This window comes from Hemitrygon akajei, chromosome 4 (assembly GCF_048418815.1).
Source record: "Hemitrygon akajei chromosome 4, sHemAka1.3, whole genome shotgun sequence".
In the NCBI taxonomy this organism is placed as follows: domain Eukaryota; kingdom Metazoa; phylum Chordata; class Chondrichthyes; order Myliobatiformes; family Dasyatidae; genus Hemitrygon; species Hemitrygon akajei.
In genome coordinates, this window is record NC_133127.1 from 30,906,622 (window position 1) to 31,194,979 (window position 288,358).

At 40.2% G+C, this 288,358-nt stretch overlaps 1 protein-coding gene across 8 annotated transcripts; it reads right to left on the bottom strand.

Moving 5' to 3' along the window:
- Positions 1-27,650: 27,650 nt before the first annotated feature.
- On the bottom strand, positions 27,651-240,059 carry ctbp1 (C-terminal binding protein 1). Of its 8 annotated transcripts, none has more exons than XM_073042237.1 (10): positions 240,039-240,059; positions 154,252-154,310; positions 59,836-59,990; positions 44,774-44,918; positions 43,908-44,114; positions 43,378-43,592; positions 42,159-42,289; positions 33,651-33,778; positions 30,601-30,718; positions 27,651-28,675 (listed from the first exon to the last, which is right to left on the bottom strand). In XM_073042237.1, exons 2-10 carry the CDS (start codon positions 154,301-154,303, stop codon positions 28,492-28,494), a joined length of 1,335 nt encoding a protein of 444 aa, XP_072898338.1. In that variant the 5' UTR covers positions 154,304-154,310; positions 240,039-240,059; the 3' UTR covers positions 27,651-28,491. The 8 variants fall into 8 exon arrangements, with proteins under 8 accessions (XP_072898338.1, XP_072898337.1, XP_072898342.1 ...); XM_073042236.1 differs by lacking the exon at positions 240,039-240,059 and adding an exon at positions 239,800-239,925; XM_073042241.1 differs by lacking the exon at positions 240,039-240,059 and adding an exon at positions 82,029-82,110 and having other exon boundaries at positions 154,252-154,267.
- Between the last annotated feature and the right edge of the window lie 48,299 nt (positions 240,060-288,358).

Genomic DNA, 288,358 nt, shown 5'->3' on the forward strand with positions numbered 1-288,358 from the left:
ACCCAAACTGACCGGTGGCTACAAGCGAAAAATAAAGGATCTACTTGCACAAGGAGGTATTGAAGCCAAGGTCTTGAAGATTATTGTTTGTTTTGAAGGGATGACAGTATTGAATGCTGAACCTTAGTCAATGAAGAATAGCTGATGTATATATCTTCACAATCCAAATGTTCCAGAGCTGAGTGAAGTGCCAATGAAATGACATTTGCTGTTGACATGATCCAAATCACTTCTAATACAGGAGTTGATATGTTTCATCACCAGCCTCTCAAAACACCTCATCAGAGTGGATGTAAATGAAACTCAATGATAGTCATTGAGGCAGGTTACCACGTTCTTCTTGGTCACTGGTATAACTGAAGCCCGCTTGAAGCAAGTGGGCACCTCCGTCTGCTGAAGCGAGCGGCTAAAGAGATTGGTGAATCCTCTAGCTAGTTGATCAGCACAGGTCTTTAGTACTTGGCGAGGTACCCCGTCTGGGCCAGGTGCTTTCCATGGATTCACCCTCCTGAATGATGTTTTCACGTTGGTTTCAAAGACTGAAATTACAAGGTCATTGAGACTATGGGAATTTGTGAAGTTTCCTTCATGTTTTGACAAAACGAGCATAAAAAGCATTGAGCTCATCTGGAAGCAAAACCCTGTTGTCACCTATGCCACTTGGTTTCACTTTGTAGGAGGTGATAGCATTCAATCCCTGCCACAATGGTTGGACATCCTTCAGTGATTCAAGTTTGGTCCAAAATTGCCACTTTGCACGTGAAATGGCTTTCTGGATATAGGGACCTGTACCTCTTGTATTTTATTTGATCACCATAGCAAGTTGAGGAAGACATTAATGAACATCTATGACTGCTTTTATGAAGCAGGATCATAGAGGAGAACTCTCTTAGTAAGTAGCACAGTCGGCACTTCATCATTAGATGGTCCAGGTCGGAAGAACAGGAGAGTGACAAGACCACTGTGTATGAACACAACTAAAAGTTTATCATGAAACGTAGCCCCCCCCATCTTCTGCTTTCTCCAAATCAGCAGTCTGGTCCATCCTGTATATCAAGTAGCCTTCGGGTCTTACTAATGTATCCAGCATATCCAGACTGAGCCATGTCTCCGTGAAACACAGAACACAGCAGGAAATGATCATGATATGAGAGAATTCACCCTGCAGCTTGAGAGGGTAAATATAAAGTCAGATGTATCAGCATTACATTGGAGTAAAGGGAATGACAGAGGCATGAGAGAGGAGCTGACTAATGTTTGTTGGAAGGGGAGACTGTTAGGGATGATAGCAGAACAGTAATGACTGAGGCTTTGCAAGGCATTGGTCAGACTGCACTTGGAGTATTGTGAGCAGTTTTGGACCCCTTATCTAAGAATGGATGTGCTGGCATTGGAGAAGTCCAGAGAGGGTTCATAATAATGATTCCAGGAATGACAGGGTTAACATATGAGGATCTTTTGATTGATCTGGAACTGTACTTAGAAAACCTACAGCACAATACAGGCTCTTTGGCCCATGATAATGTGCCAAACATGTACTTACTTTAAAAATTACCAAGGGTTACACATAGCCCTCTATTTTTCTAAGCTTCAAGTACCTATCCAGGAGTCTCTTAAAAGACCCTATTGTATCCGCCTCTACCACCATCACCAGCAGCCCATTCCACGCACTCCTGACACCTCCTGACATTACCCCTGACACCTCCTCTGTACCTACTTCTGAGCACACTTAAAACTCTCGTGTTAACCATTTCAGCCTTGGAAAAGAGCCTCTGACTATCTACACAATCAATGCCTCTCATCATCTTATACACATGTCACCTCTCATCCTCTGTCACTCCAAGGAGAAAAGGCCAAGTTCACTCAACCTATTCTCATAAGGCATGCTCCCCAATCTAGGCAACATTTTTGTAAATCTCCTCTACACCCTTTCTATAGTTTCCACATCCTTCTTGTAGTGAGGTGACCAGAACTGAGCACAGTACTCCAAGTGGAGTCTGACCAGGGTCCTATATAGCTGCAACATTACCTCTCAGCTCTTAAACTCAATCCCACAATTGATGAAGGCCAATGTACCATATGCCTTCTGAATCATAGAGTCAACTTACACAGCAGCTTTTAGTGTCCTATGGACTCAGACCCCAAGATCCCTCTGATCCTTCACTCTGCCAAGAGTCTTACCATTAATACTATAATCTGCCATCATATTTGGCCTACCAAAATGAACCACTTCACACTTACACAAAATGCTGGTGGAACACAGCACGCCAGGCAGCATCTATAGGAAGAAGCACAGTCAACGTTTCGGGCCGAGACTCTTCATCAGGACTAACTGAAAGGGGAGATAGTAAGAAATTTGAAAGTGGGGGGGGGGGGGGGGGAGGGAAAAATGCGAAATGATAGGAGAAGACCGGAGGGGGTGGGGTGAAGCTGAGAGCCAGAAAGGTGATTGGCAAAAGGGATACAGAGCTAGAGAAGGGAAAGGATCATGGGACGGGAGGGGAGCATGGGCAGAGACTTATCAACCACTGAAGTAAGACTCACTGGTCTACAATTTCCTAGGCTATCTGTACTCCATTTCTCAAATAAGGGAACATCTGCAACCCTCCAATCCTCTGAAACCTCCGCTGTCCCCACTGATGATGCAAAGAACATTGCCAGAGGCTCAGTAATCTTCTTCCTCACCTCCCACAGTAGCCTGTGGTACATCTCATCCGGTCCCGGAGACTTATCCAACTTGATGCTTTCCAAAAGCTCCAGCACATCCTCTTTCTTAATGTCTATATGCTCAAGCTTTTCAATCCACTGTAAGTCATCCCTACAATCGCCAAGATCCTTTTCCATAGTGAATACTGAAATGAAGTACCTCAGCTATCTCCTCCGGTTCCACACACACTTTTCCACTGTCACACTTGATTGGTCCTATTCTCTTACGTACTGTATTTGTATTGTCCTCTTGCTCTTCACATTCTCATAGAATGCCTTAGGGTTTTCTTTAATCGTGCTCTCCAAAGCCTTCTCATGGCCCCTTCTGGCTCTCCTAATTTCATTCTTAAACTCCTTCCTGCTAGCCTTATAATCTTCTAGATCTCTATCATTACCTAGTTCTTTGAACTTTTTGTAAGCTTTTATTTTCTTCTTGACTAGATTTTCAACAGCCTTTGTACACCATGGTTCCTGTACCCTACTATTCTTTCCCTGTCTCATTGGAGTGTACCTATGCAGAACACCACACAAACATCCCCTGAACATTTGCCACATCTCTGCCATACATTCCCCTGAGAGCATCTATTCCCAATTTATGCTTTCAAGTCCCTGCCTGATAGCTTCATATTTCCCCTTACTCCAATTAAACGTTTTCCTGACTTATCTGTTCCTATTCCTCTCAATGCTATGGTAAAGGATCTCCAAAATGCTCTCCCACTGAGAGACTTGACACCTGACCAGGTTTATTTCCAAATACCAGATCAAGTATAGCCTCTTCTCTTGTAGGCTTATCTACATATTGTGTCAGGAAACCGTTCTAAACACACCTAACAAACCCACCCCATCTAAACCCCTTGCTCTAGGGAGATGTCAATCAATATTTGGGAAATCAAAATTTCCCACCACAACAACCTTGTTATTATTACACTTTTCCAGAATCTGTCTCCCTATCTGTTCCTCGATGTTCCTGTTTCTATTGAGTGGTCTATAAAAAACACCCAGTAGAGTTATTGACCCCTTCCTGTTTCTAACATTCACCCACTGAGACACAGTAGACAATCCCTCCATAACTTCCTCCTTTTCTACAGCCGTGACACTATCTCTGATCAGCAGTGCCATTCCCCCACCTCTTTTACCTCCCTCCCTGTCCTTTCTGAAACATCTAAAGCCTGGCACTCTAAGTAACCATTCCTGACCCTGAGCCATCCAAGTCTCTGTAATGGCCACAACATCACAGCTCCAAGTACTGATCCACTCTCTAAGCTCATCCGCTTTGTTCATGATGCTTCTTGCATTAAAGTAGACACATCTCAAACCATCAGTCTGAATGTATCCCTTCTCTATCACCTGCCTATCCTCCCTCCTGCACTGTCTCCAAGCTTTCTGTATTTGTGAGCAAACCGCCTCTTCTTCTGTCCCTTCAGTTTGGTTCCCACCCCCCAGAAATTCTAGTTTAAACTCTCCCCAATAGCCTTAGCAAACCTCCCTGCCAGGATATTGGTCCCCCTCAGATTCAAGAGCAACCTGTCCTTTTTGTACAGGCCACGCCTGCCCCAAAAGAGGTCACAATGATCCAGAAATCTGAATCCCTGCCCCCTGCTCCAATTCCTCAGCCACGCATTTATCCTCCACCTCATTCTATTCCTATACTCACTGTCGCGTGGCACAGGCAGTAATCCCGAGATTACTACCTTTGCGGTCCTGCTTCTCAGCTTCCTTCCTAACTCCTTATAGTCTGTTTACAGGACCTCCTCCCTTTTCCTACCTATGTCATTGGTGTCAGTATGTACCACGACCTCTGGCTGTTCACCTTCCCACTTCAGGATATCGTGGACACGATCAGAAACATCCCAGACCCTGGCACCAGGGAGGCAAACTACCATCTGTGTTTCTTTCCTGTGTCCACAGAATCGCTTATCTGACCCCCTGACTATAGAATTCCCTATCACTGCTGCTGTCCTCTTCCTTTCCCTGCCCTTCTGAACCACAGGGCCAGACTCTGTGCCAGAGGCATGGCCACTGTTGCTTCCCCCAGGTAGGCCGTCCCCTGAACAGTACTCAAACAGGAGTACTTATTGTTAAGGGGGCAGCCACAGGGGTACTCACTAGTATCTGACTCTTCCCCTTCCCTCTCCTGACTGTTGCCCACTTGTCTGTCTCCCGAGACCCGGTGTGACTACTTGCCTATAGCTCCTCTCTATCACCTCCTCACTTTCCCTGACCAGACGAAGGTCATCGAGCTGCATCTCCAGTTCCCTATCCCAGTCCCTAAGGAGCTGCAGGTCGACGCACCTGGTGCAGATCTGGCTGTCCGGGAGGCTGGGAGTTTCCCAGACTTCGCACATTCTGACACCCAGTACAGAACACCAGCCTCACAGACATACTTCCTCTTTCTATTCCTCACAGGTAACTTACCTCGCCTCAGGTCGTTATCGCCAAAGCCTGAATGAGCCAAAGCCCTACCACTCTGCCTCAGATCACTACGTCGATGACCGCTCCGCTAGGCAGTGTCTCCCTTTTATGCCTGAACCTTCCCTGCTGACTAACTCATGATCGGTGCTCCGGTCATAGCTGCTGATAGGCCACGTACAATGGACTAACGCTCTCGAGGCTCCCTTTTTAAATAACTGCCACTGATCTGCTCTACTCACTTTACGTTTACGACTGTGAGGCGAAGCACAGCTCCAATGCTATAATTGTTTGCTGATGACACCGCTGTAGTTGGCTGAATCAAGGGTGGTGATGAATCAGCACATTGGCAGGACATTGCAAATCTGGCTGAGTGGTGCCACAGCATCATCCTCTCACTGAATGTCAGCAAGACCAAGGAAATGATTGTTGACTTCAGGAAGAGGAAACTGGAGGTCCATAAGCCAGTCCTCATTGGGGATCAGAGGTGGAGAGGGTCAGCAACTTTTAAATTCCTCGGTTTTATCATTTCAGGGGATCTGTCCTAAATCCAGCACGTACGGTAAGTGTCGTTATGAAGAAAGAAGGGCGGCAGAGTTAGTGCAGAGCACCCCTGTGGCCATTCCCATCAATAATGAGCATACTGTTGTGGGGGATGTCCTCCCAAGGGAATGCCATGGAGACCAGCTTACTGGCACTACTGGGTCGGTGGTGCAGAAGGGAAAGAGGGAGAAGAGCGGAGCAGTAGTGATAGGGGACTCAATTGTCAGGGGAAAAGACAGGAGTTTCTGAGAATGTGAATGGGATACCTGGATGGTATGTTTTCTCTCAGGTGCCAGGGTCAGGGACGTATCGCCGTATCGCAGGGTCAGGGATGTCTCGGATCGCATCAGTAGCATTTTGGAGAGGGTGGGAGAGCAGCCAGATGTCTTGGTACATATTGGTTCCAATGACATAGGAAGGGAAAGCAATGAGGTCCTGAAGAGAAAATTTAGAGAGCTAGGTAGAAAACTGAGAAGCAGGACGACCAGCGTAGTCATTTCTGGATTGCTGCCTGTGCCACGCACCAGTGAGAGTAGAAACAGGATGATTTAGCAGATTAATGCTGGGGAGGAACAGGGCTTCAGGTTCTTGGGTCATTACGATCTCTTTTGGGGAAGGTATGACCTGTACAAAAGGGACCAATATTCTCGTGGGCAGGCTTGTTAGAGCGGTTGAGGAGAGTTTAAACTAATTTGACAGGAGGATGGGACACGGAGTGAAGGAATTCAGGATAGGACGGATGGTAAAGAAAGCAAAAATAGCGTGCAGTCAGACTGTCAGGAAGGGCAAGCAGATGACAGAATAAAAACTGCAGCCAGCAGGGTGAGTATCAGTGGATTAGGGAGGCAGAATCGAAAAGACAGCAAATACAGTATTCAAACTGTTATATCTCAATGCACGGAGTATCGGATTGTCAGGTATGATGCTGTGGCCATGACGTAATTGTGACTGAAGGATGGCTGTAGTTGGGAGCTAAATGTCCAAGGTTACACATTGTAGTGGAAGGATAGGAAGGTAGGCAGATGGGGTGGCATGGCTCTATTGGTAAAAAAATGGAATCAAATCATTAGAAAGATGTGACACAGGAGCGGAAGATGTTGAATCCTTGTGGGTTGAGTTAAGACACTTCAAGGGTAAAAAGACCCTGATGGCAGTTATATATAAGCTTCCAAACAGTAGCTAGGATGTGGACTACAGACTACAGTTGGAAATAGAAAAGATGTGTCAAAAGGCCAATGTTATGTTAATCGTAAGAGGTTTTATTATGCAGGTAGATTGGGAAAATCAGGTTGGAAATTATCTCAGGAGAGTGAATTTGTTGAATGCCAATGAGCTGGCTTTTTAGAGCAGTTTGTCATTGAGCCTACTAGGGGATCCGCTGTACTGGATTGGGTGTTATGTAATGAACTGGAGACGATTAGGGAGCTTAAGGTAAACGAACCCTTAGGAACCAGTGATCACAGCATGATGGAGTTCAACTTGAAATTTGATGGGGAGAAAGTAAAGTCTGATATAGCAGTATTCCAGTGGAGTAAAGGTAATTGCAGTGGTACGAGAGAGGAGTTGGCCAAAGTAAACTGGAAGGAGATGCTGGCAGGGATGACAGCAGAGCAGCAGCAGCATGAGTTTCTCAGAAAAATGAGGAAGGTGCAGGAGAGATAAAACAAAACAAATACACAAATGGAAAAATGTACTACCGTGGCTGACAAGGGAAATCAAAGCTAATGTAAAAGCAAAAGAGAGGGCATACAACAAAGCTAGACTTAACAGGAAGACAGAAGATCGGGAATCTTTTAAAAACCTACAGAAAGCAACTAAAATAAACATTGGGAGGGAAAAGATGAAATGTGAAAGCAAGCCAGCAAACAATATCAAGGTGGGTAGAAAAAGTTTTATCAAGTATATAAAAAAATGAAAGAGAAATGAGAGTGGAGATAGGACTGCTAGAAAATGAGGCAGGAGAAATAATAATGGGGGACAAGGAGGTGGTATGTGAACTAAATGAGTATTTTGCATCATTCTTCACTGTGGAAGACACTAGCAGTGTGCCAGATGTTGTAGTGTGTGAAGGAAGAAGAGGGTGCGGTTACTATTACAAGGGAGAAGGTACTTAAAAAGCTGAAAGACCTAAAGGTACATAAGTCACCTGGACCAGATGAACTGCACCCTAGGGTTCTGAAAGAGGTAACGGTAGAAATTATGGAGGCATTAGTGATGATCTTTCAAAAATCATTGGACTTTGGCATGGTTCCAGAGGACTTGAGAATTGGAAATGTCACTCCACTCTTTAAGAAAGGAAGGAGGCAGCAGAAAGGAAATTATAGACCAGTTACCCTGACCTCAGTGGTGTGTAAAATGTTGGAGTCAATAGTTAAGGATGAGGTGATGGAGTACTTGGTGACCCAGGACAAGATAGGACAAAGTCAGCATGGTTTCCTTAAGGGAAAATCTTGCCTGATGAACCTATTGGAATTCTTTGAGGAGATTACAAGTAGGATAGATAAAGGGGATTTAGTGGATGTCATATATTTGGATTTTCAGAAGGCCTTTGACAAGGTGCCACACATGAAGCTGCTTACCAAGTTAAGAGCTCATGGTATTACAGGAAAGTTACTAACATGGTTAGAGCATTGGCTGATGGGTGGGAGGCAGCGAGCCGGAATAAAAGGATCCATTTCTGGTTGGTTGCCAGTGACTACTGGTCTTCTGCTTTGGTCTGTGTAGGAACCACTTTTTTTTTAATGCTATATATCAATGTTTTAGATGATGGAATAGATGGCTTTGTTGCCAAGTTTGAGGATGACACGAAGATTGGTGAGGGGCAGGTAGTGTTGAAAAAACAAATAGACTGCAGAAGGACTTAGACAGATTGGCAGAATGGGCAAGAGAGTGGCAAATGAAATACAATGTTGTAAAATGCACGGCCATGCACTTTGGTGGAAGAAATAAATGTGTAGATTATTTTCTAAACAGGGAGAAAATCCTAAAGTCTGAGATGCAAAGTGAGTCCTCGTGCAGAACACCTTAAAGGTTAACTTGCAGGTAGAGTCGGTGGCAAGGAAGGCAAATACAATATTAGCATTCATTTCAAGAGGTCATTTCAAGATGCTGAGGACTTATAAGGCACTGGTGAGGCCTCACCTTGAGTATTGTGAACAGTTTTGGGCTCCTCAACTAAGAAAAGATGTGCTGGCATTGGAGAGGGTTCAGAAGAGGTTTACAAAGATGATTCCCGGAATGAAAGGGTTATTATATGAGGAACATTGATGGCTCTAGGCCTGTACTTGTCTTCATTGGGAGACGTGTTCAGTATAAGTGTCAAGAGGTCACCATAGGACCTGTAAGACATCGGAGCAGAATTAGGCTACTCAGCCGTTGTGTATACTCCACCGTTCCATCATGGCTGATTTATTATCCCTCTCAACACCACTCTCCTGCCTTCTCCCCGTCCTTTTCACATTCTAACTAATCAAGAACCTATCAACCTCTGTTTTGAATATATGCAATGATTTGGCTTTCACAGCTGTCCATGGCAATTCATTCCACAGATTCACCACCCACTGGCTAAAGAAATTCCTGCTCATCACTGTTCTTAAATGGATGTCTCTCTCTATTCTGATGCTGTACTCTCTGATTCTAGACTCACCCACTATAGGAAGCATCCTCTCTCCTTCTACTGTATCTAGGCCTTTCAATATTTTGTTGGTTTCAATGTGATCCCCCTCATTCTTCTAAATCCCAACAAGTAAGTATGTTGAAGCAATCACAGACAGAAGCAGTCAGTGAAGGAATTACATTTCTCATTGTTTTTAACCTGGCTGTTCTATGTTACTGTTTTATTTGAAACTCACCTTCAAGGCATTTGATAAGGTACCCCATGCAAGGCTTATTGAGAAAGTAAGGAGGCATGGGATCCAAGGGGACCTTGCTTTGTGGATCCAGAACTGGCTTGCCCACAGAAGGCAAAGAGTGGTTGTAGACAGGTCATATTCTGCAGGGAGGTTGGTGACCAGTGGTGTGTCCCAGGGAGCTCTTCTGGGACCCCTTTTCTTCGTGATTTTTATAAATGATCTGAATGAGGCAGTGGAGGGATGGGTTAGTAAATTTGTTGATGACACTAACTACGGTACATATTCACCTTCCCATTTCTTCTCCTGACAGTCACCCAGCTAACTGCCTCCTACAACTTAGGGGTGACTACTTCCCTGTAACTCTGTTCAATGATCTCCTCACTCTCCTGTACAAGCCGAAGGTCATCCAGCTGTTACTCCAGATCCCTAACACGGTCTTCAGGGAGCTGCAGCTGGATGCAGTTCACACAGATATAGTTCCCTGGGAGACTCTGGGTCTCCCAAGACTGCAACATTCGGCATAAAGAACACACAATAACCATTTTATGTACATTAAGTACCCCTGACACAGTAAAAAGAAAGGATTTATAGATTTGTAAACACAAGGGACTCTCAGATGCTGGAAATCTTGAGCAACACACACAAAATGCCAGGGAAACTCAACAAGTTAGGCCACATTTATGAAGGAGAATGAATAGTTACCATTTCCAGCCAAGTCCCATCAACAGGACTTGTGCCTTCCACACCACCCTGTCTACTCCTGCTGCCACTTTGAAGAAGCTACGGACTTGCAGCCCAAGATCCCGCATACTTCAAAGCTCCTAAGAATCCTGCTATGTACAGTATGCTTTCTCCTTACAGTTGACATCCCCAATGCAACTCCTCGCACTTGCCGGGATTAAGCTCCATCTGCTTTTACTCAGTCCTCATTTCCAGTTGGTCTATATTTTACTGAATCCTATCCAGAACAGGACTAATTTTTGTATCACTTGCAGACCTGCTGAAAAACCCATTGATTTGCTTTCACCCAAATCAATATTACATTTGAAACAACAGCCATCCCAGCACTGATCCTTAGAAAACACAACTGGTGCAGGCCTCCAGACAGAGTAACACCTCTGTGTCTTTTATGGCCAAGCAGATTTTCGATTCACTCTACCACAGAATTGAACCACACAACACAGAAATGTGCCCTTTCCACTTATCTTGTTTGTGCTGACCATGATGCTTACAGTCACTACACTAATCCTATTTGGACCTGAATTATATAACCATTTAACAATTACAGCACGGAAACAGGCCATCTAGGCCCTTCTAGTCCATGCCAAACGCTTACTCTCAACTAGTCCCACCTACCTGCACTCAGCCCATAACCCTCCATTCCTTTCTTGTCCATATACCTATCCAATTTTTTTAAAAAAAATCTTAACATCTTTCCTATCAAAGAACCTGTCCTTCCAAATGTTGTAATAATATCCAGCACAACCACCTCCTCTGTCAGGTTCTTCCAGACCACCATGGATTTCTGTGTGGTAAACCTACCCCCCGATCACCCTCAGAGCTTTTCCAGCTGATGAAGTGTATTAAATGAACATTGATAGATCAGAAATAAAATTAGAAATTAAGAGAGCTACAAGTCCACTCTGAAAACCTTTTTGCTGAACTCCATGGATTAGATTAACAAATTGTAATCTGGTCTCATCTGTACACTGTCTTCCTTTAGGTAAATAATGACAAGACATTTATGCTTCAAAGCACATTCAAAATAACCAAATAGTCTTGATACCATGCAGTAACCCTCTTTCTATCTGGCTAATGAATTCTATGCAATTAATTGTTTCAACATTCATTAATCAAAGGTGTGAAAGAAATTCCCTTTAGAAAATTAGATTTCTTTTATCTTTGTGCTGTTTAACATAAACAGATTTTCCTTTGGATGCTACCATTACTATTGCTTAATTAATAACAAAATCTGCCGGAGGTAACTGTGACAATTTAATTCAGGTTTTTTTGGCGCAAAAACGTGATATGACACATGACATTACATGACATTAAATCATAAATTATATTTATTCATTACACTATTTTGGTTTTGCATTCACACACACATACACACAGAGCTGAGGGTACGGTGAAATGTTAACACTGTAACCAGCACTCGTACGCTATACATACGAGTGTCAAGATGTGACAGTTCTGCCACCTAGAGGTGTATCATTAGAACAGTTCAAGTCAATTGATTCCTGAGACATTTATTATACAGGTACAAGAAGACAAAAAAAAACAGTGAACGAAACAAAAAAAATAGCAACTTACATTTGCATAAAACTTCTAATAAAGAGGAAGAGTTCCATGGTATCTTAAGGACAAGAAGAAAATTAGATTCTTCCATCTTGGTGCTGTTTAAAATAAACAGCTTTTCCACTGGATATTGTGGTAGTTTAGCATTTAGCGCGATGCTATTACAGCTCAGTGTGTTGGAGTTTGGAGTTTAATCCCAGCAAGGAGTCTCAGGTCGCTCCCCCTGTGGAATGCATGGATTTCTCCAGGTGCTCCTGTTTACTCCCACAGCCCAAAGACGTACCGGTCAGTAGGTTAATTGGTCATTGTAAATTGTTCCCGTGATTATGTTAGGGTTAAATTGGGGTCGTCGGGGATTGCTGGGGGGGTGGGGTGGCTCAACTCGATGGGCTGGAAGGACCTATTCCTGTATCGCTAAATAAAAAAATGTTGCTTAAAGAAGATAGTATTTGGAAAATGTGCTAAGTATGGTGGAAGACATATTGCTGTTAACCAAATATAGTTTAAATCTAAGAAATCAAAGAAAGTAGTCCAGATAAAAACAAACTTATGTCAAATTTATAGCTCAGACTGTGAAGAGAGAAACAGATTTAATATTTCAGACCAAAGACATTTCAATGTAGAAAAGATATTGCTATTATGAATGATAGCTTAATAATAAAGGCAGGTGTAAAGGTGCTTGGGAATGTGTCCACGATGGTGACATTTCATCTGATAAAGGCCATTGACTGAAAGCATTAACTCTGACTCTCTTTCTACAGATGCTGTCTGAAACGCTGAGTAAGTGCAGAGCAAGTGGTGGGGGAAGGGAGCAAAGGTAACAAAAAGAACTGGACTCTCTGACAGTGGTGTCTGAAAAGAGGATGCTGTCCAAGTTGCATGCCATCTTGGACAATGTCTCCCATCCACTCCATAACGTACTGGTTAGGCACAGGAGTACATTCACCCAGAGACTCATTCCACCGAGATGTAACACTGAGCGTCATAGGAAGTCATTCCTGCCTGTGGCCATCAAACTTTACAACTCATCCCTCGGAGTGTCAGACACCCTGAGCCAATAGGCTGCTCTGGGACTTATTTCCACTTGGCATGATTAACTTAATATTATTTAATTATTTATGGTTTTATATTGCTATATTTCTTCACTATTCTTGCTTGGTGTGGCTGTAACGAAACCCAATTTCCCTCGGGATCAATAAAGTATGTCTGTCTGTCTGTCTGTCTGTCTGTCTGTCTGGGTGAGAGATTGAATCGATGCCCTGGTCTGACCAGCAAGCAAAAAGACAGAATACTAGTATCCAAAACTACAAAAACATTGAGAAAAAGAGCATACTCTTGCTGATTAGGGCTGGCACCTCAGAGATCTATTCATGGGAAATTTCCAGTTTGTGAGCACCAAAGACCATAAATAAATTTGTATTTCTTTATGGGGTCTATGCAGTATATTGATGAATTGAATAAACAAGCTTGTGAGGCATAAAGGAGTTTGAAGACAGCTGAACTGAACACAGATGGAATGCTCTCTCCTTCCAAACTTAAAGCTCGTTGCAATGTCAGGACATAATATTCCAAAGGAAGAGTCTTAAGGCTTTGAAATACAGAGGGGCAAACAGGTTGCATTAGTTGTTTGTCTTTTAAATGAATAAAGACAAACCATTTTTAGAAAATATATTTGAACTTGTTTTAAATCAATGGGATAGGGTCATGTGGAGGTTACTGCTGCAGGAGTAAGTCCTATTTAGTGACTGTGATTTACGGTGTGTACACTATACACAATGTACTGCAATTATTTGCTTAAGCTCTGTTGACTATATCTCCCAAACCCATGGCTTAGGCCAGCAAATAGGGCAAGGACGTCCCCTCAAACCATCTTTGAAGGTTATCCTCCAAGTCACACACTCTTGATTTGGAAATATATAACTGCTCACTGCTGGGACAACACCCAGTGGCCACTTTATTAGGTACACCTGTACACCTGCTCGTTAATGCAAATATCTAATCAGCCAATCATGCAGCAGCAACCCAATGCATGAAATCATGTAGGTGTTATCAAGAGCTTCAATTGTTGTTCAGAGCAAACATCAGAATGGGGAAGAAATGTGATGTAGATTGTGGAATGTATTTTGGTGCTGAATGAGGTGGTTTGAGTATCACAGAAACTGCTGATCTGCTGGGATCTTTGTATACAACAAATCGCTTGAGTTCACAGAGAACGGTTTGAGAAACAAAAAAGAGCATCAATTGAGCGGCAGTTCTGGGGTGAAAATGCCTTGTTAATGAGAGAGGTCAGAGGGGAATGGGGAGCTGACAGGAAGGCGATAATAACTCAAATAACCAGACGTTACAACAGTGGTGTGCAAAGAGCGTTTCTGAATGTGCAACACGTCAAACCTAGAAGTGGATGGGTTACAGCAGCAGTAGACCACAAACATAAACTCAGTGGCCACTTTACTAGGTACACGATAAAGTGGCCATTGAGTGTAAATGCAGGACTTTGAAGGGTATTATAAAAGAGGGAGTAGACTCCAGACCCTGTGGCCAAGGCAGCTGAAGACAGGGCCAACACCGCTGAGAGGATGGTGAGGGAGTTGGACAGTCAGGCAGCACCAGATGATCCAAAAGCCATGCAGTGGAGAGATTGCTAAAAGTGGTTGCAGAAACAGGCAGGGAGGAGAGTTAAGCACAAGATTAAGAATTTTTAATCTGAGGCAACTGAAGGAGAGGGAACTAATTAGATCAGAGGCGGCCGAATGGACAGACAGCAAAGTTTTGGATGGTTGAAATTCATGAACAAGCAAGGTGGAGCGAATGCTCAAGGGGCATTTGGAATGGTTCTGTCAGACTGGGAATCTCGGCAGTAGCAGAACAAGGGTGATCCAAAGGGAGGCTGTATGGTTACAGCAGGCACACAGTCCTCTTCAGCTTGAGGCATTGGTTGGGGAATGGATGGAGCCAAAGCAAATGTCATGGAGTCACTGGATGGTGAAAATCGGGCCACCTTTGGATATCAGGCAAGCAGTCTGTTGGGTGAAGGGGGACAGGTGAGAGAATGTAACAGCACACAGAGAAGCTGACCCTTCAGCCTCCCGTGACTGTTCTGACTTTGATACCAGTCTAACTAATGCCACATACAAGAGTTTGTTCGTTATGTGCTGTGTTCGGAGGACAAGTCGGGCAGCATTAATGGAGGGGAATAAACAGTCAATGTTTTGGACCAAGACCCTTCATCAGGACAGTTGCCTGCACAATGTGTATATTTTTCTATTTTCCGCCTGTTCATGTGCTTGTGTAAATGTCCCTTGTGTGTTGCTGCCATATCTGCTTCCAGCAGCTCCCATGGCAGTGCATTCCAGGCACCTATCACTCTCTGTGCAAACAACTTGCCTCGCAAAACTCTTTTAAACTTTTCCCCTCTCACCTTAGACCTATGCCCTATAGTACTAGATGTTTCCACCCTGGGGATGTTATATGTAACCCACCCTGGATGTCTATAATTAACATTGGCAAGAGGCAGGAATTGAATGAGTAAGAGTTCAGGGCAAGGGTAGATCCTTAGGGAAGCTCAAAAGTTAATAGCGAGGGGGCAGGAAAAGAAATTATTGCCAGAGGTAAACTGGTTGTGGTCAGGAAAGGAAGAATGGAAGCAGCTATTAGAGTCTGAGCTCTGTCTGTTCGTTGTGGTTCGAGAATTTTTTAAACTTTTTGTCAAACCTTCCTAAAAATACTCCCACTCAAAATGTATAATTTAACTTGTACGATTTCTCTTCATTCCTCCTACCAAAATACATCAGCTCCTCCTATACTGCAATGAACTTCACCTGCAGTGTGTCTGCACATTCTGTTTGTCTGTGTCCTTTTGAAATCTATTATTAGCTCCTTTCCTGTTTACTGCACTGACAAGTACTGTATAATCTACAATTTCTGAAATTCTGCCCTGCGTTCATTGTTAACCAAAAACAGCAGGATGCTGGATTGATTGCAGGCGAAGGTTGGAGTGTACCTCACTGCTGTCAGGACAGCTACTTGCCACATTTTCTATCCCTAAGCTAACCCTGTATCCTTGCTGTGCCTTTGTCCCTTAAGCTTCAAAACAAAAGGCCTAGACAGCAAGTGTGTGTGTTTAATCAGTAGACCACATTGATGTTAAATTTCTTCAGCCAGGGTAGTAGTTGATTATAAAACTTTCCAAAGCCATCATTCGGATCCCTGGATGTTTCACCTGACGTTATGTTCTCTATTTTTAACAGCTCCCTGGGGTCTGGAGTTATTCCTGTGGGCTGGAGAGAGGCTCAGATGGTGTCAATATATCAAAAGGCAATAAATCAAAACTGGGAATATATAACTTCTATTTTTAAACACATCAAGGACCCACTATTTTACCCACACATTCACGCATCCTCTTTGTACTCATTCTCTATTCAGTCTACTCTTTCGCAGTTTTGCTTTGCATTATTTGAACTCAACATCACCTAACTTTTATTTTCAATATTTTTATTTCCTTCCATGCCCATTGTGCCACATTCCAATCCTGAGGTAAGAGAGTATTTTAGAGGCAGTCTCACCTCCAGCTACAGTCAAGGGGAATTCATTGGGAGTTCTTAAAATGATGGCTTAAACTCCTTGGTAGAGAATTTATTTTTATTTTAAGATACAGCGCAGTATCAGCCTTTGAGCCATGCCACCAGCAACCCCCAATTTAACCCTGGCCTAATCTTAGGACAATTTACAATGGCTTTATTAGTCATACTATTTGACAGATAACTATTGAGTCTAGCACCTGGGCATGTCCCCTGACAGGGTATCTTTTGCATTCAGCTTGGAGAGCCCACAGAGCCGTATTATAATGCTTGAACCAAACACAACTTCTTGGATAGTGCTGCCCCAAGCTATCAGTTTTATGTGCAAGTTTTTCGAGTGAAATCTGAACCGACCATCCTCTATGGCGAGTGTATCGCTCGGATTTGAGTCTGAACACGTGAACACTAAGCACTTCAAGTCGTAACAATGTGAAAACTGTTCCTGCTGTGTCCACAATTGAGCAACATATTAATGTGTAAAGTGAAAAATAAATCTGCTGCAGTCAGACATAATCAATCTTAAGGTTAAACACGAAAAAAGCATCAGGCAAGACTATGAACTTCTGAAGAATGATTGGGTGATGAGAGGTTGTAAGTGAAACTGCTGATTGATTGATTATGCTGGGATACAGGTCCACATTTGTGTCTGAATCACAATAGTGAGTTATTAAGGGCCATAGCTTGAAGTGTTCTGTGCTAGTTTGGCTGTAGGTACTGCCCATGTCTGTGGCAGCCCACACTTCTTTGACTGTAAATGCTTTGAGACATCTTGAAGTGGTAAAAGGCATAACACAACTTATCATACCGCAGAATCCCTCTGTAACTAAAGAAAAAAGCTTTGCTTCTTCCTTGATGGTTTAAACTTGCATTGACAATACCCTTGAAGCTGCCTTGACACAAAGTTTTATGTGTGAGAATGACCCTGTTTGGTTGGACTCCCGTAAATCACTAACAAGGCCAAGGTAGTGTTCAGCTGAAGGCCAGAGCGCTATAAGCACCATGTGATTACCTGAGAGGCACCACAGTGAATGATCCAATCTGATAAAGGATCTTAAATCTGCCACTTCTCTGCACCAGAATCTACACATTCAAAATAGTAAAAATAATCTAACTAAATACACAGGCGTTGTTTCCAGCTCCCTGCACCCGGTGCTGCAAATCATTGCATAGTTCCAGCGTGGAAGCTGATCACTTGGCCCATCCACTCCTCCTCCACAGTCCTGTTGTGCTTTTTCCCTTTCAATTATTTACCCAGTTCACTTAGGATTAATCATCAGTTCAGCAAGAGTTTTCCAGACTCTGTGAAATTTTATTTCCGGTGCAAGCCTTTTCTGGCATTATGTCTGTCTCATGCTCTCCTTTCTTGCTTCTTCAACCTCCCAGAAGGGGAGGTGACTACAAACTTATTGACCTCTGTCAGATTTCCTCTCAATCACTTATTTATAAGGAGAACAATTCTTATACCTGGAATAACTCCAGTAAATACCTCTGCATTCTCTTTAAAGCCACATGCATCCTTAAGCGTGCTGCCTGCAACAAAACGCAAAACATTCAGCCATGAGCATACCAGTGGTTTTGTAAAGGAGTCAACACAACCCGTTTAGTCTTATCATCTCTGCCTAATTTTTTAGTCCTAACCAATTTATCAATCTCTCACCAAATCAATGGGTAGAGGGGTGAGGATAAGTCTCTACCAAAAGAGGCTTCTACCCTCAGCTAGGCTGCAGGTTACCTTTAGCCAAGGTGTAGCACCTCCTTAGCCCCCCCAGTCGGGGTCACGTGAAGGCATGGGAGCAGGTGGATGGTCATAGCAGCATATCACAAATCCTGGTTATGCGACCTCTGGCGCCCAGCAGGCAATCTCTGAAGAGTATTGACAATGGCTAGGGTCACCTGTCTTGTAAAGATACTGCCCAGAAGTTGGCAATGGCAAACCACTTCTGTAGAAAAATTCGCCAGGAACAATCATGGACATTGACCACGATCGTCCACATCATACGACACAGCACGTAATGATGATGTTGACTAGAGTCAAAATCAAGTTAAGTTTATTATCAAAGAGCATACATGTTACCATGTATAGCTTGAGATTCGTGTTCTTGCAGACATTGCAGGAAAATAAATACAAGTGAATTTAGAAAAAAAACTATTGATTGATAAAACAAAGACTGATAAATAACTGATGTGCAAATCAATAACTTGTGCACATTGATCGTGGATATCTTTGTTCCTTTTCAAGTAGCTTAGCATTTACATGCTCTGCTTTATACCACCTCTCCTTGCACTTCCATTTCTCTGCATTAAATTGCATCTGCTACAAGTCCACCCATGCCACTAAAAGATCAATATCATCTTGAAATTTATTTCCGTTCTACTTGCAACTCAGTAACTTTCCAAAATCTGTGTCATCTACATATTTGGATATTGTGCTCAGTGCATCAGAGTCCAGGGCATGCAGGACATGCACTCTTCTCATTACTGCCCTCAGGGAGGAGGTACAGGACCCTGAAGACCTACATGCAATGTTCTTAAAAAAGCTTCTTCCCCTCCACCACCAGTTTTCTGGACGGTCCATGAATCCATGAACACTACTTCACTATTTTTCCACAACTTAATTATTTTTAAGCAACACACACACAAAATGCTGGTGGAACGCAGCACCTATAGGAAGAAGCACTGTCAACGTTTCGGGCCGAGACCCTTCGTCAGGACTGGGTCAGTCAGTGCTTCTTCCTATAGATGCTGCCTGGCCTGCTGCGTTCCACCAGCATTTTGTGTGTGTTGCTTGAATTTCCAGCATCTGCAGATTTCTTCATGTTTGCGGTTAATTATTTTTATATGTCTTTACTGTAATTATATGTATCTTTTTGTATATAAGAAGGTAAGACAAAAGGTTAATGGCATGGAGAGTGATTAGGCACATTTAACTGCCCGACTCCTGAGACTCAGCTGGGATTGTGTGAGAAGAGGGAAATAGGGTGTGAGGAGAAGGATGGATTCCAGATCAATATATACATTTATATTTATACATAAATATGTATCATATATAATACAATTTAAATATATAGTTAGATTATATTTAATTTATAAATATATATTTCTTATTGTATATATTATGCATTTCACTGTACTGCTGCTGCATTTATCGGTGATAATAAACCTCATTCTGCTTCTCATTCAAGTCATTGATATATATTAAGAAAAGCAGTAGTTGAGTGTTGTCTTTAGTAATTATTTCTGAATAACCAGTTTAATTTAATACAGGGAAAGCAAGGACAGATAAGACTTTAGGAACCACAAATAAAATCAGAATCAGTATCAGGTTTATCATCACTGGCATGTATCGTGAAATTTGTTAACTTAGCAGCAGCAGTTTAATGCAATACATAGCATAAAAGGGAAAAAAAACAATAAATAAATGAATCAATCGATTACAGTATATGTATACTGAATAATTAAAAATTGTGCAAAAAAAGAAATATGTTAAAAAAAGTGAGGTAGTGTTCACGGGTTCAGTGTCCATTTAGGAATCGGATGGCAGAAGGGAAGAAGTTGTTCCTGAATCACTGAGTGTGTGCCTTGAGGCTTCTGTACCTCCTACCTGATGGTAACAGTGAGAAAAGGGCATGCCCTAGGGGCTGGGGGTCCTTAATAATGGACGCTTCCTTTCTGAGACACCACTCCTTGAAGACTTCCCGGGTACTTTGTAGGTTAGTACCCCTGACAGAGCCAACTAAATTTACGACCCTCTGCAGATTCTTTCGGTCCTGTGCAGTAGCCCTCTGCCCCCACCCCTATACCAGACAGTGATGCAGCCTGTCAGAATGCTCTCCACGGTACAATGAGAAACAGCATATGCAATTGATAGGAAAGGTTTAAAGGGGTATAAGCTGAATGCAGGCCAATGGGGCTAATTAAGATGGGAATCATGGCTGGTACAGACATAATACACTGAAGGATCTGCTTCAATGCTATATAACTCATTGCTGTTTCTGTTGTTAATCAGCCTATTTTCATTTTGTTCCTCAATCCTTTCTGTTTGTAGGTGCAGAAATAGGTAGGTGCTTCTTCAACCTACTGTACTCTACTTCATTGAAATTTCTATCGATGCTCTAGCTATTCAACAGGTTTTGCTGTCAATTAAAGTTCCACCACCATCAAAACTTGACAGTTTCCCCAAAAGTTGGAAAATCAATGGAGATTGTTTTATAACCAATCAAAACCAGAACTACAATTTATTAGAAATTTAGTTGAGCTGAGTCCTAGGACATGACTCTCATAATAAAACTTGTATCTTTTAAACACAAGAGATTCTGCAAATACTGGAAATCCAGGGCAAAACAAATAAGATGCTGGAGGAACTCAACAGGTCGGCCAGATCTATAGAGGGGAATAAACATCAACATTTATTCCCTCCATAGATGCTGCCTGACCTGTAAATCAGAATAAGATTCAGGTCAGGTTTAATATCACTGCCATACGTTGTGATATACAGTGTAATACATAAAAATAACTATAAACTGCAAAAATATTGCATTATATATATCAATATATTATATATAAGTAGTGCAGATAGAGAGCAAAAATAGTGAGGTAATGTTCATGGGTTGGCTCATTGTCTATTCGCAAGATAGATAGATAGATAGATAGATAGATAGATAGATAGATAGATAGATAGATAGATAGATAGATAGATAGATAGATAGATAGATAGATAGATAGATAGATAGATAGATAGATAGATAGATAGATAGATAGATAGATAGATAGATAGATAGATAGATAGATAGATAGATAGATACTTTATTCATCCCCATGGGGAAATTCAACTTTTTTCCAATGTCCCATACACTTGTTGTAGCAAAACTAATTACATACAATACTTAACTCAGTAAAAAATATGATATGCATCTAAATCACTATCTCAAAAAGCATTAATAATAGCTTTTAAAAAGTTCTTAAGTCCTGGCGGTAGAATTGTAAAGCCTAATGGCATTGGGGAGTATTGGCCTCTTCATCCTGTCTGAGGAGCATTGCATCGATAGTAACCTGTCGCTGAAACTGCTTCTCTGTCTCATGATGGAGGGGAAGAAACTATTCCTCCAGTATTTTGCATGTCGTAATTAAACTTGTAATAGTCCTACAGCCAGGCTCACGTGCAAGGGTGGGGGGGGGGGGGGGGGAGGGAAGGTGGGGCTTGGCAAGGCGAGGCACTCCAGAAAAAGGATCAATAAGTTCAATTTAATGGATCCATGCACGTGTGTGCTCAGTAAGTAGGATCACCGACATACAGACCCAGTAGGTTGAGTTTGTGTTTACACTGATAGCTACAACAATGTTTCAATTATAGTAAGTTTTAGAATGATTGGGGAATGCATCAAAGTTGATGCTAGCTGCTGTAGGAATCTCATGCAAGGATTGTGTGTCATCCTGCCATCAGCTTCTGGAACCAATTTGGAAAAACTTAACACCGCCTTGGACTCTTGTTTTCTTCGTTTTCAATCTTGCATTAATCTTGCTGATTCTTTTGCACTCTTGTAAGTCGTACAAATTATGTTATTGTGTTAGTTCTTGTACTGTACTGAGCTGCTGTTCCAAAAAGCTCATTTTCATGCCATTTACACCCTGTGTATGCCTACCACAATAAACTTGAACTCATCCGTCTTCTCACATCCCATGATCCCTGAAGAGTATAAGGACTCAGGCAGTTAAACCATGCCTCATCCCTCTCTATGCACCTGCGCTTCACTACGTTTCTGCCTGACTGGTTGCACAGTAAACAAACTTGATCCAAATCCTTGCTGCCACCAGTCTGAGCACAGGGAATGGTTTAAATGGGGCAGGTCAGTGAACATTAGTCGTCTGCAGACAAGCAAGAGTGTAAGAGGAAAGATTCACATCCAAGCTCCCCAGAGAGAGAATGGAGTATACTGCAGAGGAATGGGCGAGGTTTTGGAGTAGCAGTCAAGAAGTGCAGGTTGGTGGACATGCACTCAAGGTAGCAGCATTGATTATGAATGGCCCTCACCATCCAGGACATGTCCCCTTCTCATTACTAGCATCAGGGAGAATCTGAGGATGCACACTCAACATTTTAGAAACAGTTTCTTCTCCACTGCCATCAGATTTCTGAATGGTCCTTGAACCCATAGATACTACCTCAATATTTTGCACTGTTTATTTTTGTACATTTTTATAGTAATTTTATGTATTGCATTGCACTGCTCCCACTAAAACAACCAATTTCATAACTGATTTTTTAGTGATAATAAACTTGATTCTGCTACTCTGTGATAACTGGGGCAGTGACAGGTCTGTCTAGAAGCCTCAAGGAGATGAATGATGCTATTTGTGCATGGACTTGTGCAGAGCTTGGAAAGAGCAGTCAGCTCTATTTAACTCTGCTGGACCTTAGCACTGCACAGCATCCATTTGCCAAGTCTAGCTCCACCACAGCACAGGAAGAGCTTTGTGGATGCTCGGGCATCTGTAATCCTGCTCCTCAGGACACTCAAGGATACAACAATATCTCCTCCAGCAGGTCTGCTGATATTCCGCCCCACCTGAATGCTGAAGTGCACTGGAGCACACATCAAGCTGTTCTTGCACAGTTGCAGTGTTTGTGATCCTCTTACCACCACTTCAAACTTGCCTGATGCTTTGGGTGCTAAAACTGAAAACTGAACAAGAACCATCTTTTGGAAGGGGCAAGATAAACTGTAATTACTGATTACAGTTGCCTGATTGAGAATATTGAGTACAGCAAAGACCAGTGAATGACAAGCATTCAGTGTTGAAACTCTTATTCCAGTCCACTGCAACATGGCATCTAACCAACAATTTGACAAATTACCCAGGCATGTACTGATCACAAATCCAATCTGGTTAACACCTTCAACAGAAATCACAATGTGAATACTTACCAATTATTTGAAATTCCTGATACTTGCTGGAGTTAGGAACACAAATATATACAGTATATCACCTTAGATAGTTGTGGATGAATAAAACCCTTCAGCAAAGTCTATTTCATGTTTTCAGAACATCACATGCAAGGAGCTTCTCAAATTGTTTACAACCAGCTGAATACTCTCATTTTAAAGCCTTGTTGAAAAGACAGTGCTTCAAGGCTACACTAGAATTAGTATTGCCAACTTGAGTTTGTTCAGCACTGGGGGATTTAATCTTTTTTTTGATTGAGTTTTGCTTCCAATGTGATAATCAAGTGACATACACTGTATTTACCTCAGCTGAGTGCTTCGAGTCCTGAATACTTTTCAACAGCAAAATGAAGACAATTTTATATCACTGGGAGCACTCTTCTGGCTAATCCCAAATACTCACTTTCTAAAATGTGTTGTAATCTCCCCACTTCACCCTAGGGCAGTCTTACAAAACTTGCAGCAGCATTGATCTCATCTTTTTAGCAGCAATGAGGTACCAATGAAGCCCTCCATTGGTCGGGGTTGACCATGGATATTATGTCCTAGCTATTTATGTGAGACACAAGCCAGGGCAGTACAACATGGAGAGCAAGCTGTTGTGAAGCATCAAACAACAGGAATAATAATTGGCTTTAGAATATGCATCTGGATAGGAGAGATTTAGTTCCAAAACAATCTCTCCAGAATCTCATCACCCTCCCTCGCTTGTCTGAAGCTGAACTAGAAAGTTCAGTATTTATTCTATTTTTTTTTTTAAAAACAGCTTATTACAGGCTCTTCGACCCCAATGTTGTGCTGACCATATAACCTACTCTAGAAACTGCCTAGAATTTCCCTACCACATAGCCCTCTATTTTTCTAAGCTCCATGTACATATCCCAGAGTCTCCTAAAAGACCCTATTGTATCTGCCTCTACCACCTTTGCTGGCAGTGCAATCCATGCACCCACCACCATGAAAAATCTTACCTCGGACATCCCCCTTGTACCTACTTCCAAGCAACTTAAAACTATTCTTCCTCATGTTAGCCATTTCAGCCCTGGGAAAAAGCCTCTGGCTATCCACACGATCAATGCTTCTCATCATCTTACACAGCTCTATCAGGTCACATCAAAATATCCCAACACTGGATAAACAGGGGGCTCTAGGGGCAGAGAAGCTAACTATGGTTCAAATCACCAAGGAAATGGTACTTGATAAATTAATGGGACTGAAGTTGGATAAATCCCCTGGACCGGATGGCTTGCATCCTAGGGTCTTAAGGGAAGTGGCGGTCGGGATTGTGGATGCATTAGTGATAATTTTTCAAAACTCGCTGGACTCGGCAATGGTCCCGGCAGATTGGAAAAATGCTAATGTAACTCCTTTATTTAAAAAGGGCAATAGACAGAAGGCTGGGAATTATAAGCCAGTTAGCCTAACATCTGTGGTTGGCAAAATGTTGGAATCGATAATTAAGGAAACAGTAACAGGGCATTTGGATAAACATAGCTTAATAGGACAAAGTCAGCATGGCTTTACAAAAGGGAAGTCATGTTTGACAAATTTGTTGGAGTTCTTTGAGGACATAACATATAGGGTAGATAAAGGGGAACCAGTGGATGTGGTGTATTTGGACTTCCAAAAGGCATTTGACAAGGTGCCACACCAAAGATTATTACTTAAAAGTAAAAAATCATGGGATTGGGTATAATATTCTGGCATGGGTGGAGGATTGGCTTTCTAACAGAAAACAGAGAGTTGGGATAAATGGTTTATTCTCAGACTGGCAGTTGGTGACTAGTGGTGTTCCGCAGGGGTCGGTGTTGGGACCCCAACTCTTTACAATCTATATTAATGATTTGGAGAAAGGGACTAAGTGCAACGTATCGAAGTTTGCTGATGACACAAAGATGGGAGGGAGTGTAATGAGTGCGGAGGACATTGAAACCCTGCAGGGGGACATAGATAGGCTGAGTGATTGGGCAGACATTTGGCAGATGAAATATAATACTGACAAGTGTGAGGTCTTGCACTTTGGCAGGAAAAATAATAGAGCAAGTTATTATCTAAATGGAGATAAACTGGAAAGTGCTTCTGTGCAAAGGGATCTGGGGGTCCTGGTGCAGGAAACACAAAAAGTTAGTATGCAAGTGCAGCAGGTGGTCAAGGCGGCCAATGGAATGCTGGCTTTTATTGCTAGGGGGATGGAGTATAAGAACAGGGAGGTCTTACTGCAGTTGTACCGGGTATTGGTGAGACCACACCTGGAGTACTGCGTGCAGTTCTGGTGTCCATATTTAAGAAAGGACATACTGGCTCTCGAGGCAGTGCAGAGAAGGTTCACTAGGTTAATTCTGGGGATGGGTGGGTTGATGTATGATGAGAGGTTGAGTAGATTGGGACTCTACTCATTGGAGTTCCGAAGAATGAGAGGTGATCTTATTGAAACATATAAGATTGTGAAGGGCTTGATCGGGTGGATGCGGGGAGAATGTTCCCAATGATGGGTGAAACTAGGACTAGGGGGCATAATCTTAAAATAAGGGGATGTCGTTCCAGGACTGAGATGCGGAGAAATTTCTTCACTCAGAAGGTAGTGGGGCTGTGGAATTTACTGCCCCAGAGAGCTGTGGAAGCTACTACACTCAATAAGTTCAAAACGGAGATAGACATTTTCCTGGATAAAAATGGCATTAGGGGATACGGTGAGCGAGCAGGTAAGTGGACATGAGGCTAGGTTTAGATCAGCCATGTGATCTCCTGGACCAGTTTTCGATAGCCTGGATGGGTCGGAGAGGAATTTTCCCAGATTTTTTCTCCTCAATTGGCAACTCGGTTTTTTTTCCCCTGGGTGATCACATGGGTTTGGGCGGGATGAATAATAAAATAAAATGGGCTGCATGGTGCCCTGTTGGTTGGCACTGTTGCCTTGTGGGATTCAGTGAAAACTAGAGTTAAGATTGGATCAGCCATGATCTTGTCGAATGGCGGAGCAGGCTTGAGGGGCCGATTGGCCTACTCCTGCTCCTATCTCTTATGTTCTTATGTTATGTTATCTCATCCTCTGTTGTTGCCAGGAGAAAAAGCTAAGTTCACTCAACCTATTCTCATAAGGCACTCTCTCCAATCCAGGCAACAGCCTTGTAAATCTCCTCTGCACTTTCTCTATAGTATCCACATCCTTCCTATAATGAGGTGACCAAAGCTGAACACAGTACTCCAAGATTGGGTCTAACTAAGGACCTATATAGCTGTAACATCACCTCATGGCTCTTGAACTCAATCCAAGATGAAGGCCAACACACCATACACATTCTTACCAAGTGTCAATCTGCGTGGCAGCTTTGAGTGTCCTATGGACATGGACCACAAGAGCCTGTTGATCCTCCACACTTCAGTTTCCCTCTATAGATCCTTATTTAGCATTTTCCCCAGCTCTGTCACTTTTACTTAAGCCTACATTCAGTCCTTTTTGTAATTTCGTATTCATCTGTTCTGAGTATCAAATTATTATTTTATTATTCCTTTCTGCTAACACTTGACCACCACCTCAGAATTTCACTTTTGTTCTCATCTCTCCTCTCCCAATATCCTCAATGAAAACTTGTTCTTCTAAGTTTCGTTCAGTTACTCACCAATTTGACACATTGTTTCAAGAGATGCCACCCCACCCACTGAGCTATTTTCCAGTTTGATTGTAATTGTTTTCCCAAAGGAGTCCCATTCTCCACCCACTAAACATACAGCTGCCTGGTATCATCCCTCACACCCATTTAATTATAATCCTGTTCCTACCTTGAATTTCTTTGGTTCATGGAGTCAGTCATATGACACTAAAATAGTCCATTCAGCCCATCATCAAGTGCCTGTCTTTACTAATCGCCAGTCCCATTTCTGAAACATCTCAGATTTACATCTGCCCTTTGCCTTTCCATCCTCCAACCCTCCAGTATTATTAAAACAGCAACAAATATTCTGCTCCTTTTTCTCTGGCAATCTGCTTACCCTCAACTTTAGTGGGTGTGCCTTTGATACCTTTCAACATTCCATACAAATTGGTCCCCAAATCTCACCAACCCTTTTTCCTCCTTCAGACCCAACTTAAAAACATTTTAATGAAAGCTTTTAAAATCAGCCTTTTTTGTTTGTCAGCCATTTTCTCCTTCCCCTTCCTTCAATCACAATGTGAAATTGTTCAGTCTAAAAGCACTATACAATTTCAAGTTATTATTTATATGCCATAATTATTCAGACAAAATTCTACCTTAATGTAAACCAAGACACAAAACTCATTCTAGATATTAAAATTGGAGAAGTCAAATGATAAGTAACAGACGTTTTGTCTTTTTGCTTTATTTCTTTAAAATAATTCATACAAATGGTTACAGTCACAAAACATGATTATTTCAACCAAAATATTGCTAGCCTACCACATTAACAAGAATCGATGTAGGCAAAGAAATGCTGCTACTTTCCAGTAGTCTAGTGCCTGTACGCATACCACCAATGATATACATTTAAACTGGTGACAGTAAGCATGGTGCTGCTTTGTATGAAATTTCTTTAAAAAAATCTCTTTGCAACATTTTCCTCAGCCCCCAGGAAAGTGATGGGAATTCATGCCAAAAAGAAAATGAATTTAAGAGTGTCGATTTTATTAGTTGATACTAAAAAAAGATAAGCAGTTACAAAACAATGCACTGCATGGCGTATAACACAAAATAAGTGGGAATTTACCTTAATTTCCTGAGACGTCTGAAAACTGCCTCTTTTTGGGCGTGAATTTAATGTATAAAAGAAAGATTGTTTTTTTTCAAAAAATCAGTTTTACTGAATATCTCTCTTGGTTTCTGTTTCACAGCTAAGCGAACAAACCCTTAAGTTCTAAAACTGTACACAGACATAGTACATTCATGATAGAATTAACTACTAGAACTTTTCTTGCTCACAGGGAATCCATATGACATAGAAACAGTTAATCAGTCCAATGGACAGGGACAAGCTACAATTTAACGGAGGAACAAATTAACCAAATTTCTTCTTCTCTCCCACATCTTTATTTGAAGTTGGACCAGTTTTTAAGCTTGGTTATTTCCATAGTCCATTGTTCACCATAGCAGGTATTTTATGAACTTCTCTTATGGTGAAGATCTTGGGTCAGGAATGCGGTCCACCTGGCTACAATTGGTCACCCGTGTGATCTCTGTCAGCCTCTGGTTTGACTGTTTGCCCTGGGGAAGGGGCATGTGGTGGGTGGGTGACTGTGGAGAGGCTGTGCGATAATTGCACAGCACTGGGTGCTATTCCTTCTACCGGTGGTGGCAGTCCAGTGGGAGCCACTCCGACAACTCCCGGTGGATACCTGATGGGAAAAGATACAAAAAGCATGTCTAATGTGTGATAGTTAACGCCCCTTGTAATTACACTCCGAAATGCACCCTTTTCTAATTTTTGGTTAAAGATGGAGATGAACTTTATAGCAGTACACAGATCAAACACTTTCCGATAATCAGGTTCTGGCAAACTGATGTGTAGGAAAAGCAAAAACTAGCAAGCCTTCCTCATTTGTCTCCAACATTGCAATCTTTACAGTATTCCCTCAACACACACAAAATGCTGGTGGAATATAGCAGGCCAGGCAGCATCTATAGGAAGAAGCACTATCGACGTTTCGGGCCGAGACCATTTGTCAGGACTGCTGCCTGGTCTGCTGCGTTCCACCAGCATTTTGTGTGTGCTGCTTGAATTTCCAGCATCTGCAGACTTCCTAGTATTCCCTCAGTTATTTTACCAGTAACACCAAACGTTCTGTATCCCTTATTTCCACATATCCTGCTGGCCATACTTATCCTCTTGCCTTGCATTTTCACTGTTGATGGTTTAGCTCTACCATTTCCTCCACTGTGCAATCATTTCCAAACTGCCAATGGTACACCTTTCCTAATATCCTTTGCCTCCACAGTTCAATGCATTCTCTGTCCTAAACTGCATCAGTGGGTACATGTCCAAAGTATTATTTTGGTTGAGAAACAGTATAGGATGACTGAGCCATGAAAAGGGCAAACTTCTTCTTCACTTCCTTCTCACCTACTCACTTCGCAAACAATTTCCCTAGATTATAAAGTTAAATTTACGCTCATACCAGCATTAGGACTTACTTTGACATTGACATACAGAACCAACACAAGCTGTACTGTTAAAGATTTTCAGGATTAAACCTTACAAAGTTCCTTTCGTCTACTTATTCCAGCCAGACCTTAAAAATTTACTTGAATCATTATTCGAAACACAAGAGATTCTTCAGATGCTGGGAACCCAGAGTAACACACACAAAATGCTGGAGGCAGTCCTGAAGTTTTGACTGTTTACTCATTTCCATTGATGGTTTCTGACCCGCTGAGTTCTTCCAGCATTCTGAGTGTATTTGAAACAAGGAGGCAGTTTTATTCCCATAATTTCTTGTTACATTCTCAGAGTCTAAACAAATTTGTCAACCATGATATATATTTCATAGATCCATGCTGACCATCTTTGACATACATTCCGCTTTTTGTAATGACTAGTTATTTCCTCTTTGATTATTGACTCTCACAACTTGCTAACAATAGATGTTAAACTAATTGGTCGTGGCCATCTGGCTGCCTCCCTTTTGATCAAGTTTAACCAATGGGTGCACCGATATCTGTAACACCTCCCTTAAAACTATTGGGTGTGGACTATCAGGCGCTAATGATTTGACTAATCTTCACTAATATCAATCCTTTGTGGCTAAGATTTTTATAAATTCCTTCCAATTATTTGAAACTAACCTCTGTTATCTTATAGATATTTAGTATTCTCCACAGTGAAGACAGAAGGAGAATATTTTTCATATCTAACATTTCTTTCATTCCTGTTATTAACTCGCTTGTAATTTCTCTGCAAATTACGAGGGGTGATTGATAAGTTTGTGGCCTAAGGTAGAAGCATGTACGAGAGCTGTATAACTCATCTCCTTCTACCTTAGGCCACAAACCTATCAATCACCCCTCGAACTTTTGCTGATTCTAAAACTTTGCAGTGTTCTGGTCTACCACCAATCCTCACACCGACTTCCCCTCACTTATTTGAGGTTTTATGAACCTCTTGTTACTTTTTCTCATACCCAGCAAGCAGACTAAGAATTTTATTGATTTCATATTTCAAACTGTGGCATGAGGGGAAGTGAACCAAGTACCAAGGCCCCTGCACCAATTTTTGAAGGTAAATATCATCTTTTAAATAATCTACTCTCTACATAATCTTTACCTGTAAGCAGCACCATTTAGTTCTGGGTGAACGACTGCAGGGTCCATTCCAGCCCAGTGAGTAGCTGCAGTTAAGTAATCCTTATTAATACAATTTTTCAGGCTGTCTGGTATGCGTCCTAAAGGAAATACAGAAGATCTCTTTCATTAATCAGCTCATCCAACAAGTATCAGCATGTGGTGAATTTTACCTCAGACATAAGAATACACAGGAAGGAGCAAGGTTTTCAAATTTGGCATCATATGTTCTAACTAATTACCATGCAAGCTTTTGCCCACTCTTTCACTGTAATACTTCTTTACTGCTTCACTTTATTCTCACCACTCTTACGTAGACTCAAGAGTGACAAACTAGGATTATTACCAGTGCTGTATATTGAGTAGTGCGGAAGGACATACGAAAAAGTGTAAAGAGAGTGTGCTGAAAATCTCAGACATTGAGTGGTATAGCTGTGGCTTTGCTGAAAGCACTCTCATAGCAGAGTTAGAGTGGAAATCTGGCTGACACTGGGGTGTACAGCATCACCAGCGTGACTGTAGGGTGTTCTTAGCGGGATTTAACTAGTGGGAGACTTATGAGGAAGGTGACAACTATGGAATGATCAGTACAGGCATACGTCGTGAAAAAATAGAAATAATAAAAGTGAGATAGTGTTCATGGGTTCAATGTCCAGTTAGGCATCAAATGGCAGAGGGGAAGAAGCACTTCTTGAAGTATTGAATGTGTGCCTACAGGCTCCTGTACCTCCTTCCTGATGGTAACGATGAGAAGAGGGCATGTCCTGGGTGATGAGGGGCCTGTCATTTGAAATTGAGGTGCATCAAAATCTCTTCTCAGGAGGTAGTAAATCTCTGGGAAGTCTCTGCCCTCAAGGCTGGTGCAGGCCAGATTAGTAGATATTACCCTTTGTACCCTAGATGATATTTATTTGGCTGTAAGGGCTCTGGAAATAAAACGGAAGCAATATTATAAAACCACATTTTCTTTTCTTCTAGATTAGCCTCTTCAGAACTGTTAAATTCTGTTTGAACAGTACTGGGATTTTAAAAAGGAACAAAGGCGTCATTAATAAAAATGGCAAGTTATCAGAAGGCAGCCAGGACTGCAGGCTAATGGAATAGCAGTAACCAGAAGGTACTACATTACGCAGAGTTACAACTTGGATCAGTGATCTATAATGTACAATCATATAGTTTATAAATCATAAGGTCAAAATACAAGGAAAGCAAACAGGGTCTTCAGCTGTTGCAGGGCAAGTTGTTGAACTTAATTATAATGAGGCACACAGTCATAAACCAGTTTTCTTTATAAAGTAGTGTCCTTATTTTTCTATTAGTTTATTTGATATTACTGTCGATGGTTAATCGGAACATATTGATAGCTTGCGAAGCTACTCTACAGTACATAATATAGAATTTGGCGATGCAGATTCAGACTCATCACTGACATACAAGTAGAATTTCATAGTGAAATCTTCACACACTGACATTTCCCATTATAAAAGCTGTCAAAGTTGTGAGATAAAAACCTAATAGCATAAATGCGTAAGAATGCTAACACCTGAATTTGAATATAGATCGCACAACATCAGAGTATGCAGCAAAGACACCTCAGAATCAGGTCCATAACTTAAAGGGTGGAGAGGAATAAAGGAGTCTTCAGACACTATATTCAGTTATGCTAAAGATCCTATGTTCCAGCATTTTCTGTTTTAACATTAGGAATACAGTTTGCTTAGTAGACAAGACCGGTAGAAGTGATGTGAGATTTAATGCATAGAAATATAAAGTGATGCATTTTAGAAGGAAGATAGGAAGAAAATTAAAATATTAAAGGGAATAGAATAGATTATCTACAACCACCAATTATGGAAAGTGGTGGGGAAGAAGTGCCAAAAGGTGTCTAAACAATTGAAGAATCAAGTAAAAATAAATGTTTGCTTTATTACACTGGCTATCAGTACTCTTCACAAAAGGACAGTAATGCTCTGCAAAGAACTTGAGATTAAATAACTACAGATACAGATTTATTAAATAAATACAGATTAGAGTCTCTCATTGGGAAAAGACTATCAAAAGTTGATGGCGGAATATAATATTAATGGTAAGACCCTTGGCAGTGTGGAGGATCAGAGGGATCTTGGGGTTTGAGTCCATAGGACACTCAAAGCAGCTGCGCAGGTTGACTCTGTGGTTAAGAAAGCATACGGTACATTGGCCTTCATCAATCGTGGGATTGAATTTAAGAGCCGAGAAGTAATGTTGCAGCTATATTGGACCCTGGTCAGACCCCGCTTGGGAGTACTGTGCTAAGTTCTGGCCACCTCACCACAGAAAGATTGTGGAAACCATAGAAAGGGTGCAGAGGAGATTTACAAGGATGTTGCCTGGTTTGGGGAGCTTGCCTTATGAGAATAGGTTGAGTGAACTCGACCTTTTTTCCTTGGAGTGATGGAGAATGAGAGATGACCTGACAGAGGTGTACAACATGATGAGAGGCATTGATTGTGTGAGTAGTCAGAGGCTTTTTCCCAGGGCTGAAATGGCTAGCATGAGTGGGCACAGTTGGAAGTAGGTACAGAGGAGATGTCAGGGGCAAGTTTTTTTATGCAGAGTGGTGAGAGCGTGGAATGGGCTGCTGGCGACGAGGGTGAAGGTGGAAATGATAATGATAGGGTCTTTTAAGAGACTCCTGGATAGGTACATGGAGCTTAGAAAAAGAGGGCTATGGGTAACCCCAGGTAATTTCTAAGATAAGGACATGTTCGGCACAGCTTTGTGGGCCGAAGGGCCTGTATTGTGCTGTAGGTTTTCTTTGTTTCTAAAAGTTTACCTCTTAACTATAATGAAAAGTTAAGGGATACTCAAAGTACAAGTTTTCAGAAGCTAATTAGGGAACAGCTACTATTGAAGTCAATGAAAAACAATATACGCAAAATCAGAAATATGCAAAATGAAACCTGCTGACCCGCTATCTCCCCTTTATACCATCACACAAAGTCAAGAGTTTTTGAATTAAGTCAAACTCCGATCCAGCTTGCAACAACCTACCTGTTATAGCTCGCCGGATTTCTCGGGCTGCTTCTTCTCTCATCTCAATTGAGGCCTGTTCACTGTACCAGGCAGCGTGTGGTGTGCAGATTAGATTTGGAGCATCTTTTAAAGGACCTTGGCTAAAACTGCACATAAACATACATTTTTAATCATTCTGTCCAAATATAATTACACTTACACATTTACTTTACATGTACATTACTATACGTTATTTCCTAATAACCCTTTCTTTGGGTATATAATTACCAGTTTTGGTTTAGACTACTAATAGTCTTCTAACAATACATCAAGTGTACAAGTAACAATGAATGAAGTATTACGCAATTGAAGTCGGGGGTCTTTTTTAAATAAATGGTCGATACTAGCAACGTAACACAGCAGATTCTTCCCAGCAACCAAAGCTCCCAACCCTCAACACAATGTTGACACAAAATTAACTCCTCCCCATCCCCATCCTCAATTTAATCTTCTATGGATTTAGGTTGCAAAGAGATAGAAGAATGTACAGGCAATTCAAATTTTAAAGTCTGAGGCTAGTTTGAGTCCTAGGTCTCATCAAAACCCAGTCTAATACTGATAAGGTTTGGTAACTAGAGGTCCCTGTTGTAGCTGATAGTTCCATTTTCTTGTTCTTTTTGGGTTCAAAGTGACTCATTCTTCATTCACTTTGGAGGGCAGTCTTTTTTTTAAGCAGGCTTGTAAATTATTTCTTCATGCTGCTATCCAATTCCCATTTGAAAGTACTGAGGGAATTTGTTTCCAAAAGTTTTATGAACAGTGATTCCAGATTGATATCTCTGCAAAACAAAGATTCTCCCCCTCACATTTCTCACCCTTTGCCAATCACTTTAAATTTGTGTCCAGTTGTTCTTGAACCATGGAAACACTTTTTTATTTTATGTTTCAAATCCCCTTTGACCCTTAATCAAAATTTCCTCTGAACACGTTTTACTTCCAGAACAATTTCATTTCCTTCAATTTTGTTGCTAAAAAAAAATTGTCCATTCTCCAAATAATTCAAACCATCTTTTCTGTGCCCTCTCTAGGACCTTCATATACTTTCCACAGTGCGGAGAGCATTGTGGCTTATCTAGTACTTTCTACAAGTCCAACAAAATGGCCCCATTTCAGGACTGCACTAATTTATGAAGTCCTGTAACGCATATATTTTACTAACCACCAGTTGAACATGCCTGCAATTTTGATTTTTGTGCATAAACTTCCCCTACTCCTGTGGATTTTTTTTTAGAACTGCCATTTAGACCACATTCCTACAGGCTGCATGCAATATGCATATTACGTATGGAAAACCTTTTAAATTACCTTTGCTGAAACAATATATTAACACATGATCTAATTTTAATCATTGAATCTGAATACAAAACAATTACATATTTCCATATTTAGTTAATAGATACAATTGTGGTCATTCCCATTAACCCTTTATCACTTCAAACTCTTTGCATTAGCTTTTTCACTTATCCAACCTATGAATCACATTTCCGAGATTTGTATCATCTTCACAGTTTGAAATCTTTTCGAACACACTCATTCATAAGTCATTAATATAAATAAATATTATATACAGTACTACACAAAAGTCTTAGGTATATATATATATATATATAGCTAGGGTGCCTCAAACCCTTTGTACAGTACTGTATTTGTCAACGTGGGGAGGAGAGCAAGTTTGTAGATCTGGAGGAAACAAAGGATGTTGGGAATGGTGAGGGTGGAATGCCACAGGAAGAGTGTGGAACAGGAGGTGCGGGGGGGGGGGGGGGGGCAGGGGCAGAGGATGGCATGGGTGCAGACACACCCAGTCCTGAGACAGCAGGCAAAGTAATTTAATTCGAAACAATTAGTTCATTGGTCATTATAGAATATCTTTCTGGTGCTTCCCATTTCCTCCATTCTCCCCTCCCCTCCTTCCTCAACCATGATTCCCCTCTCCTTGCCCCCTTCCCACTCAATCCACAATAAAAACCTGTATCAGTATCAGGTTTACCATATGTCATGAAATGTTTTGTTTTGCAGCAGTAAAGTGTAATACATAAAATTACTGCAGTACTGTGCAAAAGTCTTAGGCACTTGTATATAACTAGAGTGCCTAAGACTTTTGCACAGTACTGTATAATATTTAACAGTATACATAATATATTAAAAGACAAAGTGGTCATAGCACGGACTTCATGAAGGGGTTAACATCAATTAATTACCATTTGTTATATTGCATTTGTGCATTGCTTTTATCATAAAAAGTTATTAAAGGATTCTTATAAGTGTTATCAAATAAAAATCTGCTACATGGCTAAGTCTCTTCTAAACTTGATTCACATGGAACCCTATCAAGAAGAAGATGGACATTTTCATTCTAACAGACTGGATTAAATATAAACCACTACTGAAGAAGTAATCAATACATTACTGAGTTCCTCCTAAATTAAAAATGCAATAACTCACAAATTGAACTTCATAGCTTTCCACGAGAAATTACGATTTTATTTTTTCCATTCCCTAAGCAAAAGCATGTCTTTGACTCCAGTTGTTTTAACTCAAGCTTAACGTCTAAAAGGCTCAATGGGAAGCACATGTCCCCTTAAGGATGAAGACACGCATATCTTAAGGGCTCTCCTTCAAAGGCTTGCAGTGAAACTCTAACCGCAGCTCCATCTCACCACTGGTTTCTGATCAGTAGAGACTGCCATTCACTTTCTTCACATCAGCCTCTTCCTCACTGCCTTCCATGGCCGAGACTCAAGAGAGAATCACAGGAGCACATAACAGGGACAATATGAGAACTGAGTACAAGTACTTTACATGCAATGACATAGTGACAGAAATACAAAGACAGGAAGAGCGATATGAAGGAAAGCGATAAATGGTAGACAATAAAAATATGCAAAAGGTATAAACAAAGCCCACAGCATAGAAGAGAAAACCGTATTTATTTCAGAAGGCTCCTATATCTTTATATTATGTCAGACAGGAGGCCATTTTGCCCATTGATCCCATTAGTCCCAGTACCATTCCTTTTTATCCTCTGTACACCTTCAAATTCTCTCTTACACATACAGTACCTACCAATTCCCCTTTGATTCTTTTGACATTACACTGTATTAAAGGGTAACTTACAGTAGTCAATTAACCTATCAGCACAGTTTTTAGATGTGGGTAAAGCAGTCACAGGGAACCAGAGATGTTTTGTATGCAGAATGATAAGTACCTGGAATGCACTGCTAGAGAGCGTGGTAAAAGCTGGGTCACTGACTGCCTTTAATAAGTGTCGCAGTGACCATTGGAATAGCATAGATATAGAAGGTTTGGGACCAAGCACGAAAAAGTGGGATTAATACAGAAGGGTGCCCATTGGTTAGCGTGGATGAGTTGGTCCAAATGGCTTCATCCTGTGCTGAACAACTCTACAATTCTGTGACATGCAGAATTAAAGCTGGGAACCTGTGAGACAGCAGTACTGTTTACTATGCCACTATGCTGGCTTGTCATTTTGATCCAGCCTCTCAACTTGCACAGCAGCAAGGCCATTTACCCATGGCATAAATGTACAAAGCCAAAACATACATATATAGATATAGATAGATAGGGAGAGAGAGAGAGAGAGAGAGAGAGAGAGGGGGGGAGAGGGGGGGAGAGGGGGGGAGAGGGGGGGAGAGAGGGGGAGAGAGGGGGAGAGAGGGGAGAGAGGGGGAGAGAGGGGGAGAGAGGGGGAGAGAGGGGGAGAGAGGGGGAGAGAGGGGGAGAGAGGGGGAGAGAGGGGGAGAGAGGGGGAGAGAGGGGGAGAGAGGGGGAGAGAGAGGGAGAGAGAGGGAGAGAGAGGGAGAGAGAGGGAGAGAGAGGGAGAGAGAGGGAGGGAGGGAGGGAGAGAGCGAGAGAGCGAGAGAGTGTGTGTGTGTGTTTGTTTTACTCAGAATTTCTAGCATCTGCAGAATCTCTTGTGTTTACAATAAGCAAATGATTTGGCTGCATTTACCTGGACCATGCACTAAATCTGGAATGTACCTGCTTCTCAGACAGTACTGTGGGAATTTATTTTTTACATCCACCATGCCAGAGTTCAATGCTCCAAACAAAACACTGCACTGAATTGGAATAGAGTTTGTTATCACTGACATGTTGTGAAATTTGTTGTTTTGTAGCAGCAGTACAGTGCAAGACATTAAAAAAAATTACTCTAAGTTACAATTTAAGATAGACATACAGACATAAAACAGTAGTGAGTTAGTGTTCATCGACCATTCAAAAATCTGGTGACAGAAGGGAAAAATGGGTTCCTAAAATGTTGAGTGTGGGTTATTAATCTTCTGGACATCCTTGCTAATGAGAAGAAGGCACATCCCAGATGATGAGGGACATGTTCCTTAATATTGTACTGACGTCAGTCTGACCACGTTGCAATGAGGTCTGTGTACAAGGCTCTTTTTTAAAATCCTGAGGTAGTTATCCTACCATTGAGTCAAAATGGGACTATCATAGAAGAAAACATTGCTTAGGTACAAATGTCTTGAAGCTGAGGTATGACAGAATTTAAAACCAGGGGCAATTTAAAAAAAATATACATTTTATCTAGATTGTCCGAGTTTACAACTGTGAAAGGCGATCTCATTGAAACAACTGAGTTTTACAAGGCAGCGACGGAGATTTACCCTGGCCAGGTATATAAAAGCATTGGTCACTTTGTCAAAATAAGACATGACAGAGATGAAAGTATTCCATACCCATTTTTGATATCTTATGCTCTTATTGAAATAAGTGGCATCAGTCTCAATGCAGTTCTTACACAACATGAGTCCCAGAAGAAATTTAAAATTTCAGCCAGGGTTAACCGGATGGCTAGTATGAAATTTTAATATGAATGAACAGTGACTGAGAATCATTGTTGGGAAAGAAACCAATCTGGGTTCCTGGAGCTGTGAGGCAGCAACAGTATTCACTACCACACACACAAAAAGCTAGTGGAATGCAGCAGGCCAGGCAGCAACTATAGAAAGAAATACAGGCAACGTTTCGGGCCGAGACCCTTCGTCAGGACTAACTGAAAGAAGAGATAGTAAGAGATTTGAAGGGGGGGGGAATCTGAAATGAAAGGAGAAGACAGGAGGGGGAAGGGTGAAGGGGGTGAAGCGATGAAGCTAGGAGCTGGAAAGGTGGTTGGCAAAAGGGATACAGAGCTGGAGAAGGGAAAGGATCATGGGAGGCCTAGGGAGAAAGAAAGGGGAAGGGGAGCACCAGAGGGAGATGGAGAACAGGCAAAGAGTGATTGTGAGAGAGGCAGAGAGAGAAAAAAAGGGGGGAATAAATAAATAAGGGACGGGGTAAGAAGGGGATGCACTCCCTGCCTGCTCTCCATCTTCCTCTAGTGCTCCCCTCCCACTTTCTTTCTCCTTAGGTCTCCCGTCCCATGATCCTCTCCCTTCTCCAGCTCTGTATCCCTTTTGCCAATCAACTTTCCAGCTCTTAGCTTCATCCCTCCCCCTCCTGTCTTCTTCTATCATTTCAGATCTCCCCCTCCCCCTTTCAAATCTCTTACGATCTCTTCTTTCAGTTAGTCCTGACGAAGGGTCTCAGCCCAAAATGCTGACTGTATTTCTTCCTATAGATGCTGCCTGGCCTGCTGCGTTCCACCAGCATTTTGTGTGTGTTGTTTGAATTTCCAGCATCTGCAGATTTCCTTGTGTAACAGTACTCACTGTGCTATCAAGCCGCTCCTTGCCTGTTCTCCATCTCCCTCTGGTGCTGATTTTACAATTCATCCGGTTCCTACCCTTTAACTTAACTATTTTGTTACTTTTAAAGATGACCTTCACTGGTCATGTGTGCTTTTATGGGATTGCATAAAGAAAGGGTTTTATTGCTGGTAGAGGCTTAAGAAGCTCGTAAAAGTGGGAATTGCTTGCCTGCCCTGAAGCCAGGTCTAAAGTCAGGAACGAGAAGATCTTCAGCATTTGTTAGTCACCTCTTCTCGGATTGTGTGTGGGGTTGTGCAGTTACTAACTGTGCACTCCCCTTATAAGGTGAAAGGCAGAGCACAGGGCGGATTCTCTTTCTTAATACCTTACTACAGTCGACCTTCACTAATCTGACTAACTGTAATCCAGATCCTTCGATAATCCGGCAAATTTCAAATTTCCCGGGCCACCGTACCAATCTGCTGCGCATTGTTTTGGTTGTGCTAGATCTATTCACGTGTTGGTGCACTCTTGTAAGCACAGACAGGCAATTCCTGCTTGTTTTCCTGCATTTATTAATATCACTTGCGTGAGGCATGGCCACCTAGCACCTACCCGTCTCACCTGCCAGCAGCGGGGGAGCTGGCACGCGCTGGGTCGGTCCGCCCTCTTGCCCGCCTGCCGGCAGTCACGCACTGCCCTCCGGCATCACCTGGCCGGCGCTCATTTCTCTTCTGCCTACGACCTCAGATCAGATGTGGCGACCCGCTGAATTTAAGCATATTACTAAGTGGAGAAAAAGAAACTAATGAGGATTCCCTCAGTAACCGCAAGTGAAGAGGGAAAAGCCCAGCGCTGAATCGCCAGCTGCTTGGCGGTCACTGAAATGTGGCGTATAGAAGACCTCCTTTCTCCGACTTCTGCTTCTGCTCACCCAGATGTGCTGCCACCAATATCAACAGTGTTTGAAGAAACTGTTGTGCCAGTTTCAGCACCAGTTCCTGATGTTTATCTCATTTTTCAAGATGAAGATGTTGATGATCTTGACAACCCCACACTTGCAGACATGAAACTTTGCCTGAAGGTACATTAAGCGTCTCACTTTAAAAGCAGAAGTGCTCAACTGTACTGTATAAGTTAATTCCTGTACATTTACCTGTACCCTTTATTTTATCAGTGCCTGTACAGTATATTACTTTATTAAAATTTCACTTGCTACTCATTTAATATTTCTGTTTCATTATTATCTAACTTGTACTAATTTACATGATATTTTAAAGGTATGATGAGGCAGTTAGGTATTGCTTAATGTGATCCTTCTGTAATTCAGCATTTTCACTAATCCGGCACTCCTCAGGTCCCAATGGTGCCGGATTATAGAAGGTCGACCTGTACAATGATTGCACCAACCAGCTATATCTGGAGGAATATTAATTTATAAATTGTGCACATGGACTGGAAACAGTATGATTTCTGTCCTGTATAGGAGTAATTGCCTTTCCTTGCATGTGACACCAAGGAAATTCAGCTCTGTGCTTCACTGATTTTGGTCATCAACTACTTTGTGACCTGCCCATAATAACTGAATGTCATCTGTTTTAGCCTCTCCTTCAGTTGGGTCCATTCACTTAGCTAATTTTCTTATTCCACTGTGAAACATCTTCAACTCACCGAACCAGCAAAGTTCTGGCCAACTTGTGCTGCAGTTCCTTAACTGATGAAAATTCATTCCCCAGGATTATCCCAAACAAATTTGGTATTTTGTGTCAACTTCAACATTCTTGGTTTCTAATTCCAGGTGATTCAAAGCAGCAGAATAGCAAATATTACATCAATGACACAATTCCCTGAACTGCTATCACTTCTTTGCTATCTATATAGAATGTCTTTATGTTTAGGTCACAAGCTTTACACTTGTGCAACAGGCTTCCAGCTGAACTTCATGAAGCATTGCAATGCAGAATGGTAATCTGAGCCCGACTTGAGTATTTGCATCATTTTCTGATTTTAGTTAACAAAGATATCACGGAAATAGATGAATGGACTTTCTGATATAAATATAGAAGATAAAAAAGTAAAGGTAGAAATATCAAACACTAGAGGACATGCAGTTTAGGTGAGAAGGGAAAATTTTTAAAGATGTGTGGGGCAAGTTTCTTTATAAATAGACTGGGGAGTGCTTGGAACAGGCTACTGGGGTTGTGGTGGAAGCAGATACGATAGCGCCATTTAAGAGGCTGTTAGTCACATGCAGGGAACAGAGAAATATGAATAATGGACAGGCACAAGGGCTTTAATTTAATTTGGCATCGTGTTATGGGCCGAAGGTCTATTCCTATGCTGTACCATTCTGTGTTCTAGAGCAGGGCTTAGGGTCCATAGACCCCTTGCTTAATGGTATTGGTCCATGGAATAAAAAGGTTGAAATCCATTCCAGAGATTGAAGAATTATTGTAACTGTTGTCTTCGTCTTCAGTAAAGGTGACCCCCCCCACATTGCTAACATTCAGGTAATGAAAATTTGCCCTTACAGAATTTACAAATCAATATTCAAAAATTTGAGGTATGGAATAAAATTTATTCTCATGGAATTTGTGTGGGAAAAAAGTTTTCTTTCAATTTATGTTTCTTTAAAGACATGTAGATGATGCAGCTTTGAAAGCTACAAGATAGGTAGTTTCCTAGGAGCATAACCCCCTTCCCTCCCTATAACACAGGGATTGTTTGTATTAGTAATTTTTATGGCTTTCTTTACAACCTCATCCTTTACGTTCACCCAATAGAAGAGAGAAACAAAATCTTTCCTATTTGACTGTACCTAAATGGCTCTGATTCATGTACATCCAGTGCGGCTCCTCGTATTCTTCCTTCTTTTAAAGCCTGAGCCAGCGCTTTCTCATCGACAAGCCCGCCCCGGGCAGCATTCACCAGAAACGCTCCCTGCCTCATCTTCCGGGGGGAGGGTGGGGAAAAAAAGAGAAAGCCTGCATTTACAATGGATATCTTTCAAATATTACAAGTAGAAACATCTCTAAAATAAAGCTAGAATATAATGTTTCATTATCTATCATTTTAGTTAATATAATTTACACATTGACACTGAGCAAAAAGAGCCAGGATAAAAATGTCTTATTGTTCACAAATGAAGCTGTGTTCAGATCTCTTTAGTGTTACAGCAAACTGCTATTATCAAACATTGCAAAAGGAAATAACAGTTCTGTATCACTGGGGAATGTAGAAATCTAATGATATCATATCTGTTTCTCCCCTTACATTTTCTATGTTTGTTATTATTTTTAAGAGCAAAGTTCGGTCAATAATTTGCTGACATTGTGTGAATAAAAATGTGAACTATATCCTTTGAGCTAGTTATACAGTTTCCTTTATTGGAGAATGCCAATAAAACTTGTTGTTCATATTTACAAGACTGGGAAAGGAGGAACTTAGACAGCCATAAATAACAAAATAAAAATTATAAATCTTTCAGCATGATCAAAAGGGAACTCTTTCATACATTGTACAAGATGTTTATTTCATCGAAATGAAGAAAGCAGATAACAAAATCTGACAACTGACAACAGAAGCAGCTGCCATTACACAGTTAAACAGGTTAAGGGCATCTTTAAGAACCATTAAAATTTATTGCACTTAGAATTAATGAATACATGCTTGAAATTAAACAGAAAATTCCTCCTGTCAATTTTTATTCTATTATACAAGGTTTTGAAAGTATTTATTTAGTTAGATGAGATGTTGAGCATTTAGGAAACATTTAGGAACTGTGGATGGTTGTATGAATAGATATTTCACCAGTTTGACTACATGTCTGCTGGGACCATAGTAAGAAAACTGATAACATACTGTACATACATTCAATGTATATCTATATTGAACTTTCATATTATTGTTTTCTTTATTTTATTGTGTTTTTTGTGCTGCATTGTATCTGGAGTAACAATCGCTTTATTTTCCTTAATGTTTCCATGCTGGAAATGACATTAAACAATCTTGAAAATTAGTGATAAACACAAGCATACCTGTTTGATAGTGAAATCATTGATAAGATGGTGGTTGTGTTCATTCAGGCTACAATGGAGGGACACACAGTCACTGTGAAATAAGAGATCCTGTAAAGTATTTACTCGCTGGAGACCCAATGCACGTTCAATACCATCTGAGAGGTATGGGTCATAGAAAATTACGTTAAAACCAAAGGCTTTTGCTCTCAATGCTAATGCTTGACCCACACGACCTAAAGGGTGAAGAGAAAGAAGCCATTGAGTCACACGGCAGCACAGAAACAGAGGCTGCTGCCATTGAAAGAATTCTTAAGTCCCACCATCAAACAAACAGAGCCCACCAACACCACTTAACATCGAGTTTGGAAGATAAACATTTATATGGAATGACTGTACAAAATAAATTTTTCCCTGTAAAACATTTCCCACAATTATTTTTATTGTATATTTAAAGCAACACCCATTAAGTTAAAGCAAAACAAAATAATTATTAGTTTTGCTCCACCAATATGCAGTTACTTTCTGCTTCACTTTAACAGAAGCCTCACCAAGCCCAATAATTCCAAGGGTTTCTCCTCGAATCCTGGCAGCTCCTGAAGCTATGTCTCGTATTTGTTCAACACTCTGAACCCTTGTGCCTTCCCGCAGAGCTTGGTGAAGCCAGGTAGTCCGTCTGTACAGGTTCAAAATATGACACATTGTGGAGTCTGCCGTCTCCTCTACTGAGGCTGCTGGGACGTTACATACAGCTATACCTAAAATCAACACAGAATTTCACCGACAGGTCAATTGTCTTACAAACTGAATGCAGAATGAATATGCTGTGAAGAATTACTGCCATAAACACACAGAGAAAATTGTAATCTTTGCCTCCTTTAGTAAAACCGTATAATATCCCAAGTATATCACCATGAATCCTCACATAGTACATTTTACAGACAAAAAAATTACAGTCTGCAAGAGAAATGACAGAGTTGATTTCATATGAAGGAAACTAAAGCCGCTATTAGGGCTGTCAAAGAATATAGTGGATTTCTACAATAGCGACAGCAGTATTTTTTTCAACTGTATCAGGGGAGAAGGAGCACACTCATTCTGTATGGTGAATTTACCAGGCAGATTCAGGTCGACTCCCAGAATGTGGTAGGGACTTAAATTGATATTTGTCAGAAATCTTCAAAACAGAAAATGACACAGCCCTGTCAAGAATGTCACACAAACTACAATTGAATAAGTGAAACTGAATGCAAATATAATCCCAACAACTATAAAGGGTCTCAAAAAGTACTGGGCTGATGGTCCGATAGCTTTCTTGGGAGAAAATAAAATCACAGACAGAACTTAATGGTATCCATATTTACCCAAAATTATATCCATTCCAAGAACAAGGCTGATCATTACAAGTTATTCATACCTAAATCTCCAGCTGATTTTATGTCAATGTTATCAAAACCACTGCCAATTCTGACAATTATTCGAAGTGCTTTGAATTTTTCCAGATCTTCTCTCGTTAAAGTGATCGTGTGATACATCAGCGCACCCACTGCTTCATTTAGTACCTGGGGAAAAGCAGCAAATATTTCAGCAGTTTTCGCATCTGACTTAAGTCACATATACCTTATAGGCCTTTGAAATAGTTAGTGACAGTATAAACTAGACAGAATTAACTTAGTGAAATTGTTAGACATTTCAAATGTTGCACTAAAAATTTAACAACACACTTGACAATATCATCAGACTGCTATCTCACATTCATTGGTTACTTTCTTTGAGAAGAAAGAAGCTGAATAAACTTTATAAATAACATTTTCCTCCTGTAGATAGCTCTCCAGAAGAACTGTGCAACTGCAAGTCTGTGAAGTTAAGTACATGTTGGTGGCAGGATGAGCTGCAAGGGTTATCTACTAAATTCTCAGGATTGCAATTAGTTCCAGGTGATTGCACCCTGCTGTGGGGGACTTCCTTGGATTAGGAATTCCTGTTGACAACATATGAAGAGGTTCATCACTTCGAGCAGCAGCAGTACCAGGTGGGAAGCAATGACAGTGCTGTGATAGGAATTCCAGCAGAAGGTAACCGGAATGAGAAGTAGAACTGGTCAGGTAGCTCTGAAAGGGAGGAGCCTTTAGCAGCATTAAGGCAGGGAGAAGGTTGGGAATGGGGTAATCAGTAGGGCTGTAATAAGGATCAGTCAATGTGCCCATTCCATTTTTGTTTGCAGGGAGGCAGGATTTGGAGGCCGATGCTTATGCTGCCTTTCTTTTCTTTCTTGGTTTCATGACTACCAGGAGAATTGAAAAGCTTCAGAGTTGTATACTTCGATAAATGAACCTTTGAAAGTCAAACTATCAAATAAGAAAGACAGATGTGTGATTAAGCTGAAGGCAACAATTAGCTGATAGTGGTAGCAGTGATGAGGGTGGGGGGAGAGGGGCACACCAACAGCAATGGGTGTGTGGGTTGGCTTTAAAGGAAGTGCAAAACTGAAAGGAATCGGGATCAGATTTAATAACACTGACATATGTCGTGAAGTGTGTTATATGACAGCAGTAACGAAATACTAATTTATACAATCCTTTCCCAAATGAACAGTTCAGGGTCACTTTTCCCAAACTTTAAACAGATACTATTGTCTACATATTTCAAATATAGAAAGGCACTACTGTTTGCTGTACAAGCAAGTTTTATATTATGGAAATTATATGACATACCAAAAGGTGGGTCATCTATAGTACAGATGGCTGGATTACAGAAAATATTTGCGTGCAAAGATTTTTGTTGAAAGGGTCAAACATTCCTTGTAACAAACAACAGTGCAGTTCCAAAGGTAATGAAAAGAAGCACTGATCCTTGCTACATTTGGCATGTCAAAGTCAAACAATATCCTGCACATTTGCTTTGTATGAAAAGTAATATTGCATTATGATTTGTAATTATTTCTAGTGGGTCAATGGTCTTTGGCCTGATTTTGGTTTCTTAGTATTCCCTTAATCTATTTGATTTCTTTTGTTATGAGAAGCTAGAGATTAATTGCACTTGTCATGACAATCTCCTGTCTTCCCATATACAGTATCTGCTGCAGTGTTTCACTCCTTTATCTTCATCAGAAATTATTCAATAATATTAGATGGTGCATGGCATTTCAGCATTCATTAACATCAGTATCATTATATATCATATAGATGGCAAAGGTTGAAAGTTACACTATTTCATTCTTAAGGCAGTAGGAATGACTAATAAACACTGCTTTCTCATTATCATGTAGATTATGTGAGCAATTTTGTAGAATTACCCCAATTCACTAAGTGAATCCCCTTCCCTCAAAGATTCAATAGTAAAGTCTTTGTTGTACCATATGTAAAAAGATCATTGATACTACTGACAAAGAGCAAGAAGTCATACTGTGTGCATAAAGTGCAATCAAGCTTGTATTGAAAAATCAATCACCTTTAACATTAAAGATTCTGAATTCAAATTTGCACTTACATAATACTTTCAACACAGAAAAAATGTCTAAATCTATTTCAGAGAGCAATAAGACAAAAAGGACATTGAGACGGAGGTTTTTAAATTATGAAAGGTTTTGATAAAATGTTTTAAATTGCACTGAGAAATAAGTTCACCAAGAAATCAAGTAAGGAGTTCAAATTATAGACTCGTGTAACTGACTCAATTTGTCTACACTTGAGGATGAGGCAGGCTGAGTCAGCATTCAATTTTCTTGAAAAGGTGGTGTTGAGCTGCCTTCAAGAACTGCTTCAAGTGTGGGTATACCCACAATGGTATTAGGGAGAGAGTTCCAGGAATTTGACTCAGTGGCAGTGAAGGAATAGCATTTCCAAGTCAGACTGATAGGTGACTTGGAGGGCAACTTCCAGGTGATGGAGTTCCCATGTTTTTGCCATCTTTGTTCTTCTTGCTGGTAGAGGTGATGGGATTGGAATAAGCTTTCTATGGAGTCTTGGTGAGTTTCTGCTGTGCATCACACACAAGATGCTGGAAGAACTCAGCAGGCCAAGCAGCACCTATGGAAAAGAGTGAATAGTTGATGTTTAGGGCCAAGACCCTTTATCAGGACTGAGTTCTTCCAGCATCTTATGTGTGTTGCTTGGATTTCCAGCATCTGCAGATTTTCTCTTGTTTCTGTTGGTTCAAACTGCTGCTACTCAGCACATTACTGACACCAGCCTTCCATCCACGGACTCTGTCTATACTTCTTGGTGCCTCAGTAAAACAGTCAGCATAATCAAAGATCCCACCCATCCTGGACATTCTCTCTTCTTCCTCCCTCCCTTCAGGAAGATTATAGATAAGCCTGGTAGTACAGTAATAAAGAAAGTACAATGCACCTGATTCTGCAATCAGTTATTGCATTCCCTTCTACTGCCTCAATGTTGTGATGGAATGAAGTCATTTGTATGGACAGCATGCAAGACACACTTTTCACTGTACCTTGGTGCATATGAAAATAATTGAACCAATTTGGCAGTGAGCTATTTAATTGCCCACACCGTTCAAGACTGGAGTGGCAGAACTCCAGAGCTTAGATTTGCTTGGTTAGCTCTGAATACTGCATACTGTCAATGCTGATCAGCAAGCAAGCAGTCCTACCTTGTATCCTCACCAGACTGATCCCTTATTCTGAGGTGTGTCTGAGTCTGCTCCCAGTATGTCCTCCTGTACTCCTCATTGAACTAGCATTGATCCCCCAGTTTGATGCTGACTGTGGGGGGGGGGGGGGGGGGGGGGGGGGAGTACTAGGATGGGAGGCTTCAAATTGTGTTGAGTACAATTGTGCTGTGCTGATTGGCCATGGAGCCTCATGGTTAAACATGTGAAATACCAAAGAGTACGTGTTTAAGGTGAAAAGAGAAAAGTTTAAAGGAATTATGGTTTCGTTCACACCACTCTTCCCCACCCCCCCCCCCCCACCCACAGAGTACCAGGAATGGGCTGCAGTAGTAGTGGTGGGAGCACATGTTGTAGTGATGTTTAGGAAGCTTTAAGATATGGATCATGCAGAAGTGATTAGTTTAATTTGTTATAGTGTTTGACACAGACACTGTGGGCCAAATAGCCAGTTTCCATCTTGTACTTACTATTCTATGCTCTAAAATCCTACCTTCCAGCACTTGGCCTGTTGCCTTCCTTACCTATGCAATCCAAGTTCTTAGCCTAACCCTTCCTAAACACTTTTACAATTTGTTTCCACCACATTCTCTGGCAGTGTATTCCAAGAACTGACTGCTCCCTGGGTGATAAAAATCCCCCTCAGATCTCCTTCAACTCTCTTACCTTAAATCAAGATCCTCTAATTCCCTACAGCACTCATCTAAACCCCTCATGAATTTATATACCTCAATTATGTCTCATTTTAACCAATTACTCTCCATTGAAAAACCTATGAAAAAGTCAGCCTCTCAACATAACCAAAATACTCCATCTCAACCAACTTCCTCATAGCTCACCTCTGCATGCTCTCCGGTGCTATCAATCTATCCTTTTGATTGCTGCATTATTTCCCAAAAAAACCCGAATTCAAACTTATTTTCAGAGGCTTTGAAAGGACTTAAGAATGCAAAAGCATATATTCATTATTGGGGAAAAAATCCTATTAATTTTATTCAATGACAGCTCATGTAACCATCCAGGAAGAGTGGGGAAGAGTGAGGAGGTGGTACCATCCAAGAGCACTCTGAAGTCCATTGATTCAATCTTTGAAGAGTATTGAAAAGGAAAAGGGAAGTACTAATAGTTCTAAACAACTTCAAAACACTTAGGAAGTTTGCAAATATTGGGAGAATGAAGCCATCCTTTGATCATTTTTTTAAATTAACACATATTCTAGTTAATTAGGCCATCTGTTAATGGGAGAGACACTTATTTGGGACAACTCAAAGAATAAAAACTAAAATTGAGAAAATAGCTGGGATTCTTTGTTTATTTGGGATACTATGCTGTTTAATTGGGGCTGCAGACTGGTGGCAAAAAGTTTCTAACTAGAGTCAGTCACGTGCACTTGTGTGGCTTTTAGACAATACCGACAGCAATCAGATTTTAAATAGTGTCATTTGCATGTGTTTACGTTCAAAAACCAGTGATTTTTGACACTGATTGTTGGGAAGAAATAAACAGCAAGACAATTCTTAACTGGAAATTCTTCACTGTTTTTTTCACCGCAGTTCCAAGCATTCAGGCTGAAGATGCCAGAAATGGCTGGGATTAAAAATGAAATGATTTCACTAAACAAGTTAAAAATTATGAACAATTTGAAAATATCAATAACACGACAATGAAGATTGAGGAAGCAATTGTCTAAAAACATTGTATGAAGGCAGTTCATGATCTGTACATGGTGTCTGCACTGATTTTGTTTATATACAATCAAAAGGACACGACAAATGAATTCCTCCATCGATAATTATTAGGAACTAATATAGTTTTATAGTACTGTAGAGGTATTGGTAGTGTTCTAATTTGTTTTTGTATTTTGTTTAAATATAGTACATAAACTATCAAATGATAGTTGTCTTTTTCATACTGTAGCTATTTCCAGCAAACATCAGCTAACTGGGGAGGCCACTTTATTAGGTCAAAAGGTACTGGTTCCAATGCGTCCCAGTTAACTGGAATACACCATCTTTAAAACATACATTTCCATTTTGAGTCTGTTCGGCAATTCTGACATACAAGTCAAAGGTACAACAGATGTTTGATATCAGAAAAGTGTTTGAAAAGTAAAAGAATTCTGCTGTAAATACTCTGAAGGTCAGATGGAAACTGTCAACCAAGAAACAATTAACTTTAAATACTTGTCCTTAGATAGATCTGAGAAAAATTAGCAATCAGGCATGTTTTAAACTGCAGAAGAGGATGAGGTGAAGAGAAGAAGGGAATATTTTAATATTGTGGAGACCAAGAGACAGTGCTTAAGATAGATTGGTGTCTGAGAAGAGTATGAAGGTTCGTTTACAGGAGTAATCTGTCTGAGAGAGGAGTAAACAGAAGTTCAGAGGAAAGAGGAAGAAGAGAAACCACTCAAACACAGATAAACACAGCAGTTGCCAGGAATCTGAAACAAAATGGAATGAAAAAAGCATCATCTGGGGAGGCAGAAAAAAAAAACTAAGTTAAGGTTATAGGTTGACAATATTCAGGACTAGCATAAAGTGTTAAGACTGCTTATCTGGAATAGTTGGATTCAATGTTGAGTCCCATGTAAGAGAATAAGTCAGACTTTGATTGAACAATATAGAAGGTCAAAGTTAGAGATTGACAGTGGGTGGGAGATTTTAAACTTTTAAGCAAATATTCAGCTGAATATTTGCCAGCTGAACAGAAGTGCTCTGCAAAGTGATTACCCAACCTGCAATATACTAAACTACAATATACTAAACTGGAAAAACTGGAAGAGCAGCAGTCCTGATAGAGATGAACAACTTGTAAAGTTAGAAAAAGACCCTTTAGTGCAACTCATCCATGCCGACCAAGCTGGCTTTCTGAGGTATCTCAGTTACCTCCATTTTTATCTCTCCATAGAAACTGCCTGGCTTGCTGGAGTTTTCCTGTATTTCCTATTATTTCTGATTCTTAAAAACAGCAACATTTTGCACCTCAATTCTAGAAATGTCCATCACCCTCTCTTTTCTATTTGCATCTCCACTAGCAAATTAGCCGCCGTCAAGAAACCTTCATTCTCTTTTCTCAGTCTTTACCACTTGTGTCAAGCAGGCAAATGGAAGCTCATGGCCACCTTTCCTGGTTGAACAGGCAGAAGTTACCCAATCAGATTTTGATTTCTTCCACACAGAAAGAACACAAATGGAGCATCTTGTCACTTGCACAACCTTGGTCCCTACCTTACAAATATCGTTCATTCTACTCCTCCTTTGTCTCTTAAAAGTATGTTTGCTTTCTAACTTTATTCAGTTTTGATGAAAAGTCAACTATCCTATTTTCCTCCACATTGTTTTTATGAAATTAGTTTAACATTTGATCCATATCAGCCCTCATTATAGATACTACAGGAGGTTCTAAATCAACTCACTTACTGTCCAGCTAAATTACCAGTCTCACCATCAGTGTCTCCAAAACTGTCAAGTGCAGAGAATGTGTTAATTTCAGGATCCTTTAAGCACTTGCCTTTTGTTTCATGACATGAAGTCATAAATTACATTTAAATACAATAATTTAGAAACGCCATCTGATCTGAAATATTAAATTATAAAACTACTGTACGTCAGCAAGCAAGCAACTACTTAATTCAGGCACAGCTAGCAGGAAGACACGAAGTGCCAATTGAAGCTGCTTTCTCTAGAGATGATAATGAGAATGATAAGCCCCAAGAGCAACTGCAAATTATACAGGAATGAATGAATCAGATACCAATTTAATAAAGAAAAACAATTCTCAATAATCCTGTTATCCAACAAACAGACTTCCTGTTTGTTGTGTTATACAGGGTGCTCAATAATTATCAAAACATTGCCCCTCATACTTGATCCACAGGGGAGTCCAACAGAAAATTGCATTCATTCACCTTTTTAAAAATACGATTTTACGGATGTCTGTCAGGTTATTCTACTGTAATCTGGCTCCTCTGCATTGGGACCTGACAAAGACTGGGGATCATTTCATCAAGCACCTTTGCTCCATCCACCACAAAAGGCAGGTATTCCTCATGGGCACACATTTTAATTCTAGTTCCCATTCAGACATGTTGCCCCATAGCCTCCTCTACTGCCATAATGAGGCCAATCTCAGGTTGGAGGAGCAACACCTCATATGACATCTAGGTAGCCTCCAACCTGATAGAGAGAGCATTGGTTTCCTAACTTCCCATAATTTCCCCCTCTCCCAACCTCCTTCTAGCTTTTCCCATTTCCAATTCCAGCTCCCCTCTTACCCTTCCTCTTATCTTCAGCTGTCTATTACCTCTTTTTGGTGTCCCTTTCTCTCATGGTGCACCCCTCTCTCATAAGAGATTCCTTCTTCAGCTGTTTACCTCTTTCACTTATCACCTCCCAGCATTTTAGTTCACTACCCTCCCTCACCCACCCACTTTATTCCGTCACCTGGCTTCACCGATTACTTGCCAGTTTGTATTCCTTCCCCTCGCCTCACCTTCTTATGCTGGCTCCTTCCCCCCCTTCCTTTCCAATCCTGGTGAAGGGCCTCAGCCCAAACTGTTGATTGTTTATTCCCCTCCATAGATGTTGCCTGACCTTCTGAGTTCCTCTAGCATGTTGTGTGTGTGTGGCTCTGGATTTCTAGTATCTACAGAATCTCTTGTGCTTAAGACATGCAAGTTTTCTATCATGAGGCAGAGCAGAACAATTTATTAACTTATACAAAATGGGAGCACACATTGCAAATTGAAGCCTGATTTAAGTTTAATAGATGCTTTACCATGGATCAGGAAATTATACCAATAGGCAAAGCCAATTGCTCAAAGTTAATTGTCTTCTACAGAACACGTTACACCATTTTGTGATCTGAATATTAATGGAAAAAGATCTTTCACCATTAAGTGCCTTACAGCTGTAAGTGCTAGACAGATAAAATGTATAATATCTATTTCAGTTTATAAATATATTTACAATTCTTATTGATGGATTACATTTCTGCAAAGGAGATGGGTGCCCACTTAAAGTAGTCTACAGTGGTCAAATGGTGAATGCTTAACTTCAACAGATGAAGAGAGCTGCTAATGTTAAATGGAGAACAATACTGTAGGCAAGTTACACTACTGTTATAATTCGGTTCCTGACATGACAAATATCATGTCACTTGTCATTTAACTGAAGAAAACAGAAAGGTTGATCATTCTAAACTTCCTAAACACAAGAAATTCTGCAGATGCTGGAAATCTTGAGCAACAAACATAAAACGCTGGAGGAACTCAGCAGGTTAGGCAGCATCTATGGTGAGGAATAAACTGTCAGTTTCAGATTTCCCTTCCACCATCAATGCTGTCCTCACCCACATCTTCCGTTCCCACATATCTACCCTTGACCCATCCACCAGTTGCCATAAAAGGCACAGGGTCTCATAGAAACATAGAAAACCTACATCACAATACAGGCCCATTGGCACACAAAGCTGTGCTGAACATGTCCTTGCCTTAGAAATTACCTGGGGTTACCCATAGCCCTTTATTTCTTTGAGCTCCATGTACCTGTCCAGGAGTCTCTTAAAAGGTCCTATCATATCCGCCTCCACCACCATCGCCGACAGCCCATCCCATGCACTCACCACTCTCTGCATAAAAAACTTACCCCTGACACCTCTTCTGTACCTACTTCTAAGCACCTTATAAAACTGAGCCCTCTCGTGCTAGCCATTTCAGCTCTGGGAAGAACGCCTTTGACTATCCATACGATCAATGCCTCTCATCATCTTATACACCTCTATCAAGTCACCTCTCATTCTCCGTCGCTCCAAGGTAAAAAGGCCAAGTTCACACATCCTATTCTCATGGGCATGCTCCCCGATTTAGGCAACGTCCTTGTAAATCTCCTCGGCACAGTTTCTATAGTTTCCACATCCTTCCTGTAGTGAGGCGACCAGAAATGAGCACAGTACTCCAAGTGGGGTCTGACCAGGGTCCTATATAGCTGCAACATTACCTTTTGGCTTCTAAACTCAATCCCACGATTGATGAAGGCCAATGCACCATATGTGCATTAATCATAGAGTCAACCTGCACAGTAGCTTTGAGTGTCCTTGAGTTATCTACCATTCAACAAGCCTCTGTATCCAATACATAATTTTCCTGAACTTCTGTCATCTCCAATGGGATCCTACTACTAAACACATCTTTCCTTCTTCCCCCACCCTGCTTTCCATAGGGATCACTCTCTACATGACTCCCTTTGTCCACTTATCCCTTTCCACTGATCTCCCTCTGTGTACTCCAGTAAGCACTGCCATGCAGGGTCCCTAAGCAGTACTTCCAGGTGAGACAACATGTCACCTGCAAGTCTGTCTGGTTCATCTTTTGAATCTGGAACTGATGTGTGCTTCCTCTACATCTGAGTCCTGATGGAGAGTGGGGGATCACTTTATCAAACTCTTCACTCTGACCACCGCAAATGGTGTAATTCTATTCCTATACCTTATGGTCTTTGCACCAGGCTTCAGCAGTTCTCTGGAAATGAACCAGTCCACTGTACTCTAGCTCAGTTAGGCAACAGAGTCAGAATGAATGAGTTGAGTCAAATGAACTGCCTCCAAGCTATAACAGATAATGGGCCGAAAGTCCTGTTTGGGCTGCAATGCTCTATTATGACTCTATTTGATTTTAGGCAGCTCCTTCCATGGAAGTCAGGCAGACCAACTGATGACCTTCCAGCAACTGTTGATGCCTGTCTCGGGGAGTTTCTGTAAACAGTATTACATGTTACACCAATATCAACCAATCACACTGTCTCTCACCAGACTATCCTGACAAACACATTCCTGAAGGAAAAGGATAACATCCTCTCTCCAATACCACTATCGAGGACACAGCCACACACAAATATAGCCAACACAATCTGAATTAGGTTTAATATCACTGGCAAATGATGTGAATGTTGTCTTTTATATTGTTTTATAAGTAATGCAAAAATAGAAATAAAAAGGTGATGAGGCAGTTTTCATGGGTTCAATGTCCATTCAAAAATTGGATGGCAGAGGGGAAGAAGCTGTTTCCGAACTGTTGAGAGAATGTCTTCAGGTTTCTGTACTTCCTTCCTGATGGTACCAATGCGAACCTGAGTGATGGGGGGGGCGTTAATGACGGATGCCACCTTTTTGAGGCATTGCTCCTTAAACATGTCCTGGAGGCTGGTGCCCATGAGCAGTAACCCCCGTATAACAGACAGTGATGCAGCCAGTTAGAATGCTCTCCATGATACATCTGTAAAAATGTGCTAGTGTCTTTGGTGACATACCAAATCTCCTAAAACTCCTAATGGATTATAGCCACTGCCATGCCTTCTATGTAGCTGCATCGATAGATCCTCAGAGATATTGACACACAGGAACTTGAAATTGCTCACTCTTTCCACTTCTGATCCCTCTATGAGGACTGGTGTGTGTTCCCTCGTCTTATCCTTTCTGAAGTCTACCATCAATTCTTTAGTCTTACTGATGTTGAGTACAAGGTTGTTGATGTAACAACACTCAACTAGCTGATATATCTCACTGCGGTATGCCCTCTTGACACGATCTGAAATTCAGCCAACAATAGCTGTATCGTCAGCAAATTTATAGATGGCACTTTAGCTATGCCTAGCCACGCAGTCATGAGTGTAGAGAAAGTAGAGCAGTGGGCTAAGCACACTTGCTTGGAGTGTGCCAGTATTAAGTGTCAGCGAGGTGCAGATGCTATTTCCAATCCACACAGATTATGGTCTTCCACTTAGGTCGCACAATGAAAGCAACATTAGGTACATTTCCTCACTTTCTTTAGAGATTGATACATAACAAGTCTGTGGAGATCCTCTTTGGATCTCCAGATCAAGTGCAGAATGGTTTCAGTTTCTATGGCAGCATAGGAGTTGGAAATGCACCACACCTCTTCTGGCTGTAAATTGTACATCATGAGGGTAGTGATGGCCTGTACACAGTCTGTGCTAGGATATAGGTACTATTCCATTAGTCCTAATAATGAATGTCTGAAGCCGAACTCCAAGTTCAGGACACTTGATGTCAACTGCTAGCTTTGCAGAAGCCTCCACCAAAAATGTACTTTAAAATAAACTTTAAAAAAGTTGCCCTTCTCCCTCTTCCGAGGACTAAACTTACCACTGTGGGCAAACTACTTTGCAAGCAATCTGCTCAGACTTATAGATATAGCTTGGGCCCTTTTGTCAGAAATTGCTGGGACACTGTTGATGTTAATTATGATAAAAATGAACCACAATCATTCTTTGCTTTCATTCATGAGTCTGTCTGTGAGAAGAACAGAGTCTGTCTCATCCACTCATCACCACAAATACAAGGCAAAAACTTGTTTTCCTTCCAAAATATGTTTTGCATTTACATGCTTCACACAGACAGTTTGAATCTACCCCTGTTATTTGCCTCCTTGTGTTTTCTATATTTTAAATAAAGTTGGAATCAATTTTTGCTAACATGCTTTCTGTGAAATTGGCAGCGAAGTGAACAATGATTCCACCATTGTTCTATTTAGACTTCTCCAGCTGAGATGGTTCAATAAGCAATGTGGAGTCACACACAATAGAAGCCATTCATGCAATTGTTGCTTTCTTACCATCTGCACTTCAATTTGTAATATGTAACAGAGAGAACAAAACTTATGAGCCATTACTGCAGTAACAATACCGTTGCAGAGGATCACAGTATTGAATCCACATGGACTTTTAAAATACGAAGATATTACAAAGCAATTAATCATTTGTAAAAACATTTGCACTTTATAAAAAAAATGCTTTAAATATGTTGTTCCTGTCTGATATTAAAATTTGTTTAGTGAAAATCAGGGGAGGAGATTTGTTTTTGCAGATGACTACTCTCATCTAACATTCCTGACATGCATAACATTGCTATGCACAGCTTGCATTTCGCCCATAACTCGCTGACAGTCACACGTCTCTTTTCAAATCAACCAATTTTAGATTTTCTCAGTGATAAGTGCAATTGTGGATTTTCTTCACGTGAAGATTCAACACTGAAGGTTGAGCTTTGAATTATGCAGTCTTTATCCATCTTGCATTTTAATTATCAAAACATTACTGTATGAACTCAGGAGAGCTCTTAATTTTAATCTTTGTTGCATTATGTTAAAAGTCATTAATGACACAGAGAGATACAGAAAAAATAATGCTATATTTAGTTTTTTCCTGTTTGAGAAACTTTCAATTCACTGCAGAGATCCGCGTGATGTTACAAAAACAAACTACGAAATGGATTATTAATAATGAGACTCCAGTCTCATAAACAACTCTCCTACTTCATGTAATGCCCTTAAGGCATCAAAGTAGTTTACATGATCATTATTAAAGAAAGTTCTTTGTGGAAGGTGTTCTAAATATTAAGAGTCTGAGTTAGACAGCATGGAAACAGGCCTTTTGGTCCAACTTGTCCATGCCAACCAAGACTCCCATCTAAATTGGTCTCTTTTGCCCACATTTTGCTTATATTCCTCCACACATTTCCTATCCATCTACCTGTCTAGGTGTCTTTTAGAAGTTGCTAAAGTACCTGCCTCAATCACTTCCTCTAGCAGTTCATCAAGTTCATTACATATATGTACTGACCTCTGAGGGAAAAATGTCCCTCCCTTCTCACCTTAAACCTCTATCTGCTAGCTCCTGATTTCCCAAGATTGGGAAAAAGACTGCACTTTCACCTTATCTGTGCCCCTCATGATTTTACATTCTTTAATATCACCCCCTCATTAACCTGCTCGATCTCTCTTCGTAACTCAGTCCTTCAAATTCTTCTAGCAACATGTTATAAATCTCCATGCTCTATCCATCCGAACGGTGTGCATCCTACAGCAGAGTAAACAAAACTGAACACAATACTCCAAATGTGGCCTCACCAATATCTTGTACAACTGTTACCTGACCTCCCAACTGCTATATTGAATTCCCTGACTGAAGGCCAGCATGTCAAACACCTTTTTCACCAGCCTGACTACACTGGACACGATTTTCAAAGAATTATGTAATTGAAATTTTTGCCCACCATTCACTATGAATTTCCTGATCTGATTTTATCTCATCAAAATGCAACACCTCACATACATGTGTTATTGAAATGAGGTTGAAATGTGATTTTTAAGGTCTATAAAACTGAAAGGCCAGAAAAAAATACAGTCAAAATCTTAGAAATTTAAAGGAGATCTGAGGCATATCAGATGAAAATTTGGAATGAGCTGCCAGAAGAGACAGTGGAAGCAGATACAATTATAATGTTTAAAACGCGTTTGGGTACATATTTGGATAAGAAAGTAGTGGAAACATATGGACCTAATGTGAGCAGATGACATCACAATTCGCATGGGCAAAGTGAGTTGTAAGGATCCATTACATGCTGTTCATTTCTATGGTTCTATGAACTCTATGGAGACTGGAATGAGGGATGGCAGCTCAAAGTACACTGGACTATTCAGGTTTGGAAGGTAACAAAAGCCGGATAAGGCTTCAATAGTGTAAGGAAGAAAAAATGAACCACTTTTACATGTGATCCAAAGCCCGTCTTGGTTGATTACAGGGTCATAGTAGTCTGAAGGATCTATTTCTGTACTGTATTACTCTGCGTCCACACTAACGATCAGCCAGCCATTTTACATTAATCCTATATTAATTCAATTTTTAAAAAAATGTCCCATTTTCTATTCAACTAACCCAGATTCTACGATTCACCTTCGTGGTAGGGTTATCAACCCACACACCTTTGGGATGTGGATGTAATTTAACCACTATGCCACTTAATTTCTTTTCAAATTGGAGAACATGCAACTTTCCTCCTTCATGAATCTGGTTAAATACGCTATGACACCAATATTATACAGAATCTGATTGAATTTTAGGTAGATGTCAGAGAAAGGGATGGAGTCAACAGCAAGGCAATGGGAATATGACAAAGACCAATTATGACCACCTCAGTGTTCCCAATATTTATCTTTTGGAAATTTCCACACTCCTGGATGCCAGACAAGCTACTGTTGTGATGGAAAATAACTGGTTCTTTGAGTCTCAACAGTAGAGGCCTGGACACACATAGTTTTAATAATAAGGAATTTATTTACAAGGGGAAGTCGGGTCAACACAAGCAACTACAACACACAGGAAGCGGTGTGGGGACAGGGTACGGTTACACAAACAAAGAACAAGGGAAAAGCACTGCAACAGCTATCCCCCTTGACCTTGGATAGCTGCGGCTCCCTTACCAGGACGAACGATAGACCTTCCCAAACATAAATCAATGCACTTACCTTCAATGAGGTGGTCTGTAAGAGAGAGCGAGCCAGGGACAAGTCTCACCTTTTATAGCAGGGGGCTGGGCGAGATAATCCAATTAAGGAGACCAATAATTTAGGTGTGCATTGATTAGTTGGGAGGGACCAAATGTTGATTGGCATGTGGTGTGTCCTCTGACCAGCCAGGTGGCAGTGCATCTGTCACGTGGCCGGTATCTCTGGATACAGCTACCAGGGTTGAGAAAGATCAACAAAATAAAAAGCTGTAAACAGTAGGTCAGAGCACATCTGTGGGAAGAGAAACATCAACTGTTTCCCGTCCCACAGATAGTGCCTGTCTGGCTGAGTAATACAGTATTTTCCATTTTAAGGCTCTACAAACCTTTCAGGGTTATAGCAGAGTTATCAATGGTAGACAACGTGCAAACAAAATTAGAGATGGTGAAGACGAAACTGATGCTACATTTAATTTTAAAATATAATCATTTCATATTGTCACACATTCAGAGATTATTTAATCCAAATATTACTGTACTCACCTTTTCATGAATCTCCTGCGTGGACTGTGCATCACAGAAAGCCACAGTTGCTACATCTTTCAGAATAGGCATTTCTACGGTGCAATCCCGGCCGTCCAGCAGTGCCACCAGGGGGCGTGGATGCATGGGGCCATTCATAATAGGAGGACGAATGCCTAGAGTCAAAAGCAAACACAAATGTTAGTTACGCTTTACTGATGCCAGTACGCATAGTCATCCTTCGGTATCTGTGGGGGATTGGTTCCGGGACCACCCCGTGGATACCAAAATCCGCGGATGCTCAAGTCCCTTATATAAAATGACGTATAACCTACACACATCTTCCCGTATACTTTAAATCACATCTAGATTACTTATAATACTTAATGCAATGTAAATGCTATGTAAATAGTTGTTATACTGTATTGTTCGGGGAATAATGATGCTTTGGAGGAGGCTCAATAATACTAATGTCAGGATCTGTGGAGGTTAGGGCTGAGGATCTTCAAGCATTGAAGGTCGAGGCTTCAATTGCAGATGCTTTTTGTTAGAAACATTGTTATAGGAAGCTGTTTCTTCGCATCATCAAACAAATCTTGCAGTGGTTGTAGGCATGTTGTTATCCCTCGGGTGACACGGAGGCTTCATTCCATCAAAGGATCGTACTCGAGAATTATATCCTTTAACAGTTCTGCCTGTTGAAAAACTGCTGCAAATTTTTCCAAGTGTCCAAATTGATGGCTCTGCTTCCTCTAAATCCTGCTTGGCGCTCTTATGGACGTAGGTACAATTGGGCATCTTATTCCAGAACAAGCCCGTTTCATCACAATTGAAGACTTGCTCTGGAAGGTAGCCTTTCTCTTCTATGAGTTTCTTAAGCTCCTCTGAGATCGCTGATGCTGCCTCGGCATCAGCCGATGCCGATTCTCCCGTGACCTTTACGTTCTTGAGGCTGTAGCGCTTTACATAGCTAGCCAGCCATCCCTTACTAGCCTTAAACTCCTTCCTCTTGCTCTCCACAGCCCCCTCACAGTAGTGCTTATAGGGGCTAAGTGCTTTTTCACGCATAATTTTGCCATCAACAGGGATATGCTTCTGTGACATGTCCTCTAGCCACACATTTAATGCTTTCTCAGTCTTTGCAAGCACATTACCATGAACCAGAGAGACAATTTTTGCCGTTGTAGGGGTAGCACTAACACTTCCATGAATTTCAGCTTCTTTCTGCTTTATCGTGCGAATGCTCAATTCGTTCTTACCGACCTTACGGCCCACTTCGGCAAGCGACATGCCACTTTCCAAAAGATCTAAGGTTTATTTTCTCGGCAAGAGATAACACCTTAGCCTTTGAGGAATTGCTTTGACCACTTAATTGCTTTTTAGGAGCCATTTTTTCACAGAAACAAAGGGTGCACACAACACAAGTAGCTAACGAACGAGACGCAAGGTGAACAATGCTCAAACAACAAGTGCTAGAGAGAGACTGAGGATCTGTGAAATGGCGGAAGGCTACAGCAGGATATGCCTACACATCACTTCATTCACATGGATTAAGCTTAGTGCTCGGCACGCGGCAAATTCAAGTTTTGCTTTTTGGAACTTCCTGGAATTTTTTTTTTGAATATTTTCGATCCGCAGTTGGTTGAATCCGCAGATACGGAGGGCCGACTGTAATCTGTTGCCTTGGCACACTCCAAATTGACCTTTCTTGACAGAATGCTTTTTGAAATACAAGGCTTGAAACAAACGTACATTATAACAGCTCTCTCAGGAATTCAAAAACATTCATGAATGTATCTGCATTACTATAATCCAAATGACAGCACAGTATATGTATAAAGTTAACTGCCCAAACCAGACTAAGGGACACTCAGTCCATTAATGTGGTTACTAATCAATATTGAGGTGGAGTGTCAGAAAACAATGAGCTAAAGCAATTAAAATTAACAGTTGCAGTCTGAGTTATGAAATGCTAATTATTAATTGCCTCAGGTCTGTGTCAGGCAACACTGATGACACTATTTAAGAGTAAAACATTGCCACAGAATAGATGAGGGACAAACTGCATTGTGTCTACAGTAACACACACAAAACGCTGGAGGAACTCAGCAGGTCAGACAGCATCTATGGAAATGAATAAACAGTCAACATTTTGGGCTGAGACTGTGAAAGGGAGGAGGGGGAAAGAAGTCGCAGAACGAGAAGAACAAAATCATTCGCACAGAGGGAGGGAAAATCTGCAGAGCTGCTCCACCCTGTGGAGTAGGTCTACTCACTTACTGTGGTACTTTATAAAAACATTCTCAAAGCAGTCATTGTCTTTTGTTTTAAAAAAGAAACATAATAAAAGTGAATAAATTTAGTGTACTTTCATTCTGCTTCAGAATGAAAAATTCTGAACATTTTAACATATTATACACTTTTGAAACTGGATCAACGCAGTGAGTTATGGTTTGGTTATGTTGGAATTAAAAGGAGGGGGTATGGTCCTTCCATCCAATCAATCAATATAATTAATTTATGGTAAAAAAGAAACAAAGGAAAATTGCTAATATGTGAAAATACAAAGTGGAGAAAAACACAAATAAAAAGTAAGCACAAAACTGCTCAGGAACTTGTGGTTTTACATTTGTTTTTCAGAATAGGGGCATTGCTGGTAAAGCTGGCATGTGCTGCCTATCCCAACACTCCGTGGAGAGTATCCCTGAATGCCCTCAAAGTGCTCTGGAGTTTAGACTCAACAACAAAGAAATAAACTTCCAGATCAGAACAACGTGTGAAATGCAGCAAAGGATGCAATAAAATGTGTCCCCATTTGCATGCTAACTTTATCCTTCTTGGTAATTGAGGCTGTGGATATCAGAGGTGTTGTCAGAACAGCCCCTGAGTAAGTAAGTGTAGTTTTAGATGACACATACCAAAGACATGGTGAATTGTTGGTGGGGTTAATGAATATTATGGATAGATGGAGCATCAATCTCAAGTAGATTGAATTTGTCCTGAAAACAGCTTTAGATGTCTTGGAGTTACTCACCAGACAAAGACAGAACTTCCAACACACTTCAAACGTACATTATAGTGGAAAGCTTTGAGACATCAGGAAATGATTCACTACAAGATATCCAGCCACAGGCCTCAATTTATGTGGCTTATCCAAGCATTGACAACAGATAAATTCAATTGATCATGGAGGGTGGGTAGTAAAGCTCTCTCCAATTAAAGCACATCATTGCCTGATATGTACACAACAGGAAAGTGACATGTCCTTTATCAGACCATGCTCTAATGTTGTCTGGGCTTGGTGAACATAGGCAAGGGCTCTTTCAACATTGAGGAATTTCAAATGAAACTGAACACTGCACAGTGAACTTCTCTACTTCGAGCCTGATGGTTGAAGGATGTCATTGATAAAACAGCTGAAGTTGATCGGTGTTGACATTGCTCACATGAATACCTCCAGAGGTACCTTAGCGTTGGAAAACTGAAAAACAGATATTTATTCCTTCATTCAAAGAATAGTTCCAAGCTAATTTTACCAAGATTGGTTGATTCAACACCCAGTTTTAAAAAAAGCACATACATCAGGCCATGACTGGCTTTAACAGGAGAGCCTTACAACCTACCCTCCATATTTAATTGGATAATTATCTTTGTATTTCTCTATTGTCAATGTTAGGACAAGCCACATAATTTCCGAGGCCAGATGCTGGACATGCTGCAGCAAATCACCCCGATGCCCTAAAGCCTTTGCTACACTGATTCTATCGAATGTTGCTCCTCAGTACTGATTGATCATCTGAGAGAGAACAGTAAGTTGTAATCAGGTTTCCTTTTTTCTGATCTGGAGTTAATGTTGAAGACTTCCAGGAGTATTCCACCAATTTCTACAACACCCCCCACCATTCTTCTCACCAATGTCTATCCTCGGGTGTGTCTGTGTTGCAAATGGGACAGCAAACCCAGGCTGTAATGCAAAGTCAAGCATCTTGTCTGTCAGGTATGATACAGTGAGCTCAAGTACATCGGTTGCTGTGGGTCTAGAACAGCTCTCCCAATTCAGTCACCAGACCCCAGAGTTCTATGTGCAGAGATCTGCAAAGTCAACTGGGCCTGGAGCCACTTTACCACATTTGAATCAGATGCTGGATGATGAACACAAATTTATTCCAATCCGATTTAAAAACAGCAGCTTGACATTACTGAATAGTTTGTGGGCTACTTCAGAAGCCAATTAAGTGTCAATCACAGTAATGTGGAGTCATATATAGGCCAGAGCAGGTAAAGACAGCAAATTACTTAAGGCTATTAGTGAACCAGAAGAGTTTACTTCATAAGATGCATTCAAAAATTTCAGATGATTTATTCTAGATTCTACAGCTGCTGTGGAGAGATTTCACTTGCATTTCTCACTGCAGTTTAATAATCAAGTAACGTCACTGCTGCCACACCAACACACCAAAATGTAAAAAAACTTTTCCTTTCCACTCTGACATCAACAGCAGAAAGTTGGATAATGTCAGAGGGAAGAAAACTTAAGGGAAATCATTCAGCACAGGAGGGGACCAGGCACCCTATTGTGCTTGAGCAACTGATCTCACTCCATTTTTCACAATTCCCTATTTTAACACACTCTCAATGGGTCAAATGTCCCGACTCTGCTCCTGTGTCTTACTGTCATATCTATCATATAAAAGTTAAGATTGCAACAACTGCTACTATCCTTTCGGATAATGACTTGAACATTTTTCTCAAGGGCCTCTGTGGTAGCCTTTGGCTAAAGTTCCAGTTAGAGGTGTAGAGCTCTCATGGAAATCACTGGCAAGATTTGATTGCAACAAGTGCTTTGCCATCACTGAAACAGCCATTTCTCAGATAACATCCAGGAACTGAAAGAATCATACACTTTGAAAGCAGCATACAAAGTACTGCAGACTCTGCCATTTGTGAGAAAGATATTCCCAGCCATTTAATTAATAACTAATGCAATACAAATAAATTGCTTCAATGGAGAAGAGGGAGGTGTCAGCAGCAGCCCTGCAAGAGGTAGCCCATCTCTACTATTTCCTTATAGTTCAGTGCACTTCCACTTTCCAAATACAATCCCCTCTGAAAATTAGAATCAAATCAGCTTCAATCATTCTTCCCGCATCAAATCCTGTGTAAAAATAGTATCCTCATTACTCTTTTCTCCCTTTTTATAAATTAACTTGGTGATCAGACTTAACATCATTCAGGAGAAGTAGAATTTCAGAGAACTGCAGCCAAATACATCTGCCATGGAAAGGAGGTGAAATTATCAGGGAAAAGGCAATGGAGAATAACAGCATAAACATGTCTGAAATTGCAAACTGTAGCACACTTGTTAAGTGAGTAAAGCTTATGAAATGATACATTTAAAACTGTTAGCATCAGAACCATTGCTGATTTGGTAATCAGTGCAAACTTTAATCATGAAATTCTCATTCTACTACCAGCATCTGAAAACAGTCAATACATTTGTAACTATGAAAGGTCAATCTGCTTTCACTTGCAAGGACAACCTTAAAAACGAGTCTTCTCTCTCAAAGTTTTTAAATTAACAGCACATTACATAAAAGCTGCTAATTTCCTAAGTACTTAAGGGCAAAATGATGGGCATTTTTTCTTAAGTATCAGAAATCTATTATCTCCTCCTTATAACTGCTCAGCATTGAAGCTACAGCTCCTCAGGACACCAATGGCCTTCTCACAGACTCTTACCATGTATGCCCCAGATCTGGTTGCTGTGTTAATTAGTAGCTGAGACTTGGCATGTGCACTATACAAATTTGGAATCCAGAGGAAAAGTAGCACATCAGAACACCTGGTTTTTTTTTTAGTCTAAAAAATCTGTTCCCTCCACATAGCTCAGTTACACAATTAAAAACTCATGATACTTCACAGGCAAATTACCAGTCAAAACTGACTGAAAATGTTAGGGCAAATAACACAAGAAGGGGGTTTCAAGAAGTGTCTGTTAGGACAGAAATTTACAGTAGGAATTTCACATCTTTTGGCCCTAGTGGGGAATGATATAATGGAGCAATAGATGTGCAAAATGCCAAAGTTGGCAAAGTGTTGATTGCTTGAGCAATAATTGGCTACAGGGGTGTTGTATTGAGGAAGGGATATGACCCTTCAAAAATTGAAGATAACAGGAGGACAGTGATGTGAATGTTACATAACCAAGTTTTAAAGGAGCTAATATGTGGAACACAAAGGAATTAGAAATGAAAAGAGGAAAAGTATGAATGAGAAAGTAGATGAGCTTAGCCAGATTTCAAGGGACAGTCTGGATGCTTTACACAAGTTGGAAATGGACTGCTTACAGGAAAATACAAAAGCTCATCCTGGGTTCAAATAAAAGTTGGAAGCTACAAAGTAATCTAGTTGCGCTTCAGAAAAGATGGTTCAGGAGTAGGGAATGGAGATTGTGGTAGGAACAAATAATAATGGTATTTTACCCAATATTCTTTCAGAGGCATTTCATGCTCATCAGGTCTTGGACATGGAAAAGAAGTTAAATTGTCAGTTTTGAAACTCTTTAAAGATAGTTGATGCATACTAATTTTGACACTTAACTAATCATACTCAATAAAAGAAAAATTAATATTGAATATCCGGTCCACTCAAAAGTTAAATCTGAAAACTCCAAATAATTAGCATTCAACTTGTGACTGACGATGGAGAGAACATGTTGGCAATATTAAGACATGAGATTGGCAATGAGGTTGGATATGAGAAAAAAAATAATGAAGTGCATATCTTAAATAGATCGAAGTAAATTTATTATCTAAGTATATATAGTAACGTGTAAAGGTCTCAGGCACATATATATAGCAAAAGCCTAAGACTTTTGCACGTTACTGTACTTGTCAGCATGGAGTGGAGAGCGATTCTGTAAACCTGGCAGGAAGTTGGGAATAGCAAGGGAAGTGTGTGGGACAAGTGGCAGAGAAAGAATGCCAGGGATGGGTGTTGACGTGGTGTAAACACAACCAACCCTGAGACATCAGGCAAGGTCATTTCATTCCTAACAACTGATTTACTGAATACAGAATGCGTATCCGGTGCTTCCCATTCCCTCCCTCCTCCTTTTCCCAACCATGATTCCCACTCTCAATCCATAATAGATGCATATCAGAATCAGGTTTATCATCACTCACATACACCATGACATTTACATTTTTACAGCAGTAGTACAGTGCAATACATAAAATTACTACAGTACTGCACAAAAGTCTTAGGCACCCTATTTATATTTGGTACTTATACAAATAAGTATTATATCCAAATATAAATATTTATATCTATACAGTACTTTTGCACTGTACTGTATATATTACCATAAACAACCCCGAGATTCATTTTCTTGCAGGCAACCACAATAAATAAAAGAAACACAACAGAATCAATAAAAAACTGTACCCAACAGGATGGACAAACAACTAATGTGCAAGCAAATTGTGCAAATACAAAACTAAATGAAAAAAAAAGAAATAATATCTAAATAAATATCAAGAACAGGAGTCCTTGAAAGTGAGTTCATAGGTTGTGGGAACAGTTCAGTGATGGAACTAATTAAGTTAAGTGAGGTTATCCACTCTGGTTCAACAGCCCGATGGTTGGGGGATAATAACTGTTCCTGGTGGCGTTAATCCCGAGGCTCTGAGACATGTTTGAAAGGGCCTAATTTTAAATCAATGACAGAAATCACAAGTCTAAAGGGATGGAATTTAAGAGCAGGGAGGTTATGCTGCACCTGTACAGGGTACTGGTGAAGCCACATCTGGAGTACTGTGTGCAGTTCTGGTCACCTTATTTGAGGAAGGATATACTGGCTTTGGAGGCAGTACAGAGAAAGTTCACCAGGTTGATTCCAGAGATGAAGGGGGTTAGACTACAAGGAGAGATTGAGTCGCCTGGGTCTGTACTCGCTGGAATTCAGAAGAATGAGAGGAGATCTCATAGAAACATATAAAATTATGAAAGCGATAGATAAGATAGAGACAGGAAAGTTGTTTCTACTGGTAGGTGAGACTGGAACTAGGGGATAAAGCCTCAAGATTCAGGGCAGTAGATTTAAGATGGAGATGAGAAAGAACTGCTTTTCCCAGAGGGTGGTGAATCTGTGGAATTCTCTGTCCAATGAAGCAGTGGAGGCTACCTCAGTAAATGTATTTAAGACAAGGTTGGATGGATTTTTGCATAATAGGGAAATTAAGTGTTATGGGGAAAAGTCAGGTAGGTGGAGATGAGGCCATGGCCAGATCAGTCATGATCTTATTGAATGGCGGAGCAGGCTTGATGGGCCAGATGGACTATTTATTGCTGATGTTCTCATGTTAAATGGAAGCATCTACCCTATTTATCCTTGATTCCACACACAAATCCCAGTTAACATCACTGGCACAGGCCCAAGCTAGGGATAACACTTTCAGTTCTGTCCTCTGCTGACTGTGGACTGCACAAGTAAATCCAAAAGTTCCACAGATTGATGCAAATTTCAAATACTTCCCAGCTCTTAGGCTGGGAATCTAGCCACAGAGCTTGTGACCAATTAAATCTGGCATAAGCACAGGAGTTCCAGCAAAAGAATAGGAACCACTGGTTGCCAGGAGAAAAAAAATCAATAGAACTTATTTAACAGTTTGGTTCAGTGTTTTTAGTTGTTTGTATGCATGTGTTTTAAAGTTTTTAAACACTTTTTTGATAGGTCCCAAATATTGGTTGACATTTCTGAATATCAAACACTTTCTAAGTAATGAAGCCACACCTACTATCAAAACCATTCACCGAATACAGCAGTCTGTCTGTGCAGGGACAGTCCCAATGCTGCTCTCAGCCACGTTGAAGTGTTGGGAGAGAAAACCACGCCTGGGGCCATGCTGAAACAAGCAACTGGCAGATGGCCTGCAGTTTCAGGTCAACAAAGCTCTACACTGTTACTACAGAATTAATCTGCAAACTCAAATTAATGAAATTATTTGCTGCTGTTATAAGTCAAGGCTCACATCTATAAAGTTCTCCTAGGCAACAGAAGAAATTACTGTAAATAGACTTTCATCGCATGCAATGATCTTGCCACTGTTCAGATCTAAATAAGATCTTTCAGTGAAACACATGAAATTTCTTATTGAAGACAATGTCTTAACATTCAGACTTGAAACTAAAAATTCTACTCTTAAAAGTCTACATGCTTATTTTGCAATGCAAACGTCTTAAAACCAACAGCTCAAAGCTGTTTAATCTTATCTATGTACACTTAGACAATTGGCATGCTAGAAAGGCACACCCACCTAACATGCTTCTAAATAATTCAAAATTTACATACGCCTTCAAAATGTTTAACATCACTTGGTTTAAACAACGTGATCTCTGAAGCCAGTTTTTAAATACTTTGATGAAGGATGGTTCCTGGCTCCAGATAGAGAGGCATGCCCCGATTCAAGTATTATACATTAACGGAAATTAAAATTGTAATTAAAAAATCACAAAATTGGTAGAGAAACAGAAACTGTAAAGAGAAGAAAAGGCCGGAGAAAGCAGTTGAAAGGGATAATAAAATAGCCATTTTAGAATGGCCAATTCCGCTCCTATTGTCTAACGGTCTTAAAAGGTAAAGGACAAAACAAGTAAAGGTGCACACAATTTTAAGTACACATTTTTTCCTGATAAAGTCATGTTTAGTTACATTATACTTTGTTAGTCTGATGGACCTTAATATCTATCCCTACACTAAGAATTGAACTCCTTTTATTAATTTCATTTCACTTTTGCTTTTATCTGTAAATGTTGTTTTATTGGTTGAAAAGGTTCACACAAAAGTTGTTTATTTGACAGTTTGGACTGGGATCAACATTTCAAAAGGAAAGTTAATCCAGCTAGTAAGCTTTGTGAACCTGGAAAAACCTTGCTGTAATATTTACAGAGATTGGTACAGACGGTAAAAGTCAGTTCTTTTAACATACAAGCGCAAACATTCAGTAAGCTTGTAATACTACTGGGATATCATTTTATTCTTTGCAAGGAAAACACTGCAAATAAAAGGAAAATAACCATCAGATGTTTACAAAGTAAAGATAAGACTTCCATTGGAAAAATGTAAATTAAATTAAAAATATGATTGCTTTATAAAATGATTAAATATTCTAATCTGAAATTAATTTTTCATAGATTAATTATGGTTTTTAAACAAAAAGTAAAAAATAACCAAAGGCAATTGGACTGGATGCAATGATTGATTAATGCAAGTTATTTACTTTGTATGGCACAGAAGAAAGCAATTCAGTCCATACCAGCTCCCATCAGATCAATCGCATTATCTCCTTTCCCCTTCTCCTTACTTCCCTGCAACTCATTTACTCATTGTGTCCTTCAATTCCACCTCAATTCTTTTTGCTACTTAACTGTTGTAAGCCAATTAACATATCAAAACACTGATAAGATCAAATATTATTTACACTATTTTTGTGACCTATTGTAATTTATGTCTTGGATTGTACTGCTTCCACAAAAACAGCAAATTTCATGAGGTTATTACAGCTCAGCACATACTGGGTAGGTTGTAAATTGTCCTGTGAATAGGCTTGGATGAATTGGGTTTGTCGGCGGTTGCTGGGGCAGTGTGGCTTGAAGGGTCGGTCAGACCCACTCTGTGCTGCATCGCTAAGTAAATAAACAATAAACCTGCAGCACCCATGTGGAAGTTCACATGATCAGTGGGAGAACATGTAAAATGTATATATGTAGCCCTAATGGTCAGGATTGAATCCAGACCGATAACTAGGATTAATTAGGATAATTAGGAGTAGGTAATGGAGGCAGCAGTTAGGGCAGTTGAGTGCTCCGTTTGCAGTATCTGGGAAGTCAGGGCGAGCACAGGAGTACATTCAGCCAGAGATTCATTCCACGGAGATGTAACACTGAGTGGCATAGGAAGTCATTCCTGCCTGTGGCCATCAAACTTTACAACTCCTCCCTCGGAATGTCAGACACCCTGTGCCAATAGGCTGGTCCTGGACTTATTTCCACTTGGCATGATTAACTTATTATTTAATTATTTATGGTTTTAGATTGCTGTATTTCTTCACTATTCTTGGTTGGTGCGGCTGTAACAAAACCCAATTTCCCTCGGGATCAATAAAGTATGTCTGTCTGTCTGATGACTACACCTGCAAAAGGTGCATCCAGCTGCAGCTCTTAACAAACCATATTAGGGAACTGGAGCTGGATGAACTTCAGATCATACAGGAGGCAGAGGCAGAAATAGACAGGAGTTTCAGAGAGATAATCACCCCTAGGAGTCAGGAGACAGGTAGTTCAGTGACTGTCAGGAGAGGGAAGGGGAATAGACAGGAAGAGCAGAGCACCCCCATGGCTGTTCCCATCAACAATAAGTATACCGTTTTGGATATTGTTGGTGGGGATGACCTACCAGGGACAAGTTGCAGTGGTTGCGTCTCTGGCACCATGACTGGACCCTCAGCTCAGAAGGGAAGGAGGGAAAAGAGGAGAGCAGTAGTGATAGGGGATTCGATAGTTAGGGGGACTGATAGGAGGTTCTGTGGAAGAGATCGAGAATCCCGGATGGTCTGTTGCCTCCCTGGTGCCAGGGTCCGCGATATCTCGGATCGGTTCTCAGTATTCTCAAAGAGGGAGGGTGAGCAGCCGGATGTCGTGGTCCATGTAGGGACTAATGACGTGGGTAGGAAGAGTGAGGATGTCCTGAATGGTGAGTTTAGGGAGCTAGGTGCCAAGTTAAAGGACAGGACCTCCAGGATAGCAATCTCAGGATTGCTACCAGTGCCACGTGCAGGTGGGTTTAGAAATAGTAAGATAGTGCAGATCAACACGTGGCTGAAGACATGGTGCAGGAGAGAGGGCTTCAGATTTATAGATAATTGGGCAGTTTTCCAGGGAAGGTGGGACCTGTTTACATCTGAACTGGAGGGGGACAAATATTCTTGCAGGTAGGTTTGCCAGAGAACCTCCAGAGGATTTAAACTAGATATGAGGGGGGAGGAGAACCAGAGTGTAGGAACAGATGTACGGGAGAAGGAAGAAAAAGACAGTAAAGTTCTTTGTACTGTTAGAGATAAACACAGAGGAAGAGGTGGAGAATTTCTTAAAAGCATTTATTTTAATGCTAGGAGCAATGTAAGAAAGGTAGATGAGTTTAGAGCATGGATTGATACATGGAAATATGATGTAGCTATTAGTGAAACATGGTTGCAAGAGGGGTGTGATTGGCAACTATATTCCTGGATTTCTTTGCTTCAGGTGTGATAGAATCGAAGGGACAAGAGGGAGAGGTGTTGCGTTGCTCGTCAGAGAAAATATTACAGTGGTGCTCTGGCAGGATAGATTAGAGGGCTCGTCTAGGGAGGCTATTTGGATGGAATTGAGGAATGGGAAAGGTGTAGTAACACTTATAGGAGTGTATTATAGACCACCTAATGGGGAGCGAGAATTGGAGGAGCAAATTTGCAAGGAGATAGCAGATATTTGTAGTAAGCACAGGGTTGTGATTGTGGGGTATTTTAATTTTCCACACATAGACTGGGAAGCCCATACTGTAAAAGGGCTGGATGGTTTGGAGTTTGTAAAATGTGTTGCAGGGTAGTATTTTGCAACAATACACAGAGGTACCAACTAGAGAAGGGGCAGCGTTGGATCTTCTGTTAGGGAATGAAATAGGTCAGGTGACGGAGGTATGTGTTGGGGAGCACTTTGGGTCCAGTGATCACAATGCCATTAGTTTCAATATAATTGTGGAGCAGGATAGGACTGGACCTAGGGTTGAGATTTTTGATTGGAGAAAGGCTAACTTTGAGGAGATGCAAAAGGATTTAGAAGGAATGGATTGGGATAATCTGTTTTATGGGAAGGATGTAATAGAGAAATGGCGGTCACTTAAAAGTGAAATTTTGAGGGTACAGAATCTTTATGTTCCTGTTAGGTTGAAAGAAAAGGTTAAAAGTTTGAGAGAGCCATGGTTTTCAAGGAATATAGGAAACTTGGTTAGGAAAAAGAGAGATATCTACAATAAATATAGGCAGCATGGAGTAAATGAGGTGCTCGAGGAATATAAAGAATGTAAGAAGAATCTCAAGAAAGACATTAGAAAAGCTAAGATACGAGCTTGCTTTGGCAAGTAAGGTGAAAATAAATCCGAAGGGTTTCTACAGTTATATTAATAGCAAAAGGATAGTGAGGGATAAAATTGGTCCCTTAGAGAATCAGAGTGGACAGCTACGTGTGGAACCGAAAGAGTTGGAGGAGATTATGAACAATTTCTTTTCTTTGGTATTCTCTAAGGAGAAGGATATTGAATTGTGTAAGGTAAGGTAAACAAGTAGGGAAGTTATGGAATCTATGATGATTAAAGAGGAAGTACTGGCGCCTTTAAGGAATATAAAAGTGGATAAATCTCTGGATCCTGGCAGGATATTCCCTAGGACCTTGAGGGAGATAGAAACAGCAGGGGCTCTGACAGAAATATTTCAAATGTCATTAGAAACGGGGATGGTGCCGGAGGATTGGCGTATTGCTCATGTGGTTCCATTGTTTAAAAAGGGTTCTAAGAGTAAACCTAGCAATGATAGGCCTGTCAGTTTGATATCAGTGGTGGGTAAATTAATGGAAAGTATTCTTAGAGAATGGTATATATAATTATCTGGATAGACAGGGTCTGATTAGGAACAGTCAACATGGATTTGTGCGTGGAAGGTCATGTTTGACAAATGTTATTGAATTTTTTTGAAGAGGTTAAGAAGAAAGTTGATGAGGGTAAAGCAGTGGATGTTGTCTATATGGACTTCAGTAAGGCCTTTGACAAGGTTCCGCACAGAAGGTTCATTAGGAAGGTTCAATCATTAGGTATTAATATTGAAGTAGTAAAATGGATTCAACAGTGGCTGGATGGGAGATGCTAGAGAGTAGTGGTGGATAACTATTTGTCAGGTTGCAGGCTGGTGACTAGTGGTGTGCCTCAGGGATCTGTACTGGGTCCAATGTTGTTTGTCATATACATTAATGATCTGGATGATGGGGTGGTAAATTGGATTAGTAAGTATGTAGATGATACTAAGGTAGGTGGCGTTGTGGATAATGAAGCAGGTTTTCAAAGTTTGCATTGAGATTTAGGCCAGTTAGAAGAGTGGGCAGAACGATGGCAGATGAAGTTTAATGCTGATCAGTGTGACGTGCTACATTTTGGTAGGAATAATCCAAATAGGACATACATGGTAAATGGTAGGGCATTGAAGAATGCAGTAGAACAGAGTGATCTGGGAATAATGGTGCATAGTTCCCTGAAGGTGGAATCTCATGTGGATAGGGTGGTGAAGAAAGCTTTTGGTATGTTGGCCTTTATAAATCAGAGCACTGAATATAGGACAGACAGACATACTTTACTGATCCCGAGGGGAAATTGGGTTTCGTAACAGCCGCACCAACTAAGAATAGTGAAGAAATATAGCAATATAAAACCATAAATAATTAAATAATAATGTTAATCATGCCAAGTGGAAATAAGTCCAGGACCAGCCTATTGGCTCAGGGTGTCTGACACTCCGAAGGACGAGTTGTAAAGTTTGATGGCCACAGGTAGAAATGACTTCCTATGACGCTCAGTGTTACATCTCGGTGGAATGAGTCTCTGGCTGAACGTACTCCTGTGCCTAACCAGTAAATTATGGAGTGGATCTGAGTCATTGTCCAAGATGGCATGCAACTTGGACAGCATCCTCTTTTCAGACACCACCGTCAGAGAGTCCAGTTCCACCCCCACAACATCACTGGCCTTACGAATGAGTTTGTTGATTCTGTTCGTGTAAGCTACCTTCATCCTGCTGCCCCAGCACACAACAGCAAACATGATAGCACTGGCCATCACAGCTTCGTAGAACATCCTCAGCATCTTCCAGCAGATGTTAAAGGACCTCAGTCTCCTCAGGAAATAGAGATGGCTCTAACCCTTCTTGTAGACAGCCTCAGTGTTCTTTGACCAGTCCAGTTTATTGTCAATTCGTATCCCCAGGTATTTGTAATCCTCTACCATATCCACACTGACCCCTTGGATGGAAACAGCGGTCACCGGTGCCTTAGCCCTCCTCAGGTCCACCAGCAGCTCCTTAGTCTTTTTCACATTAAGCTGCAGATGATTCTGCTCGCACCATGTGACAAAGTTTCCCACCGTAGCCCTGTACTCAGCCTCATCTCCCTTGCTGATGCATCCAACTATGGCTGAGTCATCAGAAAACTTCTGAATGTAATGTTAAAATTGTACAAGGCATTGGTAAGGCCTAATTTGAAGTATTGTGTACAGTTCTGGTCAGCGAATTATAGGAAAGATGTCAACAAAATAGAGAGAGTACAGAGAAGATTTACTAGAATGTTACCTGGGTTTCAGCACCTAAGTTACAGGGAAAGATTGAACAAGTTAGGTCTTTATTCTTTGGAGCGTAGAAGGTTGAGGGGTATTTAAAATTATGAGGGGGAATAGATAGACCTGACATGGATAGGCTTTTTCCATTGAGAGTAGGGGAGATTCAAACAAGAGGACATGAGTTGAGAGTTAGGGGGCAAAAGTTTCAGGGCAACACAAGGGGGAATTTGTTTACTCAGAGAGTGGTAGCTGTGTGGAACGAGCTTCCAGTAGAAGTGGTAGAGGCAGGTTCGATATTGTCATTTTAAAAAAATTGGATAGGTATATGGGTATGAAAGGAATGGAGGGTTATGGTCTGAGTGCAGTCAGTGGGACTAGGTGAGAGTAAGTGTTCGGTACGGACTAGAAGGGCCGAGGTGGCCTGTTTCCGTGCTGTAATGGTTATATGGTTAACTGTGGTGCCATCATGTCACCCACCAATATTTCAATTAGTGTTGGCCAAAATCTATTCAAATTTAATGATATAATTTTTGTTAACATCTTTCTCCAAGTAAATTAATTGGTGACCTGAAGAGGTTGTGCAGCACTCAAAGTACTTCTGACAACACATATATTAGGATACAATTTAATTACCACATTCATCCTCTGCTTAAGGAAACAGATCCTTCCTATGGACTCAATCTTGGTCATTCATACATTTACACACAGAGCTCCCTGTTCGCCTCCTCCACTCCAAAGGAAGTAAGATCACCATTTCTAATCTTTTCACATTGTTAACATTTCTAAATTTTGGTAACATCTTTCTATACCTGTATGCATCGCAATGGAATCATGTTTCCCATAATGTCATCAGAATTGTACCCAATACACAAGCCATGGTCCAACTAGTTCTGTACACATTTCCAGTTTAAGCTTTTGCTCTTCTACTTTGTCATAACTAACAAAGCGCCCCAATTGCCTCTTCAACCATCTTACTTATTGATTGTTCTGCCTTGCTTCATGCCAATTTTGGATCCTGTTCATCATCTTAACGCAAGTTGTTATTCTTTTGATAAATGTCATGCAGAATGCTGTCAAAGGCCTCAAGTCCAAGTAGCCTATATCAAATGCATAGCTGTAACCCTCCTTAAAAACTTCAGTTATAATAGTGATGACCTTTCCTGAACCAATTCATGCTGATTGCCTTTGACTAATCTGTGCCTTTCCAAATGCAGGTTTATATTGTTCCTCAGCATTAACTGGAATAATCTGTGCCCCAGAGAATTTAAACCAGTTAGCATGTAATTATTTGCTTTGTCCTTCCTCCATTTGTAAACAAAGACACAATGTTAGCAGTCCTCTGGCATCACTCCCATAGTTAGAGGGGAATTAGAAATTGTCAAGTCTCCAAAAATCTTCCTTTTTAATAGTTTGAAATATTAAATCTGGAATTTGCTATTTAGTCATTTTCAAACATCCTTTAATTCTTCCTCTGCTCTTACAGTATGTTATATGCTCTCTCTTTTTCACAGTGAGACAGTATACTTTATCTAAAACTTCAATGATTCTTACTTATCTACCAGGTCTTTTTCACTGTGGGCCATCTTCCTCCTCTTGTTTCTTCTCTGATCTGATTAATTTATACTGGTATCTCACTCAAAAACATTTGCTTATGTGACATTTTGGGGTTTGAATCCCTTTAGGCCAATCCTTGCTCAACATTTAATTTGGCTTTTTCCCCATGTCTGGAAATTGAGATTAGCTGACTCATTACAAGTTTAAAAAGGTGTGCTAACTTGATTTGCACAAATGATGTGATATTCTTGAAATGCAAAAGGAGAATGATATCAACCCAAAGCTGCGATTCTTCATTGAAGCTATCTGACCTGCTGAGTATTTCCAGCAATTATCATATTTAGAGTCACATACACACACTAAGAAAGCACTCACGAAAGGATAAATTATGTTTTCCGTTAGTCTGTTTCTGTTCATGAAACACATTTATTCATCCACATGAGAAATTCTGCAGTCACTGGAAATCTAAAGCAACACACCAAATTCTAGAGGAACTCAGTAGACCAAGCAGTATCCATGGAAATGTTTAAACATTTGAGGTTTCAGGCCAATACCCTTCTTCAGGACTAGAAAGGAAGAGGGAAGGTGCCTGAATAAAATGGTGGGGGCAGGGGAAGGAGGATAACTATGTAATAGATGAAGCCAGGTGGGTAGGAAAGGTAAAGGGCTGGAGAAGAAATTTGATAGGGGAGGTGAAAGGGAAGGAGGAGGGAACCCAGAGGGAGCTGATAGGCAAGTGAGAAGAGGTTAAGATGCAAGAGTGGGGAATAGAAGAGGAAGAGAGGAAGAGGGAAAACATTTTTTAAAACCAGAAGGAGAAATCAATATTCACGCAGACTGCCCAGATGGAATGCAAAGTTTTGCTCCTTCACCGAGTGTGGCCTCATCTTGAAACAAAAGATGGCCACGAACCAACATGTCAGAACAGGAATTGGAATTAAAATGTTTGGCCACTGGGAAGTTCCACTTTTCATTGGTTGGAGCAGAGCTGCTCAACGAAGCAGTCCCGCAAATTACGGCAGGTCTCACCAATATCGAGGTCACTGGATTGGGAACACCAGATACTATAGACGACCCTAGCAAATTCACAGGTAAAGTATTGCCTTACCTGGAGGGACTGTTTGGGGCCCTGAAGGGAGTTCAGGGAGAAGGTGAATGGGCAGGTGTAGCCTTTGGTCACTTGCAGGGCAAGTACTGGGAGGGTGAATAGTGGGAAGGGACGAATGGACAAGGGGAATCACTGAGTGAGTGATCCCAGCACAAAGCTGGGGGGAGGTAAAGATATACTTGGTAGTAGGATCCCTTTGGAAATGGTAGAAGTTGTGGAGAATGATGTGTTGAATGCGGAGGCTCACGAGGTGGTAAGAATAAAAGGAATTATCACCATTAAGACAGCGTCAATTGTGGAGGAAGGGGCACCTTGTCTTTGAAGAAGGACATCTCTGATATCTTGGAAAGAAAAGCCTCATCCTGGGAACAGAGGCAGCAAAGACAAAGGAACTGAGAAAAGAGAATAGCATTTTTACAAGAAACAAGGTGGGAAGAGGTACAGTCAAGATAGTCATGGAAAACGGTAGGGCTATAAAAGATGCCAGTCAACAGGTTGTCCCAGAGGTGGAAACAAAGGGATCAAGAAAGGGGAGACAGGTGTCAGAAATGGACAAAGTAAATTCGAAGGCATGGAGGAAGTTAGGACACAAAATTGGTGAAACTGATGAGCTCAGCATGGGTGCATGAAGTAACACCAACGCAGTAGTCAATGTAGCAGAAGAAGAATTGGTGAACATAACCAAGGAAGGCATGGAACATGGACTGTTCTAAACAGCCAACAAAAAGGCAGGCTTAGCAGGTGCCCATGGCTAACCCTCTCGATTCTGGAGAAAGTGGGAGGAGCCAAAGGAAAAATTATTGAGCACGAGGACCCATGAGGCCAAGCGGCACGGCAGGAGCAGCCTTTCAGACCTGGTGTTACTTTAATTTTCTAATTTAAGTTTGACTTTGCTTTGACCAGTCTGTCAGATGGATGAGAGTGGTGGTGGAAGGGAACTGGTTGGTTCTTTTAATGAGAAAGAAGTGGAGAGATTTAAGGTCTTCTAGATGGGGGATAGAAGTGTATGGGACAGGATATCCATGGTGAAAATGAGGCAGTCAGGAGTCAGTGGGAAGAGACTGAACTAAATAGGATAGAATGGAGTCAGGGTATGAGGACACAAGGTCAGTGTGGAAGGAGCACAAAGAGACAATGGGCTTACCTGAACAGTCAGGTTGTGGATCTTGGGTAAGAGGTAGAAACAAGCAATATGGGGTAAGGGATCTATGAGTTTAGTTACAGTTGATGGGAGTTCGCCAGAGCTGATAAGGTCAGTCATAGAGTTGGAGAGTTTTCTGATGGTTCAGAGTATGGTCATCTTCAAGGGGTAGGTCAGAGGAGGTGTCTGAGAGTTGCCACCTTGTCTCAACAATGTAGAGGTCTCTCTGCCACACTACAACAACTACAACATCCATTCATCTGCAAATCAAAGTTCATAGGTAAAGTCATTATCAAAGTATATGTATGTCACCATATACAACCTTAAGATTCTCTTCTTTTTGCAGGTATACTCAATAAATCAAATAACCATTAACAGAATCAGTGAAAGACCACACCAACAGTGCAAACAACCGTGTGCAAATCACAACAAAATGTGTAAATACTAAGATGAGATAAAAAGAAACAATAAAAGTAATAAATAAGCAATAAATATTGAGAACTTGAGCTGAAGAGTTCTTGACATTGAACCTGTCAGTTGTGAGAACAGTTCAGTGATTGGGCAAGTGAAGTCGAGTGAAGGTATCCCCTCTATTTCACGGAGCCTGATAGCTGAGGGGTAACAACTGTTCCTGAAGCTGGTGGTGTGAGTCCTGAAGCTCCTGTACCTTCATCCTGATGGCAGCAGCAAGGACACCGCATGACCTGGGTGGTGGGGATCCCTGATAATGGATGTGGCTTTCCTGAAACAACACTCCTCAGAGACTTGCTAAATGGTGGGAGGACTTTACCAGTGTTGGACTGGGGAATATACATTACTTTTTATAAGATTTTCTGTTCAAGGGCATTGGTGTTTCCATACCAGGCTGTGATGCAACCAGTCAATATACTTTCACCACACATCTATAGAACTGTGTCAGTTTTAGGTGCCATGCCAAATCTTCACAAACTCCTCAGGAAATAGTGGTGCTAACATGCTCTCTTTATAAAGGGAATTATATATTGGGTTTAGGACAGATTCTCTGAAATGATAATACCGGGGAATTTAAAGTTGCTGACTTCTCCACCTCTGATCCCCCAATGAAGACTGGCTTGTGGACCTCTGGTTTCCTCCTGAAATCAATAATCAGCTCCTGGCCTTTCTGACATTAGAGTAAAAAGTTGTTGTTGTGGCTCCACTCAGCCAGATTTTCAATCTCCCTCCTATATTCTGATTCATCAGCATCTTCAATTTGGCCAATGACAGTAGTGTCATAAACAAATTTAAATATGGCATTGGAGCTGTGCTTAGCCACACAGTCATACGTGTAAACCAAGTACAGCAGGGGGCTAAGCACACATTCTTGTGGTGCACCTGTTCTGATGTAGATTGTGGAGGAGATGCTGCCAATCCAAACTGACTGGGGTCTGCAAGTCAGGAAACTGAGGATCCAATTGCACAAGGATGTACTGAGGCCAAAGTCTTTAAGCCTATTGATTAGTTTTGAAGGGATGATAGTATTGAACATTGTTGGAAACCACATTTTTAAAATAATACTTTTTATAAGATTTGTACTTTTCAACAAACTCATGTATTTTTCACTCACTCGTATAACAGCTAAACTAACACCTTTCTCACTGTCCAAGTATTAGCACATTAACCATGTGATGTAATTGTTTTAATTATGTAGCCTGTTAACTAACTCATTCTTATCCAAGGAATTTTCCTTAACTTATTATAAAAGTGATAGATTTTTCATTAGTGCCATTATGGCTTCTTCTTTATTCCTTTGTCTTCACAGCTATTCAACTTTTAGCATAGTTTCTCAGCTCTTTATTTAGTTTGCTTAGTATTTGTACATTTGTTTGTACTCTCAAAAAATCTTGGAATTCTGACTCCAAGAAGAATCACAAGGATTAGAAAATAGAGATCCAACAACACCGAGCTGCAGTTGACAAAGAGCATCTTGATGTATGCATCTTGGCTATCCAGATGTTCAAGCATTGCACGAAGAGCCAATGAAATGCCATCTGCTGTGAACCTGTTGTGCTGGTAGGCAAATTGGAGCGGATCCAAGTTGCTTCTCAGGCAGCAGTTGATATTTCATCACCAACCCCTCAACCCACTTAAAAGTAATTTGTTTCTTTAATTCTTTGAACACCACCATTAGTGTCCCAACACCACAAGCATCCGATGACCAATGCAACATGAAAGGACTTGCACTCAGATCCAAGGCAATGCTGCTTTCATTGTAACCCAAGAGTTACAAACATAATACTGTTTTCTACTAACTTTTGGAAAGAACTTCAGTCTCTCTCATCATGCCACGTATCAGCTACAGTACAAAATTCAGAATTCAAATGGAGTTTGTCCCAAATCTCTGATGACAGGTTTTAGGATTACAGTTTTCTGATTTATTTAATCATAAGCTCACCGTTTTACTTGGTTATTATTATTTATTGTGCTTCCATGTACATAAATATCTTTAGTAATATGCAGAAGAAACATTAATAATATGAGTGGACTTGTCCACTTACTGCTAGACTCTGGGTCACAGATTTTTCATGGAGTAGATTACAGAAACTTAAAGGCATACTTCTCTCAGAGTCTAGCAGAAGACTGTTGTCTGCAGCACCATATTAAAAAATGAAATCTCTTTCGACTGTCAACATATCATTATAATTTTTGTGCACAGGAAAAAGGTATATTCTTCCACGTAGTCATTTTACAAGTCTGATTTCTTGTCCTGACTTCAAAGGAGTTTAAGTAAAAATGCTGAGTGGTGATAGCATGAAGAGTTAGAGTGTTAGAATGAATTCTTAACCAATGTAGCTTCAGATGTGGCTTTGTACAAACTGGTCTATAAATTGATTGGACATGCTAAAATCAATATTCAGTGAGCTTTTTAAAAAAAACAAGAAAGAATTTCATTAAGAGACTATTAATATTTACAGTTTTTCTTTGCCAGTGCTGGCTTTGCACAACAGGGTAGAAAGTTCAGAAAAACAATGAAAAGGACCCACTGTGCATATTGTAGTCATTTTTGTGTTAAAACATCTTCATTGCTTCATCCGTTGGAACCCAGCGATAGCCATAATGCTTTTTCTAAACATAATTAATAGACAATGTATTATTAATAATGTTTAATACAAGTATGCACCACTAAATAGAACATAGAACAGTGCAGCACAGGAACAGATGCTTCGGCCTACAATATTCTGCTGAATCAGTTTAGTTATCAGGTGGCTAACTAAACTAATCCATTCTGCCTACACAATGTCCATATCATCCTTCATTTTCCTTCAGCTTCATGTGCCTATCTAAATGTCTCTTAAAAATCACTACATCTCTTTCTCAATATCACTAGTCATACAATAAAGAATGGCTCATCATCTTCAAATGATGCTCAAGCTGGATACTGCCCTTTTAAAGTTGTTAAAGTCAGCAGTTGTGCAAAATTAATAGGCAAGATACTACAGTTAAAATTAATTTTTAAAAAATCAAAACTCCTGACCATTTTCGTAACATTTACATTCAAAGCCCAAATGGCCAGAAGCATAAATGCATCTTAAATAATTCCTTTCTATGAAGAATTTCAGTTTGTGTAAATTGTACAGTTCTTCTAGATCAGTGACAATGCCACATATTGAACAGAGTCATTGGTTAATACAGCACAGAAACAGATCCTTAAACCCAACATGTCCATGCCAACCATCAGGTTCTTATCTGGTAATCAATTTTACCAATACTTGGTCTGTAGTTATCTATGCACTGATAATCGAAGAGCTTATCTAGAATCTTATTTTTAAATGTTGAGAAAACTGATTGGATTGTGGTTCAGAGACAAAACTGACCCATTTCTGTCTTCACCCACAAAGCCGCCTCTCATGCAAGAAAACCCTACGCCTATTTCTCATTCAATACAATACATCCATAGTATTATCCAGACACAACTGTGAGTAAGAACATTTGTGACATTCCTTAACTGTCAAAATGGAAACTTAGAAGAAAAAGGTTACTTTCTCCTTCTAAATAGATTATAGTAAAGTCAAGTGTGAAGACTTGCTATTTTCATACAATTATACCCTTCAAGTAAAAATGTCACAACAGATCACGAATATACATGTAGTCTTCAGTCACCTAAAATGCCAGTCATTTACACTAATAATTTTGCTTCTCCTGACCCTCATTCTTGCTAAGGGCATGAAAATTAGTGAAGATTCCTACATGCTGGGCCATGATATTGCAAAGACATTGTTTCAGCTGGAGGCCTCGATTCAGCATCAAAGCAAAGTATCATTTGGAACATGTTGCTTGCTACTTCAAATATAAGCTGTTGTGTACAGTTTCCCCTAAAAATTCCACAAAATAATTACCATGATTCATGTAGTCTTAAAAATTATTCCACTTAATAGTCTTTCTTACAACACAGGCCACTTGCGTTATTCCTTGCCCAGTGAAAGTTTTAAGACCATAGGACTATAAGACATGTTGTAGAAGCAGAATTAGGTCAATTGGTCCATTGACTCTGTTTATTCATTCCATAATGGCTGATATATTACCCCTCAACCCCATTCTCCTGCCTCCTCCCTGTAACCATTGACTCCCTTACTAATCATATCAACCTCCACTTTCAACATACCCGATGACTTGGCCAATACAGCCATCTATGGTAATGAATTCCATAGATTCACCATCCTCTAAAGACATTCCTCATCTCTGTTCTAAAGGGACGTCCTCTATTCTGAGGCTATATCCTCTGGTCACAGACTCCACCACTATAGGAACATCCTCTCCACATCCACTATCTAGACCTTTCAATATTTGATAGGTTAAATGAGATCTTCCCTCATTCTTCTAAGCTCCAGTGAGTACAGGCCCTAAGCCATCAAATGCACCTCATACATTAATCATTTCATTCCTGGGGCAATTCCTGTGAGACGACCAGAAAAGACTGCAGCAGATGACAAAGCTATAAATTGCCTAATTTCATTTCTTTGGAAATGCAAACAATTATTGGAGAACTTCCTGTATAGTGTTTGTTTTATCACTGTCCTGATGAATTAAAGAAACGTGCCAATATGGATGTAAACTATTTCTAGCACCATGTTTTCTCATAATCACTTAAAATTCTCGTGTTATTTTAAATTCAATTTTTAGTCTGATTAATAAGCACTTGAAAAATTGAAACCAGAGTTTCTGCAGATGCTGGAAATCTTGAGCAATGTTCACAAATGCACAGAACTGAAAATTTTGCATAAAGTTGCTTAAGCCGTGTACTACTGGTTGATGTGAAACTCCTAAGACATCAGGCTAAATTTATCTATAGTATGAAGAACAATTCAAAAATGCACAATTAGTCCATGGTAGCCCCAGCAAACTTTGCTAAAGCAAGCTATGAATGACAAATTTGCTGTGGATTTAGACATAAATTAATAAGATAGTCAATGGTATTAAGTAGAACAGATTTTCTAAAGTGTTTCAAATAATCACATAGGTAACACATTTAAAGTTTAAGACAGTAGTAAATAAACAGTGTGGATAGAATATTGGCTGACAAACAGGAAATAGAGTTAGAGTAAAGGGTGTACTAGGCCACATATTGTGTTGTTCAGGCATCAATCCGATTTTTATCTTTGTTGCCTTGAGCAGTGAGAGACTAAAAAAGTATAGAGTCAAAAAGTTATGAATCTATATGAAACACTGGCTGGAAGATTTGGTGTAGTAGATTACCAATTAGATATAGGCTAAAGTGCGTAAAAAAAATTCCACCAAGTTAACTGCCAAACTTTTATATATTGATCAAAAATTAATATATAAAAATTTTGAACAAAGAAAACAGCCACAAAAAGTCATTGCTAAAGGTTCAGGATATTTTGCTTTACCATCATCAAAAGATTCTGTAAACTTCCAAATTAGGCAAGAATTATCACCACAGAAACTGTCAAATTGGTGTCTGCATGACTATTCCCTATAGACAAAAATCATTTTTATATACTTAGATCTTCTTAAAATTTGCAGAGAAGATTTTAAATACAGCAGTTTCCATTTGGAAACCAGTCCTTTCATTTAGTTTCCACCTGCCAACAATAATAGAGACCATTGGACTGAGAATTTGCCCATCATTGACATCCTTCCTCCCCCCAACATTCTCTTTTTAAGTTGTTAAATAGTGAACCAGATTGAAGTTCTTTTTGATCCATCTATAGTGAATTATGATAATTTATAAATCATCAGTATGATCATTAGTAATTTTCAAGATAATAAATCGCTTTCGCTAACCTCTTCCCATTCCAGTATCATTATTCTAGCAATATCAATGTCTAGAAAAGACAGCTTAAAAACTGATTTGCAGCAAACATGGCTTTATCAGGAGCAGAGGGTTAAGGGACTAAACAAATCTCACTCCCACTTCACTGAATAGAATTACTCTTCTGCACAGTGGGGCAAGGTTTCAATTGCAATTGAACAAATGAGATTTCCCCAACAGAAAGTCTCTAAGTGAATCCTGCAGACAAAAAGAATTTCTTTTAAACAAAAAACTTTCAGCCTTTACAATTGCAGTTAAAACTATAAAGCCATCTCACATTAGTCAATACAATTATGCCAAAACATACAATCACATCATTACTTGACAGAATTTCCCTAATGTATGCTTCGTTAATGTTCGCAATAGCATGATCAGTCTTGGTTCATTTAAAGAATGCACATGGATCAGCATCACTCAATTGCTGCAAAGCAGTAAAGGTTTACAAAACATTCATCCATCTTAATAATGTGCTGTAATGCAGTACCAGGAGAAAGGTACCAAATCACTTCTTCCGCAATCTATCAATTTATAAATTTAGGAATTTATATTAAAAAAAACCCTTCTGATTGCAGCCCTTCCACTTGCTCTATTCAGATGCAACAAATTTTTAAGCAGGCTTCATCCTCCTGCAGGATATAAACTGTGTCATAAAGTCCACTATATGCATATATTTTACCTTGGTTCTCTGTAATCTCTCTCAGCCAGCCTACATATCTCTAAATGTGTACACTTGACTCTTTCACATTTCAAATTTTTTTTGGCAATGATGGGATTATTTTTGCAAATTGCTAACATATTCTTAAGGAGACATGAAAAAATGCAACTCCACTTACAGCAGAATTCATATCTAGAGCTGGCCTCAAATTTATTTCAAAATAATAAAAATAAGGAACGAGCTAGGTAACAAGGATATACTTTTCTCTTATATAATAATGCCTAGATGGGATGGAAATGCCAAATGTAATTAAATAATCTCTAATAATAGCAACTATTCACTTAAAAATTGTCAATAATATTCCAAGATAATCCCAAATAATCTTGTTTACAGTCCATATTTTTATTAGAAAGTAATGACTCGTGCAATATTTTCATATTCCACGATATTAATACTACGCTTTGTATTTGTCTATTTAGGTAGGGTTTATAAAAACTTTATAAAAACACTAGCTTGGCTTCCTGGTTTGTAAACACAAAAGAAGCACACCCAAACATTTTATTACTACCTTTGGTAACGCTATTTTTTTTCCCAAAGCTGCACAAAATTACTCGATAATGTTACAAACTACTCAGGCAAGATTTTTTAAAGGAAAAATTGTCCGGGTTGTCCTTGCTTTCCGAGCACAGAAGATTCATTCAACACGTCCACTGCATTGCGAGACGTGGATTTACAAAATCCCACGCACTCAATTTCAGAACTGCTGACCATAGGGAAAATATTAATACAAAAAGCTGATGTTTCTTTGTCGTAAAGACCACCCACTCCCACCAACGTGGATTTTTTTTGGGAGGGGGTAGAAAGAGTTGCAGATTTGAGAATTAAATGCAAATATTCCTGTGCAAAAAAAGGTAGCTTTGCGGCTTAATGATTTGAAATTTAGTTTCACTAATTCGACAGAGAAACAGAAAAGGTACAACTAATTCAGAACGGAACAACAAAGAACAAAGTCACAAAAATGCCAGAAGTAGCAATTACCATTTACTGCACTGCACAACGGCGAAGTGTGTAACCATGTGTTTTTGTAGCAAATAAAGTGACTGATACACTGCTGAGGACAGCGTGTGACACCATTTGTAAAAGTCCTCGGTGAGCAATCTCACTTTGAATATCAGCCTGCAAAATGTAAGCGGCGGGGGTGGGGAAATGAGTTGGAAAAGAGCGAGCTGCATGATCACACTAATAATAATTTAACTCTGCCAGCACACACCTTTATTTAAGGCACTTCCAGCGAACGAAAGCCAAGAATCATTACCTAGACGTAACCCTTTGCTTTGGAGATGAGAGCTCCCCATGTATACAGCCGTTATTTTCCCATTTTCTGAGAGCACTTCACGTGAGATATGAAAATACTGGGCATATGGCGGCCACTTCAATTTTCCCAGAAATAAAGCACAGCCAAGTCCTGCTGTCTATGAGAGTGGGAGAGGCGCCGTGCTTAAGCTTATAGGCTGCCAGGGTCACCTGACACGTTCAGAGCTGCACACTCAGCTGAGTTCCGAAGGGACATATCAACTGTGGTATATAATTTGATCACAATGCCCTGTGCATTTTGCACCTCATCATTTTGCACGAACCAGGACTTAATACTGACAAGAAAATATGCTTTCAAGGCGTTTGAATTTTGAGGAGACGAACGTAGATATTTTCAGTGCATTCCAGCAACTGGCACCGTCAGCACGAGATTTCTCTTCCTCCCTGTGGTAAAAGGCTGCTGTGTCATTAAGCAAACAGTTCAGTCTTGTATAATCAGCCCGCTTAATTTAAAAGCTGCATCGCGAAACCATGACAATTAATTCTCCGCAGTTTATCTGCAGCAGTTTCTTTAAGAAAAACTGTACACAAGAAGGTTAACAGCTCTCAGTCGATTTCAAGGAAGGCTAATAAAAAATGGACTGTCTGTAGTTCAGGAGTTCAAGACTGCAGGAATAGGGGTCAAAGCAAGGATCAACCATTCACATCAGAATGTTAAACACAAGAGATTCTGCAGATGCTGGAAATCAGGAGTAACACACACAAAATACTCCCTGATATGCAGAATTCCTCAAGCATTTTGTGTTACATCAGAATGTTGTCTGATGTCCAAAGCTAACATGCAACTGTGTACACAGGAGCTAGAAATAGTCCACATTTTAAAAAAGCGAATTAATACATTAAGCTTTATGTGCAAATCCGTGTTAGAATGAAGAAATTGAACCCAGGTCGCTAATACTGTAAAGCATTCCGCTAACCACTACGCTACCATGCTGCCACTGGCTCTAAGGAGTTTGTAGGTACCCCCTCTGACCACATGCGTTTCCTCTGGGTGCTCCAGTTTCCTCCCATAGTCCAAAGACGTACCAGTTGGTAGGTTATTTGGTCATTGTAAATTGTCCTGTGATTAGCCTGGGATTAAATCAGGGCTTGCTGGGCACTGCAGCTCGAAGGGCTGGAAGGATCTTATCCGCACCGTTTCTCAACAAATGAAGAAATTCTGAATTTTCTGACCCGGTTGCGATAAAAAAAATGCAAGTGCCATCTGAAATCCTATTGCACAGGTATGCGCAGTGAAGTGTTTAAAAAATATTGTTCAAAAACCAGAGTAACGGTAAAGAATCCTGAATAAGTCATTGTTTGCACAACCACCTAGATGTTTTTAGGTTTGCAGTGACCTGATGAAGTAGCTGAAGTAAGTGATTGGATACTTATGATCTAGTTTAATAATGAATGCTTCAGCAAATGATAAAATGATCTTACATTCAAATAGAAAAATACTGATGAGCCATTAATTTTACAAACGACCACAGATCTTTTGTTTAAAAGTACTGTACAGTATCATTAATAGAGTTGTAGTCAGATTGACTTTACTTACATTGCACTTACTCGCACTTCCTTAAAACAAAAAGCATTATTCACATCAGATAATTATTTTCATTGGTGATGGTAGATAATAGTTGGAAAACAGTATCTATGACTGATAAAGTGTCATTTCATTTTTATATGATATCTACTGCCGTCCACATCAGACAAGTTATCACATTTTTAATGTAGGACTGAAGTCCTGCACAGAAAATGCCCCCAATGTAGCACCCAGCCTAAATGAGGGGTTTATATTTTTAAAATCAAAACTTTATGCAATTACATCCCTTCTCTTCAGTCAAATCTCAGTTTACTGAATAGGCCACAATTTGGCTTACATTAAGAATAAAATTATTTATGGTGATCTTTATTTTTTTTAAATAAAAGGACACAGGAAGACCAGCGTAAATAGTAAAAAAAAAAGGATAGCTTCATCCACCCCAAGTATCAGTGCAGAATCAGAAAAATGAAAATTATCTCAAAACTACAAACTTTCCCTTTTTCCACCCAACAAAGTCACTGTTAGCAGCAAAACAGCAAAGCTTGACATTGTGGAAATCAGCAAGAAATTCAATGCCATAGCCAAGAATCCAAAATATTTCAAGCAAGAGAAAATTTACAGATGCTGGAAATCCAAGCAACACAAACAAAATGCTGGAGGAAATCAGCAGGCCAGGCAGCATCTATAGAAAAGACTAAACAGTGGATGTTTCGAGTGGAGATCATTCATTAGGATTGGAGATTTAAAAAAAGATTAGAAGTCAGAGTAAAACAGTGGGGGAAGGGGAGAAAGCAGTACCAGGTAGTAGGTGACAGGTGAAGCAGGTGTAGAGGGGGTGGGGTGAAGTTAAGGGCTGGAGAAGGGGGAAAATGATAGGAGAGGACAAAAGGCAGTGATAGAAAGGGAAGGGGAGGGGCACCGGAGGGAGGTGAAGGGGAGGTAAGAAAATAAGGGGGGAATGGGAATGGGGAGTAATGAAAGAGACCAACCTGAGCGTGGCCTCATTGTGACAGTGGAGGATGTTATGGACTGACAAATCAGAATGGAAGTGGGAAGTGGAATTAAAATTTTTTTGGCAACCAGAACGTAGGTGCTCAGTGAAGCAGTCTCCCAATTTATAATGGGGCTCGCTGATATGCAGGAGGCCACACCAGCAGCACCGGATACAGTAGATGACCCTTAACAGACTCACAGGTGAAGTGTCACCTCACCTGGAAGGACTGTCTGGGACTCTGAATGATTGTGAGGGAGGTGGTGTAGGGGCAGGTGTAGCATTTGTTCTGCATGCAAGTATAAGTGCCAAAAGGGAGATCAGTGGGGAGGGATGAATGGACAAGGGAGTCACGTAGGGGAGTGATCCCTGTGGAAAGCAGAAAGTGGGAGGGGGGAGAAGGGAAAGATGTGCTTGGTGGTGGGATCCCATTGGAGATGACAGAATTTACGGAGAATTATGTGCTGGACGCTGAGGCTGGTGGGGTGGTAAGTGAGGACAAGAGGAACCCTATCCCTGGTGATGTGGTGAGGGTAGATGTGTGCAAAATGGAAAAGATGCGGTTGAGGGCAACACTGACGGTGGTGGAAGGGAAGCCCCTTTCTTTGAAGGAGGAGGACAACTCCTTAGTTCTGGAATGAAAAGCCTCATCCTGAGAGCAGATTCAGTGGAGATGCAGGAATTGGGAGAAGAGGATGGCATTTTTACAAGTAAAAAGGTGGGAAGAGGTATAGTCCAGGTAGCTACGAGAGCCAGTGGGTTTATAAGATTCAAGATTCAAAAACTTTATTGTCATTCCAACCATACATTAGCTCTGCAGGGCAGAATGAGACAGCGTTTCCCAGGGGCAAGTGCAATCATAACATAACAAACGCAACAATAAACAGTAAACACAACAATAAATAGTAAAACACAACAGCCACATGTCGGTTAAAATCAAGTTGTAAGTGTCCAGTGCAAGCTAAAAGTGTCCAAAGCAGAGTCAGGTAGAGCAGCTATTTAGCAGTCTGACTGCCTGTAGGAGGAAGCTGTTTAGTAGCCTTGTGGTTTTTGTTTTGATGCTCCTGTAACGTTTGCCTGATGGCAGAAGAACAAACAGTTTATGGAGAGGGTGTGAGGGGTCTTTAATGATATACCGTGTCTTCTGGAGGCATCGACTCTGAAAGAGGTCTTGGACAGAAGGTAGGGAGACCCCAATAACCTTCTCTGCTCCCCTAACCACCCTCTGCAAGGCTTTTTGGTTGGCAGCACTGAAGCTGGAGTACCAGGTTGTGATGCAAAAGGTCAGCACACTCTCAACCATGCCTCTGTAGAATGTAGTTAAGATGTTAGTGGGGAGTGATGCTTGTTTAAGTTTCCTCAGAAAGTGCAATCTCTGTTGATAAGAGACATCAGTTGATAAGCTGTCCTCAGAGACAGAGATGTCGAGAAAGGGGAGGGAGGTGCTGGAAATGGACCAGGTAAATTTGAAGGAAGAGAGGGAATTGGAGGCAAATTATCCCAAGTGATATACCTTTTGTTGACAGGGATGGCAACAAGGGCACTGTGCACTGTGCATGTGCTATAAGGAGAGGTTTGACAAACTTGGGCCGTTTCCTAAGGAACGGCAGCAGCTGAGGGAAGATCTGATAGAGGTTTCTAAGTTATGAGAAGTATAGATTGAACAGACAGACAGCAACTTTTCCCCAGGTTTAAAATGTCTTATACCGCACTGCATACATTTTAGGTGAGAGGAGACAAAATTCAAATCTCTACACACACATTTGTGGGGGTAGGCCATCTATAAATCTGAATATGACACAACTATTGTTGGCAGAATTTCAGATGGTGACGTGGAGGCGTACAGGAGCAAGACAGATCAACTGGTTAAGTAGTGTCAGTATAACGACCTTGTACTCAACATCATTAGTACCAAGAAATTGATTGTAGACTTCAAGAAGTCAATGGAACACACACTGGTCAGTTATCAAATGATCAGCAGTCAAGCAGGTGAGCAGTTTCACATTCCTGGTCATCAACACCTCTGAAGAACTATCTGGGCCCAACATATTGATGCAGTTACAACCAAAAAAAAGGAACAGCAGCGGCTATATTTCATTGGAAGTTTGAGGAGACTTAGTATATCACCAAAGTCTTTTGCCAATTTCGAGCAACGCACACAAAATGCTGGAGGAACTCAGCAGGCCAGGCAGCATCCATGGAAAAAAGTACTGTTGGCATTTTGGCAAAACCCTTGGGCAGGACCATTTCGGCCTGAAACATCAACTGTACTTTTTTTCCTCATAGATGCTGCCTGGCCTGCTGATTTCCTCCAGCATTTTGAATGTGTTGCTTAGATTTCCAGCATCCAGAGTTTCTCTTGCAAATTTCTACTGATTTACTGTGGACAGCATACTAACTGGTTGCATCACCATCTGGTATTGTGGGGCCACTGCACAGGATTAGAAAAGGCTGCAAAGAGTTGCAACCAGCTTCTTCATGGGAATTAGCCTCCCCAGAATCGAGGACATCTCCAAAAGCCAATGCCTCAAAAAGGCAGCATCCATCATTAAGGACCCCATCACCCAGGACATGTCCTCTTCTCATTACTACTATCAAGGTGGTGGTACAGGAGCCTGAAGACATTCACTCAACATTTCAGGCACAGCTTCTTCCCCAATGCCATCGTATTTCTGAATGGGCAAATAACCCATGAACACAACCTCTATTTTTATTCTCTTTTTGCACTATTTATTTAATTTAATTGTTATAGACATTTCTTGTTATAATTTAGTTGTTCTTGTTATGTATTTCAATGTTCTGCTGCTACCAAACAACAAATTTCGCTACGTATGCCAGTCATATTAAACCTGATTGTGACTCTGACCTGACAGGGCCCTTCAGAAATACAAATGAAGGGGAAAAAGAACTTTACCAGTGAATAATGAAAGGCAAATGTGGTCAATGGAACATCCTTGGTGAGTAGGACGAAAGTGAATCCCAAGGCAGAGAAAGGATGGGACCACTAAATGACAGAGGGAAATTATGACACACTAAATCTTTAAAGTGGAGATTGATAGGTTCTCAGGGTGTCAGAGGTTACGGAGAGAAGGCCAGAGAATGGGTTTGAGAGGGATAATAAATCAGCCATGATGGAATGGCAGAGCAGACTTGATGGGCCAAATGGCCTAATTCTGCTCCAATGTCGTATGAGTAGTTAATTTCAGCATTCACCAGCAAAAAGGACAAAATGCAGCGAGACCAGGAAGAGGTATAACAACATTCTGGGTCAGGTTGGTATCAAAGGGGAGGTGGTGTTGTGCCTCTTGAACATTTTGGTTCTTGAAAAATATAAACACTCATCAATTTTTATAGAGAGGATTCTGTATGGATGCATCACAGTTTGTGTATGATAACTGCTCTGCCCAGACAGCATGAAATTTCACAGCCCAGTCTATCACAACAAAAACAGCCTCTCTACCATCGACTCTGCCTACTCTTCCCACTGCCTCGGGAAAGCAGCCAATATAATCAAAGCCCCTTTCCATCCCAGTCATTCTCTTTTCTCCCCTCTTCCATCAGGCAAACACACACCACTGGGCTCAAAGACAGCTTTTATTCTGCTGTTTTAAGACTCCTGACTGGATCTCTTGAACAATGAAGAATAATTTGACCATTTAATCCACCTTGCCATGGCCCTTACACCTTATTCCTTGACCTGCACAACACTTAGTCTTTAACTACCAGGTGTGCGCTGCTTAACGTCCATCCGGACAACATCCGATTGCATATACATCCATAGTCCTGATCGGAGAACGTATGTAACCAATCTCGTGTATCGTGCATCTCATGAGTGTAGTAGCATTCTCTATGTTTAATTTTCTTTCGAAAATATTACTGTAAAGTGCATCATGGCTTCCAAACGCAGCAAAACCACTCCTAGTGATAGCAGCAGCAAGAGGCAAAGTATATAATATAGTGTTCGCACATTGTCCAAATCGCATAACGTCCGATTTCACAGAACGTATCGTGGACGTTAAGCGACACATAACTGTATAACAATATATTCTGTATTCTGTTACTGCTTTGCCCTTTGTACTACAATGTAGTTACATTTGAAATGATCTGTCTGGGTGGCATACAAAGCAAATACTTCCATTAGATTTTGGTATATGTCGCAATAATAAAGCAATTACCAATTAGGTAGGCAAGTCCCCAGGGCCTGATATGATCCATCTAAAATTATTAAGAAAAGCAAGAGAGGAGATTGCTGGCACCTGACAGATCTTTGTATCCTCTTTGATCACTTATGAGGACTAGAGGACAGCCAGTATTTTAACCTGTGCTTAAGGGCAGCAAACTAGGATTATTATAGGTCAATGAGCTTTACATCACTGATAGGCAAATTACTACTGAAAAACAATCTAAGGGATAGGACTGCAAATCTGGAAAAGCAAAGCTTGACTTTGTGTTGGAGAGATCATACCCTACAAACTTGAGAATTAAGGCAACAAACAATAAGTTAGTCCTTTTGGGGAAAGCGTTTAAGAGAAAGAGCAGGTTGCTCCAATTACGCGAGACAGCTCTCTATATATAGCCCAATATACTTGTGACGGGGAAATCAATTTCTGGTTGGTTTGTCACACAAGAGATATCAAGTAGAATGGGCCATCAATCTGAATTTAAAGGAGGCAAGTTCATTGTAACGTACAAAATTCCTTTATAGGGAATGCAAGAATGATATTTTCCCTAAAGATCTGTTTTGAACAAGGGGTTCAAGTCTCAAAACAAATTTTGGAGAGGAAATTTCTTCATTACTGAGTGACTGTGAAGGCTTAGTCATTAATATATTCAGGAGAAAGCTACATAGATATTTAGACACCAAGGAAATCCAAAGAGAAGGGAGCATTGGAAGAATGTGATGATGGGAAACAAGATCAATCATATTCTTATTGAATGCTAGATTACATGTGAGGGACTAAATTGCTTATCCTGGCTTCTGTTTCTTATGTTCTAAAAGACTGAGACCAAAATAAATAACAGGGCAAAATCATTCAGAAATGAATAGATGGCAGATTAAGATAACGTGAGAGATAAAATAGAGGAATGCGGAGGACAAGAGAACATTTTAGATAAATCACAAGAAACAGACTTCTATTATTTTAAATACTGGAAAATTCCAAAAATATAAAGCATCTTTCCACAGACAATGCTTTCGATATACCAGATGCGCTTAAGAGAAAGCTAGATAAAGACATGAGGGAATATGAAGTAGTAACAGATTAGAAGGATTTTACAGAAAAACTGTTTGGTCTGCATTCCAACTATTTGGCAAAATTTCACAATTTGTGGAAACCGCTCACATAAGCACAAGAAACAAGAAAAAATTCCAGTCCAAAAGCATAAGTAATATGCAGCTCCAAGGTGGCATATAGCATCAAGAAATGCTGTTCTGGAAAAGCAACAGAAAATACAAAGTGATGATGCAAGAAATGGCAAGAGAACAAGTGAGAGAGATAGAGCTTTATGCCCAACACTTGCTCTCGTACTATAAGAATTCTAATGAATTCATTGTTTATACAGATTCACTGAAAAATAAGTCCTTAAAATTTCTCAGTAGGCAATTGTTAGATTCAAAATTAAAACTTATTGGAACCTGTGTGCACATGTGCGTGTACGAATATGACATAAGAAAATAGATGCGACTCTGTTGAATGTTTAATCCACAAGCTGTTTTTGACAAATCCGATCTCTCAGGATAGAAACAAGCATCAGTGTATCTAGCCACATTGATATAAAAGATTATAACAGACATTAGTTTCAAATGTCACTTCTGCATTGCATGTATTATCAAAAAAAATTTTTAAACCTTCTTCAAAGTTATGCAATTTGTGCCCACATCACCATCTGGTTCCATCTGAACCCTGGAGCAGCCCGGAGTAGGCTTAACTGAATTATGACTTCAGAGTTTGGCCTCTGAGCTGTGTCCTGAAGCTCAGTAATCAAGGCTGGGGAGATTAGTCCTGAGGGTCAACAATACGCTCAAAACACAGGTGAAAGATAATCAACCTTGCCTTTACAAAATCCTCCAAACCACTGGCAAGATGACCAAATCAGTGGCTTTTCACAGGTCAACATCCCAGTTTTAAGGCCCTAATTACATGCAGTTTACTCTGTGTAGTAGACCACACTATTGTTGATAAGCATAATACTAGACTTGCTCTGACAGCTTAAAATAGTATCTTTGCTGCAAGAGATCACCATATAGACAGAATATAATGGACATTCTCAAAGCATCCTTGAAACTCAAACCAACTGATATACCCCACCAACTTAAAATCGCCATCGCTTAAAATGAAGGAATTTGGTACACTCTTCCTTTGAAGGCCTCCAACATCCTCTAGTTTAAGACTCCTTAAACATACGGAAAGCATTCCTTCCACCTGCCTTATCTATCACTCTCAAAATTTCCTCACTTCCTCCTCCACTCAACAAAAACAAACACATGCCATCCAATCTCTCCTCATAACTGAAATGCTTCATCCTAAGCAACATCCTTATGAACCACCTCCACATGCTCTTTAGCACAATCATATCCTTGTATTGCATGGCAAACAGAAATGTACGAAGGACCCCAGCTGTGGCCTAACAAATATTTTATAAACTTGCACCATAATCTATCTGCTTTTATATTATAAGTGACAATGAATGAAGGCAAATATAACTACTTCACCACCTTATCTACCCGCATTGTCACCTTCTGGAATCTTCAAACGTGAAAACCAAGGTCCTCTATCCTCAATATTCCTGAAGACCCTATAATTCAGTCTGAATGTCCCAACTGCATTCATCCTCCCGAAGTAATCAAGCTCAACTTCTCAGGAATAAGTGGGATCTCCCAATGGCCACCTATTTTATTTCCACTTCTCCTTCCGATATGTCTGTCCATGGCCTCCTCCACTGTTGTGATGAGGCCACACCTCCAACCTGATGGCATTAACATTGATTTCTCGAACTTCTGGTAATACCTTCCCCACCTCCCACTCTACTTCACCATTTCCCATCCCGTTTTCCCTCTCCACCTCATCTCCTTGCCCCCCCCCCCACAAACGCCTCCTTCTGGTGCTCCTCCTTCCTTTTCTTTCTCCCATGGCCTTCTGTCCTCTTCTATCAGACTTCCCCTTCTCTAGCCCTGTATCTCTTTCACCAATCAACTTTCCAGCTCTTTACTTCATCCCTTCCCTTCCCCCTTCAGGTTCCATCTATCACCTTGTGTTTCTCTCTCACCACCCCCAGCTGTTAAATCTATTCCTCAGTGTTTTTTCTCCAGTCCTGCCAAAGGGTCTCTGTCCCAAATATCAACTATGCTTTTATCCCCCATAGATGCTGCCTAGCCCACGATGGGTACCTAGCACATTTTTCATTAATCATCTCCATTTTTTTTGTGGTCTCATGTTACACATGAACATGGAATGAATAAAGACTCTGCAGTTCACAAGGGACTTTTTGACTATGAACAAATGGAGTATTTCTGCAGTAATTGGTGATTTTGCACATCTCCCCCATGCAGACATATTCTTGGACTTCAGATTTTACTCAGGTTAATAAAAACTCAAGTGAGGCAGTTTAAATAATTCAATTTGCCAAATTGGTAAAACATGAATAATTGCTCCATATATGATTGGAGGTAATACCACATAGTGCAAAGTGAATGTACAACACATTGTGATGCATGCCGAAACACAACCTTCCTTGGACCACTGCTTTAATTTAGGCATTCATGCTAAATAAAGCCACAAATTCAATATTAAAATGTCTCAAGCTGCAAGGTGTTGCAGGAAATTTTCCACTGTACATTGAGATCAAGACAAAAAAGTGCAGCACAATTGAATAATATATAACATTGTTTATACTTTCTGCAGAGAAGCTTAATATCTTGATATTCCTAAAGATCAAATGCATATACAGTATAACCAGGGATTCATAGAGAACGAAGTGGAGAACATTTGTTGCACATAAGGAAAATATTTTGTGAACAACAGAAATATTAAAGTGAAATTATCATCCCCCAATTGTAAAAAAAATCCAGTTTCATGAGATCCTAAGAAATCAATAACAGATAACATAAAATGTTCAAATGATAGCATGATAATTCAGTCATAAGCATGCATATACTATTCTAATTCAAAATACAGAAATAATAAAATAACTGGAGAGATGAGATTAAAAAGCATTTATTGTCATGAAAATTTTAATGCTATTTACAAATATGAAACTATTCTCTGTTGTCAGTTGACAACATACTGATAGTTTTGGATTAACACCAGTGAGTTTATGATGTTAAGGTGGTGTTATGGCAGCAGTGGATTTACAATCATGAGTCATACAACACTACAACACAGAAAAAGGCCCTTTGGTCTATCTAACCCATGCTGAACCACTAATCTTCCTAATCCCATTGACCTGCACCTGGACATAGCCCTCCAGTCCTCTCCCATCCACGCATCTATCAAAATTTCTCTTAAATGTTGAAATCAAACACACTTCCACCACTTCTGCTAGCAGCTCATATAACATTCTTGCCATCCTGAGTCAAGATATCCCCCCTATTATTCTCCTTAAAATTTTCACCTTTCACCCTTAACCCATGACCTCTAATTCTAGTCTCTCTCAAACTCAGTGGAAAAAGCCTGCCTACCTTTACCCTATCTATACTCCGTCATAATGTTGTATAGCTCTATCAAAACTCTTCTCATTCTCCTATGCTCCAGCGAATAAAGTCCTAATCAATTCAACCTTTCCCTATAACTCAGGTCCTGGCAATATCCTTTAAATTTCCTCTGCTTACTTTCAATCTTAATGACATCTTTCCTGGAGGTAGTTGACCAAAACTACACACAATACTCTAAACTAGGCCTCACCAACATTTATTTATTGAGATACAGCGTGCAATATGCCCTTCCAGCTGCCGCCAGCAACCCACCAGTTTAACACTAGCCTAATCACAAGACAATTTACAAAGATCAATTAATCTACGAACTGATACATCTTTAGACCAAACAAGAACACCTGGATGAAACACATTCATTCCATGGGGAGGGACACCTTAAAGATGACACTGGGACTGAACTCTAAACTCTTGACACTCCAAGTGCCAACTACTAAGCTACTGTGGTGGAACTTGTAAAACTTCAACATAACATCCTGTATTTTGATTTATAAAGGCATTGTGGCAAAAGCCTTGTTTACAACCCGATCTACCTGAAATTCATAATTGCAAGGAATTATGGATCTGTATTCCCAGATCCATTTGTTCCACCACACTCTCAGTGCCCTACCATCCACTGTATAAGACCTACCCTGGTTGGTCTTACTGAAATGCCACACCTCGCATTTGTCTGCATTTTTCAGTCTATGTTTCCAGCTGATAACCATTCCTCTGCAGGCCATGATAGCCTTCCTCACTGTCCACTACATCCCCAATCTTGTGCAAGTTTGTTGATCCAGTTAACTACATTATCATCCAGATCATTTATATAGATGACAAAGAGCAACAGACCTAGCACCAATCCCCGCACATCACTAGTCAGAGGCCTCCAGTGAGAGTAGTAACTGTCTACTACCACTCTCCAACTTCTCCCACAAAGCCAATGTCTAATCCAATTTATTACTTCATCAAGAATGCCAAGCAACTGAACCTTCTTGACCAACTTCCCATGTGGGACCTTGTCAAAGGACTTACTAAAATCCATGTACACACTGCTTTGCCTTCATCGATCTTCCTAGTAACTTCCTTGAAAAATTTTAACATTGGACAATACTTACCATGCACAAAGCCATGTTGACTACCCCTAAACAGTCTCTTTCTACCAAAATATTTAAATATCCAGTCCCTTAGAAAACCTTCCAATAACTTACCTAATGCTGTTGTCTGGCTGATCGGCCTACAATTTTCCTGGCTTATTCTTGAAGAATACAAAACATTAGCTATCCTCCAATCCTCTGGCACCTCATCTGTTTTGGTGACTTGGAAGTGAGTTAAGGTTTCAAGACCCTTACACTAAATCCATAAGCAAGGTAGAGCTTGCTAGTCTACTGGTGCATATAACACTAGCAATACAAGTGATGAATAGTTCAGATTAATATTATGTTGAGACAAAAGAATGAATAAAACAATGGTCATGGATAACCAACCTTGAGTTTTTTTTTGTGAGAAGGTTGATGAAGGAAAGGCAGTAGATAGTGTCTGCATGGACTTTAGCAAGGCCTTTGACAAACCCCATATGGGAGTCTGGTCCAGAAGGTTAATTTGTTTGTTATTCGAGATGTAGTCAACTGGATTCAAAACTGGTTTAGCAGGAATACCAGAAAGGGGTGGTAGATAGTTGTCTCTCTGAATGGAGGCCTGTGGCTAGTCGTGTGCCTCAGGGATTGGTGCCGAGTCCATTGTTGTTCATCATCTATATGAATGATCTAGATGATAATTAGCAAACTGGACCAGGAAATTTATGAATGACACCAAGATAGGGGGCATAGTGGACAGTGAGGAAGGCTATCAAAGTAAGAAGCTTAATCTGGACTAGCTGGGAAAATGGGATGAAAAATGACAGATGGAAATAACTAGTCACGAGTGTAAAAAAAATTACTTGCTGCTTCATTTAGCAGTAAAGATAATCATTATGTATCTTTTTATAATGGCTGGTGTTTAAGGAATTGAGGGGCAGCACTACATGTTGCTTTCCTATTCCTACTCGATTTTTTTCCTGTTATTTCTCAATTCAGCCTCTTTATGCCTACTCCATTAATGAATAAAATCTTTTACCTCAGCATCATTTCCCTTTATCTCTCAATTTCTTTCATATCTAAAAAACTATCAACCCTCAGAAAAGGAAAGCACAGCATATGCCATGAACAACACATGTTGAAATTATATTTTTTTATATATCCAAGCCAAGGTCATGCTATTGTTGAACCCGATGGGTGTCAATATCTATTCCCACCAGTTAACCATGACTAACACTTTGCTGTAGTATTGATGGTCAGAACTGATGCCTCCATATTAGAGGCTCATATACTCCATCAGGTCCTAAGCCACTGTTTTGAAGATCCTTCAAATGATCAAATTGCAAGAAATACGTACCTGTTTCTTGTAGGAATTTGGTAAGCATAAGTCATTCTGGCAATTCAATATGGTGTGTTCTTTGAAATACACATAATCAGTTGTAAGATCTTCTGCATTGAAGAAATGGAAGTATTTCGTTTTACTGCCTTCAGTGAAGTTCAGTTCTCATGAAGGGAAGAAATACACACACACACACACACACACACCCCCCCTGACATGGTATTAGCATTGTTTAAATTTTAACCTAAACCATCTGATAAATGTGTAACAGTTTTGGGTCAATGGGGCAAGCATGTAATAAAATTTTATTGATATAATGTGGACAGGAAATTCAGCACACTGGACACATCAACCAACAAGATAAATGAAACCCTGGTGTCCTATCAAGAAAAAGGCTATATAGTTTGGATTTGCATTCCTTAGAGGTTAGAAAAATGAAGCATGACCTTATTCAAACATACAAGATCCAAAGGAGACTTGATAGGGCAGATGTTTAGAGGTTTACATGAGTAAGGGGAAATAGCTGCAAAATAAGGAGTCAGTCAGAAAAATTTCTTCTGAGAGTGATGAATCTCTGGAATTCTCTGCCCATAAGGGTGAAAGGTGGATCAGTCAATGTAGTTAAGGTGGAGATGGATAAATATTTGAAAGGAACTCAGAATTATAGGAAAGTGGCACAGAAGAGGATACGAGACCTGGGTATATCAGCCATTATCAACTATGGTCTATGTTTTGCTCCTGTGACAAATTGTTGAGAATGTATAATGCAGAGAAGTTTAATACTATTTCAAGTTAAAGCACTGAGAAACAAAGGTACATCAGAATCATCAACCATAAGGAGGCCAGTGGTCCTCAGCCTAGGCAGATACTTCACACTATAATTTATTCAATTTTATTCACATGTCCCTGTAGTTCTGCAATTCATTTCACCTCACCTGCTGAAAAAATTCTCTTTGGAAAATTCTGACCAACTCATTTTCCACTATCCCTGCAGGCAGTAAGTTGCACATCAAAGAAAACCTCTGATTAAAGAATAATTTCATAACTTTATTTTAAATATGTGCCACTATGAACCACTAGCTAAGGATAACAGTACCTATCGACCCAACCCAAATCAACTGTGATCTTGCATATTTTCAGTCAAATCTCCTCTCACCTTTCAATGATTTGAGGAGAACAAACTATCTGTTCAAGTCCAAGCTTGTATACCAAAAGTTAGGATATGCGCCACACCTTGGTAATCAGCACTTCACTGCCAATGTTGTAATAATACTGAGGGAGTGCCTGGGATGGTGAAGAAATTGATTTTGAGCTTGGAAGGAAGTTCACCATTAAAGAATGCTCTATTAACTCTGAGGCTGTTTTACTGCATGATGGACTGTGCCACAATCATAGTTATTGACTGGAACTGGTGTACATAATACAGAGCTCCTGCACTAATAGGGGTTAATTGGCACCCATTGATTCTGGTATATGTCCAATTACAGAGCTTTGGCTACAATTAATATTCTCATACCTAGAACCTTTCTAGTAAATCATTTAGTAGTTGGCCCTTTTATATCTTTACATCCTTTCAAAACTGTGACGAGAATTGGATGCCCCAATTTCCTTGTGGCCTACATTGGAAATGAGAGTTGGAGGAGGCCACACAGTCCCTTGGGCCTCTTCCTGCCATTTAATAAATTATGGCTCATCTTATCTTGGCCTCAGCTCCACTTTCCCATTTGCTTATGACAACCCATAAGTACCTAGCTAGCAAACCTAACTTGGCCTTGAACACATTTTTTTGATCCAGACTCCACAATAGCTAGGGAAGAGAATTTAAAATATGCAGAATATGTCGCAGTATGAGAATTCTCCTTGAGGGAAGAAACTGTCTACCTTGTCAAGCCTGATCACAATCTTACTTATGAATATGTTCACTTTTCATTATTTTTAACTCCAATGAGTACTGACCTAACTTAGAATCATAGAAAGAGAAAATCCACAGCACAGTACAGGCCCTTCAGCCCACAAAGCTGTGCCCAACATGTCTTACCTTAGAAATTACCTAGGGTTACCCATAGCCCTCTATTTCTCTGAGCTCCATGTAATTGTCCAGGAGTCTCTTAAAAGACCCTATCGTATCTGCTTCCACCACTGCCGCCGGCAGCCCATTCCATGCACTCACCACTCCTCTATCAGGTCACCTCTCATCCTCCATCCCCCGAAGGAGAAAAGGCCGAGTTCACTCAACCTCTTTGCATGAGGCATGCTCCCCAATCCAGACAACATCCTTGTACATCTCCTCTGCACCTTTTCTATGGTTTCCATATCCTTCCTGTAGTGAGGTGACCCAGAACTGAGCACAGTACTCCAAGTGGGGTCTAACCAGGGTCCTATATAGCTGCAACATTACCTCTTGGCTACTAAACTCAATCCCACAATTGATGAAGGCCAATGTACCGTATGCTTTCTCAACCTGCGCAGCAGCTTTGAGTATCCTATAGACTCTGACCCCAAGATCCCTCTGATCCTCCATACTGCCAAGAGTCTTACTATATTCTGCCATCATATTTGACCTACCAAAATGAACCACCTCACACTTATCTGGGTTGAACTCCATCTACCACTTCTCAGCCCAGTTTTGCATCTTATCAATGTCCTGTTGTAACCTCTGAAAGCCCTCGACACTATCCACAACACTCCCAACCTTTGTGTCATCAGCAAATTAATTACCTATCCCTCCACTTCCTCATCCAGGTTATTTATAAAAATCACAAAGAATAGGGGTGCCAGAACAGATCCCCCAGGCACACCACTGGTCACCGACCTCCATGCAGAATATGACCTGTCTATAACCACCCTTTGCCTTCTGTGGGCAAGCCTTGCATGGGGTACTTTGTCAAATGCCTTGCTGAAATCCATATACACTACATCTACTACTCTACCTTCATCACTGTGTTTAGTCACATCCTCAAAAAATTCAATCAGGCATATATGCATTTCTGGCATGGTTTTACCAAGAGCAAGTAGAGTTTTACTGGGACTTCATCTCTTCCTTATAAAGGAAATAAAGTACAAAGTACAATTAATTACGGTAATCGGTATTACTTCTATAATTAATAACATGGTACAGGACACTCTGCGCAGTAGTGCTCTGTCTTTCTTCACCTTTTAAAACCATATTAAACCACATTTTTATCTGTATTCTTCCCATTAAAATGAATAACATCTTACATTCTCCATATTATACGTATTCTGTTTAATCAATTCAATCCCTTTTAAAATCTTTAATCGCCTCATAAACTTGCTCTGTCATCTATCTTTGTGGAATGAGCAAACTTGGCAATAATGCAGCAAAACAAAAAAAGGAGCCATTGAAATGACCCATCAGGATGAAGGGTCTTGGCCCAAAACGATGACTGTTTAGTCTTTTCCATAGATGCTGCCTAGCCTGATGAGTTCATCCAACACTTTGTGTGTGTTGCTTTGATTTCAAGCATCTGCAGGTTTTCTCTTGTTTGTGATTTGCCATTTCAGGCTGAGTTTCTTCATCTGGATTGAAAGAGTAGAAGGGAGATAGCTGTTGTAAAGTAGTGAGTGGAAGAGGTGGGGCAAGAGCCAGCAGTGACAGGTTGATTCTGGTGAGTAGTAGCTGGTGGGTAGTCAGTTGGAGAGTGAAGAAAGCAGATAGTGACAGACACTGGGAGATGATTAGGAGATACCAGACCCTACTATCCTTATCCACTTACCAAACCTGCAGTAAATCTCAAGGGCATGTCTTCTTCACTACTTCCTCCCTTCCTGACACATCACTGTCCAGAACTTAGATACCACCACAAAGTTCCACAACCCCAAGAATATCTGGTGGAAATTACGGTGGACTCTACCAACACACAACACAGTAACTACCCTGTTACAGTGCATCATCAAAATTAGTAACAGTTTAAACATTGCAATCCATAAGAATTAATGATAATTTAGTTTTGTTATTAATCTGTTTAAATTCTAATTTTGGTTAGTCTTTTTCTGGCAGTAATTTAGAGTGAATCTTTTTAAAGACAGAAGGAAAATGATTATGGCCTTCAGCAGGTAAATGCTTTTCTACCTCCTTAAAAGTCATTAAGCATTGAGTCATAGAAGGCAGAAGGCCCAATATATCCATGCTGACCTTTTTGCCCAGCTACAATAATCCCATGAGGTCTGTATCCTTCTATGATTTTTCAGCTTATCTGGAGCAAAAAACAAGCTGCAACAGGCAGCATCTGCAAAATCATAGAATACTACAGCACAGAAATGTGTCCTTTGGCCCATTTAGTCTATGCTGAACAATCTACCTTGTCCCATTGTCCTGCATGCAGACCATAGCCCTCCGTACCACTGCAATATATGTACATATCCAAATTTCTCCAAATGTCTAAACTGAATTTGCATCCACTTCCGCCGACAGCTTGTTCCACACCCTAAGTGGAGTACCTCCTCATATTTCCCTTAAACATTTCACTTTTCACACTTAAAACCCATTACCTCTAGTTTTAGTCTCACCCAACCTCAATAGAAAAAGCCTGCCTGCATTTATGTACCTCTTTCAAATCTCCCCTCATTCACCTATGCTTGAGTCCAGGGAATAAAAGAAATGGTTAATTCTCTCAACCCTGATCAGGTGGGCAGAAAGATCAGCATGCCAGTGGTTAGCCGATGGCCCAGTTTCTGCGGTTGCAGATGATGCTTCATGTTCACATAGGGCAAGAGCAGCCTCAGCGATCAAGGGTTCCAGCTCAAGTCTCCAGTTTGTAACAATCCAAAACTTCAATTTACTAAAACATTGTTGCAACCTGAATTAAAGTCAAAGATATAATAAGTGTAAGCACTGCATTAATGTCTATTTACAATCAGTAAATATGCTCAAAAGAGTTGCACCAGAACCTGCATTAGTGAGGTGGTAAAATGTTCTAATTATAGGAAACTATACACTCCATATTTAGAACTCCCTTTAAAAATAATTAAGCCACATGTAAAAATAATGTCAAAGATTATCAATTGGCAATCTAAACCAGGTTAAAGGTTAATTAAGTATGAATATACACAGATGTTGGTCATTGCACCAAGTAAATCTTCTAACTGCAGATGTGAATTAAAACAGTTCATCAAAACTTTCACGCTCCAATCTCTCATACAGCTGCAGATGCTTCAACTGCTCATAAATTTTATTTGTTGGTGTGATTGCACTTAAGAATGCCATCAAGTAATTTATAGACAAGCAATCACAAGTATTCTTTATGCAAAATTAACTTGTCGCTGTATATTATACATACACACAGTAGCCACTTTATTAGGTACACTTGCTCATTAATGCAAATATCTAATCAGCCAATCATGTGGTAGCAACTCAATGCATAAAAGCATGCAGACACGATCAAGACATTCAGTTGTTTTTCAGACCAAACATCAGACTTTGATCGTGGAATGATTTTTGGTACTGGAAAGGGTGGTTTGACCATCTCAGAAACTGCTCTTTTCCTTGGATTTTCATGCACAACAGTCTCTAAAGTTTATGAGGAATGGTGCAAAAGCACATTACATCCAGCAAGCAGCAGTTTTGTGGGCAATATCGCCTTGTTAATGACAGAGGTCAGAGGAGATTGGCCAGACTGGTTTAAACTGCCAGGTAGGCAACAATAACATAAATAACAACACGTTACAACGGCAGTGTGCAGAAGAGCATCTCTGAATTCACATAGCAAACCTTGAAGTAGATGGGCAACAACAGAAGAAGACCACACTTGGTTCTACTCCTGAGCCTAATAAATTGGCCATTGAGTGTATATAAAGCAGAGGGAGAGAGAGCGAAAACTACTTAAACAATAAAGTTGATCTTTATGGGATACATTTTGTCACCTTTTCTCCAAACGCCCAGTAAAACTGGGAAACACTCCCAGTCTCCCTCTTCGCTGCTATCCTGTAAGTTCTTCATATATTATTGCTTGATCTGGGAGACATCAAGGTGAAATGCAACAGCAAGACTTTTCCGCAATATATTAATCCTCAGAGTTAAGCACCATTTCAATAATAATAAACTGAAAGAACTTGGGTAGCTCAAGGATTGAAACTAATTTTATTTAGGTAAAATTATAAACTCTTGCATTAATAGGGAAATATTCCACTGGTAAAGCTGATACTATGTAGTAGTCCAGACTCCCAGACAAACATGACCAACTACAGCTTGCCTACTGCAGAAACAGGTCCATGACAGACACCATGTCCCTGCTCTTTTATCAATTCTGGAACATCTGGCTAACACTTACATCATATGCTTATCTGTTAAGAATAGCTCTGTGCTCTGTACCGTAATTCCATACAAACCCATTTCCAAACTAGACCAAGGGCCCAACGTCTTCCTCTGCAAATGCATTCTTGACTTCCTAATCAACAGCCCCCAATCACTCCAGATAGGCAGCAAAACCTCTGCTATAATTCTCCTCAACAGTGGAATCCTCCAAGAAAGTGTCCACTGCCCCTTAATTTACTCTATGCAGTCATAACTACATAGGCAGATTCTGCTCTAACTCAGTGTACAAGTTAGCAGATAACACCACTCTCAAGGCCGGAACTCAAACAATGAGTACAGATTAGAGATAGTGAGTCTAGTGGCATAGTCTCAATCTTTCTCTCAAAAATACAAGAAATTCTGCAGATGCTGGAGACACAAAGCAAAACACACAAAATGTGAGAAGAAATCAGCAGGTCAGGCAGCATCCATGGAAATGACGCTTGAATAATATATGAATGTTTCAGACTGAGAACCTTCTCCAGGATCAGAAAGGAAGGGGAGAGACTCCTGAATAAAAAAAAGGTGGGAAGGAGGGAAGAACTATATCTAGAAGCCAGGTAGGTAGGATAGGTAAAGGAGCTGGAGATGAAGGAATCTGATAGAAGAGAATAAATCATAGGAGAAAGGGAAGAAGGGGTGCCAGGGGAGGTGATAGCCAGGTAAGAAGAGGGAAGAGTGGGGAATAGAAGGGGAAGTGGGATGGAAAATTGTTTTTACTGAAAGGAGTAATCAATATTCATGCCATCAGGTTGCAGGCCACCCAGGCAAAATATAAGATGTCGCTCTTCCACCGAGGATGCCCTCATCTTGGCACAAGGAGGCCATAGGCCAACAAACTGAAACGAGAATGCAATTAAAATGCTATCAAGTTCCGCCTTTGGCGGACGGAGTGGAGGTGCTCAACAAAGTGGTCTCCTCATTTATGACGGCTCTCACCAACGAACAGGAGGCCACATAGGGAGTGCCAGATACAATAGATGACCCTAATAGACTTACAAGTGAATTCTTGCTTCACCTAGAAGGACTGCTGGGGCCTGAATAGAGTTGAGGGAGGAGGTGAACAGACAGGTGTGGCACTTTGACTGCTTGCAAAGGTAAGGAATGGGAGGGACATTAGCGGGGAGGAATGAAAGGACAGGGAATCATGAAGGGAGCAATCCCTGCAAAAGGCAGAGAGTGGGGGGGGGGGGGGAGAAAAATAACGAGGTATTTGGTGGTAGAACTCCTTTGCAGATGGTGGAAGTTACAGAGAATGATGTGGAGGCTCATGAGCTGGTAGATGAGGACAAGAGGAACTCTACCACTGTTTAAAAACAGCAGAAAGATGTGGAGAGCACAGATGGCTGGGTAAATGAGGCAATACGGGTGAGGGCAGCATCAATAGTGGAGGAGGGGAAACCCTGTTTTTTGAAGGAGGGTAACGACATCTGAAGTCCTGGAAAGGAAAGCCTCATCCTCAGGACAGATGCGGAGACGAAGGATCTGAGAAAAGGGAATAGTATTCTTACAGGAAACATTCTGGCAAGAGGTATAGTCAAGAAAGCCATGGGAATCAGTAAGTTTATAAAAGATATCGGAAGACCATTTGTGTGAAGAGATGGAGAAATCAAGACAGGAAAGGATGATCTCAGAAATGGACTAAGTGAATTTTAGGGTATGGAGGAAGTAGGAAGCGAAGTTGATGAAATAGATGAGCTCAACATAGATGCATGAAACAACACCAATGCTGTCAATGTACAGAGGAAGATTTGGAGAGCATTACCAGAGAAGGCTTGGAACATGGATTATTCTACATAGCCTACAAAAAGGCAGGCATAGCTGGGGATCATGTGGATATTATGGCTACCCCTCAAGTCTGGGGAAAGCAAAAGGAGCTGAAGGAAAAATTGTTGAAGACAGGGACCAGTTCTGCCAGACAGAAGAGGGCGGTAGAAGAGGGGAACCTGGTGGTTCTTTTATTGAGGAAGAAGCAGAGAGCTTTAAGGTCTTCATTATGGGGGATTGAAGCGTTTAGAGACAGGACGTCCATGGTGAAAATAAGACAGTCAGGACCAGGGAATTCTCAAGAGCATGAGAAGCGTTGCGGTTGTAGGTGGGAAGGGAGAACCAAGGGGATAGAAAGGAGTCAGTGGAGCAGGAGCAGGCAGAGACAATGGACCAACCAGGACAGTCATGTTTGTTGATTTTGAGTGAGAGGTAGAAGCGAGCAGTTCAAAGAGAGCTATGAATTTAGCGGCAGAGGATGGGAGTCCTTCAGAATTGATGAAGTCAGCGATAATGTAAGAGACAGATTGCTGATTGTCTGGAGTAGGGTCCCCTTCAGGGAGGGGGTAAGAGGTGGTGTCTCAGAGTTGCTGCCTGGCTTTAATCTTTCTCTTAATGTCAGCAAAGCGAATTAACTGGACATTGACTTCAAGTAGTGGGGCAGAGCACCCATATTTGTACGTGTCAGTGGTGCTAAGGTTGAGAGCTTCAAGTTTCCATGCAATTAGAATGTCATGAACATAACTTAGTCCATCATGAAAACCAGCCCTCCCTCCACTCTGTCTCCACTGTTCCAATGGACAGAAGCTACATAAGCTTGAAACCACCACCGGCCTCAAGGACAGTTTCCATTTCAATAGTTTCAAGGCTCTTGAACACACTTATTGTATGATGAAGATGAAATGATCTTTTAATCTAACTTGCTATGACCTTACTCTTTATTTATCTACCTCCACTTTCTCTATAACACTATATTCTGCATCTGTTATTGTTTTTCCCTTTCTACTACTTGAATGTTTAGATGTATTTTGGATTGATCTGTCAGGATAGCATACAAAACAAAGATTTTCAATGTAATCTGGGTATACAAACCAAATACCAATCTTTGGAAATTTCTTCACAGATCTCACCACAAGACTCCCTTAAACTGCAAGGTACTGAGTGAGCTTGGGATTTCATGAGGCATAAAAGAGCTGCACAAGAACAAAAATTACAAGTCGGTGTTCCATAATGTTCATGATACTTCAATTGATGGGTACTGACTATGTCTAAAAGGAACTACACAGGACATTTCTCTAATTGTGTCGTCACAGGATGCAGAAAAGATGTTGCGATCTGCTGTGCATCTTTGGGGTGTGGTTTTGGCATCGGGCATATTTAGCATGTGCTGAATTTTCACATTCACAATGTCTATTTGGTTGTGGCAAGAGGACCTCCAGCCACAGCTGTTGCATGATCTCAGCGTCAGCTCCTGATTTTAGATAGATTGATTCACTGAGACCAATTTGATTAATGGATATTTCAATGTTGTGGGTTTACCAACATAGAGTAAAATAGATTTATTCTGCAAATATGAAAATATCAAAGTGGTAGAAAAGATAGAATAAGAGTCGGAGGCGGAGTGCAAATAAATGTAGAGATGTGCTAAATTCTTTAATTCATTTGCTGAAAGACTAACTACATACAGCGATGACAACTATGCAATTATAGCTATTTACAAAACACTTGCTTGCCAAAATTCCAAACTACCCCAGTGTGCCATCTGGTTAATTTTGTTGTGTCTTTTGTGCTTTTCTTTAAGCTTGGCAAATAGCTATATTGCCTTCTTTTTTTTGAAAAAAGCCTGCTTTTTGAAGAATTGCACAAATTGTCACATACATTATAGCCATATATTTTCCAAAGCAGAAGATTTATTCATCGTAATGGCAGACATGAAATTGATAAAAAAAATTAAATATTCTGGACAGTTATTTATTCTGTTGTTTATGCTAAATACAGAAGGTAGGAGCAGCTGCATAGTCTACTTTGCTTCCAAAATTCACTTCCATTTGTTACAGAGTACAAATTGCAGGCGTTACTGTGGTGAGTTTAATGCAAGCAGCCAAGAAATAAGCTTCTGTCTCTTAAATAATTTTCATAAATTTGTTTGTCAGTCTTTGTTTTTCACTGATTCTATTAAATTTCTTTGCTCTGTGATTCCCCACAAGAAAAACTAAATGGAGTATATGGTGACATGTACTGTACGTATGTACTTTTATCATAAATTTACATTGAACTTTAGAATCTGTGATAAGTTGAGAAGGACTTACTTCTTCCTGTACTAGCTGGCAAAACTACTTCACTGAATCTAGACCTTGCAGAATGGTAGAGCTCAAAACAAAAGCCCTAAAGTCACTGCTCATCCAGGTACTGTTGCCAATACTGAAAGAATCACCCCATCAGACCCAAACACCAATCTAAATTTGAGTCCAGGCAGGGAAGTCAATGTGGCTCCTCAAACAGATTGAAGCTGGTCTACAGAGGACAGAGTTATGAATAATTCTTCCAAAATTAGAGATTTGGTTGGATCAGGTGACATATTCCTCTCGCTGGCCCATGTTCCGCCAACACCTACTCCAACATACAGCTCACTCTTAGGCATGCAATTTTGCATGACACAACATTGCATATTTCCTTCACATTCAGGAAGCCACCCATGTAATGTTTATACAGCATGTTGTGATCGTAATCATTTAATTTTTCATCAAGCTACAAGCCTTTCTTGGTGAAGCACCGAGAAAATCTAAATCAATTAATGTCTTTTATACAATGAAGGATGTACTCTTTGAAACTCACAGCACATTTCCACATCTATTTGCCACACCTTCAATGTAATCTGTAGTATTTATGAGCTCTAAAATATTTCAACTTAAATCCCACCCTCGCATCAACCCTTCTCCAAAATAAGTCCTTTGAAACAACTACACTCTATTGTGAAATCAAAATGAATATGATTTAACTTCTCTCACAATGAAAGAAATAACTTAACTTTCTTCAGCAATTTTTCATTTTCTTTATGTCATGCAAATAGCAATTCCAATTTACACTTTACCGAGTTCATTGTTTAACATGAGGCTAGAGCAAAACGAAGTGATATGCATTGAAACTCAGCCAATAACTGAAATATCCATTATCTATCTGCACAGCTGCACATACCCACCCTCAGTTCAAAGTGCCTTTTCTGACTACTAGTTTATCTCACTGTTTAAAAAAAGTTATGTCCCACAGGCATTTGCCATACTGAGTATGTGAATGCATAAAGCAATGAGTTCTATTTAATGTCTACACACTTTCAAGATCTTCCCGTGGATGTGGAATCTTGATCAGAGTGTATTGGAGGATTCAAAACCAATACAAGAGTGAATTCTCAGAAAATGTTTCCTGTTGAGACGTTTTCCAAACAGCAAGAAAAAGTAGTGGCATTCATGCAATAATTGTTTGATGATAAATACCTTGAACATCACAGGCAATGCACGTGGCATAATATAATATAATCATTGTGACAAAGACGTCATTAGAAGTTTACTTCAAACAAAATTATCTTACAGCCAGTTGAGAAAAACTGCAGAAAGTTGTGAACCCAGCCAGCTCCATCATGGAGGAGAGCATCGAGAACATCTTCAAAATGTGATGCCTCAAAAAAACAGCACCCATGATTAAGGATCTCCTTCAGCCAGGTCATGCCCTCTTCGCATTGCTACTATCATGGTGGTGGAACAGGAGGTCAAAAACACACACAATACTTCAGGAATAGCTTCTTCTCCCCCACCAACTAAATCCTGAATAGGCAATAAACCCATGTACACTACCTCAATTTTTTCTCTATTTTTGCACTAATTTTTAAAAATTTATTTCATATTGTAATTTACAGTTGTTTCATTATGTACTGCTGCTGCAAAACAAACTTCACAAGATAGGTCAGTGATATTAAACCTGTTTCAATTCTGTCTAATCCACCTTTCAACAATGGATTAGTAACTCCAGTACATACCAAAACATTGTCTCGACTACCTTCCAAGCATTCAATTGTAGGACTCTACACCTGGGTAAAACTGATTCCCTTAATCACTCCTTTAATCTTTTGACATATTACTGTAAATCTATGCTTCCTCATTTCTGACATTTTTGAAACAAGTCTTTCTATCAATATTCCTTATTTTCATGCAACTCTTGTTTCTTGAAACAGAGAAGGATCTCCCCTTAACATTTTCTGTTCCAAGAAACCAATCCAAGCCACTGTTAGAACTTTTTTGCCCTGACAGCATCCTCATATTTCTGCTTAACCCAATCCTCACTGCAGTGCAACCACATCTGTCCTGTAATGTGGTTACCAGAAGTGTGTACAATACTCACTGCAGAGTTAATCTAACCTCACTTGCCTAATACAGAAAATATCTGTATGTTTATTTCACCTGGATATTGATCTGGCCTACTTCCTTTAAGGAGCTGTGGAGAAAAAACTCCAATGTTCTTCTATTCTGCTATTATATCCTTCCATTATAACATGGAGGGAAGCATTTGGTCCATCAAGCCTATCTATACTAGCTCTTGGCAAAGACAACCCAGTCAATGATATCCCATTTCCCATCATCTCAAACTTCCTTCCTAGTCTTCATCTAAATTCCTTTTGAAGTTTTTGATGGTCTCCACCACTTCTTCACACAGCAGATTCTCGGTCGCAAGTCAGTTTTTCCTCGTGTCAGCGCAGGTTATTTTGGCAATTGCCTTAAAATTAGGTTGACTGGATTTTGACCTTTAAGCCAACAGGAATAGCTTCTCTTTATTTATTTTGTCTAAATCCTTTGCTGGGAGTTAACTACAGACCTCATAACAATTACTAGAAAAAAAAAACATATGAAGGCAAATCACAAAGAAACACAAGTGTAATATTAACCAGGATCACCCAAGAATGAAAGGCAAGGGGATAGAAGATTCAAATATGTCCAGAACTTTAAGTCACAACATATATAATCTAAATAGAAAACTGACATACTTTATCAAATATAGCTGAGATAATGGTTGCATGAGGAGAGCATTTTAAGGAGAGTTACCATAGTGCTGTAAATTCTGAGGATATATAAAAGGGGAAGGAGAATCCTAAGGACTTGTACAGAGTAAGAACAAAAGGTTAGCAAGGGACTAAATTGGTCCTTTGGAAGATCGGAGTGGTAACCTATGCATGAAGTTAAAAGAGTTGGGGGAACGATCTTAGAGGAGGGGGTCATCACTTCCCCGGCTATAGGCTGGCTCATGATAGAGCCTAAAAGCCAAGGGCAAGAATGACTTTGTATCGCACTCTTTAGAGCAGCACAGTTGTCTTAGCCAATTACACAAAAATGCTCCTCTGTTCAGTTAAAGTGGAATGCAGAGGGAGAGAAACATTGTCCAGAATTGTCAGGATTTTCCAGAAAGTCCTTCGTTACACCACAGCCTCCAGTGTGTCCAGTTTGACTCCCATGACAGAGCCCACCCTTCTAATCAGGTTATTGAGCCTGCTGGCATCACCCACTTTGACGCCATTGCCCCAGCACACCATTGGATAGAAAACTATACTGGTGACAACAAACACGAGGAAATCTGTAGATGCTGGAAATTCAAGCAACACACACAAAATGCTGGTGGAACGCAGCAGGCCAGGCAGCATCTACAGGAGGAAGTACAGTCAACATTTCAAGCCGAGACCCTTCTGAAAAAAGATAGCTTTATCCCTCCTCCTCCCACTTTCATATCTCTTTACTAAGAGCTAGAAAGTTGATTAGCAAAAGGGATATACAGCTGGAGAAGGGAAAGGATCAGGGGACAAGAGGCCTAGGGAGAAAGAAAGGGGGAGGGGAGCATCAGCGGGAGATGGGGAACAGACAAAGAGTGATTGTGAGGGGGCAGCAGTTCAAAAGTATTCATCGCCATTTGCTCCGTACTTAGTTGAACCACCTCTGCAGTTGTTGCAGCCAGTTGTCTTTTTGGGTAAGTCTGTGTTAGCTTTGCTCAATGTGATGGAACAAAACTTGCCCATCCCTCATTGGAAAGATGTTTGAGCTGTGCCAGGTTAGTTAGAGAGTGGCAGTGGACAGCAATGAGGTATTGCAAGAGATGCTCAATTGGGTTAAGGACAGAACTCTGGGCCACTCAAAGACATCTATTTTCTTCACTTGAAGCCACTCCATGACTGCTCTGGCAGTGTGCTTGGGTGCTGTCCTGCTAAAAGATGAACATCCTCCACAGTTTAAGCTTTCTGAAAGAGGTGCTGGGTCTATTGTTTGTCATTCATATCAATGATCTGGAAGATAATGTGGTTAACTAGGTCAACAAATTTGTACATGACACCAAGACTGGGGTGCAGTGAGGAAGACCAAAGCTTGCAGTGCAATCTAGGCCAGCTGGAAAAGTGGGCTTAAATATGACAGGTGGAATTTAATGCATTCAGGTCTGAGGTGTTGCACTTTGGGAGGGCCAAAAATGGTAGGTCTCATACAGTGAGTGATAGGGCACTGAGGAAAAATGGTAGAACAAAGGTATCTGGGAATACAGGTCCATAATTTAATACAAGTGGCATCACAGGTCAATAGGGCTGTAAAGACAACTTTTAGCACATTGTCCTTCATAAATCAATGTATGGAATACAGGAGTTGGGATGTTATGCTGGAATTGTTACAATACATTGAATGACAAGATGTTGGTGAGGCCTAATTCAGAGTACCTTATCTCTACCTACAGGAAAGATGTAAATAACATTGAAAGAGCGCAGAGAAAATCTACAAGGACGTTGAGAGGATTTGAAGACTCAAGTTACAGGGAAAAGTTGAGTAGTTTAGGTCTTTATTCCCTAGAACGTAGAAAATTGAGGGGAGATTTGATAGGGGGTATACAAAATTATGAGGGATATACATAGGATAAGTGCAATCAAGCTTTTTCCTCTGAGGTTAGGTCAGACTAGAACTAGAGGTCAGGGGTTAAGGGTGAAAGGTGAACTGTTTAAGGGGAATGAGGGAGAACTTCTTCACTTGAGGGCATTGAGAGCATGGAATGAGCTGCTGATGCAAGTGGTTGACGTGAGTTCAATTTCAACATTTAAGAGTATTTTGGATAAGTACATGGATGGGACTGACATGGAGGGCTATAGTATCTAGAATAGCACTTGAATTACTAATGTACATATTTAGATATTATACAGATTCACCAGAATCGTGGGCTAAGGACAGGCAATGGCACAAGTTCCTTTCAAGAAGGAATTGCAGTGCATCTTAGTGAATTGAGCAGACCTGTGGGATTAGACCTGGCAAGAACCTCTGCTGTGCAATATCTCACTTCAGTGCATTCTATGCACATTGTTTTAAAACATGCTGATTGTTTAGGGGTCGTAAGCTGTTTTTTTGACAAAGACAGACTAGGTTTGCTATTTTAATAGCAATGTAACCTGCAGCTGATACTATGCGCCCAGATTCTTAATAAAACATTGTCACTTTACAATAGAAGATTGCTGAATAGTTTGAGATGGCATGGTAGCTTAACAGTTAGCACAATTGCTTCACAGCACCAACAGGAATTTATTTCCTGTCACTTCTGTAAGGACTTTGAACATTCTTACTCTTCCTCTGATCACGCTGATTTCCTCCAGGTAGTCTGGTTTCTTCCCACATTCCAATGATGTACAGTTAGGGTTAGTAAGTTGTGGGGCATGCTAAATTGGTGCCAGAAACGTGGCCATACAAGCACAATTCTCACTGATTTGAACTGAGGCAAATGACACATTTTACTGCATGTTTTGTTTCATTTTAGAATCTTTTTATTAATACATAATCTTCTACAACTATAGAATACAAAATATCAACAAATTAATATGTATACAATTAATAGAGCTGAAGAAAACTAATCATAATATATAAAAATGAAAAAAATTATATATAGAAAAAAGGAAAAAAGAATCCCATCTAACTGAGAAACAAAACCATTAACCTACAAAAAAATGTTTTGTTGTTTGAATGTACACATGACAAATAAAGCTAATTCCATAAAATATCATCTCATGAAGGTGATCACCTCCAATATAATGTTTTCTGGAGTATGTAATCTCCAAACCTACAGAACAGTTTAATTCGATGAAAGCCAGTACTTCATTCTTTCTTTGGATTTTTTTTCCAGGTTTATCCACTTTGAAAAGCTGTAACATAATTGTCCTGAAAAACAGATTTCCAAGCTAATCTGGTGCTAAAAGCAGACAACACCAGTTCCTTGAACTCCAGCTGCATCATTCTCTTGGTTTATGGAAAAAAAATGCTGTAATCTTCTTCAAGTTGAGTGTCTCATGGAACACTGGCCGATGGTTCAGATGTTTAGTTCAACCATATAGAGCAAAGATACTTGTTTAGATAGGCTTGCAGCACAACTGAATATGTAATACAATTTCCAGAGGAATTTTTTGCAAAATTGTGTTCTGAATAAAGAGCAGAATTGTTTTTAGAAATTTGACCCATCCTTTTTTGGGCATTTAGGCATTTTTAAACAGGCTGTGTCTGTTGCAAGGAATCTGGAATTTTACTGAAAGTGAACTTGTGACATTGCGGCGCCTCTTCAAATCAACGTGAAACACCATAAAATTTATTGGTTTCATCTCCAAATCGTACAGACTTAACAAAAGCAACACAAAGCAAACATGCAACTCTCCCCAGTCAGTCAATTCCTCTAAGAAATTTTATTTCTATGTTTAAAATATATATACACAGAATTCCTTAGCAATCTTGTTAAAGAAATACTGTTCATGGTCTTGATACACCTCAAAACACTTTACAATCAATTAAGTTATGGTTATAAAGTTGAAAACATAGCAGCCAATTTACAAACCAGTTCCCATGCACTCATGACATGACAATGATAAATTTTTAAATAGTGACTAAAGTTCAAAACATTGGTCAACTTTCTTGCTTTTCAGTAAAATTGTTGCACGGGATTGTTTTGCTTGCATGCTAGTTATTTAGTATCTCATCCAGCAAGGCTGATAATGATTGCAATAATAGCAAGCTAGAGAAAATGAAAATGTGGCATTTTAACCACAACAATTTGGGAGTAATTCTTTCATAAAATGTTAAATATTTCAATTTGCAAACATTTTAAATTTTAAACATTTATAATGCCCTTTTATCCATAATTTGGTATTTTCAAAGTCCATAAGTTGATTGTACAGGTAGTCCCCGAGTTACGAATGTCTGACTTACAGACAACTCGTACTTACAAACTGAGGAAGGAGAACGCTGTCTGCCATTTTAAGTCAGAACGCAACGCCATCCGCCATTTTAAGACGGATCGCTACGCCTTCCGCCATTTTAAGTCATTGCCGTTGACACTATGTTGAGTGTTTAACTTTGTATTTGGCTTAAATTTTTCTTAGTAAGATTCACCCTGACCCCCCCCCCCCGCCCCCGGTTGGCCGGTGGTGTGGTGAGATCAGCGCCGGGCTCGAGTTCGATCCAGTGACAGACCACTCCTGTGCCAGGTTGATGTCGATCCAGTGACTCCCATACCATCCGTGCCAGGTTGATGTTGATCCAGTGACTCCCGTACCATTCGTGCCGGATTGATATCGAGCTCGAAACTCGACCTCGTGAAAAAAACACTGCCACCTTCAGTTTAGATTCCCACGCGGAATATTGTAGAGGATCAAATACCCAAACCCAGCACAGCCCCCACTTGTCCCATTTAGCCTGTCTCAGTAAGGACCCGGGGAATTCAATGCGGAGGTTCTTAGGACTCAGCGGACCTCGTGAGCCGGTGCAGTTCAGGACCCACCACCCACAGTGTTTCTGTTCTATTGATGGGAAGCGATTGCGATTGAAAATAAAGTGGAAATAATAAAGCGTTTAGAAAAAGGCAAAACGCTATCAGTTATTGGAAAAGCGTTAGGCTGCAGTGGGTCAACGATCGGAACAATTTTAAAGGATGACGGATAAAGTGAGAATAATGGAGCACGTGAAAGGCCCTGCCCCGATGAAAGCTACAATTATTATTAAGCAAAGCAGTGGTTTAATTATTGGAATACATACATTTCTTAAGTGTTTTATATACATAGAAAGGTAAAATATATACTACATACTAAGACAAACGTTTGACTTACTGACGCTAAATAATGCCGTATGTACTTGTTCCGAATTACGTACAAATCCGACTTAAAGACAGACTCAGGAACGGAACTCGTACGTAACCTGGGGACTGCCTGTATTGAACTTCTGTTCAGTTTAACACTAAACCATTAGATTGACTCGCAAATGCAAAGGAAACTTTATTCAGAGAAAAAAAAGTTGATCACTAAAGAAAAGATAATCCCTTCTTTCAATAAAACTTCAAAACAGCAAAATAAATTCAGTGCATAATATGGTAAACGATTGCCAAAAACTAGACTCGGAATTTGTAATGTGTACAAGAAAAACGTTCCTGGATGAAAATGCCACAATTCTGCTACTTTATTGCTCAAGTTAAATGTGAAAGCAATAATGAACATTGAGATTTGGCTCCTATCCATCATGCAAGTTTCAGTTTAAAAATGTTCATTCTTGGTTTCACATTTTCCTTCTCCATTTTTATAATCATAATCCCTTGACATGAACTGATCAGTTTTTAAATCCCCTGAAGATTTTGAGTAAGTGGTAATAGATAGGAATAAAGAAAATAATTTATTTTCCCTCAGTGTTTTCCAGTAATCCAGGCATCATAAGGAACCTTTCTAGTAGTTATCAGTTAACAGACTTTTCCACTGACCTACAACTTATAAAACAAGCCTTTAAAAACAGACTCCATCCTGCATCCCAGGTCATTGACTAAAGTCAGAGTGAAAACGATTAAAGCGCAGCAGTATTACACAGTTGAGTTTATCACTAGTGAAACTGTACAGCATGGAGGTGAATTACTGGCCATCTCACCCTTCAAAATTAACCTCAATGTTTAGAAGTGCAAAAAAAAATTAAAAATCAAAAAGATAAAGAAAACTCTCACTTTGCAGTGATATAGCTTGACAACACAATGCAGAGATAAGAGTAATAGAATAAAATCATTTACAATATTTGGAATTCTATATACAAAAAAGAATCTTAAGCATATTGCCATGTACTCAAATAAAATATTACATTATGGTTACTAGAAAATTGGTAAAAGGGGGATTACATTTTTTTCTAATAAAGTCATCCAGCTAATGTGGTAAATACAAATTTTGCCCATTAGGCACAGCTGCCTAGAGAGATATGGAAGGAAACCAAGGAAGTTTATCTCCACTTCATTTTTGTAATTATCAATCATCATTCTTCTGAATTACATTAGCCAAACTCTGGATCATCACCATGACAACACAAACATGACTCAGAAAGCTATTGAGTCTGAAATACAAAATCACAAGGGAGGTCAATTATTTTTAGATTGGCTCTACACTGCTAGATCTGATTGTTGTTGTTATTACAATTCTCTCTGCTACTACCTTATCAAGTTTTATTGCATTTTCATCATTGCACGCTCTCTCCTTCAACTAGAGAGCAACCTGAATATCGAATGAACCGCCACACTGTAGAATAGCAAGCCAAATTCATAACACATTTCAAAAACATAAGCACTGAACCTTGTTTTTTTTTCTGCTAGCATAAATGCGCTGAAAGAATATTAATCAGCTTTCATTGATTAGACAATCAACCAATTTTATTGGAGGACTGCGCACTCAGCCGGACTGTGTATTCAGGTTGTAACATGACGACAGGCAGTCCAGTTACAAATGAGTTCTGTTCCTGAGTCTGTCTTTAAGTCGGATTTGTACATAAGTTAGAGCAAGTACATCCGGTATTATTTAGCGTCAGTTAGTCAAACATTTGTCTTAGTATATAGTATATATTTTACCTTTCTATGCAATATAAAACACTTAAGAAACGTATGTATTTTAATAATTAAACCATTGCATTGCTTAGTAATTGTTATGATCCCAGCTCCCTCCTTCTTGAGAATCGCAAGATCGCTATTAATTCGGGTCTTGGACCCAGGAAATGAGAGAGAATCCTCAGCCAGACAAAGCAACGGATTTGGCCATTGTTTCTTGGAGACACCTTTGTGGATTGCGATCCTATGCTACGTGCCAGCTCTCAGGGCAACGTGAACTGGGCTACGTGCACACCCTCGGGCAATGTGGGCTGGGGATTGCATCACCCCACCCTGATTGACAACTACAACCCTGCAAGTCAAGATAAAAGAGGGGCTGCAGGGGGCAGTCCCCTAGCGACACACCAGAAGGAGACACCATCGCTCATCGCTCCCGTGATAACGGGAAGCTATTCGGAAGCCACGTGTAGTCCATTTCCCCTGGCCTGGGGAACGGGTGGCTGATAACACCGAAAAGGACTTCGAACTAACAACGGGGAACCCACGTTCCCGATTCAACGGTTTGCGTCCTAAAAGACTGGGCAAGTTTCTTTTCTCACCAAAAATCTCTCTCTCTCTCCAACAAGTGAAACCCAGCGGTCCCCAAAAGGCTAAAGCCTGCATGAACTGGAGAGACTTTTATATTTCCATCGGACAATATTTTTACCCATAGACAAAACGATAGAGCTACTTCTAATTGATGATTATTATTATACCCGTGCTTTAGATTGAGTATTGACTACGTATATTATCTGAATGTTTGTATTAACCTTACTTTTGTGTCCCTTTATAAATAAAAGCGTTTAAAAATAGTACCATCAGACTTCAACGGACCTCTCTATCTTTGCTGGTAAGTGACCCAGTTACGGGGTTCGTAACAGTAATAACTGTAGCTTTCATCGGGGCAGGGCCTTTTACACATTCCATTATTCTCACTTTATCCTATAAAATTGTTTTGATCGTTAACTGACTGTAGCCTAATGCTTTTCCAATGACCGATGGCTTTATTATTGCCACTTTATTTTCAATCGTGATCGTTTTCTGTCAACGGAACAAAAACACTGCGGGCGGCGGGTCCTGATCTCTGCTGGGTCCTAAAGTCCACTGCACTGATACAGGTTAAATGGGACAAGTGGGGGCAGTGCTGACTGGAAAGTGGAGGATGGGGTCAGGGTGAATTTTGCTAAGAAAAATATAAGCCAAATACAAAGTTACACACTCAACACAGTGTCAACGGCAACGACTTAAAATGGCGGACAGCGTCGTGATCTGACTTAAAATGGCAGACGGTGTTCTCCTTCCTTGGTTCATAAGTATGAGCTGTTCGTAAGTCGGACGTTTGTAACTTGGGGGCTGCCTGTATTTTAATGTTGCTGAATATTTAATTTACCAGCATGGTGAGAGCAATGTGGCCATCTGATATCTTGCTGATGTATCCTTAGCCAATGAGCAAAGAGTGCTTTGTACGCTAACTCAGTATCTAACCCAAAAGGAGACAGAATTTCTTTTAAATCGCCAAAGTAATTTGCAAACTGAAGGATTGCATCTCCTTTAATCTTTTTCCAACAGAACCAACTGACAGTTTTGCAAACAATTATGCATTGTTAAAAGGATGCTTAGAGATAATTAGTAGACTTAACATTTTACAGCAAACTTAATGGGCAACTAATGTGCAAAAGCACTGTTGGTGATATTACTGGGGATGCTGAACACAAAATGCCATTTTCGTGAAGCTATCGAAGCAGTGCAAATTGGCCAGCAACTTGTGACAATTCACAATCCTTTGGATATATCTCCTTCAAAGTGCTGCCTGCCTTCAGCTTTTAAAACATTGAACATTTTTCACTCTAATTTCATGCAAAATTCTTCAAATTACCGGTATTCATTTTTTTCTGGACATGTCGCAATGCTTTGAGAGCAAAGTCCATCAGGTAATTCTCTTCTCTTTAGGATAAACAGATCCGAAAAATGCATTTTTAGGCATTACCTTCATAAATATAATCACGCAAACTCGCAGTCATCTTTTATGCCACAGTTGACTACATCAACCCCTCCAACTACTTCTATCATATGGAGGAGCAGAGGATCACATTCATTTGGTACCATAGAGTTAGAGAGAGTTCAGTAACAGGACCTTGCTAACAAGCACTCATTTGACCCCAATCCTACCCCAACCACTTATTCTGCCCACATTTTATTACTGACTTGCACAAAAGAGGGGATTTACAATGGTCATTTAACCTTTCAACCTGCACATTTGTGTTTGGAACTTCTACAAGCCATGCCATTGCACCGCCACTGGCACATTCCTTCCATAAATCTCATCTCACTGGCTCTCTGATAATTGCTAATCATAGGCTTCCTGGCCCTGTCATATATTCTGCTCCCCAGCCATCAACCAGCAACTGTGTGAAATTGAATCAGACTGTAACCTTGGTGACATAGATGAGAAAGGCACCAAACCTATTTTGCTTTAATAACAATGCCCAAATCCATCTCAGTGTCAGACATGCTTTTTGTTATCTCCAAGCTTACCTACTCCAAAGCACTTTTGGCCAGGCTCCTTTGTTCAAATGTGTAAGGTTGAGGCTGTCTAAACTCCACTTTCTTGTCTACTCTTGTTAAGCAATAGGTACAACTCAAGTCCTTTCCCAGCTTTCAATTAGGAGTGGCAGAAAGTGTGGGCCCCATCAGCAGGGTTGCAACCTGAACAAGAATTCATTTAACAATAAATGGGAAGAAGTTTCTCCAGGCACATCCATTTCTCAAGAGTTAATAAAGCCAGCTGAAGTGCCACAGGTCATAACATTTACATCCCTACTCAGTCAAATCAGGAGAGACAGACGACAGGGGTACAAACACTACCTGACTAGACATGCCAAGCATCCTTGATGAAGATGACAAGTCAGTCATCGAAACATTGGTTAAAATTGATACCTGTACCCGGCTGGAAGCCCAGGAGGAATTTATTCGTATTCTTTGGATATTCATCATCACACAAGCCATAGAGCAGCTTACACAATATCAAGAAAATACTAAGAACAATGCACAAAGTGAAAGGTGATAGTCTTAACAACATACTAGTCATAGACATCAACATTGTGGGCTGAAGGGCCTGTACTGTGCTGTATTGTTCTATGTTCTATTACATAGGTCAAGGTGGGATAGAATACAGAAGCAGGCTCTTTATCCCAACGAATCTGCACTGACCATTAATCTACCAGTTACACTAGTCCTATACAGATTCAGTTTATATTCTTCCACATTCTCATTGAGCCTCCCTACCTCCAGATTCCACTAGTCATCTGCACACCATGGGCAATTTACAGCGGCCAATTGACCTGCTAACCTGCACGCTTTGGGACAAGGGAGGAAAGTGGACCACACAGTCATAACAGACCCTACAGAGGTTAGGACTGAGCCCTAGTCGCTGGCTCTGCAAGTCAGCAGTTCTGTGAGCCGCATCACTGCACTGCCAATTACAGACTTCCCTGAGTGACTACATTGCTGACCAAGATCTTCCAGCACAGCTACAATACTGGGATTGATCCAAAACTGCGGTGAAATGCCAGGTGTATTTGGTCCTCAAAGAAGAATTACTGCCTCATGAGTCATTTCTCAATCACTTAGTCAGAGCTTTTAGTGATGCACAGTTTTGCTGAGATAAAGTAGCTCCTACACCTCATTATAACCTTGATATAAATAAAGAAAACCAATTCTGCTACAATTATTTTGACCTTCTATTAGGCAAGCTGCAATTTAAATAGCTAGGCTTTCTAATTCCGAATTCATTTAGAATGCAAAACAGGCAAGCAGAAACCACTGACAAGTAATGGAGGGGTACAGCTGGAATGACAGGAGTTCTATCAATTTAAACAGAAGCATTTGGTTTACACACAAGGTGGTTGAAATGTATTTCAGTTCTCAGAATTACAACTATTTTGTAGAATACCCGCTGCTAACTTCTTGAACAGGCGATGCAGTGGTCAGCCCTGAGACACTTTGTTCTTTACATTACAAGTGCATCGAGAATAATAAAAACACTCAGGATTATAGCTCACTACTGGAGTGATGTTGACGATATGGTAGAGTAGAAGGTGCACAACTCAGTGAAATTGATCTTTCAGGCATATCAAACATTATCAGAAGCTAGCGAGTTCCTTTTATAAAATGCTACACACTTTGAACTTCATCTATTTAAACAGTCATCTAGCATTTTGATGCATTTACTACCTTAGATTAGAAAACCTTGTATTTATAAAAAGCTTCAATCATACAAGTCAAAGGAGGATACAATGCAATAACCATAGCAGACAGCCCTCCATCTATAATTTTATATCCATTTCATGCCAGTTTCATCTTGCTGTGATTGTTGCACGTTATTTCAATCAAAGAATAATCTTGATTACTAATTCTGAAACATCACCAGCCCCATAAATTATTCACATCAACAATAGAACTTATGAATCAAATTATTTTGTTACTAACATCAAAGCAATATTCTGCCAATGCAAAAACCTGTAATGAAAACAGAAAAGCTGAAATTGCCATAAACTCAGGCAACATAGATAGAGGAAAAATGAAATTACTTTACATCTTTGGCCTTTCAGGAGCCTGACCTGCTGATTTACTATATTTTCTACCTTGTGCCAGGACCTGAAATGTTGATTAGACCTGACAATAAGCACCACTTGTACTGAACTGTAAAATAACTATTTTTCTGATCATTTCAAGTGAATAAGATTCAAGGAAATCTTGATTTCTGTTATCATGCTTTACCCCCATTACATTTTTATGCTGCTGCTGGATTATTCTCATTATACTTTTTGAATAACGCTATTCACAGTATACCAAGCTATGATATAGCTTGCTTTGTTAAATATTACCTTTACTGATGTCAAATTATACCACTGAAAAGTGGTAGATCACAAGACTACCATAGGCAAGTTTACATCATCATTCACTCGTGAGCTTTTTTGAAATTGCTCCAACCAATCACTTGAAAATGACTCTAAGGTCATTTGATGGACAAAGCAACATATTTCATCCAAAAAAAGACTGTTTAGTGTAGCTACACTCCAATTGCTTTTGTGATGACAGAACATTAAAATTCTCATTGAATATTCATAGAATTCCTGACACAACGCAGTGACATATAATCCTAGCTTCGGTAGGCAGGGATGCATTGTTCTTCTAGCTGCTCCATAAGAAATGACACATAATAAGTTAAATCTTTCTTTATTAGTAAGATCTAAATATCCATGACACATTTTAACTATACGTAAGTATAATTAGAAATTAAAAACCTAAGAACATTGATTATAATATGAAATATTTCAGTGTTCCATTTTGACTTTAACCTGGAAAAATCATGACAAGGATCATCTTAATTTATTCAAGACATAAAAACAAGAAAAATAGTACAAGCCCTTTAACTGACTAACTATAGGTGATAAAATGATCTATACAGATATAAATCCGAGCAATCAAAAAGCATTATTAAATTACTTAAATATTAAGCACAGAGTGCACGAAGTTCCAGTCTCATCACTGGCTCAAATGATTCTTATGATAACTTAAACAATTGATGATGGAATGGAAAGTTGCTTTCATCGTTAACAATCTCACATCTACTAGCATCTTCTCATAATTAAAATAGCACTTAAAGATGAACAAAAGCATTCCAATCCATTCTTTTGACTCTCTACAACACATAAGCATGATGAGACAAGTAAAATAGCCACAACAAGTTCTGCAGATGCTAGAAATTCAGAGCAATACATGCAGAAGGAACACAGCGAGTCAGGCAGCATCCATGCAAGGGAATAAACAGCCGATGCCTCAGCCAAGACCCTCCATCAGGCCATCGAGTAAAAAGATATCCTTCTTGGGAAATAAGATTGCAAATTCTATTTCAGCCTGCTAAGAGTTCTTATGCAATGAGAGGATATAAATCTAGTTTGATATTTTGGATTGTTGATTGGAAAACGAAGAGATGATTAAACATTTGGAATAAATCCAATTCCTGATTCTCAGAATGCTCATTAAGTATTCTGAAATCAAAACTGCACAAAACTGTAGTTTACCATTCAGCTTGTAACCATGTAGAGAAACGTGCACAGAACCTTCACAAATCACACCACTCCAGCTGATGACTCACATTTTTGCTTCTCAACAAAATATAAATATTAACATAATTAGAGCCTCATATGCATCACTGAGGAGTGATGTGACAAAATGCTCAAAATAATGAAGGGAATGTATAGGCTTAAGGAATCAGTCTTCCTCATACAATAGGGGAGTCTAACCTGGGAAGAATAGGTTTAAAGGGAGGGGGATGAAATTTAAAGCTGATATGACAAATTCTTCCATTGAGGATATTGGTTAGATAGTTGAACCGACAGGGGTGGTGGTAGAAGCAGATACAATTGCAAAATACAAGACATTTCAACAGGTACAAGGATAGCAAAGCAGGAGAGGGACACAGGCATAATGGATACAAAGTTAGGCATTATGGTCAACAAAGATGGATTAGGCTAAAGGGCCCATTTCTGTGCCATACATCTTCTTAGAAGTCCATTGGGAACGATGATGTCAGTGACATCTCTGATGAGAGCAAAGCCTGAAATGGCAAATGCAGATGCGCCCGCAGGTTGGGCACGTTATAGCCATTGAAGGGTCGGGTCATCTCTACTTGCGGTTCTGGCAATTTTAATTGAGGTCTTTCAGCCGCTGCTCTTCGAACGTGCTGGTGCCTTTGGAGACTGCCAGCTGCCAGGTGTTGTGGTCTTTGGCAAAGGCCTCCCAACTAGTCACAGGGATATTACATACCTTCAAGGACACTTTCACGCAGTCTTTATAGCACTTTGTGGGGCCTCCCTGCTTTCTGGTGCCATGTGCCAGCTGGGAAAAGAATACCATCTTTGGAAGGTGATGGCAGCTGTCCTCCACCTAGACCACATGTCCAACCCATCGAAATTGAGCCTTCATGATCAGAGTTTCTGTGCCAGAGCTCTTGACCCTTTGTAGCACTTTTGTCATGGGGACTGTCTAGCCACGAGATGTCCCTGATCTTACGAAGGCATTGCAGGTGGAACTGGTCAAGCATCTTGATATGTCTGCGGTATGGGTTTCATGTTTCACAGCCATACAGCAGAAAAGACAGGGCTATTGCTCCGTAGACTCCCATCTTTGTCTTCAGCTGGATGCCACGTTCTCCCCACACACGCGTCCATAGCCTGCCAAAGGATGCCCCAGCTTTTCCAAGTCTGTTTGAGACCTTTCAATCTGGACTGCAGGAGGAGTGAGGCAACTTCCCAGGCAGGTGAAGGAGTCAACATTGTTGAGCTGTGTGCCTTCAATCTCAATCCACGGTTCTGCAGGGTCGGTATAAGGTGCAAGCTGAAGTAGAACTCCCATCTTCTGCAGGGTGATGGTTAGGCCAAATTTTCCTGCTGGCACTGTGAGGCACTCAGCGAGCTCCTGCAGGTCCCTTCCACTGTGCGCTGAAAGACCACAGTCACCTGCAAAGCGGAAATCTTATACTATTGCTTCCAACACTTTGGTCTTAGTTTTGAGGTGTTGCAGATCAAAGAAGCTTCCGTCAGTCTTATAGCAAATTGTTATTCCCTCATCAGTCTGCGAGAGAGCAGAGAACAGCACCGCGGCAAACAGCAAGCTGAACAGAGTAGGCACAAGGATACAACCCTGCTTGACACCTTTAGTTACTGGGAAGGGGTCAGAAGTGCAGTCATTTTCAATTACTCTGGCCATCATGCTGTGGTGGAATGACCTGACAATACTGACCAGACAAACTTTGTAAGGATATGCCAGAGGCCTTTGTGACTGTGCCATATATCTACATTTGTCATAAATGGAAAACTACATAAAAGCCCCCTGCAAACTATAAATTCACTATTAACCATCAGAATGACACTTCCACTTGAGTTGAGCTAAATGAAATTGGATATTGATTTAATTCGTTAACAAAATTCATAAGCAAAAGTTATGATTACATCAATTTATTATCCGTCTCAGGATAAAATGAGAAAGGAATTTTCTTAAAGCTTGTCTATGTGCAAGTTTTACATCATAAACAGCCAGATATTTCAAGATGTAAAAGCAACATTAAGAAATTAATAAAAGGTGTAATAGTTTAAATGTGCACAGCAGCAGCCAAATAGGTTTGAAACTCTAGTTAGATGATTGTGGGTTCTGATACTACTGAAGATCTGAACACTAAAATCTGTGTGACACAATGCCATACTAGTCAAGTTTAGATACAAAACCAAAGCTTTATTTGTTGTCTTCAATGGATACATGAGATCCCAAAGCATTTACTTCAAAATGGAAAGTTATGCTGGTCCTAGACAACATTTATTACTCAATTAATATTATGAGAGTAGATCATCTGATAATTATTGAAATACCTGTTATTATTAGAGGTGCATAAATTCAAAGTTGTGTTTCCCATAGTCCAACAGTAACTACCGTAGATTCCGGATTATAAGCCGCTACTTTTTTCCCACATTTTGAACAGCTTTGAACTCTGCGGCCTATAATCCAGAGCGGCTAATACATGGTTTTTTTTTCATGCCGCCTCGTAAACATTTTGCCTCGTAACAGTAGACCAATAAAATTGATGAGTAGTTCACAGAGGTCCAATGAAATTGTACGATAAATCAAGCGCACTTTCACAATTAAATTATTGTAAATCAGTCATTTGTACTCACCCTCATCAACATGGAAAATACTCGAAGCAAGACCCGAGCGCGTCAGACCCGATTAGACCCGATCGCAATGCGCAAGCGTCAGACCCGATTAGACCCGAGCGCATTGCGCAAGCGTCAGACCCGATTAGACCCGATCGCAATGCGCAAGCGTCAGACCCGATTAGACCCGAGCGCATTGCGCAAGCGTGTCAGACCCGATTAGACCCGATCGCATTGCGCAAGCGTGTCAGACCCGATTAGACCCGATCGCATTGCGCAAGCGTGTCAGACCCGATTAGACCCGATCGCATTGCGCAAGCGTCAGATCCGATTAGACCCGATCGCATTGCGCAAGCGTGTCAGACCCGATTAGACCCGATCGCAATGCGCAAGCGTCAGACCCGATTAGACCCGATCGCAATGCGCAAGCGTCAGACCCGATTAGACCCGATCACAATGCGCAAGCGTCAGACCCGATTAGACCCGATCGCATTGCGCAAGCGTCAGACCCGATTAGACCCGATCGAAAACGCTGCTTTTAAGTTAAAGTCGATCAATAACTTTTCCTGGTAGGCTGCAATATATATATTTTTACCAGTCGCTAGGAGATATTGGAATGTTGTTCGTGCTGTTCAGTAAAAAAGTATATGCAACGTAATTTGTGTTACCGATACGTATGTATATTTAAAAGTAGCGGTGCGGCCTAAAATCCGGTGCGGCCTTTACAATTAAAAAATTGATTTTATTTCTAAAATTAGAGCCTGAGGCTAATAATCAGGTGCGCTCTGTAGTCCGGAATCTACGGTACTTAAAAAAAAATCTACTTCACTAACTAGAAGGATATTATGATGGTCGCTAAAACTACCAAATAAAAATTACTGTATTGTGTTCCACTTATTTTGAAATTTCAAATAAAGGACTCAAAAACAACAATAATTGCATTAACACTGAAGATAATAGGAGCATATTCTGATTATTTGGGCCATCATCTCCACTTATTTGGGACAACTCTGAAAGAACAAAACCTGATTGAGAAGACAGTCAGGATCCGCCAAGTTTAATTGTTGCCAAACAGTTTCTAATTAGCACAAGTCATGTGCACTTGTGTGACTGTTAAGACACTACATCATGCTTAAGGGGAATGTTTTTAAAATGGCACCAGTTGCACGTGTTTGCATTCTAAAGGCAGTGACTTTTGCCACTGATGGTCGGCGATAAATAAACAGCAAGACAATTTGGAACTGTTTTGCTCACTGTGGTTTCAAATATTCAGGCTTGGAGATTCCAGAAATGGCTGAGAGTTAAAAAGAAACTAAGCCATTACCTTCAATAAGTTAAGAACTACGAAAAAATTTGAAGGTATTGACAGTCCAATTGAAGTTACAATGAAAATGAAGATTTGGAGATGCAATCGTGGAAAGCATCTTGTGAAGGCAGTTTATTATATGCATTAGGTGTCTGCACTGATTTTTGTCATTTACAGTCAAAAGAACACTGCTTCATACACTCTATTGATAACTATCAGGAACTAAAACAGTTTTATAGCACTGTTTTAATATTGTTGCCCTAATTTGTTTTTATTTCATTTAAATATGTCATTTGTTATTCAGTTAAACTGTAGTTTGTCTTTTTCCTTCAATACATTTTAATAATTTCCATGAAACTTCAGCTAATTGAGGCAGTCGCTGAACTGGGCCAAAATGTATTGGTCCTGATGTGTCCCACAAAACCATGATCCACTGTAATTGTATGGCAGTGGCTCATGTTTCACCCAAATGGAATAGAGAAGTGACTCTGCAGCAATGCAAATCCAGGGTTATGCATCGCCCCTCTTATTGTGGCGACAGAATGATTGCAAGTTATTTAAAACAGTAGTGAAAATAGGAGATAGTCATGGAATGCGAATTTAAAAACACTGGACAGCAGATTAAAGAGCAGGAACTCTCAGATCCAAGTCTCTGAATTACTTGCAATGCTACATGATTCATAGCATTATATAGCACAGTAATGGGTCCATTAGCCCAAACGTCCATGCCAATCTAGATACCTATCAAAGCCTGCCTTTGGCCCCCATCCCACACTAAAGCTTTCCTACTCACATACTGACCAAATGAGTTTTTTGTTTCAACGTGTTGTAATTAATCCTGCCTCTACTACTTCCGCTGGCAGCTCATTCCATAAAACACCACTCTCTATATGGAAAAATTGCCCCAGATCCCTTTTAAATCTTTCCTCTTAAACCTACGCCCTGTAGCTTTAAACTCCACTGCCTTGAGAAAAAGACCAACAATCTACCCTATGTAGCTACACTTGTGTTAACTTTATAACTTCTCTTTAGCACCTTAGCCTCCTTTGCTCCAGGAAGACAGTCCCTGTACCACCCAATCTTTCCCTTATTAGTCAAGTCCTCCAGTCCAGGCAGCATCCTTGTGAATATTTTCAGAATCACAATAGCAAGTATAAGGAGTTGGAGAATGGGCCAGATAAAGAAATGGTACAAGGGCTTAAGGTTTCTACATTACATTAACACCGCGAGAAATGTGCAACCCCAAGGTGGACAGATTGTGCTCAAAATAGATTGCGTCATATTTTGGAGGGGTTTACTAATGGGTGGGGAGGTTGTTAAAGCTAACCTGGCAGGAGCACAAATCAGAGTAAGAATCAAATATCCAAGAAAAAGGAAACAAGTAGGCAGTGGTTACAGTGGCACCATAAGTCAGATGGTACCCATATGAACTGCAATATTATTTTAGGAGTTCCATACTGCAGTAATGAGGGATGATATCCTAGAAGACAGCGCATATGGCTGTATGAGTAGAACTTAGAACCAGAAGGATAGTTGTTTTGCGGGAAGTGTGCTACCTACATAATCGTCACAGTTATGCCGGCAAATTGCAACAACAACAGGATTGCAGCATGCTTCAACCAGCCCAATATTAACTGGAATCACCTTTATATGAAGGACATCTGAGAGGGCTATATGAACCAGGGCATAGACAGTATAATGGAGGAGAAGCAGAAAATCTTAAAAGAATAACAATGCAAATGGTTGAAGTTTCAGTGGAAAGGCACTAGGAGATGGTGACCATAACTGCACATTTCAACGTGGTTATAGAAAACAATAAGATTTCACTGGAAATTAAAGTCCTCGGTTGGGGAAAGATCAATTTCAATATCGTTAAGACAAAATCTGAATGGGTAGAATGGGAACAATTACTTGTATACAAGTCAAAATCCAAGAAGTGGGAATCATTCAAAATTGAAATAATGAGAGTTCAAGGTCATTATGTTTTGGGAGGATAACAAGTCAAAGGGGTACTGAAGAGTAAGGGATAAATGGAGAAAGGAAGCAGATAGAGGTAGAGAAATGAGAAGGAGTGAAGTCAGACCAGAGTATGGGAATGCTAGGGGCAAAAAAAAAGTTAGAACTCAGGAATAAGTCCTAATGGAGGGTCTCACCCTGAAATGTCAACCATCATTTCCTCCACAAATACTGCCTGATTTGCTGAGTTCTTCCAAAGGGATTTTGAAAGCAGATGCAAAAAAACAAACACACAACTATCATTAGCAGAGAAGTAAGGAAAATCCTAAGACATTAAGTACATTAAGAACAAGAGGATAACCAGTAAAGGAGTAGAGCCAACAAGGTTAGTACACATACAGTTAATAGTAGGGCTCAAGAGAGCATTGAGGTACAGAAGGAGCTTTATGTACAAGTCCAAAGCACAAGGTAATTTATTATCAAAGTACATATATGTCATCACATACAACCCTGAAATTCATTTTCTTGCAGGCATACTTAATAAATCCAATAATGATAATAGAATCAATGAAAGGCTGCACCAAAAGGGTGGACAACCAGTGTGCAAATACAAAAAAAATGATAAATAATAAATATATATTGAGAACAGGAGATGAAGAGTCCTTAAAAGACCCTAGCGCTAGCAGATAAGATGATTGAGATTTTTGGGATATTTATATTAGCTGGGACATAAAATACTGGTCCGGATGTTATAGTACAACATGTTATGGTTCCGGTCTAGGCCGCAGCTCGTAAACTATGTACAAATCCGGTCTCTACATTATGCAATGGGTAAAGTTTCACAGTACAGGGTTCCCCCCGCTATCAGAAGGTAGAGCGCTCCTATGAAACCGTTTGTAAGCTGAAATGCCGTAAAGCAAAGAAGCAATTACCATTAATTTATATGGGAAAATTTTTGAGCATTCCCAGACCCAAAAAAACCTTCCAAATCATACCAAATAACACATAAAACCTAAAATAACATGAACATATAGTAAAAGCAGGAATTATATGATAAATAAACAGCCTATATAAAGTAGAAATATTGTATGTATGGTGCAGTTTCACTTATCAAGATCAGGAAGACAGCGAGCCAAAATCGATTTGGAGGGGAAAAAAAAATCAGCACATATACGCATGGGCACATACATGCATGCGCACACAACTGCCCGCGCGAGGCTTCACGGTCATGGCAGTCTTTCTCGGGGTAAACACACGTATAAAACTGGTGTCTTTTTTTCGTAAAAGCGAAAATCCCCTTTGGTTAGTGAAAACAGGTACTAATATAGGTCTTTCGTAACTGCGAGCTATTGTAAAGCAAATGTTCGAAAAACAGCGGCCACCTGTAAAGAGTACAGAGGAGATCAATCCAGTTGTTGCCGAGAATGCAGCATTTCAACTGTGAGATAGCACAAGACAGATTTTCCTCAGAGGAAGCAGTGATGGAAACCTGAAGGCAATCAAAAAATTATGGAAAAGCTTAGTTAGGGTAAATAGTAAAAAAAAAATGTTTTTTCACAGAAATATCCAAAACTATAAGTCTTAGTTTTTAAGCAAGGGATAGAAAGAAGCTAAAAAAGGTTTTCCATCCCATGGGTGGTTGGAATTTGAAACACAGAGCTTGAACGGATGGTGGAGGCACAGACTCAGTATTTCAGCATTCAGTCATACACTTGAATTGCCAAGTCATAGAAGGCTATGAGCCAAGTGTTGGAAAAATAGGATTAGCATTAGATTGGTACCTCATAGTTAGCAAACTTGGTGGGCTAAAGAGCTTGGTTCTGTGCTAAATTACTCCGAAGTTCAAAAGAACGCTATGCTATTGTGGATTTGGTTGCTGAGCACCTTGACTATAGCGATGTAACATTGTAAATGTCTCACAAGCCTTTAACAGGAAGATTAAAGTAAGAAAGTCTGTGACATCTGGTCATATCAACATATTATAGAGTACAAGTCCCAGTGTTTCAGAGGAAGTGGTTGAAGCAGGTACAATACCAAAACCAAAACTTAAAAGGCAATTGGACAGCTGCATGGATAAGAAAATTTCAAATGGAAACTTTAAGGGTGAAAGGTAAAATGTTTAAGGGGAGTTAAGGAGAGACATGGCTCCTAGTGGCGACTCCCTTGCTTGCATCTTCGGAAACTGCTCTACTTTCATCTTTAATATCTTTATTTTTCCCTTTCAGGGTTCTTTTGAAGATGCTGACCTGGAGTTACACGTAGGCTTCGGTTCTTTGGGCGAGTGGGACCCGTTCTCGGGGTTTCACGGCTGGCCCTTATTCGACATGCCAGGGGTTTGGCCCAAGAGTCCCGCTCATGTTTGGCAGCCTAAGATCTCGGGGGCCTGGATCGTCGATCGATGTCACCGCAGGACACCCGTGTGTCATCGGGGACGCCGGAAAATCTTTTGCTTTGAGAACAAAGACCCGAGGTCTTTGTGATCTTTGGACGCAGAGCTAGGAAAAAGCGATGGAACAGGTTTTTAACATAGTAAACCAGCGGGTTGTTGTTATGTCTCCCGCTCGCTGTGAAAATGGGGGACACCTCACTCTCCCTTATCAGGGAGAGAGAACTTATGGTTTGTCAAATGTGGGATGAAATGAGAGTCCTTTGGGGTAACTCTGGTCAGTGTCTTTGCTATCGCTTAGCACACGCTTGGGCTTGGTAACTATTGATGTGCTTTTTAATGCTGGTGGGGGAGGAGGATCGTTGCTCGCTGCTGCTTACTTGTGGGAGGGGGTAGCTGGGGGGATTTTGGGGTTCTCAAAGTCGTTTATTCTTTGGTGCACTGCTCTGTTTTCTTGGATGTTTGCGAAGAAAAAGCATTTCAGGATGTATATTGTATACATTTCTCTGACATTAAATTGGATCTTTGAACCTTGAACAAGAGGGGAAATTCTTTCACTCAGAGGGTTGTGAGAGCGTGTAACAAGCTGCCAGCACAAGTGGTGCATGCGAGCTTGATGTCAACCTTTAAGAGAACTTTGGATAGGTACATAGGGGGATCTTATTGAAACGTATAAAATTCTAAAGGGATTGGACAGGCTAGATGCAGGAAGATTGTTTCCAATGTTGGGGAAGTCCAGAACGAGGGGTCACAGTTTAAGGATAAAGGGGAAGCCTTTTAGGACTGAGATGAGGAAAAACTTCTTCACACAGAGATTGGTGAATCTGTGGAATTCTCTGCCACAGGAAACAGTTGAGGCCGGTTCATTGGCTATATTTAAGAGGAAGTTAGATATGGCCCTTGTGGCTAAAGGGATCAGGGGATATGGAGAGAAAGCAGGTACAGGGTTCTGAGTTGGATGATCAGCCATGATCATACTGAATGGCGGTGCAGGCTCGAAGGGCCGAATGGCCTACTCCTGCACCTATTTTCTATGTTTCTACATGGATGGTAGAAGTATGGAAGGCTGAGGCCTCAGTGAAGGTTGATGGGAGTAGGCAGCTTAAATGCTTGTGCAGATTAGATGGGCCAAAAAGACCTGTTTCTGTGCTGTACTTTTCTATGACTATGGATATGGGCCAAACAGGGGCAAATGGGACTAGTTTAGATGGGGATATGGTCTGCATGGACAACTTGGCTTGAAGGGTGTGTATTCTTGCAATATTACTCTGCCTCTAGAGGTTAGTTCTAAGAGGCATCTTTTGGAAAACAAGCAGGCTGAAATAAAGAGTGACTCAGGAAACTAAAAAGCTCTGGGGAAGGTGGTTAACAGTAGAAGATTGATTAACAGAAGGATGTGAAAGATGGCAGAATTGAAATAATTCGGAGGGCTGATGCTATAGTGTAGAAAGTATTAATTATAGTCGGAATGGGAGTAACTATGAAATAATATGAAAACGAGAACTTTGAAGGTGGTATAGATCCAATGAAGATCAAAGAAAAGTAGTCAAAGGCAAATATCAATTAATGCACAGTATGAGGACTGTGGGACAAGCTGAGTTACAATGGGAAGCAGCTGGGTGCCTCAACAAAAAAAAATGTTGATAAAAAAAATACCCAGGTGCTGAAAGGAGACTATGACATGTCAGGATATAACATATCAATGTTACAACACAGCAAATATGTACACAGGATGGGAGATGGGTAATAGCCATTATAAGGTGACATCACCACTAATTTAGCTGCCAGAGTCCTGAAAACTGGACTTCCAGCAGTTGATGAGAAAACTAACACCAGAAAACCCTACTGGATTTCATCATGACAATATAACCTGTCACATTTGCTCATTTCGTAGTTGGAATAATCACCAACCTGTTCTTGCGGCAATGTGTTCATATCTCAATTAAGATTCATAAATTTCTACCTACACAAGGCACTTGCCTGACATGCTTAACATACTGATACTGAGCTGGATATAGACAAAAATACATTAAATTCAATTATTATATGCAGGAAATACAAACGAGATATCACTATCAATAAGAATGAAGGACTTCTTTTGAAATACTTTATTAAACACCGAATTTAATTTTAAAACTTTTTTTGCAGTCATTCAAAAATAAGCATTAGCTGTATCATTAATTGAAATGCTTAAAGGGAAATTGAATAACCTGTAATCAAAAATGTAGTATTTATATGCCTGGGCATTTTGAATCAAATTCACACTTTATCAGTGTGGTTGCTGCTCAGTTTTTTTGCATTTGGCAGAAGGTAATGTGCTGCAATCCCATTATGCTTGTACCAGCAAAAAAAAGCTATCTGGAATTTGTGCATACAGGTCAGGATTTTGATCTTACTCAAGATCATTCAAAATTAACAATGCTCTTTAAAGCCAACTTTGAGTGATCTAATGGCCCATATACAAGACAATGATACGGCAAAAAAAATGCTTAGCCTCACTATTTGCATACTTAGCTATGCAAAACAGTGCATCGCTAAAGGATTGGAATCTAGACTTAGAGCAGAAATAAGGCTAAATAAACATCTGACAACAATGCTGCTCATTTTTAAGTTAACTAATGGATCTGGCATCACAAGTTATGCCAGACAGGGAGGATAATATTTGTTCGTCCTTGGTGTTCAGCAGCAAGTTAAAAGCAGTAAGGGAATACAAAGCAAATGGTACGACTGAAACTATAGAGGATCTTGAACTACCTGTTCACAGAACTATAAAGGCAAGTGTATTGATAGACAAGGTGTTTAAGGAAGAATAAGGAATACTTGCCTAGAACAAGAGTTCATATCAGAACTGTAAGGGACACAATTAGGGCATGGCTACAGTACTAAATATAGATCCTATCAGAATACAGGAAGGATGTGAAAGCAGAGACGATTCCTGAAATTGACACCAAGATTGGAAAATTTTAGTCACAAACAAATGAATGGATAGCAGTGCTTGTCTTATCTCAATAATAGACAATAGACAGTAGGTGCAGGAGTAGGCCATTCGGCCCTTCTAGTTAGCACCACCATTCACTGTGATCATGGCTGATCATACACAATCAGTACCCCGTTCCTGCCCTCTCCCCATATCCCTTGACCCCGCTATTTATAAGAGCTCTATCTAACTCTCTCTTGAATGCATCCAGAGACTTGGCCTCCACTGCCTTCTGGGGCAGAGCATTCCACATATCCACCACTCTCTGGGTGAAAAAGTTTTTCCGCATCTCTGTTCTAAATGGCCTACCCCTTATTCTTAAACTGTGGCCTCTAGTTCTGGACTCACCCATCAGCGGGAACATGCTTCCTGCCTCCAGCGTGTCCAATCCCTTAATAATCTTATATGTTTCAATCAATCTCGAACAAAGGTAGATTTAATTAGGAGCATATACTTTTTAAAAAGCCCCAAGAGGCAATTAAAATTAGAGTTAGAATTAGTTTATTATTGTCACATTAAATGAAGTACGATGAAAACCTTGTCGTGCACACTGTTCATATAGATCAAATCATTACACAATACATTGAGGCAGTGCAAGGTAAAAAAACAAGGGTTCACAAAGTGCAAAGTTATGGAGAGTGCAGTGCAGTTAAACAATACAGTACAAGATCATAACAAGGTAAATTATGAAGCTAAGAGTCCATCTTATACTATGGAGTCATATAACTGCGGATAGAAGCTGTCCTTAAACCTGATGGTATGTGCTTTCAGGAAAAGGAGAAGATAGTATGTCTTGGGTAGGTGTGGTTTTTTTGATTGTACAGGCTGCTTTATTGAGACAATGAGAAGTTGAGTCCATAGAGGGGTGGGTGGGTGGTTTGCATGCTCTGCTGAGAGCTCACAACTCTCTGCAGTTTTGTGTAGTCACATACAGAGCAGTTGCCTTGGCAAGCCATGATATATCCAGACAGGATGCTTTCTGAGATGCAAAAATAAAAATTGACAAGAGTCAATGGGGACATGTCAAATTTCCTTCGCCTCCTGAGGAAGTACATGAATTAGTGCAGTGGAGAGGTTGGTCAAGGCTAGAATTAACTCCTGCCCAAGGACCTAGACCTACTGCAATTTGCCTGTCACAACATTATGTCTACCACAGATGAAATCTTACTGGCTGTCTACTCAGCCCTGGATCACTGGACAATAGTAATATTTATGTGAGACTGTTCTTTATTGAATACAAAGCAGTAATCAACAAAATCATACCCTCAGTTCAAATCAACAAGCTCCATAGTCTGGACCTCTGTACCTTGCCTCTGCAACTGGATCCTTGCTTCAAAATCAGGAGACCACATTCTATGGAGATTGGAAATAACAGCTCCCCCTTGCTGATAATCAACACTGGTGCACCTCAAGGTTGAGCGCTTAAGCCCACTGCTCTACTCTCCCTACACCCACGACTGTAGCCAGGCACAGCTCAAACAACATCTATAGATTTGCTGACAGCACTACTGCTGGCAGAATTTCAAATGGTGACGAGGCAGCAAGACAGATCAGCTGGTTGAGTGATGACACGACAACAACCTTGCACTGAATTTCAGTAAGACCAATGAATTGTTTGCTGACTTCAGAAAAGGGAAGTCAAGGGAACACACACCTGTCCTCATCAATGGATCAGCAGTGGAAAGGGTGAGCAGTTTCAAGCTCCTGGGTATCAACATCTGAGGACTTACCCTGGGTCCAACATATTGATGCAATTACAAAGACGACACAACAGTAACTATATTCCATTAGAAGTTTTAGGAGATTTGATACGTCACCAAAGACACTTGCAAATTTCCACAAATGTACTGTGCAGAGCATTCTAAATGGTTGCAGTATGGTTTGGTATGGAGGAGTCTCTGTATTGGATCAGAAAAAGCTGCAGAAATGTGTAAAACTCAACCAGCTCCATCATGGGTAGGCACTCGCCTCCCCAGCATCCTGGAGACCTTCAAAAGGCAATGCCTCAAAAAGTAGCATGCCCTCTTCTCACTACTACCATCAAGGTCGTGGTCCAGGAGCCTGAAGAGACACACCCAACGTTTCAGGAACTGCTTCTTCCCATTTGCCATCAGATTTCTGAATGGACAAAAAACCCATGAACACTACTTCAGTATATTTCTAATTTTTCTCCTTTGCTTACATCATTTCATCATTTTGCTTACTATGTATTGAAATGTACTGCTGCAGAGAAACAAGATTTCATGACACACAGTATGCCAGTGATACTAAACCTTTGTACCAGGACCTAATTGATAAAACAAAAAGGGTTAGCAATGAAGGTTCAGTTTAAGCAACTGGGATAAGATTAGTGAATACGAGGCATAATTTTAGTGGTTGGAGGAAAATACATTACTGTGCAAAAGTCATAGGCAACCTAGATTTTAAGATACATTTTTTTAAAATGTTTTTTTTTGTTTTTTGGATTAGTGCATCAGTAGAAAAGAAAAAAAATTAGATTTCCAAACATTCATTTTCCAAAAAATTAGAATGTGAAGAGAATGTTTTTGTATTTAGTCTAAGAAACTAACAATAAGTAAATAATAGACCACTTCAAATAAAAATGTGATTACTTTGTAGGTACGTAGCCCAGTGCATGATTAAACAAAGATACCAAACAGATCAACAACGTAATGAGTTGAATGAACTAAACTGACTAACTGAGTGTGGAAGGAATCAAGCTAGGTGAAAGACAACTAAACTAAAAGGCGAGGGTGTGGAAGGTATGACAGTTTAACCTTCAAATCATCAATTCTTACACCATGGCAAGAGTAAGTAACAAAACAACGTGGTTATCCTGCATCAGTAAGGTATCTCCTAAGCAGAAATTTCAAGCAGGAGTTTCAAGATGTGCTGCCAAAACTCTTCCAAAGCAGCACAAAGAAACAGGCAACAGTGAGGACCAGAAATGCAGTGTTCACCATGGAAACTGAATGCAGCAGATGGGAGATACATCAAACTGAAGTCCCTTTTAAATCAGAAGTAGTACAGGATTGCTATCAGCTCTGAACTCTCAGAAACCACTGGAACCCAAGTACACCCCACTGCAGTCCAGAAAAGTCTTGTCAGAAGTGGTCTTCATGGAAGAGGTGCTGCCAAAAAACCATTCCTCCAAAGTGGAAACAAAACCAGAGACTCGCCTATGCACAAAAAACACAAGGGTGCTAAATAATAGCAGCAAGTGCTCTGGACCGACTAGTCAAAATTTGCAATTTATGGCTCAACCAGAAGGCCTTTTGTCCATAGATGAGCTGGGGAATGTGACATGGATGAGTGTCTGCAGGCAACAGTGAAGCATGGTGGAGGTTCCCTTGTATTTGGGGCTGCATTTCTGTAAATGCAGTTTGTGATCTGGTCAGAATTAATGAAATCCTCAATGCTGCGCAGTTCAAGCAGATTCTCATCCACCACGCAAAACCATCAGGGAGGCGGCTGATCAGTCCCAACTTCATTCTGCACGACAATGACCCCAAACACGCGGCCAAGGTCATAACGAACCATCTTCATCAAAAAGAACAGAAGTTCTGTAACAAATAGGATGGTCTTCACAGAGCCCTGATCTCAGTATCAGAGGTCTCCTGGGATTAACTGGAGAGACAGAAGCAAGCGAGACATCTAAAGTCAGCAGAAAAACTGTGGCAAGTTCTCCAAGATGCGTCGGAACAACCTACCAGACAATTTTCTTGTAAAACTGCATGATAATGTACCCAAACCAACTGAAGCAGTTTTAAAGGCAAAAAGTGGTCAAGCCAAATATTGGTTTGATTTATTCCTTTCCCCCCACTGTTTAATTCCCTTCATAGCAAATTTCTTATTTAGAATATTTTTAAAGCATCTTTGCTTTACATATGTTCCACATGTACCCAAGGCTTATGATGGGGGGGGGGGTATGTTACAGGCAAGTTATTATATTTTTATTTATTTTCTTATAAACAGTGGTAGGTGCATGGGCCACCTTGCCCAGTGTGGTGGAAGAAGCAGATACATTAGGGAAATTCTTAGATGGGCATATGGATGAGGAAAAAAAAGGCCATGTAAACGGGAAGGATTAAATTGATCTTCATCATGGGTCACACATCCTGCACTGTTCCATATTCATAAAAAGGATTGTACAGATCTGTAGGTCAATCCCTTTCAGGATGCTGAAGCTTCCACTCCACACCCTCCCCCAAGTTATCTGGATGAATATATGAACATCTGCAATCTTTTGGACCAAGTGGATAAGGCAAAATTGTGTTCTTTGATCATCAACTGACATGGTGATCCAAATGGCTTCTTTCTGTGTGGTAAGATTCTGGGATTTTAAATGCTCCCTGATGTTGGTGGGGAAATGTCTCCTTGAACTGCTACAGTCTGTGCAATGAAGGAATTCATACAGTGCTATTTGGCAAAAGATGGAAGGTGATAAAAGGTGGAATGTACTTCAAAGTTGGAAATAAATGCAGCTGAAGGAAAACATGCCGAGAATGATGATATTCCCACGCATCTTCTGCCCTTGTTTACCTAAGCAGTAGGAATGTCAAGTTTGGAAAGTGATGTTCAAGTCAAGAAACAGAGCAGAGAAGTATATGGTTCAGCCCAACTGGTGCATGCTAACCAAGATAACCATCTAAACTAGTCTCATTTGTAATATCTGGCCCCTCTCCCTCTAAACCCATTTTGTTACCATCAGGTAGGAGGTACGGAAGTCTGAAGGCACACACTCAGCGATTCAGGAACAGCTTCTTCCCCTCTGCCATCAGATTCCTAAATGGACTTTGAAGCTTTGGACACTACATCACTTTTTAAAATATACAGTATTTCTGTTTTTGCACATTTGTAAGTCTATTCAATATATGTAAATGATTACTCGTTTACTTATTATGTTTTATTTTATTTATTATTATTTTTTCTCTCTGCTAGATTATATATTGCATTGAACTGCTACTGCAGTTAGCAAATTTCATGTCACATGCTGGTGATAATAAACCTGATTCTGATATAAGTACCTGCCAAAGTATCTTTTAACTGTTCTTAATGTCCCTTCCTCAACTGCTTCCTTACCTCTCAGATTCCTCCTTAAAGCTCTCCTCTCTTGCCTTAAGCCCATGCCCTCTTGTTCTTGATTCCACAATCCAAGAAAAAGACTGTGTGCATCCTATTTACACCCTTATGATTTTATGCACCTTTATGATCACCTATTATTCTCAATCAGTCCAAAGAATTTATTCAAAATCACCATAACACAGTCTCAGCAACATCCTTGTGAATCCCTCTGCACCCTTTCCAGCTTACCGTAATAGCAAGATTCTTTTAGCAGGTGACTAAAACCGCACATAATGCTCCAAATTCAGCCTTATTACTGTCTTGTACGACTGCCTCAGTCCAGGAACTGAGCAAAGGAAACACATCAAGGATAACATCAAAATCAAGCTGAAGAAATTCAACAACACATCTAAACACTGGGAAGACATTGCACTCAAATGATACATCTGGAGGAAATCTGTTCAAGAGGGAGCTATGCTACGAGTTCAACCTTTGCTGGTCCACACAGAACAAGCAGCAGTTGTAAAAGGAGAGACTGGAAAAAAAAGACCCAATCACCAACCACAGCCACCACTTAACTCTTGCCCAAGCCACACCAGAGTATGTGGATCCCAGATTGGTCATTACAAGCACATGAGGACTCATCAATAGACAACCCCTTAGGTAAACATACTCAACTCGAGTGATTGTACTACTGCAACATATCCTTCCAACACATATATTCAGTGCCTTAACAGATGAAAGCACATGTGTCAAAAGCATTCACCACCACCCTACCTGTGACATCACTTTTAGGAAACCATATACTTGTACTTCTGGGGCCCTTTGTTGTACACTTCCCAGGTCTTTATTATTCACTGTGAAAGTCCTACCCTAATTCATCTTCCTAAACTGCAATATCCCTCATTTATCTGAATTCAACTCCAATCGCCGTTCCATGGCCCACTTACCCAGTTGATCAAAATCCCACTTTAATTCCTAATAACAATCTTCACTGTCAACAACGCAACCTATTTTCGTGTCATCTACAAACAAGTCAAGTCACTTTTATTGTCATTTCGACCATAACTGCTGGTACAGTAAGTACATAGTAAAAATGAGATGTTTTTCAGGACCATGGTGTTACATGACAGTACAAAAACAAGACTGAACTATGTAAAAAAAAAACACAACACAGAGAAAGCTACACTAGACTACAGACCTACACTGGACTGCATAAAGTGCACAAAAACAGTGCAGGCATTACAATAAGTAATAAACAGGACAATAGAGCAAGGTGTCAGTCCAGGCTTCGGGTATTGAGGAGTCCGATAGCTTGGGGGAAGAAACTGTTAGATAGTCTGGTTGTGAGAGCCCAACTGCTTCAGAGCCTTTTCCCAGACGGCAAGAGGGAGAAGAGATTGTGTGAGGGGTGCATGGGGTCCTTAATAATGCTGTTTCCTTTGCGGATGCAGCGTGTAGTGTAAATGTCCATGATGGCGGGAAGAGAGACCCTGATGATCTTCTCAGCTGACCTCACTATCCGCTGCAGGGTCTTGCGATCCGAGATGGTGCAATTTCCAAACCAGGCAGTGATGCAGCTGCTCAGGATGCTCTCAATACAACTTATAAATAATATAAGTAATATAAACTTACTTAGCATGCATTGTACATTCTCATCCTAGTTGACTAACAAATAACGATATGCCCGGCACCAACTCCAATGCACACTGCTAGTCAAGGGCCCCAGAGTCCAAAAAAAATTCCACCATCATCCTGGATTTCCTATCATCAAGGCAACTGAATATCCGATTGACTAGTTCTCCCTGGAATCCATGTGATCCAACTTTTCAAAAGTACCTGCCATGCAGAAGATTCTATTTAAAGTACATTTAAAACCAAAGAATGTATGAATTATATAACCTTGAGATTTGCTTGCTCACATGTAGCCACAAAGCAAGAACCATGAAAGAACCCAATTTAAAGAAAAAAAATAATAAAAATAAACAGCCAATGCACAAAAGAAAAAGTTACAAGTTATGCAAACAATTAAAGCTAACAATAGAAACATTTAAGAAAATGTTATCTAAGCCCTTACTGAAGACCACAAGTGGACAAAAGTGGAATACTCTCCCCATAAGTGAACAAAATTCCAGAACAATCCTGCTGTAGTAAAGCTTCAGTGAGTCACTCACTACAGTATGTCCAGCTTATTTTGTTGTCATTTTTTTTTTAAAGTTGTAACATTTCTGGTCAAATGCTAGTAGTTTTCCCTTGGCTTCATTCCTTTAATAAAAGATGCCCTGCAACTGATTTGCTGCCATGTAACATTTATTACATGAAAGGAAGACAATGGTAAGTAACTTTAGGAGAGAGATGTACAGAAGAATGCAATAGTTCTAGAACATAACCAGTCAGAAATGGATGCACACTTGGGAATAAGATGCAGTCCCCAATGCCATAACAGTTCTATGACTGTATTTCAATGGCTTGCTTAAAATGTGTTGACTCCAGTGGCTTCTGACAATCAAGATGTGCTAAATGAAAACTGTATTGGATGAAGGCCATTATTGAGTCATTTGTTAGTATAAAATAGATTCAAGTTAAAGAAATAGGTCACCTCAGGAACCTGAGGTATCAAGTTCCAAGTAAAAAAACTCTTACACAGAAAAAAGTAGAGCTAACTTGACAGAAGCTGTGATTGTCCAGCTGTGATTCGGGGAACTCAATGGCCAACATTAACGTCAGCAATGAAGCAAGTCAGAAGAAATGGTTGACTGACTGGTGGACTTCAAGCATTTGGCATTCTGATCAACTGGAAGAAATTTAAAACCACTGTTGTTCACTTAGCTGCAGAGAAAAATCAAAAGGTTTGCAGTTTTGTGGGGTTTGTTTTAAATAATAAGAGCCTGCAGAAGCAACAATACAAAAGCATTTCATACAGTTGAACAACTGATTTTGTTGGGACTGTGCCAATTTGTTCCTTCTGAAAAGTCAGACATACCAGTTTAAGCTTGTTACCCAACTCTGAAAAGATGAGGAATACATGTACATCTCCATTTGGCATCAGAGCAGAGGATCAGAATGAGGGCATGGTGGGAGAGGGACAAAAAAAATTAACAATCAGAAATGCAAAAAATCAGTTGTTTTAGGTTAGATTTCAAATCAGATGATTTGGAGATGATGTGGAAGTTGTAAGATTAGAGAAATGAGCAGAGAACAGCTCAGTGCCACTGAGCTGAACATTTTACATTTGGAAGGTATTTTTTATAAGCTTCATCACAGGAATATATTTGTAAAACAGGAACAGTCACAAAACATTAGTATTTTTATTTACTTGTTCAAAAGTCTTTTTTTAAAAATGCATTCTTTTCTGTTCACAATAATTAGTGGATTCAGTATTCATTCAGCTCAGGACAATTTTGATCAATTGGTAAGGTGACAGAGCAATAAGGCGAAATTTAATCCCGGCTAGTCCGAGCTTTGTGAGGTCAAATAAAATTAGATCATATATAACAATGGTAAGGACACAGGGAACAATCGAGAAAGACAGGAACCTTGGTTTAAAAGTGCAAGGATCCCTGAAGGTACCTAGCTGCACAAATAGAGGTGGCGAAGGGTACATACAAGCTAATTGCCTTCATTCAATGGGGCACAAAACTCAAGAGCAAGCGTTTATTGTACAACTTTATATAATAATGGTCAGGCTATAGCTGGAGTATGATATGCATTTCTGGTTGTAATACTCCAGGAAGGATATGACTGCATAGGAGAAGATTCACCAGGATACTGCCTGCATTCAGCAGCATTTCAATTATAAGGAGCAAAGAGACTAGTTTTGCTTTAAGGGAACAGAGTATGGGGTGTGGTGGGGGGGGGGGGGGGGGAGGTGAGACCTGAAAGCGAAACGCAAAATTATGAGTGACTTAAATAGTGTAGCTCATAAGAAACTTTTCCCAATAGTGTAGGTACACATAAAGAGAGGGTATAAGTTTAGAGGGAATCTGAGAACTTTTCTCCACCCAAAATACCCGGTAAGTTTGTGATTTATAATGCACTAAGTGGGTGGTGGAGACAGGTACTCCAACAACATTAAAGATATTTTCCACACAGAGGGTGTGGCTCATAATGAAATGAGCTGCCAGAGGAAGCTGTAGAGTGAGGGTACAATGACAACATGTTAAAGACAAGTGAGCAATGAATGATAACTAAACCACAAATGATAAAAGTCAGGTGCAACCATCCAGCTCCTCTATGGAAGCTTATGGAGCTCTTTGTGGTGAGAGGATAACTATCTTTTGCCAAACAGGCAGCAAGACTGGTAATTTAGCATTGAGAAAAACAAAGACAGTTACAAATTTAGAGCAATAAAATTGTGAAACAAGTTGTACAACTTGGAGAACTCTCCTTTTGTTAAATAATATAGGCTATTAATAAGTATGCAAAACAATGGAAAATACTATCCTGGATAGAACAGATAAAGTTGCTGTGAAATTAGATAAAGTTATACAAATTACATTCTTCATGCCATGATAACAACAAGGTAATGGCTGAAGTAACTCCTAGTCTAATCACTTACAGATCCCAGTCAGTATAGATTGGCAACATCTCCTCCACAGTTTCCATCAGCACAAGTGCTCAGCCCCTACTCTACTTGCTTTGTACTTACGACTGAACGCCAAGCACAGCTCCAATGTCATACTTAGGTTTGCTGTTGCTGGCCAAATCAAAGGTGGTGACAAATCAGCATAAGATAGACTGAAACAACCTCTCACTCAATGTTAGCAAGATCAAGGAGCTGATTAACTTCAGAAAGGGGAACCAGAGGTCTATGAGCCAGTCCTCATTGAAGGATTAGAAACAGAGAGGGTCAGCAACTTTAAGTTCCTCAGTGTTATCATTTCAGAGGACTTGTCCTAGGCCTAGCACGCAAGTGCAATTACGAAGAAAGCATGGCAGCACCTCCATCTTCCTTAGAAGACTGCAAAGATTCTGCATGACATCTAAAGCTTTGACAAACTTCCATAGATGCAAGGTGGAGAGTATATCGACTGGTTGCTTCATGGAACACCAATGCCCTTGAATGGAAAATCCTACAAAAAGTAGTGGATACAGCCCAGTCTATCAAGGGTAAAACCCTTCCCACCATTGAGCACATCTACATGGAGCACTCTTATAGGAAATCAGCATCCATCAAGGACCCCCACTATCCATGCTATGCTCTCTTCTCGCACCTGCCATAGGAAGGTGGTACAGGAGCCTCACAGGCTCTTGAGTTAGTGAGGATAACTTCACTCACCCCATCACTGAACTGTTCACACAACCCATGAACTCACTTTCAATGATTCTTCTTCTCATGTCCAATATTTATGACTTTTTTTTGTATTTGCAGAATTTGTTATCTTTTGCACATGTATCATCTGTCCTGTTGGGTGTAGTCTTTCATTGATTCTATTATGGTTCTTCGATTTACTGTATATGCCCACAAGAAAATGAATCTTTGGGTTGTATATGGAGACACATTTACTTTGATAATAAATTTACTTTGAACTTTAAACTCCATGCCCTTTAATTTAAATATGTAATCCAGCTGTGTAATTGTTTTAGACCACAAACAGTACAGAAGAAACAATATGGAAAATAAAGTGTTGGGACCACTTAAGCAGAGGAACCTCAGTATCTCAATTGCAAACTGCAAGCATCCACTAACTAATGAAAGGCATATAATCAGCATTTAGTACTAACAAGGATAATTTAAAAATCAGAACAAAGGGCAAACTCTACTGTGTTGCCTTGAAATAGTGCCATTGAATCTCTAATTTCTTTTTATTCATTTATGGAATGTGGCCATTGCAGGGAAGAAAAGCATTTATTGCCCACACCTGAGTCAACTTGAGAGAGTAGAAATGGTCTCAACATGAAAAGGCTCAAATAAATTCCATTACACTTTATACCGGAAAATCACTTTTCAAGCAAGCTGTGATTAACAGCTTCAATGCATCATATGTACTAGCTTTCAAGAAAGAAATTTCGTGTGTTCGTTTCCTACAGATAGCTTTCAAATACCATTTAGTTCTCAGCATACCATCCAACAAATGTACAATAACAGTACCTGCACGGAAAATCAGTCAAATATTCCAATGAAAACACCCACCCACATAACCTTCTCTTTATACAGAACAATTTGAGATGCTTGACGTATATGTTTGGAGACACAACATCTTGTACAGACAAATAGTCACAACAATAAACATTCACTTTTAAAAACTTGTAAAATAATACATTTACTTCAAATATTTTAATCTGTCAATAACTTTAAGCAGTGGCATAAATTTTGAATGCAGTACAAAAGTCAAGACACTGAAACATAACTAATACTCTCCAATGTTCATGCCATGGAAACAAATCTAATTGGAACAGATTGCCTTTCTACAAGGTTTTATATTTTTCCTCTATGAATTCTAACACAAAACAGATGTTACTGACAAGGCACCATTGAGGTGATAACCTTACTATGGAAACAATTTGGTTCATAAGCAGCAAGACAAACAGTCATTGCTCAAATAAAAGTTCTCTTAATAACTTTGAGATGTCATAAGATAAACATACAGCATTAAGTTTCATCTCTAAACTTCACTATAAAAATATTCCTGCTGTCTTAGCTTCATCTCACTACATTCAAAATTTTACTATCCCAGTGGAAACCAACCTAAATGTTGTTTTGCTGAGATTACACATTATCATAAGAATTTACAGTACAGCTTCTCAGTCAAGAAACACTGAAGTAGGTTTCAACTTGCAGCAGCTGTCTGCAAGGAAATTGCACTGCCAACTTAATGTACTGCACACAAAGATGCCACGTCATTTCTAACTTCATTGACACAAGTCAGGCAGCAAAAGGATGCCAATACTAAAGCAAAAGAAAGACAGGATGAGTAAACAATCATGTGAGGTTTGACGGCATGCCTCAGAAGGAAAACTAAATAGTTGTCTCAAGTTATTTTGCTTCTGATCTTAACCTGTTGTTAGGCTTTTACCAAAGAATTTGCAATTTAGAGTATTGAAATTATAATCAATGGATAATGACGACAAAGAATTCCATCTGCAATTGTTTTTAAAAGTGAGTGTTGAACCTACACGATCATAAAAAGTTGGGAAGCAAAGCAGGATCTGATGAATATTAGGAGAAACAATGAGATAGATTTTAATGTTCGTGCATCACTTTTCCACCAAACAGCAAAAAAGTCCACAGGTATTTGGCAAAGATACGTTCATTTCATTGAGAGCTCAGTTAATATTCCATCAACACGCAAAGTAGTGCGACAAGCTCAAATTCATCCTCTGATGAAAGTATAAAACCTTTGTTGAGATTTATGACATTAAGTTTCATGTTTGTGGGGGGAAAATTAATCAATGGTATCAATGCTGACAGTTACAAAATGCAGAATCCTACAAGCAGATGGCTTGACAAATAGGAAAACTGACTCCACTGTAGTAATATTATCAGGATGATCTGATGCTATACTCCATTTACAAGCTGACAGCTGCATAACCAAACACCACTACAGAACCACTGCAATACAAATGCCATAAACAATCGTACATGCATTTTAACAGATACTGTAATTTAGCAGTGACATCCATAGATCATTAGAGGACTTTATAAAAATACTTGTAACTTTAATCTGATTGTCTAATATGCAAGCATCTTCGAATCACAAGAGGATTATGGATGAAACTGTTCTTTTCACCAGCTGTCTCACTCATAATCTAAGATGTGGCCATTCACAAACCGTATGAAACAATCACAATATTAGTAGCCAGCTTAGAAAATAATTCTAACCAATTTAAAGCTTATTATTGGTTTCTACTTTTTAAAAAAATGTGATATTTTAGTGGATTGCTCTCATAGTCTCCTAATGTTCAAAAGGACCTACTCCTGTCAGCTTCACCCGAAGTATTTTCCTTCAAAGTCTAGAAAATGCTGTACCTCATGGGCTTGCAAGATTATACTCTAAAATAGAGGTCAGAAGGCTGTGGATTTGAGTACAATAACAATATTGAACATGACCATTAAAGCCAGGATTGCAATGCAGCATCAGAACTTTCAACTGCCCAAATTAATTGCACAATGGAATGTCATCTACCTGACAATTCTCATAGCTAAGTGGCAAGATGATGAGGTAAATAAAGCACAGCAAATGTTTTAAAACTGGTTCAAAACAATTCAGAAAAAGATTTATATTTTTAAAAAATGGATGCTGTGGGGCAGAAGGAGATTTGGAGGGTACTTTAAGCATCATTGAGAGCATGTTTTCTAGAAGTACAACTGGTGGTAGTAAATCATGGCACAGAAAGCACAAGCCCAAAGACAAAGAAACTGAATTCTGGGGGTGGTGGTGGTGGGGAAGTGTAGGGAAAAACAGATAATCTGGCAACACGAGTGAATCTGCAGATGCTGGAAATAAATAAAAACAAAAAATGCTGGCAGAACTCAGCCGGCCAGACATCATCTATGGGAGGAGGTAGTGATGACGCTTCGGGCTGAATCCTGATGAAGGGTTTCGGCCCGAAACGTCATCACTACCTCCTCCCATAGATGCTGTCTGGCCTGCTGAGTTCTGCCAGCATTTTGTGTTTTTAGATAATCTGGCTCAAGGTTTAAAGAACTGTGCTAAAGTCTATGGAAAGTGAAGGGCCAGAATTTGGGCAGGAAACCATAGAATTTAAGATTTAGGAGATCACAAGTATGTGCTCAAGTATTTCTGTAGCAAATAATCTGAGACACAGGCAGATGTTAAGAGGTAAAACCAGTAGTTCTTTGTTAAGAGCATGATATAAAAGCTTAGCTTGGGTATGCAAGATATTGGGCAAGAATTAGTGAAATGTCACTGAGTTTGCAGTAGAGTAAAAATTTTAATTTCCCAATGATTAAATGGATGAAACTGGAGCTTATCCCAATCTGGATCAAAGAGACTTCAAGCCTTGTGTCATATTACAGCTTACAGAAGTTTAGACAGATACAGATAATTTCTCCAAAATTAAAAGATGTGAATGGAAGAGGATGATGCAAATAGTTGGTTTGCAGAAGGTCCTCAGATAAGGTTTGATAGATATGCTCCAACTGTGGCATGTCAAATTGTCCAGTGAACAATTACTGTAGATCATTTAAGGGGCTTTGCTATTACATGCTTGGTGGGTGGAGGGTAATAATGCTTTTTTGCAGGTGGGTGGGGGGGGGGGCTGTTGCTTTGCTGCTGCTTGTGCATGGGAGGGAGAGTGAGGGGCTTTGGGGTTCTAATGTTTTAACAGTTACTCATTCTTTGGGGCACTCTTCTGTTTTCTGCATCCAAAGGAATGCAAGACAGAAACTGATAGACTTTGAAATCAAGAAGTGTTTTTACAAAATTAGGGCAGCACAGTAACACAGCCTTACAGTGTCTGAGTAGAACCTGGAGGGAGGTTCTGAGAATGTGGGAAGAAAATATGGAATCAATGCAGCATGAGTAGTTGGTAGCATCCATCATTAAGTACCCCCACCTACTGGGTCATGCCCTCTTCTCATTACTACCGTCAGGGAGCAAGTCTAAAGTCTGAAGACTCACGCAATATTTTAAGAACAGCTTCTTCCCTTCCACCTTCAGATTTCTGAATAGTCCACTAAGACAAGAATACTACCTCTCCATTCCTCTCTTGTACTGTTCTGTTTTGTAACAGTTTTTTTTTGCCTTGCACAGTCCTGCTGTTGTTAAAAAAAAGATTTGCAGCATACATCAATGATAATAAACCAACTCTGATTCTGAAATCTTTATTTTAGTCAAAAGGCAATTAGCAGCACTGGGTTCAGCTCAGGAGGGCAACCTACAAAATTTAGTGCATTGAACAAACTTTGCTCTGATGTATTCTAATACAAATCTGCATCAAAAATTCACTTGGCACATGGATCATTTGTAGCATTTCGTGTTTAAGGTGGAGTATACAACTTTTATTCAGTCAACACCACTTAAGAACAGACTAATTGGTTACAAGTTGCACAATAATGATATTGGTGCAATTGTGGTTGCTAGCCTCAATTTAAATAAAACATTAAAAAAAATTCTGTCCTGGCAATTTAAAACATGATGCTGTTTAGCCAAACGGACTTTACAAAATTGCACCAAATTATAAAACAACTGCCTTTCTGCCTTCATGGTCTGCCCTGACTTCTTGTATTCCTACATGCCATTTGCAGCTACTGAGACCATTATACCTGATGACAAAAGACTCAAATGTAAAAATGTGTGATAATTATATTTCCAGAATTTTATTTTGCTTTGATTTAAGTGAAATGTGCAGTTTGTAAACCAATTGCAAACTCAGTTAAAATCACCAGAAAGTTCCTTTGTTGATATTTTCAGTGTTACTATATGGTATAACATTTTCCTATTAACATTATGATCTATCAAACCAGAAACCAAAAACACAAATACACCAGTGAAAAGAATTAACTTAGAAATTGAGAAGTTCACAATCTATTCAAAATGCCAGGTTAAATGAGACTTTATGTTTCCTTAGCTATAAAAGGGAATTACAATTATTTTTCCAACATTGCAATGAAGAGTTAGAATATTACAAATATGAAAGTACAATTTGTCACAGACATTTTAGCTTTTTCAAAATTATTGTTTTAACACAAATCAGATTTTGCCCAATTAACCCTAGTGATAAAAGCATAAAACAATTGAAATTCTGTTTTAATGTACTTTTTTCCTATTGCTCTGCTGAAAAATCACCAATGTTAATTCACCACTAAAATTAAAATGTCTTTAAACTTATCCAACAGTCACTTTTGACTCACATACAAATTTAAGAAAGGATGACATTTATCCACAGAAGTTTTCATATAATAAAGAAGGCGTTAGCTCATGTGACATACTTAAACTCTCCAGGCCGCTGCTCCACTTGGTTTCTCGATGCATATCCATCATCTTCACTCTAATTTCAAAGCAAGAATAAAGACAAATGCTAACAAAATGTGATAAACTCCCATTTCATATTTTGACCAAATTTAGGAGAGAAATAGATGCCCAATAAACCCCATCTCCCAGCACAACAGCCTAAACATATATTCCAAGCTGGAGAACAAGTGGTTGGTGTAAAAGCAGGTTACTTGGGGGGGAAACAAATAGTCCAATTTCAAATCAGATATTAGTAACAGCATTGCAGTTAAGCGATTGCAGTAACCTATAGCTTATGGCTTTAAACACTACCAGAAAAACAGAACGGAGTTTGGTTTTTAAAAAAATGCATTTCCCCAATTTCCCCCCTCCCAAGTTATACTCTTAATTCATTACAGAAATATGGGTGAATGGAGTTAAAAAAAAACAAATCTCCACAATTATTTACATTTTACACAGAAAAATGACAACCTTTGCATGTGGATAAAAGTAAATGAATGGATTTTTAAGACAAGCTCCAGTGTTATTGGCCACATGCTCAGAAAGGAGGAATTACTTTAAGATTCCTTTAGAATGAATATAGTTACTGAAAAAGAATGTTTGCACTTGATTATCATGATTGATGTGCATTCCCAGTCTTGATTCAACATGTGAATGCATTTAAAGTATAAAATTATCGGTTTTGTTCCCAAATTGAAAGAGCTAATGTGATTAGTACTTAGAATTTACGCAGTTGCACTCCACTGATAAAACAAATTCAAGTCAGACACAATTATTCCACTTGTTTTTGTTCAGGAAATCTTTTCCCCCATAACACTGCATATAGAATAACAAAATATACAATGTTTTGATGTCCAATGGCATTAATAAGGAATCGCTGTTTGGCTCTGTGTATGCCCAATGCTCAGAATTCAAACTATAGAGAAAGATCTCCTATCTAATATCTACATCTATCACTGTAATTAGTCAAAATTTCAATCCTGGATGATTCATTACATTACAAACATGAAACTAAAATATTATGCAACTGAAAGTTCAGACACTTTTCCTTTTAAAGTTAAACATCACTCAAATGAATGACAATTTAAAAAAAGTTTTAATTCAATAAGCAAAGCTTTAAAAGTTAATTGACACTAATCAAAAGCCAAGATTACATTGTAGATAATACCAAAATCAATTGTAAATTCTAAATTGCAAATCCTCAAATATCAGGTAATCTTTTCAGCGGTTTAATGAATAACTTCCCATTCACAAATTATTCTTGCTGTTTTACAACTTTTGACTAGTCAAGCTCAAAATTTATGAACCAGATGGCTCATTTCCCCATAATCAACATATACATATCTAGCACCTGAAGACAAGCAGCTTGAACTGATTTTTGTCATCTTTACTCTTTAGCCTGGGGTGGAAATGCAAAACAACGATTGGCAATCAGATCCTGAAGTACATCTCTTTAGTGTATGTATACACACACACATATATATATATATTATATATATTATATATATACACACACACATATATATATACATACACACACATATATATATATACACACACACGTGTGTGTGTGTGTGTGTGTGTGTGTGTGTGTGTGTGTGTGTGTGTGTGTGTGTGTGTGTGTGTGTGTGTGTGTGTATCTATATCTATCTATATCTATCTATATATATATCTATATATATATATATATATATATATATATATATATATATCTATATCTATCTATCTATCTATCTATCTATCTATCTATCTATCTATCTATCTGCTTTGCAATTCCTAAAGCTCAAATGCCCCAATGGTTGTATTTCACATCAGGTCCATATTTCAAGCATGTAACAGGACCTTTATGTGATGAAATACAAAGCCCACATGTGGCAAGTAATATATTGGCACAGATAGAGTTTGACAGAAAGCTGAAAGTAGGCATATGGCGGTCATCTTTAATTTGGCAAAATATGACCAGTGGGGTCCCATGGGAAACTCATCTTACACTCTAGCTGTTTACAATACATATTCATAATCTGGAGAAAGGTAACAAATGTAGAAATAGGTGAATAACAAAGACTATTGAAAAGGCAAGTTGGGATGAGGATACAGTTTACAGAAAGATACTTGGAGATTAGATGTGTGAGCATAACTACAGCAAGCTACAGTGGGAAAGATGTAGAGATGTAAAGAAGTGAAGTTATTATTTTTGAAGGAAGAACTGAAAAACTTATTTCTGCCACAACTTTGCTCCAGTTAAAATTATAAGGGCATGGTACGAACTTTCCCCCACTTGAAGCACAAAGCTAGCACACAAATAGAACAGGAACTTGAAGGCTACTGTAATATTGGTTCTTTCTTCATTGTGCTTGAGAATTTAAAGTTAGACACACTTTACTGCAAATGTACAATGCACTAATGAGAAATACATCAGAAGTACCGTAAAATTCCAATATGGGGAGAAGACAAGAGATCAGGGCTGTGAGGGAAATAGATCAGCCATGATGAAAAGACGGAGCAGACTCGATAGGCCAAATGGCCGAATTCTACTCCTATATCTTATGATGTTATATGACACCCATTGGTGGTGCCCAACTGGCAAATTTCTAAACTATTATAAATTACTTCTATTAATACACCAGGTCACCTTCAAGTTGCACAGTAGTTAAATACATTTTTTCCCAGTGGATCCTAGTGCAGCAAAAGCAAATATGGGAATGAGGCCCTGATGAGCCAGATGTCAAACCATCAGTATTTCCAATGGTCTATCTAACCAAAGTTCTACCATTATGGCATGAAAATACAACCAGTGCAACATAATTACTTTGAACATCAAATCAATCAAATGCATGAATTTTAAACAGACTGAATTAAGGAATCACAAGATTTAAAGTACATTTATTATAAAAATTGTACAAATTATACAACCTTGAGATTTGTCTGCTTACAGACAGCCACAAAGAAACCCAAAAAAACTCAACTTTTTAAAAAAACACCTAATGCGTAGATAAAGAAGAAAAATCACAAATCACACCGATAGCATTCCAAACCAAAGTGAGCAGCCAGAGTTGGCCCATAATCTAGGTTTCAGTTCACCACACAGCTGCAAAGCTTGCAGACACAAAGCACGGAGCAGCCAGGGCAGTCTCACAGCCGCAGTGCCACGAAGAGAGGAGTAAACGCTGTGGAATTAGCCCGACCCTCACCTCCAGTCCCAACACTCTGCCTTTTCAGTCTGTCTGAGCCAGCGTTTAAATTCATCAAACTCTGGGTCATGCCCTACACTAGGACTTGGTCCTCACAGCAGTAATATGCTCTGAGCTAGTACCCCACTGCACAGCCCGTGGCCATTCAACCTTTCCAAATCAGCCCAGCACTTATATCGATCCAACCACGCTCTCGGTTTAGGTGGACTGGCTCTGAAACTCATCTGCACCCGCTCGCCTCCAGTTCGCTCACACCGACTCAAGCATGTCTCCACTTCCCCTTGAACATGCCACACTACCTTGACTTAGCCTCACCTTTGTTGCCTCTTCATTGTTTGCAGTCAACATCTGCAGATTACCTCTTGTCATTGCTTGTGGTGATAGTTTGCCACAATTTACCACAGAAAGCGTTATTAAAGTATTTAGTCATATTTCTTGCCTTATTAACCACCAGTCCACTGTCACTCAACTTCAGTAGCGCCAATTTAAGGTTGGTCTGTGACACCAAAATTTTAAACTGGAGGCAATATCTTCTATTAACTGCAAGATGACACTAAGTTTCAACATTTTGCCCTATCATTATGACAACAAATTAGATTTCAGTATTGTTGGTGCACTAAACTACAATATTGGGCGGGGGGGGGCAGTCACCAAGAACATTTTAAATTGCAAATATTTATCTTCAATATAAAAAGAGAGCTGATGGGCATATGCAAGAAGGAAAGTGAACTAAGTCTCCATGGCAACAACAGTAGAGATACCCATGGATGTGAAGGGAAATGATGGCATTTGGGGGGGGGGGTGTGGGTAGGGGGCAAATGTATATCCTGCACACTCAAGAACTGGTAAAAACCGTGTCCATGTAGAGCTAGTCCATAAAAATAAGGAGTAAAACAATCAGAACCACTTTACTCACTTGCAAATGGATAACACAGGATAGGTATGTGACACCTTTACTGCACTTAGTATCATGAAATTTGCTCACAAGATTTACATTATATTACGATGCCAATTTTTAATTAAATGACCAGTGCTTTCCTTTCTTTGCAATAAGTTCCAACCCTCAGAAAGCCATACACTGTGGACTTTCCCCATTGAATCTTCACAGCAGTTGCACATTTCCATGCATCTCTCAGTATGCAATGATGCACCTTGTCAGCAACATTTGGTTGTAAACAGGTCCTGGAACTGAAAGGCCAAGTTTTCGTGTCGATCGATGTATGATCTTCAAGCAGCTGTTGATAACAGCCTCACTGCATTCCTGAGAGGAGGCCATAACACATTGAAGGACTTGTGTTATGCAGCTATCTGAAATAAACCCCTGTGGTACCACAGTCCAAATTTATATATTCCTGTAAAAATACTGAATTTGATGGAAAAAACTGTTAGGACAAGCACCACGCAGCATGATGTTATAAAACACCCAAGTACTGCAGGCAAAACTCAGCTGTACTAAGAATCATACTTGATCCAATTGTGAGAGGTCAGAGTACAATTGAAAATAGCCACAAAAATAGATTTTACTAGACAACCGGGTGACCCGTTGCGGCACCCTTTAAGAGAAAGGTAGTGCAGTCTGATGTGATGTGCTTTGGAAATTAAAGAGGAAAAACTCAGTTCATTAAAAAAAGAAAGAGGCATAGCAAGGCAAATATAGATCCTCCTCGTTTAACGAAGGACACTTTTGATGGCAACGTTTCTGGTTGATCGGCCACCCTTGTGCCTTTCATTGTCATTCTGGAGACGTGCAGTCCTTTCATTCGCCGTCTCTTCATCTCTTCTGCTGTTTGTTCTTTGTCTCCGATCCTGGAGTCGTGCAGCCCTGGCCTCATCCGATTCTTGTTCTCCCCCTCTCCTTGCCGCTTCCGATCAATGTTTGGCGTCATCGCTTGACCATAATGTCCCCTTTCTCTTTCTACGTGGCATAATTAGGCTGACCATAGCTTTTTACCTTAATGCTGTATAGAAGATATGAACCAGTAACACCAAAGCCTTCAGGATGCTGATTATTCTTGATGATATGGTTGGCGCTCTCCTAAATGGATGTGATATAGTCACCACTGTCCTTTGACTGCAGCAAAGGGTTTGATGGGTGTATGGAAGTATGCCATTACAATTAGATTTAATTATCTCTAATTGATGGGTGGCAGTTTGATCTATCTCAATCCTGCACATGCTGATGGTGATTAGCAGAATGGTATCGCTCAAAATAGAGCTGCCCTGCCCTTTTGCTCCGCTTGATGTTGCTGCTGTGAGCATCGTGAGGCGCTGCTGAGGCTGGCCGCGCGCATGCGTCGTGGTGTCACGTTGCGATTTCCATTTATGGTGGAATCGGCTCGGGTTGTGGAAAGTGGGGCCTGTTGATCGACGACTGAGCAACTTATACGAATATATAAGCTTGAACTTTGCATGCATTCTTGTAAGTTAGCGTATTTTAAGTCGATTTAGTCAAAAAAAAAGTGCCACTGTAATGCACCATTTGGGCTAATTGGAGGTCACAAACAGAGAATGAGAGTTTTAGTAGTATTTAGATTGCCTCACTGTTTTGTGAAAGAAGCAAATGTACAATGTCTAAATTACCATTTCTCTCAGACACGAAGAATTCACAACTTTGTGCTGGAATGAGAGCTTCCTTGGTTAATGTATCACAATTTTATATCATCTAAAATATGCTAGTTATGAAAGCACAATTCTTTTTTGGAACCCTCTCAATTGTCTGTGGTTAACAAGGCAATTTTAAAATAAGTTATTTTTCAGAGAGGTATACTTAGTACAGAACAGTTGCTTACAATAGCCGGAAACAGTTCGACCAAAGTTTTGCAACACACCAGCGCTCAAAATATCATGAATGTCTATTACTCCCCAACAAACAGCAGTGGAAAAACCTATTACTTTCTGCATTTTTTTTTTAAATCATAGATAAAGATAAAAAACTTCTTCAATATTCAAAAGGAAGCTAAAATGATTGCTTTTATACCACAAGGGACAACAGAGTGAAATCTTTGTTACAAATAAAATGTAAAATTCAAGGAGTTTTTAATAAATAAGCATACATCTAATTAAATATTCAACAGAACAGTAACTACTTTTTATCATAATGTACTATCTTTTTGTATAAAGAAAGAGGAGCTGAATAGAAACTATTTAATAGAAACCTGCTTTCTACTGGGAGTTTTTCAAAGAGAATGACTCATGAGGCAATTCACTGTTTATCAGAGAATCAGTCTCCTAAAATCTCACACTAAACAGTACATTTACATCAACTTTTATGAACAGTGTAAGCAAACATCAGTGAAGTTTGGGCAAGTCAAAAATTCAAATAGTATTTTTTACCTAGGATAACAGATTAGGCAATTGGTGATGCAGTTAATAGAGCCAATGCCTCAATTCCAGCTACCCAGATTCAATCCTGTCTCTGGGTGCTATCTGGTTGGAATTTGCACAACTTGGCTGACCATGTGGATATCGTTCCTGATCCTAACTATACACAGGTTGGAAGGTTCAATGGTTACCACAAATTTCTATTTTATAAGTGGGTGGTGGAATAGATTAGAATGTGGGAAGTATGTCTTCCCCATCTTACGAACTCCCAACTTATAAGATCGTTTAAGAGATCAGCAGTATGCATTTGCTGTTTTTTGGGGGGCTGCAGGTATCTTCTGCCACCCATGTACTGTATTTGTGACTACATTTCTGAAGTGAACTGTCTGGGTTACAAACAGTTCACAGGAACTGAACACTTACTGCAACCTGGAGATGAGTAGTAGTGGGAAAATTAGGAGGGGGAAGAAATGGGACAAGACATTACAAACTTCATTGTCTTTATTTATATCCTGAGAATGTGGAGAAATCATCAAAACAAGTGAGATATTGACTGAATTTCCATTCCCTGCAAAAAACACACCGAAAAGATCCAAGGAAGAGCATGGATTTGGCAATTATGCCACAATAATGTACAGATTCCTCTATCTGCATCAGGGGTTCCCAACCTGGGGAACACAGAATCTTCACTTAATGCCCTGGTATTGGTCCAGGACATTAAAAAAAAGATTGGGGACCCCTAATCAAACCGATCAGTACCTTGGTTATTGAACTAACCCTCAAATATTTGAATAATGCTATTCTGTTCAAAATGTCTGTGCTGGCAACTTAAAATAATAATCAATTGCTCTTCTACATAATCAGTTTAGCAAAAGCAAAGATCCATAATATATACAAGACAGACATAGACAAACATTTGAACTGTAATATAACTGCAATATCAATGCTATGCGGGGGAGTGGAGGGGAGAAAAGCAGATATTAAGAAGAAATGCAATGTTGTGAAGATCAGTGTATTCAAAACCCCAATAAAGGGAATCTTTAAGAAAAGTTGATGATAGTGTTATCAAGAACTAATAAACTGTAAACGATTCCCCAAATATAGAAGAGTAGGTAAGGTTAGCTGCTAAGTTTATGATATTGGCAACTAACAATGAGCAACGAGAAATGACAGTACTTCAAACCAATTTTTGTCTGTTTTCACTATACAATTCACCAAAAACATGAAAAAGAAATACAAGAACACAATCTAAAACAACCATAATCACTTGAAAATACAATGGGATGAAAGGCTGTTGGTCCCCTGTCTTAAAAGGAAGTAGCTGTAAATGGAGTGGATATATTGTCATTTTTTCCCCCAATTCCCAAGATGACAAAATTGGAATACCACAAATGAAAAAAAAAATACTTCCTAATCAAGTAGGGAAACAGATTACAGGAAAGTATAGGCTTCAGAGTGATAGCTGACACTACCAAATACAAAAAATGCTGTAATCTTTTGTTAAGAAAGCTCTAGAACTACATTTAGAAAACCATAACGTAATCAATCCAAGCCTGTATGATTTTATGGAAGGGAGATAATTTAAGTAATTCTTTTACAATGAAAAGTGGACTTGTCCTTTCACCCAACTAACAGATGTTGTGGATTTTGAATACCAGAAAGCATTCAATGCAAAATGATAACGCACAGGGCAATAGCTCGTGACACTGAGGACAATATATTACTATGGAAGGAAAACTGGCTAGAAGACTGGGCAGATTTAAAAATGCACTTATTAACATGTTGTTAGTAAAGGAGTGTCACTGGTATATGTTCAACTATTTACATTAGATATATTTATCTATTATTTATTAATTTCCATTAATGTATTAGATAAAAGGTCCAAGAAAATGCAGCCAAATTTGATAAGAGCACCAAAGATAAGTGGGATAACTAATCCTCAGGAGGTTGGTTACAAAATAGTCTGCTGAGGGATGTGGATTGGTGAAGTAAGCAAAAAAATTGGCTGATTCAGTAATAGTGTGGATAAATGTAATGTGATGCACTTTGGGAGGAAGGACAGAAAAGCAGATGGAGGGGAAAACAACTGACAGCATACTTCAAATATATTAATAATTCAAAATTAACTGATCAGAAACTTCTTCTGGTGGAAACTTCCAACAAGTCAAAAGAACAGCTGAGGAAATGAACTGTAGTGGTTGGGAATAACTTTCCTTACTCTCCGAAAGGGAAAGCATATACAATTGTAAAATTGTACAATATTTCTCTTGCATGAATTGGCAGTGTATTAAATTCCAGTACAGGATAATAAATTATTAAACACAATACAGTATTAGGAGAACATACAGAAAATCTTGTCAAGGATTCAAATCTGTTTGAAACAAAGATCTTTCTCTATAGTCCTGCCCAGAAATAGGAAAAAAATTATCAGGAAATTTTCCAAGAACAGCTAGGCAGTGCATCTGATGGATAGAATGCTAATGATTAACTTTTGCTATGAAATTAAGCTCTCTTTTTTTAAAAAAATAAACAAGAGCTACCCACATCTTTTTTCCTCTGGCTCATGAGGTAATGGGAAAATAAAAGATATGCAGCCTTAGTTGGAAGCTACTTTTGAATAATGATCATGAAGTAGAAAATTAAACTAAGATGAACAAATCAATACTTTTAAGCAGCACACATCTACAGTTCTCCAGTCATAAAACTCTACATCTTATTGATTAGACTATTTTTAAGAGACAAACCAAAATTCAAACAGATCTAATTGCTGAAGCGTCTGTTCCTTTAGTGAAACATTGCTACGCCATTTTTAATAATCCAGAAAATGTAAAAATGAAGGTAAAAACAATAAACAAACCATGCAGGAAATTGCCCTGTATGTTTTTAAAAACAGTGTCCCAACTACATTTAAGGACAAAGACTTGATAAATGGGGAATTATCACCTATGAATTGAACGGCAGAATTGGAAAAAAAAAACTTTCCTTGCATCTTTGGAGCCTAGATTCACATTTGTCCAACAAAAGATCTGTTTCTACTTAACACATCCCAAGAAAATTTTCCCCAATGACAATACCAAACCCTACTGAAGATTTTTCAGGGTCTTAAAAAAAAATATGATGCAAAGTAATTTTGGGCATTTTATTTTTACACACAGTTTGGTGAAAGACTGACTTCAATTAGCAAGGCCCGCTAGTGTGGGAAGAAAAACCCAAAACCTTTTCAGCTGGAGAACTCTAACATGGGGCCAATGTAGAGGTACCTATTCTGCAGCTGGCTGCACTGTATTTGACGTAAGCACTCTATGCTGACATCAAATGCTTGAAATGAGGAAGTATTTAATTTGCTGGTAGAAAACATTTCTTGCTCTGACAGAGAATCTGCAGAAACAATGCCATGTATTTTTTATTATTAATGGTGTATATTATTTTAAAAATTAGAACAATTTATTACAGCTTTCATTTAAGCATCCTTCAGAATTCAGCTTTGTAAGAAAGATCTCTAAATACACTGGATTCCATTTAACTAGATTATTGGTTAATTGGGGCAGCCACATATTTGGGACAATTCTTAAAGAACCAAAACTAATCGAGAAAATAGCCAGGATTCCCTTAATTTATTTGAGACACCATACCACTTAATTGGGATAGGAGACCATTGCCAAACTACTTCTAACTAGCATCAGTTGTGGTACACTTGCGACCATTGGACACAAAATCATGCTTCAAGCGAACAGTTTTAAAAATAGCGTCAGTTTTTTGGTGGCGTGTTGGGGAGGAAGCATTAAGAAGAGGGACGCCTCACGTCTTAATAAGCTGGTAAGGAAGGCGGGCTCTGTCGTGGGCAAAGTACTGGAGAGTTTAACATCGGTAGCTGAGCGAAGGGCGCTGAGTAGGCTACGGTCAATTATGGAAAACTCTGAACATCCTCTACATAGCACCATCCAGAGGCAGAGAAGCAGTTTCAGCGACAGGTTACTATCGATGCAATGCTCCTCAGACAGGATGAAGAGGTCAATACTCCCCAATGCCATTAGGCTTTACAATTCAACCGCCAGGACTTAAGAACTTTTAAAAAGCTATTATTAATGCTTTTTGATAGTGATTTAGATGCATATCATATTTTTTACTGAGTTAAGTATTGTATGTAATTAGTTTTGCTACAACAAGTGTATGGGACATTGGAAAAAAAAGTTGAATTTCCCCATGGGGATGAATAAAGTATCTATCTATCTATCTAGTTGCATGTGTTAGTATTCAAAAAAGTGTTTTTTGTTACTGATAGTTGGCGAGAAAGAAACAGCAATTCAGAACTGTTTTGCTCACTGTGGTTTCAAGCATTCAGGATTGGAGATGTGAGAAATGGCTGGGAGTGAAAATGAAACCATTTCATAACTTCAGCAAATTGGGAATTATGAAGAATGTTAAAATATGACAATTATTCTCCAATGTTACAATGAAAATGAAGATTAGAGGATGCAACCAAACTCATTGTATGAAATCAGTTTTTTATGTGCACAAGGTGTCCACATTGACGTGTTCAAAGTTAAACTACAAAGGCCATCCGTGTACAGTATGGATGAATTCCTCTTGATAACTATTAGGAACTACAGTTTTATAGTGCCTTAGTTGTATTGGCAGTGTTCTAATTTGTCTGGATATGCGTTATTATTCAATTAAATGATAGTTGTATCTTTTTTTTTAAGTACATTAACTATTTCCATGAAAATTCGGCTCATTGGAGCAGTTGCTTAATTGGACCAAAATTTTCTGTTCCTGATCCTGACTGTCCCAATTAACTGAACACAATGTTAAAAACTTCCTTGACACATCAAAGTTCAAAACAGAGAATGGGGTTGAGGGATAACAAATCAGCCATGATGAAATGGTGGAGCAGACTCAATGGGCTGAATTATCTTAATTCTGATCCTACATTTACTGTCTAAAGCCCCAATGTAGAGAATACAATTGGTATTATTACAGTCTGCAACAAAGTTTTTTTATTTAATGTGAAAAAGAACAAGTCACTGCCTGCATGAACATTTAAATTCTAACTTAAAAGGTACAAAAGATGCCCAATTTTGAAAAAATACATCCAAAAGCACTAATATGTGAAAGTAATTTTGACTGGAAGAAACAACTACCTTATTCAGTCATCTGAAATAAAAAAAAATTCCCCATGGGCTCACCAAGGATTCCTCAGAGTACCTAATGTTTCAGGAACACTTGTACTTCCTGAACTCCCAAGCTGAACATCATCTTTCACTGTCAAGAACAATTTTAAAGAAAATTTGGTGCATGAGCAAAATAAACTATATTCTCATTTCCTTGCCAGTTCCAACCATTGTGAAAACAATTCTGTATCAATTTTTTTTTAATGTGACTACAACCCGAGTGAAAAATTGTACACAGATTTCCCACAATATTGCTTGCAGGAGCTGTAGTTTTTTCCCTCGTGTTTGACTCAAAGAAACAGCTCCACATTACCTCTCCCTGAAGCAGGGGCACACTGGATAGAACCTGACAGCACAATGAATTTATGACTAGCAGACATGCTGCAAAACCAGGAAGAAGCCTCTTGCTCTTCCAAGTGGAAATCTTTTGTTTAAACTTTTTAAAAAATATTTACTTAACAGGGAAGTTGGCCAATGCTTATTCCAAGGGCAGTGCAATTTTCCAAAAATATTCCAAAGGTGGACTTAGATTCCTCATTAACATAAACAATGAATTGAACTTAACTTTAAAAGCAGCCATAGATGGTTCAAAATAATATAACAGTGAGGTTCAATGCTGGATTGGATAGTTTTCATGTGCACCTCAAGTGCTTATTTTGGCATTACAGCAAATTAAATTTACATGGTATTTATGTGCCTGAAATTCTCATGTAGTTGGTAAAAGTTTCCAAGAATATTACACAATTTCTTGAAGTTTTCCCCTTTTTAAATTTAAATTTTAGATATTTTCTTTATTTCTTGAAATATAGGATTACAGCAGGAGGAGCAACACTTGTCCTTTCTAATTTTCTGCTCCCATCCAGAAAGCCAATCTTTCCACACAAAGTAGTAATTCATTTGCACATCTTCCATTCTCATGTACTGCATTTGGTATTTGCAAAGTTAACATTGAAGAAACCAAATGCAGATTGCATAATTGATTTTTAGAGCACACATGATGAGTTCAGAGGAGTAATCGCAAGCTTCTGGTGGCCTACTAGTTGAATTCACCACCCAAATCTAACTGACCTTTGTAGCTGTGGTATTGTGCACTGTTACAATGAAAATTAATGCAGGTTTGAAGAACAAACTATCTTTGTCTTGGCACATTCCACACTCAATATTAAATTCCTCTACTTTAGGCAACTCATTCATTCTGATAGTATAAAACAAGCTGAACTGTCATTATTTTGACTTTTATTTCCCCTTTCTCTATTGGCATAGTCTGGCCTACTAGACAAGTCCCATAGCCTTGATATTAGCCACAGGACTTGCCTAGTACAGACAAAGGAGTGAAAATAGGCTTGAAATGCCACATTGATCGATTTGGCCTTGCTTGATCAGAGGTACTCCCTTTGTTTTTGCCACTGGTTCTGATGAAGGATACCCAAACTGAAAGCATCTCTTTCAGATGCTGCCTGCTGTACTAAATGCTTATATCACTTTCAGTTTACATTTCAGATTTCCAGCATTTGCAGTTCAGTTTTTGATTTTCACCTTCCACCTCATTGTATCATACCTCTTAACCTGATATTCAATGCAACGCTTTCAGCTAATCAAACTTAAATATCATTTGCCAGAATTGCCAGTTCCAATACAACTACTTTCTCTCACCACTGATGTCATCCAGGTGGTTAAGCATTACTACCATTATCTTTAATTTCACATTTCCAGCAAGTGTACTTGGCATTTCAATTCAGCATGTTGTTTTTGATCTTTAGCTGTTTAAAAGACCTTACTGATTTCTCTATTTGTATTTCTCCAGACCACATTAACTACCATGTTTCAAATATTACGTTAGCTGACAACCTGGGTCTTTGCCAAATTACAAACACCCCCCCAGCTCTTTTCAATCTTTCCTGTCTACAACTTAAAGTAAGCTTTTCCAGTATTCATGAAAAGTATTCACTGTATTTCTCTCCCCACAGTTACCTCAGCAGTTTCTGCTCTTTCAGACTTTCAGCAGCTGCATTCCCTTACCCTTGTTTCATGATTGGACTCAAACTTGGATAGGTAGACCTGAACATACTGCAGAATAAAGAGGTTAGAGAAAGGGCAATGGCCTCCTAAAACAGAGGCAAAAACCAGCTTACTCTATCATTTCACGGCAATGTTAATGTAGCACTAACAATACCTAACCTACACCATAAGAGATAGGAACAGAATTAAGCCTTTCAGCCATCAAGTCTGATTTACTATTCAGTCATAGCTGATTTATTAGCCCCCTCAACCCCATTCTCCCGCCTTCTTGATGCCATGACCAATCAAGAACATATCAACCTCAGCTTCAAATATACCGAATGACTTGACCTCCACAGCCATCTGTGACAGTGAATTCCACAGATTCACCCTCTGGCTATAGAAATCCTTCATCTCTGTTCTAAAGGATTGTCTTTCTATTCTGAGAGTGTGCCCTCTGATCCTTGACAACTCACTATTGGAAACATCCTCTTCACGTCTGCTCTAACTAGACCTTTTAATATTCAATAGGTTTCAATGAAATGCACCCCCCACTTTCTTCTAAACTCCAGCAAGTACAGGCCCAGAGCCAAAAGCTCCTCATATGCTGTTTCATTCCCAGAATAGTTCTCATGAACATCCTCTGAACCTTGTCCAATGCCAGCACATCTTTTCTTAGATAAGGGGCCCAAAACTGCTTACGTACTCCAACTGCAGGCTGACCATATCTTATAAAGCCTCAGCATTAAATCCTTACTCTTATATTCTAGACCTCTTAAAATGAAGGCTAACTTCGTTTTTGTCTTCCTCACCACTGACTCAACCTGCAAGTTAACCTTTAAGGAATCCTGCACAAGCATTCCCAAGCCCCTTTGCACCTCAGATTTCTGAATTCCCTCTCCAGTTACAATATATTCTATGTCTTTATTCTTTCTACAAAAGTGCATGACCATATACATCCTGACACTGTATTCCATCTGCTACACCTTGACCATTTGCCTAATCTAAGACCTTCTGCATTTTCTCTACATCCTCACCATTACCAGCCCCCTACATACATCTTTGTATCATCTGCAAACTTGGCTACAAAGCCATCAATTCAGTCATCTAAACTGTTGATATACAATGTGAAAAAAAGTGTCCCCCAATACCAACCACTGTGAAACATGAATAGACCCCTTTTATTCCCACTCTACCTCCTGCCAGTCATCCAATGCTCTACCCATGCTAGTACCTTTCTTGTAATACCATGGGCTCCGACCTTGTTAAGCAGTCTTATGTAATGCACCTTCTCAAAGGGCTTCTGAAAATCCAAGTATATAACATCCATTGACTCTCCAGTTATTTTCTCAAAGAATTCCAACAGATTTGCCAGGCAAGATAATGCCTCTTAAGGAGCATTTAAGTTTCAGTGGGATCTGCCTCATTCTTCCTGCAAGCATTGGCCTAGAATCATCTAACTCTCCCTGTACACGAATCTTCCATTCCCGCAATCAATCTCCAGAATCTTCTCTGGACCCTCTCCAACATCGCTACATCTTTTCTTAGACAACTAGCCCAAAACAGCTCACAATGCTCCAAGTGTGGCCCTGTAAAGTGTCAGCATGACACCCTTGCTTTTATATTCTAATCCTTTTGAAATGGATGCTGACTTCGCATTTGCTCTCCTTACTACTGAGAATATCTTTTTTATTCTCACTATTTTATAACATACTGAGAAATTTTTAAAATACATATTACACATTAATGGTTTCAGGTAAAACTATTTAATTTTTCTATCTGCAAAAAAAAGTAACAATGATAATTGGTATTTCCAGCTGATTTTAAGTGTAGCTCATGTATGTTAAACTCGAAGTCAGTAATGTTGGGGGTAAGGTGACTTGTTAGTTGAAGCACTCCGGCAAATAGAACACCTTGAAACTCAAAGTCATGCGTCCAGAAAAAAAACCCATTAATTTGAATCAATGTTATATCGCAAAAAAATCCAAAAAATAAATATTGGTAAGTTGAAAAAAAATAGGCTTTTTCAATTTACAAAACAGAATGCTTTTGTTCTTAGCTGTTTCATTAACAGAAACATGAAGACCTCTTCCCAAGGGAAAGAGACTGTCAATTCCCACCACTGTCTCCAGTATCACAGGCATTAAACCAACTCCTCTCTGCTTAAGCTTGATTCAAAGATAACAAAATGCTGAAAGGTACACAAGCAGTGCTGGTGCCTGAGGGCTGGAATGATTGGGGGGAAAATTTAAAAATTGGGGGTGGGGTGAAAACATGAAAAGAATGACTACTTTAGACTGAATGGCATCATCTAAAATATTTTAAAGACTCAAAGTGCATTTATTATCAACAAATCTAAATTGTACAACATTGAGATTTGTTTGCTTATCAGGCAGTCACAAAGGAACCCAAAAGAACCCAATTAAAAAAAGACCAACCTCCAGTGCTCACAGAAGGAGAAAAGAACAAAACAAATCATGCAAACAACAGATAAAATATTTAATCTAAAGTATTATTTGGAAATGAAATAACTCTGCATATACAGTGGATTCCAATCAATTGTGACATCTCGGGGCCAATACATTACGGCCCAATTAAGTGGCTATTCCAGTTAGCCAAAGTTTCATGGAAATGGTTTAAAATAGATTAACTACATTTAACTGAATAACAAATTACGTATTTGAATGAAATGCAAAACCAATTAGAACACTACCAACATTACTGCATTACTACAAAAGCTAATAGTTATCGATGGAGGAATACATATGGTGTATGCTGCCGTGTTCTTTTGATTAACTGCAAATGAACATCAGGGCAGACACCATGTGCAGATAATGGACTGCCTTCATGGCCTTCCTGCAAGAAGTAGTGTCAAAATATCACAGCTTTTTAAATTCTGCCCAAATAAATAACACAAGCATATGCAATTGATGCTATTTGAAAACTGTTCACTCCAAGGATGATGCGGTGTCCAAAAGGCTAAACAAGTGCACATGACTAATACTAGTTAAAAAATTGTTACATCTACCAAATCTTCATTTTCATTACAACAATCAAGACATTTGTCAGTATCTTCAAATTCTTCATAGTTTCTAATTTGCTAAAGTAGTGAAATCATTTCATTTTCACTACTAGCCATTTCTCACATATCCAAGCCTGAATGCTGGAAAACACAGTGATAAACACTGTTCTGAATGGTCTTGCTGCTTATTTGTCACTGCCGGAGACAAAAATCATTGCTTTTTGAACACACACAATTATTTAGAAACTATTTATTATATGATGTCATTTAAAAACTGTTCACTCTGAGCATGGTGTACTGCCTAACAGTCACACAAGTGCACTCCACCAATGCAAGTTAGAAACTGCTCAACAAGTTTCATCTCAATTAAATTTAAACAGCATTGTGTGCCAAATAAGCGCAGGATATCCTGGCTATTTCCTCAATTAGCTTTTGTCCTTTAAGATTTGTTCCAAATAAGTGGCTGCCACAGTCAACCGATGGCCCAATTAACCGGAATCCACTGTACTTAATAAATACCTAACAGCAGAAAAGAACCACATTTGAAATACAACACACTGAAAATGTTACAACTTATCCAAATTCAATATGTATTATAATCAATTAAAAGTATATCCAAGTTAACATGTGGTTTCCAAGGGGAAAAACAAAACACAGATTTTCTAAGTGACAAGGATGTGCACAAATAGGAAAATATTTTTAAAATGGAAAACTAATTTGGTTTTAAGTAGAGAGTTGACATATGTTGTGCATGAATGCTTCCTAACCCAGTATGTCAAGGAAGCCACAGGAGGAAATGTACATCATGATCAGATATTCGTTAATGACTCAGAAAATGTGCACTAAGAGCAGTTGCAGTATCTTTGGAATCAATATCAATAGTTAAAGACACCTCATGATTTAGGAGTCAGAAATGTTTAACCAAAGGAACTAATATCACTTTCATAGGAATACATCTTTAGAAAGAAGAGAATGCTATCCATTTAAGTTGGTTTAACTGTAGCTGGAAGTCAGGTGGAACACTAATATTGAGCCAACAGTATAAAAGCATTACAAAATATGAAAATAATCAAAGCAAGTAAACAAGATTCTAAATGGGTTGACCAATTTTTAAAAAAACTTTTAAAAAATGTCCAGTAGGCACAAAAGAGGAAGCACAGCAAGTGAATTTTCCTGACTAGTTTTAAAAGGAAGCATGCTGGAACACAGAAAACCAGAAAGATTTGCAAGCCTGAACAGTACCCTCGACATTTCCATGACAAAACTTAGTCAGGGAAATAAAAATTGGAAAAAGTGTTCAAATTGGTTGAAACCAAGAAGTAACAAATAATAAATATTCCTGTCAGTAGTTTAAACAGCATGTTCACAGAATCGTTTAGTATCGTTGGCATATGTTGTGAAATTTGTTGTTTTGTGGCAGCAGTATATACAATACATAATGATAAAAATAATAAACTCAATAAGTACAGTGGGTTCCAGTTAATTGGGCCATTGGTTAATCAGGACAGCTGTTTATTTGAGACAAGTCTTAATAAATAAAAGCACATCACAAACATAGCTGGGATTCCCTTTTATTTGGGACAGTGTGCACTTAATTGGGATAGGAGTCTGCTGCTGAAATTTCTAACTCATGTCAGTTGCATGCTCGAGTCAACATTATATCACTTTACGCTGTGCTTTGAGCGATCAGTTTTTAAATAGCTCCAGTCACATGTGTTTGTGTTCAAAAGCAGTGTTTCTGTCATTGATAGTTGGCAAGAAATAAGTAGTAAAACAATTCAGAACAGTTTTGCTCACTGCAGTTTCAAGCATTCAGGCTTAGAGTTGCTAGAAACGGCTGAGAGCAAAGATAAGACAATGTCACAAAGCTATCAACAAACTACTTGAATGTCATATTGAAAATGAAGATTTGGAGGATGCAGTTTCCTTAAGCATTGTATGAAGGCAGTCCATTATCTACACTAGGTGTCTGCGCTGACTTTGCTCCTTGACAGTTAATGAAAAGAACATGGCAGATGAATCCCTCCGTCAATAACCATTAGGAACTAACACAATTTTAAAATCGCATTGTAGAGGAATTGATGGTGTTCTAACTTGTTCTGCATTTCATTTAAACGCATAAATTGTTACTCAATTAAGTGGTAATTTGCCTTTTTTTTTCCAAAAATACCTTTTCAAATATTCCAATGAAAGTTTGGCCAATTGAGGCAGCCACTTAACTGTACAAAAATGTACTGGTCCCAATTAACTAGAATCCATGATATTTTAAAAATATTAAATTAGTCATAGAGAAGTACAGCACAGAAGCAAGCCCTTCGGCACATCTGGTCCATGCCAAAACCATTTAAACTGCCTACTCCTAACGAACCATAGCCCTACTATCCAAGTTTCTCTGAAAACACTGAAATTGAGTTTGAATGCACCATTTGTGCTAGCAGCTCATTCCACTTCTAACAACCCTCTAAGTGAAGATGTTTCCCCTCATGTTCCCCTTAAACTTCTCACCTTTCACCCTTATCCCATGACCTCTGGTTGTAGTCCCACCCAAGCTCACTGGGGAAAGAGTCAGCTTGCAATTATGCTATTTATACCTCTTAGTTTTGTATGCCTCTATCAAATCTCCTCTCAATCTTCTACGTTGTAAAGAATACAGTCCTTACCTATTCAAAATCTTTCCTTATAACTCAAGTTCTCCAGACTCAGCAACATCCTTGTATTTTTTTTCCTGTACTCTTTCAACCTTGTCAGCCCCTGGGAATCTATCAATCTTGATTTGCCTCAGGGTAGCAAACATCTCCTCTAATCTGTACAGGATTCATGAAGTTGATGTCACTTTGTCTCACTTCAAAAGACTCTGTATCCACCTCCCAAATAAATACAGATGCAAAGAATGCATTTAAGATCTCCCCCATCTGTTTTGGCTTCACACGTGGATTACTATTCTGGTCTTCCAAATGATCTATTTTGTCCCTTGCAATCCTTTTGCTCTTAATATACCTGTAGAATCCCTTAGGATTCTCCTTTACCTTGTCTGCTAGGGCAGCTTCATGTCTTCTTTTAGCCCTCCTGACTTCTTTCTCAAGAGTTCTCTTACATTTTTTGTTCTCCACAAGTACCTCATTTGTTCCTACTTGCCTATACCTGCTATGCACCTCCTCCTTTCTCTTAACCAGGGCCTCAATGGCTCTTGAAAAGCAAAGATTCCTACACCTGTTATCTTTACCTTTTACTCCAACAGGCACATACAAGCTTTGTAAGTCAAAATTTCATTCTTGAAGGCCTCCCACTTTCCAAGTACACCTTTGCCAGAAAACAGCCTGTCCCAATCCATACTTGCCAGATCATTTCTGATACCATCAAAACTGGCTTTTCTCCAATTTAGAATCTCAACCCACGGACCAGACCTACTTCTTTGCGTATTTACTTTGAAATTAATGGCATTGTGGTCACTGGATGTAAAGTATTCCCCTACTAAAAGTTTTGTCATCTGCCCTTTCTCATAGTGCAAAAAAAAGAGACAGGGATAAGTAGTAGTGTTCATGGGCTCATGGTCAATTCCAAAATTCTGATGGTCAGATATTGGGGAGATTAGTGCCCATGAAGGAGCTGGCTGAGTTCTGCAGCTTTCTACAATCCTGTACAGTGAGCCTCTGTTGGCCTGGTGACAGTGATGCAACCAGATGGAATGCTCTCCATGCTTCATCTGTAGAAACGCAGAGCTGAAATGGATGAACAACATCCAAGGCATGAAGCACTGTTTTCTAGGTGGGACACGACAGATTGGAGGGCTGGGATTATGGCATCAGCTGTGGGCCAATTTGAGTAGTAGGCAAACTGGAAAGAGTCCAATGTAGCTGGAAGGTGTGATTTTATATAATCCATTACTAGCTGCTCAGAACACGACCGTTATTTAGGTCAGTGGTACTCAGCAGTAACCATTTAGGTCATTTACTCACTCCTTGGCATCGTAATGATGACGGCTGCCTTAAAGCTGACGGGGACAATGGACTGTTTCATGGAGATATTAAAGATATCCATTAAGAAAGCTGAAAGCTGGGCCGCATAATTCCTCAGCACCTGACCAGGTATGTTGGCTGGCCCTGCAGGTTTACGCAAGTTTACCCTGGCTTGGAACCTCCTCACCTCAGCTGAGGCTAGAGACGGTGTCTGTTCCCCATATGAAAAGGCGACATTTTTTTTAAAATGTCACATCTAATAGGTCAAATCATACATAGAAGACTGGTGGCCAGTAGTGTCCTGCATGGAGGTCAGTGACCAGTGGTGTGCCTCAGGGATCTGTACTGAGACCCTTACTCTTTGTGATTTTTATAAATGACCTAGATGAGGAAGTGGGGGGGGGGGGGGGGGGGGGGTGGGTTAGTAAATTTGCTGAAGAGACAAAGGTTGTGAGTGTTATGGATAGTGTAGAGGGCTATCAGGTTACAGCAGGACATTGATAGGATGCAAAACTGGGCTGAGAAGTGGCAGATGGAGTTCAACCCAGAGAAGTGTGAGGTGGTTCATTTTGGTAGGTCAAATATAATGGCAGAATATAGTATTAATGGTAAGACTCCTGGCAGTGTGGAGGATCAGAGGGATCTTGGGGTCCAAGTCCATAGGACACTCAAAGCTGCTGCGCAGGTTAACTCTGTGGTTAAGGCATATGATGCATTGGCTTTCATCAATTGTGGAATTGAATTCAGGAGCCGAGAAGTAACATTGCAGCTATAAAGGACCCTGGTCAGACCCCACTTGGGAGTACTGTGCTCAGTTCTGGTTGCCTCACCACAGGAAGGATGTGGAAGCATTGGAAAGGGTACAGAGGAGATTTACAAGGATGTTGCCGGGATTGGGGAGCATACCTTATGAGAATAGGTTGAGTGAACTCTGCCTTTTCTCCTTGGGGCAATGGAGGATGAGAGGTGACTTGAAAGAGGTGTACAAGATAATGAGAGGCATTGATATGTGGATAGTCAGAGGCTTTTCCCCAGGGCTGAAATGGCTGGCATGAGAAGACATAGTTTTAAGGTGCTTGGAAGTAGGTACAGAGGACATGTCAGGGGTAAGTGTTTTTCTTTAAAAAAACGTGTGTGGAACGGGCTGCCATGACAGTGGTGGAGTTGGAAACGATAGAGTCTTTTAAAAGACTCCTGGATGGCTACATGGAGCTTAGAAAGATAGAGGGCTACTGGTAAAGCCTAGGTAGTTCGAAGGTAAGGACATGTTTGGCACAGCTTTGTGGGCCAAACAGCCTGTATTGTGCTGTATGTTTTTCTATGTTTCCAAGACATTCAGGGAGATGTCACTGTCATTGACATGCAGGGTGAGCTGGTAATCTGTTCTGGTTTGTCTATTTCACTACATGTGCCACATGTCCCTGATGTCACGAGTGTATGTGAATTTTCTGCGTTTACTCGCGCTTTACCGATCTGATGACACAAGAAAGCACAGCTTTTGTTGACTGAAGAGTTGTCCTGTACCCTGATCTGAAGGCAGATTGCTGATCCCTAAGCTGTGCACGAACCTCAGCAGTGAACCATGGTTTCTGGTTTATCCTGACAGTGATGTGTTTAATCATGGCAACATCCTCAATAAAATTTTCCTTTGTAGCCAATCAATGATCCCACATTCGTCAAGCAACCTCATCGGTCTTATTTCCATGTTGCTTACCCAATTGCTCTGCAGATTACATCCCATGAAAACCTTGGATGATACCATTTCCGTCATCCCTAGCAGTAGCAAGTTCCATATCACTCTTTTACCATTGCCTTCTGCAAGTTTTACTAGTCATTTCAAATATGCAAGCCTTAGACCTCAAAAAACAGAATTGGAAACAGCTTCTCCCTAGTTAGACAACCCTGTAAGCTTTTGAAATTTGATCCCTAGCATTTCCAATGATAAGACCACCAATTTTGTTGAAATCCTTTGACCCTGGAAACATTCCCTTCCTGGTACACTCAAGTTGTGATTTTCTTCCAAGGATGCCAACAAGTATCTTTACACATGTTCAAAATAACCTCCCCACTTAAACCTCAGAAAGACAACAGTAAGTAGCTAAGGATGAAGTAGAATACAATAACACATTTGATGGATGTTGTGGAGCAGAAAAGTAAGAAAGACAGACAGACATACTTTATTGATACCGTGGGAAGAGGATGTTGAACTACAAAACTGAATAGTTCAAGTAAAAAGATAACAATCAAATTCGTACAGACCATAGCATAGGATATTTAGTTCTGGTTACTGAAAGATGTTCAAGTACCAGATGCTGATATCTAAATTTACTTGTCAAAGTCGTTGTGAAAAATAGAGAGATTGGCAGATTTTTATTTTGGAGAGCAGAGTTGAAAAGATAACCCTAAAGAGATGTATACAGTGTCAAGTAATTAAAGCATCTTTTTAAAAGCTACTCATGAGGCGTGGCTATCACAAGAAAATACCAGAATTTTTGTCCATAATTAATTCACCCAGAATTGAGGGGGAGTTATTAAAATCAACAAATGATAAGTGATAGCATCATAGGTGCTATCAGAGTCTCAAAGACCAGAAAAGGGTGACAAATTTCTTCAAGGATATTAGTAAAACCAACAGATTTTTGGCAACAATCCAAATTTCATGGTCACTAAGATGCATATTAATTCCAGCTGTAGTTACTTAATTACAACTTCCCCAGCTGACTTGGTGGATTCAAACTCATGTCTTTGGATCTAACAGGAAACTGACTGCATGACTAGTAAAGACTTTGCTACCCTATCCTGAGATGATACAACTTTAGTAAACAGCTTCAAGAATCAAATTACAATACAATTGTTACAGTTTAAGAAACAAATTTGCCATAAAAGGGTCTCTTGATGAAAGGCCTATGAGGAGGTTCTTTATAACCAAGGAAAATAAAGTGGAGAAAATCGATCATTTATGAGGAATGTATCACAATTCCCAGGGAGGTATTTAAGTAGCAAATTAGTCAGATTACCAACAGGAACAGTCAGAGCACAAGTTCCAGATCAGGATGAGTCTCCACAAACAATCATAGCGATAGCTGGACAAAGTTTCTGGCTATATCCAAAAGCAACAAATTTCAGCTACTCAGGCATCTGAACTACAAGGTGACAATGAAGGAACTTAGGAAATAATTTTCTACCAAAGGCTCAAGGGAGAATCTTAAATAATATATTGCACCTAATTTGTACCTACAAGCTATACAAGCACTGAATGGGTGCTTTAAAAAAAAACAGAAAGTGTGCAGAACATTAAGATTTTATTACTTCCTAGTGGGAACATAACTGATACATAGATGACTCCTTGGGGAAGCTTGAGAGACACCGGGTATAGAAAATTACAGAATTCAATTGATACTTGTGGGACTAGGCAAATAGTAAGACAAAGCAAAAAATACAATTTCTGGCTGCTTCCAATATTAATCACATTATATTGTATTTAAAAAAAAACCAAGACCAGACTGAATCCCTCTTAGAAGCCCCATTACTATTACTATTACCTTTTCACAGACAGTTACTTAGGGGAAGCATGTAACAATGAAAAGGGAGCCACGCATTAAGGAATGACTGATTCTCCAATCTGGTCTGCCTTTTGAACATCAAATGAAGTATTAGCTGAGTTAACCATAAGTTTTGTTGGAAAGATCTCCAAATAGAAATCGGAATACAAAGACAACTCCAAATAGAATTTGCTGCAAAAGAAATCTTAATTTCCAAGTTTATCTTAAAAATACATAAAACTGAGGGCAACACATCTGGTTTTAAAAAATAAACTAAATTCTGAAAACACTCAAGCAGGTTTGGCAACTTCTGTGGGAAAAAATAGTCAACATTTCAGATTTAAAATCAAGTCATCAGAACTAGGATAAAGAGAAAGCAAATTAGTTTTCAGAAACAGAAAATAAGGAAAGGATGAGAGAGAAAACAACATTATGCTTCTTTGTGCCATGTGTTGTTAAACATTAATAGAAACAGTGGGACACATTCACTTCGATAGTTTCCATGCCTCAAGCCCCAGATGCTTGATTTTTATCATGGACATATAATCTCACTCTAAACTTCCTATCCCACATTACAAGGGCCGAAGAATCCTCTGTTAAATCAGTTTTCCCTCAACGACATTCATTTTCCACGAACTCATCTTCACATTGAACTTTTCCTTCAACTTCACTCACATTCTCTAGACCCAAGCTAGAAGTATTTGCATAGGATCAAACTACTGCTCTACTTTTTGCGTTATACATTGAACAAGCTTTGCTTTTGTTCCTCAGTTCTTGATCAGTACATGAATAACCATAATGCTGCCATTTCCTGCACCCAGAGCTTGAAATTTTTTTTGTTGCCAATTCCCACCCTCTTTTTACCCTCCGAGATGGCCCACATGTGCTGTTCTTCCTCTTCTGAATTTTTGTCTCGATTTCAAGGGAAACATGAACTTCCAGTGTTCATTACAATCCAACAGTTACCTTGATTATTCCCTCCTCCCAAACATTTTCCACCAGGGTCACCACACCATTCTCCAAGTTCCACTATTTCTGTTGCATTTGTTCTGATAACAACACATTTCTGAACAGACAGTGGGAATGTTTTCCTTCTCAAATCTTGGGTCTTCTGTCCATCAGTAATACAGTCCACCTTGATTCTACTTCCCCCACATGTTTTCTCTCACCTCTGCTCATTCTGGATTGAAAGAGTACCCTCGCCCCTCAAGTTTCACCATCACTTATTCAACCCTCCTGCACCCCCCCCCCCCTTACACATTCAGCATATTGAAGTGTTCGCTCTCTGATCTCTTGGTCATCTCTTAAGACTCCACCACCTACTGCCCATCTTTTTGCAATACCTAGGCTACTCTTTTTCACCCTCTTACCAATGCTGGACAAGAAAACCATGGTCAGAGAGCACTGAAGTGGAATGTAGCCATGAAGTAACAATCATTACAGTTACTAATTCTAATTTAGTATTTCTAATTTAGCGAGAGCGGTGCTACAATGGTACTAGAGAACAGCTTCTTTCAGCTTATCTAAAGAAGCAGCTTATTTTCTACCTTTAATGTCAAGGTGGACCAGTTCTATCAGTGCCCTTGACCTGCAGCTACACTCAAACTGTGGTTCTTTGCAGCGACGGGACCTGCTCTTGGTTTTCACTGAGCAGCCATTTTTCAATATCCCAAGGTCGCAGCCTAGAAGACGAGTGTGCCCTAGGGATTCCATGGCTTTGCGGCCCTGTGGAGAGCCGATTCCAAGCTGGTGCCACTGACTAAAGTGTCATGAGAGAAAATGGAATATTGAGAACAGATGTCGGAGGTCTCTGTAAATATTACTCTCTCACTTGAGTGTGCTGCTAATTCTTGAGTCTGAGAACTCAGAAAAAAATGATATGGCAGACTTTAACGCAATAAATAAGCAAGTCGTTTGTTTTTGTTGGTCTCCCCTCCAGCAATGTGACACCTCTCTACCTTTTTATGGGGGGAGGGGGAAGGGGGAGACTGTGACAAAGGAAAAGTCATCATGACAGAGTAAAATGTTTTTGCACTTTTATAAGAACCACTTCGATGAAAGTGGAGACAACATTTAGCAAATACCCAGGATAACAAGATCAAGAACCAGAGGAAACAGATGTACAAGTAATTGTCACAATATCCAAGGTAGATAGAAGAAAAAAGTCAAAGAAGTTGCTATGAACCAGAAGTTATGCCTTAAAATGTGGTAGGTCCAAATTCAACTGTGGCTTTTTAATAAAAAAAAAGGAAATTGTCCAAGTATTTATAAAGTAAAATACACACTGAACTATTTAGAAAGACCACGGGAATAAAAATGATTGGATTGTTCTTGAAAGAGTTGGCAGAGGTTCAGAGGCCTAACGGCTTCCTTCTGGTGTTGTGATTATACTGTGTTTTTTTAAAAATAAATAATTAGAATCAGAATCAGGTTTATTATCACCGTCATGTGACGTGGAAATTTGTTAACTTAGCAGCAGCAGTTCAATGCAATACATTCTAGCAGAGAGAGAGAGAAAAAATTAAAAATATAATAAACAAGAAAATGAATTTAACCAATCTATATTGAATAGATTTTAAAATGTGCAAAAACAGAAATACTGTATACTAGAAAAGTGAGGCAGTGTCCAAAGCTTCAATGTCCATTTAGGAATCAGATGGCAGAGGGGAAGAAGCTGTTCCTGAATCACTGAGTGTGTGCCTTGAGGCTTCTGTATCTCCTACCTGATGGTAACAGTGAGAAAAGTGCATGCCATGCATGTGGGGTCCTTAATAATGGATGCCGTCTTTCTGAGATGTCCTGGGTGCTTTTTGGGCGAGTGCCCAAGATGGGACTGACTAGATTTATGACCTTCTGCAGCTTCTTTTGGTCCTATGCAGTAGCCCTTCCTACTAGACAGTGATGCAGCCCGTCAGAATGCTCTCCATGGTACAACTATGGAGGTTTATGAGCGTGTTTGTTGACATGCCAAATCTCTTCAAACTCCTAATAAAGCAGAGCTGCTGACTTGCCTTCTTTAGGACTACATAAATATGCTGGAACCAGGTTACATCCTCAGAGATCTTGACACCCAGGAACTTGAAGCTGCTCACTCTCTCCACTTCTGATGCCTCTGAGGATTGGTACATATTCCTTCATCTTACCCTTCCTGAAGTCCAGAATCAGCCCTTTCATCTTACTGATGTTGAGTGCCAGGTTGTTGCTGTGACACCACTCCACTAGTTGGCATATCTCACTCCTGTATGCCTTCTCGACACCACCTGAGATTCTACCAACAATAGTTTGAATTGTCAGCAAATTTATAGATAGCGTTTGAGCTATGCCTAGCCACACAGTCATGTGTATACAGAGAGTAGAGCAGTGGGCTAAGCACAGACCCCTGAAGTGCGCCAGTGTTGATCGTCAGCGAAGAGGATATGTTATCACCAATCCACACAGACCGTGGTCTTCAGTCGAGGATCCAATTACAGAGGGAGGTACAGAGGCCCGGGCTCTGCAACTTCTCAATTAAGATTGTGGGAATGATATTAAATGCTGAACTATAGTCTATGAACAGCATCCTGACGTAGATGTTTGTATTGTCTAGGTGGTATAAAACCGCGTGAAAAGCCACCGAGATTGCGTCTGCTGTTGACCTATTGTGACGATAGGCAAATTGCAATGGGTCCAGGCTCTGGCTGAGGCAGGAGTTCAGTCTAGTCATAACCAACTCTTAAAGCATTTCATCACTGTTGATGTGAGTGCTACTGGGCAACAGTCGTTAAGGCAGCCCACGTTATTCTTTGGCACTGGTATAACTGTTGCCTTTTTAAAGCAAGTGGGAACTTCTGCCTGTAACAGTGTGAGGTCGAAAATGTCCTTGAATATTCCTGCTGGCTGGTTGGCACAGGTTTTTAGAGCCATACCAGGTACTCCATCGGGACCATCTGGCTTGCGAGGGTTCACTTTCTTTAAAGACAGTCTAAGATCGGCCTCTGAGACAGATGTCACAGGGTCATTAGGTGCAGCAGGGATCTTCACAGCTGTAGTTGTGTTCTCCCTTTCAAAGCGTGCATAGAAGGCATTGAGTTCATAGAAACATAGAAAACCTACAGCACAATACAGGCCCTTCGGCCCACAGTTTGCCGAACATGTCCCTACCTTAGAAATTACTAGGTTTACCTATAGCCCTCTATTTTTCTAAGCTCCATGTACCTATTCAAAAGTCTCTTAAAACACCCTATCATATCCAGCTCCACCACCGTTGCCAGCATCCCATTCTAAGCACTCACCACTGAGTTTAAAAAAAAACTTACCCCTGACATCTCCTCTCTACCTACTCCCCAGCACCTTAAAATGTGCCCTCTTGTGGCAACCATTTCAGCCCTGGGAAAAAGCCTCAGACTAACTACACAATCAATGCTTCTCATCATCTTATACACCTCCATCAGGTCACCTCTCATCCTCTTGTCGCTCCAAGGAGAAAAGGCCAAATTCACTCAGCCTATTCTCATAAGGCATGCTCCCCAATCCAAGCAACATCCTTGTAAATCTCATCTGCACCTTCTCTATGGTTTCCACATCCTTCCTGTAGTGAGATGACCAGAACTGAGCACAGTACTCCAAGTGGGTTCTGACCAGGGTCCTATATAGCTGCAACATTATTTCTCAGCTCCTAAATTCAATTCCACGAGTAATGAAGCCCAATACCACCATATGTCTAATTAACCACAGAGTCAACCCGCACAGCTGCTTTGAGCGTCCTATGGACTCGGACCCCAAGATCCCTCTGATCCTCCACACTGCCAAGAGTCTTACCATTAATACTATATTCTACTATCATATTTGACCTACCAAAATGAACCACCTCACACTTCTCTGGGTTGAACACTATCTGCCACTTCTCAGCCCAGTTTTGCATCCTATCGATGTCCTACTGTAACCTCTGACAGCCCACCACACTATCCACAACACCTCTAACATTTGTGTCATCAGCAAATTTACTAACCCATCCAACCACTTCCTCATTCAGGTCATTTATAAAAATCATGGAGTAAGGGTCCCAGAACAGATCCCTGAGGCACTCCACTGGTCACCCACCTCCACGCAGAATATGACCCATCTGCAACCACTCTTTGCCCTCTGTGGGCAAGCCAGTTCTGGATCCACAAAGCAATGTCCCCTTGGATCCCATGCCTCCTTACTTTCTCAATAAGCATTGTATGGAGTACCTTATCAAATACCTTGCTGAAATCCATATACACATCGACTGTTCTTTCTTCATCAATGTCTTTAGTCACACCTGCCCTTGACAAAGGCATGATGACTACTCCTAATCATATTGTACCTCTCCAAATGTTCATAACTCCTGCCTCTCAGGATCTTCTCCATCAACTTACCAACCACTGAAGTAAGACACACTGGTCTAATTTCCTGGGCTATCTCTACTCCCTTTCTTGAGTAAAGGAACAATATCTGCAACCCTCCAATCCTCTGGAACCTCTCCCGTCCCCATTGATGATGCAAAGATCAATGCCAGAAGCTCAGCAATCTCCCCCTTAGCTTGGGGTACATCTCATCCGGTCCTGGTGACTTATCCAACTTGATGCTTTCCAAAAGCTCCAGCACATCCCTCTTTCTTAATATCTACATGCTCAAGCTTTTCAGTCTGCTGAAAGTCAACAATACAATCACCAAGAACCTTTTCCATAGTGAATACTGAAGTATTCATTAAGTACCTCTGCCATTTCCTCCGGTTCCATAGACATTTTCCCACTGTCACACTTGATAGGTCCTATTCTTTCATGTCTTATCCTCTTGCTCTTCAAATACTTGTAGAATGCTTTGGGGATTTCCTTAATCCTGCTCGACAAGGCCTTCTCATGGCCCCTTCTGGCTCTCCTAATTTCCTTTTTAAGCTCCTTCCTGTTAGCCTTATAATCTTCTAGATCTCTAACATTACCGAGCTCTCTGAACCTTTTGTAAGCTTTTCTTTTCCTCTTGACTAGATTACAGCCTTTGTACACCATGGTTCCTGTACCCTACCATAACTTGCCTGTCTCACTGGAATGTACCTATGCAGAGCTCCACACAAATATTTGCCACATTTCTTCCGTACTTTTCCCTGAGAACACCTGCTCCCAATTTATGCTTCCAAATTCCTGCCTGATAGCCTCATAATTCCCCTTACTCCAATTAAATGCTTTTCTAACTTGTCTGTTCCTATCCTTCTCCAACGCCATTGTAAAGGAGATAGAATTATGATCACTATCTCCAAAATGCTCTCCCACTGAGAGATCTGAAACCGACCAGGTTTATTTCCCAATACCAAATCAAGTACAGTCTCTCCTCTTATCGGCTTATCTGCATATTGTGTCAAGAAACCTTCTTGAACACATCTAACAAACCCCACCCCATCTAAACCCCTTGCTCTAGGGAGATGCCAATCACTATTTGGGAAATTAAAATCTCCCATCACGACAACTCTTATTATTACACCTTTCCAGGATCTGTTTCCAGGTAGTTCCAGTTCATCTAGTAGTGAAACGTCGCTGCCAGTTGGAAAATAGTTGAAGAGTAGCACCCATATCCTACAGTATGTAATTTTCAAATAGCATCGTATTTCTCCTTATCCAATTACACCAAAAACAGAGGGGAAAGAAAAAGTCAGATATAGCTCCTTATGGCTTCACAAAGGTTGGCTCCCAATGCCAATGGAGTTTGAAAATGGAAGATGAAGCCCCAAAGTTTAGTTGTTTCCTTGCCTTGTTTGAAAGCTGTATTCATAAAGAACACATTGGATTCTGGAGGGAGAAAAACAACAAGGTCCAGAAGAAAGGAACAAGGTAGGTCAAATAGCTTTTGTGATGGAAAGGAAGTTAGCATATTTCAGGTTGAGACCCTGCATCTGAAAAGCTAACAATTTCTTTACCTCCACAGATGTCACTTGACCTGCTGCATTCCTCCAACAATACGATTCAGAAACCAACTGCTTGGATTCAAAAAGGGGGAAAAAGTAAATCAAATTTCTGAAAGCAAAACAAATCTTCTAAATGAAATCAGTTCTGGGAAACAGATGGGCAGGTGGGTGGCCAAGTAATATAGCAGATAGCACAGAAGTAGTGCCATAGGGTTTTTTTTTCTAAAACATACGAATTCATATAAACATAGCACCCCTCCCCAATCATAGGGTTCTGCTCTAACGCTGTAGGAGATTTCATGAAAGCACAAATCAACAAACGAGTGCGAGTACAGCTACCCTTAAAATGAATATTTTATCTAATCAGCTACTGAATCCAATATTTATTACTAACCTATATTCATGAATACATGGGCAACATTCTGTGTGACAAAGGATCTGTAGCAACACTTGCAGATGGAAGATTTCCAAGTGAACACGGAATTGGAATACTGTTGTCACATTTACTGAGATATAACGAAAAGCTTTAGTTTGCATGTCATCCAGACTAATCATGTAAACATTGAGATAGTAAAAAAAAATAGAATGCAGAATATGGTGTTACAATTACATAGAAGATGCAGAGCAAGTGGACAAAGAGTGCATTGGTAGCATGGTGGTTAGTGCAACATTATTACAGCGAGGTGGAGTACAATTCTGATGCTGTCCATAAGAAATGTGTACATTCTTCCTGTGAACATGTGGGCTTCCTCCTACAGTCCAAAGGTACACATACAGGTTAATATGTGAATTGGTCATTGTAAATAGTCTTCTGATTAGGCGTGGGTTAAATCGTCAGTGCAGCTTTTTTGGCAGGAAACCCTGTTCCACACTATATCTCAAAATAAAATAAAAACAATAGAGCAGAAGTCTCTTTAGGCTAACAAGAAATCAAGCATTCACATTCACTGTTTAAGAGGACCATTCAAGAGTCAGAGCAGCAGGACATGAGCCATCCTTAAACCTAGTGACAGGCAATCAAGATTGTTTTTAATCTTCTGCCCAATGGGAGGGAATAGAAGAGATATATAGGGGAAAAAAGAAAAATAACAAATTTCTAGAATAGAATGGGTGGGAGGGGTCCTTGATTGCATTGGCTGCTGAGGTAGCAGGAAGACTCAATGGAGGAGAGGCTGGGCAATATTCACAACTCCGCAATTTCTTGCAGTCTTGGGTAGGGTATTTCCCCATACCAAACTGTGATATATCTGAACAGGATACTTTCTATCGTGCATTTTAAAAAATAGCATTGTTAAGAATCATCAGTACATGCCAAATTTCATTTAGTCTGAGGGATAAAAAGGGCGTTTTTTTAAAAAAAAAGTGGTGTGCTTTCTTGGTCACAATATTCAAGTAGCAGGACCCAGACAAGTCATTAGTGACATTTATGGCCCGGAACTTGGCTTTCAACCATCTCCCTCTCTGCACCACTGACACAGAAAAGGAGTGTACTCTGCCCCACTATCTAAAGTTAAGAGTACAGAATATTAAAACACGGTACAAGGCTTTCAGTTCACAATGTTGTGCTGATCATTTAAATAACTGGCTACTGTGGGAGGTGAGGGAGGAGACTGCTGAGCCTCGGACAATGATCTCTGCATCATCAATGGGGACGGGAAAGGTTCTGGAGGATTGAAGGGTTGTGGATGCTGTTCCATTATTCAAGAAAGGGAGTAGAGATAGCCCAGGAAATTATAGACCAGTGAGTTTTACTTCAGTGGTTGGAAAGTTGATGGAGAAGATCCTGACAGGCAGGATTTATGAACATTTGTAGAGGCATAATACAATTAGGAATAGCCAGCATGGCTTTGTCAAAGGCAGGTCATGCCTTATGACACACACAAAATGCTGGTGGAACGCAGCAGGCCAGGCAGCATCTATAGGGAGAAGCGCTGTCGACGTTTCGGGCCGAGGCCCTTCATCAGGACTTGACTCGGCCTGAAATGTCGACAGTGCTTCTCCTTATAGATGCTGCCTGACCTGCTGTGTTCCACCAGCATTTTGTGTGTGTGTTGTTTGAATTTCCAGCATCTGCAGATTTCCTCATGTCATGCCTTATGAGCCTGACTGAATTTTTTTGAGGACATGACTAAACACATTGATGAAGGTAGAGCAGTAGATGTAGTGCATATGGATTTCAACAAGGCATTTGACAAGGTACCCCATGCAAGGTTTATTAAGAAAGTAAGGAGGCATGGGAACCAAGGGGACCTTGCTTTGTGCATCCATAATTGGCTTGCACACAGAAGGCAAAGAATGGTTGTAGATGGGTCACATTCTGCATGGACGCCGGTGACCAGTGATGTGCCTCGAGGTTCTGTTCTGGGATCCCTACTCTTTCTGATTTTTATAAATGACCTGGATGAGGAAGTGGAGGGATGGGTTAGTAAATTTGCTGATGACAAAGATTGGGAGTGTTGTGGACAGTGTGGAGGGTTGGTACTTTGACACCATTATCACTAGGCTCTAGCTCCTTACTGTACTCCCTCATGTTTGTTTTCAGACCCTGTCCACTAGGGTGGTATCATCTGCAAACTTGTCAATGATGTTAGAGCAGAATCTGGCCCCACAATCATGAGGGTAAAGGGAAAAATAGTAAGGGGCTGAGGACACAGTCTTGCAAAGCACTGGTGTTGAGGATAATCACGGTGGCGGCTGAAATTTATGCATGCTTATTTCTGTTAAAAAAAATTGCATGAAAAATAAGAATTGCTCAGCAGTTGCTAAAACAGAAGCTATTGCCTTTACAACAGAGAAAGGCCAAAACATGCTATAAAAACATTGCCAGACAGAATGTTGCACAATGCCACAGAAGAGATATCACGCCTGTAAGTTTGATCAAAGGTTTATTTAAAGTCTTATTCCAAAGGAGTAAGCAGACAAAGCAAAGAATACAGAGTGAATACTAGTGCTGTAGCCATGACTTGAATATTTTTCATTCAGATGGAAATGGTGGACATAACTTGAAAGTCAAGTGAATCAGAAGTCAAGTAACTACAATTTGGGTGTATGGAGAGACCTGCTAATGTTAGAGAAGGGTATAAATTACAAATGTTTGGAAGACATTTGGACAGGTAGATCAATAGGAATGGCTTAAAAGGAACATGGGCCTAATGCAGGCAAAGTCAATGGGATTAGTTCAGGTAGGCAATACAATCAACACCACCAAAAGGTCCATTCAGTGCTGCATGACTGACTAATCCATGTTAATTGTACAATCACAGAATGATTTTAACACAGACCATTTGGCCAAATTTGTGCAATTTGACTACAAAAAGTTTATAAAAGAGTATTTCTCTACAACATCACAGCCACCCCTACAGCCCCTTCCCTTTGATTATCTGACAGATCTTCAAGTTTGATCGAACCTCACGCAATGCTCGAGCCACAAAACAAACCCTTATGATTTCATTGTAAATACACAACTTCGACTTCTTAAGAGCTTTATAATGATCTTCTGAGGTTTAAATGGATAGATACAAATGAAACTAGTCAAAAATAAGAGATGAAGGATTATCCATCTTGCCAGTTGGCCTCAAGACAGTTTGACAGCCATCTCCTTTTGGTCCTTCAGAATTCAACCAGATTGGTCAGAAGTGGCTACCAAGCTGCTCTTGACGACTGATGGGTAATGAAGCCCCGAAAAAAAAAAATGTTGTACCCTTATTAACCTCAGTGCTTTTCTTATGCATTGTTCAATATGAAAAATTCAATTCATAACAATAGGTCAGAGTTCAAAATGCTTCCTTGTCCATTGTTCATTACCAGGAGGACACAGGCCAGATGACTTTCAGAAACACATCCTTTCCCTTGGAAACTAGAGTGGGAAACCCCTGTTCTCAACAGTACTGTTCAAAAGTCTTAGGCATACGTACACGTACACACACACGCTTCAGACTTTTACATAGTACTGTATTCTTCTACGTGTAACAGAGAGCAAGTTTGTAAATCTGGTAGGAGCAAAGAATGTTGGGAATAGTGAGGGTGGAGCGCCCCAGGAGGGGTGTTGGACAGGTGGCAGAGGTAGTGCCAGGGCAGGGGGTGGCATGGGTGCAGACACTAGGCAAGGTCATTTGACTCCAAACATTTGGTTTATTGATCATTTCAGAATGTCTCTGATGCTTTCCCACTCCCTCTCCCTTTCTCTTTTCCAACCATGATTCCCCCTCTCTCTCTCCTTGTCCCCTTCCCACTCAGTCCAGACCAGAGATCCATATCAGAATCAGATTTATCACTCACATGGCATGAATTTTTTTTGCAGTATTAGTACAATACTATGCAAAAGTCTTAGGCACCCTAGCGCCATTAGGAACTACATCACCCAAATTATATCCAGAGACAAAGGATGGATGATCTCACTGCTTTTTTGTTCCCATTTTGATACAACTGAAAAGCCTACCTTCAACTAAATCAAGTCAAATCATTTTCTAGCCTCAGAACTAAATAGTCAGCAACCTGAAATTCTACTGCTTCATCAATTAGAAAGCTACTGGTAGATTATAAGTTGCTAGAACATTCAAACTTAACATCTTAAATAAGAAACTTTAATACATATGCTATTAGGAGCACCTTTTGCATCCATCAGCAACACATCCTGTTCATAAAGTCTAAGGATGCATCTTCTCTCTCAGAATTTAGATTTACCAGAAAAAGGAAAACAAGCTTTCTTCCACCCCGCCCTCCAGAGAATTTATCTGTCTTCGAAGACTTCTCATACAACATATTTTAAAGTGCTGATGACCCAGCAACTGTTTAAAGTCAAACTGGAGAAAGTTCAATCATGCATTTTACAACCATTATGCAGATGGCCAAGTTCAGGACACAATTTGTAATTATCACAATTGAATAAAATACACAACTCAGGGAAAAGGGGGGCATGTACTTTGTCACTGCAATATCACAATTGCGTCAGCTAATAGTCAAACACCACTCAGAGCAGCTCACTTTTCTCAAAAGGAACAAACTACCACAATGAACTCATTTGTTTTTCTTTACACATTACATATGGACCAATTTATCCAAGTAGCAAAACATCTTATTATATTTCACAGAATTTTATGTATAGTAGATAAGCACAAAATTTAGTCTGAATGATATTTCTATTTCTCTATGTATTCTACTTTTCTCATTTTAACTTCCTGGACATCTCCACACTATTTCCTCATGTTCTGACCTAATATCTACTTGTAAGCTCCCATGAAATATACCTCATTTGTTCTGGTAGTTATTTCCATATATTACTTTATTCTGTATGAAGATACTCCTCATTAACGATCTAACTTAGGGGTATTCCATTTAGATTTGCCCACAACAGCAAAAATTCACTATTAATTCCTGCGCACAGACTGTTTGATCTGCTTCCATCTGGTAGGTGCTTCAGATCCCTCCAGACTAAGACTAATAGGCACTGGAGAAGTTTTTTCCCTACTGCGGTCACTTTGCTGAACAGTTAACTGCCGGTTAACTGTCGGTTAACTATTACTTGGATTGCACTACCTGCATGTATAATCTATATTTTCATTTATATTTATCATTATTATTGTTATGAGCAGAGAGACAACATCTGCCGGAAGTAAATTCCTTGTATGTGCATAGGTACTTGGCGATTAAAGTCAGATTCTGATTCTGATTAATTTCTCACATATATTCTTATTTTCACAGGCATCTTAGTCAATCTTCACTTTAAAACTAGCAAGAGGCTTCACAATGTACAAATATTCCAGAACAGATAGAATTTTTAAATCTCAGTTAATCTTTCTCAGTACTGTCGTGTGTTTTTATATCTCTTATACAGGCAGAGGGTAAATTAACTGGCATCCTAGGAGCTTAAAATATACTGCTTTTAAAAATAAAAAAAATCCCAGAATCTGATAGGAGAGTGGACCATAGGAGAAAAGGAAGGGGGACCCAAGGTGAGGTGATAGGTAGGTGAGTTGAGATAAAAGGCCAAGAGTGGGGAATAGAAAGGAGGGAGGGGAAGATGTTACTTTTAAGCTGGAAGAAGAAATCGATATTCATGCCATCAGGTTGGAGGCTACCCAGACAGAATACAAGGTGTTGCTCCTCCAACCCAAGGGTGGCTTCATCGTAGCACAAGAAGAGACCATGAACCAACAAGTTGGAACTGGAATGGGAGTCGAATTAAAATGTTTCCTTTCCTGTCCTGAAATCTCGACCCAAAACATCAACTGTTCACTTGCTTCCATGGATGCTGCCTAACCTGCTGAGTTCCTCCAGTATATCGTTTGTTGCTTTGATTTTCAACATCTACAAAATTTCAGGTTATGGTATTTAACTGATTCGATTGTGGTTCTTTATTGTAGCTGCCCGGAAAAAAAAATGAATTTCAGGGTTGTACGTGGTGACATTTACTTTGATAATAAATTTACTTTGAACTTTGAGTAAACATCTAAATAAAGAGACTCTGTAAGGACATTCACAGAAATATCACCGCATAGTCCAGAAAATCCACCAATAGCAAAATCCCAAGCACACTTCACTGAAGCTTTACTATACTTCATGCCAGGCATAACACCATAGTAATGTAAAGAAGGAACAGATGCATGATATCATAACTGAAAATGAGGTCATGGGAACTTCAATTCACAGTAAATGGTTAACCCACACACTGTGGCCACTTTATTAGGTATAGGAGTACAACCCAGCGTGGTCTTCTCCTGCTTTCGCCCATCCACTTAAAGGTTTGATATGTTGTGCACTCCGAGAGGCTTTTCTGCACACTACTGCTGTAAGCTATTTAAGTTACAGTTGCCTGTCAGCGTGAATCAGTCTGACCATTCTCCTGTCTTCTCTCATTGAGAAGGCATTTCCACCCACAGAAACTGATTTTTTTTTTATGCTTTTGCACCATTCTCTGTAAACTGTGTGAAAATCCCAGAAAATGAGAAGTTTCTGATATGTTCAAGACACCCAGTCTGGCACCAATAATCATTCCACAGTCAAAGTCACTTGGATTACATTCCTTCCCCCATTTTGATGTTTGGTCTGAACAACAATTGAACCTCTTGACCACATCTGCATGCTTTTATGCATTGAGTTGCTGCAACGATTGGCTGAAACAAGATGTATTAACTATTCTTTGTACAACTTTATAATATACTAATGAAGTGGGCACCGAGTGTGTATTAAAGTTGCACAAAAAATTAGTTAATAGAATGGTCCTGTGGCGACCCACTTTCTGCGCAGGTGAACCGGCTCACAAATAGCCAGCGTGCGGGGGGAGACTTTGGTAATGCACCTCTGATGTCATTTCCGCCCGGAGAGGGTGGGCGCTGGGGATTAAATGTCAGCGCCGCGAAGTTTGAATAAACTAGTCTCGAAATGACTTATTGACTGCGTGTCATTATTTCAGCGCTGTGTGTAGCACATTGCTACATTGGTGATCCTGACGGTCCAAATGGGATTTGGACCAAAGATGACCGACTCTTCATCTGTTCACGCAGTTTCGCTAAAACTGCCGACCTTCTGGACCCTGCGACCACGCGTGTGGTTTAGCCTAGCAGAAGCCCAGTTCCAGATTCAGCCGATCTCTTGTGATTCCACGCATTACTACCACATGGTGAGCGCCCTTGACCAGGAGACGGCCACCCAGGTTGCAGATTTCATACAGTCGCCCCCGGAAGAAGGCAAATATGAAGCATTCAAAGCTCTGCTCATTGGGACTTTTGGCCTCCCACGGCGTGAGCGAGGTGCCTGCCTGCTTCACCTGGATGGTTTGGGAGACAGACTGCCATCAGCATTGATGAACGAGATGCTGTCCCTGGCTGACAGACACAAGCCCTGCCTCATGTTCGAGCAAGCGTTCCTAGAGCGACTGCCCGAGGACATACATCTGCTGCTGGTCGACGCAGATTTCAGCGAGCCCCAGAAGGTGGCAGCCCGGGCAGACGTGCTGTGGAAAGCCAAGAGGGTGAGCGTGGCGTCCGTCGGTCAGATTACCAGGCCACGCACCCAACAGCGGACCAGACCAGGCCCGGCAGGGGGGCGCACACAACACAGAGGCAGGAGTGAGGAGGCCAGTGAACAGTGGTGTTTCTACCACCAGTGGTGGGCACAAAAGCCCGCCGTTGTCGCTCGCCCTGCAAGGGCCAGGGCCAGGTGCCGCTAATGACTATGGCGTCTTGTACGTCTGGGACAAACAGTCGGGACGCCGTTTCTTGGTCGACACCGGAGTGGGGATCAGCGTCTTGCCCCCGACGGGGTACGACACCCGCAACAGGAAGCCAAGACCCACCCTGAGGGCCGCAAATGGCAGCACGATACGGACCTACGGCACCCGCACAGTGCAGCTGCAGTTCGGCGTCAGCCGGTTCACGTGGGACTTCACACTGGCCCAACCACTCCTGGGGGCGGACTTCTTGCGAGCTCACAGCCTGCTGGTCGACTTGCAAGGGAAAAGACTGGTACATGCCGAGACTTTCCAGACATTCTCCCTGGGTGAAGCCAAGTTGCTGGCCCCACACCTGGACTCCATCACACTGTCGGACAACGAATTCAGCAGAATCCTGGCGGACTTTCCAACGATTCTGGCACCGCAGTTCATGGCAGCTACACCCAGACACGGGGTACAGCACCACATTCTGACCCAGGGACCACCCCTCCACGCCCGCGCACGAAGGCTCCCCCCGGAAAAGCTCCGCCTGGCAAAGGAGGAGTTCAAGAGGATGGAGGAATTGGGGATCGTACGGAGGTCCGACAGCCCATGGGCCTCCCCCCTGCACAATGGTGCCCAAAGCAGCCGGGGGTTGGAGACCATGCTGCGACTACCGCAGACTGAACGAGGCTACAACTCCAGACCGCTACCCCGTGCCGCACATACAGGACTTTGCAGCAAACCTGCACGGGGCAAGAATCTTTTCCAAAGCAGACCTCGTCCGGGGATACCATCAAATCCTGGTGCACCCTGAAGACATCCCCAAAACAGCACTCATCACCCCGTTCGGCCTGAAGAATGCCGCACAGACGTTCCAGCGGCTAATGGACGCGGTGGGACACGACCTGGACTTTGCGTTCATCTATTTGGACGACATCCTTATAGCCAGCAGTTGTCGTCAGGAGCATCTGTCCCACCTCTGCCAGCTCTACTCCTGCCTGAGTGATTTCGGCCTCACGATCAACCCAGCCAAATGCCAGCTCGGTCTCGATACCATCGACTTCCTGGGCCACAGGATTACCAAAGACGGGGCAACACCTCTGCCTGCCAAAGTAGACGCAATCTGCCACTTTGTTCGGCCCAACACGGTCAAAGGCCTGCAGGAGTTCGTTGGTATGGTGAACTTCTACCACCGTTTCCTCCCCTAAGCAGCCCATATCATGCGCCCTTTGTACACCCTGATGTTGGGTAAAGGCAAGAATATTACTTGGGATGAGGAGGCCGCGGCCGCTTTCGTTAAAGCCAAGGGAAGCCCAGAACAGACGTTCCGACCGCCCTCACGGTGGACGCATCCGACACAGCAGTCGGTGGGGTGCTGGAACAACTCATCAAGGGGCGCTGGCAACCCCTGGCGTTCTTCAGCAAGCACCTACGACCACCCGAACTCAAGTACAGTGCTTTCAACTGGGAGCTGTTGGCACTGTATCTGGCAATCCGGCATTTCAGGTACTTCTTAGAAGGCAGGCCATTCACCGCGTTCACGGACCACAAACCGTTGACCTTCGCATTCACGAAGGTGTCCGATCCCTGGTCGGCTCGCCAGCAGCGACATCTGTCCTACATCTCCGAGTACATGACGGACATCCAGCATGTCTCGGGAAAGGACAACGTCGTGGCGGACGCACTCTCCAGACGAGCTGTCCAGGCCCTGTCCCTGGGGGTGGAATATGCAGCACTGGCGGAGGCGCAACAGGCAGACGACGAGATGCCCAGTTTCAGGACCGCAGTCTCGGGTTTGCAGCTGCAGGACTTTCTCGTAGGCCCAGGTGAGAGGACCCTCCTGTGCGACGTGGCTACCGGCCAACCTCACTCCATCGTCCCGGCAGCCTGGAGGTGGCGAGTTTTCGACTCCATACACGGTTTGGTGCACCCATCTATCAGGACAACTGTCCGGTTGGTCTCCAGCAAGTTTGCGTGGCACGGACTTTGCAAGCAGGTCAGTGAATGGGCCAGAACGTGTGCGCAGTGCCAAACAGCCAAGGTGCAGTGGCACACTAAAGCCCCGCCGCAGTAGTGCGAACCCACCCACCAGAGGTTCGACCACATTCATGTGGATATCGTGGGCCCCCTACCAGTGTCCCAAGGAGCACGGTACCTCCTAACTATGGTAGACCAGTTCACGGTGGCCAGAGGCGGTCCCGCTCACTGACACATCCGCCGATTCCTGCGCCCAAGCACTGATTTCAACCTGGGTAGCACGCTTCGGGGTACCGGCCCACATTACCTTCGACAGAGGCGCCCAGTTCACCTCCAGCCTGTTGGGAACGCAGCTACACCACACTACTGCCTCCACCCACAGTCGAACGGACTAGTGGAACGCTTCCACTGTCACTTGAAGTAGGCTCTCATGGCCCACCTGAGAGGGCCTAACTGGGTGGATGAGCTTCCCTGGGTCCTGCTTGGAATTCGTACGGCGCCCAAAGAGGATCTGCATGCCTCGTCGGCCAAGTTGGTGTACAGCGCGCCCCTGGCCATCCCGGGAGAGTTCATACCAGCCCCAAGGGGGCAAGAGGAAGAACCCGCAGCAGTCCTGGACAGGCTACGCGAAAGGCTCTGCAACCTGGCCCCTGTACCAACTTCACAGCACGGACGGACCCCGACCCATTTATCCAAAGACCTGCAAAACTGTAAGTTTGTGTTTGTACGAAGGGGCGGACACCGGGCACTGCTACAGCGGCCATACGAGGGGCCATTCAAGGTGATCAACAACAACGGGTCCATGTACGTTCTGGACATTGGGGGGAGAGAGGAGATTTTCCACGGTGGACCGACTCAAACTAGCCCATGTGGACTTGGTGCAGCCGGTCAAGGTTCAGGCTCTGCGGCACAGAGGCAGACCTTCCAAACAGAGGCTGATCCAGACAGTGGACATTGGGGGGTGTATCGCCGGTTCTTTGGGGGGGGGGGGTTATGTGGCGACCCACTTTCTGCGCTGGTGAACCGGCTCACAAATAGCCAGCGCGCAGGGGGAGACTTTGGTAATGCACCTCTAATGTCATTTCCGCCCGGAGAGGGTGGGCGCTAGGGATTAAATGCCAGTGCCACGAAGTTTGAATAAACTAGTCTCGAAACGACTTACTGACTGCGTGTCGTTATTTCAGCACTGTGTGTAGCACATCGCTACAGTCCTTTCTCTGCTGACATCCTTTACATTTAGCTATTGCAGTATTTTCAGCATTACAATATCACTGAAAAAAAACTTATTGCTAAACAGTTTAAAGAGACTCATAACCATGCTGTTCTGTACTTCCGAACACTCTAAAGGATACTTTGATGCTATTATAAGACATGTCCATGATTTGTTTTTCAAAATTCTTATCCCATTATTTAAAAAACCAAACCAGAGTTGATATTAATTTCTCATGTGAAAGTCAATATTCTTTCACCTTGGAATGCCCAGCATATTTTGATTCTGATTGATGGTCTACCACATCCTATTAAGTGGTGTTTTTTTTAAAAACTTTCCCACCTCCCAAATTCCATAGGAACACCCATTGAATCTGGTGCACATCTGGTCTTTAAAATTAGCTGCCTGGCATCAGATCATAGCTCAAACCAATAATGGTCTAAGCATCACTCAGCAATTCCACATCTAATGAATTACAGCAACTTGAAATTTGCTGTAATCCAACCAATAATGCAGATTCCCAATAAAGCAGAAAACTATAGAAATACTCAGCAAGTCAGTCATATAGAGGGAGAAACTGAACTAAAGTTTGACTTTGATGGTCCTTTATTAAAATCGAGCTGCAGATTTGATTGTAATGAATGTGAATGGTTATCAAGCAGAAGCTTTGCAGCAGAATTTTACTAAAGGATTATGCATTCATTGATTTAAGAATTGTGTTTTCATGCAGTCTTGGAATTCAGGGAAGAAACATACCTTTGTGCAAAGGAAGAGACACATGAGACTGCACATACTGGAAATCTGGAGCAACATACAAAGGAACTGGGAGGGGCTCAGGTGGTAAGCCAGCATCAAGATCGAGACCTTCATCAGGACTCTGCTGTCCTGAGGGATATGGGGAATGTGGGAAAAATGGCACTGGGAGAAAGGCCAGGCATGATAATGATGAATTGTGAAACACACACAAAGTCCCAATGGAGGGTCTCGACCTAAAACGATGACAACGTCAACTGTCCATTTTCCACCATAGATGCTACCTGACCACCAAGTTCATCCATCTGCCTCATAGAAAGATTCTGGTTTTCAAGATTAAGTTGCACACTACTAAATACTTTACCACATGTACTGGTCCGATCTGCAAGTGAGATGAAACTTAACAATTCAAATCTATGTTTTTCCATCACCCAATCCTGGTAGTTTCAGATTATGTGGACCTCAGCCTGATCAGCTGATGCAGGGTAGGTGCAAAGTATCCCAAGTACACAACATCTTTCAATGTCTCAATGTACACCTAAAATCACATGAACCTGTAGCAACTTTGGCACAGGTATAATCCTAAAAGGGCCATTATCTGAAAACAAAGCAGAAGAATTAGCTTTTGCAAACCTCATGGTGCTTGAAATAAGTGGGATGAGTTACTAAGAACACAAGACACAGGAGCAGAGGAAATTTTGACTGAGCTTGGCTGATCTGTAGCATCATCCTGCCTTACAAGTACCTCAGTGCCATTCTCCTACACTCCCCATGTATATCCTTAAATGTCCAGAAATCTTTTGCTCACTTCTGAATGAACTCAATGGCCTAGCATAGACAATTCCAAAGGATGGTCAAACTTCATGAAGTTTCACTTTCTCTGAATCCCAGTCCCTTAATCTGACATTGATCTCCAGTTCACAACTCCAAGGCAAGGAGACATCCTCTATGCATTTCAGCTCAAAGGCTATGCGAGAATTTTCCAAGTCTTAATTAGACTTCTGGCATGTTGCAGCAAATACAGATAGTGCTCAGATTTTCAACATAACTCAAAGAGCCATATTGTTCCAAGGTTTGATCCCAACTCCACTGGTAGGTGTCAAGTCTGCCCATTCTCCTGGAGTTTGCATAGGCATAAACTATTGGCTTCCTCCTATACCCAAAGATACGCTGAATGGCAAGTTAATCACTGTAAATAACTCCTAGTTGCTGAGTGGCAAGAGATTCAGGGTAGAATTGATGTCTTCAAAGCTTTCCGGGATAAAAGATTATGAAATTTATCTTTATTTTGGTCTTAAAATGCCCACACTTTAGTCCAAATCTGTAAACACTGGCTCGCGACTCTTCAACCTGGAGAAATAGCATCCGTGACCAGTCTGTTCAGGCATCCATTACTTTTCTCGTGCTTCTTAACTCCTCATATAGCAGACCCAACATTTGTGGAAGTTGTGACGCAAATCCTCTCTGCATCTTTCTGTAACAGATACATCATCCTTTATTTGGCAAGGAAACTGAAATGGTGCACAATACTCCAGATACTGTCTCAACAAAGCCCTACAAGTTGCAGCAAGATGTCCAAAGCAGCCACATTTATCAATGATAAATAGCATGGTCGATCACTAACGTTACAGATTTCCAACTGATAGTGGCTAGGTAACACAGTCGCTATCAACAGGAACCCTGAATTAAAATATTCAACTTAAATTCTCTAGTTCAAAGATTATCAATTGGCTTCATTTCTGCTTTGCAAAAAAAAAAAGACCATTCTCCAAAAGCATGCTCTTTTAATCAGAACTCATACTGCCCAATAGTGTTTTTGTGAAATAGTCTTTTAGATTGATGCCCAAGTTATTAACAGGAGCAAGTGACAAACAGTCATTTCATTAAGAGACTGGGGAATCTAGAGCAACAATCTGCTGGAGGAACTCAGCAAGTCAAGCAGCATCTATGACTTCATGACCATTTGATGAATGGAATTTAAGATCAAAATCTGAGCAATGTCAGCTTATTTCTCTAACAATTTTGTAATCTACTGATGGCTGAATCTACAAAATCATCCAAGTGCAATTTACCAGAAGTAACTAAATTGCTCTAAGTGTGTCATTTAATGAAATAACACTTATTTCTACAGAATGAAACCGTTCTTCACATTACATAATAAATTGAAGGGCAGTTAACTAAAAGCAAACAAAAACTAAAATACATTATTTGCAGTTGTTTTTAAGGCAATCCTAGAAAGTAACAGCTGAACAATCAAATTTGTAAAGTGAAATACGAAACTGCACCGGCTGATTTAATGTACCCAATCAATTTTTATAAAGGTGTGACTGTCTTAAGTGAACAATTAATAATCCTTCATTGTTACATGTGCAAGTTTCGTATGTTCTAAAATATGAGGAATCTGCAGAACAGCAACTGTAATACAAACATTAAACCAGACCATTAATTAAGAATTGGAATAAAACCAAACATCACCATCTGCCCACTCTGTTAAAAGACAGTCAAATCCTATGAAACAATTAAGCTTCATTTACAAAAGCAATTCTTGATTACCATTTCACTCAGATTATCAGTGGTCCAAAAGTTACCCTTCCTTCCTGTTATTATTCTATCACAACCCAATGGTATGCACCAAAGGACTTTGAAACACTCCAAATTTTCTCAAAACCAGATGTGTCAGACAATCAGGTGTTTTGCAAAGGTGTGGCATTCTTGAGAAAGAAACAGAAGTACATTGTTGAGAGCTCCCAACTGTAGCACCAAAGAAAGATTACAGTCCAAATAAAAGCAAAGTTTTCAGCCCTTTCATAAAAAGATGGTACCCTTGCTTATTGTCTAGTTCTAATTTTTTGGAGGTCTTTATGAGCTGGCAAGAACCCACCATGATTGGTGCCAAGTAAGACTAAACTAAAAACCCCAGACGTGGTTATGGACAGCAGATAGGCCATTGCACAATTAATAAATTGTGAGATAATGTGTTAAAAAAAATTATTAAACAAACTTGCAGCACCTTCTCCAAGTAACAACCACGGATATGAAAGTGTTCCTTTAAATCATCACACAAAATGCTGGAGAAACTCAGCAGGCCCAGCAGCTCTATAGAAAGGGAATAAGCAGTTGACATTTTGGGCCGAGACCCTTCAACATAGAAAAGGAAGGGGTACGGAGTCAGACTGAGAAGGTCCTGGTCTGACTCCTTACTCCTTCCTTTCCATTCATGAGGATGGGTCTCGGCCTGAAATGTCAACTGCTTACTCTTCACAGATGCTGTCTGGCCAGCTGAGCTCCTCCAGCATTTTGTGTGTTGCTGTGGATTTCCAGCATCTGCAGATTTTCCTGTGCTTCTTTAAATGCCACGTTGAGAACAAGCCTTCCATGAAACTCCGCAAAATTAGTTTTCCTCTATATGTAATGAAGCCAGAATCTTCATGCTAAATTCTCCAAATAAACCCGTTATCTGTCCCACAAATATCCTCAAGAAGCACCAAATAAGATGGTCCACCCAGGAATTCAAAGAACAAGCAATATTTTACAACACTTGGGGACTGTGCAGCTCTGAGCTATACAGAACTGTATGATTGCACATATTGCTGCTTTATAGGTAGCATTATCAACTCAACAAGCTGAGATAAAGTTTAATAAACTGGATACTGGAAATTTTAATTAAACTTATACAAGATATTGAAATGCACAGGAGCTCAGGCAACATCCAGAGAAAAACAATTAACCTTTCAGGTTGATAAACTTTTGTCACACATGCTGTAAATTGTAATACTTTCTACAGATGCTGCTCAACTTTCTGTAGATGTCCAGCATTCTCAATTATTTTTAAATTTCAGAATGCTGTGGGACTTGCTTCAAGAGACCCAAGCACATCATCAGGATTACACTCCAGTTCAGTAACAAAACTCTGTAGGAGGCACCAAGGGACTTGAGGACAAATGTTGATGTTCTGAATGGAACACACAGCTTTCAGCATTTGATCTTGGACTTCCATGCAGGCAATGTCAAACTTGGATGTCAAACCCTCTTCTCTCATGGAGGTAATTATCTCACTTTAATGTTAATTACAGTTTTTCATGTTAAGGACTAAAATTTTAGGGGTTTTTTTACATTTTTCTTCTATCTCTGCTTCTGAGTGGCGTTTTATGTACAAGACCAAAACAGTTCAAAATATAAAGAGCTGACTTTGGTTATGAAGTGCTTTGCATACAGATGGGAACCAAGATAAAGGAAATCCTACACCTTAAACTAAAACACAACTGCTCCCTCACTCGACAGGATTTCAAACTGGAAATTGCTCCTAGTGTTTTGACCTACATTCACTGCTTCTAAATCAAAACTAGAACAGAATACAAGGTGCCTATGGGTTACAAACTTATGGACACACCTGCATTTGAACACCTCCTATTACATCATTAAATCCAAATATTCCATCTAAATACATACACATTTTTGCTCAACAGCAAAACTAGTTTTCTCTCTATTTTTATTAATATCCATCTTGTAATTTTGATGCTATTCACTACAACACTCGAAGTGTATAGTGTGATATACCGTAGATTCCGGATTTTAAGCCGCTACTTTTTTCCCACATTTTGAACAGCTTTGAACTCTGCGGCCCTTAATACAGTGCGGCTAATGCATTATTTTTTTCATGCCGCCAAAAACATTTTGCCTCGTAACAGTAGACCAATAAAATTGATGAGTAGTTCACAGAGGTCCAATGAAATTGTACGATAAATCAAGCGCACTTTCACAATTAAATTATTGTAAATCAGTCATTTGTACTCACCCTCATCAACATGGAAAACACTCGAAGAAAAGCATTGCGCTGCCTTTATGGCAGTTATTTAGTTTATAATATTTTCGCTTAGTAATTCATTTGTTAGTTAAAGTTAGAAGTGTTTTAACTATATTTGTTTTCTGTACTATATCCCGGGATGCTATGACGTCACACCCGGTTTCGCCGCGTCTTGTGGGAAAACGCCGGTTTGCGATAAACGGGACGGCGGGGGGGGAGCGGCGGAGCCAAAACGCTGCTTTTAAGTTAAAGGCGATCAATAACTTTTCCTGGTAGGCTGCAGTATATATATTTTTTACCAGTCGTTAGGAGATATTGGAATGTTGTTCAGTAAAAAAGTATACGCAACGTATATTTAAAAGTAGCCGCGTTACAGGCACGGTTCGAAAAAAAGCATTTGCAATATGTATTTGTTTATGTTACCATATGGATTTAATTAAAAGTTAAAAAATCCTCACGTGTAATATCTTTCTGTGTAAATATCTCATATTACAACGTGGGACACCTGCGGCCGAAAATCCGGTGCGGCCTGTACAAGTAAAAAATTGATTTTCTTTCTAAAATTAGAGCCAGCGGCTTTTAATCAGGTGCGCTCTGTAGTCCGGAATCTACGGTAGTCATTTCATGTAATTTTGTTTATTTTCTAACTTATGGATAAAGCAGACTTATGAGCATCTGTAAAACTGAAACTCATTCATTGTCCATGAATGACCTTTAACTACTTAACTGCTTTTAGGGATATGCCAATTGGCAGCTGCATTTTGCACAAAATCAAATTAAATTCTTCAGGCATCTTGATAAGTATTTTGGACGGTCCAGAGATTTCTTTCTCATTTTTTCCAGGTGTGGTTCTACAAATTTTCCTTACTCAAAATCTACCTGCCCCCAGGCAATTTTTGTTATCTTTTATCATCTACAAAAGGTTGAATCCGGGGGCAGCAGAAGCCTTGTTTGCTTTATGTGTTATGGATGATCAAAGTCTGACAACCTTCTCATTGTGTATGATCAGGGCTTGATCTTTCAACTCTCAAGCTGGAAGGCCAAATCTCTGCAGTCTGTTTCATCTCTTCTCATGCTAATTCCTTCTCTCTCCCACATCATTTTAATATCTTCTGCCCTATTAAGCACCACTGCTCCAAGTCAGGAACTGCTTCACAGCCGAAGAGCCAGATGGTCAAATCTCCACTCTTTGCCAAGTTCCACAAGTAAAGAATTCACTGAATTGGAAATCCTTCAACCTTTCTATTTTTGCCATAATCTATTTCTGTTTAGTAGAAATGTTATTTCGCTCTTCTCTATTTTCAGTATTTAACAATTCAAGTGAATTCACTAAAAGCAAATACTGTGCAATAGATAGTAGTCAATACTGGGAGTTACAAGAAATGCAAAGCTACTGCTGGTTGTTTTTTTTAAAAAATCAGGATATTGATATACATTTGTTTTAATGCCATTAAATTGAAATGATAATTCCACCAATTTATTACTTCGAGAAACTTGGCCAGTTGAGTACAATCTTCATATTGCAGCTTTCTAATCTATCAACCATCACTTAAGTAACAGCACAATAATCTTGTTCTGCAAAACTAAAATAATATGGCAAAGATTCACATTAGATGATACAGCTAGAAATTTAGAAGCTAACTTTTATTAACCGATAAGTTAATATCACTTAAGTTTGCCATCCAGCTGCATTTCTGAATTTAGAAATTGTAATTAAGTTTTAAAAGTATATGCATTATTGATCAATATATCTTATTGGAAATTGCATTGGCATTTGATTACCTTTGGCTTTTTATATTGATTTAAGTGAGTCGTGAAACTGAGGAAGGACAGGCAGATGAGAAGGCAAAATTTATTTAGAGATAAATATGCTGTACTGTATCTGCTCTATGATATACTGTGCTGCTTTGTAAAATAATAATAATAAAAATTTGAATTACAAAAGAGATACAGCGCAGAAAAGACCTCTCTGGCCCTTCGAGCCCCATTGCCCAGCAACCCCCGATTTAAAACTAGCCTAATCACAGGACAATTTACAATGACCAATTAAGCTACTAATCTGTATGTCTTTGGACTGTAGGAAGAAACTTAAGTAACCTCGAGCATTCCACTCATTGAACTCTGACACCCCAAGCTGTAATAGCATCATGCTAACCGCTACACTACCGTGACATCTGCAATCAAAAAAAGGGTGATGAATACAGGAATGAAAGTATTATATTTGAATCCATGCAGTATATGAAGGTAAATGATCTTGTACTATAGTTAGAGATTGGCAAGAATGACATTGTAGGCATCACTGAATCATGGCTGAAAGAAGATCATAGTTGGGAGTTTAATATCCAAGGATACATATTGCAGGCAGGTGGGCAAAAGGGGGTGACGTGGCTCTGCTGGTAAAATAAATCAAATCCTGAGAAGAGGAGAAATAGGATCTGAAGATGATGAACCTTTGTGGGTAGAGTTAAGCAGCTGCAAAAGATTTAAAAAATCCTGATGGGCCTTATATATAGACTTCTAAACAGTAGCCAGGATGTGGGATACAAATTACAATGCGAGATAGAAAAGGCATGTAATAAGCACAATGTTATGATAGACATGGCGATTTTAATATGCAGTTAGATTGGGAAAATTAGGTTGGTGCTGGATCCCAGGAGATGGAATTTGCCTATAAATCAGATACCTACTGAGTAAAAGAGGGTTGAGAGTGAACTGGAAAATGACACTGGAGGGATGCTAATGGAAGACAAAGAAAAAGGCAGACAAACTAAGTATTTTGTGTCAGTCTTCATTGTGGAAGACAAGAAGCAAACCAGAAACGTGTTTGCGTCAGGGGCAGAAGTGAGAGTGTAGTTGCTATTAACAAGATGCTTGGGAAACTGAAACGTCCGAAAGTAGTTTGGTCACCTGGACCAGATGAACTACACCATAGGGTGCTGAAAGAGGTAGCTGAAGAGATTGTGAAGGTGATCTTTCAAGAATCACTAGATTTCAGCATAGTTCCAGAGGATGGGGAAATTGCAATTGTCACTCCACTCTTCAAGGGAGGGTGAAAGAAGAAAGGAAATTACAGGTAATCACAAAGAAGAGAAAACCTGCAGATGTTGGAAATGCAAGCAACACACTCAAAATGCTTGAGGAACTCAGCAGGTCAGGCAGCATCAATGGAAAAAGAGTACAGTTGATGTTTTGGGCCAAGACCCTTCATCAGGATGGTTATAATCTAGTTAGTCTGACCTTAGTGGTTGGAAAGATGTTGGAACTAATTGTTAAGGATGAAGTTTCAGGGTACTTGGAGACACATGATAAAATAGGTCAAAGTCAACATGGTCTCCTTAACAGGAAAATCACACCCAACAAATCTGTTGGAATTCTTTGAAGAAATAGCAAACAGGATAGACAAAGGAGAATCAGTGGACGTGGCTTACTTGGATTTTCAGAAGGTCTTCGACAAGGTGCCACACATGAGACCACATGGTACTGCAGGAATGATACCAGCATGGATAGAAGATTGGCTGAGTGGCAGGAGGCAAAGAGCTGGAATAAAGGGGATCCCTTCTGGTTGGCTGCTGGTGACTAGTGGGGTTCCACAGGGACTGGTATTGAGATGACTTATTTTCACATTATATAGGTCTATGATTTAGTTAACAGAATGGATGGCCAAGTTTGTGGATGTTACCAAGATAGGTGGAGCAGTAAGTAATTTTGCAGAAGGACTTGGATTGGGAGAACAGGCTATGGCAGATGGAATATAGTGTTGGGAAGTGCATGGTCATGTACTTGGGTAGAAGGAATAAAAAGTGTAAACTATTTTCTAAATGGAGAAAATTCAATAATCAGAGGTGCAGAGAGACTTTGGAGTCTTCATGCAAGTCAACTTGCAGTCAGTGATAAGGAAAGCAAATGCAATGTTAGCTTTCATTGACAGTACTAGAATACAAAAATAAGGATGTGATGCTGAGGCTTTATAAGGTACAAGAAGACTCACTGAGTATTGAGAGCAGTTCTGGGCCCCTTATCGAAGAATAGAGGTGCTGGCATTGGAGACAATCCTCAGGAGGTTCATGAGAATGATTCTGATAATGAAAGGATTAATGTACGAGGAGTATGATTTCTTTGGGCCTGTACTTGGTGGAGTTTAGAAGAATGGAGGAGGATCTCATTGGAACCCACTGAATTTTAAAAGGCCTAGAATGGATGTTTCCTATAGTGGGGTGGGGGGGGGGGGGTGCTGGTGCGGTCTAGGACCAAAGGGCGCAGGCTCAGCCTCAATACAAGGACATCCCTTTAGAATAAATGGATGTTCTTTAGGCAAAGGCTGGTGAATCTGTGAAATTCATTGCCATAGACAGCTGTGGAGGCCAAGTCATTGAGTATATTTAAAGCAAAGGTTGATAGGCAAGGGCATCAAATGTTAGGGGGAGAAAAAAAATGGGGCTGAGAGGGATAATAAATCAGATATGATGGAATGGCCCAATTTCTCCAGATGCCAACAGTAGTAAGACACTTCATCTAACAATTGCAGCAAAAAAAAATCACTTCAGCAATCTTCTAGCAAAGTGCTTGTTTATCTGCTCCATTGATCAATTAATTAGCTGATGAGCTCATCAAAACCAGGCTCGTTTTCAATTTTCCACTTTCCTTTCCCTTCTTCAAACTCATTATCAAGGCCTCAACAAGGAGCTGATATAATAAATAAACTCTAACCCATTACCACCTCATTTTGGGTGAAGTAGATAAAGGAAATGGCACAAAAAGCTCAAATACTAAACACAAACAAGAGAAAATCTGCAGATGCTGGAAATCCAAGCAACACTCAAAATGCTGGAGAAACTCAGCAGGCCGGGCAGCATCAATGGGGGGGGGGGGGGGGGGGGGGGAGAAAAAAAAAGAGTACAGTCGACATTTCAGCCTGAGACCCTGTGGGACCTCAAATATGGTTTGTTTTAAATTTTCTGTCACTACAAATGGTTATGAAGCAAGGGGGGAATAAAACTTGCCTGAAAGTTCAAATTGTTCACTTTTTTGGAAATACAAATATTTAATAAAAATATCCCAATTTAAAGCCATGAATTGGTCACAAAATGCATCTTATTCTCCCTTAAATTACTGCACTCAAAGATCAAAATGGAGTACAGGAACCTCAAGACCCACACTTGACCTTTCAGGAACAGTTTCTTCCCTTCTGCCAGCAGATTTCTGAACAGTCCATGAACTCATGAACACTAGCGCGTTATTCATTTTTGATTTCAACTTGCAGTAAGTTGCCTTGCCTGTACTGTTGCCACAAAACAACAAATTTCACAGCCCATTTAGTGATAATAAACCCAATTCTGAATATTTTTAATTCAACAAATTAATTTAAAAATAATTTCTAACATATCATTGCACTTGTACCACGAGTTAACAGAAACAAAGGAGGACATTTCAATCAACACCTGCAAAATGCTGGAGGAACTCAGCAAGGCCAGGCAGCATCTATAGAAGAGTATAGTCAACGCTTCAGACTGAGACCCTTCATCAGGACCAGAGGACAAAAAAAAAGGAGTCAGCATTAGGTGTTAATACAACCTTGCATCCTGTGAACCAGTTAAAGAGGTGCCATTCCCCCCCTCCGATTATGACAATATTTTGACCTAATCACTAACTAGCAGGGAAGCTTAAGATAACTGGTATTCTCACATGTACTGAGATACAGTGAAAAGCCTTGTTTTGCATGCCATCTAGATCATACAAAACACATTAAGGTACAGCCCCACAATGCATGAATAAACTATTCTCCAGCTTCCCGCTGGGTACAGGTATCGATCTTAACTGACATTGCTATGACAAACTGCCATCTTCATCTGGGATCCTTGACGAAGATAGCACAGATGTCATCAAATCTGTTAAAATCCATACTTGTACCCAGCTGGAAGCCAGTTAAGAGTTTGTCAAATACACTGGGAAAACATTAGATCCTTTTTCAAAAGGCAATGCAGACTATATTACTACTGTTAGAAAAAAAATTAGTGCAGGTAAACAATAAAAGATGCAAAGCCATGAAGAGTTGGGCTTACAGATCAAGAGTTCATCTTTATCATACAAGAGGTTCATTCCAGTGAATTCCAACAGTGAGATAGAAGCTGTCCTCGAATCTGCTGATAGGTGTTCAAGCTTTGTATCTTCTGAACAATGGAAGGGGAGAGGAGGTGGAAGTCTGATTATATTGGCTGCTTTCCCAAGGCAACAGAAAGTGTAGCAAGAGTCAATGATATACTGGGCTGTGTTCATAACTCCAGAAACCTGGCAATTCAATACAAAGAACAACAAGATCCAATAGACATTTCTCTTCCCTCCCCACTCCCATTATCACCACTGCTCAACTTGCCACAAGTATGCATCCTCTCCTGGTCACTTACTTTTTAATTGATGTGCTCATCAATATGACAGTGTGAAAATTTAATTGCCAGAGATCTTCCCTAACTGCCATCTATTGCCACCAACACTGCCAGCTGCCAGAGAAAGTCAGTTTCACCTGTTAATTTAACAGATCACTAGGCAGGAAAGATAATCCAGAGAAATTAAGTTCCATCCTCAAATGCAGCAGGACCATACATTCCCAACCTTTAATGTCCTCAAACACCATGAGTTTCAGCTCCTCTGTAAATTTCAGAAGAGTGCTTCAGGAAAGCTTTACCTCAGGATTTCACTGACCATGCTGTACTATTAACTGCTCAACACCTGCATATCCTCAGAGTACTTTCCAAATTCAGGAAACAAGTGCATGAAGATCAAACCTATGCAAATAAGCCCATTTGAGAGGTTCGTATAGGAGTCCCAGCAATTTGGTGTCCAATGCTGGCAGGAGACTAGACTGTTGTCCTTCACAACATAGATGAGCTTCAGTGCATCTCTCAGTATGTACTCCTGCAACACGTGACATTCCACAGCATCCACTTCCAGGCTTCTCCTTGTACAAAGGGCAAAAAGTTTCATGCAGCCATCTCAGGAAGTATGTGAAACATTTGTGCCCCTCTCACCATCAGCCCAAACAAGGTCTTGGTGCTTGTTTCTGAACTCATTTTGCCAAATGGCTTTGACAAGAAAAGGTAATGTAACAGTACAACTAAATGGAAAATTATACAACAGTTATGTGGATAGGAAATGTCTAGAGGGATATACATCAAACGTTACCAAAATAGGACAAACTTGGGTGGGCACCTTGGCTGCTGTGGATAAGCTGCACTGTTGTTGTAGCAGTAGTAGTACAATCACCTGAATCATATGATGTTCTCCTGAGGAGTTATCTATTGGTTAGTCCACAGGTGGATCAAGGGTCCATCCACATATTCTGGTGCAATGTGGACAAGAGCAAGTCTTGACTATGGTTAGTGGTTGGGTCTTTTTACTGTTCAGCATTTCCTTTCACAGCTGCTGCTTGTTCTCTGCTACACGGCAGAGGTTGCTCATATGTAGAGCAGCGCCCTCTTGCGTAGATTTCCTCCATGTGTAGCTATTGAGTCTTTCCAACATTCAGATGTGATGGTGAATTTCTTCAGGTTGATTTTGTGATCTCTGAAGAGTTTCCTTTACTTACCAGGGGCTAGCTATCAATGGGGAATAAAGCATCTGTTTGGGAAGATGAGAGTTAGTCATCCAGATAACATGACCAATCCTTCCAAGTTGGTGTTGTTTTGTGGTGGAGATGTGGTTCATGCTGGCGTCCTCCAGCAGGTCTATAAAGTGTGTCCTTCTAGCTGACCCTCAAAATCTTTCAAGGATATTTGCTGGTATTGTTCCAGGGCTTTCAGTTGGTTACTGCAGGTGGTCCACAATTCAGATCTATACAGTAATGTAGGAGGGATGACCGTTCTATAGAGTGTTACGAATGTGGAGAAACTCTGAGGGGCCGAAGGGTGCAAAGTCGCCCCCTCCTTTTTGAGAATCGCAAGATCGCTAGTATTTCGGGTATGAGACCCAGGAGATGAGAGAGATACACAGCATGCCAGGAAATGAGAGAGAGAGAGAGAGAGACGCAGAATACACAACCAGGTGGAATGTCTCCTGACACAAGCGGAACGGAACCACTGATTACTACTATTGTCTCTTGGAGAAGGAATTGTGTATTGAATACTGTACTATTCATTGAAACCCCTCAGGGGACAACCAGAGTGGTCTGGCTGAGGGATTGCATCAACCCAACCTGATTGACATCTGAGACCCCGTGAGTGAGGATAAAAGACGGGTCTGGGGAACACCCCTTAGACACACCAGGAGAAACGCTAGAAATCCAGTGACAGCGTTTTACAGCAAATGCCGGTGAGAGCTCGTGTGTGTCCTCCCTTGCCTGGGTGGCGGGCTCATCACGGAAGAACGGTTTAGTTAAAGGAGAGGTCATACTTGAACGGCCACAACAACGAGGCACCGACGGATCAAAATCATAAAGGAAGGTTGGGAAAAAAAATTGGGGTAACTGTTCCCATTCTTCTATCTCTCTCTCTCTCTCTCTCTCTCCAACAATTGCAACACAGTGACAAACAAACGACGGCAGCCTGTGTGAACTGAAACGAACTTTATATTTCCATCGGACAATTCATTATCCCCTAGACATCGATAGAGCTTATTTCTTATTGATTATTATTATACCCGCACTTTTAGGTTTAGTATTGACGATGTATATTATCTGTATATGTGCATTGATATTATTTTTGTGTATTTTTGCTAATAAATACTGTTAAAAATAGTATCACCAGACTCCAACTGATGCCTCTATCTTTGCTGGTAAGTAACCCAGTTAAGGGGTTCGTAACAAGAGCAAAATTTCTGTTTGAACTTCCATGCTGCATTACTCTGACTACGCACCAGTTTACTATGCAGGGTATGTACCAGCTACTCAAAGATCATACATGTAGACTCCAGATCTTCCCAGCCCCATTACATAGCTTGCTCCTGTATTCCAGCCAAAGTCAATCTGGCCAGTAGTGTACAGAAAACTGCTGTAATTTAAAAGAAGGATTACTATATATTTTTTGCAAATTCTTCATGTTACCAAACCTCCCTTCAATAGGAGGCAAAGTGAATGGTTGGAATTAAACAAACTGCCGGAATTACATACAAAAGCTCTTTTCCTAAGATTTTCATGAGCTACATTTTGTGTTCAAATAGTTTTGGACAAAAGATAAATTATTCTTTCCTTAAGCAACTCTCTACATTAGAGAATAATGTAACCTATCTTTGAGAGGTCTTGAAGCAACTCTTGCATTCCTGGAGAGGAAAGCTGGACTCTGATCTCTTTCATTGAGAAACTAATACAGTGTTTCTTTGCCTACTTCACGTTCTCTATACAGTGGGCCCTCCTTATCTGCGAGGGATTGGTTCCTGGACCCCTCACGGATACCAAAAAACGCAGATGCTCAAGTCCCTTATTCAACCGATCTCAATGCCGTGGACCTTAGGACCCAGTGGAAACCCAGACCTTATTTAACCCGTCTCAGTGCAGTGGACATTAGGACCCGGCAGCCGAGCTCTGAATCCGCAGTGTTTCTGTTCACGAAAATAATCATGATTGAAAGTGAAAATAATAAAGCGATCAGAAAGAGGTGAAATGCCATCGGTCATTGGAAAAGCATTAGGCTACAGTCGGTCAACAATTGGAACAATTTTAAAGGATAAAGTGCAAAAGACCCTGCCCTAATGAAAGCTGCAATTATTACTAAGCAATGCAGTGGTTTAATTATTGGGTTTTGGGTTTTCGATCCTCCACATCAACCAGGCACAGATGGAGAGCATGCTCAGAAGTGGTCTGCACTGGATCGAATTCGGGAACTTCCGTTCCCGAGCCCAGCGCTAAAATGTATGTTCTTGAGTGTAAAATATATACTATATACTAAGACAAACGTTTGACTGACGCTAAATAATACCGGATGCACCTGTTCCGACTTACTTAGTAAGAGAACTTCCGATTTTTTTCAATCCTGATCCACAGTAACCTACGTACATCCTCCTGTATACTTTAAATCATCTCTAGATTACTTATAACACCTAATACAATGTAAATGCTATATAAAATAGTTGTTATACTGCATTGTTTAGGGAATAATGACAAGAAAAAAAGTCTGTACATGCTCGAACAACAAGTGCTGGAAGAGCGCTTCCAGGTTTCCTTGATTCACGGTTGGTTGAATTCGCACATGCGGAACTCGCGGATAAGGAGGGCTGACTATAGTTAAATTCAAATTCTAGACTTTATTTTTCAGTAATTCTGTCCAACTTTCATTAATGTGAATGACAAGCAACTGATTTACAAATCATAAAGGCAGCATCCAAGGCTAAAGTTAGACGAGAAGCTAGACTGGACTGCCAACACAGATGCCTTGTGCAGGAAGGCACAGAGTCAACCGTACTTCCTAAGAAGGTTGGCGTCATTCAATGTCTGTAGTGAGATGCTGAAGATGTTCTATAGGTCAGTTGTGGAGAGCGCCCTCTTCTTTGTGGTGGCGTGTTGGGGAGGAAGCATTAAGAAGAGGGACGCCTCACGTCTTAATAAGCTGGTAAGGAAGGCGGGCTCTGTCGTGGGCAAAGTACTGGAGAGTTTAACATCGGTAGCTGAGCGAAGGGCGCTGAGTAGGCTACGGTCAATTATGGATAACTCTGAACATCCTCTACATAGCACCATCCAGAGACAGAGAAGCAGTTTCAGCGACAGGTTACTATCGATGCAATGCTCCTCAGACAGGATGAAGAGGTCAATACTCCCCAATGCCATTAGGCTTTACAATTCTACCGCCAGGACTTAAGAACTTTTTAAAAGCTATTATTAATGCTTTTGAGATAGTGATTTAGATGCATATCATATTTTTTTACTGAGTTAAGTATTGTATGTAATTAGTTTTGCTACAACAAGTGTATGGGACATTGGAAAAAAGTTGAATTTCCCCATGGGGATGAATAAAGTATCTATCTATCTATCTAAAGTTGTGAAAACTAAGGTGAAATTTAGGTGTCATAACTGGCAAGAGTTATGCAAAAATCTGCACTGCAACTTTGGCCTTTTTAGTACCTAGATCTTTCCCTGTGTTAATCAGCAAATTAATTACACATTTTTCAACTTGATGTGCTTCATTTAATGCATTAAATGTGATCAAACACAATCTGGAACTGGAACAGCCCCCTTCAACCTAGTGTCTGTTCAAACAATGATGCCAATTCAAACTACTCCTCTGTCTGTCTAAATATCTCTGCTTCCACCACCTCCAATAGCTGGCAGCATGTTCGAGACACCAATCACCATGTAAACAAAACTGTCTCGACTCTTGTTTGAACTTCCCGCTCTCAGCACAAATACCTTCTTTTATTTGGCCTGCCCACTATGGGAATGAGACCAACTATCCAGTGTTGATGCCCCTCAGTTTTACTTCTATCAGGTAGAAGGCGACCACATTCTTTAGCACCTCTACTCAGACTGCAAAACCATCAAGCTTCTAATCATTATTCACTGAAACCCTACACCCAATGCCCTCTCAGCCTTCTGCGTACTGTTGTTCCAAGAAGATTCAACACAAGTTTTAAGAAACAGAAAATTTATAATGATCAAAACTAATTGTTTTGATAAGAATGGTGCTTTTATTTTCACTGCCTTCAGTGAAGCTTTTTGCTTCTCATCCCATTGATTCATAACTTCATTTGCTTTCTCTTTTTATCCAGGAGTTACGAGGGAGGGAAGTGTCAGACTGATCAAGTTAATAGGCTGGCACCACATCATGGGCTGAAGGTCCTGTTCTGTACTATTGTATATTTTTGTTCCCCTTCCCCACCCCATAACCCTCTCTCTGCATTTTAAGATTCGCATCTTCCTCAGTACATTTGCAGTTCTAGCAAATACCGTAGATTCCGGACTACAGAGCGCAGCTGATTAAAAGCCGCTGGCTCTAATTTTAGAAATAAAATCAATTTTTTAATTGTAAAGGCCACATCGGATTTTAGGCCGCACCGGATTTTCGGCCGCAGGTGTCCCACGTTGTAATATGAGATATTTACACAGAAAGATATTACACGTGAGGATTTTTTTAACTTTTAATTAAATCCATATGGTAACAAAAACAAATACATATTGCAAATGCTTTTTTTCGAACCGTGCGTATACTTCTTTACTGAACAACATTCCAATATCTCCTAACGACTGGTAAAAAAATATATATATTGCAGCCTACCAGGAAAAGTTATTGATCACCTTTAACTTAAAAGCAGAGTTCGCTCAGATCCAAAGCCGCTCGCGTAATGCGCTCCCCCCCTCCTTTCCGTTTATCGCAAACCGGCATTTTCCCACAAGACACCGCGAAACCGGGTGTGACGTCATAGCATCCCGCGATGTAGTACAGAAAACAAATATAGTTTAAACTAAGTAGGCAGCACAATGCTTCGAGTGTTTTCCATGTTGATGAGGGTGAGTACAAATGACTGATTTACAATAATTTAATTGTGAAAGTGCGCTTGATTTATCGTACAATTTCATTGGACCTCTGTGAACTACTCATCAATTTTATTGGTCTACTGTTATGAGGCAAAATGTTTACGAGGCGGCATGAAAAAAATCATGCATTAGCCGCTTCGGATTATTGGCCGCAAAGTTCAAAGCTGTTCAAAATGTGGGAAAAAAGTAGCGGCTTAAAATCCGGAATCTACGGTAGTTATTGACCCAAAATCCTGACTTCACGATGCTACCTGACCAACTAAGTATTCACAGCAGTTTCCCCAAATAGAAATTAGGTTAGAAGGAAAATAATGAAAGTGTGAATAATGCAATCAGAAATGCTTCCACAGAGGAGAAACATTGAAATGGATCGATCCTGGTCACCATTATACATATTTTAATGCTTAATATTCTAACCAGCTATTTCCTACTTCCTTGCCTGATAAGTTTCAAGCTACTAGAGGTCACTGCTGCCATTTTCCCAAATCAATATTCTGATTCATTAGTCTTGTATATCTGCTTCCTGTCGTGATTCCAGAATTTATTGATGATCCTTACTTGTCCCCACCCTCCCACGCCAATCTAAGTGGATTGGAGTTGCGCATCAGCCAGAGTTGCAAAGGTAGGTTTCCTTCCCCATATCAGTAGTGAACTACTAGCCACAGCCACTGAGGAATTCCATCCATTTTACATTACAGATCTAATTATGTAAATTTCAATTCCATAGCTGTTACAGGAGGATTCCAACTCTCGACTCAGAATGAATGGTCCAAAGCTCTGACTACCAGACCAGGAGCTCAAACACCGTACAACCACATTCCATCACCTCATTTCAGCTTCGAGTCACAGCCAGTTTAGTTATATAAAAACTAAACTACAACACTTCTTGTTATTTGAAAAGTAGGTCATTTTAAAACTGTGCAATTCCAAATTAGGTTTCTATGACAGAATGCTCATCTTCTCAGTAATGGCCACATTGATACTCATTGGCCTTAGTTAAAACCTCACCAGCTAGACCTCTGTAGACCACGTTTCTTTGCGGGAATGGAACCCACTCTTGGGGCTTCAGAACTGGCCACTGTTGTTCGGCATGCCAAGGGCTCAGCCTGAGAGTCCGGCTTGGCTTTGAAGGCCTAGGATCTCGGGGCCCTGGAGACAGGCAGATCGAAGGTTGGTCTCACAGCAGGAGACCCGTGTGTCGTCGATGGGTGTCAGAATATCTGCGGCTGTGTGCCTAGATATTTGAATGGAATTGACTTTATTTCTTACATCCTTCACATACATGAGGTGTAAAAATCTTTACATTATGTCTTCATCTAAATGTGCAATCATAGTAATTTATAATAAATAGAACAGTCAATGTAACATAGAAATACACTCAAACCAGTGTGAGTTAATCGGTCTGATGGCCTGGTGGAAGAAGCTGTCCCAGAGCCTGTTGGTCCTGGCTTTTACGCTGTGGTACTGCTTACCTGATGGTAGCAGCTAGAAATAGATTGTGGTTGGGATGGCTTGGGTCCCCAATGATTCTACGGGCCCTTTTTACACACCTATCCTTGTAAATATCCCGAATCATGGGAAGTTCACAACTACTGAGGCACTGGGCTGTCCGCACTACTCTCTGCAGAGTCCTGCGATTAAGGGAGTTACAGTTCCCATACCAGACAATGATGCAGCCAGTCAGGATGCTCTCAATTGTGCCCCTGTAAAAAGTTCTTAGTATTTGGGGGCCCATACCAAACTTCTTCAAACGTCTGAGTTTAAAGAGGCACTGTTGTGCCTTTTTCACCACACAGCTGGTGTGTACAGACCATGTGAGGTCCTCAATGATGTGGATGCCGAGGAACTGTTTACCCTCTCAACCCCAGATCTATTGATGTCAATAAGTGTTAGCCTGTCTCCATTTCTCCTGTAATCCACAACCAGCTCCTTTGTTTTTGCGACACAGAGAGAGGTTGTTTTCTTGACACCACTGTGTAAGAGAGATGACTTCTTTCCTGTAGGCCACCTCGTTATTGTTTGAGATAAGGCCAATCAATGTAGTGCTGTCGGCAAATTTAATTAGCAGATTGGACCTGTGGGTGGTGACACAATCATGGGTATACAGGGAGTAAAGGAGGAGACTCTGTATACAGGCCTGAGGGGCTCTTGTATTGAGAGTCAGAGGGCACAGAGCTTGAAAAAAAAGCAACGTAATCAGACTTTTAACATCATAAACCAGCCAGTTGTGTGTTATGTCTCCCCACTCACTGTGAAAACAGAGACACCTCTTTCTCCCTTATTAGGGAGAGAGAGCCTGTGGCATGTCGAATACCAGGTGAAATGCAAAGTCTTTAGGGTAACTGCAAGTCTGTGTCTTTGCTGTTGCTTTGCTCACATTTAGTGCTCAGTGGCAGGTGCCAATGTTTTTTTTTGCTGGAGGGGGTGCAGGAGGGGGGTTGGTTGCTTACTGCCATTTACTCGAGGGAGGGGAGCTTGGGGGGGGGGACTTTGTGGTCTAACATTTAACTGTCATTCATTCTTTGGGGCACTCTTCTGTTGGTGTGGGTGGTTGCAAAGAAAAAGCATTTCATGATGTATATTCTATACATTCCTCTGACATTAAATGTACCTTTGAAACCTTTGGGAAGGTCCAACTGGTTGCAATGCACAACTAAGTTTGTTCCCAATTTTCACAGCTGCACACAACAAAAAAGACCACACACACACACACACACACACAGAATTCAACAGGTCAAGCAGCATTTATGGAGAAGAATAAACAGACAAGCATAGTGAGCCCACAATATTTTTAAAGGCTGATTGAGTATCCTGATGACTGCAAGAACTAATCAAGCTGCTTATCATTTTAATTCATGCCAATGTTCAAATTATACCGCAGAACATTTTCAGTCCTCATATTGAACTATCTCACTACACAAATATGCAGATTAATTAGTACTAAAGAGAACAGCTAAGACTACAAAGCAACAAATGCTAATTACACAGAAGTCCCTTCAAGTTGTGATTATGTGGCAGCTTTAATACTTAATATCAAGCTGTACTTAACATCTCAGAAACTATGGTTTTCATTCCACAATACTGCAGCAATGAAGTATTACCATTATTAACACCCAACTTGAAGAATAATCTCTCATGTTTCTGCTGCTCCAATGAAAAACATCAAGCTGAAAATTTTAAGCAATCAGTAAATACATTATCACAGCAAGAAATCCACTGTTAGTTACTCTAACTTTGTGACACAGCACTATCATAACTGCTAACATTACTTAAAGGGGGAATATCACAAATTGATATCAAATAGTAACTCCCACCTTACAAAGATTTGGATCTGTTTGGATTGTATTTAAGTATGCAAACCACTTATTGAAACTGACAGCTGCAATAATGATCAAACATGCTTTTGTTTTTAAAGTTAGTGCCGTATCTTACAGCACAACTGGTTGATTTCAACATTGAAGCATACAATCTCAAAATGTTTGGGTACATTTGTTGCATTTTAACATAGAATGTTCATCTTTTTTCTTTGAAAAGGTAGTCAAACAACAAATCTCCTGTCCAGAAAGCAGCACATGTTACAATTCTACTTGCTACTGAGCAAACAATTTAGTAAATGCCACATTTACTAGGGACTTCCGGAACATTCCTTCACTAAACAAAAGCAGCTCTACCCCGTTAAATAAAATCAAAGACAAGCACAGTGGTCCAAGATTAAATGCTAGTTTTCACACTATTGCCATTTACACTCAGGAATAATGGCAGTGACAGGATTCATTACTCCAATATTGGCTCCATAATTTGTTTTCAAAGCCTGGACAGTTTTATCAGCTTTAGCAGCTGGATGTGAGCCTGAAATACGGTCTCTGCAGCTAGAAACCAGCATTCAGCAAGTCCAACAAGCACCATTTCCAATTTATTGCAGCTTAGGTACATCCAAGGTCACCTAGTACCCTATATGGAATACAAATTCACATTTGCACCCAGTTTTATTAGCGAAAGGCCTTGCCTACCATTTCATGCAATTCAATGGAATGCATCAATACGAGGAATAACGTGTACTAAGAAGGACAAGGATTCAGAACAACTGAATTGATTTAGAAAAGGATCTTCGAAAGACCTTTACTATGGTTACAAACTCTCTACAGTGCATCAGACCACACTGTTCCAAGTGATTGTTGGAATCAAGAACCAGAAGTTTCTCCTACAACTTAATAGTCTAATTATTTCCAACAATTCTGTCCGCCAGTTACCACTAAGCTAAAAAGAAACCCGATGACATATCAGAAGAGTTTCATGGATTTCCCCTGAAACAAATTATGTTCTGCACAAAATCTGTAGGGTTTAACCACAGTAATGTCATAAACCTGCCTAAGAAGCCAATGACAATGAAGAACACCCTCAGACAGCAAACCAGGAAGCAACATTTGAAAAATCAAATAAAGGCTGCCACAAATTTGTGGAAAAAACTGACAAATAAAATCCATAGATCTTAAAAACTTTGCTTCTGAAGAAATACAGAAACTTTACGCAAATCTACATAAATAAAAACAATTTTCCAGGCCAGTTGTTCAACATCTGACCATTAAAAACCCAAGTCTAAAGATTAACTGTTAACATCCTACAAAGGAAATATTAGGGCAGTTAAGCAAAGGCTTGGCTGAAGAAAACTTAAAATAGCAACTTGAAAGAAAACCGAGGTAATGAAACCGGAAATTCTGAGAGGAAGCCACAGTGTTAGGACTTGGTAACTACACAATCACCAATAGCTGAACAGTAATAGCTGGGCATGACCCATATATTCTTTAGATCAGGTCTTTCAGACTGAGTTTAAGATGACTCTACTAGGAAACTACAAGATGCTGGTGATTTGAAAGAATAAGAAATTTAGATGTTTAACTGCAGACCAAAGTCAGCAAACTCACACAACAGTTGATTACAGTTTGGTCCAAGATATAAGTTTTGGGTGAGGTGATTTTGTGTTTGAAGAACAGAAGCAGCAAGGCCAGTTAAGGATCCTTGGGGGTCTAAAACTTAAGACATAGTTGAGATGTGTAACAGGCAATAAGCTGACACAGAAGTGGAATTAATCATAACCATTCCAATGGTGGCATACATATTTTGCCCAAACCTTAATGCAAGATAAAAACAAAACCAAGCCTGCAAACAGTCTGCTTCAGTTTTAGATAGATGCCACTGATGGGGATGAACTTTGTCATTAGGAAAAGGAGTCAACAGAGATTAGGATAAAGTATTGATGGATGTCATCAGCATGCATAGGAAAACTGATATTTTGTTTTGCTGCCTAGAAAAAGTATTAATATGTGAAACTGATAGGTGCAAAGGATAGATTCTCTACAAAGCAAGTGCTGATGGTTTTGTGATTTGGATAAGCCATGGAACCAGACAAGTGCAGACCAAGCCTCGCAGACAAGAGTGTAGAGGAAGTGGTTCAGGATGACAACCTAGGGCCTTTCCTATGGTTACCAAATTAGACCATTAGACAAAGGAGCAGAATTATGTATTTAACCCACAGAGTCTGCTCCACCATTTCATCATGGCTGATCCATTTCCCACTCAACCCCAATCTCTTGCCTTCACCCCATATCCTTTCACACCTTGACCCACCAACCTCTGCCTTAAATGCACCCAGTGACCTGGCTTCACAGCCACTAGTGCCAAAGAATTTTGCAGATTATCTTGCTTCTGGCTGAAGAAATTCCTTATCTCTGTTCTAAATGGATATCCCTACATTTTGAGACTGTACCCTCTGCTCCTAGAGTCTACCACCAAAGGAAACATCCTCTTCACATTCACTCTATCTGCACCTTTCAATATATTTTAATGAGGTTCCCCCTTCATTCTTCTAAATGCCAGTGAGCACAGACCCAGAGCCTTCAATCACTGCTCATATGGTAACACGCATTTCTGGAATCATTCTCGCAAGCCTCCTCTGAAAGCTCTCTAATGTTAGCACATCCTTTCTTAAATAAGGAGCCTAAAACAGCTCACCATACATCAGTGCCTTATACAGCCTTAGCAATACATCATTACTTTTATATTCTAGTCCTCTTGAAATGAATGCTTATATTGTATTCACCTTCTCACCACCAATTCAACCTACAAATTAACCTTCAGGAAATCCTGCACAAGGATTCCCAAATCCTTCTGCGTCTCAAATATTTAATTTTTCTCGCCATTTAGTAAATAGCTCACTTTTATTCCTTCTGCCAAACTGCATGACCATACACTTCCCAGCACCATATTCCATCAATCACCTCTCTGCTCATTCTTTTAATCTGTCCTTTTGAATCTTCACCTATCTTCATATTGTCTGCAAACTTGGCCATGAAGTCATCAACTCTATCACAGATATATACATAAAAAGTGGTTCCATCACCAATCAGCAAATCATCTAGCCATGTTAATATCTTTCCTGTAATAACATGAGCTCTTATCTTGTTTAGTAGCTTCACGTGTGGCACCTTGTCAAAGGCCTTCTGAAAATCCAAGTACACAACATCCACTGATTCTCCTTTGTCTATCATACTTGTCATTCCCTCAAGGAATTCCAACAAGTTTGTTCGACAATAATTTTTCCCTTAAAAACCATGCTGACTTTGGTCTATTTTATTATGTGCCTCCAAGTACCCTGAAAACTCATCCTTAATCATGAACTGCAACATCGTCCCAACCACTGAGGTCAGGCTAACTGGCCTATAATTACCTTTCTTTTGCCTCCCTTCTTGAAGAGTGGTGACATTTGCAATTTTCCATTTCTCTGGGACCAAGCCAGAATCAAGTGAATTTTGAAAGATCATTCTTAATTCCTCCACAATCTCTTCAGAAACCTCTTTCAGAACTCGAGGTGTGGTCGAACAGGTCCAGGTGACTTAACTACCTCCAGACCTTTCAGGTTCAGAAGCACCATCTCCCTAGTAAAAGCAACTACAAGCAACCATACTCACATCTGCCCCCAACACACTCGAACTTCCGGCACACTGCTACTGGCTTCCATAGTGAAGACTGATGCAAAATACTTGTTCAGTTCATCTACCATTTCCTTATCCTTCATTACTATCTCTCCAACATCATTTTCTAGCGGTTCAATATCTATTCTCACCTCTTTTTTATATATATCTAAAAACATATTTTGGCATCATTATTGGCCAACTTACTTTCATATTTCATCTCCCCCACCCTTTTTGTTGCCTTGTTTTTTTAAAAAAAATTCCCAATCCTCTAACTTCCCACTAACTTATCCTCTATTATATGCCCACTCTTTTGCTTTTACACTGCCTTTGACTTCCACAGTTGCATCATCCTGCCTTTAGAATATTACTTCTTAGCGACGCATCTACCTTGTGCCTTCTGAATTGCTCCCGCTCAGCCATCATCCCTGTTAGTGTGCTTTTCTATTAAACTTTTGCTATCCCCTCTCTCATGCCTCCAATTCCCTTTGCACCACTATAATACAGATATATCTGATTTCATCTCCTCCCTGTCAAATTGCAGGGTGAATTTTATCATATTATCACTGTTTCCTAAGGGTATCATTACCTTAAGCTTCTTAATCATATCTGGCTCATTACACATCATCCAATCCAGCATTGCTGATCCCTAGTGGGCCTGGCCACATGATGCTCCAAAAAGCCGTCTCCAAGATGTTCCACAAATCCTCTTGGGATCCAGCATCAGCTGGATTTTCCCTAACCTGCACACTGAAATCCCCCATGACTAACATAACATTGCATTTTTGATATGCTTTTTCTATGTCGCACTATAATTTGTAGACCATATCCTGGCTATTGCTGAGGACAGAGGGATTGCTTACAATCTTACTGTGCAATTCTGAAAATAACTGTTTTTGTACAATGGAAATTGGTTAACATATATTGGGAAGGATTCAAATGATGACCAAGATTGGGAGTAGGTTGGTCAACTAATTCAAGGACCTGAGTTCCAAGAGGTAGGAGAAGGGACAGCTGGCAAAGTGAAAGTTGTGTTTTTTTCTTTTTATGAGCAGTGATAATGAAAGTAAATTTAGAAAACCTGGGTGAAGGGGTGGGGAGGGGGAGTGAGAAGAACAGGGGAACTTGACTGCAGATTCTTAGAGAGAAAAGTCTACCCTCAGTCAACTTGGAACCATTTGAGAAACAGGTAGTTTAATCAGAATAATATTGCCGTACAAGAGATCAGTCCTATGGAGAACACAAGGTCAAAGAAGGCAGAAAGGGGAGAAATAGTAAATTTAAATAGAAAAAAGCATGTGCGAACACTCACACACACACACAAAATACTGTCACTAAAGAAATGCAGAGAGACATCTAACCAAATGATCTACATCCTTAGAATCAGCTCTGTTGATTGGAGGTCAACCATGGATGTCGTGTCCTAACCATCTTTGGAAGCTAGCGCAGTACAATATGAAAAGGAAACCGTAGCCCATGCAGCAGGCTCACCCTCTTCAAGCAGTTGATGAAGACAAGAGACTGATACAGTTGTGGCACCAGCAGCATTGCAGAAGGTCCTAGTCAGCGCTGAATTCAACATAGGCCTGCCTTCGTGAGTCCGGCTCTGGATTTTTCTACTGGGTTTACTCCAGAAGACTTCCCTATGAATTGGTATAGCCCCAAGGCAGCAAAGATTTGCGATCAGAGTTTTTCTTTTCATAGAGGAGCTGCTAACCACTGCTAATGAGTCACATCAGCCCAAAGCAACCTGTTTTAAGGCTTTAAAAGTTTTAATAACCTGCCTTTGCCCCTTTTCCTGTCAGCACAAACATTTTGTTTTAATAAACAAAATATACTTTATTCAAAAATAAAATTATATACAATAAACCATTCAATGACTCTCAGTCCTTTACAGGTGTTTCCATTACGGTCTTTACATTTCCACACTTCTGCCCCCCAGGTGGCACTATGTTACTTCATATTTACATACACTTGTTGAGGGGTATACACCCCGCCCCCCCTACCCCTCAACTCTGGCGGGAGAAAGATTGCCTTAAACTAAGACATGATATCATTCCTTCCCAGATGAATCTAAAATACCCTGTATCGCTTGGTGAATATTAGTAGCTTTCTTCCAAAATGTTGGTTAACATTTCCTCCCTCAAGGCACATCTCAAGAACAGCAGTTGAGAATCAACAGACTGCTTCACAGCCAATTCTCTCCAAACTTTTCTCCTAACAGACACTTGGACTACACCCAGTTTTTACAAGTAAAGTGATGACAAGAAGTCTTGGGCTGACACAATCTAAAGCTATTGAAGCCTAAATGAACAACCCAAAATGCTGGAGGAACTCACTGAGTTAAGCAGCATCAATGGAGACTATCTACACCGACGAAGGGTCTCAGCCCGAAAAGGCGACAGTGCTTCTCCTTATAGATGCTGCCTGGCCTGCTGTGTTCCACCAGCATTTTGTGTGTGTTGTTATCTACATTGACAGTCCAGTTCTCGCCATGGACCGCCTAACCCATCAAGTTCCCTATCAATTTCTATGCTGCTCCAGAAAAGGTATTTTGATGATATCAGAAAGGATCTGGCATACGTGGATTGAGATAAGGTGTTTTCTGGCAAAGGAATGCTTCAAGTGGAAGTCATTCGAAAGTGAAATATTGGGAGAGTTAACAGGCTTAGGGAACCTTAGCTTGAGAGGTACTAAAGTCCCGGTTAAGAAGAAAGAGGTGCAAGGAATAAATGAGGTACTAGGGAAGTATAAAAAAAAAGGAATACAAGAGGAAAATCAGAAGGCATAAGGTTGCTCTGGCAGTCAAGGTTAAGGAGAATCCCAAGGGTTTCTACAGATATATTAAGAGCAAAGGGACAAAATTGGTCTACTTGAAGATCGGCGTGGTCATCTATACACTTAGCCAAAAAGAGATGGTGGGTAGAGATCGTAAATAGATTTGTTCATTTGCACTTACTCAGAAGACAGACTCAGATCTATAGATCTGAGGCAAAACAATAGTGGCCCACCTACAAATTACAGAGGAGGTGCTTGCTGTCTTGAGGAAAATTAGAGTGGTCAGACCCCAGGACCTGATAAGGTGTCCCCTCAGACATTTTGGGAGGTTAGTGCAGAAAGTGCAGGTGCCCTAGCAGATGCATTAAAAAAAAATTCTTTACTCTGGGTGAGGCACTGCAGGACTGGAGGATAGCTAATGTTGTTCAAGAAAAGGTTCTAAGAATAAGTACAGAAATTATAGGCCAGTTACCCTGATCTCAGTAGCGAGTAAATTATTGGACAGTATTCAAAAGGGACAGGATATACAAGCATTTAGATAGATGAGCCTAATTAGGGATAGTAAACATGGTTTGATGCATGGTAGGTCATGTCAGAAAGAGATTACCAGGAAAGTTGATGAAGGAAAGGCAGAGGAAGTTGTTTGCATGGACTTCAGCTAGCTTTTGACAAGGTCCACTTGGGAGGCTGGTCCAAAAGATGAAGTTGCTTGGCATTCAGGATGAAGTAGTAAATTGGATTCAACATTGTTTCACAGGAGAAGCCCGAGGGCTGTAGTAGATAGTTGCCTCTGACTGGAGGCCTGTGACAAGTGATGTGCCTCAGTGATTGGTACTGACTCCAATTGTTTCTCATATATATTAATGACTTAGATGATAATGTGATAAACTGGATCATCAAATTAGCAGATGACATCATGATTGGAGGCAAAGTAGACAGTGAGGAAGAGATTTGGACGAGCTGGAAAAAATGGGCTGAAAAAAATGGCAGATGGAATTTAATGCAGACAAGTGTGAGGCATTGTACTTTGAGAGAATAAACCAGGTTAGACTTAGTGAATGATAGGGCACTGAGGAGTGCAGTAGAACAGAGGAACCTGGGAATACTGAGCTATAATTACTTGAAAGTGGTATCATATGCAGATAGTGATAAAGAGAGCTTTTGGTGCATTGAGCTTCATAGATTAAAGTATTGAGTCCAACATTTGGGATGTTATGCTGAAAATGTCAAAGATGTTGGTAAGCCCTAATTTAGAGTACTGTCTGCAATTTCGATCACCTACACACAGGAAAGATGTCAATAGATTGAAAGAGTGCGGAGAAAATTTACAAGGATGTGCCATGACTTGAGGACCCGAGTTATGGCAAAGGACGAATAGGTTAGGATTTTATTCCCTGGAATGTAGGTGAATGAGGGTAGATTTGACAAAAGTATACAAAATTATAAAGGGTATAGACAGGGCAAATGCAAGCAGGCTTTTCCCCCACTGGTTGGGTGAGACCAGAACTAGAGGTCATAGGTTAAGGGTGTAAGGTGAAATATTAAGGGGAACTTCTTCACTCAGACTGGTGAGAGTATGAAATAAGCTGCAGCAGAAACGGTGGATGCGGGTTTGATCACAACATTTCAGAGACGTTTTTGATAAGTATATGGGATGGGCATGGAGGGCGATAGTCTGTTTGTGGGTCGCTGGGACTAGGCGGAACAAATCAACATGGACTATATGGGTCTATAGCCCATTTCTGTTCTGTAGTGTTCTATGACTATTTCCAGCATTTGTAATCACTTTTATATCAAACTTTAACTGACATGATTTAAGCAAGTCATAACATTGTTTGGCTGACTTTTGCCATTCTCGTATGCCTAAAATTACAGCAATGACCATACCTTAAAAACCGTTATAATTTTTTTTTGAACGGTTCTGGAATATTCTGAAATCTGGGAAATTATTATATAAATGAAAGCTCAGAACTCCCACTGAAGAGTCGAGGTGAAAGGTAAAACAGACCAAAATAACATTTTGTTTAACTTGTACAGTATGTAATACAACTTGTATTTACCTAATTTACAATTTGCCCCTTACTAAAAATACAACTGACATTACAATTTTGACATCTAAAGGAATGCAATATGCCAAGCTAAGACATGCACTCAACTAACTGGCAAAGAATAAAAGACATGGTAATCAACTTTCAACTTAAAGGTACTTGGCATCAAACACACTTAATCTATTTTATTGGGCTAGACTGTACTTGATCTGGTCCATTGTTTGCTACTGCAATACTCCCACACAAACCATTTTTCTTTAGGATTCTGTTGTTTAAAAAGAAATTAGCTTTCCTAACTAGCACCAATATACCATATGTTAATATGCCCCAGAATACAAATGACAACTATACCATGCATACGATTAGTTTACGCAAGTTAATGCTGCACCTTCTATTTAAATGTTACATGGAATGTATCACTGCTAAGCATTCTGGCTTTTAAGAAGCTGTCCACAAAATATCAATTTTAAATCCAGCCTCAAGCAGCTTCAAATCCAAATTATCTTGATCATGACAGATGTGCCAATGAAAGAGTTTCATTAAAATAAATAAACTGCAGCTTCTCTGATACCTGAAGAATTTTACCCCCACCATACACACACATCTGTAGTCTAATTTAGAAAATATTTACGCATTATCTTGTTTAATGCCTTCTATGATCTTCAGAGTTATATAATTTCTGTGGGAAGGTTCGCAGCAGCCATCATGGACCCACAAGACTCCTTCCATTTCGTAAAGAATCTCTCATGATTGAGGATAACTTGCTTCTATTTGAGTTTTGAGAGTTCTGATGTAGTTGACAAAACAATGCAAGCACCATGGACTTCCTCCCAGAATTGCAGTGGGGGCCCAACTTTTTGGGCAAGATATTATTTAAGGCAGTGATTGTGAAGACAGCCACAGATCAAACAAAGTTTACATTTATGCAACAACAACTCAGCACTCAAACTGTCACTGATTTAAGAACTTGCTCCTCCAGTTTATTTTGCCTTTCTGAATACAAGAGAAAATTCTAATCACTATACACAAAATGCTGGACAAACTCAGCAGGCCAGGCAGCATCTGTGGAAAAGAATGTATTCAGCATTCAAGCCGAGATCCTCCATCAGGATCCTCAGTCCAAAACATCAACTACACTCTTTTCCATAGATGCTACCTGGCCTGCTGAGTTTCTCCAGCATTTTGTGTGTTGACTTGAATTTCCAGCATCTGCAAATTTTTTCCTGTTGCTAATTACTTTTTTGTCCCTTATTGTTATTCCTTGGCTCTTATGGCTATTTTAGTAGGGAAATTATGTTTGACCTCAATTAAGAAAAACTAAACATGTATTATAGATGAGAGATGCCCATTTATATCAATTCATACTAATGGGCAAGTCCCAGGTGTAGCAGGGAGTCATGAGGGCCTTCAGGTCACAGGGGTCAGTGGTTTGTGCAAACCCACAAGTCAAAGCCCAAAAGTCAAGCTCGTGATCAAGTCAAAGTGTTTAGGCCAAAAGTCAAAGCCATTATTAGCACATCACGGGACAATCTACAAAGTTGGAGGCCTGATAATTGCGGGTCTAGTTAATGGTTTTTTTTTCCTTAGTTAGATGGGGTTCTTTTTTTCCCCCCCAAACAACACACACAAAATGCTGGTAGAACACAGCAGGACAGGCAGCATCTATAGGGAGAAGCGCTGTCGACGTTTCGGACCGAGACCCTTAGTCCTGACGAAGGTCTCGGCCCAAAACGTCGACAGCGCTTCTCCCTATAGAAGCTGCCTGGCCTGCTGTGTTCCACCAGCATTTTGTGTGTGTTGTTTGAATTTCTAGCATCTGCAGATTTCTTAGTGTTTGCTTTTTTTTCCCCTTCTTTTTTCTATATATAAATTTAAAAATTTTTTTTTTATATATTACGATTAGTTTTTCTTCTTCAGCTCTATGAATTGTATACTTATTAATTTGTTGAAGTTTTGCATTATTCTATAGTTGTAGAAGAACATGTATTAATAAAAAGATTCTAAAAATGAAAAGATTGCAGGTCTGAGAGTCTAGGGTTAAATGACTGGGGGCCGGTCCTGAAGTTGGAGGTGTGTGAATGTTTGCACGCACATAAAAAGTTTGTTTTATTGCAGTCTGTGTTGTTCTACTTGACATAGCGGGCCTATGTTGGGACTGCAATGTATGGGGACACTTATCGACTGCCCCAGTACATCTAAGTGTTAAAACAAGGCATTTCACTGTATGTTTTCTTGTATTTGTAATAAATAAAATCTGAATGTTAAATTATTCAACTACTTCAGAATCAGGTTATTATCACCAGCAGACATCATGAATTCTTTGTTTTGCAGCAGCACCATAAATAAAACTATAAATTACAACAATTATATATTAAAAAATTTAAATAAGGAGTGCAAAAAGTGATGGAAAAGTACTGAGGAAGTGTTCATGGGTTCAGAAATCTGATGGAGGGAAAGTTTAATTTACGGCCTATTCCATACAGCATCCCTTCAAGCCACACCACACAACCCCTGACAAACCCGATTAACCCAATAATGGGAAAATATTAATTCGGACTGTGGGAGGACACCAAAGCAAATGGAGAAAATCCACACATTCCATGGGGAAGGATTCCTTACAGAATGGTGCCAGAATTGAACTCTGAACTCCAGAACACCCTGGGCTGTATTGGAGTTGCGCTGATTGCTACACTACTGTGGTAATGCAGCAGGAATAAAAAGCTGTTTCTGAAACAATAAATGTAACCTCCTCTTTGATAGCAGCAAATAGGAGGGCAACAGGTGATGGGTGATTAAGCCACTTAATGATGAATGCCTCCTTTTTGAAGCATCACCTTTGAAGGCATCCTGGATGCTGGGAAGGCTGGTGACCATGATAGAGCTGGCTCCGACCTTGTGCAATAACCCTCCATACCAGACATGATGCAACCAATTAGAATGCTTTCCACAGTACATCTGTAGAAATTTGTGGTCGTCTTTGGTGACATTCCAATTCTCCTCAAACTCCTAAGAAATATAGCCACTGTCATGCCTCCTCAACAGATGAAGCTACGAGAAGGGGCAGTCTACATCTATGAGGAATATGTTTTTTTATGTCTCTCCTCTTGCTGAGTGATACCTCTCTTTATTAGAGAGAAAGAGAAACAGCGCCTGTGGTGCGTCAAATTATCGGGTGAATGATTAGTTCTTGTATTTCAGATCATGGTCTTTCGTGGGAACTTTGCAACTGTTTGCTTGGTGGGTAGAGGGTGCTCATGCTTTTTTGGTGAAATGTGAGGTGAGGGTCAGGTCGCTGCTCTGCTGCTACTTGCAGCATGAGGGAGAAGGGGGCTTTGGGGTTTTAATGTCTTTACTGTCACTCATTCTTTGGGGCACTGTTTTCGTGATTGTCTGTGAAGGAAAAGAATTTCAAGTTGTCTATTGTATAGATTCTCTGATACTAAATTGAACTACTAAATGGAACTATTGAGCAAATCAAAGTCAATAAACCCAGGATAGTGCCTCAGAGATGCTGATACCCAGGAACTTGAAACTGCTCACCTTTTCCACTTTTGATCCCTCAGCGAGGACTGGTTTGCGTTTCCTCAACTTCCCTTTCCTGAAGTCCACAATCAATTCCTTGGTCTTAATGATGTTCTCACAGTGCAACCACTCTCATTCTTTTCCATGTGAAATATTTAAGGTGGTAGAAATTTGTCCCCAACACTACAATGCAACACAGTTGCAGCAATGCACAGTGTCTGAAATTGTACCAGCGTAATGGCATCAGCACCGGACTTCAAAGCAAAGGCTCCCGGGTTCAAATCCAGCTGGCTCCCTTGCACGCTTTCCACCCGTGCTGGGTTGAGCGTCGAGCTAGCAATTCGATCTCATAAAAATAAGAAAGCCTGCTTAAAAAAAAAATGCCGTCACAACGGCATCCTGATGACTCCATCCAGAGTTAAGGGCTTTCTTCTCTCTTCTGAAATTGAGTTGCATTGATAACAACAGATGTTTCAGAATTCCTATTTCATGACCCATGCTTGATGCAATTCAGGGTACAGCCAGTATCTGCCCAATAAACAGACCAAATTAAAATTAAAGCAAACAGAAGTTTGGGAGTGTAAAAAATATTTCCAGCAGTGCCAAGAAAGCACAAAAAAGCAAACTGAAATAAATGAGCAATATCCTAAAAGCAAAATTCATAGGGTACACGCCATAGCCTGTGAAAAGAGCCAACTGATTAACGCAACTTCTTCAGGATGATCTGGTGTTAAACATAATCATTTGCATTTCTTGATAACAAATCTGTAGACTCTGATCTCTCTCCAATTTTTTTCCTGCATACATAAAGAGCAAAACGCAGTTTTTCAGTACGAACAATTTTTTAAATATACATCTGCAACCAAAGTATTCCCAATTAAAACTGCTAGTTGCATGACTGAAAATTGGAGCAAACCACCAGCAAACACTCAAAAAAATAACAAACCATAGATTTAACACCAACTCACTACAAGTCCAAGACTTAGTGAGTGACAGATGGTGCCACATCTGTCATACAGTTTCATATGGGATCTAATGGCAATGTCCAGTCTTGCTGGGATTTCCTGTATGGGGGAAGAATAGAGAAATGGAGGCAAGAGACAATGGAAAATTGGGAGAATAAAAATATAATCAAAAGGGGCTGGTTGCTGGCCTCCAGATTAGAAACTTTTTGAAAATTATTTTTTAAATCTTTCATGCCAGGTGTTTTTTTAAACTAAGTTTTGAATAGATTTAAATGCCTCCTAATATCTAAAACATGTTAGTACAAATTTAGTACAGCTAAGCAATACCATGACCAGCTTGCACTAAAAAGGATACTCTGATTGTGCTTCTTATAAAAACTGAACGTGCAATTTTAATTTAGGTTTCTGTTGCTAATTCTTGCTACTTTCGATGCTATGTGTCTGTAATGCTGCTGCAACATTTTCCTATGGCACCTGTGCATATGTGTACATGTGTGTCTAACAAGGAATTCAACTTTGATGTTGTCCTTGAGAGTCACAATGCAAGCCTCTGAAGAAATAGTTGGAGCATTTGCAAGGCTAGAAAATGCCTCTATAAAAACAAATACAATAGGAAATTAACAAACAATTTGTTACTTAATAAAACTAAGTGGTGCCATTTTCTTCAAAATGGTCTAATGGAAGCCAACACGAGGATTTAGGCAAGGCAATGTTGAAATAGTTCAGATGAAGACATGCCAATGTCAGGACTGTGAAAATGAGCACTTTCTTCGAGCATAAAGAAACAGGAACATTTTTTAAGCAGCCCAAATGAATGGACTGATAAGTGCAAACAAGTCAAACATTGACTTACTTCGAAGTGCTTGCTAGAGGGATTTGACGTGAAAGAATATGATCTTTGCCAGGAGCGTTGTCACAGGCAGGCAATCATGTGCAGTGCAAATGCAACCAGCTTAAACTCTGCACAGCTAGCAAAAATAAAAGGAACCAAATCCCACAGCACTCAGGCAAAGGATAACTTCAGACAGAATAGTAGTACAAAGTGGCTTGACAAGCCGTTGCGTTTACAAAACTACCTTTACAAATTAACAAATCCAATTTTTTTTGAGATAAAGACAACCATTCTGATTGCAATTCATGAAGTTATCGGAATGCAAAACTTCATTAAGCTGACCAGATTACAGAAATAGCTTTCCAGGACAATCTTGCACCAGGAAGAAATTTCAGCTGGAAGCCAAGCAGAAACAGTGCAGTAAATGAAAGATGTATTATTGAGTAAATGGGCACTGAATGCTAGAAACATCAAAACAAAGTTCAAAGTAAATATATGTCAGCATATACAATCTTGACATTCATTTTCTTGCAGATGTACTTAATAAATCTATAACAATCAATGAAGCACACTAACTTGGGTGTTCAATCAGTGTACAAATGACAACAAACTACGAATACAAAAAATAAGCAATAAATATTGAGAACATGAGATGAAGAGTACTTGAAGTGAGCCCATAGCTTGTGGGGACATTTCAATGATGGGGCAAGTGAAGTTGAGTGAAGTCATCCTCTTTGGTCCAAGAGTCAGATAGTGCAGAGGTAATAACTGCTCCTGATGCTCTTGTACCACCTTCCTGATGGCAGCAGCAAGAGAGCATGTCCTGGGTGGGTCCCCAATGATGGATGCTACTTTCCTGTGACAATACTCCATGTGGATGTGCCCAATGGTGGGTTGGGCTTTACCCATGATGGTCTTTTTGTCTGATTTTCCTTTGGTGTTTCCATACCAGGCTGCTTGTCAAAGTTTTAGATGTCATGTCGAATCTTAGCCATCTCCTAAAGAAGTAGAGGCATTGCCGTGCTTTCTGCGTAATTACACTAGCATGCTGGGCTTAGGGCAGGTCCTCCAAAATAATAACACTGGTAAGTTTAAAGCTACTGCCCCTCTCCATCTCTGAGGAGGACTGGCTCATGGACTTCTCGTTTCTTCCTCCAAGCTGCTTCTGACCTGTTCGGCACATTGGGGTCATGCTACTTCCCAGAACAATCTCTATCCCTTTTACTTTTGAATCATCTACAGAGGAACCACCTAAATTCCAGTGAATAATCATGTCATACTACCTCATCTTATCAGCATTCAATCAGACCTATCGCTAGATCAACTGCAGTTTATACTGTGGTGACAAGTGCAAAATGCTGACAGACAGCCTTGTAGGCAAATCTCAACACCACACTTATCACTGTTCAATGTGCTCCCAAATCTTTCTGGAAATCATTGGTCACCTCTGTATCCAATTCCAAATCAATTTAATTAAGACAAAGACATTTCAGTGTGACTCTTCCTATCCACATACCCGGTTGGCCTCTTATTCCCACTTTGCTTGATACCTCAATTACTCCCACATTTCAGTCCAAGATAGGACTTGCTGATCTTCCAAGTTAAAAACTTATTATGGACTGATAACTAAACATGAAGTCAAGTCTCAGCATGATGACTTCAAGTCAAGTCACTTTTTATTGTCATTTCAACCACAATTGCTGGTATAGTACACAGTAAAAACAACTTTTTTCAGGACCATGGTGCTACATGAAACAATACAAAAACTACACTAAACTATGTAAAACAACACAAACTACACCAGACTACAAACCCACCCAGGACTGCATGAAGTGTACATGCAAGCATTACAATAAATAATAAACAATAGGTACAGTAGAGGGCAGTAAGTTGGTGTCAGTCCAGGCTCTGGGTATTGAAGATTCTGATGGCTTAGGGGAAAAAACTGTTACATCGTCTGGTTGCAAGAGCCCGAATGCTTCAGTGCCTTTTCCCAGATGGCAGGAGGGAGAAGAGTTTGTATTAGGGGTGTGTGGGGTCCTTCATAATGCTGTTTGCTTTGCAGATGCAGCATGAGGTGCAAATGTCTGTAATGGCAGGAAGAGAGACCCCAATGATCTTCTCAGCTGACCTCACTTATCCGCTGCAGGGTCTTGCGATCCGAGATGGCGCAATTTCCGAACCAGGCAGTGATGCAGCTGCTCCTGACTTGTACATAGAATAGTTCAGACCCTTCTACCTACGATGTTGTGCTCACCTTTTAACCTACTCCAAGATCAAACTAACCCTTCCCTCCTACATAGGTACATGATTGATAGAAAAATGGAATGCTATTCCATTCTCTTGAATGTTCCCAATGTATCTACCTCCAACAACACCCTGGTAGAGCATTCCAACATACGCAACACAACAAAAAACATTTCTGACATCCTATTCTTACATCCAATCACTATAAAATTATAACCCCTCATATTATAATCCCCCAGAGAAGGAAGGATTCAAAAGGGGGGAAAGGGGCCACAGTGGTTGACAAAGGAAGTCAGAGATTGCGTAGCATTAAAAAAAAGGAAATATGACAGAGCTAAGGTGGGTGGGAGGTCAGATGATTAGGAAGTTTTTAAGGAACAACAGAACTTAACTAAAAAGGCAATACGGGGAGAAAAAATGAGGTACGAACGCAAGCTAGCCAGGAATATAAAGGAAGATAGCAAAAGTTTTTTTTTGTATGTGAAGAGAAAGAAGATAGTTAAGAACAATGTTGGGCCCTTGAAGAATGAATTGGGTGAAATTGTTATGGGAAACAGAGAAATGGCAGAAGAATTTAATGAGTACTTTAGATCTGTTTTCACTAAGGAAGACACAAGCAATCTCCCAGATGTATGGATGGGCCAAGGACATAGGGTAACAGAGGAAATGAAACAGATTGACATTCGGAAGGAAACGGTGATGAGAAGACTGATGGGACTGAAGGCTGACAAATCCCCAGGTCCAGATGGTCTGCATCCTAGGGTACTAAAGGAGGTGGCCCTGGAAATTGCAGATGCATTGGTAATCATTTTCCAATGTTCCTTAGATTCAGGATCAGTTCCTGAGGATTGGAGAATGGCTAATGTTATCCCACTTTTTAAAGAAAGGAGGGAGGGAGAAAACAGAGAACTATCGACCTGTCAGCCTGACATCAGTGGTGGGAAAGATGCTAGAGTCCATTATTAAGGATGAAATAGTGGCATATCTAGATAGCAGTGATAGGATTGGGCCGAGCCAGCATGGATTTACCAAGGGTAAATCATGCTTGACGAATCTGTTGGAGTTTTTCGAGGATGTAACCAGGAAGTTAGACAAGGGAGATCCAGTGGATGTAGTGTACCTCGATTTTCAGAAGGCATTTGATAAGGTCCCACATAGAAGATTGGTGGGTAAAATCAAAGCTCAGGGCATCGGGGGGAAGGCATTGACATGGATAGAAAACTGGTTGGCAGACAGAAAGCAAAGGGTAGCGGTGAATGGGTGTTTCTCGGAATGGCAGGTGGTGACTAGTGGGGTGCCACAGGGCTCGGTATTGGGACCACAGCTGTTTACCATTTACGTTAACGATTTGGATGAAGGCATATAAAATAACATCAGCAAATTTGCTGATGATACTAAGCTGGGTGAGTGGGCAGATACTTGGCAGATGGCGTTTAATGTGAATAAGTGTGAGGTTATCCACTTTGGGAGTAAGAACAAGAAGGCAGATTATTATCTGAATGGTGTAGAGTTGGGTAAGGGAGAAATACAAAGAGATCTCGGAGTCCTTGTTCATCAGTCACTGAAGGTGAATGAGCAAGTGCAGCAGGCAGTGAAGAAGGCTAATGGAATGTTGGCCTTTATTACAAAGGGAATTGAGTACAAGAGCAAGGAAATCCTCTTGCATTTGTACAGAGCCCTGGTGAGACCACACCTGGAGTATTGTGTACAGTTTTGGTCTCCAGGGATAAGGAAGGACATCCTGTCTGTAGAGGAAGTGCAGCGTAGATTCACGAGGTTAATTCCTGGGATGTCTGGACTGTCTTACGCAGAGAGGTTAGAGAGACTGGGCTTGTACACGCTGGAATTAAGGAGATTGAGAGGGGATCTGATTGAAACATATAAGATTATTAAGGGATTGGACAAGATAGAGGCAGGAAGTACGTTCCAGATGCTGGGAGAGTCCAGTACCAGAAGGCGTGGTTTGAGAATAAGGGGTAGGTCATTTACGACAGAGTTACGGAAAAACTTCTTCTCCCATAGAGTTGTGGGGGTCTGGAATGCACTGCCTCAGAAGGTAGTGGAGGCCAATTCTCTGGATGCTTTCAAGAAGGAGCTAGATAGGTATCTTATGGATAGGGGAATCAAGGGATATGGGGACAAGGCAGGAACCGGGTATTGATAGTAATTGATCAGCCATGATCTCAAAATGGCAGTGCAGGCTCGAAGGGCCGAATGGTCTACTTCTGCACCTATTGTCTATTAGCCATTTCCACCACTGGGAGTGAAGTCACTGGCTATGCCTCTTATACACATCTATCAAGTTAGTTCTCATCTTCCTTTGGCCCAAAGAGAAAGACCCAATTCACTCTACCTGTCCTCACAAGACATGCTAATTCAAATAGAATCCTGGTAAATCTCTTATGTACCCTCTCTAAAGCTTCCACATCTTTCCTATAATGAGACAACCGGAACGGAGCACAATATTCCAAGTATGGTCTAACCAAGGTTCAACTCAAGTTTTGTAGAGCTGCAATATTATCTCATGTCATATTGTTTGCCAAACAATATTCAATTATTTCAGCAATGTATTAATGTTATATTGGTTGCTTTAATTTTGTTCTGCACTGATTGTAAAAATTAATTTCTCATTTAATAAGACTTCAGACAGTCCTTAAATTTTATACTTTGCCTTTGCAAAATTATCAGGAAAATTGCACATTAAGGAATGCCCAATTCTGTTACTATTATCAGAAGTAGCATCAATGTTGTCTTTCCATAATCAATCAAAATTAAAGCAGAGACTTTGTTCCAATGTCAACCTCAATTTTGAAATCGCACTGAAGTGAATTTCTGCATTTTATTCTTTTAAAAATAAAGACACAAACAAATCAAATTCTAAGCATTTGATGTTAGCAATTACAATAGCCTTCCAATTCTCCACTGTGTTATTCAAAAATAAATTTTCAAAACTGCACTTTTCTTAATAACTACAACCACAAAAAGTTCTTCAGCTCAGATAAACTGGCAAACCAAAATGCTTCTCTTAACACTGGTGCCTTGTTCAGAAATAATTTGCAATTTATCACTCAATTTTTATTCTGCAACTAATTTACCCAGTGTGGGATCCTGTCCAGATATTGACAGATGTTGCACCAATCCTATTATTTCCTTATCTGTAGAAGCTCAAACACCACTTTTTCATGAAAACAATGTCTATGACTTCAACCTCCAACACAAGACAAGCTCCCATCCACCAACTTACCCTCCCCCCCAATTCGTCTTCCTTTCCAGTTCTGATGAAAAGTCTCAATGCCAAATGTCAACTCTTTATTCTTCTCCGTAGATGCCGAGAAGCATTCAGGGGAGTAGATTTAGGACAGCGATGAGAAGGAACTGCTTTTCGCAGAGGGTGGTGTATGTGTAGAATTCTCTGCCAAATGAAACAGCGGAAGCTACCGCAGTAAAAGGCAGGTAGGTGGATAACAGTCCATGACCAGATCAGCCATGATTTTATTGAATGGTGGAGCAGGCTTGATGGGCCAGATGGCCTACTCCTCCTCCTATTTCTAATGTTCTGCTAACAACTTATAGTATTTAAAAATTTGCAGCCATACACTGCAAACTCCCAGCAGATGATTCAAAATAAAACCAGTCACCCTCTTGTACTTACTGGTGGCAATTTAAGACCTCTTCCAAACTGATCTTGTTATTCATCAAATAGATCTACTACACTTTTACAGTAGACTTCACCACATTTTTTTTAAATCAATTACTACCACTCATCCTCTGAAATAAAAGATCTCCTCTTTTGTTTCATCGCCCCTCCCACTTTGTTTTCCACTTGATGTGGCTTCTTTCTAACTTTTCCCAGTTCTGGATAAATTTCATCATGAAACGTTAAATGTTTCATTGTTCAAATGTTGCCTGATCCACTTCCAGTATGTTTCTTTTCAATTTACAGTATATCAAATAACAAACACTGTACACAAATCTCATGACATAATGATTCCTATATAAAAAAATATTTTACACACATACATTATCAATGGTCACCACAACCAAATGGAAAAAAAAACACAAGATTTCACTCTCAAGTAAAAACCACCTTCAGCTTCAAAAACATGTAAGGCAAACCTTCCATTTCCCCACTCCGCCCCACATTCTGCAATATATCAAGTTTGACTCAGATATATTCATAAGTATTTAATTCAGAAGCCTCTTGAAGGATGTTACGATATTCTAAGGTACACCAATTTCCTACTCAGTCACATAAAAACATGTTTAGCAAGTTCAAGAATATGCAAGTTCAAAGTTGGAACGAAATACTCAGTTTATTACACCAACTGCTAAGGTGCTTAGCAACAATATTTCAACTATTCCCTTTCTGCCATGTAAAACAAAAACCAGAACAAGTTCTGTTGTCAGAAAGACCAATCTTATTACAACTATCAAAAGACTACACGTCACTGACATGATCTGACAAATTTTTTTTTACAGAGGATTTTTTTTAAATGGTTTAACATAGATCAGAGGAAACTTGAGACTAAGCTGATGGACAATGGACAGAAACAGAAGAACGGGTGTTGAACAATAACTAAACCTTTATTACAAAGTGTTAAGTTAGATGCATGAAAGAATGATGCACAAGCAGGCTATGATTTCGATTTTATCTGGAAAATCACATACACAAATCTAATCAGAAATATAAATGTACACATACATTCTACCCTGCAACCCCAAGGAAAAGCCTAATCAAAGTATAAAAAAAAATCCAAATCCACCACGAATTAACATAAATGCACGATGAATTAATCTAAATGTGTACACAGAACCATAACAGCGTTCCATATATTGCTCAAGATAAGTAAATATTTATTTTGAAACCCTTTAGTTGCTCTGCTTCTGCTCGTCATGGAGGATCGTTTATTTAACAGGCAAATTTTCATTCAAGGAAATCTCAGAAAGGATTAAAATGCTCTATAGGCAGTTAACCAAAATATAGAAACTACAATAGTTTAACTTAATTTGAAAAAATATTTTAAGGTCGTCTTAAGTATTTGAAAAACTGGAAACACACATCAAAAATCAGCATAAATTTCATCCAGCAGATTGCATAGAAATAAAGCTTTGATTTTTCAATGTTAAAATATCCCCCAAAAGGTTGGAATTGACGTATTTCAGCAAGAGGCTGACGTAAAAAAAATCTGTAATAAACTTGTACTGAACAAGACTTTGTACTGCATCGAAGTCAGCCAAGTTATACACAGGGAAGCACTCAGTTACAGCATCCCCAGACCTCCAGGCACAAAATACATCTCAACAGATGAAACTACGAGAAGGGGCAGTATTCATCCATGAGGAAATAGAAGTCAGGCAGTCTGATTACAATACGCTTATGTGCTTGAACTTACAGATTCCCTACCCCCACACCCCTCCAGAAATACACAAGTTTCCTGGCATGTGTTTATTAAAAATACAACCCAGCCCCTTCACCCTCTTATTTGATACACTGCAGAACCACACACTAAGCGATCAGGAGCAACCCCACCCAAACCTTGCCAAAGAATTAAATAAATCCACCCATCTGCAAATCAGTGCGCAAACAGCTCCATTCTCCACCCCGCAATAACCTCACCCCCCCCCCCACCCCACCCCACCCACTCAGCCCCCTCAAAAGCTGCCGGTCCTTGGCGACTACCTTGACCCGAGGATAAAAGAAATGAAATGAAGATCCAAACCTTGCATCCCCCACCTTCACTTTGTACCAGAATTTGCTTCAGCTTGTAAAAAAATATGCTGCGAAAAAAAACAGGCCCCGAACCCAATCAATGTATACGATAGCTTGAGAGGGACCAATCAGGAGGAGCTGTGGTTGGAGACCGGCCAACCATATCATAGCTCATTACTCAGTCAGACAACTGCCTGCTCAGGGAGAGGCTGGGGGAGGGGGAAGGACAAAATACACAGAGACACGCACCAGAGATAACGCCTCCAGAGCCGGCTGCAGGGCTCGAAATCGGACCTAGCAACGGGTGCCCGCAAGCCTGGGAAACCGGCCGTCCAAATAACGCCGAAGAAAGGGCTACTTATCAATGCAGCAGATCAGAAACAGCTGCAAATAAAATATTAACCCTTGCAGTGCAAAATGTGTCTGTGCCGCAGCGCCGATCAAAATACAGCCCCATGAAATTGCAGTCAGGTACTCCAGGCTCCCATCAAAGTGTCATGTTTATGTTGTTTTATATCAACACAAGACTCGTTAAGTTTTACACCTGTAAATTTCATTTCATGTTTACAAGCGTTTGGCAACTCTTTTAATATTCACGACTCTGTATTTATAACAAGAAAATTTTACCCAAACGTCGAATTTATTTTCTATTTAATCATTCTGAATTTCAGTATATCAGAAAACAAACATGACTGAAATATTAGTTATCAGCATTTACACTCAAATATATCAATCAAACTCCACTTGATTCTGGATAATTATCGAAGCTGACTTTTTAAGTTTTGATAACAAAATTATCTGGAATTTTTAAAAATTATTGTTTCACAGTATTGACAATGTAATTTGGAAGGCTGTAAGGTCTTTTAGGCACCTTTTTGTAAAAATTTCAAATAATGAGATGACTAAATACATTGAAACTCACTAGTGTTGGTATTAGTATAAATCAGATAGTCTTTTTCCCAAAAAATGATGTGAAATATTCTACCTTGCATTTCTTCCATACTTCCAAAAATAATTATAGCCCATGTGTAGAATAAACTTGAATGTAAGAGTGGTGGGACAAATAAGTAATCATCACATTATTCAAGGTCCTCAATATTTTCTGTATTTTCTTTTTCAGAAAGTATTGGATCGTGCACGGGGATTGTTAAGTTTTGTAACTTCGAAACAATTCATAAGAAAAACACAGAAGCTGGGATACGGGTCTACAACTTTTCTTTAGTAAGGTGCTCACATATGACATGGCGTAATGCCATATGCCATTCACATACTTATTATATAATGAGTTATGTAAACAAAGAATGCTTAATCAAACAATATATTTATTACAATAAATAATATTTGTTACAGAAGTAGCAAACACATTACATTTCTATTCCTCCCTGTGTAGCTACAAACTCCAATCAATATAGAATGCATTTCAACACAAATATGTAACAGAACTAAAGATTTCATCTCTATGGAGGATTTCTTACTCTTGCGGGATAATGTCCTTCCTGACAAGGGGAGGTCAATCTGTTTGGCAGGTGAGAACCGCGGCTGTGAAACAATTTCAGGTTCCAGGGCCTCCTCTGGGGTGATTGTAGGAGTTGACTTTGAGACTGTAGAAGGTGGTTCTGACAGCTCTGGATACCTTCCTTTTCTAACAATTGACTCTACCAGGGAAATGCAGGCCATTCCCAGGGATGGAGTGGCATTGCTCTTGGCATCTTCTGGATGTGTTGGCATCCCAAGCAGTGCATGGCAAGCTGCATAATCTGCTGATTTATCCCGGGCCACCAGACAAGGCTTCAAGGCAACACTTTCATTTTGACCGTGCCTAGATGTCCAGCAAGTATCTCCTCCAACACTTTAGCTCTCAGCTTGGATGATATAACAACTCTCAATCCCCGTCAAGGGCAAGTTCATCCTAGTGCAGGTAAAAATGGGGGAACTGGAATTTTTCTTGCACATTCCAGCCATTTTGGGTTGCCATGTAGACCTGAGACAGAGTGGGGTTTTCCCCTTTGGATCATCTCTGACTTTTGATTTGCATTAGGGAGAATACATCAAGAGAATTGTCCTCTTTTATAATTTTTTCCTTTTCCAAGAGTAAATGGGGCATTCCATCAGCATTTCCATGATTAGTAGTCCACTTGATTTTGATCTTGTAATTGTGTCCTTCAAAAAACAGAGCCATTCATGCTGCTGCAGTTATGGGACAACCTCCTGTGGGTTGAAAATGAACACAACTGGTTGATGATCAATAATAAAGGTAAACTCTCTCCTATACAAGTACTGGTTGAAAACTGTGATTCTCTGTGAATCTCTGCATAATTTTTCTCTGCAGTGGACAGGGAATGTGATGCAAAGGCTGTGGGGCATACACTTACGTCACTCATAACAGGAGACATGACCGCACCTATACCATAAGGCGAGAAATCACTAAAAGCTTCACTGGACAATATGAATTATAATGTGCAAGTACAGTGTCTGATAGCACCATTTATTTTGCCTTTCAGTAACCCACTTCACTCTGTTTTTTCCTTCCTTGATCTGTAGTAATGAGTTCAAGAGGTGGAGCACAGTAGCTAGGTTTGGCAGGAACCTGTTATAGTAGTTGACAAATCCTAAAAAGGACCACAACTCTGACACATCCTTTGGGCTTAGAACATCAACCATTTTCACAGCACACTGTACATAAATGTTATGACCACAATAAGTGAGGCTTGGTTTAAAGAAGTCACACTTGTTGCGTTGTGCTCTGAGCCCATAATCTAAAAATCTTTTTAACACTGTCTTGAGATTTTGGAGATGTTCCTTGTCATCTTCACTAGTAACAATGATGTCGTGCAGGTAATACTGATGTTATGCAGGTAAGTGCCTGGACAGTCTTTCAGCACCTGGTCCATATCTTTCTGCAGGTGCAGACACTATTCCAAAAATAAGCCTATTATAGCGATGAAGCCCTTTCTGAGTGTTTATGTGAGAAACACTTTGGACTCTTCATCCACCTCCATCTCTAGGTAGATCTCAGCGGTTCACTTTGCTTAAGTCTTTATCTCCAGAAAGTTTTGCAAAGATATCATCTATCCTGGGAAGAGAGAATTGATCTACTTTCAGTACTGGGTTAATGGTGACTTAAAATCACCACAGATCCTGACAGACCCATCCTTCTTAGCTACTGGGACCACTAACGTTACCCATGGGCTCCACTCAACCATAGAAAGGATTCCTTCAGCCTCCACACGATCTAGCTCACTGACTTTTTTTTATCACTAACGGTATAAGGAACCGGATGGGCTTTCAAAAATTTGGTGTGGAATTTTCATTTAACATTATTTTACCCTTAATATGTTTTTCAAATGCTATCATTTTACACTGCTGTGGCAACATCCAGTACCTTTCATAATTTGCTTTCAGTTGATGATTGCAGGGATGTGGCATACAAATGGTGGATGGATCTCCAATCAAGTAGTAGTTGTCTCAGCCAATCATGGCCCCACAATGTTGGGTCTCATGTTTTTTCACATACAAGCCCAATGTGGCCTCTTGGTTTTATTTCAGAGTTACGAATGCCATTCCCACGATATATGTTCTTAGTTGGCTATGTGCAGGCTTCAGTTGAGTGTCTTTGAAATGCTGTTCAAACTTATTTTGTGGAATGACTGAAACAGCTGAACTAATGTCCAATTCCATTATAATTAATTTGCTGTTCACTTCTGGTGTAAGCTATATTGCTTGTCCTGCTGAATGGTCTCGCCCTAAAACGTCGACTGTACTTTTTTTCCATAGATGCTGCCTGGCATCAGCATTTTGTGTGTGTTGCTTGGATTTCCAGCACGTGCAGGTTTTCTCTTGTTTTTGCTTGTCTCCTATTAGTTTTCACATAGTAAATCTTAAGGCTACTCTGTCCTGTGTCACTCATCATCAGATTTTTCTTCAGCAACATGCAGATTAGTGCTCTTTCTGAAACTGCAACTTGACTTGTTATGTTTTTCTTTTCCCTGTGCAGTTCATTTATTTTTGTCTGTCCGACATGCACCTTGTATGTGTCCTACGTTGTTGCAATTTCATGCAAAATGCTGGTGGAACGCAGCAGGCCAGGCAGCATCTATAGGGAGAAATGCTGTTGACATTTCGGGCCGAGACCCTTCGTCAGGACTAACTGAAAGGAAAGATAGTAAGAGATTTGAAAGTAGGAGGGGTTGGGGAAAATGTGAAATGATAGGAGAAGACCAGAGGGGGTGGGGTAAAGCTGAGAGCCAGAAAGGTGATTGGCAAAAGGGATACAGAGCTAGAGAAGGGAAAGGATCATGGGACGGGACGCCTAGGGAGAAAGAAGGGGGAGGGGAGCACCAGAGGGAGATGGAGAACAGGCAGAGTGATGGGCAGAAAGAGAAACAAAAAGGAGTGGGGGGAAAAGCTAAATATATCAGGGATGGAGTAAGAAGGGGAGGAGGGGCATTAACGGAAATCAATCTTCATGCCATCAGGTTGGAGGCTACCCAGCCGGTATATAAGGTGTTGTTCCTCCAACTTGAGTGTGGCTTCATCTTGACAGTAGAGGAGGCCATGGATAGACATATCAGAATGGGAATGGGACGTGGAATTAAAATGTGTGGCCACTGGGAGATCCTGCTTTCTCTGGCGGACAGAGCGTAGGTGTTCAGCAAAACGGTCTCCCAGTCTGCGTCGGGTCTCACCAATATATAAAAGGCCATACCGGGAGCACCAGACGCAGTATACCACACCAGCCGACTCACGGGTGAAGCATCACCTCACCTGGAAGGACAGTCTGTGGAGGTGTTCAGTGAAACGGTCTCCCAGTCTGCGTCGGGTCTCACCAATATATAAAAGGAAACACCGGGAGCACCGGACGCAGTATATTGTTTTGCTGAACACCTACGCTCTGTCCGCCAGAGAAAGCAGGATCTCCCAGTGGCCACACATTTTAATTCCACGTCCCATTCCCATTCTGATATGTCTATCCATGGCCTCCTCTACTGTCAAGATGAAGCCACACTCAGGTTGGAGGAACAACACCTTATATTCCGTCTGGGTAGCCTCCAACCTAATGGCATGAACACTGATTTCAATAACTTCCGTTAATGCCCCTCCTCCAACGATATTACAATAATACTGAAATATTATGGAAATATTAAATACACTACAAGGATGCTGCAAACATTCATGAACTAAAACAGGCCAAATGGCCTCTCAAATGTATGTGAATCATCTTGTAAACCCTCACAATTGTCATCTTCCTAATAATAAGACTTAGTCCAGATCAAAGAAATGTCCTGTTGTTACAAAGTGCTCTACATCTGAAGTGCTCCTTAACCAACAAAATCATCTGAACATTGTCATTGATGGATTTATTTACATAAACTTTGTTTGGAGGCCACAAACTGAAATTTATTGTGGTCAACTGTGATAGATCTAGTATCCTCATCAGTAAGTAGAAGAGGGAGGCAGACCCATTTCACTTTTGGATGTGGATTATAGGATCTTGTCCAAGGCCATTGCCAACTGGGTCAAGTCTGCTTTGCAAAAGGTCATCCACCCAGACCAAACCTGTGCTGTGCCTGGCAAGACAATCTTTTGACATCCTTGTGCTTCTCAGGGATACCATTGCCTAAGTACAGTACAGAGTGATGGAAGCCTACCTGGTCAGATTGGACCAAGAGCAGGCCTTCGACAAGACATCACACATGTAGATGATAGGTGCACTCTCCAAATTGCAGTTTGGGAAGGGAATCAATTGGAGCCAACTGCTCCACACAAATTCCTGTAGTGCATTCCAAATGAATGGGTGGGAAATAGATAGCTTCCCCTGCATTATCGACTCTCTCCTGTCTTGGCTGTCTGTTGAATGGAACCCTTTGTTGAATCTATCAGGAAGATGGTAGCATATGAGGGGTGACATTATCAGGCACACAAGTCAAAACTTCCCTGTACACGGACGATGTCTCTGTCTTCTCCTCAGAGCCTTTGTCAACTTGCCATTCTTAACCGTAGGGAGAGTGAGGCCATTCTCATCAGTAATTAGCCCAACCATTCCAATGTTCCCTTCATTGCCAGGTTTGGCTACCTGAAGGTTTAGAAGAGCTGAGGCACTGAACAAGAATTGGCTGGAGAAGATTGGGAAGGTAAAAAAAAATGGGTCCATGAAACAACACTGTCCATCAATAACCAGGAAGAACTTGGTCATCAAGTACAATAAGCTGCCAGGGCTGCTGTACTTCTAGCCTACCCCCTGCCCAGGACATCTTCTAGTTTATCTGGGGGTCCAACATGGAGAGTGTCTGATGGTTATGAAACACAAGTCCTGCCCCCAGAGAGTGGGGCAAAAGTATACCAAACTTTACCCTCATCCTAATGACCACCTTCGTGTAGCTATACCTTAATGTGCTTACTGTAAAAAGGCCCCAAGTGTCACTACATACTGAGGTTGCAGAAGATAGGCCTAGTCCCTTTATTGCACAACGTCCCAGTGAAATGGATGTTGGTACACTAGCTGTCCTTTGTAAACATCTTTGACCCCAAGTCCATCAGGTAGAGGTCAGCGTGGAACATAGTGCAAACACTGTGGGACAGCGGCACTATTGATTTAGTGTGTTTGATCGCTGAGCAAATGGTTTAAAGCATCTCAAAGAATGCCCTATTACCAGATCTGAACATCAAGTGATAAGGCTTCACTTGGCCGGTGGTGAGAGGGACCCTCCAGTCAGAGCCTTCCTGTACAAATGACAGCTCCTCCTTCCCTCTTCTTCTATTCTGCCCTTTGGCCTCTTACCTCTTCTCACCTGCCAATCATCATCACCTGGTGCCCATACATTTCTCCCATGGCCACTCTCTTCCCCTATCAGATTCCTTCTTCTCCAACCCTTTACCTATACCACACACCTGGCTTCAACTATCACCTTGTACTCCTTTCCCCTCCTCTCACCTTTTTATTCTAGTGTCTCACCCCTTCTTTTCCAGTCCAGTTGAAGGATCTTGGCCTAAAATGTTGACTTTATTTATTTCCATAGATGCTACCCAACATTTTTTATAGTGGCACAGACCAACCATTGCTCTGAGCAGAAAGTCTTCACATAGCCTGAAACCTGCGTGGCACTTTCAATTTTTGCTTTTGTAATATGCACGTCAAACACAAACCACAACTCACAATACAGGTAAACAATATGAGGCGGTCAAAACAACTGAAAGGCACAATGGAAAAGTTTTGACTAGACTGCATCGACGTTCAGCAGGCTGGCGGTTTACTAAAAATGACCTACCGACTTTCATTCTGTTTATTGTTACTATTTGCAACAGTGTTGTTAATTGAAATACTGACAATGTAAATACAATGAAGCTCTAAAATGCTTCAAAGTAAAGGTTGTGGTATATTTACTTAGAAAATTTATGAATTATATTCATTAACACAAAATTAAATACAGGATATTTCACAATTATGTTAACATTATATAAAAGAAATTTCCAGCTGCACGACAACAAAGGCTATGTGTGTGGAAGCACTTCAGTTACTGCGTGGCCACACACCCTTGCAGCTTAGAGGGAACATTAATGCCACCTGGTCTGCAGAGTTCCTCCAGCATTTTGTGTGTGATGCTCTATACAGATGACACATTACTTGCAATGTACACTGCCCATGAGATAAAAGATGGTTATCCATCTCATTGTGGACTGGATTTGCTGAGAGGGGATGGATGCAAGGGTCTGTGTCCTAGTTCATCTCCAGCAGCAGCACAACAGGATTCTCTGATCTACAGGTTGTTAATAGGGACACACATGGAGACAAACAACAAATACTGCTGGATGGTTATTAACTGAGATGAAAGACACCCTTTGGTCTGTCCAAAACCTGTTGTTTCTCAGGACTGCAAAACATCTGCAAGGCAAAGTTCAGGCTGTAGGAAGACGTGCTGAGGGATGCACTCTCGTTCAGTGCAGCCAATGCCAAGGCTCTGGGAAAGGACCACAGTCTAGGCTTCTTATGCTACTGCACATGGAGGGGTGGAGTTGAACAATACAAGGGTATGTCACCTCAGGAGCTACACAAGTGGCATGGTGCTATGTTTGTGTTTTTTTCTTCTTATTTAAAAAAATACATTACTGAATGTATCAGCCATGAATGTGCAAGAGCTTTTCACTGTTCTTTCCTTTGTAAAGATCTTTAACCATGAATGATGTCTATCTTTGAAATAAAAAATCCATAATACATGTAAGCACTGCAAGATCCTATATACAACAGGGGTAAGAAGGGGAATTCCCACCCCTGGTTGAAACTACCTTAACCAACCCCCACCTCTCCCCATCAACTTTCCACAGCAGCTTCCATTCTGAAGTACAGGGATATTATTTTGTGAAAAAGAGGTTGAAACAGTAGCTCAGAAGTCATCTGGCAAGAATTTCTGTACCCCTGATGTGGAGGAGTATGTCAGGATTCCTTATGTCCTCTTAGGGAACATAATTTCACTCCGTGTCTTAGCATTTTTGTTGCTTGAAGCAAATATTAAGAAACACTGTATGAATTGTACATTTGAAAATTTGACAGTATTAGTATAGTCATCATCATTAATGCTTTATGTATGTATTATGAGGAATATTTCAGCCAACTGAATGGAATTGCCTTCCATTTAATCAAAATTACTCTGTTCACTAAGATTTCCAATTTGAACCTCTACTTCTGGGTCAGTCCTGTCATCCATTGAACACAGTGAATATTGAACACTTGGATTGATTGCTTGGTAGATTCTGCGGCTCAGAAGACATCAGAAACCACATTTCCTTGTCATTTTTAACATTGAATTACAATTTGAAATCTTACCCTGCAGTTTATTAACAGTAGTAACCATTCAGTCATTTGAGTGGATTTTATAATTTTACTGCAATATGTGTGCCCCAATTGCAGTAACCTGTTCTTGATTACCTGCCTATGTAAAAATCTGTCAGCTTCAGACTTCAAAATGCCAATTGACTTCTTGTCCATGCCAATTGAAGACAGAATTCTAATTTTTTTTTCTCTGTGGTTCGTCTTGACAAAAAAAGCCCTACTTTTTGGGCTATCCCTGGCTTTATATAGCCAATGAAGAGCAGTCGCTGCTAAAGTAAATCACTTACGTATCATGACACAGAATGAGACCATTTGGTCCATTACTAAGCAAAACAATCCCTTCATTTTCATTCCACATATTTATTTCCCCATAGCCTTATTCCCTCTCACCTACCCACCAACTCCATTTTTGATTTGTTTGTCATCTACGAAGGGTAATTCATAGAAGGAAAGTAACTCACCAAGACATCTTTGTTATGTGAGAGGCAGCTGGAGCAAATAACATCTAAACCTCACGAAGATAGAATTCAAGATTTGGATTGAACCTGTGAAGTCGGAGCAAGGCAGCAACACTAACTGCTGTACTACCATTCCACTCATAAATGTAAATGTTTTTAGATTATTTAAATTTGTTCTGAATGAAAAAGGGAAAAATATTAATAATGCTCAGAAAAAGCAGAGTGAACATAGATTTTACATTAATTGGTTGACATTTTTATTTTACTAGCTTAAGTGATAGAACTTAAAATGGAAATGAACTGTAACAGACACTTTCAGTCCTTGGATTTACTAAATGTTGACACCTTTTCCCAGCCAAGTTATATTCATTTAATGTTCAGTTTGATTTATCTAAACATCTTAACAAAAATTATATCTGTCATCAGGTGGATTTTAATGTTCAGCATTAGGAATAACTCAAGTAAAGAATCAAAAGTATAAATTTTGGAAGAATAAATAATATCGTGTCTGTGATAAAGTTCACAAACAAGGTCCAGTGAGTGCTCACCCAATCCAGTTCATGGGATGAATGGACACAGCGTCTTAGAATGCCTATGTTATCTTCCTGTCCTCATAATAATACCTAATCAGCTAAGATCCACTTCGCAAAATCCATTGTTTTAAATTACACTTTTCCAGATTGTATAGTATCTTGCTTTTATTTGCAATAGAGAATCCCTGCAAAGAATATTACTGTCACTGTAATGTCCAGATTCTACTTTTGTGAAATGGAGATCATCGTAACATTTAATTGAAGTTAAACAGAATGGAAAAGGTGGAAACTGGATAGGCACAGGAGACTGATTTGCTGGACTGTTTTTCAAACTCTTTGCTGTAGATCAAGGTGAAGAATGTAAAATGCAGAATGGTTTTCCAGTCTTTCAAAGTTACCCATGGAACACTGTTCTGTACTGCTGTTGAAAACAACAAATATCAGGACATATATCAGTGATAACAAACCCGCTTCTGATATAAAGCAGATATAATGCTACAACAAATATTTAAAGTCTGACATTAAACCTGTAATGCTGGAAATACTCAATATCAGGCAGCATTTTGGATAGAAAAACTGAGTTAATGTTTAAGGTCAGTGAGCACAATTAGCTATTGATATTCTTACATACATTTTTGCTACTGTCCAAAGAAATGCGGCTCCATCACTGACACTGCAAAGTAATGCCTACTATTGAATTAATGTGACAATTTGACTTCAGAATACAGAAATTCTCTTTAAAACTTCGACAGAAAATTTAAGTGAGTGGTATCTCCTTTGACTTATAGCTTTGTGACAGCCTAGAGAGAGTAAAAGAAAGGAGTAATAGCTAGTATTCCATTTGCAAAGGACATCATTACAGGTTGTAGCATATCAGATAATATTAGTCCTTGTCCAAGTAATAAGGACTGTTTTATGCAGCAATCCAGAATTATACAGAGTTTTAAAATCTCACTTCAACTATTCAGATTGTACTCAGTGGCCAGTGAGTGTATGTTTGAGGTCTACGGCTGCTGTAGCCCATCCACTTCAAGGTTCGACATGTGTGTTTAGAGATGCTCTTCTGCCAACTGCTGTTGTAATGTGTGGTTATTTGAGTTACTATCACCTTCCTGTCAGCTTGAACCAGTCTGCCCATTCTCTGACCTCTCTCATTAACAAAGCATTTTTGCCCATAGAACTGCCACTCAACAGATGCTTTTTTGTTTTTCACACCATTCTCTACAAACTCTAGAGACAGTTGTGTGTGAAAATCCCAGGAGATCAGCAGTTTCTGAGATAATTAGACCAACCCATCTTTCACCAACAATCATCCCACAGTCAAAGTCACTTAGATCACATTTCTTCTTCCCCATTCTGATGTTTGGTCTGAACAACAACTGAACCTCTTGTTCTTGTAGTGTAATAGCAGTTGGCAGACCAACATAAGGTGCATTACCGCCACCTACTGAGTTGGAGTGTGGAACAAAGAGAAAGGAAGTAGACCCAGTAAATCCCCCCTCCCAAAAAATACTCAAATAATATCAGAAGTCAAATATACACTTACATATATATACTAAGTTGGCAGTGACAGCCTAACAAGCTTTCTTTCCATATCAAATTGTGTCCATCCCAAAGATCTCAATTTAGTAATTAGATGTTTCCTTTGCACTTTATAGGAACTGCACTCAAACAATATACAGAATGTTGCACCAATTCTTGATAAGTGCACACCCTACAAAATGCCAATATCATGCATATTAATAACTGAGCCTTTGACCAAGTCTGCATGCTTTTATGCATTGATTTGCTGCCACATGATTGGCTGATTAGATATTTGCATTAATGAGCAGCTGTTCAGGTATACTTAATAAAGTGGCCACTGAGTGTAGGTTGTGATAGGGAATTGTGTACTTCTCTGAGTTAGACAAGGAAATTGGTGGATATAGATAATCAAGATGCTAGAACATGAAGCAAATGGAGCTAGAAGAACTCGGTGAGATAAACAGCATCTGTGGAAACAAAAGGATGGTTGACATTTTGGACAAGACACTGCATCAAATTGGAGCATATATTAAGAGTTCATCTAGGGTTAAACTACAATATTTAAACTACATTGCTGACAAACTGCAAGACTCTCTAAACTGGCCAGTCTCCCTGCTTCCTGTGCTCTCTTTAACATTTATTACACCTCTAAATATTATCTAAAACAGTGAATTAAAAATATGCTATGCTATTAATTAAAATACCCTGTGGGCTAGGAAATCTGGAGTTCTACTGGTGTACACAATGGAATAAGAACATTAGATGAAACTGTTTAATCCCTTGAACCCGTTTCATTTTTCAATCATTTGCAACCAGCCCTTAATCTCAATTTTGCAACTTTAGCTGTTTTTTTATTGTGCTGTTTACTAATTTACATAATAATGCTTTTGTTAACTATATGCCATTGGCTCAAATAAGGCATTGGCAGCTGGTGATGAATCTGTATTGCAACTGCTTGATGATCAATATATTCTTCTCAGAAGCAGTACTGAATGCAATATATTTATTTTGATTTCCTGTGGCACTACTGTTTGTAATCGGAGGATGTCAGAACTTTATTCTGTTGCTGAGGTGCATCTATATTAAATCATAGTAGTCCATTAAAGGCCACTCAGAATAATTGATATAAATAACAGATTGCCTGCACGATCACAGTTTAATTGCCTTTGCTGAAAAAAGATTAGCAGGTATTTGTAAATTACTGACTCCCAGTCAAACGACAGGAGCATAAAATGACTTTGCATTCATTCATGAGATGTGTGTATTGCTAACTGCTCTTGAGAAAGTGATGGCAGCAAATGTCTTTCTTTAAGACCAATATATTTCCACAGAGGTGTTGGATGTATGTTATAAGGCTTTAATCCAGTAATGATGAAGGAATAGTAATTCATTTTAAACTCTCGTTATGGCCTGAAGAGGACCTTACAGGTGATGCTCTGCTGCCCTTTTTTTCCTGGTTAGTGGTTCAAAAGTGCATTTATTAAAGGATCAAAGGTTCATTTATTATCAAAGTATACAACTCTTCTTCTCCAGATAGCCACAAAACCAAGAAAGAAAAGAACAACGGTCTGATGTTTCAATCTCCCTCATTGCTTTAATTGACGAAATGGAGTCGAACATCGGCTCGCACCCTGTACCGCAGCCTTCTCACCACAAGGTTCACACACGCTGCCTGTGTCTCCCAGAATCCCCTCAGAGCCTGCAGAGCTCTGAAACTCACAAACAATCTTCAAACTGCAAATCACAGGCTCCAACAGTTCCAGAACACATTCAAGATGAAAAACAAAGGTGAAAGACATAAAAGAAGTGAAATATATGGTTTCATTATCCATCCAGAAGATGCCGACCATAGAAGTGTTGTACATAGGCACCATCTTGACTAGAAGGAACTGTTCATTGATTTGAGAAGTCCAGTGGAAGAAGCTTTGCTAAACAGTGGTAGTCTAATTTGTGTATGATATTCTGTAGTAACAATCCACCTGAAGTGAAGGTATTTAATACAGTATTTACTGATGTTGGCATTGCAATCAAGTTGTTTTTATTTTGTTGATAGAGAGCTTAATGATGTGAGTGATATGCAAATCCTCCAGACAGATGGAAGAGGTTCCATCACACTCTTAACTTACCGGTATGTCATTTAGGTGGTTTATATGTTTTGGAGAATCAGGAATGGAGATGCTCATTACAGAATCTTCTCAATCCCTCAGAACTGAGGGAGACCTACTTCCATTCCAGTTCTGTGGATGTAGAAGTAGCTGATGAGGTTCATGTGGGAATTGCAAATTCTTCCATAGATGGGACAAAAAGTGCCTGGCAATGTAGATCCTTTCGTTGTTAACACGAGGATCGTTTGTGCTCTCAATGCATGCACTTAGGTTCTCAATACCATCCTAAGTTCTTTTTCTCTGCTTTGAGCAATCATCTGTCAGGGATTCTTAGGAGTTAGCGAGGATGGTGCTTTTTTTTTTACAAATAGACATGGAGCACACCCTTGAATCTTCTTCAATAATCTTGGTGATCTCTTTTCATGATAAATCTTGGAAGAGAGTGTCTGTTTCAAGAGTCTCATGTTGGACATGTGAACAGAGCTAATTAGGGACTTAAAAGCTTAGATTACAGGCCTGAGAAAAGATACTGCTTTGCTTCACTTATTCCATCTAGAGGCACAGTGATTTCAGCTACTCAGCTACATAAATTAGTCTCACTGTTTATTTTTTATTAATTCTAATTAACCAAATGTCAAAGATTGCATCCATAAATGCCCAAACTAAGAACTGAAAATATAGAATCATTTAGAAAACTTGAATATACCAAAACAGCTAGCAATATCAAATAAGACCATTTAACTGTGCACTTTCAAACTCCGAGCAATCAAGCTTCTGGCTTTCCTTTCATCACAACAGTCCAGATTTTACCAGGTTTTTTTTACTTGCAGTGCCTCATACAACTGCTGGCATTTCTCGATCTAAATACCAGTAAGTTTCAGGAATCCCCTATGAATGCAGAAGATGTGAATTTCCCCCACTCCACCAGAGATTTCCTTGGTGTGTTCCACCACTAAACTCCACAGCGGTGGACACTGAATTTGCTGGATTGAAGGTTCTGCTCTGGGATGCTGTGCCAGGTTTGGAATTTGTGCTGTATCAAAGAGCCCATTGATTTAAATGATACTGCAAATAAGAAAGATTAAAAGTTAAGATAAAATCTTTTTGGTTCAATGTTTTGATTTATCTGCAATTTTAGTTGAGTTCACTTTTTTATTTTCTTGGATTTTAACAATTGCTCAATGTGTCTGAATGTCCAGAGCCATTCAGAAAAATTGGCAAACCCTCACAACTTGTACAGACAGCAAATCAGGTAACGGGGTTTGCTGACTGTTAAAGGTTTAGAGAGGATCATTGTGGCAATAACTTACTCTGGGCTGATCCACATCATCCAATTCCATCATGAGGGCTTATTACTGCATTAGGTCTTGTCATTGCTTGCAGGACCATATTCACCACCTCATCAAATTAGAAGGTAGCATGGCACTCCAGGAGGCAGGGGGTAGGGGTGGGGGGGATGGTCAGTCCACCCCAGCATTCCTAGTAGCCAGCACTATTTATTGCTCTTGTTTGAAAATGCCTTCAATGTTCAAATTCATGTATTGTTACATTTTAGATTGTGCTATACAGTTATTTATGTGTGTTTGTGGTCACCCTGACTGGAACCGGGGAGTGTGATCACCACCTCCCCCACTCCCCCATCTGTATGTGACTGAGTGGTACCCAATCTGTTATTTGTTCGTCACAATGAAATGGACAGCTAAGCTAAACGAGCTTCTCTCATCTGTCATCATGAACTAAATGCTCACCACGTTGAAGTGGAATAGAAATTGACAGCGAGATTGAAGAGCTATGACATTGGATGGAGTGCCTTAAAAGTCTGGGGAAGAAGCAGTATGCCTCCCCCGCACCCTCGGGCTTGGCTCCCAAAGATCGGATACCAACCCAGAAGGAGAACCCTGGGAACCGAGCATTGTGCCTCCCCAGAGAACAATGATGGGACGAGAATATCCGGGTCCCCCAACCCAGGGGACATTGCAAAGCGCATCATCCACCTCCTTCCTGGCCTGCACCAAAGGATCACCAGACTCTGCAGGCAAGGGAAGACAGGCCACATGGTAGGCACCACCAACGCTACTGGATCAGGAGGACGACCAACTGGTCTCAGCAATTAACAGCTCAAGATTTGCCCTGAAGCTCCCCTAGTCACCTGGAGCCTTACTTAGTGCAATTCAAACTTGCCCTGATGTTGGCAGGGGAATGCCCTGAGAGCCCTCCTCAACCTAATGCCGCTGGAGTGGCATTTCAGGTAGAGGCCATTGGAAGAAGCAATGAGGGAAGAACTGGGCAGCTGTGTAGATGTGCTAGGAGCAACACTCTACCTCAGGATTAAAGCCATGGCTCTCCATCAAGGCAGCTCCAGAAAGAGGTTCCAGCAGAGGCAACAACAACCTCCACCGATCTTACAGTGGCCCGTGACAGTGCAGCACAACCCACAGCGGCACAAACACAACACAGCAGAGTTGGGGCAAGCAGCGGTAGCAGCATTTCCAGTAGCTGACCTCCCCACTATTGACCAGCAGCAAGTGGATGAGTGAACCCGTGCAGGTCTGGGTGAAGGGATGGCTGAGCGTGGGACAGTGGTCAAAGTGGGCAGATGTCTCCGCCCTGGATCCAGAAACCAAAGCTCTATACTCCCAGTGGGGCACGCTGAAGACGTGTGAAAGGCTGCTGTTCCGGTGATGGCATTTTTCTAACTGTGACAGACATCTGCAGCTGGTGATCCCCAGGGGCTCCGTGCCACAATGCTGCGGTCGGTGCAAAGGCTGGTGTGGACTGGCCATTTCAGAGTCACAAAGACATTGGGCAAGCTGTGTGAATGCTTCTATTGGCCTGAGTACAGGCAAGATGTGGAGCTGTTCATGTACAGTACTGTTGTAATGTTCGCACGTCCCAGAAGAGGCCAGGTCACCAGTCTAATGCACCAATGCAGCAGTACCTGGTGGGGGCCCCAGTATGGGTCTACTGCCCTACCCACAATAAGGGACTACCCCTCAAGCTTTGAAGCTTTTGTAAGGCACCAAGAGAGGTGCTCGACTGCAACTCTAATGTGGTATTCGGGTGTGGTTGCCTGAGCAACGGAAAGTAGTCACGTTTGCATTGAGACCAGCCAACACTGTATTGGCCCTCGGTCACCACCAACCCAATGAGGTTGAAGGAAGGAATTGCCAGGAATGACTGACCCCTCAGGTGGGGGCAAAGTGGCGTTCGGAGGGGGTGGTCGACAGCCTACCCCAGCATTCCCAGTGACTAAGGCTATTTAATAACGCTGTTTTAAAATGCTTTCGTGGGATTATGCTGGGATGTTCAAGTTTATTTATTGCTGCAATTTAGCTTGGGTTATGCAGTTATTCGCTTGTCTATTTGTGGGTCACCCTGACTGTAACCGGGGTGTGCAATAATCACCTCCCTCATCTGTATGTGACTGAGTGGGATCTCTCCCCGGTCACAGTGCTCAGTCTGTTATTTGTTTGTCATAATAAAACCAGCAGCTGAGCTATCCAAGCTTCTCTTGTCTGTCATCATGGACCAAATCCCCGCCACAGTAGGTTCAGGAAACATGAACCTATGATTTCTGCAACCATTTTTTGTTTATTATTTATAAGCTGCAGTCTTCTGGAGAAGGCATCAAATGATATGTCATTTTATTAAGTAAGTTGCTGCACCTTTCAACTTAGATGCTGTTTGTTCATTGAATGATTGCAAGAAGAGCTTTTGATCCTCAGATATCTGTTCTTTTGAGGTGGGTCTTAGATATCTATCGATGAGGGTAATGATCTCCATCCTCACGGACTCTGACATCCCGCCAACCAGAAGCATGGTCTTGGACACGAGTGGCAGGCCGGGGTCCATCCAGTACAACTCTTGGTAAGCCATCCTTTCCAGTACTTTTGTTCGTGCTTAGGAAATGGATGGGGCCAGTTCAACTCCTCCAGTGGCAGTGGCCAATCCAGACTCTCCTGCTTATCGTCAACTAACACCTCCATGACAGACATCTGGAAATTCTGGGAAGCTGTACTAGCAAGGTAGCTTCGGAAAAATATACTTACTATGTACCTCTTGCCAATTCATGATCATAGTTTACTTACACCAAAACTTAAGATTTACTGGGAGCATACTCTTACAAAGCCCTAATTCCTTTAAAACAAGATTCAGGCGATTATGTCCTATATTTATAATTGACAAAGCTGCTTATGACCTCATCCCTTGTCCTATGCAATGAGAATGACTGAATCAGCCAATGAATTGAAGAAGCACATGACCAATGTTGAAGATTCCTCTCCCCCTATCCCTCCCCTTCCCCCCTCCCCCCCTTCTCACCAGTGTCTCTTTCTGGATGTTGCCATTTTCTGTTCTCATACCAGCATTTTATGCTATCTCTTCCCCTAAGAGTTTTGACTGATCAGATACATCAATATCTAGAACATATCTATCAGCTTGCAATATCTAAATTTTTATAAATTCCCTATGATAGCTCTGGCTAGCAGTCATTCCGAAAAGGCACTGTATGTTTCCGTTCAAATACAGCACAAGGAAAGTTATGCTGTGGAGCAGAACAAAATGGGTAGAAGCATGGGACTAACTTTGATATAGTTTTCAATCTGTTTCTAATTCTGATGAGTACCTTGATTTGAACTGCTGTTTAATTTTGATGAAAGCCCATCTTAGGTCTTAAAATGAATGCACATAATGCAATTCATATTTTTAGCTCTGAAGATTGTTTAGCAACTTTTGTAGGGTTAATCTCTACATCTAATGTCCATTTTTAAAATACTTGTTTTTCCCTCCCTAGAAATATTTTTTTTGCTGTGAATCTGCTGATACTCATTGGAACCAGCATACCAGCTGAACAGGATTCTATTAACAACCCCATAGTAAAAACCTGAGGGATGAAATCTGTCCTAGTTCACTGACTTTTGAGAGAATACTCACTTACAGTACTTTTACTGTCACCAATAGCTGATAAGATACTTTTTATGAGAATGTTGCCAGGACTTGAGGGACTGAGTTATGGAGAGAAGCTGGGCAGGATGTGACTTTATTCATTGGAGCATAGAAGGATGAGCAGGAATATTATAGAAGTACATAAAATTATGAGGGGCATATATAGGGTGAATTAAGTCTTTTTCTCCAGGGTTGGGGAATCAAGAGCTAGAGAGCGTGGGTTTAAAATGAGGGAAGATATTTACTACGAGTCTGAGGAGCAACTTGTTCACCCATCAGTCTGTCAGTACTGTATGTGGAATGAGATGCCAGAAAAAGAGTTTGAAGCAGGTGCATTAATAACATCTGGTACTCGGACATAATGTAAGTGGATAGGAAAGGTTTAGAGAGACAGAGATTAAATGTGAGCAAATGGGACGAGCTCAGATAGGAGTCCTAGTTAGTATACACTGTTTGTGCCAAAGGGTCTGTTTCCTTGCTGCATGACTCTAAGACCATGTGAGCAACAAAGAACTCATTTCTCTCTTACAAATAATATTTATTTTAAAATGTTTGCATAGAGCTCATCAGAGTGCTTTTACTTTAATCTGGTTCATTTTAAGAGACTTTTTCATGCTTAGTTTTATAAAGAATAAATATTTTGTCATTGGACATCAGATCAAAAGTTGTTATAACTTATTTGCTTGGAGAGAGTATCAGTAAAACATTATTTTATACTCCAAAAACCCAACATCTGTGTAATCTTAGTACCCGTATTATTGCAGCGCCTGTCATTTAATTTACTTAACATCTTTTTGCAGATTTCATTCACTTCAGTGAACCTGCAAATAGTTTTGTTTCCCGATTTCTGCAGATTTTTCCACATCCCTTAATAGTGAAAAAATCTCAAAAGAGTGGAGCACAAGTACTTATCCATTCATCAAACTCAACTGATGGAGGTAATAACAATACCCACTTAGCTAAATGGAAGCAGCTGCTTTATTTCAGTGCAAATGAATCTAGGCGCTGTTATTATGATGTACAATATATAAATATATACATAATACATAATAAAAATATATTTCTTACAAGAAGTTTGATTCATAACACAGTGATTCTGCTGGTAGGTGATGATTTGATATTAGAGAAGATAGACTGCTTTTGATTTCCATGGTAACTTCATTTGTGCTGTAATAATTTGAAACTGAGGATAGAAAAGCGAAGAATTTTAATTATATTTCTTAAAGGTGATTGGGCATTTGCCATTAATACCATGGAAAGAAAATATACAAGTTAAATTACATTGAAATCAAAACTCACCATAACAAATCTTAACAAAAGGAGATATTAAGACATGGCACTGCAGATACTGAAATCGAGACTAAGAACAGAATGCTTGAAAATTCAGTGGGTCAAGATACATCTGTGGTGGCAAAAGGTGTAAGCTAACATCACAGGTTGAGACCTTGCAACAGAGAGAACATGAGAAATAGCAAATGCATAACAATATGCAGGAGAGTTGGGTAGAGATTGGTGGGTGATAGTGGAGCCAGGTAGGACGAACAAAGCGAGTAGCTAAAAATGACCATGCCCAGAAAATCATCTGACCATCCTTTGCAGCAGTGTCCTGGGAATATGATAATTTACTTCCAACACCATTATCCCTTGTGTCAGATAACAATCCAGGTGGTGGTGGTTTTTGCTCTTGATTTTCACTGGCCAATTTTATTAAGGTTTCAGGATATAAAACTTAATCAAATGTCGCCTTGATACCAAGAACAGAGACATATATCTCTTCTTTTCTCTATATTTGAGCCAGAGCTGTATTGATCCTGGCAAAACCCAAACTCGGTACCCATTAATGGATTATTTTGAATAAGTGTCACTTGATTATGTTGCTGACAGCTTCTGACTCTGATGTTGATTAAGATATTGACAGGTAGTGATTAACCCAAATGAATTTGTCCTGCTTTATAAAAAAATTAATGATAAAGACAAAGATAAAGGTTAGCTTTATTTGTCACATGTATGTCGAAACATAGAATGAGATGTTGTATTTGAATCAAATCAAATTAGCAAGGATAGTTATAGATAGAATTAATGCAAAAACAAGAGGACGTGGGTTAAGGGTGAAGGGGGAAAGTTTAAAGGGAACATTGGGGGGGGCTTCTTCACACAGAGAGTGGTGGGAGTGTGGAATGAGCTGCCAGATGAAGTGGTAAATGAGGGCTCACTTTTAACATTTAAGAAAAACTTGGACAGGTACATGGATGAGAGGTGTTTGGAGGGATATGGGCCAGGTGCAGGTCAGTGGGACTAGGCAGCAAAATGGTTCAGCACAGCCAAGAAGGGCCAAAAGGCCTTTTTCTGTGCTATAATGTTCTATGGTTCTATGATTGTGCTGGGGGCCACTGTCCGGCCCCTGCATAGCATGCCCATAACTTATGGAACCTAACCTGTAAGTCTGGAATATGGGAAGAAACCGGAGAATCCAGAGGATACTCTCATGGTTGGGGGGTGGAGGATGTACAAACTCCGTACAGACAGCGGCAGGAATCCAATGCCGATCGGTGATTGCTGGCAATATAAAGCAATTGTGCTAACCGCTACGCTACTATACCGTCCTACAGGATATTCCTGGACATTTTATCAGGTCAATCCCAGTTTCATAAATGCTTGGCCAGAGGGGTAGCTATCATTGGTACACATGCTTCCATTATAAAAGACATGGTGTTGTTGGGTCCCATTGACTTAGCTGCAAAGTAGTTTGTTCCCTTACTTGTATTTAATCTGATGCCACTTCCTTCTGCTGTATATGCAGAGTTTATGCTAGTCTCTGGAATGTTGACTGTACGGCATAATTCTATGTTGGGATGTTACTTGACTCGCTTCCTGGTTCAGACATGTCTTCCAATATTTGTAAGGCAGACTATGTTGGACCAACTGTACGAGTGTGCCTTTGCCATGTCAGAATTTTGTGGCATGTCCAGGTTTACCATGTTTTGGCATAGCACTTTGACAGAACTTACTGGTATGCTAGCCTACTCAGAGTCATTTCTAAGTTAGTAATCAAACACATTGCTGCGGGCCTGGAATCACACATTGGCCCAATACGTAGGATTGTAATAGAAAAGGAAGCAGGTGTAGAATTATATACCTGTAATAAATAGGAGGCAATCAGCTTTCACAGAGTACATCAAGCTCTCCAGAAGAACTACACAGCTAGTTCCATTCCTTAGCCTTTTTCAAGTAGCCTTGTAATTTCTTTCTTTTTTGGATACTGAATAGCCTCCTCCTTTATTGATAAAGACTATTGATGTGTCCTGACTACCACATCAGGCAGTAGATTCCATTATAGTCACCTATTAATAAAAATGTATTTCCTCCTTTATCCTTTCCTCAAGGAGTTTAGAAAACTCTAAGGGGTTTATGGTAATTTTTCCAGTTGATTTTAAAAAAACTGAAATTAAGTTACTCAGATTTTACACTGGTATTCATACTTGTGTGTCAGTATCAATAATCTATGCCTCATGTTAATCCATGAAGTTGCAGCCAATCATGACAATCCAAATTAGAATTTTAGCTTTAACTCTCTACATTTGAACATCAAAACTGAAAAAGAAATTATTTCTGTCCTGGTGCTATGAATTTGATCTCTCTTGTACATATCCTCACTTTAATAATTGTTACTATAAAACTGGAGATTTGTTGACTGACCTTTAAAATCTATGGTACAGAACTCAGCATTAAAACTAATGAGCTTGCTGAATCCTGATCCTGCTGACATTATTTTAAATCATGCTTTCTCTATGTCCCTACAGATTTAATTTTACTTATTAATTGGTTTGCTTAAGTTCAAATATCCTATCATGAAAAGGTTGGACTTCTATATATAAATGGGATTTAACAGCAACTTTGGCAAGAAAGGTTTGTTAAACAGTAAGCAAAGCAATCATTCATTTCAGAAATAACTTGATCTGAAAACATAATGGACTCAAAATCAGAATCCACCAAAGACTCCAATATTTTTGCATAACATTTATGTACACATGCATGCTTGCCATCCTATCAGATATCTCCAGGTTTGCTACAGAAAAATCAACTACTCGCATTGTAATGTATGGTTCTTTGAGTTACTGTCAGCTTGAACATGTTTGGCTATTCTCCTCTGACCTCTCATTGACAAAGCATTCTCACCCACTGAATGTGTTTTTTTTGTTTTTCCACACCATTCTCTGTCAACTCTAGAGACTATTGTGCATGAAAATCCTAGAAGATCACCAGTTTCTGTGATACTCAAACTAACCTGGCACCAACAAGCTTTCCACAGTCAAATTACTTAGATCACATTTCGTCCCCATTCTGATGTTTGGTCTGAGAAATAAATAAACCTCTTGACCATATCTGCAAGGTTTTACACGTTTAGTTGCTGCCATATGATTGGCTGATTAGATATATGCATTAATGAACAGCTGTACAGGTGTACCTAATAAAGTGGCTACTATATTTTTAAGCAATTGTGGATAAGTATGGACCACTAATTTAAGGGGGGGGGGGATCTGGAAAAGTTAGTTGGTATCTTCTTGCAGATGAGTATGCATCTACACAGTGAGAAGCAGTCAAAGGAGAAAAACAAAAATCCAAGACCAACATGTAAGGGAAAAAGATGGGAAAAGCATAAGGAATCCTAGGTGTTGAGGGATATTGAGGGTTGGGAAAGGAAGCATAGGGAACTAATGACAAGGAAGGCCCATCAAGGGTATTAAAAGTATAGGAGGTGCTTTAAAAGGAAATTAGGAGAGCAAAGAGTGTTCTTGAGAAATCATTGGCAGACAGGGTAAAGGTAAATTAGAAAGCATCCTATATTCAGAGCAAAAGAAGAAATGGAAAATATTAGGGACCATTAGGGGCTGTTTGTTTGTTTCACCAAGAGGTGCAAATGAGGTTTTAAATCAATATTTTTCATTAGTACTCACAAAGGAAAATTATTTTTAGTTGAAGAATTTAGTGAAGAAGTAAGTGAAAATTTAGTGTGGTCTTGATAAATAAAGATTAACTTGAGGCCCCGGCAGGCTCAATAGTGAATAAGTTCTCAGGACTAAGTGGGGTTTATCCCAGACTGCTGCAGGAGGCAGGGGAAGAGATTGCTGAGGTTATAGCTGAGATTTTTATATCTTCACTGGACACAAGTAAGATACCAAACAACTGGAAAAGAGAAAACTTGTTGCCTGCTTTTCAAGAAAGACAACAGAGAAAAGCTGATCTCTATAAACCTGAGTCTAATATCAGTGGTAGAGAAGATACTGGAAAACATTTTTGAGGGAGACAGCCAACATGCATTTGTCAAGGACGGATCCTCTCTAAAAATGTTTTTTAATTCTGTGAAAAAGAAAGTATATTGAAGAGGGTGAGCCATTGATGTGACTTATATGATTTTTAGTGAAGCCTTTAACAAGTCCCGACAGGTAAGAGGTTATCAAGAGGTTAGGGCCCCATGGGACCATGCAAGTTGGCAAACTGGATCCAAGATTGGCTTGGTAATAAGAGACAAAATAATAATGGTAGAGAGTTGTTTTTGCAATTAGATGCTTGTGAACTAGCGGTGTCCCACAAGAATCAATGCTGAGATCCTTGCTGTTTGTAGTATGCATGAATGATTTGGATGTGGATGTGTGAAGCAAGATCCAAGGATAACTACAAGATTAGTAGAATTGTTGAAAGTGTGATCTTTTAATTGTACAGCCATATCTAATTTAGTGGAATATGCTGAAAAATGGAACATAGAATTTAATCCAGACAAATGTGAGGTGGTGTATTCTGGGAGCACTAATGAGCCTAGGACATACACCATGAATGAATAGTAGGGTCATAAGCAGTACTGAAGTACAGAGGGAGCTGCAGCTCAGTGTCTTTCAGCTCATACAGGAAAATACAGAGGTAGATTGGAGCTACAAGGAGGAAGTCACCCCTAAGTTGCAGGAGGCGAGTATCTGGGTGACTATCAGGAGAGCGAAAGGAAATGGACAGCCAATGCAGGGTACCCCTGTGCCTGTTCCCCTCAATAATAAGTATACTTCTTTGGATACCATTGAGGGAGAAGACCTACCAGGAAGCCACAGCACAGGACTCTAGTGCTGGGGCTCAGAAGGGAAGCAGGGAAAAGAGGATTGCAGTAGTGATAGGGGATTCCCACAGTCAGAGGAGTAGATAGCTGATTCTGTAGGTACAATTGGGACACCTAGATGGTATGCTGCCTCCCAAGTGCCAGGGTCAGGGATGTCTTGGATCGGGTCCATAGCATTCTAAAGGGGGAAGGTGAGCAGTTGGAAGTCTGGGTATATGTTGACACCAATGACATGGGTAGGAAAAGGGAGGAGGTCTTGAAGAGAGAATTTAGGGGGCTAGGTAAAAAGACCGATAGGGTACTAATCTCTGGATTGCTGTTTGTTCCACCTGCCAGTGAGAGTAAGAATAGGGTGACTTGGCAGATGAATGTGTGGCTGAGGAAATGATGCAGGGGGCAGGGTTTCAGATTCCTGGAACTTTGGGATCTCTTTTGGGGAAGGTATGACCTGTTCAAAAGGGACAGGTTACAGCTGTGCCCTATGGGGCCAATGGCCCTGCAGGCAGGTTTGCTAGAACTGTTGCGGTGGGTTTAAACTGATTTGGTAGGGGGAATCTGAGTGTTAGGGCTGAGGATGGAGTGGTTAGTATATAAGCAGATGCAGTATGTACTGAGATTGTCAAGAAGGACAGGCAGATGATAGGGCAAATTGCAGTCAGTGGGATGAGTTGCAGTGTAAATTAAAAACAATGATGAATACAGAAATGAAGGAGTTATATTTGAATGCATGCAGCATATGGAATAAAGTAGGTGATCTAGTAGTGCAGTTAGAGATTGAAAGCTAAGATATTGTATGCATCACTGAATTGTGGCTGAAAGAAGATTATTGTTGGAAGCTTAATATCCAAGGATACATATTGTACCAAAAGGACAAGCAGGTAAACAGAGGGGATGGGGTGGCTCTGTTGGGGAAAAAAATGAAAGCAAATAATTACAAAGAGGTGACATAGGATCGGAAGATGTACACTCCTTGTGGGTAGAGTTAAGAAACTGCAAGGATAAAAAATCCCTGATGGGAATTATAAATAGTTCTCTGAACAGTGGCCAGGATGTGGGCTACAAATTATAATGGGAAATGGAAAAGGCATGTCAAAAGGGCAATGTTACAATATTCATGGGGGATTTTAATATGCAGGTAGATTGGGAAAATTAGGTTGGTGCTAGATCTCAAGAGTGATCATTTGTAGAATACCTACGAGGTGGCTTTTAGAGCTGCTTATGGTTGAGCCAAATAGAGGAAAAGCTATTCTGCATTGGGTGTTGTGTAATGAACCAGATTTAATTAGGGAGCTTAAGGTGAAGGAACCCTAAGGAGAGAGTGATCATATTATGATCCAGAGAGGGGTAAGATAATCAGATGCATATTGCAGTAGAGTAAAGGGAATGTATAGAGGTGTGACAGAAGAATTGGCCAAAGTTGATTGGAAGGGGACACTAGCAGGGATGACGTCAGAACAGCAATGGCTAAAGTTTCTGGGAGCAATTCAGAAGGCACAAGATAGATACACCCCAAATAAGAAGTAGTATTCTAAAGGCAGGATGATACAACTGTGGCTGACAAGGGAAGTCAAAGACAATATAAAAGCAAAAGAGTGGGAATATAATAGAGCAAAAAATAAGTGGGAATTTAAGAGATTTGGGAAGCTTTTTCAAAACCAACAGAAGGTAACTAAAAAGAGATAAGGAGAGAAAAGGTTAAATATGAAGGTAACCAAGTCAATTATATAAAAGGGGATACCAAAAGTTTTCTCAGAATTATAAAATGTAAAATAGAAACAATAATAGAAATCACACCACTGGAAAATGACATGGGAGATGTTGTAATGGGGGTCAAAGAACTGGTGGACAAATTGAATAAGTATTTTACATTGGTCTTCACTGTGGAGGACCCGAGCAGTATCCTGGAAGTATGAAAGTGTTGGGGGCAGAAGAGAGGCAGTTTCTATCACTAGGAAGGAGGAGATGGGAAGCTGAAATGTCTAAAGGTATATAAGTCATGTGGACCAGATGAACTAGACTCTAGGGTTCTGAAAGAGGTAGCTAAGGAGATTGTGCAGGGATTAAGAGTGATCTTTCAAGAATCACTAGATTCTGGCATGGTCCCAGAGGAATGGAAAATTGCAAATGTCACCACTTTTCAAGAAGGAGGGAGGCAAAAGAAAGGAAATTATAGGCAAGTTAGCCTGACCTCAATGGTTGGGAAGATGTTGCAGTCCATGATTAAGGATGAGTTTTCAGCATGTTTGGAGGCACGTAATAAAATTGACCAAAGTCAGCATTGTTTTCTTAAGGGAAAAATAGTGCTGGAAAAACCTGTTGGAATTCCTTGAGGAAATAATAAATATGATAGACAAAGGAGAATCATTGGATGTTGTGTACTTGGATTTTCAGAAGGCCTTTGACAAGGTGCCACACATGAAGCTCCTAAACAAGATAAGAGTCCATAGTATTACAGGAAAAATATTAGCATGGATAGAGGATTTGCTGATTGGCAGGAGGCAGAGGGAATAAAACAGGCTTATTCTGGTTGGCTGCTAGTGGTGTTTTACAGGGATCAGTGTTAGGACTGCTTTTTATGTTATATGTCACTGATTGGATGACAGATTCACTTCCGTTTCATACACGTCTGCTCTTACCCCATCCTCCCACCACCCTACCAAGGATAGGGTTCATTGTCCTCATCTACCACCCCACCAGCCTCTGCATCCAGCACGTAATTCTCTGAAACTTCTGCCACCTCCAATGGAATCCCACCACCAAGCTCATCCTTCCCTCCCCACCCCCTCACGTTCTGCTTTCAGCAGGGATCACTCCCTATGAGACTCCCTTGTCCATTCATCTCTCCCCACTAATATCCTTCCTGGAACATATTCTTACAAGCAGAACAAGTGCTACACCTGCCCCTATACTTCCTCCCTCTGTACTATCCAGGGCCCTAACCAGTCCTTCCAGGTGAGGCGACCCTTCACCCGCGAGTCCGTTGGGGTCATTTACTGTGTTCGGTGTTCCCGGTGTAGCCTCCTGAACATCAGTGAGAACCGACATAGATTGGGAGACCGCTTCACCGAGCATCTATGCTCTGTCTGCCAGAACAAGCAGGATCTCCTAGTGGCCACCCATTTTAATTCCACTTCCCATTCCCATTCCAATATGTCCATCCATGGCCTCTTGCACTGTCTTGTAGAGGCCACACTTAGGTTGGAGGAGCAACACCTTAACTTCTGTTTGGGCATGACCATCAATTTCTCAAACTTCCGGTAATGCCCCCAAATCCCCCCCCCCCCCCCCCAACTTCTCCTTTTCCCATCCCTTTTCCCTCTCTCACTTCATCTCCTTGCCCACCCATCGCCTCCCTCTGGTACTCCTTCCCCCTTTTTCTTTTTTCCATGGCCTTCTGTCTCTTTCAGCAATTAACTTCCCAGCTCTTTATCCCTCCTTCTCCAGGTTTCACCAATCACCTTGTGAATCCCTCAGCTTCTTTTCTCCAGTCCTGCTGAAGGGTTTTGGCCTAAAACGTTGACTGTACTCTTTTCCATAGATGCTGCCTGGCCTGCTGAGTTCCTCCAGCATTTTGTGTGTGTTGCTCGGATGACGGAAATGATGGCTTTGTTTGCTGACAATATGAAGATAGGTGGAGGGGCAGGTAGTGTTGAGGAAGCAGGGAGGCTGCAAAAGGACTTGGGTGAAGTGAATGGGCAAAGAAGCGTCAGATGGAATACTGTGCCGGGAAGTGTATGGTCATGCACTTTGGCAGAAGGAATAAAAGCGTAGACTGTTTTCTAAACAAGGAGAAAAATCTGAAATCAGAGGTACAGAGCAACTTGTGAATCTTCATTCAGGATTCCCTAAAGGTTAACTTGCAGTTTGAGTCGGTAGTAAAGAAGGCTAGCATTCATTTTGAGAGGATTAGAATACAGAAACAAGGATGTAATGCTGAGGCTTTATCAGCATTGGTCAGACCACACTTGGAATATTGTGAACAATTTTGGGCCCCTTATCTAAGAATGGATGTGCTGTGATTGGAGAGAGTTTAGAGAAGGTTCATGAGAATGTTTACGGGAATAAAAGGGTTATTGTATAAGAAGTGTTTTGATGGCTCTACGTCTGTACTCACTAGAGTTTAGAAGAATGAGGTGGGATCTCATTGAAACCTATTGAATGTTGAAAGGTCTAGATAGAGTGAATGTGGAGAGGGTGTTTCTATAGTGTAGCAGTCTAGAACCAGAGGGCACAGCCTCAGAATTGAGGGATGTCCATTGAGAACAGAAATGAGGAGGAATTTCTTCAGCCAGAGAGTGATGAATCTGTGGAATTCGTTACCATGGGCAAGGCCACTGGGTGTATTTAAGGTGAAGGTTGATTGATTCTTGATTAGTCAGGGTGTGTAAGATAATGGGAGAAGGCAGGAGAATGGAGTTGAGTGCCAAAATGGATCAGCCATGGTGAAGTGGTGGAGCAGACTCAATAGGCTGAATGGCCCCATTCTGCTGCTTTGTCTTGTGGTCTTACAGGATCTCTGACAAGATGGCGCCACTGTACATCAGTGAGGTTCTCTGGGCTGCAGGGAATTGTACCAGTTTTCCTCTTAAATATTCTCATTTTGAACTACTTTTGCTGCAGTCTGCAGCATGTAAATTTCCCCTTAACAATGGACAATGAAATTACATCAATGATCTTCAGTTCTCACATTCAGTATTTAAATGTGGAGAGGTTAAGCACGGCACCTTTAAAGGTCAATGCCATGGCCAAATAAGCAGCAGAGAGGCAGGATTCAAACCAGGCTGAAGTGCAGGGGATGAGGCCTCCTCTACTTCAGTATCCTGTTGGCGAATGTACACTCACTGGAAAATAAGATTGACGATCTCTGGGCAAGACTGTTGTATCAGAGGCAGATTTCAAATGTTTGTTGCATTGAGACTTAGTTAACAGCAAATACGCCAGATGCAGCTATCCAAGCAGAAGTTTTTTCAGAATGGATCGAACCTGAAATTCTGGTAAGGAAAGAGGGGGTGGCGTATGCTTTTTACTCATTTATCGTTGGTGAACAGATGAGGTCAGCTTCTTGTTCCCCTGACTTAGAACAACTAACGATTAAATGTAAATCATTCTGCTTGCCTCGAGAGTTCTCATTCGTGATCCTGACTACAGCTTACATGCCACCAGTGGCTGATTCTCACGATAAATTCTCACGATACTGCCCACTACACAATACTGTCCAATACTGCCTGTAAACAAGAAACAGCTCATCCTGATGCATTTCAAATTATAGACGGTGAATTATCCTGCCCAATTATCACCGGAATATAACTTTTTGCTCCAGAGGTCCCAACGCACTAGACTACTGCTACACTACCATAAGGAATGCCTATCATTCCTTCCCAAGACTGCACATAACCATATAACAATTACAGCATGGAAACAGGCCATCTCGGCCCTTCTAGTTCGTGCCGAACGCTTACTTTCACCTAGTCCCACCGACCTGCACTCAGCCCATAAACCTCCATTCCTTTCCTGTCCGTAACCTATCCAATTTTACTTTAAATGACAATATCAAACCTGTCTCTACCACTTCTACTGGAAACTTGTTCCACACAGCTACCACTCTCTGAGTAAAGAAATTCCCCCTCCTGTTACCCCTAAACTTTTGCCCCCTAACTCTCAACTCATGTCCTCCTGTTTGAATCTCCCCTACTCTCAATGGAAAAAGTCTATCAACGTCAACTCTATCTATCCCCCTCATAATTTTAAATAGCTCTATCAAGTCCCCCCTCAACCTTCTATGCTCCAAAGAATAAAGACCTAACTTGTTCAACCTTTCTCTGTAACTTAGGTGCTGAAACCCAGCTAACATTCTCTGTACTCTCTGTACTTTGTTGACATCTTTCCTATAATTCGGTGACCAGAACTGTACACAAAATCTTGGTAAGCTACCTGCATACAGACAGAGCCTAAAGTTCAAGTTCAAGACAACTAAGAGGTGGTCATGGAAGGCTGAGGAACGGTTACAGAATTGCTTTGAGCCAGTGGACTGGACCATGTTCAAGAACTCATCTGAAGACCTGAATGACTACACCAGGGTCATTACAGACTTTATTAAAAACATCTGTAGATGAGTATGTTCTCACGAAATTGTTCAGAGTTTTCCTCAATCAGAAGCCCTGGATGAACAATAAATATCAGGAATCTGCTGAGAGCCAGATCTGAGGCATTCAAGTCTGCAGATCAAGAATGTTACAAGAGGTGTAGGTATGATCTCTTGGGCAAAGTGGAGATTCTGGACTAGACTGGAATTAATGAAGAATGTTCAGCAGGTTTGAATGCCATAACCTCCTGCAAAGATAAATCTTGTGACATAGGGGACAGCAGAGCTTCACTTCCAGATGAGCTCAATACCTTCTATGCTCGCTTTTCCACCAGAACAGGGAGGAACCATTGTGCACCCCCATGTCTCTCAGTATCTGATGATGACTGCCTTCGAGAGAGTGAATCCAAGGAAAGCATCCAGTCCAGATAGAGTACCTGGCTGAGTGCTGAAGACCTGTGCTGGCCAGCTGGCTCGTGTATTCACAGATATCTTCAACCTTTCACTCCGGCAGTGTGTGGAACTCAAGTTCTTCAAGCAGGCTTCAATCATACCAGTGCCCAAGATGAGTGTGGTAACTTGTCTAAATGACTATTGCCCAGTGGCACTTGCATTCACAGTGATGAAGTGCCTTGAGAGGCTGGCATTGAAGCATATCAGCTCCTGTCTGAATGCTGACTTGGATCCACTCCAATTCACTTACCAAAGCAACAGGTCTACAGCAGGTGCTATCTCGTTGGTACTTTACACAACCCTGAAACATCTAGACAGCAAAAATATATATGTCAGGATGTTCTTTATTGATTACATCACGGCATTTAACACCATCATCCCTCAAAACTAATCTGTAAACTTCAAGACCTGGGTCGCAATACTCCTGTGTGCAACTGAATCCTGGATTTCCTCACTTGTAGACTTGTCTGTTCAGAATGGCAAAAACAGTTCCTCTGCAATCTCCATCAGCACAGGAGCACCGTAGGGATGTGTGCTTTTCCTCCTGATCTACTCGCTTTACACCTATGACTGTGCAGGTCTAACACCATATACAAGTTTGCTGTTAACACCACTGTTGTTTATCAAAGGTTGTGATAAATCAACATACAGGAGGGAGACTAAGTCTTTTTAAAAAGAGTCCTACTTGTCACTTGTCTTTTCACTTTCAAATATCTGATCCCAATCAGTTTTTGTCTGGTCCTCCCTTAAGTTATTAAAATCAGCTTTCCCCTCAATTTCTGAACTTAGCTTAAGTTCAAACTTATCTCATTCATAACTACCTTAAAGCTTACAGAATTAGGGTCACTCTTCCTAAAGTGGTCCCCCACCTGCACCTCCATAACCTAGGTCCATTCAGATTAAGTACTGGCCCCTCTCTTGTAGGACTGCAAATATTGTGTCAAAATCTTATTGGATGCATTTACAAATTCCATCCAATCAAAGCCACATTTGTGATACCGACAAAAAAAAGCATTTGATACTCAGTCCCGAAAGTAAAAATGTGTCCCATACAGAAGATAAAATAGAGCATACATTAAGCTACAGTGGATCTGTGCATCATGCCATATATAGGCAGGTTAGTGTGCGAGTTGGATGGAGGGTTTGTAGTTTTTCTCCACTGACATAGCCTAATATAATAGGCTTTTCCTACAGTTCTGACGCGCACTTCAGAGCTATTACATATCTCTTTATTTCCTGCTTTCAAACATCCCTCATTAATCTACCAGGCAGATAGTTTTACCAACAATTTATTGCCAAGGCAATCCTACCTTGTCCTATTAGAGATATTCTATTTGTCCTATCCATCACCCCATTCCTCTGCAACTTAGAACTATCTTGTTTATTCCTCTTTCCAGGTTCTCTTTAGAGGTCTTTGGATGTAGAAATACTTGGATTTAATGTTGAATTGCAATAACTTGCAAGGCACCAAGTACTGAAATAGGAGTGGGGTTGAAATTACACTGACACCATTGACTGAATAATCTCCTATGTTGCACACTTTTATAAATTCATAAAAGCTTCTGTCATTAATTACGCAAATCTACAAAAGAGTTTGTAAATTGAGGCAAAGGGATAATCTGTGTCAGTTGTCAAAGGAATGCATTTCACTTTTAATTTCCACGACAACCAAACAATTCAATACATGCATTACTGTGAAGACAACACTCATTTTTCAACTTTTTCTATGTACTGAAGTCTACAATGGAATTAAACTGGAAAAAATGAAAAGACTTGTCAAGATTACTTCATGAGCACATTGCAAACATTCTCAACAGTGTTTTCATTTGTGGCACTGTTATAACTTAGACAAAATAGTTACCATGTATTAATTGCAAAACATTTTAAAAATTCACAGTTGGAAACAAATGCATGACTTGCAGTTCTTTACAGATTCACTCTACAGCACTACCTGTCATGCTTATGCAAAGCCTGTAGCGTGCTTTAAAGTCATAAGATCATTCAAAACAACTGTAACCTGAAGCTTACCACATCCACAAAAGTCTTTGCCCATCCACAGTCATCCTATTTGCCCAAATTAGGATCAGACCCTCTATGCTTTGACTATTAAAGTGCCTGTCCAAATGCTCTTGAATGTAGAATTTATATCTGATTCCACCACCTCCTCTGGAACTGCATTCCAGATATCAAACACACTCTTTTTAATAAAAAAAACTTACCCTTAAAATTACCTCCACTCAGCGTAAACCAATGCCCAAATCTAAATTTTAAGACCATTCCCATGAGATTGTGTTTTGACTATTTACCCTCAATGCCTCCTATAATCTTATATATTTGAATTATGTCATCTCTCGGCCTCCTTTACTCCAGGATAAACAAGCCCAGTTTATCCATTCTGTCCCCTTAACTGAAGTCCTCCAGTTCAAGCAACATCCCAGTGAATCTCCTTGGTATTCTCTCCTGCTATTTTTATCAGCACTTTTTTTTAGAAACCACCAGCTAAATGTTGATATTTGCATTTTTAAAGCCCTGATTTAAATAAGCAGGTGGCACCCAACCATCTCAGACTAATTTGAATAGTGATGATCTACCCACACAAGGTAATTGAGAAATAGATAACTAAGTATTTCAGTGCAACCTTTTGTAAGTCTATGGAGGCACATTTAAAATGCTATGCACTTTCTAAAAACAGGTTTGCAAATGACACAAGATACGGAGCCACTGTGATGAGGATAGCAATGGACTTCAAGGGGACACAGGCAGGCTAGTGGAATGGGCAGATGAAACTTATTGCTGATAAGTATTAAGTGTTAAGTATTAAATTTTTTAAAAAAGTGTTATGTTTTGATTGGACAAATAACTGCAGGTGATGTAAATTGAAGGTACTATATTAAGAAGTTTAGTAAAAGGGAAGATTTGGGGATATTTGTGGATAATTTAATGAAATTGGCAAAGCAGACTGAGAAAGTGAATGCAGTAACTAAGCACACAGGTAACTGGGCTTTAGAATTAGAAACCTCATCCTTAACAATCAATTCTAATATCTTCCCAACCACTGATGTCAGACTAACTGGCCTGTAATTTCCTTTCTTCTGCCTCCCTACCGTCTTGAAGAGTGGAGAGACATTTGCAATTTTCCAGTCGTCCGGAACCATTATAGAATCTGTGAATCTTGGAAGATCATTTCTAATACCAGCACAAACTCTTCAGTCACCTCTTTCAAATGTCTGTGGTGCACACCATCTAGTCCTGGTGACTTATCTACCTTCACACCTTTCAGTTTCCATGAGTCTTCTTCCTAGTTATGGTAACTTAACACACTTCATGACCCCTGACACCAGGAACTTCCACCATACAACTGGTGTCTTCTATAGTGAAGACTGATGCAAAGTATTTACTCAGTTCATCTGCCATTTCCTTGTCCCCCATTACTAATATTTCAGCATCATTTTCCACTGATCCAATATCCACTCTCGCGTCTCTTTTACAATATACGTATCTGAAGAAACTTTTGATATCCTCTTTAATATTATTGGATAACTTACTTTCATATTTCATTTTCATCATCTTAATAACTTTTAAGTTGTCTTCTGTTGGTTTTTAAAAGCTTCCCAATCCTCTAACTTCTCACTAATTTTTGCTCAATTATATAGCCTCTCTTGGCTTTTATGTTGGCTTTGGCTTCTCTTGTTAGCCACGGTTGCCTTTAGAATACTTCTTCCTCTTTGGGATGTATATATCCTGTGCCTTCCAAATTGCTTCCAGAAATTCCAGCCATTGCTGCTCTGCCATCATCCCTGCTAGTGTTCTTTTCCAATCAATTCTGGTCAACTCTTCTCTCATGCCTTTGTAACTCCCTTTGCTCCACTGCAATACTGACACATCTGACTTTAGCTTCTTCTGAAATTGCAGGGTGAATTCAATCATACTATGATCAATTGTCCCAAATGGATCTTTTACCTTAAGCTCTCTAATCAACTCCAGCTCATTGCACAACACCCAAACCAGAATAACCAATCCCCTGGTGGTCTCAACCACAAGCTGTTCTCAAAAGCCATCTCATAGGCATTCTAGAAATTCCCCCTCTTGGAATCCAGCACCAACCTGATTTTCCCATTCTAACTGTATATTGAATCCTCCATGACTCTTGTAACATAGTCCTTTTGGCAGAACTAGATACTTGCATTAATAAGCAGGTGTACCTAATAAAGTGGCCACTGAGTGTATCCCAGTTTTGGAGAGATGCCAAGAAGATTTACCAACATGATTCTCAGGATAATGGGCTTCAGCTATGAGAACAGAAGGCTGGAGTAGTTTTTCTTGGAGGTTGATGGGGGATGCAACAACAGAGCTTAAAGTCATTTGTGGAAACAAGAAAACTGTTCCAAAATTTGGAGAAATCATGAACTAGAGCTTATAGAACAAAGATGATAGGGAAAATAAACATAATGTTTTGAGAATTTTTTTTCTGTTTACCTAGCATGTGCTTAGGGTCCAGAATGCACTGCCAACAATAAAATGTACACAGATTCAGAGGCAACATTTAAAAGGGAACTAGATATGTATTTGCAAGGAAATAATTTTCAGGGAGAGGGCAGATGGACTCAGTGGATTGTTCATATATGGAGCTGGTAAGGGGTCAACAGACCAGATGGCTATGTTAATGCTGTAACCATTCTGTTATTCCGTGGATATTATTCAAGCAAATGCAGTGTGGTGCAGTTCAAGCTGAAATTGTAAGCACAGAGACTGGCATTGTGAGTTAGAGTCTACATATTGTGAAGTACTCAGCACAAGCATGCCAAAACAAAGATCTTGCCAATCATCTTCTTTGGGTGTCCCTAGTACTTGACTGTCTCCAGCAAAGAGAACCATTTCTCTGCATCTACTCTTTCTATACCCTTTAAGATTTTATGTACTGTGGGCAGATCCCTTTTTAACCTAACCTTTTCCAAGGAAAACAACTACAACTTCTGCAGTGTGCCCACAAAGATAACCGCTCCCCAAGATGACAATGACCTCCTCAAGTCTGCTCTCCTTTAGATCAGTAGAATGGCAATATTGTTTTGGGTGAATCCATTTGTTACCTTCTCTTGGGATGTTAACAAATCTGCTCCTTTGCCACAGTTGCTGAGGAAGTCAGCTGGGCCAGATTGCCTCAGGAGCAAAGAAGCTCATATCGACAGTCTGTAGGTAGTACTCCAGAGGATAAAGCAGATGAAGATTTGACTGAGGAACAGCAGCCTTCATTTGAGTTGCAAGAGGAGTACTAAAGACAGGAAGGGATTTATGACAGGGATAGTGAGTATACACTTGACTGAGAAATGAAAAAGTAAATTTAGTATGAAATTGATTGTTTTGAGAAAGAGATAATCACATTGCTGGAGCTCAAATACGAGTCCTCCCAATAGTCACTGGGAATTTGAGAACAGAGAAATAAGCAAATACAAAAGGTTGTAGAGCAATAGGTTTGTAGTAGTAGGAAGATTTAACGTCTCCAAAATTGTCTGAGGTAGGAGACAGTGGCGCCTAATGGCAACTCCTTTGCTTGCATCTTTGGAAATAGCTCTACTTCTAGCTTTAATATCTCTATTTCTCCCTTTCAGGGTTCTTTTCAAGACCCTGACTTTGAGTTACATGCTGATTTCAGTTCTCTGCGGGAATGGGACCCGCTCTTGGGGTCTCATGGCTGGCCATTATTTGATATACCAAGATTAGCTCACCTTTGGAGTTTCAGGATTTCATGGCTCTGGAGGTGGGTGGACTCGAGGTTGGTGATTGCAGAAAATCAGCATGAGAGATGGAAGATCTCTGGCTGTGTGCCCAGAGACCTGAGTTCTTTGGGCACAGAGCTTGGAAAAAGTGATGCAATGGACTTTTAACATCGTAAATCAGCCAGTTGTTAGTTATGTGTCCTCTCTCACTGTGAAACGGGGACACCTCTTTTTCCCTTATTAGGGATAGAGAGAGCCTGTGGTATGTCGAATTACCAGGTGAACAAGTAGTCTTTGGAGTACTGCAAGTCTGTATCTTTACTGATGCTTTGCTCTTCGCTTGAGTGTTCAGTGGGGGACGCCAGTGCTTTTTTTTGCTGGAGAGGGAGGAGGGATCATTGCTTTGCTGTTGCATATGTGTGGGGGGGGGGGCTGAGGGGTCCTGGGGTTCTAACATTTAACTGTCATTCATTCTTTGGGGCACTCTGTTTTCATGGATGGTTGGAGAGAAAAAGCATTTCAGGATGTATGTTGTATACGTTTCTCCGGCCATAAATGTACCTTTGAAGATAGATTTAGATGCAGAATTTGTTGAATATGTCCAAGGAAGGTTTTGAGACAATAACAATCCTCCTAGGGCAGGAAATGAAACTGGGCAGGTAGTGGAAGTGTTAATGAGGGAACACTTATGAACAGTGACAATTCTGTAAGTATCAAGGTAGTTATGTAAAAGAATAAGATTGGTTCTCAAGATAAGGTCTTGAATAGGGGTAAAACTGGTATCACCAGTAGACCTGGCAAATGTAGATTGTGAGTAAATGTTTGAGGGTAAATGATAACAGAAATAGAACATAGAACAGTACAGCACAGTATGGACTCTTCAGTCCACAACATTGTGCCAAAGCATTTAGCCTATTCCACAATAAATCTAACCCTTTCCCTCCAACAATGCACATAATCCTCTGTTTTTCTTCTGTCCATGTGCCTATCTCAGAGTCAGAACTTATGATGAGTCTCAGCTGAACTGTCACCTGTTAATTTCCCTCCATAGATTCTGCCTGATCTGCTGAGTTCTGCAAGCATTTTGTGTTTTGCTCAAGATTTCCACTGTCTGCAGAATCTCTTGTGTCTCCCCTCCATGGACTCTGTCTACACTACTTACTGCCTAAATAAAGCAGACAGCATAATCAAAGACCCCACCCACCCAGACGTTCCTTTCTTGTCTTGCCTTCTATCAAAAAGAAGATACAGAAGCTTGAAAGCACGCACCACCAGGCTCAAGGACAGCTTTTACCCCAATGTTATAGGACTATTGAATGGTTTCCTAGTATAAGATGGACTCTTGACCTCATAATCTACCTTGTTACGATTTTACACTTGAACATCTACCTACACTGCACTTTCTCTGTAGCTGTTCCATTCTATTCTGCACTCTGTTATTAGTTTACCTTGTACTGCCTCAATGCACTGTGCAATGATTTGATCTGTATGAACAGTATGCAGGAAAAACTTTCCTCTGTACCTCAGTGCACAACTCAATAATAATCCAATTCTAATTCCAATTCCAACCTGGCCACGCTTTAATCCCTTTTATTGAAAGAAGCAGATTAACTTAAATGGCATTCATTACCAATAACATAATTCATTGGAAGTTGAATAAGTAATCCTGCTAGATCATGATTTTCCCATTACATATTATTTCTGTATGTAATATGAATAAAATTAAGAACATAGAACAATACAGCACAGTTCAGGCCCTTCAGACCACAATGTTGTGCCAATTCTTTAACCTACTCCAAGATCAATCTAGTCCTTCCCTCCCACAAAACCCTCCATTTTTCTTTTATCCATATGCCCATCTATAAAAGCAATTTTACAAAGGTAAAGATTTCTAACCAGGAGCCAAATAGATAAATTGATAAATTCAATAACAATAAACCATCTGTTGATGACGCTACAAAAAAAATAGTTCTATACAGATCATGGGAACAGATGATACTCGTTTGGAAATTTTGTGTTATCAGTTCATATATGCAGATTGTCAGACAATTATTTTTGGAGGCACTAGCCCAAATATGTATTATTTAATCATGGACCAGCAGTGGTACAGTAACATGCAGTGCCATGATTAGAAAAGTAAAAGATTTTATCTTCTACATAGACAAACTTTATAGAAGCAAAGCATTAAGAAGAGAATATGAGAGAAGAACACATTAAAAAACTTCAGCAGGTTCTTTTTGTGTACCTTCGAGTTTCCTTGAGATTGCCCGATCCACAATCTTGTGTAATGCAATTAGAATACATACCTTCAAACTACAGCCACATTATGTGTTTAATAGGAATGAAAAAACTTTAATCCAAAACTTGTTGAAATAAAAATGCTTTTAGATCTGAAGAAATATCTAATAGTGCTCTAGTGCATTTTACGCTGTTCAGTAAAAGATTCACTGCAGAATGACAAAAGACATAATGTGTTCTAATTACATATATTGCCTAATATTATGAAAGTAGATTTCTTCACAATAGAATTAAATTGAAAAAAAAATTGAATTTTCTTCCTGTCGCACCTGAGATTCTGCAGTGAACCCCCGATTAAATGCAATGGCAAGAAAATTACAACGCAAAATGTAAAGCACTGTCTCTCATTTTGTTGAAGCATTTAAGTCTATTCATGTGTCACTGTAATGATTGACATTAATGTCCAGTTCCAACAAGCTAGAATCAAGGCAATGATGGAAGAATTTGGAAATCTCTCTATTATCTTAAGACTAGAAAAGCAGCTTCTGTAAGTCTATACTGCAGATTGAACTGATGTGATATAGCAACTAAACAGACTGTTGGCTCTAATTACAGCTATGATGTTACACCGCCTTGTGGTAATCCAAAGTGACAACAGATGTTACTGATTATATCCAACTCCACACAAATGCAGAAAAAAGAACATTGTGGTGCAGATGCAGTAAACACATGGAAATATCGCACTAAAAATTCCACAAACTAACTAACAGATCCAATAGGCAACAACAAGATAGACAATAAAGTGCCATTAACTCTGCAACATGTTGAAAGGCACTTCTTAGGAATGGTACATTAAAAAATTGAAATCAAACCACCCATTAGGCAGATGACCAAAATCAAATCATTCTTCTGTACAAGTTTCTTAATGGAACACCAACCAATCTTGATATCAGTAGTTCAACTTGACACTCAGAATGAAAAATAACAAGAGCAGAGCTGTTACTGCAGCAGGTAGTACAGCTGTCAAGCAGCTCCAGCATCCTGAGTTCAATCCATTTAGTACTGATTGTGTGAAGGATGATAAAAAGACACCTTTATTTGTTTTCTTTCATTTTCTATGCTGATTTTGATTCATACTTACATTTATAATAATTTTCAGAGAAACAAAACTACTCTGTCAGTAGTAAATATTTTGATAAACAAGGTTTTGTTAACCAAATTTTCTAGAGTATGAGGAGAATTTTTTTTGTTTGATTTGTAGAATTCATTGCTTTTGTAAGAAATGTCATGGTTAAAAGTTATATTTTCCCACTCTATAGAGAATAAACCATTTCTTATAACTAATGCATTTAAAAATCTATTCTGCTCAAAACTGTAATTAATTAGGTTTTTACTTATTTGATGCAAGTGAGAACCATACCCATATAACTACACAGTATACAGTACACATGGTCCAAAAATGCAAGTCTTAACAAACAAATTACTTTTGTGCATTAGTAACTGCATAATTTTGATCAGTGTAGCATCCAACCTTCAAACATTCGATCAAGACGCAGTCGCTTTACTTTATGTTTGTCCATGAGAGACCAGGAGCAGGATCAAAAACGTCAGAAGTTGTGCTGCTGAGGTACTCCACGGGAAAAGTACAAATCCAATTGATATGATGCACTGAGTATTCAAATAGTTCTTCCTAACCTGGTGAGAAAAGGAAATACATTGTTCCCAGTTGTATTTAGAATGTTAGAATTGAACTGTCTATTTTCACTTAGATTTGTAATATCTCTTCCTTTCTTTATGAATGGTGTCACGTCAAGTTAAGGAACTAGTCACTGAAAAATCATCTCTGAACTTTGAGGAACAACAGATCCCAAATAATCCATTTCAATTTCCTATTATGCTTCACTGATTTGTTAAAATATACTGTTAGCTAATTACTATTGATGAAATTTATATATCTCCTACAAAATCTGTCAGCACAATTAATTTATCAACAAGGCTCTGAGAAAATAACCGTTCTTAAGTTATTAACACTAAGCATCTGTATAATGCATGTCAGTTTCACCCTCTACATTAATGTTAAAACAGGAAATGCTAGAGATCCTCAGCAGGTCAGGGGCATCTACGAGAAAGAAACTAATTTAATACTTCAGATCAATTTTTTCACCCTCTTCACACCATTCCCTTGAGAAATTTACAACCCAGAAATAAAACATTTGACCTATTGTATTGATGGTAGACATTTTAAGTAAATAGAAAATAAAATGATAGTAAAGTTAATTTATTCAAATTCTGACATAGCCGAAGTTGCATTTGCCATATATTTCTCAGATCATATAATAAATACGATGTGATACCATCTGAACTAGAATTTCTCCAGAACAGGAAATACCCATGTAAAATTGTACAAAACCATAACAATGCTGACAGAAGAGCACACTAAGCATGACACTTGATTCACTGGTTAATTAAACAATTAAAATAAAGGACAATGTTAGAAAAGAACCTGTTTTAAATGGCATTCATCATGTATTCAGAAGGTTAAAGTGCTTTGTAATCAATGAACTCCTCACTGAAGTGAAGTTATTGTCATAATGTAAGCTAATAAGAAAAAGCACTGTACATAAGAAATAGGTGCAGGAGTAGGCCATCTGGATCATCAAGCCTGCTCTGCCATTCAATAAGATCATGGCTGATCTGACCAGGGACTCAACTCCACCTACTTGCCTTTTCCCCAAAACCCTCAATTCCCTTACTATGCAAAAATCTATCTAACCTTGTCTTAAATATATTTACTGAGGAAAGCCTGACTGCTTCATTGGGCAGAGAATTCCACAGATTCACCAGTCTTTGGAAAAAGCAGTTCCTCCTCATCTCCGTCCTAAATTTACTCCCACAAATCTTGAGGCTATGTCCCCTAGTTCTAGTCTCAGCTACCAGGAAACAACTTTCCTGCCTCTATCTTATCTATCCTTTTCTTAATTTTATATGCTTTGATAAGATCTCCTCTCATTCTTCTGAATTCCAGAGAGTACAGTCGCAAGCGACTCAATCTAGTCATAGTCTAACCCGCTCAACTCTGGATTAGCACCTCCAATCCAAAGCCAGTATATCCTTCCTCAAGTAAGGAGACCAGAACTGCATTCAGTACTCCAGATGCAGCCTCACCAGTACCCTGTACAGTTGCAGCATAACCTCTCTGCTCTTAAATTCAGTCTCTCTAGCAATGAAGGCCAACATTCCATTTGCCTTCTTGATAGCCTGCTACACCTACAAACCAACGTTCTGCAATTATGGACAAGTACTCCCAGTCCCTCTGCACAGCAGCATACTGCAATCTTTTACCATTTAAATAATAATCTGATCTTCCATTGTTCCTTCCAAAGTGGATGACATTGCATTTCCCAACATTGTACTCCATCTGCCAGACCCCTGCCCACTCACTTACCTACCTATATCTCTCTGAAGATTCTCCGCATCCTCTGCACAATTTGTTTTTCCCCTCAATTTAATGTCATCAGCAAACTTAGATACACTACACACAGTCCCCTCTTCCAGATCGTTAATGTATATCATGAACAGTTGCAGCCCCAGCAACGACCCCTGTGGCATACCACTCATCACTGATTGCTAACCAGAGTAACACCCATGTATCCGAACTCTCTGCTTTCTAATGGTTAACCAGTCCTCTATCCATGTTAATACATCACCCCCATCTCAATGCATCCTTATCTTATGGATGTCTTTGATAAGGGCTACATAAAACACCTTCTGGAAATCCAAGTAAATAACGTTCATCTGTTCCCCGCTATCCACTGCACTTGGAATATTCTCAAAGAACTCCAGTGAGTTTGCAAACAGGAACTGTCATTGCTGAATCCATGCTGTGTCTGCCTGATGGATCTATTTCTTTTCAGATGCCTCGCTATTTCTTCTTTAGTGATAGCTTTCCCAACTACAGATGTTCAACTAACTGGCCTATAGTTACCTGCCTTTTGCCTACATCATTTTTTGAACAGTGCTGTGACATTTGTTTTCCTCCAGTCTGCTGCAACCGGCCTAGAGCCCAGAGAATTTTGATAAATTATCACCAAAGCCTCTCCCATAACCTCTGCCATTTCTTTCAGTACCCTGGGATGCATTCCATCAGGACCAGGGGACCAGTCTATCTTTAGGCCCACAAGTTTACTCAGCACTACCTCTTTAGTGACGGCTATTGTTTCAAGTCCTCACCTCCCATCGTATCCATATCATCTCTCTTCGGCATGCTAGACATGTCCTCCACCGTGAAGACCGACACCAAAATAGTCATTCAAAGCCTCAGCCATTTCCTCATTACCCAATATCAATTCCCCCTTCTCGTCCCACAAGGGACATACGCTCATTTTAGACACCTTTTTCTGCTTTATTATAATTATAAAAACTTCTACTGTTCCATTTTTATATTTTGTGCTATTTTATTTTCATAATCTATCTTCCCTTTCTTTATGGCTCACTTAGTGGTTCTTTGTTGCTTGTTAATCTTCCAGTTTTCCACTACTCTTGATGACTTTGTACTTAGGAGCTTTTAGTTTGATGCCTTCCTTTATTTCCTTTGTTATCCATGGCTGGTTCTCCCCACCCTTAATGTGCTTGCTTTCAACTGGAATATACTTTTGGTGAGCAGTGTGAAAAATCTCTTTGAAAGTCTTCCACTGTTCCCCAACCATCCCATCATATAGCTTGTGTTCCCAGTCTACCCTATCCAACTTCTCCTTCATCCCATTGTAGTCTCCCTTGTTTAGGCATAATACATTGTTTTTAGATCGAACTATTCCACCCTCCATTTGTATGAGAAACTCAGTCATACTGTGATCGCTCTTTCCAAGAGGATCCCTAACCTCAAGATTGCTAAGTTCACCTAACTCATTGCACAGGACCAGATCCAAGATAACACGTTCCTTTGTAGGTTCAGTAACATGCTGTTCAAGAAAACTATCATGTATTCATTCTATGAAGTCCTCCCCAAGACTGCCTTGACCAACTTGATTCACCCAATCTTTGTGCAAGTTAAAGTCCCCTACGATAACTGCTGTTCAATTCTTACATGCCTCAGATATTTTTCAGTTATTGCCTGTGCCACTGTAATGTTATTATTCGGTGGCCGATATTCAACTCCCACCAGTGAATTTTTTCCCTTTTACTATTCCTAATCTCTACCCAGATGGATTCAACATTCTGCTCCTTAGATCTTACATCATTTATCACTAACACCCTGATTTCATCCTTAATTAAGAGCTCTACCCCACCTCCCTTAACTTCCTGCCTATACATCCATATTACCTGATATCCTTGCATATTTAATTTCCAATCTTCTACACCCTGCAACCACATTTCTATAATGGCCCGAAATCATACCCCTTTATACTGATTTGTGCCACAAGTTCACTGACCTTGTTTCGAATACTACAGGCATTCAGATAAAGTGCCCGTACACTCAATGTGCTTTTAAAATCTAGTAATCTTTATCTCTTTTGCACTTGACTTTTCTGCACTCCACCCTTACTTATCTCTTTTTTAAACTTTTGCTTTTACTTTATCTTTATCCGCACTTTTTTACTTTATCCATACTTCTCCAATCTGTTGTAAATCCCTTGCTATTTAGTTTAAAACCCTATCCACAGCCCTAGTTATGTGATTCACCAGGATCCAGGTTCCATTACGGTTCAGGTGGAGCCCATCCCAATGGAACAGCTCCTTCCTTGCCCAATTCTGGTGCCAGTTTCCCATGAATTCAGACCCACTTCTCTCACACCATTCCTTGAGCTTTATAGTGAAATCCAATGCAAAAAGGACTTTTTAAATCAGACATTGTTTGAACCTCCAAGCCAAATGTGAAACTTATTAAAACCAGCTTTGAGCAAAGAAACAAGTTATAATCAATAAAGGGGAGTCTTAGATTAGCCGCCCACACTGAACCCTAGTCAGCTCTGGGCATTGCCTCGGTATCTACTGGCCAAAGTCACAAATAGATCAAATCTCGATTAAAGTCATAGACCCTTCAGCCCAACTAGACCATGCCATCCAAGCTAGTCCTATTTACCAGCATATTGCACATAACCTTCTAAAGCTTTCCAATCAATGTATCTATCCAACTATCTTTAAAAGGTGTTTTGAACCTGCTTCTACCTCATTCTCTGGCAGCTCATTCCAGTCCCCCAGAATTTTAAGATGGACTCCTCAACCACCAGTCCACCTTTCATCATATTGCATGAATCAATTGCATTTTCTCTGTAACTGCAACACTTTATTCTGCAGGAAGGTATTGTTTTTCCTTGTACACCCTCAATGCACTAATGTGACTAAAAGGTCCGTATGCATGCAAAGCATAGTTTTTCATGTACTTTCATGTGTGTAACAATAATAAACCAATTCCAATCCAATGGTGGGAAGTTGCAGTTATGATTGTAAGCATGTAACTAATGATGTACCTTGGGGATTAGTTAGTTACTGGTACCCCATTGGTTATACAGATTATTATTCATAGAATTTGGATGTAAATATCAGAGATATGATTGTTTGCAGATGACATGAACACTGGTGCTGTTGTTAATTGTGAAGAGGATAATTTTAGCGCACAGGATGATGCCGATCAGTTGGGAAGATGGGTAAAATAATGACAGATGGAATTTAATGCCAGTATGTGTGAGTTGTGCAACTTGGGAGGACTAATAAGGATAGGACATAGACTGGACTGAAGAGAATATTGTGGAACAGAAGGTCCTTGATGTACAATGAAACATGCTCCTGAAGATGGCAACAAGGGTAGATAATGTGGTGAAAAATGCATTTGGATACATTGTCCAAGACACAGAATATAAGGAAAATTATGGTCCAACCTCTGAAACACTGAATAGGCCACAGCTTGAGGAAAATAATAGATCAGCTTGGAGTAGAGGTAGTGGAGGGGAGACATATAGAAAGATGAGATATATAAAATTATGAGGGGCATAGATATGTTATAATAGGAAACATTTCCCCTCAGCAGAAGTGTTTGCTCTGACATCAACTTGCAAGTTCTTTCCAGTATGCTTTTCTGTATTACCCTATTTTGAGAACAAAATTATACTTGGACACTATTGTGCTAATAAACAAGAGACTTTTTAATATATTTAAAAAGTTAACTTCTCATCAAATGAACTCACTGCAAAGCCCAGAAAGTGAGACTTGGCATAAAGAATGAAAATGATGGTAAATTGGCCACTGTTCATTTTTAGTAATAGTGAAGCTTAAGCAGTTCGACAGGAGTATTAATATTCAATACATCTGCCAATTTGTCATAAGTAATTGCAGATACAAGAAATACAAGGACATATTGTTCAATCATCCCCCTGAAATTGCAAAAATATAAGATCATGCAAAAATATTTGGTTTTCAAACAGACAACGATGGACTGTCACTTTCACATCAAACTCTACACTTTAAACAAAGTGTGCAGTAAAGCCACATGCACAATCTATGCAAGTATAAATGCTAAGCTCCAGTGTTGTCACTTGATTAACATTAGATGCAATGAAACACTCCAAAGCAATTTCTTAAATATTGAAAGGGATTGTGACTATACACTGCAAAGACTTCCTAATACTATATTACATCTCAGTTCCGTTTACCCATTAAATATGACAAGGTAAAATATTATGCATAGATTATAGATTATCTTTTTTAATTGCGAACTCTTTCTAGCAGCTTTGATTCTCTGTATCTGTAATAGGATCAATATCTTCCACAATATTTGGTCATGGAACTTAGTATTTGGAATAATCTACAATAAAATTTAGATGATATTTTTGAACCGTCCAGACTAAGCAGAATGCATGATTTAATTTGGATGACAAAGGAATGAGTGGGTATGTTGATTTGAACTGTGGTTGACACTGAGAGTATGGGGAGTTATTTACATCAGTACGTTTGAGGTGCAACAATATCATGTTGTTTATCTCTAATTCTGCTCAGCTATTGCCGCAGAAGGATCTTATATATGTTAAACCAGAAAAAGCATCACCTTTGGAGATGAAAAGAATAAAAACATGATAATGAAACCATGGTAATACTGATTGTATAACAAGAAACTAAATTTTTTTCCGATAGTCTCCTCCATTTCTGAGTTTCTGATAGAAACTACTTATCCCTGACCATATTCTTTATTTCTTCATAAATAATTTATGAATTAGAAACAAAGAATTTGCATCACAGCAGTAAAAAGGCGGACTTTTAAATTCAAAATTAAAATGTCAACATAAAAACTGCATGTTTCCTGCCATCTCTAGTCAGTTACATTGTGAAATTGCTAAAGGGACCTGTTTGAATTCAATTATCAGGAAAAGGGAAGGGCAGAAATGGACATGAAGGTTAAATAGTCTATCAACAACAACCATTTCAGCTTACTTGAATTATTGTCATATAGCAAGATCATAATACTGCTGCCCAGACATGTGGAACCATTCCCTTGGATTAAAAACTCACGAAGGCAACATTAGAAAAGACAACTGAAACAACTTTAACGTAGAACCGCTGTATGATACTTCAACCAATCATGCCAAAGACTTTTAATAGTCTCCCATTTGTGGCATGTACATAATTTGTTCTTAACAAGTATTGAAAATATTGCAAATGTATGTTGGTATTTAAAAATAGAACAGTGCATACAAGTTGTAGCTTTTAACATCACAAATATACTGCTTACAAACTAAATACCAGCCATGGCTCAAAGGAAGCTCTTGGTTTGAAGGGAAAGCGTTCAAGCCAAATACTGATTTTTCAGAAAATGACTCAGTGATACTAGTATAATACGCAGGCAAGACAGTTGCATGCTTGTTACATGAGAGGTTGCTCCATCTGCCCTCTCAGGTTGAAGACAGCTTTTCAAAAGAACAAGAAAATTCTCCTGATGGCCAGGTAAACATTTATCCATTAACCAAGAATCAAAGCTATATTATCAGTCCCTTAATAAGCTGTTGATTGTGGTGTTCTGTTGTGTGCTAATTCCTTTCAAAGATTACTTCATTGACAGTTACAGAATTTAAAATGTCCAGCTACAATGAAAAACATCAAAAAAATGTTTTCTTTTTAGCCATACAATATCCCATAATTTAGGTATATACTGTACATATAACTTGCAGAGAATATCAGTTCAAGTTAAACTCTGGTTCCTGACTAGGCAGAGCACAATAGAAGAAGCCTGAAATCATCCTCCTGTTAAGACATCCAGCCACACCTACTGTACATCCTGCCTGATGACTAACATGAGAGGGTACAGTTTTAAGATGCTTGGAAGTAGGTACAGAGGAAATGTCAGCAGTAAGTTTTTTTATGCAGAGAGTGGTGAGTGCGTGGAATGCTGGCGAAGTTGATGAGGCAGATACAATAGGTCTTTAAAGAGACTCGGACAAGTAAATGGAGCTTGGAAAAATAGAGGGTTATGGGTAACCCTAGATAATTTCTAAAATAAGGACATGTTCAGCACAGTATTGTGGGCTGAAGGGCCTGTACTGTGCTGTAGGGTTTCTATGTTCTATGTTCTAATGCTGCAATTTGGAGCCAAAAAGCAAATAACTG

Bases quoted from the DNA above. Each gene is read 5' to 3' on its own strand.
- ctbp1 (XM_073042235.1), bottom strand. From the start codon at position 87,325: ATGGGGAGCTCTCATCTCCAAAGCAAAGGGTTACGTCTAGGTAATGAT. The intron at 59,991-87,240 runs GTGTGTGCTGGC...TTTTGACTCTAG, and splicing joins TGGAAGTGCCTTAAATAAAG to GCATTCGTCCTCCTATTATG. The intron at 33,779-42,158 runs GTACAGTCAAAT...GTTTATGTGCAG, and splicing joins CATGAATCAGAGCCATTTAG to TTTTAGCCAAGGTCCTTTAA.